We start from the raw sequence: 264,808 nt of genomic DNA, 5'->3' as shown, positions 1-264,808 counted from the left end.
TTGTTAAACTTTATTACCAACATAATAGTTGTGCTAGACTTACTGCTCGCCTCTTTAATAACAGTCATCACGGGAAAAATGTGAATGATTCGTACGTTGCCAAGTTAGTCCAAAAGTTTGTCGATACCGGATCTGTCTGTAATGTGAAACACCAGCCACGGAAACCGATCAGAAATGAAGCAGTGGAAGTCGCTGTTTTGGTACATGTTGAACTGGATCATACTCAAAGTACCCGTCAGCTTGCTGCAGCCTCAGGTGTCTCCCGTTCGTCCATAATATTAAAAGCCTATAAATTTCATCCGTACAAAATTAAATTAGTACAGCAACTCGATGAAGATGATCCTGATAGAAAGCTGTAATTTTGGAACAACTGAGCCAGCTACTAATTGATGATCCGCACCTATCATTCAACACGTGCTTTTCCGATGAGAGTACATTTCTTTTAATGGAGCTGTGAATAGGGATAATTGCCGTTACTGGGATGACAGTAACCCACACTTATTCCGAGAGGTCCATACCCAGTAACCTCAAAAAATCAATATCTGGTGTGGCATATTAGGTAGTCATATCGTAGGGCCACTTTTTATTCCTGGGAATTTAACTGGTGAGGTCTACCTGAATATGCTTGAAGATACAATTGATCATCCCATAACAGAAATAATTGGAAATGAGCAAAATCATAATGATGATGGGCTTCATTTCCAGCAAGATGGAGCACCTCCTCACTATGTTGCTCCGGTAAGAGAGTTTTTAGATGACCGGTTTCCTGAACGGTGGATGGCCTGCCAGGTCACCTGATTTATCACCTTTAAACTTTTTCCTTTGGGAAAACTTGAAAAATAAATGTTTTGCTACGCAGCCCGAGTCCATAGAAGATCTTCGCCAACGAATTACAGCAGAGTGCAGAAGTATAACACCTGATATGCTACAGAATGTTAGGAATAGATTTGAACAAAATCTTTATTATTGTATGGAAGCAAATGGGTCACATTTTCAGCACTTGTTGAAGTAGGATTCTACTAAATCAATTACACATTTCAAAGTACTGGGTTGTAGTTGTTTTTCTTCATAATACCTATATGTTTGAGTGAAATACAACAAATTAAATATCATTGGAAAGATAATTTTGTGCCCTTTCAAATAATATATCACTCGACCCCACTTTCCATTTGAAATTTTAGGGTTGTTACTCACTCTCGTTAGGGGGTTGAAGGCACAGGTAGAAAAATACATCTGAAATGTGTCCCCCTCAAAAGCAAAATTGACCTGTTCGAGAATTTTTGCGTTAAGTTACAAAAAAAGGAGAAAAGCAAGGTGCATACTTTTCGTTGAACCACTCTACATCATAGACATACTTATCGTGAAACTAGAAGCATTTGGGATATATGGGATATGGGTAAGGTACGTTTCATTAAAATTTGCTCAAGTACCATATCGCCTCGATTAATAGAAAACCTTAAGATTTCCTTAAAATTTTCGTAATTCATATATGTACGTTATCACTTGAGTTCTCTACTGAATTTTTTCTTGAATGAAATTTATTGTCTCGCTTCCCTCTGTCCAACCTGCTCTGGTCAGATGGTTCCACCACTGATGCAATGTGTCCTAGGATGTAACTGTTGACCTGTCCGAGCATTTTTGCGTTAAGTTACAAAAAAAGGAGAAAAGCAAGGTGCATACTTTTCGTTGAACCACTCTACATCATAGACATACTTATCGTGAAACTAGAAGCATTTGGGATATATAGGATATGGGTAAGGTACGTTTCATTAAAACTTGCTCAAGTACCATATCGCCTCGATTAATAGAAAACCTTAAGATTTCCTTAAAATTTTCGTAATTCATATATGTACGTTATCACTTGAGTTCTCTACTGAATTTCCTCTTGAATGAAATTTGTCGCGATTTTTTTTATAAAAAATTCAAAGTATTATTGAATGTCTGTAATTTTTATATTATGTTCTTTAAACATAAAATAATCTAAAATTAATTTGCCAGACGTTAATTCGATTGTTAAGAATTAAATATAAATAAAAAAGTAATGAAAAGTATTGCGGTATAATGCTTGTGGTTAGAGAGAGAGAGAGTTCAGATCAACACATTGAGCTACCAACCTCGTTAGCAAATATTTAGCAGTAGGGTGAAAAATTTTAATTTCGTACGAATACAGATTTCCATTTCCCACATATCCAAAAAAAAATACGGAAAATCTATAAACACCGTCACAAGCTTACCACCCAAATCTGAAAAGAATACCATCAATGTAGAACAGATTATGATACGCAAATTGGTCTTCGAATTTTTGAGAAATACACCTATACTCGCTTTTCAAGGTAAGCCTGTCAGAGTGCTCATTCCCGAGTGTTCTAGCAAATGACACATCGCACCCTGCCACTTGCAAATCCGATCCACTGTGAGTGGACAAAACTTCAAAACGTAATTACAAGACTTTTCATGTTTCAGGACAGATAGGCACTTCCCCGGATTTCACAACCTCCCTCGATATTTCTGCAAGATATCACCATCATTTCAAAAATATTTCCCAGGATAATGTTTATGATATATGTATTCGGTATTCTGTATATCGGGCAGCTTTCCACTCGCTGAAAACAGTCATAGCAAAGCTGATGACCGTTAGAACACTCTCCTACAGGTGGTAAAATCACCGATAAACAAATCGGACATTCTAAAACCGCAAAAAGGGCTTCTACCAAAGATTGTCCGTTGGAATCTGTAAATGACCAATAACTCAATTAGTATTTGTACAAAAAAATCGATTGAAAAATTCCCCAACATGAAAACGTGTATGCATACATCATAGAAAGAGATGAACCTTTTTATTGTCAATGGCTGAACCGATTCAAATCTACCTTCTATAAATCTAATCAGATACATTGAATTGTATTTATATATCTCTTCAACTCAATGAATAATAAAACATTTCAATGAAAATGTAAGAAATCGACAGTGAATCATTATCAACCAAATACCTACTATAAAAATAACTTTCCCCCAATGGGAAGAATAGCTTTCCCAGATAATGAAGCAGAATTTCGTTTTTGAGAAACATCGCAACTTCTCTCGTGTTCCGCAACAACAATGCAAGTGCCTGTGAATGAACATCCATCGGGAGCAAAGGAGTATTTCAAAGAGTAAGAAAAACATAGCTTTTCCAACGAATAGTTCCTCCTGTTTCCCATCGGGAATTGACACTTTTGGCAATATTCATTTTCTGAGAAACACTTGCTACAACAGTTATGTCCTAGGACACATTGCATCAGTGGTGGAACCATCTGACCAGAGCAGGTTGGACAGAGGGAAGCGAGACGACAAATTTCATTCAAGAGGAAATTCAGTAGAGAACTCAAGTGATAACGTACATATATGAATTACGAAAATTTTAAGGAAATCTTAAGGTTTTCTATTAATCGAGGCGATATGGTACTTGAGCAAATTTTAATGAAACGTACCTTACCCATATCCCATATATCCCAAATGCTTCTAGTTTCACGACAAGTATGTCTATGATGTAGAGTGGTTCAACGAAAAGTATGCACCTTGCTTTTCTTATTTTTTGGTAACTTAACACAAAAATGCTCGGACAAGTCAATTTTGCTTTTGAGGGGGACACATTTCAGATGTATTTTTCTACCTGTGCCTTCAACCCCCTAGCGAGGGGGTTGAAGGCAAAGGAAATGGAAAGTGGGGTCGAGTGATATATTATTTGAAAGGGCACAAAATTATCTTTCCAATGATACCTAATTTGTTGTATTTCACTCAAACATGTAGGTATTATGAAGAAAAACAACTACAACCCAGTAGAATCTACTAGTAGAATCCTACTTCAGCAAGTGCTGAAAATGTGATCCATTTGCTTCCATACAATAATACAGATTTTGTTCAAATCTATTCCTAACATTCTGTAGCATATCAGGTGTTATACTTCTGCACTCTGCTGTAATTCGTTGGCGAAGATCTTCTATGGACTCGGGCTACGTAGCAAAACATTTATTTTTCAAGTGTTCCCAAAGTAAAAAGTTTAAAGGCGATAAATCAGGTGACCTGGCAGGCCATTCGATGGGGCCTCTCCTTCCAATCCACCGTCCAGGAAACCAGTCATCTGAAAACTCTCTTACCGGAGCAACATAGTGAGGAGGTGCTCCATCTTGCTGGAAATGAAACCGATCATCATTTTGATTTTGGTCATTTTCAATTATTTCTGTTATGAGATGATCAATTGTATCTTCAAGCATATTCAGGTAGACCTCACCACTTAAATTCCCAGGAATAAAAAGTGGCCCTACGATATGACTACCTAATATGCCACACCAGATATTGATTTTTTGAGGTTACTGGGTATGGACCTCTCGGAATAAGTGTGGGTTACTGTCATCTCAGTAACGGCAAATATGCCTATTCACAGCTCCATTCAAAAAAAATGTACTCTCATCGGAAAAGCACGTGTTGAATGATAGGTGCGGATCATCAATTAGTAGCTGGCTCAGTTGTTGACAAAATTGCAGCTTTCTATCAGGATCATCTTCATTGAGTTGCTGTACTAATTTAATTTTGTACGGATGAAATTTATAGGCTTTTAATATCCGTATTATGGACGAACGGGAGACACCTGAGGCTGCAGCAAGCTGACGGGTACTTTGAGTATGATCCAATTCAACATGTCCCAAAACAGCGACTTCCACTGCTTCATTTCTGATCGGTTTCCGTAGCTGGTGTTTCACATTACAGACAGATCCGGTATCGACAAACTTTTGGGCTAACTTGGCAACGTACGAATCATTCACATTTTTCCCGGATGACTGTTATTAAAGAGGCGAGCAGTAAGTCTAGCACAACTATTATGTTGGTAATAAAGTTTAACAATTTCAACTCGTTCGGGAATGGAATAAACCATGTTTACGTTAAAGTTGAAATAATTTCAAAAGCAACCGAACTGAATCAATGAGCGTTTGCCTAAATTCTTTTTGTACACTTATCTGCTGTTGTTATTTGAACCAAAAAACGCACGAGAGAAATTGAGGAATGTAGTAGTGATAAAAATGCCGTTTTTTCCGCATTTTCATTAACACCAAAAATATCGAGTAAATGTTCTTGCTTTTTTATAACTATTCAAGTAAATACAACAAATTAGGTATCATTGGAAAGAGAATTTCGTGCCCTTTCAAATAATATATATCACTCGACCCCACTTTCTATTTAAAATTTTAGGTTTGTTACTCACCCTCGCTAGGGGTTTGAAGGCAGTAGAAAAATACATCTAAAATGTGTCCCCCTCGAAAACAAAATTGACCTGTCTGAGCATTTTTGCGTTAAGTTACAAAAAAAGGAGGAAAGCAAGGTGCATACTTTTCGTTGGACCACTCGATATGTATATACAAATATACAAAGATTGTTAAACATGTTTAGGTTGTCATCATGAACATAATGACTATGGCAGTTCTAGACCTATTTCAACGAAAAAACTTCAAAATATTTAATTATCAGAATGTCATTACTACCAAAAAACGACTTGAAATAATATTCAAGTAAATGCACCCCAAGGTTATCATTCAAGAGGAATTATTCGATGAGGGACTATTTATGTTTCGGGTAATGGCACACTAATTTCAATAGATAAAATGTGGAAACACAACAATAAAGTTTGACATTTTTTAGGATAAACCTACTCACAACGTTTTGATGTATAAGTGCTATTTTTTTTCGTTCACAGTGAGTTAAGAAAATCAATTTGACCAAAAAATTGAAATCTCAAGAGAAGGTTTTCGTCGAATTATTTGTCACAACTTTCGACATGGATTGTCTCAACAAGAATGTGTTGATGAACCTAGTTCTTTGTATAGCTATAAAGCACCATTGAAAACCACAGTATATTGCTGGTATAGCAATATACTACCGTTAATAAAGTGAACACACAGAAATCACTTTATTCTTAGAAGGCAATGTAGTGTAACAGGACCCGATAATGTCAATTTTACTAACCGCGTCGATGGATTTTTTGCATCAAATTGGATACGAAAATGTCTTGACACAAACTCGTTATTGGAATAGCGACTATATCTTCTCAGAAAATTGAAGCACCATTTCGCACTGGAAAGTTGCTCACACCTCAATACAATTTTATGCTTCATGAACTTCAATTGAGTTTTTTTTTTGGAATATTTCTCCCAAATTTCGAGTTACGCTCCTAAGCATGACCCGAAGCTCCTACTCTATCAAGAATAGAGTATTACATCTTTAATACATTTCATTTAAAACTAAAACGTCCTAAGCAACCTTGATAGCCTGAAACATCAAAGGAAATTTGGAACTTATCTCTCATTTATAAATACTTTCCTGGATCAGGATATAAATTTGTTAAACTTGGAATGACATCATTTTGAAGTAGTGCCAAATAATTATCGCCACTCAAGTTGCCCTTAATGAAAAAGGGACCAATGATATGGTTTCCTACAATCCCTGCCCACATATTAACCTTTTGAGGGTATTGCATCCAGTGAGTAGTTTCCGTTGACCAGTAGCAGCAATTTTGCCGATTGGCATGACCGTTAAGAGACAAAGTACACTCATCAGAAAACAACGTCTTCTAATTGGATGATATTGTTATCCAAAATGTCCATCATTTGCTCACAAAACTAAGTTCTTCTATGAGATCCTGAGTAGGTATCATTTTATAGGGATGCATTTTATTTTCTATGTTTCTGCCCCACATGACCAAGCTCGCGAAACTGCTTCTCTATTTTGCTTATTATTTCTTGAGATATGGGTGGTAAATTAAGAAATTTCTCATGAAATAGGGGAGCTACTTCCTGTTGTGTTCCGGTTTTATTTCCGTAACCAATCATTTGTAAAACTGTTATTTTATGCATTCCCGTTCATCTAACCTTTTGTCACACTTGAAGTTAACAAACTTTAAAATTAAATTGAAATACTGACAACTGATGTTGTGACATAAAAAAGAAGTTGACGATGCGTTTAAAACTGACATTGCCACGAAAATTATTTACCACTTTTTAAAGGGTACTATCTTAAAATAACATTGTTATGGTTTTTGTTTACTCCTTTATTTTCAATATCTCAACATGAAATAAGTTTTGAGTATATTGCAATAAGTTTTGAGTGTATTTTATCGTATTTCGATAACCACATGATTTTAATTTATTTTATCTTAATTGTTGCAATAAACTTGAAAGAGGTATCATTTTTAAATAGAGAATAAAGAGACCATTCAAACAATATATACTTCCTATTTGAAAAATTGGGGGTTGTACTTGTCATTCAACGGGGGTTGACGGTAGGGGTAGCATTTTTCCGTTGAAGTATGTCAAATTATAATTTAAAATTGACGTGTTTCGAGAATTTGTTAAATTATGTACCGAAACCGAAATAGTGAATTTATTCCATTTTGCTTTTACACAGTGTATAAATGGATACATTGACATAAACTTTTACTTGGATTGTGATTATATGGAGACGAAATGAAAAATTTGTTTGCCCTGTTTTACCTGTTTTGCTACCCCAATGCGTTTGTTGACCTCGAATATATTGTTTCGCAGCGGTACTGAACTCTAAAAACCTTTTAAGTGAACAACAGAAAAGTATTTCATTTAAAATAAGAAAAAATATTCAAACAAAGGAATCAATTGAAAAAAACAGCAGGTAAATTGTTACCCACAAGATTGTCATTTTCGTTATTTTCTATTTCGTGTACTAGTGCACAAGCATCTTATTTTGGGTTTCTCATCATGAGTAAGAGTTCCTAATATGTTTGTCAATAGTACCTACAATGGTTAGAATATTGATACTCTCGGGTTCAAATCACGACAAGAAAATAGTTTTCAATCAATATTCCTCCTTTGCGGAATTGAACAGAAAATAAAATGTCAATATCTACAAACGAACGCTATCTATAGAAAGAAAACATTTTCGAAAATTTATTACAGTAATGAATATGTACATATTCCATAGCAGCCAGACCTAAACGAATTTTCACGACTCACAAAGGTAACTTCATGTACATAAACTATAAAAGTCTGGTATTTCTGAAAACAAATAAAACTTGCTCTATATTTTCCCTTTATCAGACGAAACTCCGAGAGAGTTCAAATATAGTTGGCGTACGTGATGTGACGTCCCTTCCCGTAGCTTAAATGGCTCAACTGCACCATGATGCACCGAGCCAGCAAACACGGTATACTTTTATGAAATTTATTTTTATTTTCAGCCAAACCTTCGTTTTGATTCAGCGTTCGGAGAAATTATGAAGCGTTATGCTGCTTTTCGAACTATTCAGTTTATCTCTGCTCGTCGAGATTTTGTTTTCAAGCAAGTGGAGTGTGGAATTTGTCATTTCAATTCATACGCTTGCGATATGAATTTAAAAGGAAAATGTGTGAACGAACAAAAACATGGTGAGTTTCCGTTTCTTCTGAATGCTTTTCGCAGATGATGCGAAAGTTCCGTGCTGCAGCAGAAACTTCAAGAATATTGTGGATAAAAACACATATGGTCATACTCCTGATATTTTGAAATTCATTGAATCTGAGAAAAGCTGTTGGAGTTTTTTTTTGGAAATGGTTGAACAGGAATTATAACTATTGAAGGGAACATAAACCAGTCTGGCAGGCCGTGGTCGGATTTGTTCTACTTGTAGTATCGAACGTTTCGTATGCTACTACGGCAGACATTATTAATGACATATGCGTTGACATCGAGAACTAAAAATGTATTTCGAAGTCTCAGCAACTACTAAGGCAGTCAGTCATTGACTCTACTGAGTCAGTCAAGTTGATCAGTTTTTGTTGAGATTTTAAATATAGCCTTCATCCTTACAGTCCACGCACATGGTTAACTTAGGTTCAAAGTGAGTGGGTCTATTCGACCCTCCATCGCAACTTGCAAGGGTTTATTGTGGCTGAGACCTATTCACACTCGACCAAATAAACCCAGCTTATTAACGAAGCCGATTAGTTTGTACGGTGAGTGGTCTTTCAGGTCAGGTTTTTAGAGTTCGGCTCTGCCGAACTCTAAAAACCTGATTCGGTCCCCAGCGGGCAGGCACAAAGTATATGCTCTGCTGTTTCATCATTAATGAGGTAGTCGGATAGTCAAGGTGCAAGATTCCCACCTTGATACCCGCGACAACCTTCCCATATGAGGGTTTTTGCATGACAACTACACCTGACGATGTCTGAGATTCAACCGTGCAGGGCTTTTTCGCCTCTGGTTTTGGTGAATCATCACTTGAGCGCAAACGTTTGCTAATCTGCTCATGGGGGTTTGTTCCTCCACTTGAGACAGATTCTGCATACGCCGCTCAAGAATTTGATACAAGGAGGTTTCATAAGGTACACCGCTCTGGAGAAGACCATATAACAAAGAGTATTCTTTAAACAACAGCCCAGCAATTTTGACTGCATCCCCAACATTATTCCGTATTTTTATATATATATATATATATATATATATATATATATATATATATATATATATATATATATATATAAATATAAAAATATATATGTATATATATATATATATATACCGCTTTCGACCAACTGTCGAAAGCGCTCGCAGATAATTAATAGAAGATATAAAGCTTCAAATCCTTTTTGTAGAATTCAATATTGAAATACTCAAAATAAAGGAAAATTAGTTGCATCAATCAAATATATATATATATATATATATATATATATATATATATATATATATATATATATATATATACATACGAATATGAAAGTTATTGAGTGTCTTGATATAGAAACAGAAGTTAATATCGGACATAGCACTCAAGAAAGTGGCAAACCATAGACACGTGTTTCGGGCTTTTGGCCCATCATCAGTATTGTGTTGCCCATCCTTACACTTGGCTGCACCATACTGATGATGGGCCAACAGCCCGAAACACGTGTCTATGGTTTGCCACTTTCTATGGCTATGCTATGTCCGATATTAACTTCTATATATATATATATATAGAAGTTATATATATATATATATATATATATATATATATATATATATATATATATATATATATATATATATATATATATATATATATATATATATATATATATATATATATATATATGATGAGCTGTTTTCTCGGGTTTCGCTCCGTGTTCTGTGTATTTTCTCCCCATAAGGATTATTTTCACAACGTTTCGGCAAAGTCTCATTTGCCATCTTCTGGTGATGTCTGGTTTTTTCAACTAGACTGATTACTTCGAACTCTGTGTCTCAATTTATAGGGATGGATGTTTCCCTTTACCTGCGTTGCTGCCACTACCTGTGTTTGTTCGACTACCTGTTTTGGTCTTATTACCTGAGCTGCCTCTCCTGTCTCTGTTATTGTACCTGTATTGTCATGTACCGAGTTTTGCCTCTGAAGTTGAGCGGTCTGATTGCTTGTGCGAAGTGATAAAACGGATCTCCATGTTGATGGTAATCTTTGCGCATCATCCCTCTTGTTCATATTATTAGGTCGTTTTTCAATTTCGATTGCCTCTCTGATTGTTCGTGAGTAAAAGTTTTCGTTGCTTGCTAGCATTTTTGTGTTGTCGAAATTGATGTTATGTCCTGTTTGAAGTACGTGTTGGAAGAGAGAAGACGTGGTGACTTTTCCCTTCACTGCTAGTTTGTGTTCATCTTTGCGAATGTTGATTCGTCTGTTGGTCTGGCCGATGTAAGTCCTGTCACAATCATGGCATGGTACTTCATACACTCCTTGTGATTCTAGTGGTATCTGATCCTTGGGATTACGAAGCATGGACCTTATTGTTCGTTCTGGTACGAACGAAGTTGATATGTTATGTCGGTGAAGAATTCTGCTGATTTTATCTGTTGTTCCTGCAATATATGGTAGTGTGGTTGTTATGACCGGTGTATCTCGAGTTTTTTGTTGTTTCGGTGTGGTCTTGGCAGCCGCTTTTATACTTCTTTCTGAGTAGTTATTCATTTGTAGCGTTGTTTCGATGGTGTTCAACTCTTGTTGTCTGTGATCGTTGTCTGCCAGCCTCCTCGAACGTGTAATGAGTGTTTTTGCCACCGCGTGAATTTGTTTTGGGTGGTGGTGTGAATTTGCGTTTAGGTACCTGTTCGTGTGTGTTGGCTTTCGATATACCGTGTGACCTAATGTTCCGTCTGGCTTTTTCATAATCAGTACATCGAGAAATGCGAGCTGGTTGCCTTCTTCAACTTCTTTCGTAAATCCATCCCTATAAATTGAGACACAGAGTTCGAAGTAATCAGTCTAGTTGAAAAAACCAGACATCACCAGAAGATGGCAAATGAGACTTTGCCGAAACGTTGTGAAAATAATCCTTATGGGGAGAAAATACACAGAACACGGAGCGAAACCCGAGAAAACAGCTCATCATACTTTATCCGTGAGAATCTTCGAGTTAACATATATATATATATATATATATATATATATATATATATATATATATATATATATATATATATATATATACCGAGATCAGTCTCGAGTAAGGTTAATGCAGTCAAGCTGCAGGAAAGTAAAATGTTTTCCATGGAAATCAAAAGATAAATAGGACATATAGACGAAGTTTCACTTCAGTCGTGTGGTCTGAAGCACACTGTGTTAGTTATAGCATTACTTTTTTACATTTCTTATTCTAGATTATTTTTCTTTACATTCCTTATTCCTCAGATTGTTCAACAACTAACTCATTTGTTCTACCTTCATTCACTTCATGTACTCGTATTAACCAAACACTATTATCTGTTTCAATTTCCTTTCTTCATTACTACGAGGAATTCAAATCATTTCTAACTCCAGTGCAATATTGAACAGCTATTGAAATCCAGGTAATTCATCAAAAAACGTCCCATTACCTTCTGTTCGATTCCTTTTGAATCTGTATATGGCTATCTAATAGATTAAAAAAATCTACTCGTCAAGCTAAAACAAATATTACGATAATTCCTGAAAATAGCTCGTAGTAAAGCAATTTTGTGAAGATCTATTGAGTTGGGCACACTATTGATTCGGTTGAATCCATACTCAAATCGAAACGAAAAATTCATTTCATTTCATATCGATCCATCCCACCTTTTATATTCCATCTCCAGTAATTCAGCAAACAAACTGATCACAAATAATTGTTTTTCTACTATATCTGCACATAGAATGGGGACAGATCGATAGAAAAAAAATAGTTTGACTAACTCAAGTGCAAGACTTCTCAATTCGAGTGACCTGATTAAATGCTCAGTTCATTTTCGAAGCTACACGTGTTCTGAATTGAAATGTTTCGACTTGCAAAGTGCATTTTATGCAACTCAAGAATATATTTCCCTGCTGATGATTCAGAACGGGAGTCGGCGTAAATTCAAGTAGGCTAATGGAATTTCAGATTACAGCCAATTTTATATTCCGAAGTTGTTCATTTTTTAAGGAATCATTCAAAAAATAGGCGTCTGAAATACTTTCCATGAGGTTGAAATTATACAAGACATAGAAAAGACAAACTAATATTATAAAAAAAACAAAATTAAACTATAACCGATGCATGGTGATCATGAAACTGGAGAAGAAAATATTATTTCAATATAGATTATCAGACATGTACGAAACGGGGTAATAATAAGTGGTATCCATAAACAAATTCAGCAACTTTATTTGTTTTATACTCGTGAATGTCCCCGTTAACTATATCGCTTTTTATATATTATTGGAATTCTGTTTATGCTCATTCGACCGTATTAAATATGCTTGTATCTACTGATGATACGAACGCAATGATCAGGGATATCAGATATCAATATCAGCCATATACAAATTGAGATATAAATGAGTGGTATCATTAATCAAATTCAACAACTTACTATCTTTGTACTTATTAATGTCCCTGTTAACTATCTCGCTTTTTATATATCAGTGGAATTCTTTGACCTATTTATGCTCATTCGACCGTATTCGATATACTTGTATCCATTACGATTTAAATGATCAGGGATGTAACTTTGCTTTCTCTTCAAGTTACTTCTTGCCGGGTAATTTGTCTTCTCAATTTGATTTCTTTGTTCAACAGCTTTTTCTTTCGATTTCACAGACACGACACGTATCGACCGACTGATTTCTTCTTTTTTGTAGGTAATTTGTTACTTCTCTCAGGTGTTGCAGACGTATTTATTCGCTCGTGTATTCATAGGAGATTGTCAGCAGAGTTACTTTTTTCCAAAAAACAATAGAAAAATCCAAAATTATACAAAAGTAATCACATTTGTGATAATACTATCAGTATATGTATTGACGATGATGAGATATTTTTTTTTCAAGGACAAAATACAAGCAGTACAGGAAAATTCTTAAGGCACTCTCAGAGCGGTGCCTGTGCAGAAGTAGCGATTCACATTGGATTTGAGGTGTACTGAGTTGAACCTCAAAACGATGAGCACCCACAGTCCGTCGCCTATTTCTGATATACCGCTCTTGGTGGAATCAAATGTGTCAAATCATTTGAATACCTTCCGTGAAAGTATCTATAGAAGAAAGACAAATCTCCAACCTTTCCTCGACGTTTCAGGCTATCAAAGTTGCACGTTATGTCTCCAATTAGGCGAATGGCTTTTTTCTGGATGGAATCCAGCAACTTCAGGGTATGTTTTGGGGCAGTGCTCCATACATGAGAACAATACTCCAAAGAAGGTCTGATCTGAGCTTTATAAAGCACCAAAAGTTTACTGCGGTGTGTATAGTTTTCTGTTTCGGAACAGTGTTCCAAGCTTTTGAGAAGTAGCCTTTGCAATTTCAGCGACATGATTGTGCCAAGACATGTCGGTGCCCATTTTAACCCCCAACAAACTTATCCACAGAAAGCGGAATTGTCTGACCTGACATCTATATCCGGTTCAGAGACATCTATCTTCTTGGAGAAAACCGATGCCTGGGTTTTTGTAGCATTGAATTGAACCTGGTTACTTTCATCCAAATTCGAAATCACTTCTAGATCATCATTAAGATATGCAACCTCCTGCTGCCGGTGAAGATGTGCCTCCGTAACAGATGTCTTGGAATCCAAATGGAATGACGAGACAAGTGTGCTGTTGTCAGTAAAGCAATATATTGGATTCTTGTTTTTTTTTCCAATAGATAGTACGAGAATATAATAATTTGGTAAGCACATGATGGAATTCGAAACAAAATCTTTATTGAAGACTTCAAGAAGTACAACAATAATGTTAAGTTTTCAAAATTAGAGAAGGATAGATCATGTTTCGGTAGTAAATATATCTGAGGAAATTTTTTTTGGCTAATTTTTGTAGTTAATCTCTGAAAAATGCTATTTCGATAATTTTTTCAGAGTATCTGGATCGATATTCAATTTGAACTGAAAAAAATGGTATGACATGACTTCAGGAACTGTATTTATCAATTCATTTCTTTAATATTTTTTCGTATGGAATTCTTTTTGTTATTTTTTCATCATTTACGTTGATCTTGAATCTTATATATTATGCCTACTATTTATTGATTAGGATAGAAAGGTTTGGGAAGTTTTCGACATTTCTTGTAGTAAGCCAGAACCTTTGCCAAAAATTAATCTCTTCTTGATTCCATCGTTACTAAGTTGCACTTATTTCTTCATTCGGGAAATTATTTTGTGAATCCGTTGTAAATTTTTTTGGTAACTGCTGCTCACAATTGTTTTTTTTTTAATTGGAAACTTCCTATTTCCGTTATTATTCAGTTTTTATGAGAGAAAAACAACTTCATCTCTCAAATAACTCAAATTTTCATTTATATTTTTGCACGTTGATTCAACTTATCGTTCTAATGGATGCAAACGTTCAGGTTCAAAGTCGCTAATTGTTGTTTGAATATCATTAGTTTCTAATTAATATCGATATTGCATTTGAGGTTCTTGGGTAATGCATGCTTTGTTGACAATAATGATAATTATGATAATAATAATAATGTAGATCTTCACTTCCCAAACACATTCAATCGAATACAGAGTAAACATACACTTCTTTAAAATCGCTGAAGATCAGATGTTATCATGCACGGAAATGCATTATACCTCTGTTATTGTTCTTAGACAGTGCCAAAAATAATTACATGATTGCTTTTTTTAGCTAGTAACGGTAGTAATAGGAATACTAGTAGTAGTATTGATCCACTTATATTTCGATGTTTAGTCTCTCTATATCCGCTGGCATGTAATAACATATAAGTGAAACTTGATACGAATAAATATAGTTTAAAAAACTAAAAGTCACGCTGTTCCGCCGATGTTCTTTGAAAGCGCATTTTTTAGTTTTTTGAACTTTATTTATTTTTCATTTTTAAGTTTCGTATGCTATAAAAGCATGTTTTTTAGCCTTTTTAAACTATATTCATTTTATCTGAACTTTGGGATCAATCAGCCGTATATTGTTTAGAAAATGACTATTGATATTTTTCGATTCCGGAGAGGGAGCCTGAAAATCAGCTACCAAGTACAAGGCAGCAGGCGCACAAAGGAGGGTTACAAATAAAGCAGCTGGTGCGCGTGTTAATGAAAAAAAATACTTTTCTCAAATGAAGAAATACATGTGAAGTGAGTTCGAATTATATCAAGGAGGTTACGTACAGCGTCATCTTCCCGCAAATAGATCAAGCAATGATGTCGATAATTCTGTCAAATACAGATCCCGAGCTTGAGAGTAACAAACAAACAAATATACATAGGTACATACATACAGATGAAGCTAATATAAAGCGTGTGGATATATCAGTTCGTTAAAAGGCTGGAGTTATAGTTCCTTCGTACCTAATAATAATAATATGAAAATCTTTTCGAAATTTCACGCAGTAGATATGGGGAAGTTTTGTTGGTATAATTATTTAAAGAAAAAGACATGTTGAGTGAAGATTTTGCCTGTTCTTCATGTTCAGCGGTCTCAGTTTATTAAGTTTATGAGATATATGATGCCCTCTCCTGACCCCAAGTATCAGTGTCTCAGATATGAATTTGGCATAATTTGTAGTGTCGTTTGTTTCCAAATTGAAATTATTCATTGAAATAGAAAACCTAATATACATATAAACAATTGTTTACAAATCAAGCAATCCACTTATATATGTATTGAGTTCTATTTTATTTCATAATTTAAAATTTAATTGCTTGATATGATTTATCCCTCTAAAAAACAGATATTTTTCTTGGTTACCATAATAAATACAAACATGAATTAATATAAATCTGACAACAAAAAGCAAATAAATAAATGAAACAAACAAATATTTGCTATAAGTATGCAATAGATGTGTTACAGTTATAATTTGAAGTGCCAACACTGTTACAAACAGTTGATATTTAGTATTTCGATTTTATGTATTCAATCATGGTCTAAATATGGACAGATGTGCAATAATTTTACTTCGGGAGCAATGCATCACATAGTATCACTTTACATTCCTACTCAAATAATGTCAGTCACCATGAATAAAAAATCTGCCCAATTCTCAAATCAGGAAACCCAGAGAATATTGACAACTATAGAACAATATCTATTCTGTGTAACTTCGCGAAGGCCTGTGAATGACCAACTGATGTCACCCCTGATCCCCTGATCTCTGAAAACCTGCATGACTTTCTAGCAAATAAGTCCACTGTATCGAATCTCTGCAGTATCAAGCAGATTTTGATAGAAGTAATGGACAGAAAAGGACAAGTTGACGTTATGTGCACAGATTTTGCAAAGGCCATCGACAGGATTAGTCACTCCATCTTACTAGAGAAAATAGCTCAAATGGGTTCAAATCTCTCACTAACTCAACTTCTACGCTCTTATTTGGATCAGAGAACCAATGTTGTTTTTTATGATGGATTTGCGTCTGCACCATACCTATCATCATCCGGTGTGCCATAAGGCTCCAATCTGGGACCCTTGCTTTTCCTCATCTTCATAAATGATCTCACCTCCGAGCTTATGTGTGACAAATTACGTTTTGCAGATGATTTGAAGATCTTTTCATCTAACACAAGTTTAGAGAGCTGCTCTTATCTCGAGTCTCAATTAGACCTGATAGATAATTGGTGTCAATTCAATAAATTAGCAATGAATGTTAAAAAGAGCAATATTTGCTCATTTACACGTAATGCCAATATTATTGAGTATTTTTATACTCTCGAAGATGAAATAATCCTTCGCGAAGAAGCTGTCAAAGATCTAGGGGTGACGTCAACAGCAGGTTGACATTTGTTGGCCATACCGATACTGTCGCGGCATCGGCTAGAAAAATGCTTGGCTTTGTTTTGCGCAACTGTAAATAGCTCACCAATATTACCGTCTTAACCATATTTGATACATTTCTCGTTCGCTCCAAGTTAGAGTATGCTACTTTGATTTGATATCTTCTCTATAACGTACATAAGGAAACCTTGGAAAATGTGCAAAGGCACTTTCTGAAGTTTCTTGCATTTAGAACTGATGGCGTGTAACCTTCTAGAGGAACTGACCACTCCACACTACTTCAAAGATTCGGTCTGCCTTCCTTGGAGTAACGTAGAGTTTTATCAAGTATTGTTATGTTATACAACTAGAACAAATTAAGTTTGAAGGTGGTTGACAATGTGTCGTGGTATATTTCATCAGTTCGGACTTCCATTGTCTAATATAATATAAATTGATTTGAAATAAAAAGAACAACCGAAAATTACAATTTTATTAAAACGAAAATTGAAATTACTAGAAAATAACATACAAGCTACAACCATAAAATGAAAATTGAAATATTAATAACAGCTGAAAATTAAAAAATATTATTAACAAAAATGAAAAATGAAAATGAAAATTAAAAGATTCCAAACCAAGTTACGTCACGACGTTTCGATTGTTAGTATCCACAGTCGTCTTCGGGTGATAACTGGGCTCATTCTTTCGAGATCTGACTATTTATAGGTTATTCGGGTGCTTTCACCTTTCACCTATCCCCTCTTTCCTCTTTCCGCTTCAATGGTTTTAGCGGGAGATGACCGTTTGGCGGGAGTTGGTCGTTTTTCGCTTGATAAGAGGTTTCCATATGTTATGTATCTCTACGCTAGCTTGACTAAATGCGTTGTTGGACAACATATACGCGGCTTCCTTGAATTTTCTTCTAAACCAGTGTTACTCTTTGTGGATGATTTCAACTTGATTTCAGCTCATCCAATTCAATTCAATTCAATTCAATTCAATGTTCAGCTTTTATCAACATTTCAATTTTTCATTTTCTGGTTGTAGCTTGTATGTTGTTTCCTTGTAATTTCAGTTTTTGTTTTAATAAAATTGTCATTTTCAGTTATTCTTTTTATTTTTTTCAGGGATTTCAAATCAATTTATATTATATTAGACAATGGAAGTCCGAACTGATGAAATAGAACAAATTAACTTCAACGTACCTTCACGTAGACAGATCACTTTCTATACCCCTTTTACTAGATCCAACCTTGGAAAAGTGTTTCCTATAAATTTGATGTGTGAAAATTATGAACCCTCTGCAGTCAATGCGATATAAATTTCGATCCACTGAAGACCATATTATCCAAAATTGAGCAAACCATCATCTAGCTTACTGTCTTCATTTCATGTTATTTACAAATAATATTTATTTAATATGCCATCTTTTTTCCTAATTCGATCATATATGTGAATTTATTTCTTGATTTGCCAAATCCTTAAAATGTCAATCTTCTGTTACATATTTAGTTTGAGTCGCCTACTGAATTATTATATTATATATTGTCCTGAATTTCACTAGTTCTAGTTCTAATAGTTGCTGCGAGGGGAAACCAGCAAATCAGGAATAGCAGACCATGTTTGAACCCATCAACACAACATCGAGTGGTCCCAAGCTGAGATCTTGCACAGAGAGGAACATTGGTTTAGGAGAAAAATCAAGGAAGCCGCATACATGTTGTCCAACAACGTATTCAGCCAAGTCAGCGTAGACATACGCAACATATGGAAACCCATCATCAAGCGAAAAATGGCGAACTCCCGCCAAAATGATCATCTCCCACGGAACCAGTCAAGCGGAAAATGGAAAGCGGGGACAAGTGAAAGTACTCGAACGACCTATAAATAGTCATCTCTCGGAGGAATCAGTCCAGTCATCACCCGAAGACGATTGTAGATACTAACAATCGAAACGTCGTGAACTAACGTGACTTGGAATCTCTCCACTTTTTATTTTTATTTTCTTTTTTTTATTTCTTCATTTTCATTTATTCAATTGTTCTATTTTTACTTGTATTTTATTTCACTATTATTTCATTTCAGGTTTATTTTGGTTAATATAATTGTTATTTTCAGCTATTCATTTTCAATTCTTCTTTTTTAGTAGTTTTAGGGATTTCAAATCATTTTATATAGTAGACAATGGAAGTCCGAACTAGTGAAATTCATCATGAAACATTGTCAATCACCTTCAAACAAACATATATTGTCCTGTAAACCGATTCATCTGTTGGGCAATAAATGTTGTTTTTCTTTTCTTTCTTTTTCTTTTTTCTATTAGTTTCACATTCATGATTGCTGAACTATGATTATTTTTCACATGTGTTTTGAAATGAAAAGGAAAATAATCGTTTTGGCTTCTCTCCGTCTTCAAACAAAAACGTGACGAACTTTCGAGGAGAGAAATGGCTTTTTCGTATAGTTTGTATCTGAAGAAAACTACAAAGAGTTTATTTTGAAAGTTTCTCAGATATCTTTTGAAGCTGGAGAAATAGAAAGCCAAAATATTTTGTTCCCAAAAACTAAACTATCCTGAAAAATGTTCCCTTTTCAGATTGAATGATTCATTGTCTTTGTTCTTATTTGAATCTCATTTTTTTTGTTTTTACCAACTTTTGGATTATTTTTGTCGTTTTTCTATAGTTATGTTAAACTGCACTAGGTAATTACTGCACGGTAACCGGTCAAATTGTGGAATTGATAAGCGTTGTTGATCTAGAGTACTTATTATCTGTACTGGGATTCAGTCTATATCATGCAACTTATTCAGATATTAAATTGGGATGAGTTATTGCCAATATGAATTTGTTATCAATTTACTGAATTGTAATTATTCATTGTTCTGCTTCAACATCGTGATTACGAAAATCAAGCAGCTGACTGATAAACTCGTTATTCAAATGAATTCTGAGATTGTAACGAAGTGAGATTGTTCTTGATCGAACTCGTACCATCTGTTCATGACTGATGAAAAACGATACCTTCAAAAACGGTCAAAAACTTCTGCGATTTTGCGAGAATAATATTCGTTTGGTGAATCATTATCTCTTGCAAATATTCATTATATCACTGGACACATGTCATATTATGATGTTGGAAATTAATTGATGATGGTGCAAATTTCATTATACGAGTATACAGCTTTCGCTCGAAACATCAGTTGTTTCACGGCTAATATCGTTCGATAATTATTAATTAGAGATAACAGATGATGTGCTCTCTGGAAGAATGATTGCTCATGTCGTACATTCTGGGAAATTAATGTTTGAGATTTTGTGGGAGACCAAGAAAATAAAAACTAATAATATTTAGGGTTTGCTTTTTTAGATACTTTCATTTTATGAAAAAAAATTTTGTTGTTCTCCTAGTTCTTTTAGGATGAATGCCACATGCATCCTATCGAAGGTTAGATCTGTGAGTTCATTCTATGTTTCTGTTTCTTACTCAGTTAGGGAAGGAAACGTGGTCAATAAGGTTTTCTGCATAATCTAAAAAGGTACAAAATATCAGGTGAGCAGAAAAACACAACATACATATTTTATTTTACATTTCTCTAATGATTTTTACAATTTTTGTATTGAAAAATTTTATACTGTCTAAGACAATATAATATCATGCGGTAAAAGAAATTCTAAAAAAAAAATTAATTCAACACTGGAGTCAATCTAAAAAAAATCTACTAAGTCAAAGGAAGAGAAAATTGTAAAAATACCACATGAATAAAGTTGAATATTGAGACTGTATGATATCATACTGCAATCAGTCAAAAATCGTATGATACTGTTACCTAAGTGTCAAAATTCGTTATCGTATTTTTGAGCAGCTATCGACTTCTTGAGCGATTTTTGACTGTTCGAGAAATTTCGTACACATTGTGATGGAGACGATACGTTGTCTTAGTCTTCATGATACGTTGTCTTAGTCTTCATGATACGTTGTCTTAGTCTTCATCATGGTAATCAGTCAGTCTTTTTATATGTACGATGAATGTTTCACCTCGTGGAGTCATCTGGATTCGACAGACCATTTCTGCTATCATTTATCTGTTTGGTAACCAATACCGGGGTTTTTTCTCAGTTTCGGGTTACCCTGACAAACTCTTTGTTAGAAGTGCAATAGTTGAATCTTCACGCCACTCTTGCTAGCAAAGGAATAGTTGACCTAGTAGTAGGTACCTATGTCAAACGCGTTCCAGAATATCTTTGATATGTGTTCTTGCTAAGACCAGCTAGTATATTTCCGTTGTATCTTCTAGGTTTTTCCACTTGCGATACCTTGTTCTCATCTCCCCTGTGGTCTATGAGTATGATCCCTCAGATTTGAATCTCATGGTTATGTTAAGTGTCGATTGCCGAATTTCTTGCTTCTTCGTGGTTGGTGTGATTGCGGGATCTGAACTAGTTCTGTCATTAGTACAATACATGAGTAGTAGAAAATAATTCATGTTATTCAACAGGGTAGGAATCAGTTTAAAATGATCAGAAGATTACTCACTGGGCACTGTCAAATTAGACATCTGAACAACTAATATGACTCGAAATCTCTGAAAGAAGCAAATAAAATTGAAAAATTAAAATATCTGAAAATAACAATTATATTGAGAAGTAAAACGTGAAATGAAATTACAAGTACAATAAAATGAAAATGAGCAAGAAAAGTTGAAAAATTGGACAATTAAAAACGAAGAAAGAATTTTAAAAAAATCTCAAACCAAATTGCCCTATTATAAAAATGGCTGGACAGTTATGAAATGAATTGATGACAAAAGTATTATGTTATTTTCATAACTTTATCTTTCAAACTGATTATACAGCACTAACTCACTTCATGAATAATTTGACTCCATTACCGACAGGATCACCCATGACGGCCTCCCAAGTAGTCCTTATTAAATATTTATCCCTAGAAGTGAGCCCTGTGATAGACTCGGGATCATCCGTCTTTCCAGTATCGACGTCATATCCTAACCAACTTAATAATATTCCCATTATTTATGCATTATTACGACTATATATGTATATCACTTTAAGTTACACATACCGTGTGGACTATTATTTTGTCCAAATATTGATATTTCGTCGCCTCATGTATGTATTTCTGACTTTCTTATATTGAAGATGTACCTAATTTCATATTCAGAAAAAAACTGTGAAAGTAAACATATTGGGTAAAAATAGTGGAAGGTGTAGATTGGTACCGATGAAATGGCTGGTTGCCAATGGAAATTGGATACAAACATCTGTGAAATTGAGAAAAAGTATGATGAAAATTGATTCAGGACACAAAAAATTTTCCAAAGCAGATTTTTATGAAATTTTATTAGTATTATTGACGAATAAAGTGAAAATATTTTCAAATTCAACGAGTCGTATATAGGTAAAACACTTTGAATTCAATATACCTTGTGGATTATTATTTAATCGAATGAGATATGTTTTCACCAGTTAGTTTTTGATATTAGTAGGCATCCGACTAGTGAAATTTTCTTGAACACTTGTGAGTTTTCATGGTTTCCTTATATTGAAGACATTATTTCATATCCAGATGTAAAAGCTGCTAAAGCAAGACGTCAATAAAAATTTTGTATGAAGATGGTGAATAATTTCATAAAAAACGGAAGGATGGAGATTCAAGTAAGACTTTATTGCGAGATTTTCACCGGACAGTTTACAAAACACAACAACCGCAACACATGTTCCGCTATACAATAGCTTTCTCAAATGTTTTTATACGCCCACGAAGACTCTCGAATGTTGTGAACTGTTCAAGAACTTTCTAGAGGCAAAACTGCTAACCCTTATGTCTCCAAAAAGATAGCTGTTGGTTCACAGATGGTTTAAAACACTTTAGAGTTCTGGTGCAGGTTTATTTAGATAGTGAACTGCTAAAAGCCACTCTCCTAGAAAGGAAGATTCAAAAAATTGACTCTGGCCTGAAATCCCTGACTACACTGACTTGGATGGTAAGAAAGCCACTGACTCCTACATGCAGTTCCATCGGACCAGAACTTGTCACTGGCATTGCTCGAGGGTTTGTCGAACGAAAAATGACAAAGACTCATGTCAAAATCGACCAGGATTTCATTATTCGTAGTATGTTATCAAACAATTGTAATATAAATATTGTTGTTATAGGTCACTGTCGTCTGAGTCATATGAAAAAACTTGAACTGTAGGAAGACACACATCTAAAATATGGAAGACCAGAAAGAATCAGCAGTCGCCCATCATATTTTGCAACAAAACTATTCCATAGACTTAAGTTCATTAAGAATTGTTAGACAAGTTAACAGCAACAGACACCTAGATGCTTACGAGAGTGTAGAAATAAGTACGTATAATAATATTATGAATAACGATGGTTGACCAATACCTAATAATGACCTATATGGCTTATTGAAATCATATTTCAATTATTAGATTCACCTGACTATTACATAAGGACACATTGTGAAATCAATTGGGGACCAGTAGATAAGGCAACATCGTATACATTAGGACAACATTATATACATATTTAGTTTAATTTTACCCTTGAAGATGATCACTTGATGATCGAAACACGTATCGAGGTGTTGAAATAACGATTTGGTGTTGGGATGAAACTCAAATAATATTCATTACTGCAGCAAAGGTTCCAAACAGTTCAAATCTGTCACTCATAAAATGAGATAATCGCCTTCGTTGAGAAGCTGGACTTATTTAATTGGCCAAGTTTGAATAGGTGTGAGCCACAGAAACCCTCGCGGGTTGCAGTAGATGGTTGAATAGACGAACTGGCGTCGCCAGTGGAATTATAAATAATTTTATTTCCAGTCTGGAGCTATTGAAACATTTCATCAAGAAAATATTTCATCGGTTGAAAAATTATGATTTTATTACCATTTATTGGAACATTACAAATAGTATTATTCATGAGAGGCACACCTGAATAACAAATCATGAAGTTGATGTTTCTAAAATTACCGATAAGATGGAATGATGGTATGAAGACCTGCTGTGGGCATTGATTACCTTGAGTTTGTGAAAGTCGTTTCAGTACCTGTATGATTGTGCAAATTCAAAAATAAAAATTATGCTGCAATAAAATCAGTGTAATGACTATAACATTGCTTTTCTGTATGATGAAGTAACTGTTTTATAACCTTCGGCTTCGCCCGCGTAAAATTTGTTTTGTCACATTAAACTTCGTGACAGACCAATATTTTTTCAATAACCCGAAACTTCAGTTTTCCAACTTCAAAACTGACGGAAGGGAATACAATCTTTAAACCCCTATTTTCTTCCATGAAAATTCCTGATTCACTTTTTTGGCTCTTATTTATGCTATACAAAGGATCTACCTGCATGTTTCAAGATTATAGGTTGAGTAGCTTCAGCTGTACATTAATATAAGAGTGTGTGTCAATTAATAGATAGCACTTATACAATAATGAATAGTATCAGAAAAAAAAGTCTGAAAGAATAAGAATGAAATACATTGGGAATCCCAATAATCCTACTCCTTCTTAATGCGTAAAGTTAGTGAGGATGGATGAATGTAATGTATGTATTTACATTTTTCGCTTTTTTACTCTAAATGGTATTTGCTTATCAGCTACAATAAACTACCTAGTTTGATACCATTGTGTAGTGTGTAGTGTAGTGTAGTGCCGTGCAATATTGTGATTCTCTTTCCTTCATTTGAATCGGCTTCTACAACTAAAGAGTCTATTTGGAATTGGCCGCGGTGGTAGTGCGCCCGACTCATGATCGGAAGACCGTGGGTTCGATTCCTGCCTCGACCAGATATATTTCTCGGGAGAATTTATCTGGTTGAAGCTAGGATGATTCTGCAACCGTGTTAGGAATCACATGTTAAAAGGTAAGACCTCGTTAGTCCTTAGCTCGCACAAGTTTCTCAACTTCTGAGAGTTGTCGTTCGTATGGGGGCGACAGCTGATTAACGGAAAAACAGAAAGATTTTATTATAATCATTTAGCCAATACCGTATACTGTGAAACCAACCATAATTTCAACGGTATAGGCAGCGCACGTCAAAATAGCTCTCAGGGAGCAAGAATTTTTCCGACTTACTTGATATTTATCATTATACTATGACCAAAACCTTTGTAGCTTGTAGCCTATATGGTATTCTGATGTATAAGCTATATTTATATCCATTCCCACAAACTTTCACATTTATAATATTAGTACAGATACTGTCCCAGAGATCGACTTATTTGGCGAAGGAGCCAATACTTAAACCATATTTGCGTTTCATAAAAGAATCCTTCACCATAAAATAGTTATTTGTGTACCATACACGAAAAGCTTTTTATTACAGTCAAGCCTGTAACTTAGTAGTTGAGGCACAGCAGAGACTAGCAAGCAGGCATATTACAAGTTTTCGTCAACCTAGACAGAATATCTACGTCGGCATTTACTTAAAGTGTTGCAGATGTGCGCCGATGGCAATGCCCTGTGAACTCTATAGTTCGTTCAGTATTGTCTGAGAGTAAAAAAATTTCAAAAATGCAAACATGTCGCTACATCAAAGAAAGCAACATAGTCGTCTCAAGCAAATAGCACTGCAATTCACTCACAGATCATTGAGATATGTCTACCCTCTATATCCCTTGAGAACGCCGCTAACGAGCCATTAAAATAGGGATATGCAACAAACAACGCGAAAACACCGACAAAGAATGCAAAAATACCGCCAAAAGAACCGCTCGATATTTTTTCTGATATTACGTTTAAGATAATATTAATAGGCTTCGGACTGGGGGTATTGATATAAATTTTCAGTTGATATATTCTGTATGATGAGAATATAATTAAAATATGGTGAAAACTGATTTTGTTTAAATATTTTATGTTGGGAAGGACAATTTATATTTGAAATAGTTTTTTATTATTTAGAATTGAAACCTTCTACAGATCTTTAAAATAATAAGATTATTAAATTTACAAATGAATACAAATGTAGAAAGGACAAAAAGTTATACTGCATTTGATAAATTAGCTTTTTGGAAAAAAACTAAAATTTGTCATCAACTTGAATTTAAAAAACTTTGCATACTAAAAGAAATATGTATTATCTGGTGAACTTTTAAAGAATCTATCCATTTTCTTTATACAACCTATTCAAATCAAAAAATTATAATTTTTAATTGTAATTGTGATTCGTATTTTGATGTAAATTGATTTTGCGTTGTTCGACGTTTCGGCTTCGATTTTGACATTTTCAGGAAGTAGAGAAGTGTGGCTGCACTGAGAGAAACACTTTATATATTCTTGTTGGTTTGAAAATGAAGATTCATATTCCTTATTGGATTTTATAGTTGATACAGAAACAATTTTATAGATTTAATGGGAATACTTACTTCGAATAAGACATTGCGATAATTTTAATTTGAAAAAAGTCTACAGGGATTCGTTGAGTGATTCTTCACTGGATGAATCAGTTTCATTAGGATTGATGACAACTGGAATAATTTTTTCTGATAATGAGTCTGCGATCATCCAGATCCCACATCTCTGCTTCGATTCTGATTGTTTTGTGGATATAGTTTCCCAAGCTCTTTGATCAACTGTTTCCAGAGCACTGTATAGGTATTTCTTCACTTCACACAGCTTGAAAGTCTTATTATTCCTTGCGATGAATCCTTTAACTTGAGCCCAAACCAACTCTATTGGATTCAATTTACAGTGATGAGGCGGCAACCGAAGAACCGACTTTCATTTAGCCTTCGCCATCTCATCGGTGACATACCTGACGAATTTTGACTTGTGACGTTTAGCCAAGTTGAGGAGCTTCGCTTTCAACATGGTCCATTCAAAAGGAATAGTTTTCATTTGTAACCACTCGGTAATATCTGCTTTCTTCCAACACGACGCCGGCAGCTTCTCGACTCGTCTACTGTGGTAATTTGCGTTATCCATAACTATTACGGATCCCTGCGGAAGTTTTACAAGTATATTTTTAAACCATTCTTCGAATAACGTGGCATCCATTTCTTGATGATAATCAAGTAACACGAGTGTACTGTTCTCTTAATAGAATTCTTCACTTCTTCATCGATAACCAAACACTTTCTACCAGTGGATACTTTTGGCTCAAAAAAAGGTGTTGTTTTCCTTGAGAATTCTAAAAATTGTCGATCTATTGACACCGGTCATACTCGCGCATTTTTGCACTATTTCCTCCTTACTTTTTATTTCGGGCGGATATTGTATTCTTAAAGAATTATATACATTCATAACAATTGTTTTTTCATTTATATTTAATGGTAACAATTTCGGACGCTTTATGATTCCCGAACACTAGCTTCCATGTTGTAAATCTGTTCATTCAATGCGCTCTCGAAGTAAACTGAAGATTATCACGAATAATCCCGCTAAAAAGCCAAGTCGGTCTTATTGATGGGTGCGATGTGTCTGTTGACAGTAAAATTCAAAGGAATATCTATTTATACCGCCTTTAAAAAATTATTTTTTTTAATCCCCTTCAATACTAAATACCTATTTGTTGGAGAATGTCTTGGTAACTACTGGATATATTTTAACATTTGTCATAGTAGATTCGTTATTTTGTTTGTTATGAATGATATTTTTCAAGAATGAATTTTTTTTAGTCGTATACATTCATTTATTCAATTCGTTGGGAGTAAATAATTTGAATGCAGTACGCCTATGGCACTAAAATATATATAGATATACTGCTGTAGTCTCCCTCATTCCTGAACAGATTATAGTTCGTTTGGCAATGTTGATTATTTTGCGATCAATTATTTGCATAAGTTTATACACACCAACCACTGTACACTTCTCAATTTATAATTGACAAGAAATTTAACTACCAATCAAATAATTTGAAATGTTTCACCTTGTGTGGAAGGTATCACGAAGAAAATTTATTCATTTCATCTCGACAAAAAACTCAAATTGTTTCGCTTTGTCCACTGCCTTGTTTGTATTATTTTTTCTAGAGGTCGACGAAAAAAGTATATAGTGGTGAACAGAATCAGAATTACTGGAATGACTTTCGATATTTTTTGTTGAAATCTCGGTTTTTTGAGTATAATCTGTACAGAATATTCCTAGGAGTAATAGGTTTCTACCCCCTCTAGAACAAAAATAAAAAATAAAATTATTTGAATCGGAAAGGCACTGTACTTAATTTGCCTAGAAATGATACTACGTATGAAAAAAAATTGAAAATAGATTCATCCAATTTGTCAGTGATATTTCTCATGAAAAACTCTTCAGAATATAAAAATTTTATGGATTTTTAATGATAATATACTTATGGGAGTTGTCTTTCTTGAATAATTTCAGAAAATACTTGAAATGCTACATAACGGTGAAATTATAAATGCCAGAAATTTATTATGTACCTCCCCAAATAATTTTATAAGAATATTCGGATTTATTTTTGAAAATTCTGAAAACTATCGCTCTTAATTCTGTTTATTCGACTCTGTTTCGATTGGGATTAATGAACTATACTATAATTTCTAAATAGAAGGCACTAATTCTCAGAAATCACTGACGATTTTACCGTGATCTGTCTATTTTAGTAAGGAAATTATATTAATCAGATGAGGAAAAATTATAAAATGTATAGAACCACAACCTTGACAAAACTTTTTTCGTTTTAATGCAAAAATATATCTGAGAATTCAGTGCCTTCTATTACGGAATTGTACTATAGAATGTAACATTGAATCTTTTTGAATCATTTTAAATAAATTGAAAAGTCGCCCGGTTTCAGGATGAGATTTCAAAATGTTAACTTGGATTTTGTCCTTCTCAGATCAAAAAGGTTCAGCTTATATTGTGGAAGTACACGAATTCACTCCTTCTTAACTGACAAACAACCCATGGTTAGATCTATCTTGTATTGACAAGGAGAAATAATTTATAACCCGTCGTCTGTAGGTGATCCCCCGATAGATTTTCATTGTAAGGAAACTTGCACAAATAACTGTCGAATAAAATTCCGTGACTTCAGCCAAAAAATTATCTTTCATCTGACATGCCTTTTTCATTTGCTACTGTGAAGAGGCGTTGAGGAAGGCGAATATTCGAAATATTCATTTTCTATGTATACTTTTCTCGAGATTATTTTAACGTGCTCTTAAGAAAAACGTATTGACCTGGAAGTAATGAAAACAGATAACAATGGGCTCAAGGGAATAGATAATATAACTTCTTTTGTTATTTTGTAAACTCCGAAGCCCATTCAGTAACATTTTATGGATTTATCCAATTTATTGAAAAATATACAATGGTGTTGATTTGAAAAGGGAGTAGTTTTAGATAATTTTTTTGAAGTCTCCATCACATTAAAAAAAATTAAACTTCGGAAAAAAGAAAGAAAATAATAAACTACATTAGAAATTCCTTTTAACCGGAACAATCAAAATTCTTTCTTTCGATGACATAAAGGATTTGGAGACAATTGGTTCCACCCAAGATTTCGAAGTTTACCAAGATCTTGATTGTTTTTATGTGAGTGTACTTTTTATGCCGATGCTATCCATATATTATGTTGTGTAGCATTTCATGATTGATATCTGTTTCAATTTCATTCTGGATATATGGAGTACTAACTGAATGAGAAAAAGTAATTTTCTACATTTTTGTATAATGATGAAAAAGTAAAAAGTCAAAGAATATTTTTTTTCCATAAAGTATATCACGGTGATTTTTCATTTCATTTTAATTTTCTGTGGAATGTTCTGACTGTTGTCAATGATTATACTAGCTCTATTCCAATTTGGTTTCTTCTGTTCAGAATCCAGCTACCGAAAGAGAGTATTTATATGAATATCGACTGTAAAAGGCATCTGTATCGCTTCTCACGATACCTCATGAACTGGAATCATTTCCAATAAAATCTTGGCGAAAGTCTAGCAAGTTTTCTCAAAGTTCATCAAATAATCCATTAATTGATCGCACTGGCTTCCACAACCGTCGCATTCAGTTGGAGAATTAGACAGATGAATGAAAACTTCTTCAGAAAGAAACAGTTTAATTAGTGGCGAACAAAGTGAAATTAATTAATTGAATTGCCAGCGATTTCTGCAGTTAATATCTGAAATGAAATTTGAAATGGGATATCACTTCTTGAGAAGAATTCAAAACGGAATATTCCATTGTGTATTATACTGAATGATTCTTCTACAAAGGGAATGCTTCAAAGGACTTCATTGTCAAAGGTATGGAAGATGGTGGAAAATTCACGGTACCAAATTGTTGTAAAGACAAAATTCATTCTCATATTTCGATGTAGGATGAGTTAATTGTATACGCCTTAGCAACTTTCAAAGTCTGAAAAAATCAGGACACAAACGTTACAAAAGAATCAAGGGAATAATTGTTGCCAAAAACAATAACATGTGCCAAATTCGCTGATATATAAAAAACTGGCAATTGGAAGTGGGGACATAATGCCGTTCTGAGAACCTAATCAAGATTATCACAAAGCCATCATCAACATGAGTTTCGTTAACGAAGATATTGAAATTCCTGCTTGGAAAGGCCTCAACTTCGAATTTGCACCTATTTATGTGATGATAGTAGACGTAATCAGTGGAATTTATCAGTACACTCATCAATCAGATATACGAAGAATGATAAAAGAAGGATTCAACTGTGAAAACATTCGGCAGCTAGACAAAAATCCAAGAAAACAGTCTTCAAGCCACAGATCCAGTCTCTGCAATATAAAATGGAAATTAGACAATCGAATGGGCTCCAGAAAAAAAACGTTGACTGTTTGACAAGGAAGACAAGCTGTTACAATCAGTTCATTTTTATGTCAAAAAACTGTCGAATATTGAACTTTTTGATTTGAAACATCTATAGCCGCATGTGAAACCGATTGCTGACTTGGAAACGCGTGCTGTGGTGACGGGTCTCCATGCGCAAGCGACTGTACGATTTTCTTCCCACTGATTCGGCGTTACGTTATCTCTCTCGCCACACTGAGCTCGGACACCTATAGTATATACAGTTGTGTTTACTACAGAATAAATAACCTTGTTTTACTACGAAAATAATTTAAAAAAATAGTTAGAACTCAAAAATGTCTGACAGTGATAATTTAGAATGTGAAAGTGAGCAACCTCCTGCAAAGGAAGCAAAATCACACTATGACACACTGTCATGTCATCAGTAAGTTAATTACATTTTATAATTGAAGTGTGCTTTTCTCTGCGCATTACAGTGACGGCTCGTGCATTGGAGAACAGGGGAGGCTGAAGTCATATAGACTATATACACACAAATAAGCACGCCGGAGGCGCAACATTTTTTGGGGTACCGCACCTATTTAAAGCAAAATACGTAATATTTGCATATATGCAAAAAAATTGTGTATTGCCGAAAATTATACGTATAAAACTGACCATTAATAGAACAAAAACAAGGAAAAAGGGTTGTCTTTGAGTTATTTAATATAAATGAACTCTTCCCAGTCAATAAATAATACTTTTCTCTTCTAATATAACAGTTTTGTTAAAAATTGCTGAAAATATTTTATAAGCACAAGTACTTAATTATGCTTATGAAAACAGGTCTAAAAGTAAATTTTATTGTCCAGCAAGAATCAACGGGGAGGTGAAAGTCGTGTCTTGCCAGGAAAGGAGGGAATATATATAGTTCAATATAGTCTGCGAGGGTCTCGCATTTTGAAAGGTGAATTGAAAGATGTATTTTGTAATTTTGGCTAGGAAGGAGAAAAATAAAAAAAAGAAACTAAAAGTAAACATACCATTCGCTTTAAACCAAGACAAATAAAAACTCAAAAAAACAAATTACAAAATGAAAATAAAAAGAAAAACATAAAAAAATTAAATTCTTTGCTTGAGTAATGAAAAAAACATAAATCTAAAATTTGGTAATATCTTTGGTTGAGTGCTTGACTTAAATAAATAAAATATGCAATTTTATATACATTATATAGTATGTATATGAAGTCTGTATATTATACAGACTTTTTTAATTACCTACTTTACTTTAAATATAAGAGGAATCCTTCTATTTTCAAAATGGGCAAAGTAGTCAATTACTTCGTCATAAAATCGGGGGTTGCCTGTCACTTCTTTAATATACTTCAATTTTTTTCAATGCGGAAAAATTTCTCTCAACTGACGCTGATATTATGGGAATTGTCACAATTATAGATATAAGTTTATATAACTCAGGCATGCAATCTCCCAAATCATTTTTAAACATAAAATTTATTAAATCTGAAGGAGACTTGCAATTTCGAAACATTTGAAGGTCGCTGTTTATAATTTTGTCTCGAATCGGGTAAGTCTAAATTGGTTTTTCTTTTTTTCGGCGCCGGCGGTTCGAGAGTTGAATCAATTGATTCGAAAATGTTATTAAAAAATGTATCGTTATTTCTGAAATTCATCGAAATTTCTGTTAAATTGTTCAACCGTTGTTTTGAGTGATTAATTTCTGTTGATTTATTTTGAAGAATAGAAAAAACAGCATCGGTATGTTCAAATATTAATTTAAATATTTCTAACAAGAAACAAAACTTGTGATCATTTAAAATATATTTGAACATTCTCGTCTCTCTGAGACTTTGGTCGTCGGTTTCAAAATCGTCACTGTTTAGGATAAAATCGAAGACATCAATCAATTTGTCTTTGTTTGAATGCACTGAAATTACTGCTCTAGATGTACAATTCCAAAGCGTAGCAACAAAAGTTGGCATTCGGCTACCACATATTTCATTTAAAACATGGCTTCTTTTGGTGGATTTTGAAAAGAATGCCGAAAATCCAGACAAACTTGAAAAAAATACGCGGCAATGTTTAATGTTGTTGCACGCTTTGCTTAGTACTAAATTTAGGGCATGGGCATGACAATGCGTAAAAAGTGCATGAGGAGCTATGGACTTTATTTAGTTTGTAAACCATTTAAATGGCCGGCCATGACCGCAGCCCCATTATAGGTTTGCGCAATTAACTATTGCCTAAAATTATTGTGTCATACGTACGAATTAAAAAATTGAACAAATCGTCAGTTGTGGGCCCAGATGAAACATCATGAAAACCCATAAAACATTCTATCACATTACCATCTTTGATATATAAAAACGATTGAAAGTAGTGATGTACAGGTAATATCGGTAGTTTCATCAATTTCCCATGCAAAAAAAAGAAACACTTTCAATCTCCTTGCTTATATTTTCCTCAATAATATATGCCACACTGTCTATAAGCTCATTTTGGATAGTTTTTGAGGAGCCCGAAAAAACGCTACCGTTTATAAAAGTTCCAAATTGTGAATCGTATTTGCCCCATAACATTAAAAGTTCCTTGTAATTGCCGCGATTAATCGAATCTTCGGTTTCATCGTGTCCGCGAAAAGCTAATTTTTGGGAACCCAAATGAATCGTAATATCTTTTTAAATTCGACCAATTTTCCCTAACCTATTAAAAGAAATTATATCCTCTTTTTGAGCTGTATCTGAAGCTGTTGCTATATTTTGTTTGCTAAACAATTTTAATTTACAAGACAAAAATATATGCTCCTTGGATTTAAAATGTCTTTCTGTAGAACGAGATAAATTTTTTAAATCGAAGTATCCTATTTTAGACCACGTTTGGTATTCGGTTTGTACGGAAAATAAAACACAGTGCCAACAAAAAAGTTTTTCTCGTTTAATGGAGCCGGTTAACCAATCGCATTTAACGTACCAACTAATATTAAATCCTCGATTTTGTCGATTATCTGACGCTTTAATTGAAATCAAATTTGGTTGACGCCTTCCCAGAGTTTCAATAATGTAAAATTTATTATCACAAGATAAAGATTTGAAATTATTTGTCACCAACCAATCGACTATATCGTCAGATTTTTCAATTTCGTCCACTTATATAGATGGAAAAAAAACTTACCGAAAAGTGAAAACCTGAAAATACTTTGAAATTGAAAGAAAACACATATTAAAAATATTACCAAAAAGCACTGCTATAATACAATACTGCCTGTTTTATACACAAATACCAAATATTATCAAGAAATACTGAAACGATTTACCGAAATATTTTTCAGTCCCGGTCCGTCACGGCATCCTGTCCGAATGATTAAATAAAAAAAAAACGCAGTCGTACACTAACGGATACCAATTGGAGGCTAGCCTTCTCTAACGCTATAAATTCTGCAACAAAAATCACAAATCGGAACGTACGTCGCTGGTTGGATCGGTCTCGTGGAGCCTGTGTTTTTTAAAGCGGTCGGAGGCTTGGCTCCCTTGCAACCTATGGCATTTATCATTTTGGGTTGATGGTTTATACGTTATTCGTTCATGGGCGGTGCGTTTGAGTTTTGTTGTTGCAGGATACAGTGTGGTACGTACTACGTAGTGAGTGATAGTGTATTTTCAGCAAATTATCTATTTACGTTAAAAATTAATGGTAAATTAATGATACCCAAGCATTTTTCGAAAAAAATAATCATAATTATTTGTCAATATCTTAATTTATTGCGATGAATACCCTCAAATTTTATGAGCAGGCTAAGCCTCTTTTGCCTCCTCTGACGAGCCGCCTCTGGCGCATGTTTCCACACAACATGGATATCCACAACGTGTTGAAATAACTTTCATTCTGAAGAAAAAACGCTCTGCAATTGATTGAACTGTTGAATCGCGATAGAAAAGATGGAAGAGCGTGGACTTGCAGCATCTGGAATGAGGCGCCAAAGACGAAGTTAATACATACAATCGAAATACCAAAAAAAAATCGTATGGAAATATTTTCTTCTCTTTGTTTTCTGTTTTCACTATCATTTCTTTTCATTTTTCATCCAGAAAATTTTCGCCGTTCAGGCTCTTTACCCAAAGCCATGATACTTTGAAAAGCACGCCAGCATGAATAATCAATGCTAAACTCCTCAAACCGTGAGTTAAGTTATCATTAGGTCAGAGAATTATGTAATCTGATAATGTAAGATTGAGATTTCTGCCTTATCGTGGACCAGTGTGAAAGTTTAATTATTGGTTGGTTTATTGTATTCGTTTGCTCATATTGTGGAAGTATGGAGAATAAAGAAGACCCGAAAAATATAGTATAATACCAGGGTGCATTAAGTCAACCCGAAATGCACTTAATGTATTGTTTGTAACTGTTATTGAAGATAACGCTTTTCAAATAGCTATGCCAAGAAAGAAGTCATATTTTTATGAGGATCATTTTAATGTTAGTTCGAGTACATCACATTAATTTCAAAGTAACAATGAAATAAACATACTTATACAAAACTTTATTTATTACCTGAAGATACTGGATACGCGATACTGAAAGCGATATGTATATTTATATCGCTTCACTTTCATTTCTTACTGCTGCAATCAATAAATACATTTCCGAAACGATTGTAGTTATTGAATTAGATGAAAGACTTAGTCCTTGTTCTTCTTGGAATATTCCATAAACAATAATAAGTCCACCTGTGGTGAATCATTAGTATCCCTCTTAAAATTTTTCTGGACTCGAAACATGCGCAGTTTTGAAGTCGATTTGTTTTCACCATTCTGTCTTAATCTATATAACAAGCACTATCAAAATTCATAAAAAATGCCCAAAATTAAATTTGACTGAACTACAGCATTTTATCAAAACGAAGTGACGGTGATCAGAAAACTAATTGAGGTGGACCGAGAATTTTTTGGTTTTTTACCATGCATGATTTTCAACCGAACTACAGTTTGTCTATCTCTACCATACCAGAAATAAGGTGACTCTACTCGTCAGGAAATAAGGTGACTCTGCTCTTCAGGAAATAAGGTGACTCTACTCGTCAGGAAATAAGGTGACTCTACTCGTCACCTTATTTCCTGGAGAAGCCAATATTACTGATGAAACACATTTCAAGAATAGTGTTGCAGTTTTGTGCTACAGTGCTTGTTTTGGATTAATTCAATGTCAGAAGTTTTAACGTCAATAATGTTTTGGATATCGTTAACAGAGAACGTAAAATAATATAAATTCTTAATACGTATGTATCCCTAGTTAATAGTTAATAGTCAATAGTTGATAGTTAAAAGTTAATAGTTAATAGTTAATAGTTAATAGTTAATAGTTAATAGTTAATAGTTAATAGTTAATAGTTAATAGTTAATAGTTAATAGTTAATAGTTAATAGTTAATAGTTAATAGTTAATAGTTAATAGTTAATAGTTAATAGTTAATAGTTATTAGTTAATAGTTAATAGTTGATGGTTAATAGTTAATAGATAATAGTCATTAAACTTATTTTATTAACTTTATATTCTGATATATCACAATTTCGATTTTATTATTTAGATAGAAATGAGTGCCAAACGAAATATAATATTAAACCGATTGTATATCTTTGAAGAGTGATATCGATATTCTGAGGGATTGGTGTTCTGAAAAAGAATTGAATCTTGAAATTTCTGAATATAAAATTATGATCTACACCAAAATGAGATCTATAAACGGTAACAAAGGTCCTATTTCTAAAAACTCATTGTTTGCATTCTTAGGTAACTACAGGTAGAAAAAATGTAAAATATTAGGTATCAGTAAGGTAGTAAATAAGAAAGTAACCCAAACAATGATAGGTGCGTGATCAACACGTAAATTTGCATTAATTGGAAAATTAAACGAACCTCCTCTGGCTGGCCAATCAGATTTAACTGCAATCGGCTGGCAGAATTCATTCAGGGTCGGAATGATGAGTTATGTTTTAAGTCCTGTGATGTGTATATATACGGTAAAATTGAAAATTTTCAAAATATTAAGTACTGATACGGCTGAAGGAGCTGCTAATTTCTGTCCCTACACTCCACCAAAAAATGTTCCTATCTCCAGCCGCACATTGATAAAATAAAATAAAATTTTGGTTTTTCCTTAGTGCGACTCTGTACTTTGTCTGGGAGATCACGTGTTCTATGCGTGATAATGTTTTGAAACACTTTGTTGCTTGGATTATAGGATTCAATCCATTGTAATCCAACGTAATGATTCCATCATTACGTTGCACCAAGTTACCATTATCTCATGAGGATGGTGACTTTCTCAACGAAACCCGCGTCAAGAGACTGCGTTCTTGTTCTTGTGTTTTCAATAGATTCATTCCACGCCTGAAATTCCAGATTTTCTACTCATCATGAACAACTGAGTTGAAATTCGCTCTTTCTACAGGACACAAAAATATTCATCATTTTGGAATTTAAATATCTGGATATAGATAACAAAGTTATGCACGTAGTCTACGGACTCATTCCAGAGCAATAATCTACTATTATGGCATTCTTGGGAAGTTCAAAGTTATTTCTGATGACACGAAATTTCGAAAGCTGAATAATTAGAATAGAAATCCATTGTAATAATAGTTTATTCAAAATTTGGAATGAGTCATTTCCACAGAGAAATATGAAGTTAACGGCCCATTATTATCAATTAGGTACACAGTAAAATATGAACACATTCAAGTCGAGTGGAACATTGAGAACTTCCTAGTACAATTTAAAATTTCTCCGTCAAATGATATTAAACCTCACTGTGGAACTATTATGTTCCACAAATTTTTAATAACCGAAGTAACTGTGAAGACTTCCTTGCGTGTTAACAAAGTATGAACATATTTCATAAATTTACTGGATAGACACTGCATTTTCTTGTTCGCGCGCTTTAATCATGATGTTTTCCACCCGGAATGAATTCAAATCTGCATCATTATAAATAATACATTTTCCTGTCGGATTCCCTAGAAAGAATTGGCGGGGATTTGTTTCCTTTTCCTTCTGGAGGAATTTGCTCAAAAATAATATATTGCTGTTCCTGTTGGTACGGTAGTGAAAGGAGATGCAATTTGAATTCGAAGTAAGGAAAATCCCTCTCGTCTTTCTATGGGTACAATCAATTTATTGGAATTACTTGAAAGTTATGTAATTAGGTCAAGAAAAATTGAAAACCTCACAAGGTTGATGTAACAAAAACGTAAAAATTGGTGACTTAGCTTTCAGTTATTCATTATCGAAAGTGTTCTCAACCTAAGCGATTTCATGAAATATAATATTGATGAAATATTTGGAAAACGAGTTGGATGATCAGAAAAATTTCCAAGAAATAATAATGAATACATTCATTGTTTGCCCCGAGGGTTAAGTTACTAGATTATGGTTCAAACAAATTCAACGAAATAACTTTGGAGTAATATTATTTGTCAAAACATGTTTACGCAGAAGCTGAAGAACGTTATGTACTACAGTTAATTCGGGCAGAAAAAACCAACAGAGGTTAGTGTCGGGGTACCTCGGTCGCCATCATGAAAACAAGGATGTCACTATATTTTGACTTTCTTTCTGGTTTTATGGTTCATAGTTCCTATAAGGACTTTGACAACTCTGAAGCTTTTTGTAGATGATGCTATTATCTAACACAAATGCTTTTTTTGTAACATTCATATTAAAAAAATAATAAACACAAATGAATTCGAAACCTAGAAATGTTCATTTTGGAAGCGTAAAAATTGTTTCTACTGATATTATCAAAATTTTCTATAGATAATTTTATAAAAATGGTCTTGATATTATTTACTGAAGAATTTCTATTAGATTTTTGTTTGAAATTATTCATAATTTAGATGATATCAACTATTAAATCCTGAATGAGAATGTGATCAGGAATATTCTAAAATATATTGAATCATTGAAACACCTGGAAAATTGGTTTTTGAATAGAATGCCTTCAGTTATGTTTTAGTATAGTCATCCACAGTATAGTTGGTAGTAAAGTTAGCCTGCAGTTATCTATGAAAATTAAACCACAACCTGGACTTTTTGAAAAGCAAAACTACAGTGATGAACTGATCAACATCTTGTGGATTAGACCTAAGAGGAATACCACAAAACAATGCGCCAAAGACTCTTACCTCGAAGGTGGCGTGGAATGGAGTTTGGAAAAAATATGTGAAGGTTAAGGAATATCACTGAACATAATTTTCAATAATAATACTATGTATTCATTCACTTTTTTACAGTAAAACTACATGTACATTCAGAAATGAACAGTGAACAAATAAAATACGCCTTACTAGGCAAAATGATCTGCCTCTGTGTAAGGAATGAGAATAACAAATCTGACATTGAATGAGATTCATGAAGTACTAACATATAAATTTGAAATAGTTACATTTGAACAGAATATAAATAAATACAATCAGTGTATTGGAATAAGTACGTATATGAGTTTAAACTGGACACATTTGAACAGAATATAAATAAATGAAAACAATCAAAGGATAGTGATCCATGATTAAAGTAAACCATTTAAAAATAAAGTTGAATAATAAAATGAAGGTGATTTTAATCATAATGGTTCCAGAATAAAAACAAATTAATATATAATATAATATAATATAATATAATATAATGTAATGTAATGTAATGTGATTTAATATAATATAATATAATATAATATAATATAATATAATATAATATAATATAATATAATATAATATAATATAATATAATATAATATAATATAATATAATATAATATAATATAATATAATATAATATAATATAATATAATATAATATAATATAATATAATAATTGATAATTCGTATATTATTGAAATTTTCTTTTGTCAGGAAGTTCAAGTTGTAGTTCGATTTCCTAAGATAACTGTAGCCTAAATGGAACGGAACAACTATACTATAGATGAGTGCGATTTACAATCAAGTCTAGTTATGAAGATATTCCATTTCGATTTTTTTTGGTTGTGTTAGAATTGACATGAATGAATTTTGACATGGCATACAATCGATCATTATATAATAAAAAGAAAGTTGAAAATGCCTGTGAGGTTCCCACTGCCTCAGTGGTTTATCCACACCCATATTTCTGTTAACAGAAATTGAAAGAAAATATTTATACGTGTTATACATACAACGTATTTGATTTATATTGATCATAGATGATACTCTAAACAAAAATAATCTTGTAGCAACAAACTACAATTTGAGGAGCAGTAATCAAGAGAAACAGAAATCTATATAATAAAGTTCGGTAGAAAAGTTCAGCCCCGAAATTCTGCGGTGTGAATGGAACACGAAAAGGGTGATTGCTATCGACATCCTGGGGCGATAAAGGTATCCGACCGTGGTTCCACAGTCACAATTCCATGCCGGAAATCACATTTAGGAAATAGAATTGCCTGAAAACAAATGTTACATTTGTGCTAGACAGAATTGGGATCACTTCGTGTTTTTTGGAAATGAACTTCAGTGGGTGAGTGAAAGAAGAAAATGCATTATGATTTCCTTGGGTTTAAAAAAATATTTTCACAGAATGAGAATATGCAATCGGAGATGTATCAGTATCACTCAGTTTCGAAGAAAATGATTCTTAGGCGACAGATTTCAATTCTGAATCAGCGTACTGACAAAAAGGTTCAAAAACTAATACAAAGTCAAATTGTTTGAACATCAATGTTCAAACAATTCGACTTTTTGCTGCAAGATTACTTGCAAAGATACTTATGGAAGTTCTCCACACTTTTCACGGTGGATCATGTAACTGTTTCCTTATCATGGGTTGCGAGTCGTTTTAACACCCGGTATACAAGAGCATTCTTGTACCAGGTGATTCGAATTCCAGATTGATCTTCACTTAATGAAAAATATTATCAGTACGTGTAATGAAATACTTTTACGATTCATATTCACAAGGCCTTTTTTCTCATATATTTCTGTTCAGTTATATATATATAGATAATTAGAACTGGGATTAAATTGTGATTCGATTGTATGAGTTCGCAATATTCAGCTGGTGACCATAGATCAGTGATAACCTTTTTTTTTCTGATTGATTCTGCCGTTACTTGATGAAGATCCATAGTAATTTCAAAAACTACACCACAGAATTTGATCTCCACAAACTTTATTTGAAAAAATATAATCACAACATGTTTCGCTAGTACTGTAGCTTTCTCAAGTGTATGAATACTTCAAATTATTTTTACATTAATATTTATATACTACAGGTAACCATAATTGACACTACCTCCAGGTTCAGGAAGTTCAGGTTATTTTGTCACTTTGTCATACACCGGCCCAACTTTATGCAGATACGATTTTTCCCGCTGGCCATGACTCAGTTCGGTAGCTGTTATAACTGAGTATTCGATATTCATTGATACAAAAATCATACAACTATCATAGATCGTAGAATATCCATTGAGAACCAACACATTTTTATTGAAACTCCCGGTTCTCTTATCAATTTTTACAAATTATTTAATTGTGATATATTTATCTAATTGTCTATGTTTATCTATTATTGGTCACCCTCAACTCTATGAATATTATTGGAATATAATTTAAACTTATTTAACTGTGGCTTGCGATGTTTAACTTTTCACCATTAACAAAGTGTCCAATTCACCCTCTCTAGTTTGAAAGTAATTATACACATTGATTAATATTACACGTTTTTTCTCTTATTTTAATTGGCGTCGACTATAAACAGCTGAAACTGTGAATTTTTATTCAAGACGAGTGTATCAACATAAAGAAATGGAGAAAATCGCTAATCAAATGTACGTAGCACGCGAAATTTGAACATTCACCTTATTTTTAGAACAATCGTCGTAGGTAGGTGATTTTTACTACTCTTACATCATATAGATAGAAATAATCTTTCAAAGAATACGGGAAAATTGAATAGGTCAGTGAGAATCTATATATATAAAAGAAAGTGGTGTTGGATAAACTATTTATAACTCAAGAACGGATGAACCGATTTGGCTGAAAATTGGTGGAAAGTAGCTTAGCACAAGGAGAAGGATACAGGATACCGCGTTTCCGTGAAGTCACCAAGAAGTCACTATAAAACGGGGTATAACAAAAACACATCTGACATGGAATAACAAAAAAAGGTAAATGACAGTTGAACGTAATTTTGTCAATGGGTAATGAAGGCAATTGATGATGGAAGTGGTGGTTTATATTGCCTGGATTCCCTTGGTGGGACTGGTAAGACATTCCTGATGTCATTAGTTTCAGCTACGGTTCGTGCGAAATCCAACATTGCGCTTGCAGTTGCTTCTTCTGGAATAGCACCCACATTGTTAGAAGGATGCCGTACGGCATTCAGCATTAAAATTGCCGTTAAATCTTCAAACCATTGAAGAATCAACATGTAATATTTCAAAAAACTCCGGAATGGCCAAAATTTTATCAGCATCGAAAATCATCATATGGGAAGAATGCACAATGGCGCACAAACGTGCATTGGAAGCACTCAACCGAACATTGAAAGATCTACGCAATGACTCGAGATGTTTTGGAGGTGCAATGATTTTACTGTCTGGCTATTTCCGCCAAACACTGCCAGTAATTCCAAGATCAACGGCTGCCGACGAAATAACGCTTGCCTCAAATCATCAAATCTATGGCGCTATGTAAAGAAACTTCAGCTGACAACAAACATGAGAGTTGCATTGCTTAATGATACATCTGCTGAAGATTTCTCTGAGCAATTGCTGACTATCGGTAATGGTCGAGTACCGGTCGACGAATCGAGCGGATTGATTTCATTTCCTCAGAATGTCTGTAACTTTGTCTCATCGAAAGACGAACTTATCAGCGAAGTATTCTCGAACATGATTACTAACTACAAAATGGTTGAATGAGCGAGCAATTTTAGCGGCTAAGAATAAAGATGTAGATGGCCTAAACTACATAATTCAGAATGATATCATTGAAACAATGCATTCATTCAAATCAAAAATGTGCTTTTTTATTGCATCTAAGGTGGAACGAAGTTCGCAGGGTCAGCTAGTTATTCATAAAGATCATGGACAATAGTAACTTTCAGATTTAAACCAGAGAGAAAAGTCAACGCAAAAAAACTATTTTCAAATATATGAATATTGAATCATACGGAAATGTCTTTTTCTTATTTGATTTGTTTAGAGTCTTCCCACAGGGCCTTCCGAACTCTGACGACAATTGATAATGATCATTTTGTTGAAGCTACATCTGTCAAATAGTTGTCATTTGTTTAGTCTGTTCCGTCAAATCACCATAGACGTATATGGCATTCACAATACGTGCAAATGATAAAATTGTTATACCGTCCATAGTCCTACCGAGAGGACTATTCGCAATGTGGTGGATACATTTGAGTCCACTGCTTGAGTGAGCGAGAGGTAAATTCACCTGGTTTCTCCGACCACGAGGCGGTTCAAGTCACAATATTGATTGACTCAGTTATGAAAACTAGGAAATTCAAGTATGGACGACTCTTCAACTCTCGGAATTATGATAGAATCTACCACGGATGTTTTCATGCTGATTGGAATTTTATATTAGAAGTGCAAAATAAACCCCTTTCTGTTTTATATTCCCAAATGAAAAACATTTTTGATGAATCTTTTCCTCATCAAAGAATTGAACTGGAAAAAAAAGAAACACTGGATTACAAAGGGCATACAGGTTTCCGCGAGAAATATGGGATCACTTAATTATATAAAAAAAATTCACGGATAGTATATATTTTCATTCCAATGTTAAAATATATAGAACTACTCATAGAAAAGTGATTGAATGCTCAAAAAAGATCTACTATTAAAGCAGAATGTTGCAAGCAAGCAATAAATCAAAAGAGATGTGGTCCATGATTAATGATTTTGGAGGAAAACAAAGGCAAGATCAAGTTGATATACCAATAAACGCGAACATACTGAACAATCACTATTGCTCTATAGCAGAAAAATTAACAAAAAACATACCAACTTCTCTTAATCCGCTGACTCATTTAGAGAACATATAGATCGCTGATAACTTTATTTTACACATTACTGATGCAACTGAGCCTAAAGCAATAATTCAATCTTTTAAAAATAAAGAGCCCGCGGAAATAGACGAAATTTCAAATCATTTTTGATAACCTTCCTGATACCACATTAAATGCTCGAGCGTTCGTAATAAACTCATCCTTTAAGACCGGAACATTCCCTTCCTGCCTAAAAAAATCAATAGTTATCCCATTACACGAAGGTGGTGATCTCAGGGATCCTTCAAACTTCCGTCCTTTATGTCTCATTCCCACTCTAGGCAAGCTAATAGAGAAACTGGGTAAATTAAGATTTACAATTTTTTAAAATGATAATAGTGTCATAAGCAACAACCAGTTCGGCTTTCAATCAAAAAAGAACACCCATGATGCTATTTTTTCTTTGTTACATGACGTTTATCAAAATATTAATAAAAAAGAGTCTTCAGCAGCAGTGTTCTGTGACTTTTTTAAAGTCACAGAACACTGTGTTCTGTTTTTCAATGTTTCCAAAACAAATTCAATTTCATTCCGCTGTTTTATTGACAGCATTCCTTTACCAACACAGGACGCGGACAGAGTAATTGAAAACAGACCTACTACTAAATTTTTGGGGGTTAATAATTGTAACCATCAATAAAAAGCTAGCTTCAGGGTGTTTTGCAGTGAGAATAACATATAAAGATCTTGGTTTGTGTGCCGCTAAATCGGCTTATTTCTCATTTGTTGAGTCACATTTGAGGTATGGAATTCCTTTCTGGGGAGTATGTTGCAAAACTCAAATGCAGACGGTGTTCATCATTCAGAAAAGGGCTATAAGATTCATGTGTAATGCCAAAAGTCGAGACTCCTGCAAACCCCTATTTGAATTACATAAAAACTTGACAGTTTTTGGAATCTTTATTTTAGAAATAGTATGTTTAATTAACAAAAACATAAATTGATATTTAGCGGTTACTCCAATTATTATGCCCTTCGTCAATCTAACGACCTAAGATTACCCATACCAGCCCCTACTCTAGTCAAAGACTCTATATATTATAATTGTCTCGAAATATCATTTACCTGACCATATCAAAATTTTAGAGGATAGCTGTGTATTTCGAAAATCAGTGGAAGACTTATTATGTGGTAGACCCTATTAGTTTAGAAGAGTTCTATGAGGACCGCTTTCTCTAATTTATTATTATGTATTTTTATTAAACAAAGTATTGTATACTGCATTTGAACATTTTAAACTTTTTTGGTATTTTTTATTGTATACCTTTAATCAATTTTATATGTGTTTGAGTATTTTAACATTATTTGTACCCTATATATGTATGTTTGTATAGATATGTATATGTGTATCTGTATATATATATATATATATATATATATATATATATATATATATATATATATATATATACATATATATATATATATATATATATATATATATATATATGTATATATATATATATATATATACATATATATATATATATATATATATATATATATATATATATATTATATATATATATATATATATATATATATAGAAACATAAGTTAATATCGGACATAGCACTCATGAAAGTGGCAAACCATAGACACGTGTTTCGGGCTTTTGGCCCATCATCAGTATGGTGCAGCCAAGTGTAAGGATGGGCAACACCTGGTTACCAAAAGGTAGAAATATAGAAATACAAATGCACGAAGCCACCTACAGGAGCCAACCGCACATTTGTGGTTTCAGTTGATAGATCTCGTGTTCACAAGAAAACTATCAAAATCACCACGGAGGCAGCTATAGCTACCTGCGTGACATCCGGGTCCAGGAAATTATACAAATATGAAAGTTATTGAGTGTCTTGATATAGAAACATAAGTTAATATCGGACATAGCACTCATGAAAGTGGCAAACCATAGACACGTGTTTCGGGCTTTTGGCCCATCATCAGTATGGTGCAGCCAAGTGCAAGGATGGGCAACACTTGGTTACCAAAAGATAGAAGTATAGAAATACAAATGCACGAAGCCACCTACAGGAGCCAACCGCACATTTGTGGTTTCAGTTGATAGATCTCGTGTTCACCAAGAGGGTGAATCGCATCCCGAAAAAGGTACTCTTTGGTGTCATTTTCGGGCTGGAGGCGTCATCGGTCCATATTTCTTTGATAACGACGTAGGCTAGACCATCACTGTCAAATGATCTGGATACCAACGACATGTGGATTGAACAGGACGGCTTTACATGCCACACAGCTCATGCCATAATGGATAGTCTTCACGAGCGATTCGGGGTAATGGTCATTTCACATGGAGGTGATGTGAACTGGCCACCGAGATCTTGCGATTTGACCCCGTTAGACTTTTTCTTGTGGAGTTTTCTTGGTTGTAGGTGTATGCGAATGAACAACAAACCACAGCGGCCCTCAAAGCCAACATAACCCGTGCCATCGATCAGATTCAGCCTGATTCATGTAACAAAATAAAAAAATTCAATGATTTCCCACACACACTTTGTTTTATTTCAATTTAAAGATAGGAAACGCTACATCATATATGACATAGTCTTTATACATAATTATAAAATTACATTATGAGCAAAATTTTCAATTATGAATTGTACTTCGAAGTTTTTCATCACCTCATCAGTGCAGTTTTTAATAACTTTGATAGAAAATTCATTCAAAACTTGCAGTTATATTACAAGATTATGTTACTGAAAGAAACACATTCAATAATTTCATAATGGCAGTTTGTAAAAAAAAATGAAAGAAATTCCTATAACTTGGATCACATCAGTGTTTCACATGAAAAGCTCGTAAGGAGTTGAATAGTAGTACTGTTACACAAAACTTCAAAGCATGATACCTTAAGATTGAAGGTTTTGCTTGTGAGTGAGATTTTATATCGATCCTTCTTCCATATCAGGTTGTACAGTGTTCCTGTGTATGACATCTGTTTCGATTCCAGTATGACTTGAAGAAGTACCAACTGATTGAGAGAAATGATTTTTGTATAATTCAGTATATCATTACTATTCATATATATTGCTTCAGGTGATCGATATGAAATATTTTCAATCATATATCCAACGCTTTGTTCCTTTCTTTGGAAGTTACCCACTATTTATCTAATGATCGAAAAGAAGAAAGCTAAAAGGTTTTTTTGTTCTAAATAATATAATATTTTGCAAAACAATATTCCAATTTCAATTATATACCACTATGTTCCACTGATTATTTTCGTCAGTAAAATGCACAAAGTATATATTTCTTTTCAAGCGTCTGAAACGAAATTTTGTGATAATATTTATCTAAACGAATATCTTTAATATATTAATATTTTAAAGTTCTTCTGAATTGAATATCAACAAATATCCCTTAGATATCTTGAAATTTCGAGCCTTTATTCAGTTGATGAATGATGAATGAACTACGGTATCTGCTCCAAAGAATTTCAACGTTGTTTTGTACTCTAAATTCTGAACTCTTCCCTGAATTTATCTTGCAAAGGATTGGTTCATCCGTAAAGTGTTTACCAACGTTCATTAATTACTCAATGGCTTCTCGAATATGAATTCTGGAAGTGGCCGAACTCCTCTGAAGTTTATGCAACTTGGTAACAGTAATATTGATAAACTTTTGGAGTTTGATGAAGGATAAATAGAAGAAAAGTATATTTCCTCAGATGAAAGTGAGGAATGCATTCAAAATTTATTCTCAAAGGATTATCGATAGGGATGAATGAAATAATTCAGAAAGGTCAAGAAATTAAAAAAAATTGAAATCGCATTCAAGATATAAAAAATACTTGAACTTGAAATAAATACCAATGCATAGTTTTTGAAGGTCATTGATTGCTGACAACTTCTGGCGAACCTCAGACAACTTGAAAAATATGAAAAATAGTTATGTTCGTTCTTTACAGTATAATAATTCCTTCCAACGAATGAGATAGCAACTAAAAGTTATCAAAATAGATTGACCAAATGAAATATTCAACACTCTCAGTCCTTGAGAGCTTTCTGACTTATCCTTATCCTCCAGATCTCCGGAAAACCCTGCAGCTTCATGAGCTCATTACGATGGTTTGACGATGGGTGACTTTTTTCTCAGGCTGGTGCATCAAAAACATGATCGATCTTGGTGGTTAAATTACGTTCTTTGATTATATGACGATGGGCTAGGTAATGTCCTTTATTTTTTAGATTATCATCGGCAAGTTCTATAATGCCTTTATCTAGTCATTCCTCAAGAGCTTGATTGTATTCTTCATGATATCCATCAACTTTCAACTTTGTCAATGAACGTTCGATTCTTTTCTGCGCCATAGAAAAATTACTCGGTAATGGAGGATTGCCCTCTATTTACGGCATATGAACTTCATATCTTTCATCTTCTCTTCTAATAACATAGTCAGATCTATGTCGCAGTCAGATAACTGACTGCGACATAGACCTGAAAGTAAAAGATTGTATTGGAGAAATACAAGGAAACAATGAATGTATCTTTGTGAGCCGGTGTCTATGACAACTTGCACTGTCCTCGATCTATTTAACCTATTTGAATTGGCCAATGAAGTTTATAAAAATATTTCAAGCATATGTATTATTCAAAAGGGAATTTTCAGTGGGTAACTGTTTGGGAGCAGGTCCTCGGCAGATTGAGAATACCGCGCTTCCTATGTTTGAAATTAAATGAAACAAAGTGTGTGTGGAATATCATCAGAATTTCGTATTTGTTCGAAATATCTATTGATGCCATCATGTGTGGAATATAACATCGTTCAAATGTTGGCCACCGTTTCTATGGGTGGAGCGCATCCAAAACGTCCAATTTTCCATGACTCTGGCGCGTAAATCAGGCTTAATTTGACCAATGGCATAGGTGGCATAGGTTATGTTGACATTCAGAACTGTTGTGGTTTGTCACTTATTCGCATACACCTGCGACTTGAGAAAACTCCACAAGAAAAAGTCTAACGGTGTCAAATCGCATGATCAGGTTGACAAGTTCACATCACCTCTCCGTAAGATTACTATGCCCTCAAATCCAATTCAGGCCAGAAGAAGTTGTTAATCTTCGACCTATAGTGGTCGCCGTTGACATTGATGGCTTGGCTAACATCGTTCTCAAAGAAATATGAACCGATGCCGTCATGAGCTTGAAATACACACCAAACAGTAACTTTTTGGGATGCATTGGATGCTCTTGCATCTCATGTATATTGGCATCGTTCCAAATTCGATAATTTTGATTGTTCACGAAGCCATTCATAGAGAAAAGGGCCTTATCGCTGAAGAATATTTTTCGATGAAAATTAGGGTCAGTTGCCAACTGCTCCGAAGCCCACACGTCGTTGTTAGTTAGTTGTGGGTTGGTTGAATTTCAAACTGGTGTCGGCCCAAATCACGACGCAAAATTCGGCGAATTGTGTCTCGAAAAGCCAAGTTTCTCACAAACATCAGGTTCCATTCGAGCACGGCCTTCTAGCCTAAAATTTGTTCTCTTCAATTGAATTCGTTCTCGCTCATCTTTGGGTTCAGTTATAAACTCATGTAGTGGCATGGTTATCCTATCCTATGGTTATCCTATCCTATCCTATCCTATCCTGTCCTGTCCTGTCCTGTCCTGTCCTGTCCTGTCCTGTCCTGTCCTGTCCTGTCCTGTCCTGTCCTGTCCTGTCCTGTCCTGTCCTGTCCTGTCCTGTCCTGTCCTGTCCTGTCCTTTCCTATTCTATCCTATCCTATCCTATCCTATCCTATCCTATCCTATCCTATCCTATCCTATCCTATCCTATCCTATCCTATCCTATCCTATCCTATCCTATCCTATCCTATCCTATCCTATCCTATCCTATCCTATCCTATCCTATCCTATCCTATCCTATCCTATCCTATCCTATCCTATCCTATCCTATCCTATCCTATCCTATCCTATCCTATCCTATCCTATCCTATCCTATCCTATCCTATCCTATCCTATCCTATCCTATCCTATCCTATCCTATCCTATCCTATCCTATCCTATCCTATCCTATCCTATCCTATCCTATCCTATCCTATCCTATCCTATCCTATCCACTCAGATCTAGAAAGTATCAGTTCTACATCACAAAGAGTCCAGTTGTAATATGACAACACAGGTATTACTACGTACGTCTGTACAATTCAGGTTCTACAATTTTTTTTCTTTTAACATTTGACACATTCAAAGGGAAACTCCATTTTTCAAACTAGATAGATGAAAACTGATGGGTGTCAAATTTTATGAAAAACTCATTGGTGAAAACCGCAAATCGATATCTATCATCGTTGCGGCGTGTTTTCCAAAAATGTGCATTTTCGAAAAGTTGCTGTAACTTTTTCCTGTTAAAAATTCCATGGAAACATTTCCAAAGCATTTTCTTATGTAGAATTCAATGGTGTTAATGAGATATCAGTAGTTAATGATCGCAAACTATTTTTTAATGAGAGACCGTGTATATTCCTGCATATTTCAATAGGGCTTAAAATTACCTTTCCAAAAATGTAACACACTTGATGTTTTGCTAAAGTCATCTTTGAAATACAGATCTTTAAGGTTTTTTCATGTAGGCTTTGAATTGCACAGTTTGACCAAGTAGGCTTTGGACAAAATGCAAATCTTTGCTAGTAGCTGTCAAGGTTTGGTTTTAGCTAGTGAAGACGCTTTTCAATAAGTGATTTTTGTTCAATTTTCAATTACGAAAAATGAGATATGATAGTCTGTTCTATACAAACTGGAGAAAATGCAGAAGCAGGTATCCAGAGAGGTATCCAGAGAGAAGACAACCTTTTAGAGACAATTTCCTAAGATTGCAACACAACCTAATTGATGATAGTCAATTTGAAAAGGAAAGGCCAAAATTATATGAATCAATCAAATAGGGATGAGGTGTTGGAAAAAATAGTCGTTTCAGGAGCTGTTGAAAATAATCTCAAGACGTCAACATGAAATTTGAAAATATCAACAGGCCTGCCAAGAACTAACGTAAGGAGGATTTTGAATACACACAAATTCAAGCCATTCTTGACCAGAAGAGTTAATCAACTTAGACCAGGAGATTTTGAAAGCCACATGGCTTTTTCATTTGAATATCATTAAAAAATCAGTATATTATAGACCTTTTTTGGGTATTTTTACCTTCCACAATCTGAAAAATATGAAAATTATAATGGAGAACTTTATACAAGTGTAGCTCCTTACAAATATACCGTATTTGGCTACCCATCTTGAAGGAAAATTTGGATAGTGGCGAAATGGCAACAGACTGATATCGGAGAGCCCCTTGTATTACATCGAATGTTTCAATTATCATGATTTCACATTTCAAATCTCTTTTGATATTTGTCGAAGAAATGGAGAAATAAATAATCAACAAATGAATAACTGCAATGATCTTTGAATTTTTTGTCCATTTCTGAAGACGGATGCAGATTTTGGCCTCCGAAACTTTGAGATAAGTATTGTATTATTTCTTAGCAATTTTTTCCGATAGGCAAAACTGTCAAATAGAACAAGTTACTGATAAATATATTTTGATTTTACGAAGTAACTTGTCGGGGTAAACTAAAAAGTTTGCCCTTTCTACACTTGTATAAAGTTATCCATTATGATTTTCATATTTTACAGGTAGTGAAAAGTAAAAATTCCCCAAAAAGGTCGTTAAAAAATGTATGTTCATTTAATTGCAATGTACTCGTTTCAAGATAATATTCAACGGTTTATTATTCTGCATACATAACATTCATTTTGACAGTTCACAGAGGATGTTCTGCTTAGTGGAAACGTTCAGAACAAGTTTCGTAATGACATATTTGATATTTCTAAATATTATTTGGAAAATTTTGTGTGTGGATATTTCTTAATCACTTTGAGATTATTACAAAACCAGGTCAACAAAGAATCTAATTGAGTGCAATAAAAAACAGACTAAACATTTTGCTATTCATATTTTAGATTGAATTATTGAAAAATATATATATTTCATCCTGGTTGAAACGAGCCACACTGAATAAATCATTTGATATCAAGAATGTGGAAATAGTCTAGTTACACTTTAATTGAAAGGTCTTTCAATTCTGTTCCAATCCTGAAACATTTTTGACATTGAGGCAGATATTGAATAGAAATTCTATTTTTGTTCTTGTTTGAACTCGAGTCATTATTTAGTTCAGTATCATAAAAGTGGTTTACTATTCACTTCAAAAGTAGATTTTACTACGAACTTGGAGAATTTGTAAGGGCCAGTGAAGATTTTTCAACTGTGTTTTAAACGGGAATCATTCAGACAGAAATGTAAGATATAAATTTGAAATGGAATCGTTAGATGAATTCATGGAAACTGGTAACATTAACAACAAACAACGTGATCCAAAGAGAGAAGTAAATAACGAAGGCAATGTTATTGCAGTTGTAGGTCATTTTTGCCTTGATGGAAACTACGCACTTCATTTACTAAGTTGTCCTACTCAAAAAATCGTGAAGCTGTTCTTTTATATGTTATATATGTATCAAACTGGGATAAAATAACCCTCTACAATCATTTTCCAAAAACCTCTCAACCATCGTTTTGTTTTAACTTACACGAATACATTTTCTGCCAGACATTTTCCTGTTTCTGACAAGTAATCAGCTTTCCCTGTTATCAAAAGTCATTAACGCTGCTCGTCTTTCAGCTACTATTACTTCCTAACAAGCCCTGAACTGTAGTTAGTTCATGAGATATCGGAAATACAAAATTTGTGAGCATCACAGACATACTCTCGATCAATGAACATTTGGACGTAACTATCGATTTAGACTATTTTAAAAATGTATTCAATATATAAGTGTAAGCTGAATATAGTAACGGTTGAAGCTAATTGATAACACATGAAAATAATATCATGACAAACATGATATTCCGATGACTTCAAATTTTCATTTTAATCATCGACTTTGTATTGCCCGCCCAAAGTGCAATGTTCAAAATACTTAGCAGGAGTATTTATGAGAGAACTATTTTGATTTGTGATCTTTCCACGATAAATATCGAATGAACTACTTTTTCTTCAGATGTGCGAATATGTTGGCCGAATGTGGCCAGACATAATATCTGAATTGAAAAGTCGATATTTTTAAACGAGATCAGATTTTTGTGGAGAAACAATTCGGCTTTCTACTCACTGAACGGAAAGAATAACTCGAAAAATGAAGTTTTAAAATAGTGAGCTATTCTAGCTCATTCGTAAATAAGGTTTGTGTTTTATTTGACTTACACGAATAAATTGTCCCTTATTACATTAAATTCAATAATGAAAAAAATTATCTATCAAAGACATTAATTTTTAAAACATTAGTAATAACACTTCTGTCCTTTTTTTTGTGTACGGCAAGTAATGTGCTTGCTCGTAAGGACCGTGGGTTGAATCAGACAGATAAGTATAAATACGTACAAAAAAATTGATAACAAGGGCGCCAAGTAGTTTCTTGTGCACCGACTAGCCTAAACCTGAAATGAAACTACTAAACAATCCAGATACGCGAAAACAATAAGGTGGAATACGACAAAGGAACAAGAATAAAAACGTTGAATGTTGCTTCCCCAAAATACGCCTGTTCAACGGATTTATTCTTCACTTATACTACAAACTGAACGCTTATACAAAAGCGAAGGCAAAACTATTCGGAAACACCTATTCAGCGAGGTTCATTGCTTTCGTAAACAATAATGTCAGAATCCCGCAAAAACAACTCCATTAATAAAACTTCTGATCAGTACTTATCTAGCTGCTAGTGATGTGTAGATTCCTATGGCCCGCTATTACGCAAATTCGTGAAAAGCTCTTAATTCCACGTCCACACGAAATAGGAACACCACCATCCATATGACTTCGGAAAATTTGTGGTTTAGTCGCTACGTACAAGGCAATAAAGTTCAAAAAGGTTTGACCCCATCCACTTCGACGTGTTCTCAAAGGTAGCACCGTCCGGGCGAAATTTCGATTTACCATATCAGAGAAAAACATCTAAAAAAAAGGTATTCTCGTAAATAATTGATTTCGCGATACATCCGTGCCAAAATAAAATAATGAATGACAAAACTATACGCTTACCTCCCATTGCTCGACTGCCCTAACATTGCCGGAGATGTTTTTAAACGGTCCGGAAGAAATAATTCATTCGATAAAATTCATCCTAATCGATAATAAGGATATTGCAAGATCGCTCCACAGCAGAATTACCCAATCACAATATCACAACAAGGTACGGCAGGTTTATATCCGTCAAAAGATGTAATTTTATATTCGAAAACCAGAATTTGCCTGAAATCAAATCTTCCGAACGTTATCATTCAGTTTCACTCACCAATGCCCTAGAGCGGACGGACGAGAGAAAAAAACGTTCCTTTTTTTTCTTTCAAAAAAAACTTATCGATTCGGCTGGAACTATATATCGGGTGTTTCACAAATAGAGTTGCCCTAATTTAATAATCGTAACTAATCGTAACACCCTATTACTTTAATTGTTCTATTTATTCTTTTCCTTTCTCCACATCTTAGATTTTCAAACTGTTAACACTATTGAATCTCTAGTTCGAACCTTTCACATTCAGCAAGAAATAGAGCGGTCAGAGCAGAAATATTTTTTCAAAACAGTTTTTTCATTTCTCAAATAGTATATCTATATGTGAAATATAAATTTCTGAAATTACTCGATGTTTGAATGTTTCAGGTCATATCTCTCATTCTAGGTTGGGATGAACAACAATATCAGAATACCAATAGACGTCAAAACTAAATTACGATTCCGAAAGGTCTAACGAAAATGCGCCCAATAACAATATCTATGCAAATTTCTACTTCGAAATACACTGTAAATCATTTTCGCAACATTGTTGCACCTTCCTCGTGTATTGCGTGCAGTAAAATTACGTTAACGTGAAAACTGAATGGAAATTCATGTTCGAAATGTGTTGACGAAGTTTGTCGTTAATACACAACAACGAGGACCGTGTATTGATTCGACTTACCTTCTGATTTTCCAACTATACAGGGAAATTAAGCTTTTTGATATATACATTGATACGATTCACATTAGTAAAAGTCAGAATTCTTCAAACAAACAATCAAAAATACAAAATTTAAGAAAAATATATAATTACTTTTGACAAAAATAACTACTTCAATGCTTTTATATTATTTTAGAAAGAGTTTTTTCGGTTTGGCCAACATAAAATTTTGAAAAAGAACTACAAGTAAAATTATATATTCTCGATCTGTCCGACACTGGACTTTCATCTTTAGTTCTTTCAATGAATTAACTCAAAATATTATTCGATATGAATGTTTCAGAAATAACACAAATTATCCTGACAATGCCAAACGCCAACAGCATTCGAGGACAAGTAATGATACGCTTCTGTGCACAGTGTTGCCAACTGGATGAACTATAAAGTCGCTACACAACTACTTTTTCGCCTAAAAGTTGCTTTTCGACAGACGTTTACCACACCTCACTGTGTAGGTAGTTGGGAGAGATTGATATTTCGAAATATTCATTTCCTTATGAATATTTCTTAGCTTGTAATAATGATTTTGAATGATCTTGAACGATCATTCGCGACAGGTCTAATCCATCTTTTCAAGTTGGAATTACAACTGCGGTAGCTCTTTCGCTCGAGCTACAATCAGGTGAACTATCTTCCAGTTCCACTGTAATTTGTTCCATATAATTCGTAATACTCGAGATACTCGAGACTTTCATGAGATATGATTGAAAACATCCAAAAATATTCTTCTTCTCTTTCATCATGTTATGGCCTCAGCTACTAAGACTATAACTTATTGACTGTGCATTCAATTATTGAAGTGTCAGCTGTCAGCTTCGAGTGCTGCCCACTGCCTCTTCTTCCTTATTTTTTTCAAAATTGATTATTTGTTGAAAATTCCGCTACTTTATGTTCAAATCCGCTACGTCGCTACCAATTCCGCTACAGTAGCGGAATTCCGCTACAGTGGGCAACTCTGGTCTTGTAAGAGCTGTGGTGGGGATACATTAAAAATTAGTTTGTGTGCATGGGGGCGAGCTCGACATCATGTTTGGTGCTTGCTGTAACATTCTTCGAAAGTGTATAGACCTCGTTAAGTTAGGTTAGGTAAGGTTAAGTTCTGAGTTTCTTTCTGCAATTGTTTTGGAAGAAATTACTTGATAATAACCACCTCGTAACTGTTATTGACAGTAATATGTTCAATGAAGATCAGTTCTCTTCAAAAATTGTTTTCTGAAAGTGTGTATGTGAATCATACTATTGAATGTTGCTGCTTTAGTTGATATGGATGTATAGATGAATTGTGTATAATGATATCCGTGTAAGATGGTTTGTGAAAAGTTGCAAAACCATTTTATCGACTTATTGACGTATCACATTTGGAAGAGGAAGGTTGAAAAACTCCCGTTCATTTAATTTAGTTTGAAATGAGGAAATTGGTAACACGGATATATCTTAATAAAAATAAAAATTGTATTCATTATTCTTCAGTTTTATGAGTTGGTCTCAGAAAGGTAAATAGTTTTGGTATTGAATTTATCATGTAGGAATTTGTCAGGTAGTAATAGTCATAATGACGCATGACACAAAATTTGTTCAGACAGTATTGTGTATTGTGTATTGTGACGACGCTCGAAGATGCTGTTGCATTTGCGAGCCGCAATTAAATGAGTATTTAAAAGGTATGCAGAAAAGATAAAAAAAAATACAGAAATTTTGTTTATTGAAAACATATAAATGAAAGTACTGTAGTGTAATGAGATATTGCGAAAATGCCAATCACGGAAGTGAGAAATAAACGGACGTTATGAGATTGTATAACGCTGACTCAGTTCCCTTTGTTAGGGTTGATTCAAGATTCATTCGTTATAAAGGAGCAAGCGAGAGTGGACGTGGAAAATGAATGAAAATGTTTTATTTCAGAAGAGAGTTAAGAGGAAAAGGGAAACCCAACAAGCACAAAATATGTGTATTGAATTGGAATATTAATATTTGAACATATTTATTTCAATTCTCGTCTCAATTCTTTGGTGAATAATAGTAAATAATAGAGAATTATTGAACACCGCCCTTTAAGGTAATGCTTTAATGAAGTTAAGCCTTATTTAAATAAAGCAAAACCTTAAATGTCAGGGTACATCCCTTACAAAATGTATCTGACAATCATTCGTATTATGCAAATACAAGCATTTTTTTGTTAACAAAAGCATTGTGTATAGGATTAAAAGCATTATGTATAGTACTAAAGAGGTTAGCCTATCCAAGAAGGCTTATTGACCTAAAAGCCTTTTTCAATATGAATGCGTAATCATTGTCTCAAGTAATACGGACAACAGTAGATATATAATGATTGCCCAAAAAGGGGATCTTTTGTTAGACGTGAGCCTTTTACAGTAGTTAGGCCACATCCCTCAGCCTTTGAGGCTGAGGGAGGTGGCCTAAATAGGGGAGATATTTTGTTTTTAAGCGCGTGGGGCGAAATTTAAGTAAAAACGATAGTGAAATCTTAAGCCGGTATGGGGTACAGGGGAGTTTAAATTGAAAGTGTTGGTGTAGAAGACACACCGGGTCAACGAAACCTATGGTTGACCACGAACCACACAAAGGCGTAATGTAAGTGTTTGTTATTTTTTTCTACTAACCAGTTGATATTTAGAGAGAGTTCACATAATATTTTATCTGAGTCCACTTCCTATTTACAAAGAGGTTACATATTGTGGGGTTCCTAGTGCTGATAGTTAAGCTAGAGTACAATTACAAAAAAATGGTGAAAATTTGAAGTTATACACCACTCTCCCTGAAGTAAAAGTAAAACTAAAAGTATTTTGTACCGAGTTGGTATGTTTATAGTTGTTTAAGAGTTTGAATTAAATAGTGAATAGCACAGTACCTAAACATTTGCGGCGAATTATTTGTTCTATTTTCTCTTGTTTTATTGCAATTCAACATTTTTTATATAAGATTTTACACGTTGTTTTTTTATTATTTTGTCCATAGAGTCGTATTCTACTTATTATACTTTATATTTGAAACTTTGGACTTTCATTTTCTCTTGGACTGAGAAAAATACCATCCCAGTAGAATAATATGAAGTTAAGAGAACACAAACAAATAAGACACCTTTTGTCAATCTGAAGAGAATAGTGAGTGAATAGCATTTCAATTAAGATTAAAATTCAGTTCTGGAACCACACAATGAGAGAGAATATCAATAAGTATACCAAATGATCAGATTTAAAAAAGACCGGCCTTCGTGCGATCGGCACGAACTCTACAGCTTTTTCGGACCTGCCTTGATATTCAAAATTTGATGCGGAGAAATCTGCATCTGGTGACAGCGCTGCTAAAATTTATTTCAGAAAATAAATGAAGGAGAAACGAGCTAGAAAGCTCCTATACTCGAAACTTTGAAACCTTCAGTTTTTTTCATTTCCTCTCATTATGAGAAAAGGACCATATTATTACAGTATCGTATGTCTATCAACCAGAAAGAATACTATTCTGGACACAAAAAGTTTCATTGCCTCAAATATCAAAGTGTGCTTTGTCCAGATGGCATAATCACAAGTTTAATGGGAGGATTTCCTGGACGATGCAGGCATATTTAGGTATTGTTGATACTATAAGTAATTTATGAGTGTGAACACTACATTTTTTTTGGGGGAGAGCAGTTTGTACCAGCAACTGGAAGAGAAAGTAGTGTATGGTGGAAACAAATTTGTTTTGTTTGGTGACCAGGGATATGGCCCTATGGAATTACTCATCACCCCTTTTCCAAGACAGCCAAATCTGTTGCCACCTTAACAATTAGAATTTGATAATTCGATGAAAACTCTTCGAGTTGCAGTTGAATGGGTTTTTTCGAAAATTATACAATAATTTGCATTTGTAGATTTAAAAAACATAAAAAACTCTCAATGCAGGACTTGCAGACCCTATATAAGGTCTTTGTATTATAAACAAATGCACAAACAAGTTTATACGGTGGTCAAACAGCAGACTACTCTGATCTGCAACCTCCAAATGTAGAGGAATGTTTTGCATTGTTTTTTTTTCTAATAATTGTTGAAATGAAATACAATTTTTATAATTTACATCAGTCTTTTATTAAAGTCAACAAAAATATATTATACCCTAATTTACAATTATTAAATCGAACAAATGTTATAACAGTAACATTACTATACTTACAAAAACCTAATATTTTTACAAAACTTTCTTTATGTCACATTTTTTTTTAATCACAACTTTGTACTCTAAAAATATTGATCATTTTTGGTTTAAATCGAAGGAAGGTCAAAAAATAAACAAAACCAACAAATATAATCTATCAAAATTAGGCCTTATTGCACTTTTGTGCAAGAGTATCTATCCTTTTTTGCAATATGTTGAAAGTTACTTCTTATTCTATTTTTTTTCATACATTCTGTGTTTCCGTTCTTCATTTTCAAGTTCTGATTTTTGTTTTCCTAATTTTAGCTTTTCTTCATTATCTCTTCAGTATCTCTCCTGTTTTTGCGATAAATATTTCAAGGCATTTTTTCTAATAGGCTGTCGTTTAGTTCGCATCCTCGAAGGACCTAAAAAATTTAATTGATTTTACAATTTTTGTAGACTAAAATTGCGATTTTAGAAACAATAAGGATCAGTTTATCAAACAAAATTATTATCTTGAAAACAAAAAATACAAATATACAAACTGTATTTTTGTATATTTTTGTGACACCAGGTACATATTATAAAAGACTAAAACAGTAGTCAAACTAGGTACTGCTCACCTAGTACACTACTATTTTGGTCTGAAGGCTGTGTTTTATGTTTTGGAGTGGTAATTGATTTCAGACACCCTTGAGTCTTTTTAGGACTTATTACCTCCAAGGTCCTTTTATTAATACTATTGTAATTCAAAGAATTTATCTCCAATGTATTTGTATTATCAATTTGGTGAATTGGCGACTCCAGCTCAATTTCAACACAGTTAGCTGAAATAAATAGAACAATAATCAAAGGTAAGTATTTGTCTTCCGGAGATTTTAGAAACGAAAATGAGAGTTAATTTTCTTCTATTTGCAAAGAGGTATACACACATGACTATTTTTGAATTTGAGTAACACTTACCATAATCATGATCATTAAAAAGGATTTCATTTTCTTGTTCACATGTTATAATTTCTTGTAAAAAAAATTGCCATTGTCTTGATTTTGGTTACATACTTGTTTGGTGAATGTGGAGGCATTTTCATGCATATGTTCTACTTGATCCAGCTTACTGTTTCTTACTTTTTTGCCTAACTGCGATAATTGTAAATCTCTTGAGAGTTTTTTTTGTTTGTCTAGGCCTACAAAGTTAAATTCTTTGCATAACACACTAGCTTCTTGAAGTAGTGAGTCCCTTTCTGAATAATCCTCAATTCCTGATATACAAAATATTAACGGATTTACTGAAGTTAAATCTTGGTCTAAATATCCAAACCCTTTGAGGGTTTAGGCGTAAGCAGAAAGTATATTATAAACCTAACTGAGGTTTAAGCAAACATTCACAAAAGGAACCCTAAACCATAAAAAATCGAATATATTATTTCTCCTTATGTTAACATGGGGTTAAGAGACTGGACCCGGGTTTCGCGTTATTGAAACGGCCGTAAGGATTCAACAAAAAGATTTACCACAACCCACCTAATGCTGAACCATATTATATTGAAAGAGAAAATGAGATATTTTCTAAATAAATAATTGTTTTATTTCCATATTAATCCTACAATTGTATAGTCGATGAAATCTGCCATTTCTTTCTTACCTAACTGTATCCACCTCATCTTTCTTCAATTATTAGTATCAGATGTTGCTTCATTCGGCTTGCCAGGCGAAATTTGATAGGGGATTTGATAGGGGATTTTGTCCTACAAACTCTCTTAATAGGGCCAAATCATCATTATAAGTGAACCTAAATCAATTTTTTTTTCGTGCTGCATTCTTGACCAATACTTCGTATTGGCCCACTCATATTTTATAATTTAAACTTGAACATTTAAAAAAAAGTTGAGGTTGATAAACTTTTTTTGGAAGGTTGGGTTTGGCGAATTAGGGAAATAAGGTAACTTTAAATACCTATGGTATCTAGTCGTAAATAGAGGTAAGCAAGCAATATTTTATTATGGTTCCCTTATTAAATTTTTTCTAGTGCGCATGCGTACCTCCCATTTTCAGAACGACCATAATAAGGCATTTACCTTATAGCGTGTTCAATAATGCCCTAATGATCGATGTGTTTGGATTTTACTAATTTTAAAATAAAATTAAATGATTGACATAAGTACGTTGCTATGGATGTTGGTCCAAAATTTAGTGATCGACGTCGACTTATTTTTCAGTTTAAGAACTTGATCTTCTTGCATCTCTAATAATTCTAATTCTCCAGATGCTTTTTGTGTCATAATTGTAAATGGAAAACCCACCTTGAATTATGTTGATTCCAAATGGATTCAGGAGAAAATCTTGAACTGACAAAATTACGCCACTGTTTACATTCGTTCACATAGTTTCCGATGAGTCATATCATAATATATACGGAACGATGATATTTTTTTTAATAGCACAAAAATGAAAAGAGAATCCTTGTACATTCATCGAAAGCCACAAATAATACTTCAGAGCCGCATGTGGTTCGCGAGCCGTAGGTTGCCCTCCATGCTATTCTATAGCGAAACACGTGTCGAAGTTTTCTAAACTGTCGAGTGGAAATCTGACATCAAAATGTGTTTTTTGAATAAGTTACAAATATTTGTAGGTATTTACAGTTTGATATGTATTGATGTAACATCAACTGCTGGTGTCACAAACAATAAATTGTTTCGATCATCTTATAGAAAAAACACGTTTCTATGTATGGATTCTCATTTTGATAAATTGATGCATGTAGCCGTTATTACGTACTAGAAAATTAATATGAAAAATGAGAAATAAAACTTTTTGTTTTTGTACTATATGTATTTGTAACTAACGTTACTGTAGTGTTGCTATTGTTACTATTGTAACTAATACAATAAACTAGTTTGAAAATGTCCTTGCAGAACGAAACTACAGTAACGTTAGTTACAAATACATGTGGTACAGAAACAAAGGAAGTTTTATTTCTCATTATTCATTCTCATTTTGAACACTCGTTGCATTCAACGTACGTCATATCCATACCAAAGCATATCACCTGCTTTTTATTATTTGTAGTAGATTTGGAGGAGATATTTCCATTCTCCATGGAAACGTTTTTGCGAAGGAAATTAAAAAATTAATATCATAAATGAATGATGACTCAAGTTATTAATTAACTCTTGTGAAACTCTCAATTCTCACCTCGGAATATGCTTCATTCAACCATAAATTATCGCTCAGTGGAATATATTTGCATGAAATTTACGAACGACGCAGATATGTGTTTGTGATTGATTCAGATTTAGAGATATATGAACGTCCGTAATACAGTATTACTCACAAATATTATTAACCCTGCCGTATTTTAACCTTCTACATATACTAGGCGAAGAAACTGAGAAAAAGGTTGACACCCGAACTACTTACCTAACGAAAATCCAACATCACGTGCTGAGTGTGTTGAATTTAACTAAGTCAAAGGAATGAACCAGAGGCATACTTATATAGATGAAAGAGCATATAATCATTCGTTATATTCCAGGTTGACTGGCTAAAGTAGATTTCACTATTATTGCTACTGCATAACGACTAATAGTTTCGTCATACATATACGTTGGGTATTACTTATTTTTGTTTGATGTTTAAAGTTGAAGACTTAGGTGAGTGATTACGCGATTAACTGAAAATCTGTTTACAATATCAAAAATTCGCGAGATCTACCACTTGAAGTGAAAATACTGTACCGTTTGAGGATCAATATGTAAAAGAAAACCACTTTCACTTGTACATTTGAATGTTTAAATTTCGATAATAGCACGAGGAAGTAAATTACTTCTTCACATACATCGACACGTTAAGACTGAGTGTTAGAGCGCCCGTACACGAGTCACATTTTGCGGTCGGATCGACCACACAATTGCATTCGCGTTCCAGCGAACTCAAGCCGCCCATAAGAAATATTGTACTACACGTACACGGGCGTTCACAAAAGTCAAAACGGACGTCTGCAGTCAACTTGCTGCTGATCTCCGCCGAGATGTCATCGCGGCATTCGCCGTACACGAACCACAAACTTGCAGTCGTACCCAACCGCGTACACCGTCGTGTACTTTTTCTCATATTGGTCTCACAGCGTTCAATTTCTGATTTCAAAATTCTGATTAATTCATCGAAAGAACTAATGGACATTCTGAAGTAATTAAATAAATGTTTGTCATCTTGCCGGAGTTTATCGAATCTAATATATAAAAATTGATGTTTGTTGGTTGGTTGGTTGGTTGGTTGGTAAGTGATAAACTTCTACATCGCTCAACCGATCGTGATGAAACTTGACATGTATGAGTAATTTTTCATAGAGGAGGTTTTTAGGCTATTAATTTTTCTGTAACTTGCCACTAGATGGCGCTGTAGAACAATTTTTTGAAAGCACTAATCTATAACGCTGTGCAAGCCCAAGTTCGTTGATTCTGATTCTGTCAAAACATTGGAACAGCAGCGATACAGCATTATAGTACTAATTAGTTCTACAACTACCAAATTCTACGCGGGCGAAGCCGCGGGCAACAACTAGTAAAATATAAAAATTTCCTTCTGGCTGTCGCGCAACCAGAAGTGGATGTACCCAAAGCGATCGTACTTTTCTACGTCTTCTCCTTCTCCTCAAAATAAGAAGTAGTAGAGCTTCTTCTTCGAAATCTATTTTGCAACTGCAAGGGATGCTAACATTTGCTTAACGTCTGTACTATTGCACAATCAGATTGCAACAATCAAATTTGCTCCTTCTATGTGCAAAAAATCAAATTTCTTATTAGTTGAAGAAAATAATATTACTGGAGTTCCTAATACCAAACCGTTATTTTAACACCTTGATACGTAATTCGATCACCAAGAGATCATCTTCAAGAGGAAGATCAAACTAATCATACTCACAAAGCTCTCCGTATTCATACCATAGATATCTGTTCTAGATACCTGCTTCTTGACTGTCTTGAATTGATTTGACAATTCGCCTCATCTACCAATATTGGCCAATATTGGCTTATCTACTTGTCTTGAATTCATTTTACAATGTGTCTTTATGTAATAGTCAGGTACTGAATAAAATATTATTTTAAGTAAAAATAGTAAGTAAAAATAGTAATATTATTCATAATATTACTATTTTTACTTATTTTTACACTCTCATAGGTACAAGATGCCTGTTTTTGTTAATTTGTCTAACTAATTTTAATGAACTAAAGTCTATGGAATGGTTTTGTTGCAAAATATGATGGGCAACTGTTGATTTTTCAGGTTTTCCATATTTTAAGTGTGCTAAATGTTCCTTATATCTTATTGTCTGCCTATAATATTTTGCATCGCAGTCCTTAGATTAAATTTCATGAATTCCAGCCTTTTCCGATTTCTCGACTTTTTCTTTTGGACTTTCTGAAAGGCTCTGTGTGCATGCTTTGTTTCAAAAACCACCTTCATACCTAGTTCCTTGAAAATGTTTCCAAAGTTCTTCGTGTATTGGTGGTATGGAGCTGAGATATATTTATCTTGGTTTTTGTCCTTTCTAAAAGTCGAGATTTCGTTCATTCTTAACCTGAACTTCTTCTTCCTTATTATATCATCTACAATACCAATCGAGAAACCGTTAGTGGCTGCTATTTCCTGTATTGTATGTTTTTCTTTTATGAAACTCTCACATGTCAGAGGAAAAGTCATAACACGATGTACTAGAAAATTCAACCCAGCACGTGTGAATAGCTGTACGTGCTTGTTTCCTTTCTGAATACATCGTATTATTACCCTCCACATTGGCTCCTCATTACCAAAACGTCAAGAAATGGAAGTTGTCTTTTATTTTCAAATTCATACGTGAATTTTATTGATGGAAATCTATTATTTGAAAAGGAAACAAATTCCTCAATATTCAATTTTTTGTTCGCGAAAATATCATCCACATACCTTAGCCATATCCTAGGAAAATACTTTGAATTTTTTTTAGTTTCCATTTCGAATCTGCTCACAAACAGGTTTGCCAGGTAGGGACACAAGGGGTTATCCATAGCCGTTCCCTCCTTTTGTTTATAAAAACAACCTTCTACCTGGAAACGTGTTTGTTTCATACACAAATTAGTTAGAGAAACGAATTCACAAATTTCGTTATTATTGAAATTATTTTTTTCTAGTAATTCCCTGTAAGGTCTGTGGAATTGGGACGCAAGGAAATAAGGAACTAACATCAAAAGAAACCAAAATCTTATCTTTTTGTAGAACGATGTTTTTTGTATGTTGTATGAACTCTAAAGAGTTTTTTATACTGAAACCTGAATCCACAAAAAAAGCTTTCAAATTCTTTAGTGAAGCGGACATATGATAAAACTTATAGAATAAAGAAAATAACTTTTGTCTAATTTCTACTGAGTTTATTATTTGTTACGACCGCTTTCGGTTTATTATACCATTAGACATTGGAAAATGGTCTAATAAACCGAAATCGGTCGTAACAAATAACAAACTTAGTAGAAATTAGACAAAAGTTATTTTCTTTATTTCATATCCAATATGAATTTCAACAAAATGAAAGGTCATCAATCGAACGAGTTAATATAATTTACAGTTTTGTGTCACATATTAGTCACAGTCCCAGGCATATAAGAGTGGGAGGTCCAATTTTTTCGTTCAAATCACTTGATTTCCCGAACCTAACCTGCATATTCGATATCGAATGTCTCTGATTGAAGAAATATAACTAACGGTCTAACGAAACTTGTTTTTTCACAAGATGCCACGTAATGAGCCTAAAGTTTTTTTGGACTAATGTAAACAGCAAAGCATTTCAAATTTCTGAAGCTAGATTTATAGATAATGTAATGCCAACGTGATTCAAACGCTAGTCGTTCCGAAAAAACAAATTGTCAGATTAACGAGCATTCATTTATAAACACCACTCGCTATAACTATCAGTAATGCTAGATATGATTGTTTTCTCTCTGGCGGAATTTTTCATAATGACAACCAATCAGATCCCGGAACTACTGTTTTCAATAACTGATAGTCGAATTTTGACTTGATGGTTAGTTTATTTGGTGTTTTATTCACTACATTTGAATTAAACTTTTCTGAATGATGGAAATTCATTTATGATTATCAACATTTCTGAATTTGAACAATATTGAAAGTTTTTTTTTGTTCAGTCTTACGGTGCTTGATCTGAATTGTCAAGCTTGTGTTGACGTACGTCTTTCGTTGCGTTACTTAATGTATAAATCCAGCTCAACCAGAGGAATACTGGCCCATGTGGAAAAAGTAATCCCATCCCATAGGATTCATCATAGTAGAACTGAAACTTGAATTCACAATTCGGTCAAACCAGCAACATATTATTTTGATCAAGACATTTATCTGAAAAATGATGTAGTCATAAAATTTTGTCAGAAAGCACATGACAGAAAGATTCTTGAACGATTCAACTCCACTAGGTGTAGACCGATTTCAACACTTATTCTGAAATGTGTAGAAAGTCCAAGATTATAGAGAACATATCATTCAACTTTCCATAAAAACACGCAGCTGGTGCATTGATGTATTCGACATTGCAAATGAAACGAGATTTAGCACACTTTTAGAGAATCTTATTTTAGAGAAACCAACTTTGGAAGATGTTTCTTGATATATAGTAGGAACTATTGATTTGGGACTTTCGTATCGTCGAGACTGTAACGAAAATACCTTCGAAATATTAGGACTAAATAATATTCCGTTGATAAAGAAATATAGGCGTCCTTGAGGTTACAGCCAAAATTTCCAATGATAAAATACTATTTCTTATTCAAAAAATTCGTCAAGGGTTGCAATGGAAATTCCGTAGGTTTTTTAACAAATGATTTCATCAATACAGACCTACATTCATTTAATATCACTGGAGTTTTTTTCAACACCAAAACAATATTGTGAAATTGATTTGAGCCACTCAAGACGCTGGTACCTAGAATTGGTATCCATGGTTTGAATGAGAATAACATTGGAAGTATATTTAGTTTAATCTTCCTCTTGAAGTTGATCACCTGGTGATCGAAACACGTGTCGAGGTGTTGAAATGACGGTTTGGTGTTGGGAAAAACGTCCAGTTATATAATCATTATTACAACAAAGGTTCCAAACAGTGCATTCGTTTAAAATCAGTTTGTTACGTTGACACCAACTGCAGAATTTGTCAATAATTAAATTTATTTTCATCGATAACTGATTCTCGTTTCTCCCAGCAAACATAGTTATGTAAAAATCTGTTATGAATTCAGGCAGACCGTTGATATAAATCGAGAATAACAATCGACTCAAAGCAGATCCTTGTAGAACACCAGTTTCACCACCAAACTACGGTTTTCCATGTACAATTTTATCCCATTACAGCCCATTACAAGTAACTTTTTTAATAAATATTCGGAAGATTGAATGTTTGTGTTAGGTTCAAAAAAGTGAAAAGATTTAAAAGAGAGGAAATCAACGAAATCCGCCTACAATTGTCAACTTCTATTATCGTAATTTTTTCAGAAGCGGAAGAACAAGAGCCCTCGTCATTTCATCTGGAAATAAACCCTTCATAAAAGGACGGGTTCAGCCAAAAAAATTATGGTTCAATAATTGCATCAATAATTTATTTTACAGTAACAATAGATCAGCTGAATGTTTGTTCTTCAAGCTCTGAAATTTCTGAGAGATCGCAATAATTTTGAAAGACAATATTCTTGAAAAAAGTGCATGGTAGAATGTAGTTCTGTCCAAAATGATCTGAGATAGAGTACAACTTTTGTAGAGCAATGCCTAGCAAACCCATTTTTTGATAGTTATATGTGAGAGCTACACATGGTGGATTTTTTCCCAAGTTCAATATTTGTGATATTTTATACTGCTCAGTTTCATTTCTGGAGTTTTTGATGCTGATTTTTCAATAATGTTTATTTTTACTCCAGCGCTTTCGATGCCATCGTAATGACCTAACATGAATCTCATAAACGTGGAAGCTGCATTACTCATGCAGCTTCCACGTTACTAATGTATGTGACAAAACATCATCGATAAAATTTCGATCGAACGTTCAGTAGTATGGAAGTAGAGCATCATGAATAAAAGGTCGAACGATATTATCAACCATTCAATTTTGATGTGATAAGTAGCACTCAGTAAGCTAGGTCTGTTAACATGCTACTCTGAAATACCATCCCATATCAGAACGAAACATTTTTTCTCAATATCATGACACGATTCCAGAGCTCTGTAACGAAACTGAAACACTATATGCAGTCGAATCACGTTTTCAAACAGATTTAACCGAAATGAAGATGTATGAGCTGGTAATAAAATGAAATGAAATTGCCCTGGACCTGACAGTGAAAAAGATAGCAAGCTGAAAAGCCACTGAAATGAAAATAGAATATTTCCCATAATATTGCGGGATATATTCGTTGTGAGTGATAGGCACACGAAAGTATGAATATCACACATGACACCTCACTGACGCAGCAGTATTTCAGAAATATGGCATTGTTTGTTCTCGGTTATTCACGGTTATGGGATTCCTATGTAAGTTACGATTTTCGAGTTCAACTGTAAACAAACTGATTTAGATTCGATGACTTGAAATGAAGTTTTGGCAGAAAAATTAATTAATATTGACGTGTTCACACTCACTCATAAAGTAAAATACTGATAACTACAGAGTTCAGAACAGGAACATGCAGAAAAAGCCAGATGTGCAATATTATTTTGACATCTGATTTTGAATAAGAAAAGAATCCCTGCTGTGCAATAGGTTATTATTAAGTGTAATCGATTTCAATTTCGAGTTTTTTGATTCCGATATGTTCACCTATAACCATGTGATTGAACAAACTTTTTCAACATCTTTGTTATATCTGAATATTTTCACTTACAGAACAATCATTTTTCTGATTCTTTTATTTTTATTTGTGGTACATGGCTCAGGTTTTATAAAGTCTACTTTCACGATTTGGCACTATTGTTTGTCTTTCCTTTAGATTAAATACTTCTGAATTTCTACTGTTGCTATCTATCTAGATACCACATGTAACACCACATACATAGTGAGGAGTTTTGAGGAGCGAGCAGGTAAGTAGGTAGGTCTGAAGTGAATGAGTCTATTTGATCCCCCACTGTAACCTGCGATATTCAATTGTGGCTTAAACACATTCATACAACCAAATAATTGAATAGAACTGGCCGATACTTGATGAAAATCCATATTAAAACTAATTAATACAAAGTAGCAGCTTTCAACAGTATGATCCACAGACTGAAAAATATGCCCTTGTCAAAGGCGAATTTTAATAAAGAACTGAACATAATGAAACAATTAGCCATCAACAATGATTACGATAGAAGCCTAATACATTCTTCATTATTGAAAAAGTTATATACTCTTATATATATATAAATATATATATATATATATATATATATATATATATATATATATATATATATATATATATATATATATATATATATATATATATATATATATATGTTAACTCGAAGATTCTCACGGATAAAGTATGATGAGCTGTTTTCTCGGGTTTCGCTCCGTGTTCTGTGTATTTTCTCCCCATAAGGATTATTTTCACAACGTTTCGGCAAAGTCTCATTTGCCATCTTCTGGTGATGTCTGGTTTTTTCAACTAGACTGATTAATTCGAACTCTGTGTCTCAATTTATAGGGATGGATGTTTCCCTTTACCTGCGTTGCTGCCACTACCTGTGTTTGCTCGACTACCTGTTTTGGTCTTATTACCTGAGCTGCCTCTCCTGTCTCTGTTATTGTACCTGTATTGTCATGTACCGAGTTTTGCCTCTGGAGTTGAGCAGTCTGATTGCTTGTGCGAAGTGATAAAACGGATCTCCATGTTGATGGTAATCTTTGCGCATCATCCCTCTTGTTCATATTATTAGGTCGTTTTTCAATTTCGATTGCCTCTCTGATTGTTCGTGAGTAAAAGTTTTCGTTGCTTGCTAGAATTTTTGTGTTGTCGAAATTGATGTTATGTCCTGTTTGAAGTACGTGTTGGAAGAGAGAAGACGTGGTGACTTTTCCCTTCACTGCTAGTTTGTGTTCATCTTTGCGAATGTTGATTCGTCTGTTGGTCTGGCCGATGTAAGTCCTGTCACAATCATGGCATGGTACTTCATACACTCCTTGTGATTCCAGTGGTATCTGATCCTTGGGATTACGAAGCATGGACCTTATTGTTCGTTCTGGTACGAACGAAGTTGATATGTTATGTCGGTGAAGTATTCTGCTGATTTTATCTGTTGTTCCTGCAATATATGGTAGTGTGGTTGTTATGACCGGTGTATCTCGAGTTTTTTGTTGTTTCCGTGTGGTCTTGGCAGCCGCTTTTATACTTCTTTCTGAGTAGTTATTCATTTGTAGCGTTGTTTCGATGGTGTTCAACTCTTGTTGTCTGTGATCGTTGTCTGCCAGCCTCCTCGAACGTGTAATGAGTGTTTTTGCCACCGCGTGAATTTGTTTTGGGTGGTGGTGTGAATTTGCGTTTAGGTACCTGTTCGTGTGTGTTGGCTTTCGATATACCGTGTGACCTAATGTTCCGTCTGGATTTTTCATAATCAGTATATCGAGAAATGCGAGCTGGTTGCCTTCTTCAACTTCTTTCGTAAATTTAATGCGTGGATGGATTTCATTCAAATGATTAAAAAACCTGGAAAGTTCCTGGTGACCATGAGAGCAAATCACGAAGATGTCATCGACATACCTCAGCCAGAGTTTAGGTTTCAAGGGTGACGTTGCTATTGCTTCGGTTTCGATTTCTTCCATAAAGAGGTTGGCAACAACGGGTGATAGTGGCGAGCCCATTGGTGCCCCTTCAACCCCTACAGACAAATTGAAGGGGCACCAATGGGCTCGCCACTATCACCCGTTGTTGCCAACCTCTTTATGGAAGAAATCGAAACCGAAGCAATAGCAACGTCACCCTTGAAACCTAAACTCTGGCTGAGGTATGTCGATGACATCTTCGTGATTTGGTCTCATGGTCACCAGGAACTTTCCAGGTTTTTTAATCATTTGAATGAAATCCATCCACGCATTAAATTTACGAAAGAAGTTGAAGAAGGCAACCAGCTCGCATTTCTCGATGTACTGATTATGAAAAAGCCAGACGGAACATTAGGTCACACGGTATATCGAAAGCCAACACACACGAACAGGTACCTAAACGCAAATTCACACCACCACCCAAAACAAATTCACGCGGTGGCAAAAACACTCATTACACGTTCGAGGAGGCTGGCAGACAACGATCACAGACAACAAAAGTTGAACACCATCGAAACAACGCTACAAATGAATAACTACTCAGAAAGAAGTATAAAAGCGGCTGCCAAGACCACACGGAAACAACAAAAAACTCGAGATACACCGGTCATAACAACCACACTACCATATATTGCAGGAACAACAGATAAAATCAGCAGAATACTTCACCGACATAACATATCAACTTCGTTCGTACCAGAACGAACAATAAGGTCCATGCTTCGTAATCCCAAGGATCAGATACCACTGGAATCACAAGGAGTGTATGAAGTACCATGCCATGATTGTGACAGGACTTACATCGGCCAGACCAACAGACGAATCAACATTCGCAAAGATGAACACAAACTAGCAGTGAAGGGAAAAGTCACCACGTCTTCTCTCTTCCAACACGTACTTCAAACAGGACATAACATCAATTTCGACAACACAAAAATTCTAGCAAGCAACGAAAACTTTTACTCACGAACAATCAGAGAGGCAATCGAAATTGAAAAACGACCTAATAATATGAACAAGAGGGATGATGCGCAAAGATTACCATCAACATGGAGATCCGTTTTATCACTTCGCACAAGCAATCAGACTGCTCAACTCCAGAGGCAAAACTCGGTACATGACAATACAGGTACAATAACAGAGACAGGAGAGGCAGCTCAGGTAATAAGACCAAAACAGGTAGTCGAGCAAACACAGGTAGTGGCAGCAACGCAGATAAAGGGAAACATCCATCCCTATAAATTGAGACACAGAGTTCGAATTAATCAGTCTAGTTGAAAAAACCAGACATCACCAGAAGATGGCAAATGAGACTTTGTCGAAACGTTGTGAAAATAATCCTTATGGGGAGAAAATACACAGAACACGGAGCGAAACCCGAGAAAACAGCTCATCATATATATATATATATATATATATATATATATATATATATATATATATATATATAGCTTTGAATGAAGTTTACCCAATTCGAAGAGAAGAGGGTAAAAGTTATAGAACCTTAAACTACTCAGGCCAACCTACTACAAATATTTCAGATTTTCTGCACAGCAAAGGTGTAAATATTGCTTTCAAAACCAACAACTCAGGCATGCACATTAAGAATAACAAAGATAAAAGTCCAGTTTCAGAAAAATCGGGAATGTATAAATCATGTGGGTTATGTCCGATGTTTTATATAGGTCAAACTGAAAGAACGTTCAAAGGCCGCATAAAGGAACATAAATATAGTTTCCAGAATGTACAAATAAATTCCACATATGCCACTCACTTGATCACGTAAGGACACGAGTTCAACCATGAATACAAGCCCCTTTATTTCCAGAAGAAAGGGTTGATTAACCTGTTGGAGAGTATGGAAATAAACAAATCCAAAAACTCTCAATATCTTATGAACGATCAAACTGAATTGAATAATTCATCCTCATTGAATCTGTTAGTATCCAGGTAAAAATAGTTAGATTTACGGTACTTTCGAAAAATGTATGAATTCATACCTGACCTTACAGGTAGAATAATTCATTGTATAGCGAAACATGTGTCGCGGTTTTTGTAAAACTCTTTTTAGTGAAAATCACACAATAAACCGTATTAATTAGTTTCAACCAAATTTACGAAGCCGATTATTTTATTTGGTGAGTGATCTTTCAGGTCTCAGCAAGAGTGAAATACTGAAAACCTGATTTGGCCTGTGGCAAAACAGCTCTGAGGATTACGAGTTCTATTTTCACGAAACATCATTTTTTGTTTTGTCCAGAGTTTCACTGCCATCCTTTCTTCGAAGAGTGAGGAACCAAATTTAGACTGAACGATGAAATCACTACACTATTGTGTAATGATGATTGGATATTAAGACATTCAGCAAAATTCTTAAAAATCATTCGTCCTTATTAGAAGATCATTTAGAGCTGTATCATTTTCAATGCTCCATACAATTTTTGTAGATCATCTGATCCAGTTGATTTATTCAACATAACCTTCCACAATCTGACAAAAATAATTAGATTAAAAAACACAGTAATTTTGACTACCATGATATACAGTTTTCTCTATATGATTTTGTTTTATTTATTGCTGTAATTTGTATACCGTAACGATCCGAGTTCTTCGAAGTTTATATTTTTATGCTCATTGATAAAAAATTCCACTGACACTTCAAAAAAAAACAATGTTCGCTTCCTAAATACTTTTATAGCATCAAAGCCCTAACAATGACTTAAAAGTTTAGAGGTCGTTAAAAGTTTCTGTAGGAAAAGCATTATAGCCAACACAGCACACTTCAGTGGTTTCAGAGCATAAACCTACTGGTGATATTGTGGCGAAAATAAAAGTTCTGTCCGAATTATACTTCATAATCCGCTTAGGGCTTCATTCGAAAAATCATTGTTTTCTTGCTTGTACAAAAGCGGGCAGCTATTTATATATACTTCATGATAATACCGTATTCAGCAGTTTAAAATGGTATTTCAACCATTGTCTTTTGCATCAGAATCTATCGTGTACCGATATACCGAGTTGAATTGTTAAATTTGTCAAAAAATCGGATGGAGTGAATGAAACAAATGATTGGAAGGGATTGAAGGGAAACATGGCCCAGTTATATATGGTCAACGGTACAAAATGGCGTTCTCTAAATATTACCAAAATATTTATGAGGTGATGTGATCAAACTTTTCTTCAGTCCCAACTGCTGTGGAATTTGTAGATATTGAATATAGAAATGGGGTGTTATGATATCCCTGGATTTTCAGTTTTTAAACCACTAACAATCTAGATATTTTGAATACTGATTCAACTTCAAGACAGAAAAATTTTCAGTACAAATAATATACTAATAAAAATAGCAGTTATTGCCCAACAGTTTCCCATTTATAGAGCAAAAATTAACAATTCATTTATACAAAATATATCACTATTTCAGTCCTACATTGAACAAAAAATGAAATAAAAATGAACTGTAGATCATTAACAATTATCCATAACGCATAAATGTGCATGAGATTCATTTTTTAGCTCCCATATACTACAATAAAAGATATCACATGACATAGACAGAAAATTGTATTGTATTGAATTTTCTTATAAATGATACAATTTTGCATTTGAAAATATTTAAATTTATTCGGTTTTTGAGGCACCAGTCATTTGAGGTGTTGCTGTTGCAATCTAGTACAGTCATGTATATCGATAACAGGGGTGTATAACTTCAAATCATCTACATAACCATTATCTATTCAACTGAAGTCATTTTTTTGTGGAGGAAAATCAGTTTTTTATGCGTAAGCTAAAAGACGTAAGCTAACAGAATCAGCGTATATTCTTATATCTGGAGAGAATTGTATTTCGAATAGCTCCTTAGAAATAGACCGTACTTGCTACCGATCTTGAAAAAAAAAATGGCAACAGACTGATATCGGAGAGCACCTTGTTTTACATCGAATTTTTCAGTTGTCACTCAACAACATTGACATAATTACATATTTCAAAACTCCTTTGACATCTGTCGAAGAAGTAAAGAAATAAATAATCAAAAACGAATAACTGCCAGTATATTAGAACTTTTTTTGTCCATTTCTGAAGACGGAGGCAAATTTTGGCCTCTGAAACGTTAAGATAAGTATTGCATTATTTCTTAACAATTTTTTTGATAGGCAAAATTGTTAAATACGACAAGTTACTGATAAATAGAATATTTTTCTTTGTGAAAAATACTTTGATTATACGCAGTAACTTATCGGGGTAAACTAAAAAGTTTTCTCTTCTATACTTGTATAAAGTTCTCCATTATAATTTTTATATTTTTCAGATTGTGGAAGGTAATAAATACCTAAAAAAGGTCTATAAAATAACATTATCTATTTCAGTATGTTATGTTACATAAATCATTTATGGGGGGTAAAAAATGAATTGGTCCAAGATCAGATCTTTGAGGTACTCCGCTAGTGACAGAATGAATATTTGAAGAGAAACCATTGAAGTAGACAAACTGCTTTATTTGATCAAGATATGATGGCGAAAGATGGATATAGATTTCTTCGAAACCTATGTCAGAAAGTTCATGAAGGAGATTCCCAGTACACCATATCAAACAGCTCCCTAGAGTCCACTGTTTCACATGAAAACTGATCAAAAACAGTCAAGTTACTGATTGTGGATCTATAACTCAAAACCATATTGGTGATCGGAAATAATATGTATGGTTGACAGGTAAATGCGGTTGTACTTAATCACCTCCAAGAGTTTTGAAAAGTCGCTGAGAACTTAAATTGACCTATAGTTACTAATAACGTCACGATCCTCTGCTTTGTGAATTGGACAAACTTTAGAAATTTTGCAAGTTTCTGGAAAAATTGCCGTCTTCAGAATAACATTGAAAATAATTTTTGGTGGATGTAACAATACACTCATTTACCAGCTTGTAAGATTTCAATCTTAAATTCTTGAATCTTTTGTTTTAGGTTACGAACACGCGGTCACAAAAAAACTGGCAAAATTGTTTAAAATTATTTGTGGGCTATTATATGATTCATCATCCAAGATCATCCTACCTGAAATTCTCGTAGTGTTAGTGTTATTTTTGTTATGAAAAAATGTCCGAAACTTTTGGGGGTCATCTATTAGTTTGCAAATATGCAGAGTATAGGTACGTCACTACGGTTTTGATATTCCTTCTGAGCCTGCAAAATTCTTAATAATAATGATTATAACTAGTAAATTTATACTTTTTGTGCATTTAAGGTGTCATTTTAATGAGTTTGATCAGCCCATTGCTATATCAGAACGGGTAAACATGTTCAAAATTTCTTGATACCGGAGTATGAACACTCAAAATTTTATAAAACTAATGATGAAAGTTATCAATACAATCATTACATCCACTAGTTTGCCCAAGAAGTGCCAAACGGTATCTAAAAGCTCCTTATATAAAGCGGGATAATTCGCTTTTTTGAATACGTTATGGATTTTCTTCAAGTATCGACCAATTCCATCATATATCGTTTTTTAAATTGAATGATCTGTTATTGTTATTCGAATTGACGTTGATACGTTTTGTGAAAAGACCACAGAGATCAAGAGATATAAATGGATAATGAAAATCTCCGTTTACTAGTGCCACATTTTTGTGGTATACATTACATTTAATACAATGTGTCCTTATGTAATAGTAAGGTAAATATAATAATTGAAATATCATAAGCTATATAAAATTTATTTACGATGTGTCTTTATGTAATAGTTGGGTAAATCTAATAATTGAAATATTATAAGCTATATAAAATTAATTTCACAATATGCCCTCATGTAATAGTCAGGTGAATCTAATAAATAAAAAATTATTTTTACAAGCTATATAGTATACAATTAGGTATTGGACCACCATCGTTATTCAAAATATTATTATGTTTACTTATTTCTACATTCTCATAAGCATCTAGATGTCTGTTGTTTACTTGTCGAACTAATCTCAATGAATGGAAGTCTATGGAATGGTTTTGTTACAAAATATAATGGGTGACTGCTGATTTTTCAGGTCTTCCATATTTTAAGTGTTCCCTATGTCTTATTTTAATAGATCTTTTTGTCTGTCTGGACAATTACACAAGCACACATTGTAAAATTTATTTAAGACTAGTAGATAAGGCAATATGTGGAACTAATTTTATATGGCTTATAATATTTGAATTATCAGATGTACCTGACTATTACATGAGGACACATTGTAAAATTAATTTAAGACACTCAAGACGCAGGTACATAGAACAGGTGTCTATGCTATGAATAAGGATAGCTTTGTGAGTATGATTAGTTTGATCTTCCTCTTGAAGATGATCAACTTGGTGATCGAAACATGTGTCGAGATGTTGAAATAACGGTTTGGTATTGAAGAAGGTTTCTCATTATTATTGAATTTATTTATATTTTGAGGTTTATTAGTTCTCAAAACCACAAGAATGGTATACGAACAGCCACAAGAAAGTTTCAATAAAAGTGTGAATTCTGGTATATACTAACTGATATAATTTCCCTATGAGAGTTTCACAAAAACCGCGACACGTTCTTGTTGTTATTGCTGTGTAGGACAAACAACAACAACTGGATTTGACAACAAAAACTAATATTGAACATGGTTTTCCAATTGACTATTCTGATATATTCTCATGGCAGGGTGTCCCGTTTGAAAACATTGAGAAGTGATCTCATGTTTTATTTACCTTTGTATGGAAAAAGTGCCACTTGTCCAAATTATGAACAGGAAATGGAAAACTGTATTCTTTGAAATATCTATTCATTCAATCGAGTAGGCGATATTTGGTGTTGGATCAATCCACTTTTCCCAAGAAGTGTTTGCATATATAGGTTATTCCAAAAATAATGATAGAGGGGTTTTTTCAAATGCAGTATATTATATATTCATTGTGTTACTCAAATCATAATGATTTTCATATGTTCAAACTATGGAATATCATGGAGTTTTTCGAATACCGATATGTGAATAGAAAACAAGAAAAATACCCGGAACTTTACCATTTCGGATCACATAATTTGTTTTCTCACCAAATTATCATTCCTGCAATAATGAAGTCTATATTTATAGTTTTTTTTCCGGATTTTTTATATAATTTCATATTTTCAACTCATTCGAGTATTTTGATCTTGGCATCATTATTATTTTAGTTATTTCAAGATTCCTTTTTCCATATTCAAAATAAACCACTTCAATTCGAGATTACCACTTGACACTTCACGAAACCGCGACACGTGTTTCGCTATACAATAGCATCTTCAGGCGTCACAATGTATTGTGTTTTTTTCAATACGTTATAATGTATTTCCACCAAGGGTCGGTCAGTTTTATCATGTTTTTTCTCATACATTTCGAATCTGCATAAATAGTTATTGATTGGCTGTTAATTTTTAAAGCTGTTTCTCTCAATAATAGTATTTAATTTTTACAAATTTCAAAAAGTAAGAGAATCATTTATCGATTGTTCCATTCATAAACGGCGTTAACGAAAAAAAAAGATCTGCTGGCACTTTGGTAGTATAAGTTATGTTTAAACTAATGATACAGTAGCAGATAGGGTGAAAATCGATCCACTTTTTTAACTGAAAATAACAACTAGGCTGAAGCTGAACATTTTTATTTCTACGTTTAATATTAGTAATCAGGAAGCTGCATGGTAGGCCGAGATGTAGAACTTTCATTAGGAATAGAACAGTCGTTTTGTCATAGATTAAACTCAAGGTAAAAGAATATTAATGTAATGAAACTCAAAATACACGTGGAAATCTTTGGTGTAAATATTCCCGAACTTCTTTTTTACTGTGTGAAGGAGTCCCGTTAGGCTGAAACCAGCCGCTGTTATAATAAACAAGGGGAAACTTATTCATATATTCTTCGAATTCGTTTCTTAAGAACCAAAGATAGGCTTCCGTGTTTTAAGTATTACAGAAGAAATGAGGTGCAAGTATTCGGTCGTTATATATTCCAGCCCACACATTCAAACGAAACCGAACTTGTGGTCTGACTTCTCTGAAGTGTCGTGGATTTTTTTCACTCCAAATGTGCTCATTATTTCTGTTAAAAACAACACAGTTCGAAAAAGAACTTTCGCCTGTCCAAATAATGTTTTTCAAGAAGTTTGTAGGGTCTACCTTATTTGAGAGCCAGCTACAAAATTCCACCCTTCTCTCAGGATCACGTGTATGTAATTTTTTTAAAAATATGTATCTTATAGCATTTTAAACCACATTTTTTGAATTCTCTCCACACACTAGTCTGTGGGACATCAATTTCTGCCAAGGCTTAATACATTGATTTGGTGCTCTTCTAGGCCACTTCTTTCTTGGGGTGGAAAATATCACTTCTCCGTTATTTACAGAAATTAATTGCTCTCCTTCTTACCACCCTTTAAATGGTTCTTATTGAAATACCTAATACAGAATGAATATTTGTGTTGAAATAGTTATTATTGAATTTACTTATTATTAACTGTAGCGAGTCACAGTTTTGTGATATACAATTCATATAACTGCTATAAAAACTGCGGAATCAACACGATCATATCGAACTTTTCTAATGTAACCATTCACTGTTGTTCTAATTTGGGAAGTGTATCAAAATTTCATTGCTCGTTCAAGTGCGTTATCTCTCCAAACTTTGTCTTCCACCGTAATTGAATCCTCGGTTTTTTCTTTAGCTCTTGTGATATCGTCGCGGAAAACTTTCATTGAGTGAAATTCAACCCAAAAGGCAAATTAAAGCACCCTTAGACGTCAGTTTGAGAAGCTGCGGAGTGTCTGATAGGAATACCTGAAAGGGTGGCTTAATAAAAGGAGATGAACTAACTTGAATCAATCAAACACATAAATGGCTCTCGGCTTTTCAGTATGGATTAAATGTTTTTTTCGATTACATTTCTTCTGTGATGAAAGATAAGTATGGAACGCCGTTTTACTTTTTATTGTCACAAATATTCATTCCTCAATTTATTCAACTAACAATTTATTTGTTTGAATTTAATTGATTCATGCATTTGTTGGACACCTTAAAAATGATTGTTCGCAAAATTTGTTTTATTTTAAATAACACTTGATTTGGAATGTTACATGAATTAATTTGTTTCATGAAAAATTGCGAACACTTATAATATAGATTCATTGTTTGAAATGTTTGGAAGTAAATGTTTCTCATATATACTTTTTCTTGTGACTATCGAATAATTTACTACAATTTCTGTGAAACATGGATAAACTTGTTTGTTGATAATTATAGTTACATGAATTAAAACGATTGTTGATAATTTTAATTCGGCGCTAGCGTCGAGCTGAATTTTTAAATCTGGCAACATGATAGTCTAGAGATAGTAACACAATATTCGTCCGACCGCAGCGCCGAATAAAAATTATCAAAAATCAATTTAATTGATGTATCACCTAAAAGCAATAATCAAAACAATTCATATTTATAAAATACCAATAGAATTAAATTGATTGTTGATAATTTTTATTCAGCGCTGCGTTCGGGCGTATTTTTGTGGAACTACATGACTGCATATATGTATGGCATATAGTACGGTAATAATCCGTGCGACCGCAGCGACGAATAAAAATTATCAACAATCAATTTCATTCATGTATCACCTAAATGCAACAGTCAAAACAATTCATTTTTACAAAATACCAATAGAAAGTTAAACGGCGTGCCACGCCGTTTTACTTTTTATTAATATTTCTTTGAAATGAGCTGAATTATTTTGTTTGTTGAATTTCAGTGATACATGAATTAAAATGATTGTTGATAATTTTTATTCGGTGCCACGGTTGAACGGTGTTTTGTCGTACTATAAATGAACTAGCATGTTGCCATATGTAACACTTGAAATTCTTGATAAATCCGCTCGATACCAGCGCCGAATTAAAATTATCAACAATCGTTTTAAATGTATCTTTCAAATATAACAAACTTTTTAATTAACGAAAAATTAAAGTGAATGTTGGAAATATTCAATATTTTCAATAAAATTGAAATATAACAATCTTTATTATTCATAGAGAAATATTCAGTATGAAAAGTTAATTTGCTATATTTTCAGACAAATAAAAGTCTATTTTTATTACCAACAATGTTTCATGGAAAAACTTTGACAGTCATTCAGATATATTCATTGAAATTTTATTCACAAACTTACTTTAGAAAGTGAATTTAAAATTTCATTATTCATTTTATTCAAACGTCAAAATTATATGCGGAATGGAAACGTTTGTTGAATTTACTCGAATGATATATTTCATTGAGTGTCGAATAAAAATGTTTGTTCATTGCTGAGTTGAACTATATGTATATAGATTATTTTTCAGCATAATATATAGTGAATTGGCGTTCCATTTTCCAATACTCTGAAACAATATTTTTCTTCGGAATAAATAAAAGCTTCAAGTTATTTCATTAGTCTTTTTTATTCAAATAACAATTTCATTCATGTGATATTTTAAATCAAGTGTCACTTAAAATAGAACAAATTTTGCAAACAATCGTTTTTAACGAACAAATGCATGAATCAATTAAATTCAAACAAATAAATTGTTAGGTGAATTAATTGAGGAATGAATATTTGTGACAATAAAAAGTTAAACGGCGTTCCATAGATAAGTGTGATATTCAATTGAATATAGTTTATATAAAAATGTAATCATTTTTTTATAGGTGGAGACCGGTTGTTCAATTGAAAACAAAAGAACAATATTTTGGGACTGCAATCATTTTAGGAAATGCTTGAATAATTAGTTGGGAAATTTCTAGTTATCCGCAGCTATTTCTATCAAGTACTTTCTTGGTTTTTCTCATTTTGTCTTCAATCGAGGACCGTCTGCCCGGTACTGACGATGCCCAATAGGCTGAAACAGCTGTATACCGGTGGCTCTTGAATTGAAATCAATATGGGAATGATCAAAGAGTACTTATCTATTTATTTTTTGATTTTCATGGAATTATTTTATATATATTTTATATACAGTGTGACCCATTCTTAATGGAAACACCCCCCTAGAATTTGAAGTTGTAAACCGATTTAGAAAATTTTTTTTTGAAATATCAGGTACTAAAAGTTCTACCTTGGGACAAAATTTGAAATGTTTATTAAAGTTTCAGGGCATACTACGATATTTTTTTTAGTCGAAAATGGGGATTTTTTATTAGCGATTTTTTTATTGAAAAAATCACTACGCCACTGGATCCAGAGTGCCTCTAAACAGGTGTGACCAAAATTTCATGAAAAAATATTCATTATTAACAAAGTTATGACAACTTAAAAATTCGAAAACTCACACAGCTAACAGTCACAAAAAACACCCTATATCAACAGATTTATCCATGAGAATAATTTTTTTATGATGTCAACAATAAGGTGCCGCCAGATGAAAGAAAACAACAAATAGCATAAATATTTTTAATGAAAATAACGGAATTACATTCAAGTTTTCACGAAAATTAACTAAAACTAAGACCTAATATTTCAATTTAAATCTTAGTTGCCATGGAAATCATATTAAAGTTTGACACTTGTGAAAGATTTAAGTGTACTATTGTCAACAATATTCACCTTACAGTTCTTCGAATTATTTTGTGTCATGGCTGCAAGATTGAGCGTAAGAGAGAAAATTGAAATTGTACGCCTTTCAGGAGATGACGTTAGAAGTGCTAGAGAGGTTTGTAGAGTATTTAATGAGAGACATCCAGATCGCCCTCGTATTAGCTGCGGTACGATAAATAAAATATTCAATGAAACTGGTGCAGTATCAAAAATGATGTTAAAAAGTAATCTTGTACAAAGACGAAACAGAAATGACAGGAATGATCAAATCATTTTAGATTATTTCGAAAATAATCCTAATGCCAGTATTAGGAATGCCACTTTAGATTTGAATATTTCACGAGAAACTATTCGGAGATGTCTCAAGGAGAAGAATATTAAACCTTTCAAGCAAAAATTTTCACACACACTTCAAGAAGGCGACGAAGCAAGACGCCTGGAATATTGAATAACTTTTTTCGAGATCAATTGCCCTAACACCAAATTGATATTTTTGCACTCGACACGCGTTTCGCCAACAAAGTTAGCATCCTCAGGAAAAGAAAATCAATACCTAGTCTAGTCTGGTTAGTCCATATATACTAAAATTTGTTACCTGAGGTTGTATACTAGAAGTCCAATATGGAATTTCTCGGTAATTAACTACCTGCAAGTTCTTAGTAATTATTCTCTTCCTAACAGAATATCAAAGAGCGGGCTAAACGGGATGGGTCCCTTATAGCCATTCATGCTGTTTTTACATTTTGCTATTTCTAGACTTTCACATGCATCGAGTAGCCTGGTGTCATGCACATGCTTAATCAGTTTCAGATAGTTTTCACCAATTCTGTGGTCCTTGTCTAGAGCATGTTGGGCGACACTGGATTTTTCTATCCTTCCGTATTTCATGTGTGCACAATGCTCCTTGAAGCGGGTTTTAATCGCTCGTCGCCTCTGGCCGATGTATTTGGTGTTGCAATCTTGACAACTGATTTCGTAAATCCCCGACCTTTCTGTGTTTTCTAGTCTATCCTTTGGATTACCAAGAAGCTGTTGCAATTTATGAGAAGTTTTATATGCAACTTTCATATTTACTTTATCGAATATCTGTTGAAGCCCTCTCGTGTATTGCGGTTCATATGGGATTACTATAAACTTGTTATTACTCTCCTCTTTTTGAAAAGTCGAAGATTTGTGAAGTGCTTCCCTAAACTTGCATTCAATGCATTTAATTACCGAGAAATTCCATATTGGACTTCAGTTATACAACCTCAGGTAACAAATTTTGGTATATAAGGACTAACCAGACTAGAATAGGTATCAATTTTCTTCTCCTGAGGATGCTAACTTTGTTGGCGAAACGCGCGTCGAGTGCAAAAATATCAGTTTGGTGTTAGGGCAACTGATCTCGAAAAAAGTTATTCAACTTTCTCACCAAAGGTTAGAATCTCATGGTTATGCCTGGAATATTGTTTATGGGCCCAAGGGGAATATTTAAACAATAGAAATTTACTAAAAAATATTTTATATACCAACGAAGCCACTTTCACTACAAATGGAGTAGTGTCATCACAGAATTGTCGCTATTGGGCAGTGGTTAATCCTAACTGGGTAATAAACTGTAAAAGCCAGTATTCACAAAAAGTCAACGTCTGGTGTGGGATATTGAACGAACGAATTATTGGTCCTTTATTTTTTGAGGAAAACATTAATGCGCAGAGGTTTTTAGAATTTTTAAACACAGAGTTTTGGGATGCTATTCACGAACTGCCAATCAATGAACGATCACTTAATTGCCCAGTTAGATAGATGTTCAGTTCATTATGCCAGAGCTGTGAGGCAATGGCTTAACGAACATTTTCCAAACCGGTGGATAGGCCGTATAGTAGTCCATTTATAGAGTGGCCACTCAGATCTCCAGACCTCACAGTTTTGGACTTTTTTCTCTGAGGACTTCTCACACAAAAGGTTTACAAAAACCGCTCAAGAGATAGAAATGAACTTTGTGCAAGAATTCGACAGGTATGTGCAGATATTAACCCTCAAGAACTAAGGAACGTAATCAGAAACATTCGTAAGCGCTACGACACATGTATCGAAAGTGGATTAGTAGAGGCTACTAGAATATGAGTTTAATTTGTTGCACTGAATCGAAACATTTCAATAATTAGTTATTATTTACGTTTATTAAAATGTTTTGTCTCATTGTTAGTTGAATTGTGTGAATGTAATTCCGTTATTTTCCTTAAAATGTTTACGCTATTTTTTTTTTTCATCTGGCGGCACTTTATTGTTGAAATAATAAAAAAAATTATATATTGTGACTGTGAACTGTGTGAGTTTTCGAATTTTTGAGTTGTCATAACTTTGTTGATAATGAATATTTTTTTCATGAAATTTTGGTCACACCTATTTAGAGGCACTCTGAATCCAGTGGCGTAGTGATTTTTCCAATAAAAAAATCGCTAATAAAAAATCCCGATTTTCGACTAAGAAAAAATGTCGTAGTATGTCCCAAGGTAGACCTTTCAGTACTTGACATTTAAAAAAAAATATGGTAATCGAATTACAATTTCAAATTTTAGGGGGGTGTATCCATTAAAAATGGGTCACACTGTTTATATACTTCGTCGGGTAAAACAAACAGTATCTCTCGATGTTCTCAAGCTTTTATACCACAGTCTAATTCAGTCAGTGATTTCCTATGGTCTTGAACAGTGGGGCTTGTCAGCTGAAGCTGATGAAGTTTTTGTTATTCAGAAAAAGGTAATTAGAATTCTGGCTGGTGCATCTTCAAGGGCACACTGTAGGCAATTATTCACTCATTCGTTATAGTTTATTAACAATGCCTATAATTTGTATATTCATGAACATTTCACCAGAAATACCTCTCAACTTCATCAAACTTATAGTAGATTGACAGTATTAGAATTACCCCATATGCTTTGGGGTTAAGCTATATAATAAGCTCAGTGAGGACATTGAACCCTCAAATATCATACTACTCTGTGGATGAGTTTCTCTTTGAATCCTAATTTGATTATAGCTTATTACCTTTTTTTGTGTGAATGTTTTATGTTTTATATTGACTTTGTTAGGTTTGTTAGATCTGGTGAATCAGCCAGTATTTTATGATGATATTATGTTTTTTTGTCTAACGTGATTGTGAAGGAAAACTGATTCAATGAATGTTTGATTGATTGATTCAAAACAATTCAATCATCATGAGTATGTGACAGCAAAAAATCATTACAAAATGTTTAATACCGTTCAATGCTGCCAGAGACTAATATTGCGATATGGCAAAATTATTGAAATTATAATATTCTTCAAAAATTAAGTTACCTGATTTTCATTAACAAGAGTGAAATGCAGACACTTTCCACCAGGTGAATTTTTCACGCGACTCATTTCTGTTGACCACATTTTTAATACATGTTACGAGTTGAAAATATGAAGGAAATTTGTCACGCGTTCCTATTCCTCCTTTGCAGGTAACCTATGTTAAACCGCTTATCGCGTGAATGAAACAATCAAGATTTATCCTGTTTTCGTTTGTTTTGTCGAGCTTTTGGATCATGCGCAAGCAGTGCTACCACCGTATTTCACCTGTCTAGTATCATGTGCTTCAAAGCTCGCAGATGTTCTAGTGCGCTGGAGTCGGTTGGTGATTACTAAAAGCTTCTCTAGATTACTCGGAAGCTTTTTCATTACGAGAGTTACGCGAACAGTGGGTTTTGACATTTGTTGATTATACAAAATTATTGAAGTTGAACATTTGCAAATGGACGAGTCAAAGGATAGTTTGAGTATAATAAAGAGGTTGAGAATAATTTGATTCGGCATATAGTTTCGATGAAATGTACTGCTAAAATATAAGTGACGATTGATGGCGATCATGAGTGAATGGTCATGAATAACTCGTGTAGATAAATTTAAGAGAATTTATTAGTATGTAAGTATGAAACAGTTATGATAGATGAATTATCCTTACTATTGTGCGTATTTATATAAAAAAAACTTTGAATATATCAGCATGAAATTTCAAAATCACATACTTCTGGGCAAACCATAAAATTCAACCCTGACGATTGCAACTCTTGAATTTTCAAATAGAAAAAAAAAAAGTTTGTGATACTTCATTCAGGAATCACACGTTGGAAGTTGAGACCTCGTTAGTCCTTAGCTCGCACAAGTTTCGACTTTTGAAAGTGGTCGTTCGTGGGGAGGTGGCGAAAACTGGTTAACGGAAAATAGATTTAAACAGATTTTTCAACATATTTTAAAAGTATAATCTATGCCTATTCAAGAACTTTGTTAGTTTGGAAAAATATTGTTTTCATAAATTTTTTTATACCAGTCTAATATTCAGCACGAATAACTAATCTCACGCCATCATATTTTTATGAGGACGTGTAAAAAATGCGGTATATGAAACTGAACCACTCGATTCAGCTGATTTAGAGAAAAGAAAATAGTTTGAAACTGAATGACTTTATAGTTGATAGTTTTTTCAATTGAAATTTCAGAGAACATGAATGAGTTCAGCATTATGAAAATCTACTATGTAGAAATTAGTTTCCTTTCAGATTACTACGTTATCTATCACTCAACGGATGTTGGCAATCAGCTGATTTTATTTGTCTGAATAATCATTTTTGAATTATGATTTGAAATCATAACGAGATGATGGTGACTCTGAGGACGGATTTTCAGGATGAGATGTAATTTTGAAATATAAAATTGATGTCTTACAGAAATTTTTCGTATGCATAATGATCGAAAAAATGCATTAATTTTATTTACTTCCATAGTGTGAGAAGTCCAATGAAATCTATGAATGAATCTATGAGTTTGATATGTATTCAAGATCATTGCTGTTAGTTGAGAAATTGAAAAACAACAAACTTCAAAGTGAATCTACAGTCTCGATTCTGGGTGTTTCTGTCAACAGCCTAGTTCATCTTTGATTGAATCCAATCGTTGATCATTTATATAATAAAATGTTTCTGGAAAAAGTGATTGAACATTTATCAATATTACCAAAAAATAATGATTTCTTCTACTGTGTAGGTATATGAAAAGAGAAAAATGTTTATAAATTACATTTCGGAATATTTATTTTTTTATACATATTATCTCTACTCGATACAGTTTTCTAACTCGATTTGATTTCATCGCAGTATTTCTTCATGGGAAGTCTCCTTTTTTTTCTGATTGATTCGGCCGTTACTTGATGAAGATCTTTAGTAATTTCATAAACTACAACTCACGATTTGATCTCCACAAACTTTATTTGATAAATATATCATATGTTTCGCTTATGCAGTAGCTTCTTCAACAGTGATTTGAATACTACAAGTTGCTTCTTACGCTAATATTTATATACCACAGATAACTACAATTGGGACTACCTTCATCAATTTACCTAAACCTCTACAATTCTCATATACCTGAGGTATATGTATACCTCATATACCTGAAGTATATGAGAATTGTAGTGGTATGATAACCTGAAGCATATTACCTCACTCCTAAAATAATAATAGTACTTCCCGGTTTTTTTAAGGCAACAAGTTCAATAATGGTGATCTATTCAAATTAAGTTGGTCATTCATTATGTTTCAATTTTTAAGTTTATTCATTTCCATTGCTTCCAAATAATTCAGTTGCAAACCTTTATTTTCTATGTGTGAAAAATCATTTTCTTCTTAAAGATTATTTGGATATGTTGAACTTGTTTTCTTATTTACATAGCTCATAAAATGTTCCTGGATTCGATTCCTAAATGTTCTGCCAGTTTAACCAATATAGGAAGGATGTCTCCTTCCCGCTTTCGAGGCTTTGTTCACGGGATGAAACTGTTACTAGTCAACATGTCTTTCAATGTATTTTTCACACACAAAAATTTTCTATTTATCAGTAACTTGTATTCAATAATTTTGCCTATCAGAAAAATAGCTAAGATATAAAACAATATTTATCTCGAAGTTTCGGAGGCCAAAATCTGCTTTCATCTTCAGAAATGAACAAAATTCAAATATATATGCTGTAATTCCATTGGTAGTAATTTGCCTTTCTGCACCTGAATAAATTTCTCCATTATAATTTTCATATTTTTCAGATTGTAAACGGTGAAAATACCCAAAAAGGTCGATAGAAAACAGATTTTCCTCCACAAAAAATGACTTTCGTTCAATAGCTATGAGTTTATATAAAACGAGATGATTTTTATTGTGGAACAAGAATTATTGACTTTATCTGAGGTATCGAGTTCAGTATGTTGACTTCCTGAACAAATGAAATCAAGAGGCAAAATTATGTTACTATAAAAAACATTACTCTTGATGATTTCGTCAATGAAAATGACTTCCTGGAAAAAAATGTAACTGGTTTGCAAAATATTTTATTCATTCCACAAAACATACATAGTTGTACGAATGAAATGATTCTTATTTTTGATCAATATTGCATCAACGGAAGTTTTGATATAGTTTTATTTACTTTACATAACATATGTGATGAAATTTATAACAATTGTATGTGCTGTGGATATAAGAGACGTCTGGTAACGAAGAATTCAGAATCATTTGTATCGTTCGTCACTCCAATTAATTCTATTTTGATTCCCTCTTGAATTTTCAAGAAATCATATTTTTGATCTGACCATTGAATAACAGGTAGATAAAGCAACTCGGGATCTTTCAACTACCTTTAATTGGCTATTATGGCTTCATTAGTGAATACTAAATTCAGTATTGAGTGAAAATGAAGCACGTTCGTAAAATTCATCCACTGAATGGCTTTCAATGCCATGAAAGGATTTAATTCTGAATCAAAATAAAAACTGTTGAATATATTAGACATTGAAAACGAGCTTTTCTACAATTAGAAGTGATTGCTATTTATTTCATTTCGTAATGGAGCTGAAATTGAATTATTTACTAACTGAAGCATTCCAATGAAAATATTTCGATATTGATGAAATGTAAACTAGAATATGCAAAAAATAAGTGGAAATGAACATTTCCATATCGCATCATCGATCGATGACATGATACAATGTATTTGCAGAAAAATGTTTGTAAAAATAACAGAGTTATTAAAATGAGAAAAACTTCATAATTATTTCGAGCTTAATTGAAGGCTTTGTCACACTCTTTCATTACTAGGATTTATTCATATTGAAATGATGTTGTTTTGTTTTCTCTGAGTCGGTGATCCGGGTTTTTTCTTTGATTATGATGGAGACATGTATTTTTCCTGTGACATTGGTAACCTGTACCGTATCGTCTTCGATGTAAAACTATAGTTTATTCTCTAAACACAATGATTCTTTCTCAACGGGCTGATTTGCATTATTTCCAAAATATTCTATAGTTACTGCATCCGGGGTTCGATTGTTCTTTCGAACCACCCTTATAAACGGGGGTGAGCTTGTTGACTTTCTACTTTAATGTTTCCCCTTCAGACAGGGTCATCATTTTACTTCAAAATGGTTCAATAAACTGAAACCAGTCCTAAAAAAGATAAATCGTAGTATAAATTATACAAAAGATATTTTCATAAAGTCAATATGAATTTCTACGAAATAAATAGATTATCAATCGAACAAGTCATCCTTTTTAACCGTATTTTCTTGCTTTGCGATGCAGTTTTCACACTAGTGCAACTATTAATACAGTAGGTGTGTATCTAGCCTCAGGACTTATTGCATCTCACTCTCTTCAAGATGCCGATGGTAGCTTGCATTTCTATGTATTCTACAAATTATTTTGGGGTTTGGTTATCCACATTGCATTGTATTGATGTTTAATAACCATCTTGCCTCCTCTTCAGTATGCTATGGGGTATTTTCGATATCTGTGCAGTACTGGGACTAGTACTACCTACCAGCTTGATGTCTTGAATTGTCAGCGGTACGTGGCCCAAGATTACAGGCCAACAAAGGAAGGCTTCAGTATTTGTCTTGTAGGTTCTCACTATAGCTGTCAGTACCGTTCTCATCGAGTCATGTGTTCTCACATCAAATTTTTAATATCCCTACAAGAATATCTAGGCGTTTTAGGTGTCCATAAGACAGATACATGAAACTGAACAGAAACTGAACCAAAGTTGAGCAACTCAGTTGAAATATTATAATATGTGGAGAAATTTCTCAAAATATAAAGCTTGAGAATGTTATATTTTGCATATGGTTTATCAGCCTGGGAGATGTCTGTAACTTTATGAATATTCTGAATTCATTACAGGGATGATCGGTTGAGGATTATGTAGTTATTCGCGAATTGAATTTTTAGTTTTTATCGACTTCCTTTGAGTATTTATATCTTCTATCTGAGAAATTAAAACAATTGTAATGAAGAAATTTATACACAGAAAGGGACTTTTTTTTACACACACATAATACAGGGTGTTCATGAAGCATGCGGCCAAAATTTAAGGGATCATTCCTTGAACTATTCTAAGGATATTTTGTTTTTTAAAGAAAAAAACAATCTCTTGATATAGTTATGAAATACGACGAATACTTCGGAAAAAGCCGATATTCCCTTTCGATATTAGTTAATCATCTCTTACAAAATTATTAGATGTATAATTTCAACAATTTTAATCAAAAAAATCTGTCATGAATGAATGAGAACATGAAGTTGAGTTTGTTCGATATCTTCTGAATTTCAAATAATATTTGGAATAATCCATTCTTGAAAATATAATGAAATTGTATTGATCATTGAATAACAAGAGGTCCTCATTTATTCATATTCGAAGTTCTGTTTTGGACCCATTTGAAGGATCAATCATTTAGAAACCTTTCTGAACAACTATAATTCTATTCCAGCCATATGAGAACAGAAAAAATCCTGTTGAGAAGTTTTTTCACCAACTTTGTTCATGTGAGTATACAGTGTTACCATTAGAGTGCGCACCATATGGGAAACTTTTTTTTTCGAAAAGTTTCAATGAAGTTTAACTTTGGCACTTGTTTGTGCTTTAAATTTAACTTGAAATGATGCGGCCAACTGCGACTTACTGAGGTTCAGTGTTTGTCAAAGTCAACTTTCATTTTGAAAAAAATAAAAAAAGTGCATTTCTAGATCGAATTTAACAAAAAGTTACTTGAAAAAGTTGTGTCTACGGCAATTTTATATCCATTTGTCAAATTTTATGCAACTAGGATGAAGTTAACGTTTTGTTTATTTTTGACAGATATCCCCTTTATTTTAAAAAACAAGTTCGGTTATTTGTCATGAATTCGTGTTTACATAACAAACTCATCATGTAGTTTAACTTTTCTGATACATTTTTACTTATACGGACATTTTTAGAGAGGAATTGAAAATTAGCTTAAAAAATTTTAACATGACTGCTGCAAAGTTTCAATCACTTGGCTATTTTCTTAAACAAACCTTTGATTTCGAAAAAGCAGAGGCAACTAAAAAAAAAATGCAAATAATTTCGATAGAACTATTATTATTATCATACATTTTAAACAACAATAATATTATAAAAAATACAAATGGGTACAAAAAATTACTTATATCAATAAGATCACATTTAGATCACTAAATGAGGTTGTCAAACACTCATAGCCTACATTTCAGTATGTCGTCCTCCACGTTCAATATAAATTATGGTCCTTCTACTGATATCTGTAACTGCATTTTCAATAAATCGGCGATTTATATTTGCACAGCATTCGTGAATGGTATTTTCCAGATGTTGTATGTCAGTTAATGGTCTACTTCGGTACACTTTTTGTTTCAGGTAACCCCACTAGAAAAAGTTTAAAGGCGTCAAGTCGGGTGATCTAGGCGGCCAATAATGTTCCCAGTTACGTCCAATAACTTTGCCTCTGAACATTTGTTGGAGGGACTGTTTTACAGCAACCGTGTGATTTATTGGTGCGCCATCAAGCTGATACCATAGGTCGTATTTAATATTTAAAGGCATATTATCTAAAACTTCACTAAACTCATTATTTAAAAAGTTGAGATAATCAACGGATGATAAATTTTTCCTAAAGAAAAATGGCCCAATTATTTGGTCGTTAAGTATCCCACACCATACATTAGTTTTGAAGGAATACTGATCACCACATTCAACTGTGAAATTGGGATTCTCTTGGGTCCACCATCGGCAATTTTGAGAACTCACCGTTCCATTTGAAGAGAACGTTGCCTCTCTCCTTGAAACCAGAATGATAACCCCAAACGGACATCAAAATCTCGTTCTTTTAATGTGTTAATAAATTTTGGTTCGTAAGGCCAAAATTTATTCTTTAATAAAAATTTTCTAACACTTTCTCTCTTGTAATCGGTATTTTTTAAAATATCGGTTATGCTCGTTTGCCCGTGTTCAAAATAACCTTTAAACAACTGTTAAGTTGAACTTTTTCGTCAAGACCTGCTTAAAAATTTTATTCGACGTGATTAAGCATCCTTACCGCCCTAGTTAGTGTTTATAAATAATCTGTAAATATTGAATATTGAAATTTTAATGTAATTTCAACTCTAGTAATTCTATTGACACTTATTGCAGTTTTTGAGTTGTGTCTGCTTTTTCAAAATTGAAGGTACTGACGTTTGTTTAAGAAAATAGCCAAGTGATTGAAACTTTGCACCAGTCATGTTAAATTTTTTTTAGCACATTTTCAATTTCCCTCTAATAATGTCCGTATGAGTAAATATTTATCTCAAAAGTTAAACTCCATGATGAGTTTGTTATGTATACATGAATTGATGACAATTAACCAAACTTGTTTTTTAAAATAAAGGGGATATCTGTCAAAAATAAGCAAAACGTTAACTTTATCCTAGTTGCATAAAATTTGGCATATGGATATAAAATTGTCGTAGACTCAACTTTTTCGAGTAACTTTTTCGATCAAGAAATGCACTTTTTCAATTTTTTTCAAAAAAAAAGTTGAATTTGGCAAACACTGAACGTCAGTGGGTCGCAGTTGGCCGCATCATTTTAAATTAAATTCAAAGCACAAACAAGTGCCGAAGTTAAACGTCATTGAAACTTTTCGAAAACAAAGTTTCTCATATGGTGCGCACTTTAATGGTGACACTGTATATTCATAGCTTCCCTTCTCTGGCCAACGTTTTCATTCCCTGAATTATGATTGGGCCCTGTGAGTTTTGATGTTCATGTCACTTTCACGAAAGGAATGAAGCGGAAAAAATGTTTCGGATTCCCAATACTTCGACCTATACGTTACTGTAAGTGATAACTACCGACAAATATAAACATTAAATGGAAGTAGGGAATTTGAACAACAGGTATAATTATGATACACAAACGATACTTCAAACACCATTGGAGTCTTGTGTTAGAGTGATTCCGGATACGTGGATGTTTGTATTTATAATGTCTTGATGCCACCCGATGCTGAGTCGTTCGTAAAATTTCCAGAGTAATAATGTACGGCTTTTTTCGAAAGTAGGTAATATCTATTATTCAGTACGAGAACGACTCTCAATCAATCTGAACTGACTTGTTTGCTATGTCAGGCTTTTGTAATAGTTGAAAACTTTTTTTATGGGAGTCAGTTTGCCGATATCGACAATATCTTTTTCATCTGCTAAAAAAGGAGAAAATTTTTGGAGTCATGAAGTTGGAAGCTCGCAAAGCAAATAAAACGGTAATCAAACGTTTAAATCATACAGGGCATATACTTTGAAGGAAAAAGTTTCAATAATCGAACACATTCATCTGTACAATGTGCTGTAGAACTGACTAGCTCATGAATCAATCGTTCAGGGAAGAAATAATGAAAGCTGGATTAATTAATCGTAAAACGTTCGAACACTCGACTCTTGCTTGGAAAGCATTCAGTTCATGTACTGCAATTTATCAACGGTCTTCGAACAATTCATCTCTTCTGACCCCAGTACAATCACGGTGTAATTTTAATGTCCCACGCGGTAGGATTAACCGGGCTTGTCGAAAATGAAATGGAATCGCAGAATATGTTGTGTTTCCAGATATATAACGAATTGACAATTTAAACTATCAGCTGAGTACTGGTCAGCGATATAAATGAATTATTATTTGAGGATTTGCAAAACAGACACACAGTAGGTATTCGGTATGTATTGTTGCAATTTGTGAAATTATAATTTTGAATTATCTTTTTGTGATTAACTGTTTGGAACCTTTGGTGTAGTAATGAATATTACTGGAGTTTTTTCCCAACACCAAACCGTTATTCCAACACCTCGACACGTGTTTCGATTACCAAGTGATCATCTTCAAGAAGAAATCAAACTAATCATAATTAAAAAGTTATTCTCATTTATGCCATAGATACATCTTCTGGGTACCTGCTTCTTTAGTGTCTTGAATTAATTTCACAATATCGCTTTATCTGCTATAGCCTTGAATTAATTTTACAATGTGTCCTTATGTAATAGACAGGTGAATCTAATAATAAAATTGAAATATTATTCTGACAAGCTACATAGAATTAATTTCACAATATTGCCGTATCTACTAGTCTTTTATTACTTTTACAATGTGTCAAGTGAATCTAATAATTGAAATACTATTTTAACAAGCTATATAGTATAATATCAGGTATTGGTCCACCATAGTTATTCACAAGATTATTATGTTCACTTATTTCTACACTCTCATAGCCATCTAGATGCCTGTTGTTATTAACTTGTCTAATATGAACGAAATACCGACTTTACAAAATGACAAAAATCCAAGATAAATAAATATATCTCAGTTCCATACCACCAATATATGAAGATTTTCAAGAAACTAGGTATGAAGGTGTCAAGCTTGGACGTCCAACAGGCAAAGTCGAGAATTCGAAAAAGTCTAGAATTTACGAAATTAAATGTAAGGACTGCGATGCAAAATATTATGGACAGACAAAAAGATCTATTGAAATGAGAAATAAAGAACACTTAGCACACTGAAAAATCAGTAGTCGCTCATCATATTTTGCAACAAAACCATTCCATAGACTTCAATTCATTAAGATTATTTAGACAAGTTTACAACAACAGGCATCTAGATGCCTATGAGAGTGTAGATATGAGTGAACATAATAATATTATGAATAAAGATGGTGAACCAATACTTAATAGTATACTATATAGCTTGTTAAAATATTATTTCAATCATTAGATTTACCTGACTATTACATTATGACACATTGTAAAATCGATTCACGACCAGTAGATGCGGCAATTTTGTGAAATTAATTTTATATAGCTTGTTAAAATAGTATTTCAATGTAATTATTAGATTCACCTGACAATAACATAAGGACACATTGTTAAATTAATTTAAGACTAGAAGATTTAACACACTTAAGACGCAGGTACCTAGAAAAGGTATCTATGGTATAAATAAGGATAACTTTGTAAGTACGATTAGTTTGATCTTCCACTTAAATATGATCACTTGGTGATCGAAACACGTGTTGAGGTGTTAAAATAACGGTTCGGTGTTGGGAAAAATCTCCAGTAATATTGAATCATCCTCATTAAAATTTCATTTCATATCAAACAAACACAACTGATACAAATCAGTAAATGTAATGGCTTTTCCCTGAATTTGATGAAATAATAGTGTCTACCGTTATAGTAGATAACATAGTAGAGATGCTTGTAATGAAAATAGCATTTTCTGTGTGGAAAGTAAAACTTTTCAGAAAATTACTACTTCAGGCTAGAAAACAAAATTAGTTGAATATGACCTCTGAATCTGACTTACTGAAAACACTATCACCACACCAGAACAAAAGTACTGATTCTCGGCATACGTTTTACTCACCAAGTTAGCATATTGACTTCCCATGATGCTAACTCACCCCACAAAGTGAGTGACATAACATGAGTGTCACTCAATACATTGCTGGTATCAGTATAGTGTTATATTGTTATTGTATTCTGTATTGCGTTTATATTTTGAAGACTTACCTGTTATGATACTTACTGACATAATATTTGAGGCTAACACATTGTGGCTACGTTACGTGGATGACGTCTGTGAACATGAAAGGGACGCTCTGAACCTTTTACTAGATCACTTGAATGCTCAACACCCAATAATCAAGTTCACCATGGGGACTGAGTAGGAACAGCGGATATCATTCCTAGATGTACGACATGGTGCTAGACTAACCCACAAAGTATACCGAAAAACTAAGCATATGGATAGGTACCTGCACGCACTATCCAACCACCATCCTAGCCAAAAGAAAGGAGTCATCTTCACTCTAACAGAACGCGCTCGAAGAATGTGTGGATCAGAACATCTAGAAGAAGAACTGGAATATCTTTAAATGACCTTGAGATCGAATGGATACAGTGTACCAGAGATCAACAAAGCCATGAAACTGAGTAAATTCACGGTTCAGATAATTGATCTATCTTATATCCTTAGGGTCACAGACAGAATTGGAAAATTATTGGGGAACTCCACATTAAAACCATTTCTAAACCCACCAGGGAAATACAACAAAGCCTCAAGTCGACAAAAGACAAAAAGGACCCACTTTCAGTAGCAGAGGTTTATCGCATACCGTGCACTTGTGGGTAGGTATTTATCAGAACCACCAAAAGATCCATGGGAACAAGGCTGAAGGAGCATGAAAGAAACTGCAGACTGACATGAATAATTTCAACAAAAAAAAATTGTGAACCTCAATTGAATCCTATTCTAAGAAGTTCAAGAATAGCAAACAGCATGACGGCAGGTAGAAAAGGGTCAACAAATGATATCGACAATTTACCAAATACAGGTACAGGTATTGTCACACCAGACTACCAGATTCAACATAAACACGCTTCATAGAATATACCTAAGGCTAGTACAGGTATCAGCACACCTGAGGAATCAACAACGTTACGCAACCGTAATATTCAGTCATCGGAGATATTAACTCAGGATGGATAAACCCCTGAAGAAACTAGCCACCTGAGCCAACGAAACGTCAGGAAGAAATTTAAAAAATCCACGGTCTTCAAACCGGAAAATAGTGACACGGTTTACCGGTTTTCTCAATGTGATTATTACGTAAACATTAGGAGAATGTTCGAAATGGGACTTGTCGCTATTTGAAATCGTCTAAAAGCCTGTTGTCATGTACCGGTGTCAAAAATTGGCATGTTGAGTAACATTACTTCAGAGGATCCGATTCTTCCTTCAAGATGAGTTGAATTTGGGGTATGTGGATATCATTATATTTCGAATCCTGTTAATTTAAGATTTGGCAAGTTACCAATCAATATAGGGAGAATTCAACAATACGATAGTTGAAGTCAACTTGTCAACGCAAAAACGGTTATTGAAACTTTGGAGATTACAGAAATCCAATATTAGGCTGCATGGAAGCATTTTTGTGAAATATATTTTCACCAAAGGAAATTGTGGAGAGTGACAAAAAACTCAAATTATGCCAAAAATTGTCTGAAACTAGAACAAATCAAAGAATAATGTTTTCTGTGACTAAGTGGGAACTGCAAATTGAAACATGATACAATTCCATACAAAGAATAATAATAATATATGTTCATTTTAACAAATTTTAATAAAATACAGGAGTATAACATTTACAGTATAGACAAAAGTACAGAACTACAATATAAACAAATGATGAGTATGGAAAAATAAACGAAGGGAACCTCAAAAAAGCTCGGGAAAGCTTGTCTTTGAGGTGTTTTAGCTTTACATTTGTAGTGATTTCAAACTTTCAGTAACTGGGTGAAGGGTCAATCACCAAGCACCAACGAATTGACGTTGTTAATTTTTGTCCGTATTTACACATACAGTGCTAGTCAAAAGTCCCCTCCCCCCCTCGTATCTTTGGAACGGGTATACTTATAATAATGAAATTTGGAGGGTAGAAATAAACGGATGTAGGCTTCTTAACTGGTCGTAACAGGTGACGCAATAGTCATAAATGACGTCACAAGGCCACTGTGACCAAAAATTTTTAAATGGGACCCTATGGCAAGTGACAGCTCGTTTGAAAGGTATTGAAAATACCTATTCAGTCATACCAATTTTGTTTGGGTTTCGGCTGATTTTGATTGATAAATTGAAGAAATACGAAAATTATAGTTTCGCATTTAATTAATAAAGATTTAAGAACCAGTTCTTATAATAAGTATTCAAAATGTGCTCCATCTACTTCCTGGCAGTAATGCATCCTATTGCTAAACTCTTGTCGTACTCGTCCCAGTGTGTCAGCGGAAATTGCCCTACATTCTTCAACAATTCCTTGTTTCAGAATGGCAATACTGTCAGGTGCTGTAGCGTTAACTTTAGATTTCAAGTACCCCCATAGAAAAAAATCTAATGGTGTAAGGTCCGGTGACCGAGCTGGCCATTCGATCGAACCTCGTCGTCCAATCCATCTACCACGATATTCTTTATCTAGGTAACGTCTTACTGCACCGTAATAGTGTGCAGGAGCACCATCTTGTTGAAACGTTATTTCCAAGTTGTCGAATTCATCTGGATTATCTTCTAGAATTTCAAGAATTAACGCCTCAATATCAGTTTGTAACATCTCCAGATACAATTCACCGGTTAAGTTAGCATTGAGAAAAAGAGGCCCAACTATGTGGGTTCCCAAAATACCTGCCCAAACATTTACTTTTTCTGGAAATTGAGTATGTTTTTCACGAAAGATGTGAGGATTTGTGTCACTCCAATACCTCACATTTTGAGTGTTAACATTTCCATTGAGAAAGAAAGTACTTTCGTCACTAAAACAAATTGTCTGTATGTAGCCTGGTTGTTGGTTCATTTTATCGGACATAGTTTCACAGAATTCTAGTCTTCGGTCGGGGTCATCATCTGAAAGTTGGTGCACCATTTTTAATTTGTATGGATGAAATTTGTTTTTAGCCAACACCCTATGTACTGTCCTTTGACTGACTTCACAGATAGACGCAACTTGGGCTGTGGAAGAAGTAAGGTTCACTACCATCTCTCCAAGTATGTCAATTTTTTTGTCATCACTAATTGTTGGTCGACCAGATCGTTTGGCATCTTGAACACTACCTGATGCTTCAAACTTCCGAAGAAGCTCCCTCAAATAAACCCTCGATATAGGGCGATCGGAGTACCTCTCATTAAACAGTCGTTTCGCTGCATGGAAATTGTTTCTACATTCACCAATTATTAAGATAGCTGCTACTTTGTCGGCTACAGTACGTACCATTTTGCCTATGTAAACACTTAAACATCTCGTTAAACAATAGCTCAGGTAAATTTTTAAGGTATAAACACTTTTGACAAGTAGATAATTCAAACACGGCAACCTTTTTGACAATGAACCAGAGGCGTACTTTAAAATCTTTATTAATTAAATACAAATAAACAATAATTTTCGTATTTCTTCAATTTATCAATCAAAATCAGCCGAAACCCAAACAAAATTGGTATGACTGAATAGGTATTTTCAATACCTTTCAAACGAGCTGTCACTTGCCATACGGTCCTATTTAAAATTTTTGGTCACAGTGGCCTTGTGACGTCATTTATGACTATTGCGTCACCTGTTGTGACCAGTTAAGAAGCCTACATCCGTTTATTTCCACCTTCCGAATTTCATTATTATAAGTATACCCGTTCCAAAGATACGAGAGGGGGAGGGGACTTTTGACTAGCACTGTATATACGCACACATATATACGCCCAAAACAAACTTATATACATAAAAATATCATAGATACTATTATATTTACTCATCGAGTTTATATATTTTCTGGGAAAATAGTGGCATGGATTGTGTGTCTCTCAGTTTTTTCTTGAAAGGACGAGAATGCAGGAAACTTTTCAGCGCTACTGGGATAATGTTTTGAAGTCTTGGTGCAATATACGCAAATTATCTCTGTCCAACTGCTTTTTTAGCTCGCGGTAAGTGTATCTTAAGTTCATTTCTAGTATTGTGGATATAATTGACGGTTTGTATGCTAAATTTTTATCGCTATAAAGCATTAGTATGTTTTTTGCATACAACTTTGTGATATCCATTACGTTCGCGTTTATAAATAATTGGTTGCTGGAATATATGGAAGGGACTCCCAATATAGCCTTCAATATTTGTTTTATAAGATTTCTAGAGGTAGGATTCCGTATTGCAGTAGAGACTCAACAAGAGCATGGTACAGTATTTTCAGTTTGGGGAAGGGAATAGAGTTCTTGAGCTGGTAAAACTTGTGAATGAAGGATCGTATTATCTTTGATAGTTCCGTGATATGAATTTTCCATTTCAAGAAACTATTAATATCGACTCCGAGATATTTTTCGTAGTGCAATTTTTTCATTTCCTATTCTGACGGTGAAGCTTGGCAAGTTCGATTCATAAGATGTGAAAGGCAGTATTTTAGTTTTTTTGAAATTGACAGTAAGTAGATCAAGTTTGAACCAACCAATAATTTTTTTAAGTCTTTTTCTACTTTGTCTGATAAGTCTTTTTCTGCTTCATCTGATAATTTGAATACAAATTTCGACAAACATGGTTGGTCGAACCTCTATTTGTTAAGGTTCAAAATATTTATAGCAATTTTCATGCATGTAGAACTTTATTGACACAACTATTTTACGAAAAACTCAGATAACCCATTTAGATACAATTTCAATTGCCAAAATCACTCTAATTCAGATGAAAAATGCAATATAATTCAAAATTAGATTAATTCCAAATTATTATACAACTTGTTATATACGAAGAAATTGATACGCCCATAGAAGCAAGTTTATTATGGGATAGTCTAATAAATGAAAAGTTTAATTTTGGCAAAAGTCTGCCAAGTTGTTACGATTCAAACAGTTATATTATCAAGATTTTAAACCTGTGATGAAAAATCTGCTCCCCATTTGGGAATTTATACGATTATCAATACCTATGGCGAAATTTCATTTCCGTTCGAAACTACAAGAATTGACCACGCAGTATATTTTTTGATTGGGGACCGGAAAACAAATGGTTGCAAAGTTTTCGAATGTTACATATGAGTATTTGTTTGCTCCAACACAGAAGCTACTCATCTGACATTAATAACTAACATGACAACTTAATGTTGTCTGACCAGACGACGCATCATTTTTTATATATTCTGATAATGGCAGTACATTCATAGAGGCAAAAATTCAGTACAACTTTGAATCAAATAGGAAACATTTTGAATTGATGGCCTTCATTTACGTTGCCTGAAGACCCTGACGATTCGTAACACATTACCTATCCCATTTCCTGAGCGGTTGTATGACTTCGCTTCGCTTTCGACTATGACGTCAAGGATGTAGCAGCGTTACGACTTTACCCAGCATTTTGGTTCTTGTTGAGAACAACCAACAGACCCCTATCAGGTGGATGTTAGTGAGGCAACGATGGAATATCTGGAGTGGCAAGGATTCTTGCTTCACCTGTACTCATCAAATGATCATTTAGACTTTTATGCTCGTCACCCTTGCAAACATACACTTATAGTGAAATATTCAACTCTATGTGCACTGCATATACAGTACAATACCATTCACATTTCTTCTGGGATTTGAAAATGGGAACAGGAAAGTATGACTGGATGAATTCTGATCTGGATTATATCATAAATCTATGACTTCGTTCAACTCAGAGGACTTTTCAGTAATAATTCCAACAAGTCTTGTAGGTTGAAACGTTTTCTTTCAGCAGTTGTATTATAAGTTTCCTTTTTCTTTCTTATATCGACGTAATTTTCAAAGATTTCGTTTTTATTCAGATTTATTTTCTGTTGTAATTCTATAATTTTGTTTGTGATGTTTTGAAAATAGTTAACTTTTGTAGCGTCCAAATACATTTTCTGATGGTAATGTTTCTTTATTTGTTAGTTATTGCAATTGGAGATGGTGCCATAAAACTGGCAAACTTAATAAAACTATTTTATTATGAAATCATGATAAATGAAAGTTTTTCACTACTTTTATTTGTATCTAACGTTACTGCAGTTTCGTTCTATAAACACATTTTCAAACTTATGATTGATTACATTACCCCTTATATAACGTCACTGTAGATAATAAAAGAGGTACTTGACTTAATTGAGTACCTGAATTAAGGAAACGTTCTTTCAGGAAGCTGAAGAGCCATACACAAATGATTCGACAAGGTATAGCATCGAAGTTTGATCCACAAACCCTCATGCCACACACGGTCAATGGCCTCAGAAATATCAAGCGTAACAGTTCTTGACTCTCCAGGTTTCTAGATTGCGTTGTTCAAAATACGGGTGACAGAGACCAAACATTGTTCAGCTAGTAAATTTGCTTTTTCTATGGCTGTTGTTGCAAGTGAACCATCCACTTGTGTTAGTGGTGAAATTGTGAATTTCGTCAAGCTTTGATTAACTACTTCAGCTATCGACCAGAAGGATCTAGATTCATTGGGATTGGCAAGCTTTATCCCTAATTCTCTAATAGTGAAGTTCATTCATCCTAAGTTCACAGCTGTTGCGAGAATACACAAACCTAGTTCGATTTTCGGCACTGGGATTTTTGATAAAACAAACTCTTCTTATTTTCTTCAAGATGGGGATGTTCGTATTTTACTGACTTGTAGATGACATTCAATTCAGGAAATTTTTTTGATATCCTTTATGAATCCTTCAAATCAGAGGTTCAAATTGTGAATTTGCCCAACTCTCATTGTCAAAATGAGTGAATTTAGTTTTTTTGGAGAACTGATTTCAAAGTGATAAAGAAAACTGACACATTTTGTGAAAATATGCAAAGCATCATCAATATTTTGAATTTTATATAAACTCTGCCAATTTTTTTAGCTTATTGCAGTCGAAAAATTTTCCACCTGCCATGCTTTATATGATCGTCCTTGATATGATCTTCTTTGCTGGAACGGTAGGTTGACGTGGATGGTTTGCCCCACTCACTCATTTGACCGCTGTGTAAACCGGTGGTTAGAACCGCAAGGTTCTATCCACCAACCCGTGTTAGGAATCACACGTTAGAAGGTAAGACCTCGTTAGTCTTTAGCTCGTACACGGACTATTTTTTGTGGTCGCTGATATGTTTGATATGTTGTGATTCGAAAGGGCATATATATTGTAACGACAAGGAGCCACACTGTCTGCTGCATAGTTGCTCATATCTAATCCTAAAGAACACTCAATGGCAACATTCAATTTGCCTCTGAATCTTTCCGTTGGAGAGAATCTTTTTAAATGAATTACTGAAATACGGGAAAACTTAGGGATCGGTAGTGCATTTTCTTCTTTCCTGGCACTTCGAACAAGTTGGTTTTTCATCTCCATCCAGGGTTTTCTCTCTTGTGAAGAAATGATATGATATTTGAATTTCCTTTCATTATGTTTATGTTCTACGGTTTTCCACTCTGCCTGCATGTTATTACCTAATTTTGCAATTATCTTATCGCAACTGATGTTTACATATATTTCGTTAACAACCGAGCAACATCCTTTTTGTTAACTGAAAATTCCCACAGCTGTTTTCAGAAGAAGTCGTATCGTTTTTTGCATCTAGCTATTTTTTGTTCTATGCCTTTGATTCTGTACCAGATACTGGACTGAGTTTCGTTTTATTTTGTTTTTATAAAAATTATAAATTGTCTTGAACTGGAACTGATTAAACTCTCATTAACTTCCCTTCTACTTGTGAACTGAAAATTTCTATTCATGTCAAATGTTTGTTACACTACATTATTCATTGATTAGGCAATTACGTAGTTTATCAACATTGAAAATGAGCAAGTGATTCGTCTTTTGTATATTATTTCGTGGATGTTAATTTGATGTATACATTTATATTCATAGTTGGTGAGAATAGGTGTTCCTCAAGTTGAAAGTGACAATCTTCAGAAACAATTTTTTTTGAAGTACCATTTTTTGAACGATTCTCTGTATACTATAATCACTTCAAATCCGGAAAAATCGAAAGCTAATTACGAATACACGAAACTGTTGAGATTTCTGTTACAAATTCACCAGTAAACAGCTCATAGAACAAAAATGCGGCATATACATCGATTCAATAGACAAAATAATTGTTCTGACTTTCTGGTTCAATCTTTATTCGGGTTGATCATTGCTTTCTATTATTTTTTTTTGATTATACATTTTTATTCCTTACTGAAAGGAATGAACATTGTTTTTTTGTCACATTCATGGTTGTGTTCACATCTGGGAAAATATGCGACACAAGCTTTGCTTAGAACTGAACATCACCACTTATTTATTATTATTTATTTATTTTAATTTATTATTATTTTATTTATTTTAATTTACTGTAATTATTATTAAAGAGTTGCTAACATCTATTATAGACAAGAATATGTATCAGAATTGAATAAATTGCTTGATTGATTGATTGAGATGAAATGAATAAAATAATGTTTTTTCTGGGTAGGATTTTGTTATATTTCCCTGTAAAATATGCAAGGTCTCTCTGCTTGCAGGGTCCGAACAACAGGTCCGAACTTCAAATGTCATATTTTTCCTTTAGCAACAACTTACCTGTATTAGGATATTATTTGATTGAAATTTCATCTCTTCAAGGGAGTTCTTTCACAGCTGGTTTTAAAGATATTATCGAATAAAAAAATTTCAGTATTCAACGTTTAGTGATGAGATATCGTAATCTTTCCTTTTTGATATTTTTTATTCGTCTTTTTGATAGTATATCTCTATAGAGAATGTGATACGAGACGTGATAATATATATGTCCAAATATATATCTTACGAAGAAAGAAAACACAAAACGTAAAAACAACAAGAAACGCTATTTCTTCTCGACCATCCTCGATGCTACGGAGCATAATGTTGTTGATGATCCATCGTAAAACATTCGAGCATCGCCGGGCCTCATCACTTGACGAATGGGGCCCTGAATCCTAGTCATTTACTCAAATTGACGGAATCTGCTCTTCCGTACATAGATAAAACATCCAAATCGGCTTCTTTCTGGATTTATCACTAACTCGTTCATAACCGGCAATATATTCAGGCCTTTCGCGATAATTTCTCTAATATCCGACAGATATTATGGAAGGTTTGAATATTACTCTCGAGGGATGAAACTTTATTTACGGCTTGATGCTCCTCGTTTTCAAAGAAATTTCAGTCGGCTCACGGCTGGGAATTGGATTTGAAGATTTCGATTAGTGGATATCCGTTGACCATTTTGTGCATGAGTGAACAGAAAATAGTGCGAGAGCTGATTTCGATCAGATGGATAGGAATGATCTTCAGAGGGTCGTCAATACTTTCACAACTGAAGGGATATACCATTTTATAGAAATGTTCGGAAATACATATTTTTGCAAATAAAAGAAATTCAGTTCCCAATGTTATTTTTATTCATTTAATTTTCTCAGATATCCTAATTTTAGAAAGTTCTGGATGATGAGAGAAATGAAAATAGTTGTAACTATCAGAAATTCGAATTCAACATATCAAAAACCGGTTCATTATTCATTCCAATATTTCCAAACGAATGGAAGCTGGCTTGTATTATACATACCCTTCCTGAAAACGAATAATGCGATGAGAAAGACGGTAAGAATGAAACTATAACTGACAACAAATGAATGATTGTTCAAATAATATCCGCAGGAAGGTGTTGAGTGCTAAAATGATTTTATTTTTATTCGTTATTGTTTAAGAAATGTCACATGTATGACATTATTAAGATGTTGGTATGATTCTGTAAGTTAACCAGGTAAAATATGCCTTCAGTATTGTTCATTTCGGGTGTTATGTTTTTCTGATTCATTTTCTACCAAGAGTGCTCATCATCTCTGTTGGAGTTCATGCGGATTATAGTTTTCAATATACGGTTATATAATTTGAGTTTGGAACAGAATTTCACTCACCTCATGTAAGATTAGAAAACACTGAACAATTATCATAATAATCTTAGGAATTTATCTATTTTGAAGTTTTGTGTGGAATATACCAATTTCATTTCGTCAACTTGTAAGAGAAATTGAATGATAATCAGAAATGTAATGGTAATTGCTTCTCACCTTATTCTCAATTCTTTTTTTTAGAATCAATTTTATTTTGCAAGATAGCTGAAGTGAATCATTTAAGCCCAGAGAAAGGTAAGACAAGAATATTTGAAATAGTTTATGAATGATTTCTGATTATCATGGATAATTATGCAATGATCATCATGGATTGGATTTTTGTTATCACAAAGAAATTAATTTCATTTTCTGACTCACATATAACTTTATTATAAGACCTTCAACATTGTTCTGTACATAACTAGATTCAATCAATATCTCCAAAACTGACCCTGTTTTTCCCTGTTAACGAAGTTGATTTTGCCGGAATCGTGCACTACCAATGTTTGATTAGTGTAAAGTTGATTGCTGCGCATATCATTTATCTTTGGTAGAGTCATCCTAACCACAATGGGCCCCATACCGGATATTTGAATTAATGTTCCCTACAGAATGATCGTGAATGTCGTTCCTAACTGATAGGGATACTAATTAGTGTATCTACATGGTTTCTAATAATTTTCAATCGAGGATTGATGAACGTGTATAACACGTAATTAGATGTATCAAATTGTTGTGAAATATGAACAACATATAAATGCCTCTATCAGTTGTGATACGAAAAAATATGTTTTCCAGAGAAAATATTGAAAATTGCACGTGCGTGTTCATATGTTGGGACACCATATTCTAGAAATACCATGTGACTTTCGGTGTTAGCAATAAGGTCAACTTGCGAATATAGTAAAACGGCGAACTACGTGATGCCTCAATGTTTTCGAGAGATGAATACATCATTGTTTCCTTTTGTAACAATGAAGTATTATCAGAATTCTGCTAATTTCTTTTCGATGAAGAAAATCAAACCGTGTTCAACGTTCGCTTGGAAAGCTGCTTGAGAAATATTATTCAAATACTCAACTTGATTGAATAGAATTGGCTGATACTTGATGAAAATCCTTATCAAAAAACTAATTCTTACAGTTTATGACAATTTTTTTTTGCACATTATAATAATGGCAGCGAGTTTGCGTCAGATCGAAATCGTCAGATTATTGAATGAGAGCTTTTTTTTGGTGCACTTAACACCCCCTTAGAAAATCTGACGCGCTCGTTTTTTTTTAACACTTACGTAGAACCACCCGCATCATGCAAACGATCAGATTAACATACGAACATTATTGAAAATACGACATTAATACTATCAATATCTGACGCGCTTGAGTATGTCCATGCAACAGTATTTTTTTACATATTTAAAAATCTATAGCCGCTTTTCCCACAGATGAAAAGGTATATATTATATAACATTTAAATCTTCTCATCATCTGAGCTTTGCAACCTAATAGGTCTCTATGACGCTCGAGTAAATATCCATTTTGCATCGTGGGCTCCCCTACTATAATATTGAAAACATGAGCACAGGATGAGTTCTATATGTAACTTTGCAATATTTTTTTCTTTGTTTCCTCGATGACTCCAGTGATGAAACCTGCTGAAATTTAAAATAATTTTTACCGCGAAGATACTTGTATAAACTCCTTTACTTCGAAATAGAGTGGAAAGCTCAAAAACTTTTTCTCCAAAGAAGTTTGCGTTACTAATTTATATGTGGGGAGATTGGTGGAAACTAACCACAAACATAAATCAATGAAAATATTATGGGATATTCAAGCGGCTCTCTCACCCAGCAGCGTCCATGTTTGTACTGAATTACCAAAGAATATTCTCTTCTGAATATTTGATGAGTGGGAGATCTGCTTATTCCAAGGCCGTTGATCATTCTTCGAAGAATGTCATCAAACAATTATTAGGTTACAACGTGAATGTTCTACATTATCTAACAGTCCCTCTTACAGGTCATTATCGTCTGTATCAAATTTTCAGTTTTTGGCAGAGTTCAACTTTAGTCATGGAACTTAAAGATTATCAAGTTTCATTGAGAAGCTGGACTCATCTTGTGGAGTTTGAATTGGTGTGAGTAACAAAAAACCCTCCTGGGTTGCAATGAATGGTCGAATAGACCCACCCACTTTGGAACAAACTCTAACTCACTTATTTATCCGAATGTTTCTTATCTCTACTATGTGATTTGATAAAGTAAAATGGTTTCCTCATGAATCCATAACTTTTTATGAAAATCACTTCTTAGATACTATTTCATGGTACCAACTATTTCATTAGAATTTGACTGAAAGTTGTTGAGAGACTACCAGTATTTATGAATGAATATCTATTAATTCAAACTGAAATAGGCTGAACTATCTCTGTCCACACCGATCTCGACATATGGACGCTATTACGAACTTTTACAAGAACGCATCATTTGTTAGAAATGTCTAACTTATAAAAAGTCACATAAATCTTCGAAAGTGTTGGGACAAATCGGATTTGTTTGTATATATCCTTTTCGCGTGACTGATATGTTTTCTCGTTTTTCCAGAGTCGTCTCGTAGAATACCTCAGGGAATGAGAGTATAATGGAAACGGATTGAATTCTTTTGAAAATTGATGGTGGATGATTTGTTGTTGATGGGAGAATCGATTGGAATGGGGGAGAGTTTATTCCGAGAAGAAGATTTACATTATTTCAGTAAATTTTCTATCTGGATATTTTTTTGAGGACGAAACACAAGCACTACAGGAAAATCTTTAAAGCGCTTCAAGAGCGGTGCCTGTGCGAAAGTAGCGATTCAGATTGGATTTGAATCGCTGGAGATCAAATCCATTCAGAAAAACATACCGCTTTTGGTGGAATCAAATGTGCCAAGTCACTTGAGTACTTCCCGTAAAATTATCTATAGAAAATAAACAGATTTCCAACTTTTCCTTGATGTTCCAGACTATCAATCAGGCGGGTGGCTCTTTTCCGGATGAAATCCAGCAGCTTCAGGGTATGCTTGGGAGCGGAGCTCAATATATGAGAACAATATTCCAAAAACGGTCTGATCAGCGATATGATGGTGCCAAGACATATTGGTATCCATTCTTACCCTCAACAAACTTTTCAAAGCAGAAAGTGGAATTGGCTGTCCTGACATTATTATATCCGGTTCGAAGATATTCACTGTGTTTTTGGAGAAAATCGATGCCTGGGTTTTCGTGGCATTGAATTGAACCTGATTACTCTCACTCTAATTCGAAATCACTTCTAGATCCTCATTATGATATGCAACCTCCTGCTGCTGGTGATGATGTGCATCCACAGTAGATGTTCTGGAATCCAAATGGAATGACGAGACAAGTGTGCTGTCGTCAGCAAAACAATATATTGGATTCCAGTTGTTTTCAATGAGTTGTTGATATATGGATATATGGATAAAAAGAGGATAAAAGACAATATGGATCCCTGGGAAACACCAGCGTTGATTGTGAAAGTATTCGAGATATATTTATCGACTTGCAGAAAACGTTCTTTCAAAAAGCTGCCATAGACAAAAATGGCCTAACAAGTTATAGCATCGAAGTTTGGTCAGCAAACCCTCATGGCACACACGGTCACAGGCCTTAGAAATATCAAGCGCAACAGCTCTTGACTCTCCATTGTTCAGTATTTTTCCCCATGTGGTGGATAAAACATTATGAAATTAAAAATTACTTTGTCTTGATATACAGGGTTACCATATGAAAAAGAAACAAATCCGTTATCAGGTATAGTTATCAGAAAGTACTTGATAAAAATAGCTGCGTAAATGCAGGCGAAACATAAGTGGAACCACCTATTGGTGTGACACCCAAGTCAACTTGCCAAGTTTTTATGTCAGTGTTGGTGGTTTGACCAATCAACCGACAACTGCGGTAGCAGAAACTTGGGAAGCTAACCTGAAATGCCATCGGAAAACGAATCCACATGTTTCTAGAAATGATATGAAATCTAGAAAGGTTAATGCAGTCGAACTGCTGGAAAATAATTTCATGAAAATCAAAAAATAAATTTTTATTTATTAATTTTTTGATTTTATATATAGGTATATATATATATAGATATATATATATATATATATATATATATATATATATATATATATATATATATATATATATATATATATATATATATATATATATATATATATATATATGTCCGCGGTTTGCCAATAATTTTCAATAATTTTTCTTGAGTGCTGTTCCGACTAATCCTTTCCTTTTTGAATTAAATCATAGACACTCGATAACACCTCCTTCTATATATATATATATATATATCAATGATACAAGTATTATATTATTAATATATGTTACAACAAGAATTTTTAGCTTTAAAACTCCTATTTATTATATGCGAGCGCTTTCGACAGCTGGTCGTGCTATGATCATCAAGGCTCTACTCAAACTGAACGTGTCATCCTCTTGTTTGTCCTTTTATGCAGCCCGAACGCCTTCGTGCAAGTACTGCAGGTACTTTAGGTAATTTTGCCTGTATTTTGGTTAGGTAATATTCTTTGTGTGGGATTTTTTCTAGGTTAACTGTTTCTAGGAGTTTGTATTGTTTTGTGTAATATATTGAATGTTAGGTCTTGTTGTATTTTGATTTGTATTTGTTCCTCGATAGGTGAATTATGACTGTTGAATTTATGAATGTTCAAGTTTTTCCAGATGTCCATATGGTTTCCCTTATTGACTTGTTTTATGAGTTTTATGTTCTCTGGTGGCTAGCTTCTCTGATGGCTAGCCACCAACTACGATATAATGAACCCATTCCAAAACTGGAACCATCGATGTGTCTAAAGGACAAATCGAATTCCATTCGATATAAATTTGATATAATTCGAATTCCTTTCGATTTGTACTTCAGAGTTTCGGATTGAATTTTGACACGATATCAACTATGTTTGAGTCTAACAATTTCAACTCTATAGCCGCAGTTGGTCCTGAAATGGAGGAGAATGTTTTGTAGCTGAATGAATATGGAACGGAAGTTATTTATTCTTCACCAATTTACAACTGCATTTCAAAGTTATCTGTCCAAAATATAGGACGTTGCTATAGACATATACATTAGGTTTTCTGAAATCATTCAGATATCAAAAATTCATCCGACTTGTTCACTTCATGAACAATCTTTTTTCTATAACAATTTCTACATCATTTACCCTCTGTGTGCTGGTATTCAGAGTTGCCGCAACTATTTTATACTCTGGATATACTCTCATCTTGCAGTTCAGATCAGACCTTCAAAGAAGGTCTGATCTGAACTTTATGAAGTATCAGAAATAGCTGAGGTGTGTACAGTTTTCTCGTTCGGAACAAAGTTCTGAGCTTTTGAGAAGCAGCCTTTGCAATTCCAACGACATGATTGTGCCAAGACATATTGGTGTCCATTTTGACCCCCAACAAACCTATCGAAGCAGAAAGCGGAATTGTCTGACCTGACATTATTATATCCGGTTCGGAGACATTTATCTACTTGGAAAAAACCGACTCGAAATTACTTCTATATCCTCATTAAGATTTTCAACCTCCTGCTGTCGGTGAAGATGTGAATCCGCAGCCGATATCCTGGAATCCAAATGTAATGTCGTTAGTTATATTTTTTTAGTTTTGGTCAATTCAGAAATGAATGACTCTTAGAATTTTTCAACCAGGTTACGTTCTGGAAAACTTGGGGAACTCGCACTGATTTTAAAAATTTTTTTGAACTGTGATAACTTCAAGAACTCTTCACAAGAAATTCTCAGTCGAAATACCTCACGAACATATTTAGATACTACCAAAAATATGAAATGTAGCAATTGAGACCTTTGAGGCCTCCTAGGTTTCTCTTGAGGGCACTATTGAGAATTACGCGATCACCGAGGAGTTCTTTTAAGATTTCGAATATTACTTCTTGAGAGATTTACCACAAAAGTATGTGTTATCTGGGTCCTGATTTCAATTTCAAGAGACTGAACGCACGTTTTAGCTAAAGAAGCCAAATATTTGCGCAGCATACTGAAATTTGTGTGCTCAATTACTGCACAGTAACCACAACTGCATTATAGGAAAGTAAGAATAAGGTCTGCGGTTGAATATTATGTTATATCTGAACAACAATTCAATAAAAATTGAACTGAACGTTGAAACAAAATTGTCTACAATATCTCGGCAAACATGACTAGATTACTTCAATCATGAACATTTAATATAAAGAATTAACCATCAATAAAAAGTGCCTTTACATTGTTCGATCATTCGAAACTTTGACATTGATTACTCCTATCAAAACAAACCTGGGCAATTATAAAAATCATTGAATCAGATCAAGCGGGAATTGTAGAATATTTCTCCATTAATCTCGAGAAATTCAAAGCATAGTTTTTTCGTATGAAATGAATGTAAAAGAAAGCGTATTATTGAGTATATATGATTTTATGTCTATGATTTGAAATAGAATGTTGAAAACTAAGAAACTACATGAGAATGTTGAAAATATCATCAAAGCAGTATGCAAAAACTTGATCTTCTTTTTCACAACAACAATTGTTTCATACTTCTTGGCTTTATACCAATAAAGAAATTCGTCTTATTTAACTCACTGTTACTGTCACTGTCTCAATAATGGCAGAGACGATTTGGGTTCAGTTAGCACTTATCTATTCAAGATTCACTTAACATTTGGTGTTTGATTAATTTCAATAGGTTCGTAAATGAAAAATAGTATTGATTTGCAAAATTTCGTCTTATGAAAATCTGGGAAAACACTGAAACTGAAGTCCTCCTGTAAAAAGTCACGGACAACAACTATCTCCATATGTGAACATGTATGTTCATATATGATATACCATAAAGGAAATTTTTTTTTCCGTGAATTTTTCTGTGGATTCTCACTTTCCACAATCTGAAATAAGTATAATATGAAATGGAAAAGTTTACTTGGGTGTAGAAGAACCAACTTTCCAGTACTTACACCCTGATGAGTTACTGCATGAAGTCAATAAATTCTTCACGAAGAAAAAGTCGCGTATTTATCAATAACTTGTCATATTTTATTATACGATATCATAAAATTTCGGAAGCCAAAATGTGCCTCTGTTCTGAAATCAGAAAATAACAACTCAAATTTCAGATGGACGACCTAACTGATTACAGCTTGTCAAATATAGAAAGAGACTTGAGAATTACCTCTCTGTCTCTCTGTCTCACTGTCTCGTAGTTTTCTAACGAACGCACTGCTAGTGGGCGGGACCAAAACGGAATTCAGAAAGCTTTTGACAAGCTGTAATATCTGAGATTCCCAACGAAAAGTGGAAATATCTTTCTACATTACTGATTATTCTCTACACCTCCTTGAGAAGTTCTGAAGATTTAACTCCTTCCGAAAATATCAGTAATTCTATTTCAGGACGTTGAGCATATTTTTTATGTTAGTTCATCTCCGGAGAGTCTGAAATCCTGAGAGGAGAACGAAATGTCTGTTTTCCTTTGATAGCAGACATAACGTGAGAGGTGTCGTGATAAAATATTCATATTCAGTTATTTGGATTCCGTTTCGCGTTTCCAGTTTCAGTTTCGAAAGCTCTAGAGCTTGTTGTGAATGGCAACGAACATTTAGAGTGTGTCGTGATTTTATTCGCAACCTAGGATTTTTATGGATATCATATAGAGGCGAAGTTATATCGACGCTTCCGTCCCATTTAAACCTACAGATACTCTTGAAACGACGATTTTTTCAGTTTCATATGCTATTCAGATTTGAGTCTAGGCAAGGGGTGTAGTTAACGGTGACAGATAGAAAGTGGATTGAATTGAAGAATCAAAATTTTTAAAATATTTTTGTTGTATCTTTTTTGTGCAGTCTGGGAAAAAAATAAATGCGTCTCGTACGCAAAAACCTTTAAAAGATTTAAGAATAGTCTCCTAATTTCTCAATAGCAAATACAGGGTAACGGTCATATTCCCCCCGTAGTCTCAAAGCCAGGTTTTAGTAAAGATACGAACACCTTATCTATTTTTCACCAAAATACTCGGGAATTAAAGACAAAAACTGTTCAGATACTGAATTCTATATTTCAAAGCGACTATCAAGTTTTTGCATTAACCGAAACCTGGCTTGACTCATCCATCACTAATTTAGAATTATTTCCGGATAGCTTTAACATATATGGAATGAATCACAATTTTGAACGCACTTCCTTAACAAGAGGTGGAGGTGTCCTTATTGGAGTACATGAAGACTTTATTTCTTTAGAAATCAATCTATCGGATTCTAACTTTCCCACGCTCAAACTGATTGATATCGTTATTGTTAATATAATCTATTCACATAAAAATATTCATTTGCTAAACGTCTACACACATCCTCAGACTCTCCAAGCTGAGTTTGAACAACTCTTCGAAGCTCTGGAATTACAACACATATTACATGATAGTGCAGTTCTCATTGTAGGAGATTTCAATATTAGCAAAAATGCTAGCTATCTCAATCATGGTACAACTAATAGAGAAATTACTATTCTCGATAACTTTTTACAAATCCTTGACCTGGTATTTTTTGATGGAGAGTGTCATGTGGAGAAATCAATGGATCCTTTCGTAGTCGAAGATCAGCATCATCCTGCCTTGGATATTACTTATGTACTTGATACATAGGCTAACTTCAAAGGTGAACTGCATTCCTGTTTCCAGAAGAATGATTATAATTTAAAAAGAGCCAACTATCCACAACTGTATAATCAAATATCTCATATTGAATGGACCTTCTTGAAAGTTCTTGATGAATCAGAAGATGCATCCACATATTTCTATGGAAAACTTTATAATGTTTTTGATCGCTGCTGTCCCAAGTATACAGTTGAATCCAAAGATGAATACCCTCCTTGGTGTAATAGAAGCATTATTAGAGTAAATACAAGCGTGAGTGTAATTTGCAGGCCCTTGAAGATTTCAAACACCTTCGGGCAAAAATAAAGCATGATGTTGATGTGTCATACAAAAAAATTCTTAGGTGAAACTGAGGAAGAAATTCATATCAATAGCAACAGATTTTGGTCGTTTATAAATAATAAACGAGGTAGCTCCAAAATATCATAATTACTGAATTTTGAAGGTCAATTGCTGGAGGGGCCCTCTAATATCGTAAACGGTTTTGCCAATCTTTTCATTCAATTGTATACCAGACTCTGAAATTGATAATTTTCACTTTCTTGATATATCAAGCTTCAGTGAAAGTATACGACGCATTAAGGTCGCTCAAGCCTAAAAAGACCACTGGTCCAGATGCCATACCAGCTTTCATCCTAATGAATGTAGAATGGTGTTATCGAAATAACTTTCCGCTAAATCCGGATAAATGTAAGGTTATGTCCAACAGTTTGATCTTTGATAATTCAATAGAAAACGTTTTCCTTGTGAGACCAGAAACATTTACTGATCTTGGCGTCACAGTTGAAACTGCACTATCATTTAATAGGCATATCGATAATGTTGTAACCTTCTCCTGTCGTTTGTACGGATTAATTACACGCAACAGTGGTGATTTTAAAGAAACTTCGACCTTAAAACATCTTTTTCATGCTTTCATAAGATCAAAGTTAGAATACGCGTCAGTTGTGTGAAGTCCTTTTTATCGATATCATATAGATAGAATAGAAGCAATTCAACGACGATTTTTAAAACTGCTAAGCCTAAAAACTGATGGCATTCATCCTCCAATAGAAACAACTCACTCTGAGTTTCGAAAAAAGGCGCGAATATTAAAGTGTTGTACTAACCTATAAAATTATCAAAAGCATAGTTGACTGCCCAGCATTACTGGAAAAGTTTAATATTGACATTCCTAGAATCTGTTCCAGACACCCGAGTACTTTCTATATAAAAACATCTCGCACACATGTTCTGGAGAATTCTCCGATCCATACTATGTGTAAAGTGACAAACTCTGTTAGCGATAATTTAGATATATTCAGTTGCAAATTGTCAGATATAAAATCTCACTTCCTAAAATAATTGTTTTGTCACCTATTATAAATATAAAACGTGTAGTCTTTATAGTCACTTGTTTGTAATGTTTGTAGACTTTACAGTCACTTGTTTGTGATGTATTTATTATACTTCGTCATTTCCTGCTCTGTAGTTGTCTATGTCCTGTAGAGTATTGTATCACAAATTAATAATTAAATGAATAAATTTATAAAAATATTGAAAAAAAGTGTACACTTTGTCAAACCAACTGGCATTACATGATGATCAACTCTAAGAACGTGATGATCACATTTTCATAAAGTGTATAGTCCGACTTGGAAGTTTGCCATTCAAAAAACGGATGTTATATCGTAAAATTGAAGTTTTTCCATACCTCCTAAAGTTTCAGTACTTTGCTGATTATCAAATACATTATTAATTTTTTCATTATACTGCTGATAATAGCTCCAATAGAAGCAATTTTCATTCTGTTTATGACGCATAGTTGATTCTCAGAAATTTCGACAGATACCTGAATGTGTTGATAATGTGAACCTTCAATATTTCCATCGAGGTTTTATCACATCGAACGATCCTCCACGATCTTCAAGAAAAACGTGAACTTTCATGGCCTGCCCACGATTTTGACTCTCGTCGTATCTATTCTCTAGTCGATCCTTAATATATGTCAGGTATCTCAAACTGTGAATGGAATTTATATTATTTCAATCAAAACACTATAATTGCATATGTCAGAGACCAATAATGTATGAAAACGATTCAGGAAGCTATTGATAGCGAAACATCTGTCGCGGTTGTTACAGTTTTATAAACTGTCCAGTGGAAATCTCACAATGAAGTGTTACTTGAAACTATTATCCGATCTAGATTATAGAATGTATGACTGCAAAGTAGTAGTTTTATTATTTTTGGCCAGTTTCAATGATACTGGAAGAGGTCTGAGTTCGAGTTCCATTTCTGCATGATTAATTTCAGCATTTTGAGATGATTGGAAAAAGGCATTGCTTATCAAACCATCGAAAGGTATATTTGTATCACCCGTGAAGATTGGAAACTGATGTCCACATAGTAAAAAACTCCGATGGGAACAAAACCCTAGCTTGTTTTTCCATTGGCATATTTGGATTTCGGCCATTGAGAATAAAATTTTTTTGTGAATTGAAGAACAAAGGAAGTTGTTAGAGTATGCTGGTTTTTACCAATGAAAAGTCAGATAGGATGTCACGAAGAAACTTGGATTGTATGATCTCATTGTTCTCATTTGATAATACCAATGTTCTTATCTGATGAAAAAATGTATTGAATTGGTTGTATTTTATGATGATACAGGATTTGTGTCGGCTTCGGAATTCAGTTCAACGATGCGACACTCATCACTTGAATGTGTAGCAGTGAAATTATTTTTAATTTATTCATTACAAGCTCTCTTTCTACATTCTGAGATGATAAGATATCTATAAGATATCTCCAGTTGTAACATATTTAGTCAACCAATGCCTTGAAACTTGTATCTTCCCGGAACTATGGAAACAATTTATTATTTTTTCTATAAACAAAATTTCTAAACCTTTGACACCAAATGATTTGAGGCCCATAAATATAATACCGGCAATATCAAAAATTGTAGAAAAGGCATCCTACAGTCAGATATACTTATGTCTCTGATAATAACATCCTACCTGAACACCAATCTGGTTTTCGGAAAAATCACAGTACATCTAGTGCTCTGTTGAAAATGACCAACGATATTTTTTCAGTCATCGATAATGAAAAGGTCACTCTTTTCTTGTCTCTCGATTACAGTAAGGCTTTCGACACCATGAATCACGATCTGATGTGCGCTCACCATGGTTTTTTGGTTTCAGAATGAAGGCATGTGACTTTATAAGTTCATTTTGAAAAAATAGAAAGCAATGTGTTGTGATAAAGGGTAGTCAGTCTGATAATATGAGTGTATGTCATGAATACCCGCAAGGTTCAATTCTCGCCCCGCTACTCTTTATTATCTACACATCTGACTTCTCCAAAGTTCTTAAGTTATTAACATTCATACATATGCAGACGACACTGACTTGTACTACTCCCATAAAGTAAATCAGCTTATTGATCACGAAATATCGCTCAATAATGATATGAAAAATCTTGTTCAAATGTCGCAGCAACACTGTCTAAATCTTAATCCCAGTAAATCATCTTTAATGATTTTTGGAAAAGGTAAAGATCGTGGAAGGGCTATAGATAATATCGATTTGTATATTGATGGACATTCTGTGTAATTGACTGATAAAATAAAATGTTTAGGACTTTATATAGACTACGACCTCAGATTTGTTCATCGAGTACTCTCATTCAAAGATTGTACGGTACTCTGAAACATATGTATTCAAACAGATACTATCTTAGTAGGTCTCTCAAAATTACCCTTTCAGACGTACTGACTCTATCTATGTTCAATTATTGGCCCTTGTATCGATTCCATAACTTCTGTAAGAATTCAGAAAGTACAGAACGCCTGCATTAGACCAATATTCAGCTTGAATTACAGAGATCATGTGATCCCTTCAACTGAATTGGGTAAAAATGCAAAACAGAAGAGAATTACATTTCGTCTGTTTCATTCAAAAACTGATAAAAAAACAACAACCCACTAAATAAACTCCTTCCCAGACATCAGATACACTCAAGAAACCTCAGATTTAACAATAATTTTGACATTCCAAATCATAATAGCACTATCAATGAACGATGCTTCACGTATCATGCTGTAACAATGTATAATTTATTCAGTGAATCTTTGAAAAATTCATCACTACCGCTATCTAAAAGTAAACTCAAAACTGATTTGCTCAGCCAACAGTGATCCAAACATAAACATTTGTACAAGTATTTCATTTCACTATTTTTCTGAAATTGCCATATTCATTTTTTGTAATTTTTCTTTTTTTTTTTTCAAACGTGGTTGTGTGGAAGAATAGAGCTTTACTAAACTCCGCCACGTAAAATAAAAACCATTTATTATTACTATTATATGACCATGGTTTTTGCAATAACTACAGAGTTTAACGTTGTATGACTTGTATCTGAATTCAAGTGGAGGTCGAAGGTTGATTCAATTAATTTTTTGAAAAGCATTATTTGATAAGATGATATTTTTTTGTACAATAATTATAATATTCTTCATCGGTTATATTCAACGTTTTTTTCTGGCTTAGAGGTATTTTTCTTCAATTGAGGCTTCAGCAAGTGGATAATCCCTATCAATTGGTTTTGAATTAGGTAAAGCATTGAATATTTCATCATTTGAATGTTAGCTGAGTCGAAGTGAAAGTTCTTTTATTAGAGCAGTTTTTCCTGAGTATCCGTCAGAATCTTGTGAAGGAGTTGATTTCAAAGCTTCAGTTTGGAGTGATTCAATTCGATTGATTTTCAAATTGATGTATTCGATTCCCCTAGATTTATGGAAGTTCACGACGAAAACGAAATGATCGGATACGGTGATCTTGAATCTTATTTGTGCACGTGCTGAACTTTTAAATTTTGATTCGATTCATGAAATTAAAAATGTTTTTTGGATCACGTCATGAAGCCCAAATTTGACCGCAATCCTTAAGAAAATCATACAATTTGTTATGCCATCATGAGAATCTACAGAAATCATTGCTCGAATATCAGACATTGAATGTATTGCTGAATGAATTGCTGAACCGGATTTTGTCTCGAGGTTGATTTTGGTCATGTTGTGTGCAACTTGGTTGTATGAAATTTTTAGAGTTCATGATTGGAAAATAGATAGGAATTAGAATCGACTAACACCAAAATCTACTATTGAAAGCCTGTCCACGTGGTCTTTCCACATGGAGATTCTGCATTCATCTCTGGTCCTTGGAATTTCCAAAGTTTGGTTGTTGTTGCTCTGCGGCTGAATTCTATCAGTTACAGTTACAATTCTCTTTCAATGATATAAAAGAGTGGAACATAGTGGATTTTTAGATTCAACTTCAATGTAGATAATTCAAAATTACTAACAGCACAATGTATAATAACAATAAAGATTGACGATCTGAATTATAGTGATACAAGTTTCAGTGTCTTGATAATAATGTTGAATGCGTAAAATGCGCTTTGCCGCGATAGGCTGGTTCCAGTGGCGTGGATGCTGTGGACACCAACGGGGATCATAACAAATTGTCTTGGATAGTCCAAGTCATTTGGCAACATAATATCAGTGACGCCTTTTTCAAATTTATCACGTTTTTTTTTCATGCACAGTGTCTATTGATATGTGCTTTGTAGAGTAGAGTAGACTTAATTTTTTTGTATGACGAATGAAAAAAAGTTTATGCAAACAAACTATTTGGTGTACCTAAAAAAATTGAGCTATGACAGTACATAATCCTATAATGGAACTTGGGTTTTTCGAATCGTAGACTGATACGTTATGGTGTATTGTGTCATATTCCATTTCATCGCTGTCGGACATATTACACCAGAAAATATAGTTAATAGTGTTATGAAGTCATGTGGAAAATGTGTATGATTCTCTATGAAAATTCATCCATTCAGGATTTAATGCAATTTTCACTGAGCAATTCAAAAAACCGCAACCAGTGTTTCACTATACGATAGCTTTGCCAGCCATACTTTCATAGAACACAAATTGGGTGTATGTATAGTATCAGGTGTTACAGGTTTAGAACTGTTTAGTGAAAATCTAGGAATGAAGTGATACTCAAATACTTGATGCGATAGAGTCACCAAACCCATTCATAGTTCCGAGCGGACGAACAGAAACACTAAGGCGGCAAAAAACAAAATTTTGTCTTGTCAAATAAAACAATTGCTTCAAATATTCCACAAATATTCTTACGCCTAAACTTCGGGCGATTACATGGTTTCTCATTTCTCGTACTTTTTTTTGGAAATTCGAGTCTGACAAACTATGCCTAACGTTTACCATCCATTCAACAGTGTCATAGATTTGCTCTTTATATGATTTGCCAACATCAGAGTACTAAACATAATATGTCACTTCTGCCATTTCGCGTACTCTCACATCCATTCTAGATACATTTCGAAATATTGATATTATGGGTAATATAAAAAGGTAGTATTCCACTAGCAAAAAATGGCCATCACTCACTCAAGATATTTACAAAATATATTCTAATGATAAGACCAACATTTTTCGCTCGTTCACTGATATTTTATTCAATATGTAATGAAGTATCATTCATTATGATAACCCATTTGGAACTCATTAAGGCAAATTCTTCGACCACTGACAATGTCAGTTTGAATAAATGTTTCCTACATATCATACAATCGATTTAATTTTGGATCATATATATTATTCGAATGTGAGGACAATCCTCAATATCGGTCCAAATTCTAGCAAATTATATACCTTTTCAGTCAACATCACTTAACTAGGATAAAATTATTAATTTTTTGAACATGTGTTGTAATGCCAAACCTGCCTAATGAGGAAGAGATAATTATGGAATAAAATCATGTCATGTCAATGTCATTTAGTTTTATAGTTTCACTCCAAGGATTTTCTTCGGTTTCACTTCATTATAACACCATGTAAATATATTTCCTGCCCCCATTTTAATATCGGCCTCTGGTGAAGCAGAATGAGAGAAATGTAAACATAATTACGTGGTTGCTTCTGGTTCCCCTGAGAGTTGGCTTTCATCCCGGGGACATAAATATCCATAATCACGAATTCATAAAACACGTCAACATAAAATGTATTTAAAACTCTATGAGAAGTGTTTCACTTATATGAATAGAACCAGTGAAAATACTGATGTCAGTGAAATTGTATTATAGTTGGAAAAACAAAAATTAACGATAATATATTATAAGAACTCAGCTTGTAACTCGCAAGATGGCTTTTTCATTTGGAAAAGTTACTCGTATAATCTGCATGAGGTTGATCTACCATCAATTATCATTAAGTTACATTCCGCTGTATTCAATTCACGATATTGATTGAACATAAGGCACATAAGATTTTTATTGAATATAAGAAAAATTGATTTTGTTGCGGATTGAAGAATGTGAAATGAGGTATATTCAAAGAAGTTACCTCAGAATATTCGCTATAAACAATACATTATATGATGGAGATCTTATAGGGCTGTCGAAACTGATTTTAAATGAATATTTCAAAATTTGAATCCATCAAGACATATCCAGTAGATCAAACTAGTCAGGAGCATTCTGATTTATACATCTACCAAAAAACGCTATACCGGTTGACAATGAAACCATTGTACAGAATTTTAAATAGAAGTCTGTTTATTTTTTTGACCATGCACCACAAAACATTGTCAACCACCTTCAAATAAACTTACCTCAGTATATTGTCACACCTACGATTATACTCTCTACTCTCAATAATGAGACAAGCCAATTAATAATAACTGGGTCCATTTCATTTCTACGCCAATGGAAAATTCGACTGGAAACAAGATTTCTCTCAAATCCTAATAAAAAGTGATCACAAAGAAATTTGAAGATACCATGCTGTTCATTTTTTATTGAAGATGTGAAAGTGTCAGAGCTGCTTTATCTCATTGTGAGTTGATAACTACTTACTCACTTTTTCACTGGCACAGAAAAATGACCAGCAGAGAGTCTTTGACATTTTTATAATACATTTCATATTCATGTTCATATTTTATATATAATGATGGAAACATTATTACTTTCTGAGATTAGACTAAAGATAAGCAGTTTCCTCCACCCAGAGTTTGTTCTGTTTCGATTTGGGGTTGCGCAAATCTTGCGAATATATTCAAATCCATCGGGTTTATCTCTCATGTCCAGTAAACTATAGTACCACGTATCCATTTTACTCTCCTACTCTTCTCTCTGCTTAAGCGGATTTGAAGAAGTGTAACCTAGAACGGAGTCACCATTAAAGTGCGCACCATATGGAAAACTTTTTTTTAGAAAAGTTTCAATGAAGTATAACTTCGGCACTGGTTTGTGCTTCAAATTTAACTCAAAATGATGTGGTCAACTGCGACCCACTGACGTTCAGTGTTTGTCAAATTCAACTTTATTTTGAAAAAAATTGAAATAGTGCATTTCTAGATCGAATTTAACACAAAGTTATGCAAAAACTTTCCTTTAAAATTATGCTCCATTAACGAGAAACCTATTCGTCCGATCTCCTATTTGAAGAAATTGAAATGCTTGATTTGAGGCCATTATATTTTTTCAAGCCCGTCATCTATTTGTTCAAACACAAAAAAACTAATGAGCTTGATTATATATCGCATTGATATCTCACGAGAGCAAATGACTCCAACAAACTCAAAATTCCAATTGCTAGGAAAACGATTGGTAATAAATGACAAGCGTTTTTAGCATTACGACAATTCAATTGTCTACCAAGAGAAATTGGTATTTTTCAATAAAAAAAATACAACGTTTATAATTTTTATAGAAAGAAGCGCAATTCTACAACTGATGAATATGTATCCGACGTTTCTTCACTTTACTTTACATCTGAAATCCAAAATTTGTTTGTATGCTATGAATGTTCATCAGTAAATTATTATTGTGAGTTATTGTATTTGTTTTTCTGTATACAGGTAAATATTTGTATCTGTGTTCATATGTATGTGTGTAGATATATGTAATTCAGATTACTGTGGTATTATACTCGTTACAATATTATTAGATTTTTGAAGTTACACCTTTTAATTAATGAGTTAGTATTTAGTAACTTGGTAACTACCAGTTCATAACATTTATGTTTACCTCTTGAAATAATGTTCAAATATTAGAAATACATAAACTCAATGCCATGGACAGACAGCCTCGGCTTTGTGGAATTATTGTTTATTGTAGTTTCAAGAAACTGCTTTGTTTTTGTACATTGTTTATATGTATTGTCACAAAGAGACTGCTGATGAACTTAATAGTAGTACTCTAGCATTTTTGTTCTATTTCTTGAAGAAAATAAAAATGATTACACAAAATTTTCCATTTTTTTTTTCGTAAAACTACATATCCAACATAAAGTCCTATGATTTCACTATGAACTGAAGTAAAATGCCGGTTGTGAATAGATGTATCATATCGAATAACTATCATACCGATCGATTTCAGTAATAAATCCGACCTTAACTCTCCCCATGCATATTTTCAAGAGTACAAAATAGCATGGAGTTCCTCCAAATAATATACTTTCGCCGAGAGAGCAACAAAGACATAACAAACGCACTCGGAACAAACACGTTATTTACATTTCATTTCTTTTCGTGAATACAGATGAGAATTTTCCCCAGCATCTGGTGTGATATTGAACAAACGAAAAATCACGTTACCCTAGTAAATCATGCCACGGCGATAAGCATAATTTCTTTTTTACGTTTCACATTTGGCAGCAATACGAATAGGGCTTTGAAGGCAAAGAAACGATTTTAGTCATTTTGTTAGGAGGCTGTGGCTCTAATCCGAAAGTAATCAGCGGGAAGCATTGAACTCTATAAGAAGAGTGATAAGTGGAAATTGAGCGGAGGGTTCCAATTGCTCGCAAAATTGAAGAGATTTTAGTTCTCTGAAAGCATTGACTCCTATTTCTTATTTCGAGCTCGTGACGTTATGGATGAGTTGATCTGAAACTGAAAAAAACTTAAATAATACGTTGGCCTTGAAATCCCAGTTGTGTCAACGATATCAAAATTTTTCATTTCTACAGGTAGTTCAAAAAAAGTCTACACTCGAACAATCCCTATAGTGAATTTATAGATGCATTAGATTGGATAATACATCGGCGATATAGGTAGGTAGGTCTGAAGTGAGTGGGCCTATTCGACCCTCCACCACAACCCACAAGGATTTATTGTGGATCACACCTATTCACACTCAGCCAATTAAACCCAGATTCTTAACGAAGTGGTGAGTGGTCTTTTAGGTCAGATGGTGAGAGTACGGATCTGCCAAACTCAAAGAACCTGATTCGGTCCCCAGCGGGGCAGGCACAAAGTATATACTCTGCTGTTTCATCATTTTCCAGATAGAGGCGACACATGCTGTCTTCCGACAGTCCAAGTCTCTGCATATGATGATTCTTAGTTCATCCCTCTGTAGTCCAACAACTGTTTGAAATGAATAAACGCCTTGTAGTGAGTCAGTCCTAGAAGATTCTGCCAGAAGTCCTCAAATCTTCTCGACATCCAGGTGTTCAGTGTTTGTGTGGCAAAGCCCAAAGCGATGTCAATGACAGGTTCTGGTCCAATAAAGCCGCTTGCAGCACCTTCTTTTGCAAGCGAGTCAGCAGCTTCATTGCCTCCCAGGCCAGTATGGCCAGGAATCCAGACCAGAGACAATCTGTTAAGTCTTCCTATCGAGGAGAGTCATTTTTAGCAGTTTGCTACCAATTTAGACGTTGCTCGGTAGGAGCCAAGAGCTTTCAACGCCGCTTGACACAATCTCTCCTCACACAATTCAATAGCGTGAATTTTCTCTTGAAATACAGTCACATAAGTTCCTAGGCAGGTAGATAACTCTGTCTTGGGTCTGCGACTGAAAATACCTGCACCAGAACCGGAAGGTGTTTTTGATCGGCAATGTAACAAGTATTCTGAAAATCAAATAAAATTTAAAAGTATTAAAAAGAAGAAGGAAATTTTCCAAAAGTAACCCTTACCTTATGGAACTGTAGGACTGTTATTTATGATTCTCCCAGAGGGTTGAAAATACGTCCTGAAATACCATTTCTGGCATTTTAAAGAAAAAACATTTTTTCTACTCAAACAGGAACATTGCAAGTGCAACAATTGTTGAATAACAAATCTGAGATTATTTTGAAAGGTATTTTTGAAAGGTTTCAGAATATATTCTCGTTGGAAAAATGAAAAAAATATTTTTCAATTTATCAACAATTTACTTAGGTTGAAAAATCAAACATTGATACTTTTTTTTTACTATCGAGCCTTTTGTCAAGATCAGAAGCTTCATGGAAATGATTTAGGAGAAATTTTATGTGCTATTGTTGAAAAAATTGTTATAAGCAAATGCGTTGCCTATGAGATAATCCAAATTTTTTTTTGGGAAACAACCTTTGATTTGGAAACAATCTTCGTTGCAAATTATGATCTACAAAAAAATCATTTCTTAGAAAAATGTTCATTACTCAAAAACGGATTTGTTATTTGAAAATTTTTTTCTAACACTTGTATTTGATATTGGGAAATCTTTTTTTCAAATCATGATCCATCTTGCTCTTTGATAACTGAAAAAAAATCATATTTTACATCTACATTCAAAAATTCTGTCTGTCATTTACTCCATCATTTTCACCTGATTGTTTATGTTCAAATTTATACCCCATAAACTAATTAAGACACGATGGAAAAACTCAGGATTCATCCATTCTCTACTGATTGAAGAACAAATTCAGCACAATTATTTGTTCCACGTATAGAATATTTTTATAAAAAAAAGATTTTCTTCAATTTCTATGTTTAAATATCTTTTAAAACCACAAAAATATGATTATATCGCTCATATTACTTTTTATCCGAAGTATATTCATCAAAAATTTCAGCCTATTGATATTTCACTATTTTATGAATTATGAAAAAAAAATAAGTTGAAAAGAAAATGATTCCTATAGTTTATCAGCCCAAGCAACTTGAGAACTGACTATGAACTGGAAATTTTGTTTATTTAAATTGAGTTATTGATTAATAGTTGTTTATATTCATCAAAGGTTTTTTTGAATACCATTTCAGATTACTGTTTTTTCTGAGAACGTTTTTTCCAAAAAAAATTTTTGATTAACTGATGCATAATTAACTTGAATATCACATTAAACATTTTTTACTGCAGATTATTGTTCATTCATTCATCCGGTAGGTGCCTGCATTCTTAAATATTCAATAATTTGAAATAATATTCATTCATTGAAAGTACAAAGCTGACGTGTCTTGCGCGAATGGAGAAAACCGATTCCTGGGTTTATGTGGCATTGAATTGATTACTTCCACTTCCAATTCGAAATTACTTCTAGATCCTCATTAAGATATGCAACCTCCTGCTGCCAATAGAGATGTACATCCGCCGCGGATGTCCTGGAATCCAAATAGAATGACGAAACAAGTGTGCTGTCTTCACCAAAGCAATATATTGGATTCTTGGTTTTTTCCAATAAGTCGTTGATATACAATAGAAAGGGGGTTGGATATAATATAGATCCCTAGGGAACACTGACGTTGATGATACAAGTACTCAAGAGATATTCTTTGACGGCCACTCGCAGGGAATGTTCTTTCAGGAAGCTGAAGGGCCATTCACAATTATGATCCGGCAAGCCATAGCTTCGAAGTTTGGTCAGCAAACCCTCATGCCACACACGGTCAAAGGCCTTAGAAATATCAAGCGCTACAGCTCTTGACTCTCCATATTTCTCGATTGCGTTATTCCAAATATGGGTGACATACGCCTGTTGATCTTTGTTTACGAAAGCCATATTGATGATCGCTCAAGATGCTGAAGCCTTCGAAATGGATATAGTGGTTTACGACGTTCTCCATGATTTTTGATATCACTGATAGCAAAGCGACTAGAAAATCGACTGCGGAGTGGGGAGCAAATTGTTCAGCTTGTAGATTGGCTTTTTGTATGGCTGTCGTTGCAATTGAACCATCCGCTTGTGCCAGTGGTGTGTCAGTGTGGATTTTGTAAAGATTTGCTCAACAGCTTCAGCTATCGACCAGAAGGATCAAGACCCGTTGGTATTGGAAAGCAGTTTATCCTCAATTCTCAGATTGTGAAGTTCTTTGCTTTCATTTATCGCAAGTTTGCAGCTGATGCGATACTGCCGGTATGCGAGATTTTTGGAGGCGACGGCTTGCTCGCAATTTTTGTTCGACCAAGGTTTGCCGTTAGAGGTTCGTTTCATTGAAAAAGGAATATATGCAATCATGGATTACAGAGTAACATCCGTAACTTCAGAAGCACTAATAGAAGGATCTTCAGAGTTGAAACAAACATCTAGCCAGAGAAAATTTCGGAAATGGTCTTGAAGATCTTCCTCTACAGCAGATCTGTAATGCCAAATTTTTCGCGACTATTTGCTATTTTGAATTGAATGACACCTTGTTCATATGTTTCGGAGGCAGACAAAAAAATTTACCTTAAAGGAGCTTGTGAACTAGACTATAATTAGTTCCAATACAAATACTGCTTCTCAACAACATGACTGAAACACCCTTATTGACGCGCGTTTCACCAACCGAGTTGACGTCTTCAACTAACTTGGTTGTTGAAACGAGCGTAAAGAAGACAGTTGCAGTTCTGGTATTTGGGAACACTGTTCATTTTGGATTGAGATTACGCCAGACGTTTCAGTTCCATCTTTCAACAGTTATTTGATTCGACTGTAAATAACTTCGAAGTGGAAATCTAGAAGTGTTTCCTGTAGAAAATTATTCACGTTTGTTTGAAGGTGATTGACAACGTTTCATGATGAATACCATTAGTTCGAACTTTCATTGTCTGATATTATAAAAAATGATTTGAAATCCCTGAAATAACTTGAGAAGAATTAAAAATAAATAGGTGAAAATGACAATTATGTTAAGCATAGAAACAAACACAAGACACATTCTCAGCGAGGGGAAACCAGCAAATCGGGAATAGCAGAGCATCTTTGGACCCATCAACATAATATCGAGTGGTCTCAAGCTGAGATCATACACAGAGAGGAACATTGGTTCAGGAGGAAATTTAAAGAAGCTGCATACAATTTGTACAACAATGTATTCAGTCTAGCTAGCGTAGAGATACGCAACATATAGAAATCCATAATCAAGCGAAAAATGGCCACCTTCCGCCAAACGGTCATCTCTCACTAAATCGGTGAAGCTGATAAAGGAAAGCGGAGATAAGTCAAAGTATTCGAATGACCCATAAATATTCATTTTTCGGAGAAATTAGTCCAGTCATCACCCGAAGACGATTGTGGATACTAATAATCGAAACGTAGTGAAGAAACTTGACTTGGAATCCCTTAACATCTCATTTTCATTTTTTGTTCAATTGTTCTATTTTCACTGGTATTTTATTTCACTAATATTTCATTTCAGGTTTCTTTTTTTGCCTAATATAATTGTTATTTTCAGCTATTCATTTTCATTTCTTTCAGGGATTTCAATTCATTTTATATAATATCAGACAAGGGAAGTCTGAACTAATGAAATTTATCTTGTTTCGATTTCATACTTTTCTATTGTGAAAATATTCTAGAATTTTTTTTCCAAACTTCCACTCGATTCAGTAATCTTTCTCAATTTGCAATCTCTATGATGTTTGAAACTCAAAACACGAAGCTCCTCCAGATGGTCCATTGCAGGCTACTATTCGAAAACAAACTCCCATAAAGTTTCGTGAAGAGCTGTCTGCAGAGATAGAAGAGAGTTCATCTTGAGCTAGATTCATTTCTGAACTGATTGTTACATCATTTGAACTGAGAATATTAGGCGTTCGAAGATATTTCCCATTATTATGTTGAATATCATATGCAGCATCCGAAAACAATGAAAGAGATGAATTACTGTTAGAAATTTCGTTTCCTGTGTTATGACCTTTGTTATTATTATCTGCCAATAATTGATCTATATGTTTCTTGTACGTCAAGTTCGTGTTCTTATTTGTTACTATATAATTTCTATCTCCCAAAATACTACACACTGTACCGGGTACCCAAATAGTTTCATTGCCCCTACTATATTCTTTCATTAGTATATCATCTCCCTCTCTAAAACTCACATTTCTATGTCCCTTGAAACTTTTTACTTGATTCTGCTGTTTTTCTTCGACTATGTCCTGACTCACTGGAAACAATAAATCTAATCGTGATCTTAATTTTCTCCCTAATAACATTTTTGCTGGACATTCTCCAGTGGTTGTATGTTCGGTATTTCTATATGTGAATAAAAAACGATTGATAATGAAATTTAGGTCAGCTTCTGGATTTTCGGATTTCATACTAATGATGGCATTTTTCATTAATTTAACTGCATTCTCAGCAGCCCCATTGCTCTGAGGGTGATAAGCAGCAGTTGTTATGTGTTTTATTCCATTCAATTTTAAATAATGGAAAAACTCTTCTGAAGTCAATTGTGGACCATTGTCGCTCACGATAACTTTGGGCAATCCGAATCTAGAGAAAATATCTATCAATCTATCAATTGTGGTTGAAGAAGTAATGTTTTTCATTTCATAACATTCAATCCATTTTGATGTTGAATCTATCAATACAAAAAAATTGTTATTAAATAATGGACCAAAAAAATCAATATGTAACCTAGACCAACATTCTTTAGTATATTCTCATGGTTTTAGTATACTTTTTTCTGAATTTCTACTGAATTTTTTACAAATGTTGCAGTCCTTCACTAACTTCTCAATATTCCCATTTATTGAAGGCCACCATACATATGATCGGGCAAGAGATTTGATTTTCACTATTCCCATGTGGAAATTATGCAATTCTGACAAAATCATATTTTGGAATTTCTGTGGAAATACCACTTTATATCCCCACATGAGGCAACCCTGCTCTACAGAAAGTTCGTTTTTACGCCTGATAAACGGTATCAACTCTACATGTAATTTAGAATTTGGCCAACCCTGTCTCACATAATAGATTATTTTAGACAATATTGGATCCCTACCACTAGCCAATCTAATTTCTCTATAAGTTATAGGTAAGAATTCTTGTACATAGTGGAGATATGAAATATCATTCTGAAAATCCGCTTGGAAACATTGTAGTGGCAACCTTGACAACCCATCCGCTATATTATTTTCTGATTTTACGTATTGGATTTCGAAATCATATGCTAGCAAAAAATGAGCACATCTTTGCAGTCTATTTACTGCAATGAGTGGAATTCCTTTTTTTGATCCAAAAAGGCTTATTATTGGTTTATTATCGGTTACTAAAATGAAATGGCGGCCATATAAATGTTCGTGGAATTTTGACACCCCCCATTTGATAGCAAGGGCTTCCTTATCTAGCTGACTGTATCGCTTTTCTGCATCCGTTAATACTCGAGATGCGAAAGCTATAGGGCTGTCTCGTTAATTTTTTTTATTTGGATGACTCATTACTGGTGCTAGCCCAAAAGAACTTGCATCCACGGTGAGTTTTGAATTTCTTTCGGGATCGTAGTGGGCCAAAACTCTATCTGAAATAATTTCCTTTTTTATTTTTTCAAATGCATTTTGACAATCTTGTTTCCAGAGGAATGTCGTACTTTTTTTTATAAATTATAAAGTGGTTGTAGAATTCGTGCTGCATTAGGTATGAATTTATTTTTGGGTGATGGAGCACGTTTGATAGCCTCAACATTTTTCTCTGATTTGTGCAGACCACGTTTATCGATGACATGACCCAAATACTCGATTTTTTCTTGAAAAAATACATATTTTTCTTTTTGTACCCCCAAACCATTTTCTTTAATGATTTTGAACACTAATTCTAAGTTTCTCAAATGATCTGTATCATTTGCTCCCGATATTAAAATGTCGTCAATAAATACTACTACTCCAGGAATATTCCTAAATAGATTTTCAACAATTTTCTGAAAGATACTTGGCCCACTAGTGATTCCGTAAGGGAGGCGTGTGTAGACAAACAACCCCTTATGCGTTGATATAGTCAATAATTTTGTAGTGTCCGCTGTAACCGCTATTTGCTGATATGCTTGGCTCAAATCAATCTTTGAAAATTTATCACCACCTTCCTACTGGGGAAACAAATTATTTATTTTTGGTAGAGGGTAAGTGACTGCCTCCAACACAGGGTTAACAGTTATTTTAAAATCCCCACATATCCTTATGGTTTCATTAGATTTTAGTATGGGTACAATGGGGGTTGCCCATTTTGAATATTCTACTGGTTTTAATATACCCTGATCTACTAATCTATCAATCTCACGTTCCACTTTACTTTTCATCTTTTTGCCTCACTGCAAGACTCAAAGTGAAGTTTTTTAATAAACCTAAATCATTATTGAAAATTTCTGAATATTTTTCGCAAAGGGTTGTCAGTTTGCCATCACAGCCAATCGAATTCAAACGTACAATTCCCAAATTCAACTTTTTTAAACCGTTTCTACCTAGTAAAGGAGGGACACCCCCTTCAATCACATATGTTTCTAATACTCCTACTTTATCATAGTATTGAAAATTCAAATAAAGTTTTCCCACTGGCGAAAATGAATACCCTACATAATCTCGTAGATGAAGGTCAGTGGCATGTAATTTTATATTCGCAAATTTTTTTTTACATAATTCCTCAGATATAGCAGAAAATGCAAAACCGTATCGACTTCGAACGTAGTCCACTTATTTACCACCTTCATCGATATCTGTGTAGGGTTTTCATCAATACCAATTTTCTTATTATGCATATGAAAAAAATCTTCCTCATTGTCCAATGAGGTATCTGTGTCAACAAAAAAAAATTTCCCGACAAACTTTCGATTTTGAGTTTGATGACACATTTGAGCTAAATGACCTTTTTTTCCGCATTTGTTGCACACATAATCACGAAATTTGCACTCACTTGTCTCGTGGTTTTGCTCACCACAAACATTGCAAAAGCGTCTTTCATTGGTCCATGTACTGCTATTACCCTGGCTTGGTTTTGTTTCCAATCTTCTATTTTGTGAATTACTTCGGGAACTCAGCTGATGTATGGTATCCGCATTGGGTTTTAATTTTACTTTCACAAGTGAAAGCTTCGCTTCCTTCTGGCTTTGCTCTTTACATAATGCGATTTCTAGGGCTCTCTCGAACGTAAGATCACTTTTTTCTTCTTTGAGTCTATCTTGAAAGATGTCCCTCAATACTGTTTGAAACTCGGTACCAAGCTGGGCATTTCCAGCCAAACACTTCAATTTAGTCGCAAAATTCATAACGGATTCATTTTCTTCTCGCCTGGCACAATATAATTTTATGCGTTCCGTATGAAAAGAGGTAATGGGGCTGAAGTGCTTATCCAATAACGTCTTCAATTCAGCAAACGTCTTCTTGTCCGGCGAATCCGGTACACACAAATTTATTACCAATTTATAAGTGCGTTCACTCAACGAATTTAACAGTAAGTCCCTTTTAATATCTTCTGCCAGAGTATTGATAGTACAATATTGAGTTAACTGAGTCAAAAATATATTCCAATCAGATGTCACATGATCGAAACGATTCAAATGTCCGATATGGCCGTGCGCCATTTTTTTTTATAAAAAGTTCACAATTCACTGATCTCCTCTAATACTCGTTACAATCCCATCCTCGTCGCCAATTTATATGTACGTTCGAGGAAAAAGAAAACTATTCATTTCCCGAATAAGGTTTATTCATCAAGGAATATTACTCATACAGATACACACTTTGAAAATAAAATTATAATGACCTTTCAGACCAGTTTGTCAAAAAACAACTCCTCGATCTTTTTGTAAACGCAAAACAAAATATAAAATATATCAAACCAAGAACAGTGGCGTATCCTATCCAATAATACATTACAGTCTCCTTCTCCAATAGTTATGTGAATGGCGTTTTCGTTAGTGAAAATGTCATCGCCTCCATTTACTTAGGATTGTCCTTTAGGAATATTTGTGTACAGTAATGCATTCACAATACAACCTAGCATACGTCTACGACGGATGTTTGAGCTATGGATTCATCCGGTTACCTTGTAGTGATGATAGTATCAGTTACGGTTTCTTTTTTTTAGATGTTAAGATTAATATTGAATCCACCTGCATCCGTAAAATTATCCTATCACCAATTTTAACCATTGTTTTGTTCACAGAACAGCTCATTTCTATACATTATGTGTATAATGAATTCGTTGATGTATCTGTAGTAAAGGAGTTTATGTTTTTTTTGGGAAAGAAAGTTTTTGGCTTTCTACTACTCCATCTTGATACAAAAAAAAGAGAGAAAAAAAAGAAAGATGAGGGAATCTTCCAAAGAAAGGAAGGAAGTAACTCTATACATGGATGTGTAGATCATGCAAAGAAGTAACTTTCAGACACAAACTGAAAGAAAGTCCTCCTAAAATAGCTACTTTCATATAAACATTGAATTATACGATAGAAAAATTTTTTTTCGAAACAAATACTTCTATATGAACACTGAATTATACAGAAGATAATTTTCTCCACCCAGTTTGTATTTCAAACATTCGTTGTTAAATAAAAATCAGATAACATTCACATGAGTTCTACTTTATATGAATAGTAACAAATTGTACTTACATAGAACACTGTCATCCTCACTGGTATACACCGATGTTTCGCCTCAAGACACTTACCCTAAGGCTCTTCAGTTGGCTTTCTACTACTCCATCTTGATTAAAAAAATAATAAACAGCTACTGGCTGTTTCAGGAAGACTTTCTTTCAGTTTGTGTCTGAATGTTACTTCTTTGCATGATCTACACATGCCATGTATAGAGTTACTTCCTTCCTTCCTTTGGAAAATTCCCTCATCCTTCCTTTTTTTTGTATCAAGATGGAGTAGTAGAAAGCCAAAAACTTTCTTTCCCAAAAATTAATCACTCCTAAAAAATATAACTCCTTCAATTCGAGTTAATGTTCTTTGTATGCACTTCACGAGGCCTATTTTTCAATCCGCTTAAGGAACTGTAATGAATTTTCGAGTTATGGGTAATTATCGAGTAATGGGTATCTTTTTCCAATACGAATTGACATTAGAATGACACAACTTGACACTTGGGGGAACATTGTCTTAGTTGATAGTGACAGTAGGTAGATAGTTGAGAATTACATCAGTTTCTATCGATGATTTCCATCAGTGAAGATTTGAGCTCTAGGCCTCTGGATGAGTAATTGGTTTTTCACAATATCAACATCGATTGATAATCTTGATTTCATCATGAATTAAAATTTCAGAAATTTTAAATCATTTTAGACAATGGATGTCCGAACTAATGAAATGCATCATGAAACATTGTCAACCATTGAGTTCAAATGATTTGAATAGATGTAACACTATATATAATTCATAATAAATGAAAGATATGATGGGTGTACCAACAGTTCATATTGGCTCGTTATTAGATAATGTTGAAAAATGTGAACAAAGGTCATATATAAAAGTTATACGGCATTAGAAAATTCACGCATTGGAAAGAGTTCTAATCGTACAGAAGTTTACAAATATTAATATATGAATATGCTTCTTAGACTACGATTTAATTCATTTTTGTCTTTGAAATGGTCTATTGCAACGGCAACTAATTGATTTCTTTGAGAATATGGAGGAATGAAGAGAACAACCAAGTGATATGTGATGCACTAATGATAATTTATTCAATGCTGAGTGCTTTGAATGTTACTTTGAGTTTCATCCCTTTAGATTCAAGTTTATAGCATTTTTTCGAATGGAACAATGTATATCAGTTTATCTTCGCATTCTACATGAAATTGCTTATCTGAGAATACCCATGCCCACCGCCAGTCTAATGAACTTATATACGAAGATATCATATCGATTATATTTGAGTTGAAGATGTTTTGTAATATGAACGTTAAGATGTTCTCCATTTCAAGAGCCGATGCACATCAGGTCTAGAGAGGTCTACGACAAAACAAAATTATTATCTCTACGGTTTTTAATTTACTCCACTTTCACCGGTTCTTATTGTTCCACCCTTCTATGATTTTAATATACTCAAGTGCGTTTGCATCCGCACCCTAACAAGAAACAGACAAACTGAAATTCAAATCACACCCTAAATAAGCAAGTTAATTCTCTGGGCTCAAGGAAATTTCATTTTGTTGTATAGAATGGAACGTTAACCACCTGAAAATATTTTCGTGAGATGGTATACTTTTTATGTTAGCATACTTTTCAATTAATCGGATTTACAACAATTAGAAAGGGAAAATAACGACCATCTATTACATCACGAAAGCCCATTTAATGCTATGAATATTTATAAGAAGGTGTTTCTGTAATTGGACTACTCTTTTATTTAGAGTTCTAATTGCTCATTCCAGTATGCTGAACAAGAGTAATAAATTCAGTTAATGTGTTCTGCTTTCAATCAACCAACAATAAATTTGGTTGGTTTTTTATTAAATATGAAATGAAATCTTTTCCACTGAAATATGGGTCACCAACACAAAACAAAAATAATGCATACTCGAGTTATTGTTGAACGGGATCGGGATATATATCATCAATTCAACCAAGCTACTTTATTTATAGTTGTTCAGTGCGGTTTAATAATCGACTAATAGTATTTAAATTTGTTTCAAATGGACTAATGAGTGAATAAATGCTCATTATACATCGCTGAATAAACTCATTTGCAACAGATTTTTGATTCTCATGTTGACAGTCTAATTCCTCTGGGACTCAGAGCCGACATCTTTTTCATCTAACGAAGTTGATAGAACCCATCTACATCATTTGAAGTAATTACCGGGGTAAAAAAAATGACAAACCAGTTCCATTCCTAGATAAAGTAGACTCATGTATCAAATTGACGCATGGTGGACCTGCTTGCCGAACAACTGAAACGTTATGAACTTTTTCGAAAGTTTGAAAATAGCTTATTTGTTTTCTTATACATCTTCAACAGAGTTCAACACTCTGTGTGTTTATTAGTGTGATATAGTTTGTAGAAAAAACCAAAGGTTTGATCCCTATGGTACACTTGGTTTATATTCGTGGAATAGCTTTTTCAACTGTTTTTGAGTTGAGGGCTACAGGTTGAGTGGTTGAACAAACCTGTAGTGTTCTACACTGCAGTTTTGAACTTCATCTTCTGGTTGTTATATCCTATTTCATCAAAAATAAAGAAAATTATCATTATTATTATCCGTTGGGAAAAATATTTTTGGCAAAAAGTTATTGAACAGATTTCACAAAGATTTCGAAATAGCACAAATACAATGTTTTGTTGTTACTTTTGATGAGTTATATATTATATTAACGAAGGAATCAAGAGCAACTACAGACTAGTATCTTACGATTGATTCTAAATTTTTTTTGAAAAACCACTTACGAAACTTGATTTTTCTCGAAGGCGATGAGTATTGATGAAGAGGTAGTAACCAATTAATATCGATATTTCTGACTGAACAAGGTCTTTCTTGCATGAAAAAAAAGTTTCATTTGGATGTTGAGAAGGAAATCCTTTTCTGACGTCCTTCCGATACGATGAACAATCGTATGCTACCAAAGAAGCTACGGTGGTAGCGAAACGCGTCTAGAAATTAAAAATATTTGTGAAAATTGTTTAATTATCATCATGGATATGAAATAATGAAAAAATCCACAAACTGGTTTTGAGGATTGCATGTTTGATTTCGGTAATAATTTTCGTTCAAGTTAAACCTTTAACTCGTTTTTGGAAGGTTCGAAATATATGAACATTTCAATCTAGCAGACCACTATTATAATGTTCATGCAGTCATTGTTCACTGAGTTCTGGCGTTGCATTTGGTCATTATTACTCCTTGGTCAAAGACGAAACGGACTGGTTTAAGTTTGACGATAGTCGTATCACGAAGTGTTCTGGCGATGCATTGAATTTATCGGAGCCTTTGGAGACACCCTACATTTTGTTTCATAAGAGAGAGGACATTGGTAGATCAAGATCTTCAGATGATGTGGTGCTGCAGGTTTTTCAGGGTTTTCCTGCAGCTGAAAAAGCAAATGCGCCACTGGAATCAATGAAGTCGTCCCGGAGCGCCAATTAATTTTTATTGTTGTTTTAATTTTCATCGTTGTTTCAATAAATAATACATTAGTAAACACTACAACATGTCAGAATTCGTTTTTATCAATATCAATACTTTAGAATAGAAAACTTTGTGATGTAAACTATTGTAGTATATTCATCAACCCTTCCAAACAGAAGTAATTCACTAATTTGAGTGTATTATTGCTCATATAAATTCTGTGTGCAAAATATAAAAAACGGATTTTGGCAATATACTGAGACGTTAATTGGAGTGATATGAAGTGTTATGAAATCATAGAGTAAATAAAATAACTTTCATCCAATATCAACTAAGTTTATTATTTGTTAAAATCGGTTTCAGTTTATTAGATCATTTTCAAGTAACATGTTATGAAGTCCCTAAATTCACATTCCATAAACACATTGAATGGACAGTAGTTATGTTGTTTTTCGTTTCCAAAACCCCTCTCTCAGTCAGGGCCGTTGCCATGGGGGGGGAGCCTCCCCCTTTGCTTTTTCGACTTGGGAAAAAGTTGGGAAATTTTTGGCCGTGAAGATAGAGGAAAATAATAGTAAGAAAATGAATTAAAATTGAAATAATAAGAATGATAGAAATGAAAGGAAAAGGGAAAGAACCAGGAGATGGTTGGGATTTCCCAACATGCATAACTTGAAATTCTGAGTTGTTTGAAAACTTCAAAAAAGTTTAATTTCTCCCAAGTAAGGGAACAGTCCTGAACAGTCCACAAATTTTGAATTGACAATTTTACAAAATTCCCAACTTTTCGCTGTTTTTTCGACTTGGGAAAGTTGGGAAATTTCGGGCCGTGAAGATAGAAAAAATAATAGTAGAAAACAATAAGCACAATATCATTTAAGTGTTGTTTCCTTTCATTTGTATTGAATATTCCTATACATGGTGGATATGGTGGAAGACCAAGGACCTTGGTCCAAAGTAGAATAATTCCCATTATCATTTTTATAATTACCAAAATATATTTTTGTTTGTGCATACCCTAACAGGCATCAGCATTCAGGCAATCTTTGGATAGCTAAGTGAAAAAATTAATATATTATAGCAGTAACTAATCCCTCGACTATCATTTTTTCGAAAGTCGGGAAATTTTGCTGGTGGGGTTGGATAAATTTGATTTTCCCTCCGCCCCCGGCCCTGCTCTCAGTTTTTTCATTGAAATCAAGTAACTAACTATGATTCAGATGAAACCCGAGTGTCTTCCTCCAAATGCGTGTGCAACAGACGCCGGATCACATACATATGCTCCTGGAAGTTCATTAAAACTTATACTGGAGTGGTCTAATTCGCACGTTCAAATTCTGCAATTTCAATTAGAGATATTTTCTAGTATTCGTGTTCATTTCGTGAAGAAAAATCATCATCATTCGTTGGAAAGATCACGATCTTGACACGATTCTTTATTTTCAGATACGATGCTTTTGATTTTGAATATACTCATAGTCCTCCTGTTTCGGTGTCATGGCCTTACATCAAACAACTGCGGATTCAACTCAATGTGTGTCTGTTCACCGGATCAGCATGATTCGAACACAAAATCTATTCACAGCGTCAGTTGCATCTCAGTACCGTTTTATAAATTTCCGAGTAAGTATATAAAGTATATATAATTTCTGTTTCAATATTGTTAACATGATTGCTTGTTCGAAGAATGATGAACCAACTCAAGTAATCTATTCAGTTGTGAATAGTTGATGATTTATTCAAAAAAATATAAAGAGTATTTGTTTGGAAAAATAATTTTTCCGAAGTTTTTTTTTTATATCGTAGGTAATTCATAGAGATGAATATCGAATATTATTGGAGTTTTTTTCCAATACCAACCCGTTAGTTTAACACCGCGACACGTGTTTCGATCACCAAGTGATCATCTTCAAGAGGAAGATAAAAAAAGAATATCAAAAACAAGTGACTATGAAATCGACTATCAATGTTCCGAAAATATGTAATTTCAGCAGTAAAATGTTATGAACGATACGGAATACTTCTTACAGATTCCGAGACAGAACAGTAGATTTTTTATCATGATCAATTTCAGTTATGAAGTTATTCATCACACTAATCACCATCTGTGTATATGCAGAAGCCATGCTTGTTATTAGATTATCAGGTTGTTTCAAACGTTTTGTCCGTTTTAATGTCATATATTTTTGTAGCTCCATATCTCAATGAGTATTTATTCTACTGTGTCGTGGTATATACTGATCGATAGACAATTTTGTACCCTATATATTGATGCTGTTAATTTTTTCCAAATTATGATTTTTTGACTCTTTTCAGCTTATTACTATATGATGTTGTTAGGCGAATTTTACACGATTTTTCTATATGAATTCGAATCAATAAACGCACTGTTTGACGTTGGCCAAACTCCGTTCAGGAATGTCAGGACATTTCAGCCTCAAAGATGAGCCTCGACCTGGTCAACCTACAGTATTCCAGAGCGAGGATTCGAGGACTCTGACGGAAACTGACCCATCACAAATAGTGTGTTAAATGGCGGAAAAGTCAAAAAGCTCGAAAAGTGGGTACTCCATGATTTAAACGATCGACAAAAATCCTCACGTTTTGAGGTCCCGTCTTCTTTTGCTTTTGCGCAACCAAAACGATCCTTCTTTTAATCAGATCGTTACGTGCGATGAAGAGTGGATCCTCTACAACAACAGGAGATGTTGAGGGTAGTGGTTGGACACCGATGACGCACCTAGTCATGTTTCAAAGGCAAAAATTCACCAAACTTTTTGCAACTGGGAAAAACCATCACAGCACAGTCCGATTGTGAGAAAATCGATGAAATGCAACGGGAATTGCGTCAGCAGCAGCCGCCACTGGCCAACAGAAGAATCCACGACAACACCCGTCCGCACGTTTGACAAATCACCGTCCGATAATCAAACGAATTGAGCGTCGAACTATTGCCTCACCCTATATAATTCGAAGATCTTTTTTTAACTCACTATCATTACTTCAAGCCCTTTGATATCTTTCACACCGGTAGAATCTTTGCCAATCAGAACTATGTAAAAATGATTTTCGTCGACTTCCCAGTTGCCAATTTGATGAAAATAATCAACTTGTGTTGCATTGACAAGAATGCACTGATTCAAATGGCTTTTATTTCGATTGAATTGAATATGTATTTACTGAGATATTACAGTTTAAAGTAGACTCATGAAAATGGACCAAACCTTTGAAACAACCTGATATATTTGAAGCTCCTTTCTTACTCGAGCGTATCCCGGTTATTTTCAAATTCTGTTGTTCAACTGATCAAGAATTTCTAAAGCCTATAATTGAAATATTCATGTTGTAATCAGGTAAAACGGAGACAGGAAAAAAATTTAGTTAATAATTGTTACTTCTAAGATTGTGAAGTTTTCATTTTTAGCTTTGAATTGAAATGATGAATAAACAGTGACACGGCTTGGCATCTTACGGGTAGCAGAGTATATACAGTGTGTAAAAGCCAAATGGAATAAATTCATTATTTCGGTTACTGAATATTACAAAGAGGAAGATTAATCTTCCTCTTTGGAGATGATCACTTGGTCATCGAAACACGTGTCGAGGTGTTGAAAATAACGATTTGGTGTTGGGAAAAACTCCAGTAATAGTCATTACTACACCAAAGGTTCCAAATAGTGCATCATAAATTTCGGTTACTGTACATATTTGAAATCAATCCTGAAACACGTCAAATGTAAATTTTAATTTGACATTCTTCAATGTGAAAATGCCACCCCTACTTTCAATCCCCTTCGACATGTACAACTCCAAATTTTTTGAATGGATAATACAGGTTTGTGATATATCGTTTGGAAGGCCTCTTCATTTTCTATTAAAAAATGATATCCGTTTCAAGTTCATTGCAACAATTAAGATAAAATAAATTAAAATCATATGGTTACCGACATTCGATAAAATACACTCAAAAACTAAAATGTAATGCAAAACGTTTTGAAATGTAGAATACGAAAAAGAACTATGGATGTTAACAAAGTAGATGTTTAAAATATTCACTGCGAACGTCTTGGCAAGATCCTAATCTCAAATAAAACTGTCTTTTTTAACATTTTTTAATATATCAGGCGTGATCGACCTAATCGTAAGCGTTATTCGTTCTTCTACTTCATTCAAATCTGAAGGTTCAGTTTTGTACACTTTGCTCTTTACATATTTCCATAAAAACAGATCTAATGATGAATGATCAGGTGATCGCGCTGGCCATTCAATTGATTCTCGCTTCCCTATCCACCGATTGGGAAATGTTGAATCGAGGTATGGCCGGACATTAACTTGGTAATGTGGTGGTACTGAATCCTGCTGAAACTGTATCGTATTTACTGGAACTTGAGGGTTTCCTGAATCAGGATATAAATTTGCTAAACTTGGAATGAAATGCAAGTTACTCTTAATGAAAAAGGGACCAATGATATGGTTTCCTACAATCCCGGCCCAAACATTAACCTTTTGAGGGTACTGCTTGTGTTCGTCTCTCATTCAGTGAGACTTTTCCGTTGACCAGTAGCGGCAACTTTGCCGATTATCATAACCGTTAAGAGACAAAGTACACTCATCAGAAAACATAACGTCTCCTAATTGGATGATATTGTTATCCAACATGTCCATTATTTGTTCACTAAAATAAGTTCCTCTATCGTCTTTCAGGAGCTCCTGAGTAGGTAGCATTTTATAGGGATGCATTTTATTTATTTATAATATGTTTACTATCAATATATGGCTAACATTGAATGTAGTGGATGCCTGTCAACTCGATGTATGTGGGTTTTCCTCAAACTCAAGCATCACATCTAATTTTAATTCATCACTTATTGCATTGGCAGTTGCTTTTTTTTAACCCCCACATGACCAAGCTCGCGAAACTATTTCTCTATTTTGCCTATTGTTCCTTGAGATATGGGCGGTAAATTAGGAAATTTCTCATGAAAAAGGCGAGCTACCACCTGTTGTGTTCGGGTTTTATCTCCGTAACCAATCATTTGCAAAACTATTAATTTATGCATTTCCGTTAATCTTACCATTTTGTCAGACTTGAAGTTAATGAACTTCAAACTCAAATTAAAATACTGACAACTAATGTTGTAATATACAATAAGTTTCGAGTATATTTAATCGAATTTCAGTAACCACATGATTTTAATTTATTTTATATTGATTGTTGCATCAAACTTGTAAGCGATAACATTTACGAATAGAGAACGATATATCACAAGCCTATACTTCCCATTCAAAAAATTGGGGGTTGTACCTCTCATTAGGCAGATATTGAAGGTAGGGGTAGCATTTTTCCGTTGAAGTATGTCAAATTACAATCTAAATTTGATGTGTTACGGGATTCTGAACTTATTCCATTTGTCTTTCACACACTGTATGTTGTTTTTCTGGTGATGGAAAAGTGACTATCAATAAAAAACACGAAACGAAAATGCGACTCTGATTATCAAAGTGATTCAGTATGTGAAACAAAACCAACGTAAAACTCACGGAAGAGATTCGTTTTGATTTTCAATGTAAAAGGCTTACAAACCATGCCACGTGTTTGGCTACAAATAGCTCTCAAGCAGGATTACTATTACATAGCGAAACACGTTTTGTGGTTTTGTGAACTTTTCATATTGAAAATCAAAAACCAAAGCAATTCCAACTGAAGGGCAATTGAAATGTGCACGAATTACTTCAGGTAATTAGTTTGTTTGATTGATATCGTATACGTCTAAATAATTTTCTAGTCATCATATCCTTTGTGACTATTAATTTTTTTCATTATAATTAGCTTTTCTCAAAGGATAATTATATGGCAGGCTCATCTCTAGACTGATGAAAGATAAAAAATATGTAGGTAATTGTTTGGTTGTTTCGAACGGCTCAGACATCGTCCTCCATAAAAATTTATAGAAAATGTCAAAAAAATTCATATGTGAAAACTGTATGAAAACTCGGGTAGCAGTTTTGATTTTCATTGTGAATTTTCTTCTCTTTCGAAATCTCTCATTTCTATTCATTTTCAATCATTTTGTCTGTTTCTCCGTACCTAGTACATTCGATTTATATTGTTTTGCTCTTCACAAAACTATCTTTTTCATGTGTACCTTACTCTTTTTTCTTAGAACTCCTTGGTCAATTTAAGGAACTAATGACGAAATATTAATTTGTGCATTTATCTGGCAAAATTCGTTGATGTCCTCAAGAGTGCATTGTTTTTTTAAGTAGTTTCTTCAAATTCGTTGTACTGAACTATCAATAACACAACACAACAAAAAAATATTTTTTGAATGTTTCCTACACTAAATTAGTCAATTTCTACTAATTTTGGGTTGATAAAAACGAAAATAACAATGAAAAATTTTTATTAGTTCTGGTTTTTGAGATACACAGTACTTAATCTTGAAGAGTAGTTATACTATACGTGAAAAGTGAAAGTACATAAAACAATATTGTTATGTTTCTTTTAGAATATTTTAAGTACAAAATTAATAAAAAAAACATTATACTTAGTGTTTTGACAAATAAAAGAAGTTTGTACCACCAAATTTCAATTAAGGCCATCCGATTCATTGTAAGATCGCTGTCGTTTAGCTTGTCTTTTATAAAACACTTCTGGAGCATCCCTACACACAGACCAGCAGTAGTCTGCAAGCATTGCTTCATTCCAACGGCCCTGATATCTCTGTTCCATTAAGGCAATGTCTTGATGGAATCTTTCTCCATGTTCGTCACTCACAGTTCCATAGTTTTGTGGGAAGAAATTAAGATGAGAGTGAAGAAAATGAATTTTTAAGGACAAGTTGCATCCAAGTTGGTGGTGAGCTTGAAGAAGCTCTTTAACCAATGCTGTGAAGTTATCATCTCTTTTGTTACCTAAAAACCCATGTACAACTCCCTTAAAGGCTTCCCAGGCTCTTTTTTAATTTCCTGTTAAAATCATGTCAAAAGCAGGATCATTTACGATTTCACGGATTTGAGGCCCAATAAAGATGCCTTCCTTGACTTTAGCATCACTCAACCTGGGAAACTTTGCTCTCAAGTACTTAAAAGCTTGTCCTTCCTGGTCCATGGCCTTCACAAAGTTTTTCATTAGTCCTAACTTAATATGTAATCCTTAGGATCTACAAGAGGCTCGTAAACTACATTTTTTCATTAGGGTTTAGGTCTCGTGTAGGCCAGTTCATTTTTTTATAGTGAGATTTTCTATCCCGACTGTCCCACAGACACAAAAAACAACAGTACTTGGTGAACCCTAATTGCATTCCTAGGAGTATAGCAATGACTTTCAGATCACCACAGATGTGCCACTTGTGTTGTTCATATTTGATTGATTGGAGAAGTATTTTCATATTTATATACGTTTCCTTCAAGTGAACTGCATGACCTATAGGAATAGAGGGTAACAGATTTCCATTATGCAGAAGTACAGCTTTTAAGCTTAGTTTTGAAGAGTCTTTAAACAGTCTCCATTCAGATGGAGTGTGATCCAAATTCAAGCATCCATCAAACCATTAACATCAGAACAAACTACGAGGTTTTCTTTTTTCTCAAAAAAAGGAAGCAAATCTTTTTGGCGCTGTCTGTACTGAGATATTTTCACATCATGTTTTAGAAGATTCCACTGTTGTAGTCTTGACCCTAACAGCTCAGCCTTTTCCTTAGACAAGCGAAGATCTCTTATAAGGTCACTCAACTCTGCTTGACTAATTCTGTGCGGATCACTAGACCTATCGCTTACCTCAAAATCAGGGTCATAGGATGTAGAAGGATGGGTTGCTCCTTCTAAACAGTCTTCATCACCTTCCTCTAAAATTTCATAGTTTTGGGGTGGAGAAGGGACTGGCAAATTGTCTGAGTGTGGTACAGGCCGAAGAGCAGATGGGAGATTAGGGTATTTAACCGTTCCTTTTTTCTTCATAGATAAACCTTGCTTAATGGGAGGAGTTAAGCAGAAATAACAGTCGTCTGTATGATTGGTAGGCTCACGCCAAACCATAGGTACTGCAAAAGCCATTGCCCGGTTTTTATTTTTCAGCCACTCTCGCAATATGACGGAACAAGAATTACAACATATATGAGGAGCCCATGATTTATCTTGGACCCCAACTTTCACACCAAAATAATGTTCATAGGCTGTCTTAACGATAGGTGTCATTTTACGTTTCTGAGCCTTAAATGTTATTTCACCACATATACAGCAAAAGCTATCGACAGATTTCACACACTTTCGAGGCATTTCAGATCAGCACTTAAATTCATTTAAAAATCAACTTCACACGATAATTTCAATAGCAACCACGTGCGTACAATTGACAAACTCACATAGGTTATGTTTACTACTTAAGAACAGCTGATGAGAGGGGTGTTATGTAAACAAACATGTGTACCAACTGTTGGTGATGAAATATTTCATTTGTTGAAAACTCAATATACATATATATATATATATATATATATATATATATATATATATATATATATAATATAATGATACTATATCTTGAAAACAAGAGCTAATATATAATTTTTATGGTCACTTTCGGTTTTAACACGTGGAAATACATTAAAATCATCTAATTTCAACCCCGAAACAAAAACTTTGTTGTGTTGTGTAATCATTTATGTCTTTAACTGATATCTGTTGCTTTCCTCATATCATCCTCCAATGGACATTGTAATGCTCAGAAAATTGTCTTTTTCTGATAACCAGCTGTTGCCTTCTTACGAGTTACTATACATGTGAATATATTTGACCATGATCCATGGTAATTACAGTATGTCAGTTCGTCAAAGCATAAACCTCATAACTGAGTTGGAGCCTTTTGTTAGAGCCAATCACTTATATGAAAAGCTCACTCAATAGTAAGATTTAGTAGTATTCATTTCCTGATGATGCTTACTTGGTTAGCAAAAGATGCAAGGGACAGTTCTGGTCAAGAAATCTTATGTTCATTAGATTGATATATGAATTGTTTTTAACATACACGGTGTTTCAAATTCGAGTCTCACCATTGGGATCTCGGAAACTATGAGAGATACGAAGATGGTTGAATTGGAGCAAAGTTGCGTATTGACCTGACTAACAATATGGCGTTGAAAAGTTCTGAAACTCTGGTTATATCCGGAGATAACAAAAAAAAACAGAAATTTCGGAAAATGGTTTTTAATTTCACCTGCCTTTTAATTTTCGAAGGATTCGAAAATAAATTGCACTTCCATCCTGCCACTTTTTCGCTGCTACATAGAAGTTTTCAGATTTGCTATCCGACGTTTCATCTTCTAGTCACCATCATCTACTTTATTCTTTCTTATGGGCGCTACATTGTATCTTTTCTGTTTTGGATGGAACCAGATATTACATTCTTTTTCGAAAAACTGGAGATATCGAAAAAAAAAAATCTTCTTGACTTTGATGTTCCTAGATTTGACTTTCAATTTGTTACACTCAGTGACATTTTGTTATTGTACAAGTCATTGAATCTTTGGCAAAAAATGGCTTTCACGAATGAAGAAAAGAGGGATATGATACAAATCTATTACAAATACAGCGGAAATGTATTTATACTTGAATCCCGAAAGACGACAACCACATCGAACTATGTTTAAGTAATTGGATCAAAATCTCAGCGAATTTCGTTCATTTGAAAAGCCGAGAAAAAAATAGTGGTAGAAAAAAGTGTGAGAAAATGATAATTTCTTTTGGTTTCCTATTTATGATCATCTTTTATAGAGTCATTAATTAATTACCTGTGCCACTTACTGAAGAACTCAAATCAATATTTGTGATTTTGTACAAAACTCAATATACCAATGTTTCTCATGATCAATTGAACTATGTATTTCTTTTTGCAGATTTACCAGAAAATAACATCGCTCAGTTGGAGATAGTAGGTACAGAAACCGCTATTTTGGAAGCCGAAAGTCTAGCTGGATGTCAAGTACAAGCTCTCATTTTAACCAATAACCAGTTGCAGAATGTTGCTGATAGAGCTTTCAGGTGGGTGAATTATTGTAGCTAACAAACATTATGTTAATATCTTAACTATTTGTAAGTTCAAGAGTACTTATGTGCTGATATTTTCTTTAAACACCAAATACTTTTCAAATCTTAGTAAAGTTCAACAATGAAGCGTCAACCCGTGAATTTTCAATGGAAAGAGGGGTCGAGTATGACTTCATTTAGAAGGGCTTAAGGTCTGAAATTACCTTTCGAATAAAAACTTTTTGTTCATATTCACTTCTTCAATCAATTCGAAAATGGCGTTGAGAAAGATAATAATAATAATACTTTATTCACGAATAAAAAAATGAATAAATAGTACACACAATTGCAAAGTAATTGAATAATGTAAGGCAAACGATAAGTGATGCATCACTTGTTTCGTTAATAAATAGAGAATAACAAACGATTTTTTTCTGGAATGGTCGTATAATTTTGGAACAAAACGAGTTCGATCACATCGAGTTCAAATAACTTCATTTTCAATTTTCAGTAGATTATTGTTGTAATAGGCAATGCTCGTTGATTATATAATAATAGTATGGGAACGTCATAACAATTGAGTTTATGATAATAATAATGAATAACTTCAGTTCCGTAGGAATTCACAATATATCATTATAAACACAATATTATTCATGATAATGAAACAATTTTGGTATCATCAACAAAGTATCTGCTTGAGTTCAATTGTGGAAACAGTAGTTAAATTCGCTTCAGTAAAGTTAATAGTATGAAAATTGTTTCATTGTTATGGATAGCGTTATGTATTTAATCAAGTAATGAGTCAGTGTATTCATAATATTCATAATGAGTTGGAAACCTCAATAATGCTCTTCCACAAAACCCTTGTCATTTTCGTAAAATAACTTTCTAAACTGAATTCTATCTCCACTACACTTATTCGTAACAAAAAAACCAAAATGGAGTACTCATTTTAAGTTGAAATAGATACAAAAAAGACATTATGTTTTTAGAAAACGACTCTTTTGTGAAATATTCATTTTAGAAATGTGACGCATGTTTGAATCTCAGTGAGTTATGTTCTTCTTAGTGAGACAATAAGGCATTATACAATTTGTAGATTTCAAATTTGAAATCTCTTTCAAAGAACTTCATTCTGTGGGGAGGATATGTGAGTGATACATTGAATCTCATACTGGGATCATGTACATTGTTTTATATTTTATTTTCTACGCTAAGTAGAAGGGCTGTTTAGGCAGAGAGATAATACATAAAGCCGACTTTTCATTTTCAACCACCCTTATTCTTTGAGTTTGTATCTAACTCTGGTCATATTTTCTAATCTCATTTATGATTCCAACGCAACGATTTTGAACTCATTGACTTCTACAAGAACATGAGCTTTCACGGCTTAAGTCACGGTTGAAGAAAACAAAATTCGTGTTCTTAGGTTTATGTTGTTGTTTGTGTGAAAATCATTCGTAAATAGTAACTGTCTATTATTAGAGTTTTTAATTTTGGATCTCAACTGATTATATCTCCAGCTTCCACACTTCAAGGGCGGATTGAAACAGTAGCTACTGCTCGAATTTCCAATGGGATTCATCCGAGCAGAAATTCAATATACAGGTGTAACATCAGTACGTTAAAATATTCAAGTGACGTACTCCTATGACAGTTTTAAGAAAAAAAGTCTTTATAAACTTGTATCTGGAGAAATACTTCGTTTTGGAGATACAGGGTGTTCATATTTAATTGTTTTGTTCATTTTTCAGAAATAACTTTTGCAAAGCAAAAAGTAAGTTAATTTCACAAAATAAGGTTAATCATAATTTTGAATTGATTTTCATGTAGCGGGCGCTGCATAAACTGTGATTATCTATTTCAAATTGCCCTAACTTTTTTGATAATTATTATTTGGTACTTTTCATTCACTTAATTCCCGCACTTTTTCCATTTTGAAAAAATACACCTTCCCCACAACGCTAAAGGTGATTATTTTCGAGATATTTACAGTTTTCTGTACCGATGCATATTACTTAGTTCCTAAAGCGCTGAGTGAAGTCTCTGGATGTTTATCAAAAAAGCATTAGTTTTCGGGATAAAAACTGAAAATACTGATGACTGAAATTTCAACAATTTGTATCTCGAAAACGAATGATTTTTCGATGAACATTTTAAAAAAAAGTTCTTTATTTTGACGAAATTCACCACATACCCAGTTTTTGTAATGTTCTCGGTAACTTCACTTAGCTCCCTAGGAGCTGAGTAATATGCATCGTTATAGAAAATTGTAAATAACTCGAAAACAATCACTACCAGCTTTGTTGAGGATATATACCTTTTTTACTTGCAATAGGTGTGAAAATCAGGTTTTTTTATGAAAGGTACCAAAAGTTCACTTTCAAAAAATTTAGGGCAATTTGAAATAAATTATGATAGCGTACGCAGCCTTCTGGACGTTACATGAAAATTAAAACCAAATTATGATTTTTTGTAAAAGTTATTTTTTTAAAACGAATGAAAAATACAATATCCACACCCTGTATATCCGAAACGAAGCGTTTCCAGACACAAGTTTATATAGACTTTTTCTTAAAATTGCCTTAGGCACACGTCACTATTTTAACGTAATTATGTTACACCCTGTATATATGTTTTGGAATTATTATATAATCGTGGAAAATGTCAATAATGGTCAACATGACTGTTCAGGAATAGTCACTAACGAAGGCATCGATATCGTAGTTCTAGGCTATCAGCTACCTTGATGGGAAAAACGCATTTTCTATTAAGTTGTTTCAAGCATTTGGAATGAGTCATACAAACATTACCAGAATATACAAATCTGACCTATCCACAATGAAAATGATTCATGCATTTTTCGAAAATGATCGATAAAAGAGTTGAATTACGTGAGATCCTGTTGGGAGGCGTCAACCGCTTCGTTATGGACACTGGCGTGATTCAATTCTCAATCAGGCATGCCAATTTCACATTCAATATACTCAAAAGCTGAGTATTTGGGCAGGATTTTCAGGTAACTATTTTTTTTCAACAAACCTGAGACAAATATTTGAATTTGGTGTATAATCAAAAAACGCTATCCAGTTAGATCCCCTATTCACTGTAGGTTTTCATGAATATGGTTGAAATAAAGAAAATACGAGATGCAGCCAACTGCAGCCAACTGTAGATGATTATTACTATGCTCTATATATGATACAGTGAAATTTTATGTTCAGTTCCATTTTCTAGTTTTAGGTTAGGATTAAGTAAGGTACAAAGTGAGTGGGTCTATCCGACCCTCCAACGCAACCCGCAGGGATTTATTGTGGCTCACGCCTATTCACACTCGACCAAATAAATCCAGATTCTCAACGAAGCCGATTTGTTTTTATGGTGAGTGGCAGCAGTACACAGAGTATGTGTTCTGCTGTTTCATCATTTTCCAAACAGAGGCGACACACACTGCTTTCCGACAGTCTGGGTCTCTGCATATGATGATTCAAATGACAGTGACCGGTAAGAAGGCCTGTCAGACATCGTAGTTCATCCCTACTGTAGTCCAACAACTGTTTGGTATCAAGCTTCGAAGGGAAAATAAACGCCATGGAGTGAGCCAATCCTGAAAGGTTCTGCCAGAAGTCCATAAATCTTCTTGCCATCCAGGTGTTCAATCTTTGTTTGCAAAGCCTAAAGCGATGCCAATGAGAGGTACTGGTTCGATGAAACTGCTTGTAGCGCTCTCCTTTGCAAGAGAGTCAGCAGCCTCATTGCCTTCCAGGCCAGTATGGCCAGGAATCCAAACCAGAGACTTTCATATCGAGGAGAGTCGTTCTTGACAATTTGCTACCAATTTAGACGTTGCTCGGTAGGAGTCAAGAGCTTCCAACGCCGCTTGACGAGGTTAGATTCTTTCAATTTCTCCACACACAATTCAATAGCGTAAATTTCCGCTTGGAATACAGTCGCATATGTTCCTAGGCAGGCTGATATCTCTGTCCTGGGTCTGCGACTGAAAACACCTGCACCAGAACCGGCAGGTGTTTTCGATCCTTCTGCGAACCAACAACTATCTGCTCTTAATATTTTCTTCTCTCGAAGGATCCAGTCCTCTCTTCTCGGGAACAGTACTTTATAAAGCAGTCCGTAGTTGACAGTTGGAGGCATAAAGTCAGAGGCAAGGACCGTTATATAACATAGGATAGCCAGATCCCTATACTAGCAACGTTGTCGTGTGTGAACCGGGTCCCCACTACTTTATGACATCACCGCGGACCCGTAGCCGTTGGAATATCGCGGTGTGTGACTGTGAACGCGATGAGACACGTTGTTAAGTGACGGTTTTTGTGTTTATACTTCTTCGTGCATCTAGTAAATGAAAGATTTTTTTTACAATAAACATGCCAGGATGTCGTTGCGCTGTTTTTGGTTGTAACAACTGCCGTGTGTCCAGAAAACTTACCGGAAAAGACATTGTTTACCACAACTTTCCTAAAGCAAATGATTTCGTATCGGGTACTGTACGAAAAGAATGGATAAGACGCTGCAAAAGAGCGGATAAATGGAATCCTGCCGAAGGAAAACAATGTTTACAAACATTTCAGAAAGGGATGATAATGTCCATTGAATCTTTAAAGTTACTGTACCGGGATATCACAGCCGAATGTAAAGATGTACATTACATCTGTACTCACAAACTCAATCAGGATTGCCTTGAAAATTTTTTTTCCCAACTACGGTGCCGAGGCCCAAATGAACACCCGTCACCATTAGAAGCCATGAAAAGAATAAGGATGATTATCTTAGGAAAAAATCCTGGTATTTTAGAGGCTCGGGTAATGAAAAACATTTTATTTTTTATTTCTTCAATGTGCATGTTAACTTTTGTTTTCAAGGTAAACACACAAGAAACGGTTCCTGAGGAGTATATGGTCGCTAGAGTTTTGGAACAAGCTAAGGTTTTTGTCGAGTTACCTTAAGAAGACGCATGTAATAGCACCTCTAATGGCACAGTCACCGAGCGCTACTCGACTGGCGAAAATCTGTAGTCATCCAGCTATCCTATGTTATATAACCCTCGGTCAGAGGTTATTTCCAGAATGCTGTGACTTCCAGTATCAACCAACAGTATGTTGCACTTTGCATCAAATTGATTTGTGCAATTAGCAATGTGCACAAGTCTATATGCAGTCTATCTAGCCTCTCTCTCCAGAAAAATGTTGAGAGGAGGTAGCAGGATCTCCATAGTCGCTGTCGGTGTGGTACTAATGGCACCACTGATGGCCAGACAGCTTCGCCTGGGCCGTTTTCTGTAAAGCCTTCGACCACCAGGCAATTGCACCATAAGTGATCATTGGTTTAGTTCTGAATTGAATACAATATTGAAGATTATTCAATTTTTTCTGACTTTGTGTGTTATTATAACGTCAAAAGTTTTACAGGCTTTCATAAAAAACTGAAAGATGCTTACAATGAATCAAACAATATTTCCATTTGAATTTTTTTCATTGTTTGTCATGCAAAGGGGATTGCTGACAAGTAGCCGATTTTCAATATTTTCATAGAAGTAGGTGTTTCCAAAGGGTTTTTCATCCAGTTTGTGCCTGGAAGTTACTTTTTTGTATGAACTACACATCTCTGTATATACTTTATTTTTGAAATCAATTGCTTATATCGTTTCTTTGGGAGATTACCACATATTTTTATTATAAAGATGGAGGAGTAGAAAGCCGAAACTTTTTTTCCCAAGGATCTATTTGCGAAAAATGGTGGAATAGTTTGATGTTTCAGTTCCACTGAATGAGCTACCATAGCAAAACGCATCTTGAATACAACTTATCATAAAAATTGTATAATATTGATAGTGTTATTATTTTCATCAAAGTTATATGTCAGAGTAATCATGATTTGGGTAAAATAGAAATTTGACCTCTCCACACCTATATGAAGTTGGGAATGCCTTGAATGAGTCAATGAAAATATTTTTTACAGACCTATAGATTAAGAGTTTTACTTTAATCAATGTGCGATAGGTTGATGTCTCATAATCAAAACTGAAATTGCTTTAGAAATATATGTTTTGCATAAAAAATAATCAAAGTTCTTCTACCGATTTCTGATTCACTGACGTCGATATCGTATATTTTTCATCATTCACCATTTGCCTAAAAACCTTTCTCCATTATAGAAAGAAGTATTTTCGTTGGAGTTTCCTATTCTGTAATCACTTTCAAACACACCCCATCTTGATTTTTTACAACAGATGTTTATGCTCTGAGAAACCACTGAAAATAATGACTATATGAAGTTGACAAAATATTTAACAAACAGATATAAGCACAAGTGAATAATAAATCATTCATCGTTGTCAATTTATTATGGTCAGAACACGCTAATGTGCAATATATACAAATGAGTTTCGGGGTTGAAATGAATGAATAAATCAACTTCTCATATTGTGCGGTGGTGAACGTTGTTATTTGTGAAAACTCAATTTAGAATGACAATTGTGGGAACCGTGACTGTTTGTTAGTGAAGTATGTTTTGATTTATTATAGTAAAACTTCGAATGAATATATATATATATATATATATATATATATATATATATATATATATATATATATATATATATATATATATATATATTGTATATAAAATAAATAGATAAGTACTCTTTGATCATTCCCATATTGATTTCAATTTAAGAGCCACCGGTATATAGCTGTTTCAGCCAATTGTGCATCGTCAGTACCGGGCAGGCGGTCCTCGATTGAATACAAAATGAGAAAAAACCAAGAAGGTACTTGATGAAAATTGCTGCGTAAATGCATGACACTTGGATGTCACACCACAAAACTTGGCAAGTTGACTTGGGTGTCACCCACTTATGTTTCGATTGCGATTACGTAGCTATTTTTATCAAGTACTTTCTTGGTTTTTTCTCATTTTGTCTTCAATCGAGGACCGCCTGCCCGCTACTGACGACGCCCAATAGGCTGAAACAGCTGTAAACCGGTGGCTCTTGAATTGAAATCAATATGGGAATGATCAAAGAGTACTCATCTATTTAGTTTTTTGATTTTCATGGAATTATTTTCTAGCAGCCTGACTGCATATATATATATATATATATATATATATATATATATATATGAAATCTGAAGTTTTCACGGATAGGAATATGCTGAAATGGTTTTCCGGGTATTTGATCCGTGTATGTGATATTATCTCTAATTTCACCGACGTTTCGACAATATCTCATTTGTTATTATCTAGGTGTGTTGTTACGTGATATAGATATAGAGCGTGATATAGAGCGTCCATAAACTCTCTACTACCTACTACTTAAATGTTGTTGAGTTTTTCCTGAGTTCTTCTTCTTCTTAGTTGATTTCATCTCCCCGCAGAACAAATACAGGCAAATTCACCTAAAATACCTGAGTTAAGACGCTCTGACCGTATAAAGAGGCAGACAACAGGATGAACAGTTAAGTTTGAGGAGTGCCTAGAAGATGACAGTACTACCAACTGTCGAAAGCGCTCGCAGATAATTAATAGAAAATACTGGTAGCTGTTTTTTTTCTCACAGATGCCTATGTAAAGTTTTCTTTCGAGAGAAAACGCATTAGATGGCGCCAAAATAGCGAGTCTCTAGTCTTCTGTGTAACCAAATTGTCTGAGTGGTAATAATAATGCACGATAAAAGGCAAGATTCCATTGCTGAATGAGTTTATAACTTGAGCCACAGTTATTAATAAAGTAAGATAAAAACACCAGAGAACAAATACTGAATGAGGAGTGAACAATCACCAAACTGCTCTATTAATTCAGTTAGATGATTATTTTTCACATGATGAGATCTGGAATCAAAGTCATGATAACGGTATCGATTTTGACTAACATGACATAACCCACAAACTTTGAACTGAATAATATCAGTCTGAAAACTCTTTGACGTTATGAAAGTTGTGAAGGTAAAAGCTTCATATTTTTTCTTTTCATCCAAGCCAGCTTGAAATACTTCAGATAATGTTCTGTACATGGCAGAATTTGATGAATACGATGAGGGACAATTGATATTTCGAGAATTGGCAACACCATGAAAAAGTTTAATATTTTTTCAGCATGAAAGTACTACAACGTTTCGATGTACACGTTTTATTCGTTTTGTTTACAGAGAGTTGAGAAAATCAATTTGACCAACAAATGGAAATTTCAAAATAAGGTTCTCATTGGATTATTTTTTACAACTTTAGACGTGGATTATCACAACAAGAATATGTCGATGAATTCAGTTCTTTGTTTGGCAATAAAGCACCATCAAAAACAATAGTATATCGCCGGATAGTAAATTAAATCGTGGTCTTAGTTTGGTCGCCGACGAATTTGGTGAAGGTCGTCCAAAATCGGTTGTTGTGCTACAAAACATGGATACAGTTCGTGAACTGATAATGCAAGATTATCATGTGAAATATCATGAGATAGAGGCATCCTACACATTAGTTCCACTTTGATATATTCGATTTTGCATGAACACCAAGTTATGAAAAAAATGTCTCGTTGGATACCCTATAATTTATCTTTCGCTCAAAAACGGCTCGCGACAAGTGGTGTAAGGAAATGATTCAAAAGTTCGACGGTGTTGCATCGAGAGACGTGTATAAAATCGTGAGAAGCGACGAATCATGTGTGAACCGGAAACAAAACAGCAATCGACAATGTGGGAATTCCAAGATGAGCTTGATCCATCAAAAGTTGTTCGTTGGAAGAAGCACAGCGAAGCAAATGGTAGCCTGTTTCTTCGTGGGTAACGTGGCCATTGTTCCGCTTGAGCAACGTAAAACGGTCAATTCTGAGTGGTACACGATCATTTGTTTGCCGGAATTCTTCGGAGAAATTCGTAAAACTAACCGCTAAAGAGGAATCATTCTCCATCATGGCAATGCGAGCTTTCACACATCTCGTCAAACAGGTGAATTTTTGAGCAGTCAAACCATCGAACCATACAGTCCTGATTTGGCACCCAATGACTTCTTTTTTCCGAATATCTGCGTGGTCAAACGAGCGCCGAAGAAGCAGATGAAGCTTTCAAAAACAATGTTTTGGAGGTGTCTCAAGAGAAATGGAAAAACTGCTTTGAAAAATGGTTTGAACGAATGTAAAAGTGTATTGATCATCAAGAGGAATATTTAAAAAAACAATAAAGCCATTTTCATCAAAAAATGTTTGTTATTATTTGCTATTTCTGAAATATAAATAGTACCAAAGGTATTCGATTTTATTAATTAATAAATTCCATACATATCTTGTTGGTCACTCTGTACTCTACTCTTTCCAAATATCAGCTAATACGACCACATTGTTTCCGAACTTGAACAGAATGAACGAATATATTTTCATTGAAACGATGGATTTGAAATATGATCAATCAACTGAAAATTTCCCATCTTCTCAACGTTTGACACTGTGGGACGAATAATTGTTGAAATTTTTCCTGATGCTTGAATTCCCATATTATTATTATTATACTATTGTTCATATTACCAGAATTTCAGTATTTTCTGAAATGTCTACCGATAGACTCAATTGTATTACAAAATGTTTTCTCAATTAGGGGGTGTAATTCGAGTGAATGACATTCCAAAATTTCTTATTGTGATCATTTTGCTTATTTTTGATATTGACTGGTTGCAAGACGTATTTATTCAAACTCAAAACAAATTGTGCAATATTGTAGCATCGTCTCACATTTGATGAGATCAGGAATACCGAATACGAGTAAATAATAATTTTCTGATGATTCGAATGCATAGGCTGGAGTGAATATCGTTGAAAATGAAACCAACTCAATTCTATTGAATTGTCGAACTATCAATGATAAATGATGGTTTAAGCAAACTGCCTTTCGATTGAGTTTAGTAGAATTCACAAATATTGTGAAAATAAATATGATTTTGTTTTCAGTTCTATGTGGAGAAGCTTAACATCTTTGGATCTCAGCTTCAATCAATTAGACAATATACCATTCGCCGCACTCAAAGAGCTTAGGAATCTACAGTGGATTAATTTACATGGGTATGTGATAAAAACGTTTCAGTATATGTTGAAATCTCAAAAACACAAAAATGTACATGATTTCTAATATCCATATGAATTTACTGTCATGAAAAATTAAACTTTCTATGTTTTTTTCCACTTTAATTTGTAACTAACGTTACTGCAGTGTGATGGTTATATTCACGTAGTGATGGTTATATTCATCAATTTATTGATTTACTGTCAATTCTACAAAATTTAACCTGCACATTCAAATTGTCATACGAATATATTCAATAATTTTCATCATTGAACAAAGTTCAGAGTAACAAACCGCCATTATACCAAGAATAAATATTGCAATACAGCACATTTTCATTCCTTTTTCTGTTATTTCACTCCCGAGTAGCATATTCAACCCATTTTGAAATATTGCTTTCATGTGAACATTGTTCAATAGTAGAGCAATTCATATAATTGGAGACCTCGCATTGATAAATAACACAGGTCTACGATGAAAAAATTGTAGGATATTTAACTAGTGATTTTAACAGTATTTTGTGTGCAGATTACGGAAAAAATAGTAAAAAAGTCCATCACCTATAGATAAGTCACAAATTTCACCTGAAATTTTCTTATTGAATGGGTAGTAGTTGTTTACAGCTGATTCTCGGCCTCCCCCCACCACTATGACGTATTAATTGCTTTTTTTATTGGTTGTTGTTTGGTGAAGTTTTTTTTGTTGTGCAGTGAAGTCAAGGCGTTGTGACCTTGAAGTGTCTGGTGCATGGATCGTTCAGATTTTTTTTTCATATGAGATTTTGTGTGTTTATGTGTGTGTGTAGGAGAATGCACGGTACAGGGTTTCATCATGTGCTTGTTTGTCTATGTACAAACATACGTCTGCATACTTCGAAGATCCTCCAAGTAATAAATGCTCCATCGGTGTTAGGGCACCAAGTTAGTAGTGGAGTGACGTCACAGCAATAACCGTTCAACGGCTAGAGAGCGACATGTTCACTCCACGACGTGTGGCAGAGTAATGCGTATTCATCGGTCTGCCCTCACCTCTCCTGAAGCGATGAAGGTTCGCTCTAGCCCCGCTATCGATGGTGACACAACGGCAGCCGAGGACTGTTTGCCTAGCGTCTACCCTCTCCGAGACCGCAACGACCACTGCTTGCTCGTATATCGACATCTGTTATCGCATTCAGTTGGGAGGTAATCTTGGCGCATGTAGTTGAGAAGTGGGGTTGGCTATGACGTCTTGACGGGTCCTATCAGAGTGTATTTAAGAAGCGTACGAGTGTTGGCTATGTCAGTTTACATCAAGTGAGTTAGTGAGAACTATTATATAAAATGTATTCCTGTGACTGTGGTAAATCTTTCACTCGTAGTGATAATCTTCGTCGGCATCAGCTCCAGAGTTGCCAAGGAGGGCCTGCAGTGAAACGGGTGAGAGTGGATAATGCAACACCTATGTATACGTGCAATTGTTGTAATGTGACAATTCCTATGAGCCAAGTGAATTCTCACCGAAGAACCATGAGTCATAAAAATAATGCATGTGTTCAATTGTCTGACGGTGTTCAAATTATAACGAATGCATTCAATTGCCGCATTGCTACATACAGGGTGGAGAGTTCGATTGTAACCAGTGACTACATTTCATTTTTCAATAAGATTAGGCAGAAGGTCATTGAATTACTGGAATCAGCCATCAGGATCCATAAAAGCATCAAGGTGAATATGGAAGTTTTTGGGAATTATATTCTTCAGACTGATGATTCGAGGGACACGAAGTCATTTAATTCCCAAAATAAAATAGTGGACCAATCTTCAGATTTGAATGCTGTTTTTGATGGATTCCGTGATGTAATTGTGGCACAAACGACTGAGTTCCAGGATCGTGACTCAGGTATTTATTTTTTAAAAATTTCAATAAGATTGAATAGTAATATTTTTTTTTTTTATAATTCAGGTTGGACTTGTGAAAAAATATTGTTTCTCGAGGTCAACATTAATAAATACAGTCCACTGGAAGGACGTTCATATGTGAAGCTGCCTCAATGTATTCAATGGAAGAAAGCTGTTGTGAATGTTCGTAATGAAGATCAATATTGTTTTGCTTGGGCTATAACATCAGCATTATATCCTGCAGATAGTCGAGTGTCCGAACTTACGTCATATCCACATTTTTCCACTGTTTTAGATGTCACAGGTATGGATTTTCCGGTTAAAGTTAATAATAAGAGTATCGAAATATTCGAAGATAGGAATGATATTTCAATTAATGTTTACGGTTTAGAGAGTACATTTGAGAAGGGTAAAATGAAGTATGAAGTGATTGGTCCATTGCGATACTCACAGAGAAGACTCCGGAGACATGTCAATTTGTTGTTTATAACTGATGACTCCGGTAATGGTCACTATTGTTGGATCAAAGATCTTTCAAGATTAGTTTCTAATCAACTATCAGCTCATAGACAGAAAAAATATTTTTGTGACGGATGTTTGATATATTTTTCTGATGAGAGATTGCTTTTACGTCATAATATGTATGATTGTAATCACATTAGTACCACAACACCAACTACTAATTTAAAGATCAATAAATATGGTAGAATGGTTGCGGAAAATAAACTAATGTTTGAAAACTTTGAGAGGCAAATGAGGGTGCCATTTGTAGTGTATGCTGATTTTGAATCAGTGCTTAAACCGATTCATGTGAATGAGCCAAATCCTGGAAGTTCATACACGATTAAAACATTCAAACATGCCCCATATTCATTTGCTTATTTGATAAAGTGTTCATATAATGATGATTTGACAAAATTTGTTACATATAGGGGTGTAGATGCAGCTCAGAAATTTGTGAGTAGCATTGAAGATGATTTGAAAGAGATACATGAAAATCATCTCAGAAACCCTAAACCAATGGATACACAAACTGTCGAAGAAGAAGAACAGTTTGTTGCAGCCAGAACTTGTGGTATATGTAATAAAGCATTTACTGATGGTGACGTCAAAGTAAGAGATCATTGTCATGTCACAGGAAAGAAAAGATCACATGCCGCTCACTCGAAATGTAATTTAAATTTCAAAATACCAAACTTCATACCTATCATTTTTCATAATTTAAGTGGTTATGATTGTCATTTATTCATAAAAGAATTGTATAGGAATAAAGAGAAAGTTGATGTTATCCCGCAAACTAAAGAGAAATATATATCTTTCACGAAGCATCTCTTTACACACAGCTATACCGATAAAGATGGTGTGGTTAGGAAGAATTATCTCAAAATGAGATTTATCGATAGTTATAAATTTATGACTAATTCGTTGGAGAAGTTGGGTGCAAACTTGACCTCCGATCAATGTTTGGAGATGCACAAACATTTCCCACAAATTGAGAAATTCAATTTGATGAGACAGAAAGGTGTATTTCCATATAGTTTTGTTGATGACATTGACAAATTGAATTATCCATTACTTCCGACAAAAAATCAGTTTTATGACACACTCAATTGTGAACATATATCGGAAACTGATTATGATAGGGCTAGAAAAGTTTGGAATTTATTCGAGTGTCAGAATTTGGGGGAATACTCTGATTTGTATTTGAAGTCGGATGTATTGCTACTATGTGATATTTTTGAAAACTTCCGCACCACAAGTTTAGAGATATATAACTTAGATCCGGCACAATATTACACTGCACCTGGATTATCATGGGATGCCATGTTGAAGTTCACTAATGTTGAATTGGAATTACTAACTGACATTGATATGATTCACTTTTTTCAAAAAGGTATACGAGGTGGAATTAGTCAATGTAGCGAGAGGAAACATATAGCAAATAATAGATTTTTACCCAATTATAATCCCAACGAACCTTCCACATTCATTACATATTTAGATGCAACAAATCTATACGGTCACAGTATGTCACAACCTCTACCAACAAGTGAATTTACATGGTTGACACCAAATGAAATTCTTAATCTCGATGTGATGGATGTGAGTACTGATAGTCCGTATGGGTATGTATTTGAAGTGGACATTCATTATCCACAAGAGTTGCATGATAAACATTCTGACCTTCCATTTTTAGTCGAAAAAATAATACCACCTCGTACACAATCGAAAATTCCCAAATTAATTCCAAATTTGAATGATAAAAGAAAATATATTGTTCATTATAGGAATCTACAGCAAGCTGTCAAAAATGGATTGATTGTAATGAATACACATAGAGTATTGAAATTCAAACAATCATGCTGGATGAAACCCTATATAGATCTTAATACTGAAATGCGTAATAGGTCTAACAACAAATCTGTTAAAGATTTCTATAAACTAATGAATAATGCGGTGTATGGAAAGACAATGGAGAATGTAGATAATCGAATTGATGTTAGACTCGTTACACATTGGGAAAATATAAAGAAAAATATAGGTGCCAGCACTCTCATAGCCAAACCAAATTTCAAAAATTGTTCAATTTTCACTGATAATTTCGTTGCCATTCAATTGGGTAGAGTGAAGGTTCATTACGATAAACCATTATATTTGGGATTTTCCATATTAGAATTATCTAAAACAGTCATGTATGACTTTTTCTATGGATGCATCAAACAACACTTTGATGAAAATGTCTCTTTACTTTACACAGATACCGACTCGCTCATTCTTAAAGTAAACACAGAAAATTTTTATGAATTCATAAAAACTAACATAAGTAGATTTGATACATCCAATTACAGTATAGTTAACCAATTCAATATTCCAGTAACAAGTTCAGTCTTGGGTAACTTCAAAGATGAATTTCCAAATGATCCAATCATGAGTTTTTATGGTACAGGTGCTAAAGCATATTATGTGAAATCTGTTGATGGTGAATTTAAGAAAGCCAAAGGGGTTAAACGATCTGTAATAAAGAATGAATTGACATGCGAAGATTATCAAAAAATCGTCGAACAAGGTGGTATGATATTCAGAAAGATGAATTCATTTAGAAGCGTGTTACATGATATGTATACTGAATTAAAAAATAAAGTTGCATTATCATATCACGATGATAAACGATTTATCATTCCGAATACTACCCACACTCTTCCTTGGGGTCATAATGATATTGAATTTTATGAAAACGATCCAAATGAGAACATTCGTTGGATAAGTAATATTATTCAACAATCACAATCTCAGGAGACTCCATTGGATCAATTGATTAATTTATTATCTGCCGAGATCAATGATTGAAATATCATTCAATATCTTCAAAACCGGAAAATTCAATATTGATATTTATGTAGCCATTTATAATTAATAATATATGATAGAAGTAATGTGATATTAATGTATTATGTATGTATGTATATGTATTACTGTAATGAATATAAAATGATTAAAATTTTATTTGTATTATTTCTATTTCCCTAATCAATTACTGCAATATATAGTATAATGTAAATGACAGAAATATCAGTTTGAAGAGAATCATCGTAGAGTGCACAATGTCTAAAACAATCGATAAGTTTGGTAGAAAAAGAAAATGGGGTGGTAATGTCATTCGAGGTCCTCCTGGGAATGGTTTTAAATTAACAAAAGATGGTCATTATGACATGCAAAGGAAAATATTGAAAAATACAAGTGAACCAATTGACAAGAGTGATTGTGTAACTGTATCATATCTTGAGGGGGAAATTAATGGAGCAAAGGAAGTTATACTTCTAGCCCTACAAGCTGCAATACAATCCACAATAGGCAATATTGCTCGGGACGCCCGGCAAGCATTTAACGATAAAATTGCAGAGGCTCGGATAACTTTCACTCGTAAATTTGACAAACTTACAAGTGATGTAGACATAAAAATGTCTGACATAACAGCGTCTACAAATAAAAAATTTGATGCTATGTCAAACATAACAGGGACTACAATGAAAAAGTATGATGTACTGGAACAGAGAGTTGAAGTATTGGAGAAAAACCATAAAGAAGTTTTGGAGAGAAACTATAAAGTCAGGCCATCATCATCAGGTGGACTGGGATATCCAGGACTGAACATTAATCCAAATCATAGAATAATACAACCAAAACCAAAACCAACTGATGATGTATTAATGGAACCAACATGGTGAATGTATTCCCTCGTTAGGTTAGGTTAATAGCTACGTTAGGTTAGCTGCATACTTACGTTAGGTTAGGTGTTAGGTTAGTATTCCCTCGTTAGGTTAGGTTAATAGTTACTGTAGGTTAGGTTAGGTTAGGTTAGGTTAGGTTAGGTTAGGTTAGGTTAGGTTAGGTGTTCGGTTGCATAGCGGTAGGTTAGCGTACTAGGTTAGGTTACGTTAATACATACGATAGGTTAGGTGTTCGGTTGCATAGCGGTAGGTTAGCGTACTAGGTTAGGTTACGTTAATACGTTAATACGTTAGGTTAGGTGTTCGGTTGCATATTATGTTACGAACGCGCGCGCGAAGAGGGCGTAGATGTCTCTCCAGATGTCCCGCCTACCTGGGGCCGGAGGCCCCACCCACCTGGGCGGAGCCCAGGCAGTGGGCGGGGCCCGTTAGGGCCACGCCCCCCCCCCCCCCCCCCCCCCCCGTCGCCACCAACTTTTCGGATACCCCGCCCCTTTCCGAAGCCCCGCCCCCTTTCCGAAGCCCCGCCCCTCCCCTCCCCGAAGCCCCGCCCCCCCGACTCCCAACATTTGCGCATGTACACCCCTACCCTCATCGCGCATGTGCGCTCCCACCATTTTCCCACCGCTCACGCATCGAAGTCGATACCCTCCGGAGAGCACTCCACAACATTCAGTTCGAGAAGTCATCTCATCGAGAGCAGTCCACTCCACAACAAGGCAGTACGTTCCAACGACCAACTTGATATTTGAGTAAGTAAATTAGGAATGTTATTTTTTATATCAACTAACTTTGTATTATTTCTTCTTTTTCAGAATGGCAACCAATACACAGGAGGTGAATAATGCTGTGGCGTCTATTCTGCCGGTGTCCGCTGACCAGGAGGAGGCAGCATCTTCGAGAGCGGTGACGGTTGACCAGCCAACCACTTCGCGTTCGCGAGTTAGGTGCAGATCTTCTAGCCCTGACTTATTCGAGGAGGAGGAGGAAGTCAGGGCTGTGAAGAAGGTTTGCCAACGACCTGCAGCAAAGGTTGGTCCTATTTCAAAGTACCGAGCTACTTGCAATAGGACTAATCCTTATGCAGGTAGTTTTTCGACCTCTCGTAAGAGGGCCTCCACACCAGCAGCAGCACCAGCAGCAGTGGAAATTCCGAGGAGTCCTTCTCCGGAGTTGGTGATATTGTCGCCGTTGGTGACGCGACTACCACCGCTGCCAGCGACACCGGCGGATCCTGAGGTGTTGGTGCCACAGCCTATCGGAGAGGTTAGTGAAAAGATGAGTGTTTTTCTGCAGAGATGCAAGAAAGCAGAACGAGCTGCCCGATCTAGCGAGGCCGAGTTGGTTACCATGAAGCGACAAATGGCTGAAATGGATAACCGACGGAGGGAACTCCAAAAGGAAATGGCCGAAATAGATCGGAATTATGCATCTCTGCAGGAAAGGTGTAAAGCAAAGACCTCTTCGATAGAGCTGTACAAAAAAGTAGTGACAGTTATGGACACTCTTTTTGTAGATGAAGTGTAAATGTAAGATTAGTTTTAGGTTAGTTAGGAGTATTTAATTATGGTAGTTTTAAGTTTATATTTGTTAAGTTTATATTGAATAAAGGAAAAGGAAGTGAAATAAAGGGTGTACACTGTTTTTTGGTTTGGTACACATTGAACAATGCGATGGTTGGAGCATTTTTCTTCACTTCCTCTTATTATCATTATTATTTTTTTATTTCAATTCCAAGTTCTTCTAGACAAATACCTCACATCAATTTTTGTGTTCTCTAATCACTTGTAAATAATTTCATGTGAAGAAAATTTAAAAAATAAAAAAATAGACATGTTTCATAGTGAAATCGACAAGTATATTTCATTTGTATTTTATCCATTCAAGTATCTCTTTCATTGAATATGTCTTATGTCACTTTGCAATTTACCCCTACTCATTGAATATGTCTTATGTCACACTACAATTTACCCCTACTCAATGTTCCACTCCTCTCCCACTCCCTCTCGAAAGTATAAAAGTAGAAATCATCTGATGAAACATTCAGTTGATCAGCTAGCATCGAGATGGAACCCGATTCAACCTCCGAACCCTATAGCTGCCCGGATCAGGGGTACAACTTCAATTACTGGGATAACAGCCAGGTACAGGTTGTCTCTTCCACCACGGAACCCCACAGTCCGCCATACGAATACCGGGATCACGACATCAGGATGCAAGTTCAGCATGTCACTGGCAGTGACGAAGGACACTTGGATGACTCGGAATATCCAGATCCTGACGGATGGTGGGACCCTGCTTATGATGACATTGTCCCAATGAGTAGCGACGACGACGATGATGACGACGACGACTCTGGTGATGATGCTGATGACGAGCTTGACGTTAGACGTCCTCCACCATCCCCTATCCTCATCGAGGATAGTCCTCCGCCATCCCCAATCCTAATCGATGATGATGTCCTCAATTCCGATGATGACATATAATCATCTACTCGTCCATCATTTCCTTTCCTTTCCTTCCACGGAGTACACACTTTTTGGTTGGTGTACACGAGGCACTGCGAGGCTGGGGCAGTGTCTTCCTCCCTTCCTCTCCCTCTTATTAGTTTTTTTTCCATAATAATCACTAGAATTTCTCCTAATAATCGCTCAGAGTTTCATTCTTGATGTTTTCGAATCTCAAACACTGTTCTACATTTCACCCCCTCCATTTCATTTCTTCCAATATAAATATAGCAACAATCCCAGTTCTATATCATTCTTCCACAATGTCGAGTACAGGACCCATCCAAGTACATGAAATAGATTCAACGTCTGATCATTTGAGTACAACCTTCGCTCAATTTCTGCAGCGAATCTATGATCTTCCTGATGATTTCGCAGAACGAGTGGAACAAGGTATTCAGGACGACATAGATGCTGTTGACGATAATAATGCGGATGATGTGATTAGTATATCATCTGATTCAGCTGATTATGACGACGACGACATCATGAGTATATCATCTGATTCAGATGACTACTATGAGGATGATATCATTAGTATATCATCTGATTCAGATGACGATACCATAATTATTGTTTCTGATGATGAGGAGCGTTAGTCCATATCATTGCATGGATTAATAAAAAAATAACAGCCCTTTTCAGGGCTACAATTAAAGACTGAAACAATAAAAAAAATAGCTCTTTTCAGAGCTACCATTATACTTTCAAACAGAAACAGATTCATACCATTGTTAACATTATGTTAACATTATAATCTCAAACGAAATATATGTATGTGAAAGTATTCATCATTATATGCATATGAATGATTGACAAATGCCAACTTCAACTTTCATTTAAAGTAGTACTCATCATATGCATAGATATTCAATGACTATCAAATTCCAAATTTCGACTTTTCAGTCAAAGTAGTAATTTATTTGTCATATAATGTATAGATATTCAAAGACTAACAAATTTCCAACTTAGACTTTTATTAATCAAAGTATTCATTTGTCACATAATCTATGAATACTAATACAACTAACTACTGTTTGTGTGAATAATGTAGCCCTGAAAAGGGCTGTTGTTTTTTTTTTGACCAGTAGGTCCACGGTTATTGTGCCACAGGTTGGACATTATTACATATAATACATGTAGATACTCGGGTGAAGTTTGTTAGTGGCCTCTCGCAAGCTTCACACCAATTCTGTCCCATTTCCATAATTGAGACAGTGTTGTGGGTGTTGACATGGGCATACCACCCTCCATTATTGTTTCTATGCGAATAAAACCGAAAGCAGCACCAACATAGTTTTTTGTTCTCTCCATCTATTGTGCTGATCAATACGTATGCATCCAATGCACAATACAAATCCAAGGGATCTTCCAGTGTCTCACTGACATTGAGTGTTCGCATACCGATCCTCATAGCACCATCACCTTCAGTTGTGTCAGCTTCTATCCCTTCATCATCTCCTTCTTCATCCATGACCCTCTCAAACTCCATCACGTCATCATCTTCGTCGCTTTGGTTGGCCTCGTTTTCAACTTCGTCTATCTCATCTTCATCGACTCCAACATCTTCTGCTTCAACTATTACTTCCTCTAGCGGAACATTGACATCCTCATCATCTGATTCGTCTATCCAATTGTTTTCATCAACAGCAGCTATTCTATTTAATGCAGCATTTATTTTTGCAGAATTCATCTTGTTGTTGTTTGCTCACAGTTGTAGAGAGTGAATGAATGAACTCTAGGTTTGCAAGTCAACTTATATAGGAGGTGATGCGACTCCCACTTGACTCGTTTAGAGTGGAATAGTAGGAGAAGTTATCCCACTATACTTCCACATGATGTTGATTTGTATAAATAGAGATCGTAGGTATAGGAGAGAGCATTCAGAGTTTCTGTAAGTCATCTCTTTATATTTCTAATCGAATTAGTAAAATGCCGTTTCCAAAAGAGTGGAATGAAAAACCAAAAGTGTGTGTCTACCCAATGATGATTGCAGGGGCTATTGTGTGCTACTTTTGTCAAATAAGTAGACCTAAGGATTCAATCAATCCATGTACTGGTATGTGTAGTGATTGCGTGTTGCGGATTCAACTATCGCCTCCTTCTCATCCACCGAAGCGAACAAAATCGGATTATCGTCAACAACAGTTACAGTGTCTGAAGTGTTCCGAACCTATAATATTTAACAATATAGGTATCTGTAGAAATATTTGTGGTATCTGTGCTGCCGTTCCAACTCCACTGCAACGTTGTTTGCGTTGTGATACATATTCCATGAATTGTTGGAATCATGTATGCAATGCATGTAGAAGTACTTGGGATCTGTGTGAGAAGGTTGGTCAACTCTACCCCAATAGGAGAATCCATTTTTTTCAATGTTGGTGTTTGACGCACGAGCAACAACTATTGAGGAATAGAGTCAAAGAACGTTCCACATCCACAGAGACATATTAACATTTTTCATTTTTTATTATCGTTATTGTCCTCTATTATTAATAAATATATATATATTTTGAATTTATTTGTATTATTTTCTAACATTTAAAAATACATGCATGCAACACAAAGTTTTCCTCTTAAATGACAAAGATTGTTACATGCGTGAATAGTTTAGTGAGAGAGCGCATGTGCCAGTTGATGAAAGAGCGCATGCGCTAGTTTATTTTCTTCTATAAATGGTGAGGTCTCAGTAACATCATCACCTTTCCTATCCACATTCTATTGCTATCACATATCATTCCTCAGACCTTAATAATCATGAGCTCTATGCCGCTATTGATTGCTGAAGATGGTTCACCACTTGTTGATATCGATCAGACTGATTTTGAAAATATTCCAGTATTACATTTATCGAGTCAAGATTCGATAAATGATTTTGATATTAACGACTTCGTTAACTTTGCAGATGTGCCAGAACCAAATGAGCAAATTATTATTGAAAATCCGATCGTTTCGCAATTATCATCACTCAAACACTCTTCATCTACCCTTCCTCTTGGTGTTGATAAGAAATCTAGAACAATCAAGAGGAAGGTTACTAAGGCATCTTCATCGATTGTCACTGACTTTAAAGAAAAGAAAGAATCCAAAAGTGTTGTGCGACAGAAAAAACCCGCAACGAAAAGTGACAGATCGAAGAGGAAGCCAAAAGGTACTCCTAAAGAAATGAAGAGTGATTTGAAAGCTGAACCGCTATCTTCTTTCAGCCCCCTCCATCGGTTTGGGGAAATGAAAAGGAAAGCAAAATGCCGTCTTGTAAAGGCACAGATGACTATTGCTGAACTTGAAAAGAGTGAGCGAGCTATTAATGCTAATAATGAAACTCTTGAAGCATTAGATGCCAAGATTGCATTAGCGAAGGTTGAATTGGCTAGAATGTCTAAAGATGCTGATGAACTCCGTTCAAAAATTGGTAAAGATAAGCAATTCCATCAACGTTCGAGAATGCAAGCTCAGGCTGAGCTTGAGGAGTCGACTAAGCTTTATGAGACAGCATTATCAGTGAGAGATAATTGGCAAAAAGAGTTGGATACTGCATTTCAAAGTGACGGCGATTAGTTTTGGGAATGATAATGTGTTTTCAATATCGTGAGTTGAAAAATATAAGCGGGAATGGAGTATACAATTAATTTGGTTTGGTATACACAGAACATTGCGAATGGCTGGGGCAATGTTTACCGCTGCAATATTTTTCAGTTCACATACTTATAATTGAAATGAAAACAATAATGAACTTTAATATTACTTTATTCATAAAAGTCACTATTATATACATTTAAACCATATTTGATTCATCAATCCAAGAATTTTGTTCGCTAGGAAGGCCTAACCACTTTACATATACTTTATTTTTTCTTCTCTTCAACACCTTCTCAATCAGATATACGTCAGGATTCTCGGTTCGTAATAACTCTTCTTCGTAAAAACATCCTCTAATCGGCTGTTCATTCATATCTTCAAGATTATAAGTCGTTGGGATGGTTTTATTAATTTTAACAATCTTGAATAGCTCCGTGGTAAAATTCGCAGTGTAAGACTTTTCAAAAATATGTTTGTATTTACTTATACGTACAATATCATTTAATTGGAATTTGGGTTTACTTTGTCTTCCTCCAATTCCATTGATACCCTTGAATTTTAATTTTGTTGTTGAATCAACATTGATGGGTGCCATACCTATTGTACGATGAACTTTATTATTATATCTACTAGTTATAATTGGAAGAATATCAAGCCATTTGTGGTGACCTCTCATCGAAAATTCCTTGTAGAGCCATGCCTTTATTGTACGAATCACTCTTTCTGCTATAGCTGCCTTCTTTGTGCTAAATGTTGAATAATGATTGATATTATATTCTCGCATGAGAGATGAGAAGCTTTTATTGAAAAATTCTTTCCCTTGATCGCTTTGTATGTGTTTGGGGGAGTATTTGGCTTCTTTCAGTACATGTTTCATTGCATTAGTTACTGTACTACCTGTTTTATCTTTAACTGCTACAGTCCACAGATATTTGGAGTAACAATCTATCACTACAAGTATATATCGGTATCCTTCATTACTTTTTGCATAAGGTTGCAGTTCAGCTAAATCTATTTGCCATAGATCTGCAAAACCTTTGATGGTGGTTATTCTTCTACGAAAATTACGTCTTGCAGGTTTATGTAATTCATTAACAACTTGTCGTTTGACATCACTTATTTCATTAGTCATTCTATTTCAATATGATTAAAGAGAAAAGGTGATAATGTTACTGCATTGAATGATGATGTGACAGTGATCATTACATGTGAATATGTTAATATATTATACCTTCTTCACGTAATTCTTCAATTATTGAAATTATTTCATTATCATGTCCGGTATGTCCGGCTGACTTTGAAGCTACCAATAGTCGTAGGCGAGCAACTAACTCTTTCGGTGAATTCCAGTACACATAATTCACAGGTTTAGAATTATATATTTTCTCCATTTTCACTCGTTTGAGTGCTCCACCAATTTTACTTCTACTTCTTATTGGATATTGTCGTGAGTCTAATAGAGGTTTGATAACTTCACGAAATTTTTTAGAATTTGTATTTTTAAAACCATTCTTCAGATGATATTGTTTATATGGAGCATTCGTTATTTTCAATATTTTGGAATATACTTGACGAGTTTCTTCATTATCAACATCTTGTGGATTCTTCAAAAAAATCATATCATACAATTCTGGACTACCTGCGCATTCATATTTTTTCACTTTATTAGCATCCCAAAATGAAATGTTTCCATCTTTGAAATTTACCACTAGACTTCCCATTTTCAGCTTTTGTGTAATTGGATCCATACGTACGCCAAATGTTCCATCATATGCTGGATTTCTAGATTTTATATTATTCAAATGTTTCATCAAAACATCTTCACCACTTTCATTCATAACAGGTGAGATGTCAGGATCCGAGGAATCGATGTGGGACGATGATGGTGTTTCGAATAGAGTTGTTCTCATATCGTCTTGAAGTGTGCTCGTGTCACTATTCACAGATGATACACTACCAAAAGATTGTTTTCTTCCTATTGGAGTACTCATGGGATAATTTGAAGTAGATTGAACAGTTCCATGATTTGGTGATAACACTGGTGATTTAGAAGTAGCGTTTGATGATAAAACATTCAATGGTTTCATTATGGGCTCATACAATCTTTCAAGTGTCGTACGATTTTCAATATTATCATTCTTGATAGAGTTGAATTTCTGCCTGACAGCTTCTGTTGTCTCTACTAGTTGACGTTTCAAATTTATTTCATTGTTTTTATTTTCAGGATCTTTTTTTGTATTCATAATGCCCTTTTTTTTGAATTAAAGCTTAATTCGTTGGTGAAGTGACCACTACAATATTCAGTGATCGAATAAGTTCCAAAAACAAGATCATGGGTATATAAAACTATCGAATCCTTTGCGATATCTACCTTCATCTATTTTTCTATCCTTATCAATGACTAGAAATCCATATTGGTCCTCCCAGCATTTAACACACATCAATTGGAATTGTTTGAATGTTACATCGGGTGAAACATGATCTGAATAAATGTGATGTAAATTCGTCTCATCTTGTTTGAACATTATAATGAAATTGGTATTGTCACGCACTAACTGTTTGGGTACCCGTGAATATGTCTGTGCTAGATAAAAACAATCAACATCCTTATGACGTCCCATACAGAAATATGATCTAATAATATCTTGCTTTTCACATATTACATCATCGAAAATGAAAACAGAATTAGGCTTAGCGTCGGAGGGTTCCACTATTTCTGCATTATTGCTGAATGTATAAAAACCTAATCCTTTTATAGGTTCCAAAACACTTCGCAAGTACTGATATTTAGGTTGATTGAGTGATTTCGAATAGAGATACACATTTCTAAATCTCAGTCCTTGTGGATGTGTTAATAGTGATATCATTGCATTCGTCTTTCCACAATTTGAAGGTCCTATAATGAGTCCTCGAACTGATGATGGAAGTAGTGGACCATGTCTGAATACCCTTTGTCCATTCAATCCACAACCAAATTTCTCATCTAGATTATCTACAGCAAACTTTTCTTTCTGTTTTACAATGCGCATCGTGCCGTGGTTGGAGACTATATAAATGTTATTAGCTTATTCATTTCAATGTGTACCATCAAACGATACGGACGTATTGAAAGTGATCGTAAAATTAAAAGAGGTTGTGGTTTTGTTAATGATTTAATAAACAAACTTCCTTTCGAATTACATCTACCGGAGGTTATCAATACTGTGGACCGGGTACAAAATTGAAACAACGTTTAGCTCGTAACGACCCTGGAATCAATAAATTAGATATTGAATGCAAAAAACACGATATTCAATATTCTAAGCATCCATCCGATCTTGCAGCAAGACATTTAGCCGACAAAGAACTTGAATACAGCGCTTGGGATAGGGTTAAATCGAAGGACGCGAGTATTGGGGAAAGAGCAGCTGCATTACTTGTCACCAACATTATGAAAGCGAAAAGACATATGGGCATGGGTTGTAGTACCAATAAGAAAAAATGTAAGAGGAAACAAACGAAGAAAAATAAAATTAAAAAAGTTGCATTTGGTGCTGGGATAGTCCATAAAGTGCGAAATGTATTGAAGAAAGCTGGTGGGAATCAATTTGTGACGAATAATAGCAAAAAAGCTATCACTGTGGCATTGCAGGCGGCACGTAAATACCTTAAAGCTGCCGGTGGAAAGAAGAAAATCCGCACACCACGCATAATTCCTGTTCCCAAGATCGGTGGACTTTTACCATTGATACCAATTTTTGCTGGACTATCCGCACTAGGAAGTTTGGCGGGAGCTGCTGCTGGTATTACCAAGGCCGTGAATTCGGCAAAAGCCAGCAGAGCGGCTTTAATGGAAGCCAATCGTCACAATAAAACCATGGAGGCTGTAGCATTAGGCAAACGCGGAAGTGGAATATATCTCAAACCATACCGTAAAGGTTTAGGACTATATTTAAAACCATACAAAGCCACAAACAAAACAAAAAACTAATTGAACCCCTACCTCAGAGGCCTCTTACTGATCTCGATCTCAGTTATTATGCACAAAAAATGAAAATTCCACATTTTCGTGGTGTTTTTATGCGTGATAGATTACCATCTTCAGGTCCAAAACAAAACGAGACAGCTATTGTTAATTTAGATGGAATAAGTGGACCAGGAACACATTGGGTGGCATATAAAAAATGTGGGAAAGAAGTCACATATTTCGATAGTTTTGGAGATCTACCCCCACCATTGGAATTGACTCGATTCTTTCGAAAATGTTCGAATGTAAAAATCAAATATAACTATGATCGACAACAGAAATTTAATACAGTTCTCTGTGGTCACTTGTGCTTGCAGTTTCTCTCTAAATAATTTTCCAAATAAAAATGGATTCAACACCAAAACTGGATCGGGAGGCTATCAAGGGAATGGGGTTTTCACTTAGAATGTTTTCAAAATATGGTACCTTGAAAAAAATGGATAAAGTGATGCTTGCAAATATGCCTAAGGAAGTGATACTTGCATGTGTTGCACATGAGATTGCATATGTTTGGGAAAAGTTGCCTAAGCATCTGCAAGATGACATCGATATAATGAAACATAGATATTGTTATGAGCACCACCACCACGATCAAAATTCAGAATCGGATGTTAATGACGGTCCTATACCTCGGAAATCTATGTGTTGTATTTGTAATATAGAGGATGTGAATATTGGTATCAATAAAAATGATACTTATTACAATACAACACCTTCCAAAAAGTGTAAATTGTCTCAAATGTGCTGTTGCTGTGTACAATAATAAATTGAAATGTGTTTCAAAATATTCATCAGTCATGTCACGAAAGTTCGAGCTACAAGCTGTCGGGACAAGTGTCTTGAGTGCGGATTTTTTTCCACCAATTGAATTGGATAGGAACAGTCGTTATGGATTAGGACTTTTGGGATTCTATGGATGCAATACAATCAATAATATAACTGAAGCTAATAACTTAGTTAGTTTTAGAATCAGTAATGACAACTCATCGATACCCCAAAAGTTGACAATTGAAATTCCATGTGGTGCTTATGAAATAGAAGAGATCAATGCCGTCATACAGAAACATATCATGTTCAGATTGTTTCATGATAAAAAACCAAATGATGTCGTCGCAGATGATATTTTCTATCTACACGCCAATAATAATACATTCAAATGTGAAATGCGATCCAAATATGAAATTGATCTGACACATCCAAATTCAATAGCAGAAATGATGGGGTTCGCTCATGAAATATTTCCACCAAATCAGATACATGAATCATCATTACCAATAAACATTACAACTGTGAGACTTATCCGCTTAGATTGCAATATAATATCTGGTTCATATATAAATGGTGAAGAATCCCACATTCTTTTCTCATTCGATATTGATGTTGAACCTGGCTACAATCTTACTAAAGAACCACACAGTATTATATATATGCCTGTCAGTCCAGAAGGTCGTCAATTGATTCACAACATTACAGTGCGTATTTTGGATGAAAAAAATAACCTTATCGATTTTGGAAGTGAAGAAGAGATTTTCATTATTTTGGAATTGAAGAAAATCGAATAACTGTTGTTATGGGTTTCATTTATAATAGACAAAATCGCATTGAACAATCCCAAACGAGTTGCACTATCAAAAAGAAAGGTGTGCATAAAAAGAAGCTCATTCCACAAGTGTATGCTAAACAGTTAGCACATAACGCTCTGTCTGTGAGTGATCTTAAATTTTTGAAATCGATTGGATTGAAAGTGAGAAAATAACAATGGTGCTCGAAACAAACAATGAAAAGTTGAATATATTCAATGAACCAGTGCTCGATCATTCTCTCATAAGTTTACATGAGCACACATATAAGCCCTATGGATCACCGCTATTCAGGAATTCGGATGAAATCAGAATTGCAATCAATAATCAAGATGTTATACTAGATATTGCCGAGAGCTTCATTTACATAGAAGGTAAATTCACCCCCAAAGATGTAGCGAAAACATGCTATCTCTCGAATAATGCAATTGCATTTCTCTTTGACGAAATTCGTTATGAAATGGGAGGTGAACAAGTGGCTGTTGTTAGAAAACCTGGGATAACATCTACAATGAAAACCATGATATCATTTGGACAATCTCATGCTAACACATTATTGACATCTGGTTGGGGACTTTCACAATTGAAGCAAGATATCTTGGATACAAACAGTCATGTTTTTAGTGGAAAACTACCACTGAAATATTTGATGGGTTTTGCTGAAGATTACAACAAAAGTATCTTGAATGCCAAACAGGAATTGATTTTGATTATCGCTCGATCATTCAAAAACTCATATATAGGTGAGGTTGATGCTGATTTGGAAATAAATAAAATCGAATGGAAAATAAGGCATATTGTACCAGATGATAAACACAAGCTCAAACTTTTGAGTAGAATAAACAAAAGCGGTCTGAATGCCAAAATCAAGTTGGCGTATCGTATGTGGGACCTCTATGAACTACCATCATTACGTGGGACTTCTTCAGACATATGGGCCATCAAAACAACTAACGCATTGGAAACTCCTCGTTTTGTCATCATCGCATTCCAAAGTACTACCACATCTGAAGATAGAACACAAGATATTACAAAATTCACAACTGCTGATATCAATAGTATTCGAGTATACTTGAATTCTGAAGTTTATCCATATGAGCGTTGGAATTTGAATTTCGATAAAAAACTTGATGCTCCTGCTTATTATGCTTTTGAGAGTTTCCAGCGAAGTTATTATGATAAAGATATGAGTGAACCTCTGATGGACATTGGACAATTTAGAGAGAATCCACTATTCGTCATCGATTGTTCCCATCAACCGAATGCAACAAAATCATCAACTATTGATATAAAGATTGAGTTTGAGACGAGGAAGACCAAGTTTCCAGACAACACTAAAGTATATGCATTAATTTTGCATGATACAGTTTTAACATACAATGCATTGGATGGTTCAGTTCATAGCAGATATTGACACTTTTTTTTCACTCTATCATGTACTGTTTTATGATCTTTTTTTTTTTTTTTATTTGTAACTGACTTATATCATGTATTGTATTTTATATCATATTTATTGTTTTGTAATCATTTTCTATTGTATTTCATCAGATTTAAATAAATAAAACATGAAAATAATACAAAGTTTTTTATTTGACATTATTTATGATTCACAGGAACATACAGACTATCTAAAATAACTTCTTCCTCATAATCATCATTTTCGCGACCATCTTCAATTTCCTCTCGATTTTCATCATTCAATTCAAAGTGATGAATAATCCATTCTGGCAAGTATGGTTGGAGGCTATACAGGAATCTTCTTAGGTTCAGTTCAATCATAACCTCACAAAGTTGCCACAATTCCAATTCATTATCCAAAAATTTGTTGCAAACTTCTGCACCACTCCAATAGTTCTCAGCATCACGAAGGCATAATTCGATTTGTTTTTCATCATAGCATACACTCATATCATAAACGCTTGCATGTTCGGCTCCATCACCCAACACCTTCAATTTAGACGACAAATGTTGAACCGATGATTTGAGATCTACAATATCGACCCAATCTTGACTTGCGTACTGCATCCACATCTTTAAATGGTGGAACTGAAATCGAACAAAAAAAAAAAACAATAAGCAACCTCCAATTTTTCAGTGATATAATACTCACATTCCCATTTTACTTGTAGTTACAAAGTGAGTGTATTCAACTAAGTTAGTAATGTTTATATTTCCATATAATTATCATCTAATATATGAATATTAATAAAACAATAAGAAATTCATTATAATTACTATTATTATTCAATCATATTGAATTTGACTAGAGTTATCGTTTTCACACCAAAAAAAACTTTGTAAGCTATGACCTAAAGAAATTCACTATAAATTATTACTATTATTCAATCATATTGAATTTGACTAGAGATCGCGTTTTCATGCCAGCAAAACTTTGTTGGCTCTGTCCTAAATACATCATCGTATATTTACCACCTGATGAGTTGATACAAGATATATCGTCATCACTGAATTGCAACGAAATACGTTTTGGTAGCCATGTTTTAAATAATTTATCATTGCTCACATCTTGCAAAGTTAATAAAATTGATTTACCAAATCGTGTAGAATAAGTTGACATATTTTTAATTATGTACACTTCATCAATTGGCAATGATGATAAGGCCTTTTGCTCTAGTATTTCAACCTCCTGTACAATCAAATTATTAATTTTATTCAAGTCTACTTTTGAAACGGACATGATGAAAATATATATGAAAATATAAACAATTTCCAACAGACAAATACACTCACCGTCTTCCTTCTATTACGAACTGAATAACACTCTACCAATTGCTAACTGCTGCAGATATATTCGTCTACTGATTTCATAGTGTGCCAGGCATTTCTTTTATATTAAACAGTGTGAGTCACCCCCACCATGAAACCGTGAAAGATTCACATTGCTAGTTGCTATCCACTAGAGATGCCTGACGTCACAGCCAAGCCCATCTCCCAACTTGATGCGATAACAGTTGCCGGTACGAGCAAGCAGTGGTCGTTGCGGTCTCGGAGAGGGTAGACGCTAGGCAAACAGTCCTCGGCTGCCGTTGTGTCACCATGGATAGCGGGGCTAGAGCGAACCTTCATCGCTTCAGGAGAGGTGAGGGCAGACCGATGAATACGCATTACTCTGCCACACGTCGTGGAGTGAACATGTCGCTCTCTAGCCGTTGAACGGTTATTGCTGTGACGTCACTCCACTACTAACTTGGTGCCCTAACACCGATGGAGCATTTATTACTTGGAGGATCTTCGAAGTATGCAGACGTATGTTTGTACATAGACAAACAAGCACATGATGAAACCCTGTACCGTGCATTCTCCTACACACACACATAAACACACAAAATCTCATATGAAAAAAAAATCTGAACGATCCATGCACCAGACACTTCAAGGTCACAACGCCTTGACTTCACTGCACAACAAAAAAAACTTCACCAAACAACAACCAATAAAAAAAGCAATTAATACGTCATAGTGGTGGGGGGAGGCCGAGAATCAGCTGTAAACAACTACTATGGGTTTTTAGGTTCGGTATGGGTTCGATGTTTCTGTATTATATAGCCTATATAAGCGGTGAATTGAAAGACAAAGAAAGACATATGTTAGCCTTCGGTGTTTCATTTTCATGGTACTGATTTAGAGAAAGGGAATTTGTCCCTTTTTTTACACAAGAGGGTGACCTAGTTTTCTGCAACAATGTACCCGGTGTCATGGAAATGTTCAACATAACGTATATACCAGAGAAATGGAGACTTTCGATCGATTCATCAAAAAGAAGATTGAAAGCTGTACTTCTTCATAATGGGAACCAATATGATTCTGTGCCTGTTGGACACTCAGTCCATTTGAATGAATGCTACGAAAATCTTGAATTTGTTCCTAATAAGCTCAGCTACTCTGATCATAAGTGGACAATTCGTGGAGACTTGAGAGTTATTTTGATGTTACTAGGTCAAAAAAGTTGTTACACTAAGTTTCCATGTTTCCTATGTGAATGGGATAGCCGTGACAGGAAAGAACACTATTTAAAGCAGGTTTGGCCAATAAGAAACAGACTCATTCCTGGAGTTGAAAATATTGAAAAACAAAGTTTAGTGGATCCTAAAAAACCTTACTTCCACCACTCCATATCAAATTGGGTCTAATAAAACAGTTTGTGAAAGCATTAGACAAAGAAGGATATTGTTTCAAGTATCTTTCTGAAAAGTTTATCCGATGCTAAACTAAAAGAAGGACTCTCCGTTGGGCTTAACAACGGCTTAACACTTTTAAAAGATGAAAGATTTGTTACTAAAATGGAAATGAAAGGAAAAAATGCCTGGAATTCATTTAAACTTGTTATAACAGACCCAAACTACCAAACTTTGGTCGCTGAATTGATACAAAACTACAAAATATTGGGCTGCAACATGAGTGTCAAAGTCCATTTCCTTCACTCACATCTGGACTACTTTCCCGAAAATCTAGGGGCCTTAAGTGAGGAACAAGAATAACGGTTCCATCGAAACATAAAAGAAATGGAACGCAGATACCAAGGTCGGTGGAATGTTAACATAATGGCAGACTACTGTTGGATGTTAAAAAGGGAAAATTCACAAAAACACAGCCGAAAAAGTACCAAAAGAAGCTTTGACGGAAGGAGAAAACGTTTTTACGAAGACTTATAATCACTTTGCAAACGCTTGTGTATCACTATTATGCTTAGTTTAGCTTTTGCTTTCACTTCATGTTAAAATAATGAAAATAAATCCACAATTTCTCGTTTTTTTTGTACTTCTTCAACTATTTCATCCTTATTTTGTAGGCAAACCTTACATGCTAGATAAAAACAAATGTCATTTTTGACATCAGTGCGAAAAACTACATAAAGATCAGTTAACGAAATCAAAACAATTTTTTAAAAACTTATTTTTGCAGGCCTGTATAATACAGTATTCCAGAAGAATAGGAGGTCCTTTAATATTTCGTAGATTCTTTCATGTGCCGAGTTTTTTACATTTCCTGATGTAGAATTGGGACACTATATGTTACTTTCTTGATCATTTCTGTGCAGTCAGTCAATTGATAGAAAATTTTGCCATGGATTTGCCATTTTGCCAGTAAATCAAAGGAATTGAAGTAATGTGATATATGAGACTAGCAAACCAAATTCTACATGGACACGAAAGGAACTTTTTATAGAGATTGAATTCGAAGTGTATCCCGGTTTATTGCAGAAACATTGAAAAATAACACTCTTGGGAACTGATAAGAAATACCGTTTATTCATTCAAAATCAGAAGGACAGAAAAGTATTGGTTTCAAATGAAAATGTGAAAACGTTTGTGGAACATTCCAATCTTGATTAGACATTTTTTCTATCGTTAATCAACATCTTAGGCATACTCCATCTAATGAAAAAGATCGAGTCGAGAATATCAGATATGTATTCAGTACTCTTGATATATTTCCGCGAGAAAAAGTCTCATGATATGATATCAGATCAGGGGGTCTTGCTGGTCATTTCAGCTATTCCCGATTTGAAAATATTCGATTCAGGTACTACCACTTATTGAAAATGAATGATGGAATCACAGCATAGTCGCTGGAACTTCAGAAATTTTTGAAATTTGACAAACCAATGGTATGAGCAGAAGTATTATAGAGGAGTTGCGAATCGTCTATCGATTATTTCTCAACGAAGTGACTTTTGCCAAAATTTTTAGGGAAAATCTTTTTGTATTAACATTTCTTGAAATTATGATCTATTCGATTACAAAAATTGAGCATTATTTTTATCACTTCCGTAGAACTTTGCCTCTATTCCACTTTCTTGAGTTGATTTTTATTTACACTTTTCGACTCATCTTCATTACTATTAAATTTCTGACCCATATTTACTTCAATAATATTGCTTTCATTTTGCTCCCTTGCAAATCTTATATATGTCTTAGCCTGAAAATGTTAAACTGGTCCGCTTGTCTCAATCAAATCACCTGCAATATGTCACACAAATGCCCAAATGAGTATGTATATAACTGAATGAATGAACTTTATTTTCCTTCTAAACAAACATATTTTGCATAGGAATAGTCATCTACAAATATACACATACCAAAACGAAGTTAAACTAGAACAGATACATTTCTCAAGACCTTAAAAACAGTTTTCTGCATGAAAATTCTTGAGGTTGCGCTTGAAAATAAATAATTTTCCTGAACTTTTAATGATAAGAGGCAACAAGTCGAATATATGCAAGGGACCAATTGATTTGGAAAGTTGAAGGGTACTTTGCCAAATGGTAAATTTGTTTTTTTCCTCGAGTGTTGAGATTATATTTTGTTACATTCAATACGAATATTTTTTTTTCATTTTTGGAAACATATAAAGATGAGTGAAAAATTAAAAGACCAAGTATAGTCATAACATTGAAACGTTTGAAAGCATTTCTATAAGAATCACGAGCATTCAAGTTACCAATTATGCGTATCATATTTTTCTGTGAAATAATGACATCAGTTTATCTGTATGATAAGCCACATAAAACAATTCAGTTCCGCAGCCTGGAATCAACATCAGCATAGCACAATGTCTACAACGGATCAACATTCAGTACTTGTTTTATGTTCCGAAGTTGGTACGAAATAGGATTGATTTTTCCAGTAAAATTTTACAGTGATTCTACTAATTCATCAATATCGACTTAAATATGTTATTTCGGCTGATTCTGCTCATACAAAATCAGATGTATTATTTACTCTGATTGTGTCACTGCGCTACATTGCTGATGATGGAATCTGATCAGTTTCATTCATATTCAGATAGGGATTATTTGTGGAGAACCATTTGTTCTGATCTGCGAAGAGTTGAAAATTGTCAAAGGAGCAGACGTATATCCAGCCTTGATTACATTAATAATCGGTTGCTGTCCTGTTGAATTTTGTCCTGCTGCTTGGGGATTAGGCCTTGGTGGCATTTCTGCGGCCTTTAAAAATCCTAAAATACACAAATATTTCAAGAACAAAAACTTGTTGTCAGCATATATTTGCGCGACACCACAATTCACTGGGACGACATTACACATAGAGTGTATCAAGTATCAATGTATCAGTATCAGTGTAATATAGACAACGGAAATTGTTTTCTACAACACACGTGTCGTCATCCATTTTGAGTTTGTTGTTATATATTTCAAAGTATTAGACTGTAGTACTTATCCATGTTTATTCATCAATATCATCATATTTCACTGTAATAATATCGAAGGTGTTACACAAAAACAAAGAGAAAAAAAAAGACTTTCTGGAAAGGCCTTGAAAATGTTCATTTCTGTCAACTCTATTGTTACATTATTCCCCGTGGGTTGACCAATAATTGGCTACACTGAATTATAAAACTTTACTTTATTTCACTTCAAATACAACAAACACTTCAACTAAAACTTCAACAATTATTCGAATGCCTATCGCCTCACTAGATCGCTTCGCGTACCGCACTGTAACTTCCACTTGACTGTGTCGATATGCTCGTGACTATCCCTTATATATCGTAATCGAATACGCTGGAAAATATCGCCGAAATTTCGTCGAAATTGGTAGCATTATTCTCGCTACATCTAGAGCGGCAGCGAACATCGTACATTCACGCGCTCCCAGCTACGTCACCATTGGTTTATGGCTACCAGTGGCGGTCGGCGTAATTTTCTTCAGGGCATGATTTACAACACTACCCCCTTCCCTGAGGTTGTTTGCCACGAACAACATTCCAAGAGGGGACATCAAGACCCATGTAAAACTCAGCCTCTCTATGTAGACAACTTCAGGCTTGCTTCTGGGTAACTTCTCTACACCAGATCGTTTGTTTTTTTGGTTACCAAGTAAGGTCCTTGCCATGGTCTCTGTAACTCAGGACACCCGATGTTGGGGTTAGAGCCACACTGCATCGCCTTCCTTGAAGCTCACTGGCAGCGACTTTTTGTCAAATCTTATCTCCATCCTGTCGCTGGAAAGCTGGTATTTGGTCCTGGCAAATTCATATACAATTTCCAGTCTTTCCTTCAGGTCATTCACATACTCTGAAAGAGGTACATCTTGAGATTGATCAAAAGGTATGCCACACAACACATTTATCGGAAGCTTCAGTTTCCTACTAGTTAACAAAATGGTTGGTGTGTAACTTGTTGCGTCATGATGGGAATTCCTGTATGCCAACAGAAAAAAAAATCAATTCATCCCAGTCTCTTTGGTTTTCAGAGACAAACATCGAAAGGTAGTTATTGATGGTGCGATTATGCCTCTTGACCATTCCATCGGACTGTGGATGAAGAGCAGTTGTTCTTGTCTTCTTTATTCGCTGAAATCATCGTTTCCTTCCATGAATCCAATTCGAAGTTGCGGCCCTAATCCGAGTGTAGTTCTTGGGGTACTCCGTGTCTGGCAATTACGTTCTGTCACAGGGCTTCTGCCACTGTTTCAGCCTCTTGGTTGGGTAAGGTTCCAACTTCAGGCTATTTGGAAAAGTAATCCATGACAACCATAAGGTACTTTTTACCTGATGTGGTCATAGGGGGTGGTCCCAGAATGTCAACTGCGATTCTCTCGAAAGGGCTCCCGCTGAGGTACTTGTTCATAATCTTTCTGCATATTCACTGAAATATTTTGGAAAATTTCGAAGGTCTTTCCATGTAGGGCCAGTATAAGATCTGTTACTTTCTCCTCATTTCTCCATCCATTATTTTCCGCAGCGGTCTCAAATTGTCTGCAATAAATTGACCATGAAGATTCGCCATCGAAAGTTGGAGTTTCGATAAAACTACTGCTATTAGGGGAAGATATCATTTCCGATTTGCTTTTTACCATAGTAAGCCGTTTCGGTTTACTGAATAAATTCCTGTACCTCTTCTTTACTAACTTGGGAAGATTTTAAATCTTCCAATAAATGAAGGTACATCTGATTGAGTGTTACCTGTTTTTCCTGAATATCTACCAGCAAGTTTCTGTTTTTTTCCTGTTTATTTTTTGAATTTTCACCAGCAAGTCTGTATTTTTCCTGTTTTTCCTGAATACCTAGTAGTAATTCACTATCTTCATTTCGGCGTAATTGTTCTTCCTCTCTTCTGCGACTTTCATGGCCACCAGTGGCAGCCGGCGTTATTTTCTTTAGGGCATAATTCACAACACCATCATGCAATCATCTTCTGAAGACGTTTGCCATCAATTTAAACTGCATTCAATGAAACAAAAGAATTGTTCACTCCCTCATAGGTTTTTACAATTTGCTATCACTTTTGCCACTCCAGGACAGGTTGAAATTGATAATATATAGCGTTGTCTTTTATTTTTTCTAAACAAGAATTGGAATACCTTCTCTGCTCTCGACTAATGGAATAGTCTCTTTCATCTTGACTAGAATACCGTTTCTCTTAACGAGAGAATGCATTTCTTTGTCTCGTTTTGTTTGGTCTCTACTTATCCTGATTTCTCCTAAAGAGAAGATGTCATATGTATTCCTTAGTGAACACTAAGCATAGTAGTTACTGTTGCATTTCCAATCTCTAATTGCCTTAAATTCATTTGTTTGTTCACCTGTGATGCCAGTTATTCATCAATTGTGAATAACTTCATACCATCATTCATCGAAAACTTGATGCTGAAACTTGTTCCGGATATTGGATTGTTTTTCGAAAACCAAAAGGCGAATAAAAATTATCTTCATGAGAATATTTTATTCCATAATCATCTCACACTATCATGATGAAAATGAAAAAAAAAACAAACTAACAAGGAAAGATTTGCACGTAACGAATGGAAACATTTTTACTGAGGTAATTCTCATTCGTTGGCCTCTTTGGCAGTTCTAATGAATAGAACGGAGAAAGAGTTGGCCTGTGAATCTTTGTATGGCGGATTATTTTTCGAAGTCTTTAATGAGTTTGATTGATTGCTATGACTTGAACAGATACTCAAAAGACCAATAGGGTGAAGAACTCATAAAAATGAAATAATTTTCGACAATTTTCTATCATAGTATTTGAATGTAAATTTGTTCTCCATACAATTTGGTGTTGTGTTGTATTTTTAAAAACAGACTTTTTGTTACAGTCTATAATTTATATTCCGCCATCAGTAATACTAATTTTGAGTCATTATTATCGTACCTACATACTTTTTATATTCCATCCAAATGCAGCCTTTCGTTATTTCTCATCAATCTTTCAATCTTACCATTGAAATAAGGTGTTCAAAGATTCGTTTCGAATACTTTGTCTATTGATCCTACTTCTTTCTGCTGAAGAAATGTCAACAGAAACTCGCAGCACAAAATTATTATATTTCAAAGCAAAATTGAATTGAATTCAATTTTTCTGAATGCTGGATGGAAATGATAGATCAAATCTCACAGTTGGAATCATTATAATGTTTATATAGCGGTTCAGTTACTGCAGAGAACTATTCTGTATACAGGGAATTCTTGCTAGGTCAAGTAGTTGCAAAAAAATTGAAAGTTGGATTGTAATAGAAAAAAAATGTATAATATATACACATTCATACAAATACGTTGAGGTGTTTCCTTTTTAGGTATATTTTTCTTGATCCTACCTGAAAATCTGACAAAATATAGAAAAAAAAATTCATTAGGAATTATTTTTGAGTTCATTAGAGGTTTAGCTCAATCAATAATTCCATTTCCCAAATGAATAACACAGGAACATCTTTTTTCACTTTCATCTCAATTTTTCGGTATAACTTTTTTTTTTAGAAAAAATGAGTGAAAAGTTTTTGTGAAAAATTGAATTTGCTTCAAAAAAGTTTTGTGGGCAAACACTCTCCGATAAGCAGTTTTTGAGCTGTAGAGTTAGAAAGGTGAATGTTAATAATCACTGATACCAAGTTTTCTTTCAATTGGAATTTTTGATCTCATATTAAATAAAATAAAGTTGTTGAATTCTTAATTTTAGAAGCGGTATTTTGTACAGATGAATTTCAATCCATAGTAATAATAATAATAATAATGTATCGAGGCTTCGGAGGATAGGGCTTGACCAGCGCATACTACGGTTAAAAAAATAGTATTTTTCACAATTGTTTCGAGAAAATACAATGCAATAAAGCTTATAAATAATAAACATACTGACAGACAATTGCGGAAATATGAAAAAATCCAATGAGTATCAAACTTGTCTAAATCTAAAAATGAATATTTACATATCGTTTGCACACACACATACATATACATGTGTAACTAACTATAAATTAATACAATGGTTGATGCGTGTGCGAGTGGTATAAGATTGTTTGTGCGACATTTAAATGACACAAATGTTGTAAGCGGTGTGTAAGAAATTATAATAAATGAAGGAAAATGGACAATCCTGATGTACTAATATAAGTATAATTGAGATTCCATTGTGAAGTAATAACAATTTTGATCTTTCACACATTTTTGTCTTCATTTGTCTTGACTGTCTGCATATAAATTGCCTCAATGACTTTTTGAAGTGGTGAAATATATTAATGTTTTTTATTGTATTGCGAAGAGTGTTGTATAATTTTATAATTTTGAAGCAAGATAAGTATGATATGTATGCTGCAAAAGTGATTTTTGTGTTGATGGAATTACATGATGATTTTATTTTCGGGTGTTATAATTGTGTGACGTTAAGAGATAACTTTTCTTCTTGTGGTACGTTAAAATCACATTGAAATAAAAGAGTTGGCAAATGTCAAAAACGCCGACTTCACAAAGCGAATTTTCTATAGGAAACCGTGAACTTTTCGAATGTGTCAATTTTAGAAACTTATTTTGTAGTACTTCAATAGGACGAAGGTGTGTTCGAAATACCTCGCCCCAGCATGCTATCCCATAGTGTAAATAATTTTTACTAGTGCGAGATAAAGAATTTTCAAGTGGTGGGTGGAGAATATTTCTTTCAAGTTTATGAATTTCTGTAGAATACTTGCAAATACTTCCAACTGAAGTTCATGTGCTCATTCCATCTGAGATGTGAATCAATAATTACCCCTAAATACTTCACCTTATTTTCAGGACGAGTTAAGTGTTGATTGCCTACGTCTATGCACGAAAAGGGTGGTTGTTCGTGTTATTGCAGCTGAATGACATATACTTGGGTTTTCTCCAAATTTATGGTTAATAGTTTATATTCAAGTCACTTTTTTATTGTATAGTAACTATGAAATCATAATATCAATGAACTAAAATTCAAATTTTTGCGCATATTTTAATTTTCAAACTTCTAGTTTTAATCGAACTAGCGACAGTGTATTCGGGAAACCGTTCCATGAAAAACAATACTTTCAAAGATTCTGGACCGACACACCATGCACGATGGCTTTCGAAAGCCATTTATTGTTTTATTATTTATTTTCCTGTTCCAGGAACGATTTCTCCTCATAAGAGTAGAAAGCCAAGGACCCATCATCTGTATATTTATAACAATATTGTATGTATGGGCATGAAATTGTGTGTTTTTGTCAACTGAAGCTCCGTGACAAGTTTTCAGGGTCTTCTAAAAATTCAAAATCTTGGAATATTGAACGACCAATAAGAACATCATTTCAGAAGCAGCGTCAAGAACATTTAGAACTCATCTGTGGTGTTTGTCTGAAGAACTCATTTGTTTATCACTTTTCGATGACAATGTAAGCTCAGAAATTGAAATTAAAAATATCGAATCAACTAATCAAATAGCTAGCGAAACGGAAAATTTAAAACGTATTAATATAAAAAACGTCATGACTGAAAAGTTGTACGATTTGAGTGATTTCAATTTCCTACTGAATTTCTGAAAATACATCCAGATCAATGAAAATATGATAATAATACATGTTTAACAATTTAAAAAAATGTAGGCGTCGTAAATACACAGAAGTTCAGTTGATGTAATTATATAATCGGAGTTGAACTAATAATGGGAAACAAACAAACAAAACAAAACTCATTACAAATTTTTAGTAATGCATAGAAAGCAAATTTCGAATGCTAATAAGCAATCATTATTGTTAACACCAACTCGGAAATGAAAGAAAAAAAAATCAGTAATTCTATGGACTCATACTAGTCAGGTTAGGTTAAGGCCATAGTGAGTGGGTCTATTCGACCGACCATCGCGACCCGCAAGATTTTATTGTGGCTCACACCTATTCGCACTCGACCAAGTAAACTCAGCTTCTTAACGAAGCGGATTAGTTTGTATGGTGAGTGGTCTTTCAGGTCGGATGGTAAGAGTAAGGCTCTTCCAAACTCTAAAAACCTGATTTGGTCCCCAGCGGGGCAGGCACAAAGTATGTGCTCTGCTGTTTCATCATTTTTTCGAACAGAGGCGACAGACACTGTCTTGCGACAGTCCGAGTCTCTGCATATGATGATTCAAATGACAGTGACCTGTAAGAAGGCCTGTTAGACATCGTAGTTCATCCCTACTGTAGTCCAACAACTGTTTGGTGTCAAACTCAGAAGGGTGAATAAACGCCTTGGAGTGAGCCAGTCCTGGAAAATCCTGCCAGAAGTCTATAAATCTTCTTGCCATCCAGGTGTTCGATCTATGTTTGACAAAGCCTGAAACGATGTCAATGACAAGTTCTGGTCCGATGAAGCTGCTTGCAGCACATTTATACTAGTAAATTGAAGTTCAAATTTATTCACAAAATAAAAATTATTGTCTATAAATAACAATTTCATGACTTCACAGCGTCTATTGTAGATGATATTCACTATAGGATGGAAAATTTCCTGTGTCAAGAAAATTTGGTTTTAATTAACAATTCAGCTCTACAACTCAAAAAACTTTTGATTGAAGAAAGTTTGCTCAAAGGAACATTTTGTAGCAAATTCAATTCCCTATAGAATCTGCATACTATTTTTTTCTAAAAAAATTATTGAATACCGAAATATCGAGTGGAAACCGAAAAAAAAAATGTTTCGTGTTATTTAAATTTGGAATCGAATTTTTCGAATGAGCGAGGCGTCTATTTGACTTAGAATTACCTACAACGAAATTTTTTTTTTATATATTATCATATTTTCAGGTAAGATCATGAAAAAGAAAATTGCCTGAAAATTCAACACTCTAATATACAATTCTCTACAAACATTTTGATTCATTATGTGTAATAATTGATAAATTAACATTTTCGAAAAGATTTTCAATTTTTATGTATTATTTTCATTATTGAATACATCAATAATCACTGTGATTGATTGTAAGACCGAGAGAATAGGCTTATGGTATGAGAAAGAAGATACATAAGTTTTCAAATGAAAATCAGAAATATATCTAGAGAAAACTGCTTTGATTGTTGTTCCATGTCTTTGTAGTTCTAATTTATTTTGTAGAAGGTTTACCAAGTTTAACACGGACGCGAAATTAACATTGAAATTTATTGCTAAAGTAAATAGCAACGTATGATAGTTTCCTGCTAATTCTTCAAAGCCTACTCCACCTCTCTCTCTCTCTTGCCCCTACAGTAATAGGTTCGTTCCAACCTTGAGTCACCAACAGATTTCCAACAGTTTGTAAATTGTGGTCAACGCGCATGTCTGGTAGATATTGGTTTCTGATTAATTTGAAATTTCTGATTGGAACAGCTGATAGTTCAACCGAAGTTTGGCATGGAATTTCAACATAACCTTTAAAAATAAATCTAATCAAGTGTATTTCTGGAGAGTAGTAGTAGACTTTATTTTAGGAATCCTAATATACAATATATAGTCATGCATATACGAATAATTTATATACGTATATAATTTTACAGTACGTCATGTATTACAATTTGATATATTCTAATAATAACTTTTTGAATACTTTTAAGGAATTTGCATGTTTTATTTCATCAGTTAACTTATTGAAACAATATAGACCTTTGAAGAACAATGAATTCATTGCACTCTTATAGTTTGTTCGGGATATATAAAATGTATTACATGATCTTGTGTTATATGAATGAATGTCACCATTTCGAACTAAATATCTGCTAAGAAAGGCTGGTTGTATCCCACTCGGAATTTTGAAAATAAAAATCATGCTCAAATAATACAGTCTTTTATGTACCGGCTGCCACTGTAGAGTATTCAACATAGATTCAATAGGGGTATACTGGTTGCATCTCAAAATGACTCATACCTCGATTTTGTAGTTTCTGCAACTGTCCCATTTGATTTTGGTTAAATAGATACGTCAGCGTGGCACAGTAGTCCAAGTGTGGCCTCGTTATGCAGTTGTAACATGTTAGTCTAGTAAAGGTTGATAAAGATTTTGAAATTCTAGAGAAAAAATACATTTTCTTACATATCTTTCTAATGGTATATTGAGCATGCTTATTCAAATTTAATTGATGGTTTAATTGATGAATCCTAGGTACTTAATTTCATTTACAATTGTGAGTTAATTATTGAAATTTGAAATTTAATTCATGGTTTAATTGATGAATCCTAGGTACTTAATTCCATTTACAATTGTGAGTTGATTATTGAATATGCTGATATTAACGTCGTTAGTATCAATCTTTCTTTGATTTGAATTTGTTGTAACCATCATTGCCTTAGATTTATTGATATTCAATTTGAGTTTATTCACTTGTAGATATAATTCAATGTTCTTTAAAGATATATTGATATTTTGTACAGCTTCTTTTAAATCACAGTTTTCCGTATATACAAGGGTATATTACTAATCAACATGGAAGTGGGAGGTAAAAGTAGGTCACCGCAATAATCAATTTGTGTAATTAAAGATGTTCATATTTTACGTTCACTTTGAGAATTCCTAATTTTTCCTGTGCCAGCAAATACATAATTTATTTTATAACAATTTTTGCAGGTTATGTTGTTTGCAAGTTACATGAACATAAAACAGAAACAGTAATACGGAATACGCATGCGTCAGATTAATGGTTAGAAGATAATCCTCAAACCATTCTGATAGATTTCGAACAGGCTTGAATCTTGGATGGAACAGAAAACTGATAGTTTACTAATGGTTGGAAACTCACGTTGGAACGCAATCTCATTACTGCGCAGAATTCTGACAGTTAGAAACTGTTTCTGACGCTGGTTGGAACGAACCTAATATAAGAAATGTAACTCTCTCTTCTATATCCATCTTCACAACTTCCGTTCGCCTCGCCCGATTACGCTTCGTAACACTCTCGTCACGGATTCACCAGCTTACTCCCCAAGTCAAGCACGTCTAAAGACGTTTTTCTTAATAAATAAGAAAAATGCAAATAGGTGTTTCTTCGAATTCGCTTGAATGTATGTTGCCCTGGGCTAGCGAGGAAACATCTCATAGTTACCCAAATAACATATGAAAAAACTCTCATAGTAGTACAACGTGAATACAGTTACAATTCAAGTGTATCCGATGAGGGGTTTCTACACCTTTGCTCCCTATGACCTACCAAAGCCACGATGATCAAAGTTTCATAGAAGTCCATTAGTGCATGACTCTTATAAAATAATATGCATCAGTACGACAATCCAAGGTTTGTGAAGAAAAAAATGAACTTTGATCTCTAAAAAACTCACTAAAGGACTGGTTGCTTGATAATAATAATAATAATATACTGTATTGTCATTGAGAATAAATCTTGTGGACAAAGCTTGTGAAAAATACATACAAACGTAAGTATAGAAATATAAAATGTGAATATAAAAATACCTACAAAAAAGTGAAGTCAGAACATACACTATAGTTCAACATCAAAATTTTGTCTCAACAAAAAAAATGATTTCGAAACAAATACTTCTATGTGAACACTGAATTATACAGAAGATACTTTTCTCTACTCAGTTTGTATTTCAAACATTCGTTGTGGAATAAAAATCAGATATCATTAACATGGGTTCTACTTCAAATGAATGGTAACAAATTGTGTTTCAATCACTAAGTGATCATCTCTAAGAATAAGATTAAACTTGGGTTCATTCTTGGCGATTGAAACATGTGTCGAGGTGGTAAAAATAACGATTTGGTGTTGGAATGAAACTCCAGTTATATTCATTACTAAACCAAAGGTTTCAAAAATATTTCACTCTCTCCGCACAAACTTCACGAAAGTTTGAACTGAAGATATGAGATGATCGTTCAGTGATTTTAATGTCTTAGTTGCTGAATACACCTGTCTAGAGAACAGGAAAGCCTGTTTCAATTTTCATTTGGGTCACATTTTTTCAATCCAATTCCTTTGTCGTACATGTTTGCAAACCACAAATTTACTGATAATCACGATGAAAAATGTGAGTTACTTCCATTTTGGGTCAGAAAAATTGAGAAAATTTGCAAAAAATGTGAAGAGAATTGTTTGGTTCATCACTGAAAACGTTTTATATTCTTTGACGCTTCATCAAATCCTTCATAAAAACAATTATAGACAATGAAATTAATTTTTATTCTCGTGAGGATTTATCATTTGAAAATGAGAGCATAAGATATATTACTGAACCAAACTTCCATATGCTTCAAATGGCGCAGCAAAACATGCTTTTGTTATTGGATTATTGCTCAAAATCATATCAAAAAGCTGGGACTTGTGTTCTGTGATTGAGTTCTGAAATAAATTCATAATAATCAATTTGATATTCCTAATCTAACGGAATTTGATGAAATTCTTGATAACAATCACATTTATTTCATCCGACTGAACCCAATCACCAAATTGATCCACCCCGAACTCTGTTTCAGGAATCAAGTATCGTCAATACACGGCGTCTGGTCCCACATGAGAAACACGGTAGCCACATTGTTTCTTGGCGAAAACGACATTACAGAGATCCCCAGCGACCCATCTGATCACAATCCCAAAAAACAACATAGCTGGCAACAATTCAAGTCTTTGATTTGGCTCAACTTGGACAGAAATAGAATACATAAAATACACGAACGTTCGTTTCCGATCACTCTGAAAACGGCGAGTCTTTCACACAATTTGTTAGATGCGTTTCCCCTGGAAATCATTGCGACTTGTTCCCACTTACAATGGCTCTATTTGCGAGGAAATTACATCCGGACATTACCGGACTACACGTCTCCTAGGAGAATTTGGCTGGAGAAAATAGATCTGGGAGAAAATTACTTGGAAAGTTTGCCTAAAGCACCATTCAACAAATCCATCAGCATACGAGATCTCAATTTATCATTTAATGACTTAAAAACCCTGACTGCAGATAGTTTCTATGGGTTGAGTACTGGGAAGTTGATTTTGTCGAATAACTTGCTTGAAACTATAGAGCAAGGAGCCTTCAGAGGAATAACCAAAACTTTGGAATATCTAGACTTTGATCACAATAATTTTCAGTCTATACCAAGTGAACTCACCAACTTGAATTCATTGAAATATCTTTATCTCTCATCGAACTACTTGGCTAATATACCTGATTGGTTATTCCAGAATTTCTGTCAAACACTTAAAGCTCTGAGCCTAAGCGGAAACTATCTCACCAGAATACCAGTAAATGCTCTGCAAAACTGCTCAAAAATCCATCATTTCAATATAGCCTTCAATAAAATATACGACCTTGACGAAAATGATTTTTCCGGTTGGGGATATAATATCAGAAGCCTTATTCTTGCCAACAATAAAATCACTTATTTGAAAAGCAAGGTGTTTGCTGACCTACAGAATCTCAAAGAACTCAGTTTGAGTTTCAATCCGATCAGACAAATCGATGAAAATACGTTCGTGGGACTGGAGAGCCTTGAAAGTTTGGAAATTTCTTTCGGTTTTGATACGAATGAACTGATATATGAAGTTTTTGAACCTCTTGTGAGCCTCAAGTGGCTCTCTGTTGACAACAATAATTTCCTTTCAATATCTTCCTCATCTTTTGAGTCTCTGTCGGAGTTGAAGTACCTGAATTTGGAATCGAATAAAATCAAGACAATTCCTGTGATGTTGTTGAAACCAAGCATTCACGCGAAACTCAAAGATGTAAGATTTTCAGACAACGAATTGTTCTTGATAGAAACTGAAACTTTTCGATCCCTATCCAGTTTAGAAAGTATTTCTCTAACGAACAATAAAATCAAATACATACAGAGCAAATCTTTTGCGGACCTACCCTGCTTGAGTAAGATAATACTTTCTGATAATTTTCTAACTGATATCAGTTATGATGCTTTTACCAACCTCCCAATTATCAGTAAAATAGACTTCCACAACAACTTATTACAAGAAATATCTTTCAAGTTCTTCACGAACGTTTCTGGATTACTACATCTAAATTTCAGTAGAAACTCTATATCATCCTGCCACTCGGATGCGAGAGTTCTGAATGTAGAAGTTTTTGATTTGAGATTCAACAATCTAGATCGCATTCCAAAATGTTTAGAAAATACTGCGTTTCTCAAGAAACTCCTTCTGGACTTCAATATCATAACTTCGTTGGAGCAAAACGTTTTTATGTATCTAACATCACTGGAGTATTTGAGTTTGCAACAAAACAATATCAAGTTAGTGAATAAGAGAGCCTTTTTTGGATTGCAGAATTTGCAGATCCTGGATTTGTCGAAGAATTTAGTCAGTCAGTTGCACGTAGGGCAATTTGCCAACATGTCGAAGTTAAGGATTCTGAATCTGAGCGGGAACAATCTGAACTATCTGGCTAAAGATATTTTCAGGAATACGTCTATCGAAATGTTAGATTTAAGTTATAATTCCTTCTCGGTCGTGCCAAGTTCTAGTGTTTCTGACGCGGGAGTTACTTTAAGGCATCTCTCAATGAGATCCAACAATATCGAACATATCGATATCACAACATTTCCGGATATTCCTTCTCTGCAGTTTCTGGACTTGAGCAACAATAAGCTAACCATACTACCGGACAACGTTTTCACCAGCCTGGGATTGTTGCAAACTCTCGACTTGAGCTCCAATCCCCTGAGATCCAACTTTAAGGAACTGTTTCATTATGCACAAAGTTTGAGGAATCTTAATTTAGCTTATTCCGGTATAAGTTTCACTCCGCATTTTCCTTTGCCCAACTTAGTTCGTCTGAATTTGTCGCATAATCACATCGATACAATCGGCAAAAACTCTGTTATTCTACTGTCAAAACTGAAACTACTGGATTTGAGTTACAATAGCATATCTCGAGTGCCTTCGCATCTGTGGGCATTTCTTCCCATTTTGAAAATTTTAGACTTATCACACAACCCTATTAAGGAATTATTAGCCGATAGCTTTGTCGGTTTATCTCATCTACAAGAATTAAATATCCTGAATTTGAATCATCTAAACAGATTTCAGAGTGACAGTATTTCCCAACTGAAAGTAATATCCAAACTTTCTATGAGGACTTGGCCAAAAATTGAAGGTTTTTCGAATGAGCTTTGTCGTTTGTTTACTAAAACCACTCAACTGAGAACAGTGAAAATTCATTTTTTAGAAAACGAACTGAACGATCAATTACTTTGCATAACAAGTCGAAAAGTAAGACGATTGGAAATAACTGGGACAAACTTGAGATGGATTGATAAAGGGGCATTTGCAAAATTCGATAGAAATCCCGAGTTGACATTGAAAATTTATGGGACAAAAATAGAGGAGCTGCCATCTGAACTGTTTTCGAATATGTACAGGGTATCACAACTGACTATAGATTTGAGAGGAAATTCATTGACGCATCTCCATCCGGAAATTTTCTACGGAAATATGAGTAGGTGGAATGATGTAGGAACTACACTCATATCAGGTAAATTGAAAAGAGAAACTACTGAGATTCAATATATTATAAAAAATAGTCTGCATATGCTTTTTCTAGGTTGCATATCGCCTTTATTCATTTTCTCATTTGGAAAACATCAACATTTATTATTTGATTTTCAGGGTCGAATTATAATTCGGAAAAATGTGGTTGAGACAACAGTAGTTCAAAACCTAGTTCTTGTCAAATTTTACAGCAACGGAAAAACTGAGCTAGCGTAGTTTTCAAAATATAGATTTTCATATGAAGTATTGTATATTCAATAGTGGATTTATATTTTATGAATATTTATCTTCTCATCATAATGAAAATCAACATATCGCAGCACTGATAATTAGAAAAGCTCTAGAACAACATTCTGATTGCTGCATATGGAAGTGCGTGGAACCAATAAATGAAAAAAGTATTAACCTTATCTTTTCCATATTTTGCTTAATTTAATTTTGAAAACAAAACTGTTCTTCATTTCATATTAAAGCTAGACTGGAGATATGATAGGTCAGAATAAATTCATCTTCGTTCCACTTCCAGATAGCGCTCTTTCGATCTGCAGTAGATTTCGTCAGTGGTATAAGGCCGGGTCATGAGAAAATGATTATCGAGCCAATATGTTGAACTAAATCAAATTCCGAATCAAGTGAGTCAAGATAATCACAATGTGTATGATAATATCATATATTTCATCGATTGCCACTAACTTTCTTCTAAGCTAGTGATGGATTATGTAGATGTTATGAAATTTTGATATCAAAACAAATATTACACAATAAAATCTCTTGACGTACCCAATCTAGTGAAGACTTTTTTCCTGTCCACTTTTGATCATGAAAATATATAGTAAGTTTAAAAATTTGATCGGTCAAAAAAACTGTTTTAATGAGTGGCAGAATTCTTTAATTCGAAAAAAGATTTTCAAATGATGAAAACAAATATTATTTTCAATTTATGTTTTCTTCATATCTTACTGATTCATAATTTGTCTTCATCCTAAGGATACATACCACCTATGTCTGATTGATTTGTTGATAACTTTCATTGAAAAATGATAAGAGATAATGAATTCTGTAGTACACATCTGAGTGAGTATTTTAGTTGAATATCTACCTTATATCATATGGTCGAATTCACATGAAACAGACAACTCTGGAATGATCCGTCATGCAGCCCAATATTGTGAAATCATGTTTCATTGATTGGGCACCTATCTGTAATGAAGCCAGATTTAGGTGTGCCAACGTTCTTCGAAAATTGTATCCTGAATATACACTGTCCTCTTAATGCCCTTTAGCAACCGGCATACTTTTTCTTCCATGTCGTTTCAACGTGGTCATTGGTCATTGACTTTATCCTATACCGAGCGAGTTTTAGCTGGATCGCTAAAACTCGCTCAACTGGCTGTGAGGTACAACGACCTTTTCTGTAAGTTGAAAAGGTATTTTTCCTGAATAAACGTGTCTTTCTTCAGATCAAAACTTTCAACATTTCGTTAGAGAGAAGAAAATCCGGACTGGTAGGCTATGGTAGAATGGAATATTGAGTACTTTAGGTCCCATTCAACCACGACCTACCAGCCCAGCTTATGTTTCCTCAAATCATCACCACGGCCTAGAAAGCCAATGTTCACATTTTCTTCATTTCGTCTTCACCAACAATACTAAAACGCGCTTTCGATTGACTTTTGTTTGAGGTACTTTCACTACGATGTCTAATTTTCTACCTCTTCCGTGTTCTTGTCTTCGACATACGCCAAATACAACTTTGTTCATCCGGATTCTCAATGAGCTTCGAAATATTTTTCTTAAATAGAATATTAGACAGTTTTGGATGTTATCTTATTGACCTTTGCTTGCTAACTTGTGGTAATTAGCGATGTTAATATTCTTATTCATCTTTGAATATTTCTATCAATGAACCCCTTAGAAAATGTTTCAGTAAGATAAATGGTTTCATTCCATTTAGGTCAGTCATATTATCTATCGTAGACCACTCTCGATTTTTTTTAGTAGTGACTTCTATGTTGCTCATTTGCAATTCCACCCGAAATATTAAAATTCACATACGAATGTTGGGTTGATCATGATCATGTTCTCTTGGCATAACCATTGGGTTGACAGGTTGGATACTAGTTATTCAAACTTATCTGTTTAATAAATGAATCTTTTATCAAAATAAACGCTGTTTCATTCAGAACATGATGATATTGAGTTTCTTGCACTGAATTTGGCCTGTATAACGGTTGGCAACTTTCAAACTCCTCAATTTTGAGGCGATTGATGACGTGCGACAAAGAGGTCCAAGTGAGATGTCCTGTTTGATAGAAAAGAAAGCATCATTGCAGCTGTACACGGTGCGCCCCTCTGATGACAGAGAGTATGCATGATATTTGTTCGTGTGATCTACAAGAATAGTGATAGCCTAGTGAATATGGAGCATTATTTCGGCTTCTCTATTTCTTCAATTTGTATTGCGGTTTTTGCTACAGCAAAATAATTCAATACATTTCATTGTTTTATTCGACATTCTAGCGATTTCGTTCGTTACAGTGAGTATTCCAATTACTACTGCATGATATGTTGAAAAGCATATACTTCTTCTGTTTTTCGCTAGTAATAATTTACGTTAGCAAGTATAACCCAATCACAAGGGAACGAAATTTAGTCGTGATAACATCACCCATAACGAATCTTTATACGTTCTTATTGCTGTAGCATTTTTACATATGTCCGTTGCGCCAGTAAAGAAATTTGGGGTAGGCAGCTAGGTTTACACTAAAATGGTCAAATCTCCCGTAACGGTTCTTGTTCATTTCCGTTGACATTAACTTGAGTTGTTGATGAAATTGTGGTTCAAAGTTGAAAAGTAATCAAATGAAAATGAAAATTGAAACAACTGAAACCTATTCGCACCACTGCTGAATAGGTGAAATTTTTTTTCCAACTATAGAGGAAGTGGGGCGCTTCGTACGGTTTCCACACTTTATTTTTTTTATTTTTTGATAAATGAAACACCTGACAGCTCAAATTTATTGTCTAACTATCTGAGATTTATAAAAAATTGACAGTTGGTTTCATCTGATGTTTCAACCATAATTATGATTTAAACTAAAAGTGGAATATGTACGAATCTGTCCCAATAACGGAGCACCTATATAGATACAGTGTTGGGGGTACCTTCGTACGCTGTGGGGTAGTTCCGTACGTGCGAATAAAACGCCATCTATGAATCAAAATTCTTTTATTAGTCATAAAATTGAACACAAAAATGAAGATTGATTTGTGTTAAACAAAAATAAAATCCTTTTCTTACAGTCAACAAAAATTACATAGCTTTCCTTATGTTAAACAAAACTTAAATGACTTTTCTTAAAATTAACGAAAATTAAATTAACTTCCTCTAAAAATAAAACGTAAAATTGCTTCAGTTTCTGCGTAAATCAGTTATCTTGAATTCATAATCACATTTTTTAATCTTTGGTGCGGATTAGCACTGCAAAAAATTTTTGTTAATCAACAATATGATAAAAACTATTGAACAGTACTGAAAAAATGAAAAGTTTTGATGTTCTAGAAGTACAAGGTACTGAAGCTTAGGTAAATGAAGTATCATTTCAACATCAGTTATATAAATAGTATGAATATCTTCAACATTAAGGAAAACAAATGTCCACGAAAAGCCTGGCTCCTTTCTAAGATAAGATACTTTAAATTCAGTCTGACTATAGTAACCGACAACTTTTCCTACATAGTAAATAATACTTTTATCTTAGGGAACTTTCAGTAAATCCGGCACGGTTTTACTGTTATTATTATATATACGTATCTCACTGAAATATCTACAGTTTTATAGCTGAGTCACCAATAAAATTATACGGCATTAACTGTCTATCTAGCTTTGGTAACCCTTTCGCTATTTCCGTGTTTGTTTTATTTAAATAATATTTGGCAACTACTGTCACCATATGCGAATTTCTCCACATCAAATTTTGGATGTTAGGTAAGTTCGAAAGAGGCTTAAATTCCGCCTCCTGCACTAGGAGGTCTTTAGTTGCAGAGAGAAAAGATCTTAAAAAAATTCGCAGACACTTCCTTCCAAGAGGTTACTATGGTAGATTTTGAAATAAAAGCCTGCTTAAAACCTTCAGAAGAAATTATATTCAGTAATAAAGGAAATAAAGGAAAAATATATAACAAAAAAGTCAAAGAACAAAAATGTCAAAAAAATTAAAAAAAATAATAACATAACCAAATCTAAAAAAAAATAATAAACTGAATATTTGTGCCTTCGCCGGAAATTATTATAATATACGAGAGTGACGAAATACTCTAACTCGGTCGATGATTTCTGACCACTAAATATCTATAAGGCAATTATTCGGTCCACTCTGTATATAAATTTAAAATAGCTAACTCCTTTCCAAAATTATAAAATGGTTAGTACACATGTATATTTTACTCACCGCTGCCTTTTCTCTGCTCGTCCCCTATTTAAAACTTCCTGCACTACACTGCTCGATTTTCGCTTCAGAATAAAAGACTACTCAACCTAACTGCCCTGTTTTCAAGAATAAAAAAAATTAAAGATTCTACCCAGGAAATCTCCCAAAACAAAATATACCGCCCTTGATTGACCGTCAAGAAAACCCTTCAAACTCCCCAGTTTTCGAACCACCTCAAAATTTACGCAAACTTACTTTCCAAACAAAAACTTTCGCACCACTCTAAGACCGCTGTCTTAAGCGAAGAGCTCTCAGAACCCTCTGTATTTTATCCTTTCAAAAACCAGGAAGACCATCACGAGTGCCTCGCCCCTCGCGTTTCTCAACCCGTACGACGTAGGGCATCAAAAACATCTTTCAATGAGTTCACAAAACTTTCCATTCTGAGATATCGATATGCTCATATTAACATTTCGAGTTACGTGATTATATCTGATTGGACATTTTCTCACGCCGATGAATAGTGTTTACCTTGACACTTTCGGTCCCTCGGCTATAATTTAACGTTTTATGAGAGACAGTTACGGCGTTTAAGAAAATCTGAATTGAAGGAATCTGTCTCTTCCCGAATTTAGAATTTATATTACCATACATAGTTTTCGCTAGGTATTACAACTTCACTAAAATAAACGAACCGTCTTTTCTCTCTCTCTCTAAATTAATGGACGTTGCTTCCAACTCGGGCGCATTTGTCCAGGGTCCTCCTATCAAATTGACATCAATTTGACAGAAGTTTCGTCGGGGAGGCGCAGCGATCTCGCTCGAAGCAATGCTGCCATCCCTTTTCTGTCACACTTTTTATAATAAAAAACAATGTAGTTTTTTATAATCGCCTCCTTTTTTGATTTTTTGACATATCTATTTATTGGGTCGCCTCCTCTTCGGGACACCTTCGGATTTTTGAATTCACATACATGGCCCCATTACGTGGTTATCCGAATCACCCAGGCGTGGAAACCGGCGTGAATGAAGGGGCCCTTAAACTTCACTTCTCAAAAACTTTCACACATTTCAGTATTTATTACAATGGAATATCACAACACAAAACGGATCCCCACGATAGCACATGACATCTGCGTACCTTCTTTGTGGACGGACGTTATTAGCACGTCCGTCCACTACCACGGCCACTTCCACGAGACCGAATCGTCTTTTACATTTTCTGGTATTACATCAATTGTCAATTGGCTTCTGTTCATTTCAATATTTTCAGGCTCGGTTTCATCTTCCTCTGTGATTGAAGTTGAAGTCTCTCTTATATCAGATCCATCACAATCAGATTCAACACTTTCTGTGTTTTTAGCATTTTTGTTCTTAGTTTTTAAATTTAAATTTATTTGTCTTGCCCTTCTTTTGTGTTCTAGCTTTTTCAATTGCTTCTCGTTGTTTTTCTCTTCAATTGGTTTTTTTTCGGGCGTGTCAGTATAAGTACGTGATTTTCCTGGCCGTTGTCCTTTGTTTATTTTATTACTTCCTACAACAGTCGGATAGGGTCGAATTGCCTGTGGTGTCAAAACTGTCTTCAAAGCAGCTACCATTTGATGGATTGGTGAATTATTCAAAGCATCTGGTTCGAAAGCATCTAAATTGAATCTTTGTATTATCATAAGTTATCAATTGTGAGTTGATAGTTTGTTCTATAGATTCTCGCGGAACCTCCAAAAAATCCTGTGTTCCAGAAGTAGGGGGTTAGCAGATATCAGAGACACTTGGCTGCGGAGTAGGTGCTGACAAATCTTCAACGAAATTTTGAGTATGAGGCACATGTTTCAAGTTACCGGATGTATACACCTCAATTGGAGCAAAATCTTCGATACTGAAGGCAACTTCATCAAGAGGCCATATTCCGGGTTTGTTAAATCCGCTTGTGAATTTTTTTTGCCGTGAGTGATTCGAAAAATGCAAATTTCATAAGCTTTGGAATATTGTAAATTGTCAATGCTTTGCCTGGGTTCATTATATGCCAATTATTGAAAGCAATTTTCAACTTTGATATAAATGGTCCAAAGACTCCCACATCAAGTGTTTGTAGGCGGTGAGATGTATGTGGTGGAAAAGATAGGTGAATCATGCCATTTTTTTTGGCGTAGTTGATGTCTTCGAGAGAAACATGGCTTTCATGATTATCACACAATAACATGGCGTTATCTTTTGGGCAGAGTGTGCGCGCTCTGGATATGTTTTGGAACAGAAATGAATATATCGCAATTTATCTAGCCACTTTTATTTGTAGCGCCGAGACTTCCTTCGGATGCTCCTTCGAGAAAAGTATCTTTATAATGAACGCGTGGAAACATGAAAAGTGGAAGAATGGTATTTCCACTGGCAGGTATAATGTCACCAAAAGTTACCAGCTCGCCTCTTTCAGCTGATAGGATTTGTCCGACTTGTTTTTGACATTTTGGAGCCAGGACTTTGGGAGTACCTGAAACGCTAGATACACCCGATTCGTCGAAATTGAAGATTTTCTCAGCAGTTAATGGATGTCATTCCGAAACTGTTTTCAATTTGGTATAAATTTCGGTAACTGAACTTTTGTTAAATGCAAAAAATCTGGCAGAGTTTGTGTTTTCGGGTTTGCGTAAATTGAGTTCCGGGTTTCTTCTGCGATAACCATACATCAAATTTTTTCCAGCCATATTATTTTCTTTCCATTCTGCTGAATATTTCAAACCCAAAAATTTGCCATACTCATATGCTAGCTTTTTTAATTGAATCGTCGTGAGTCCATAATGCATCTTACATTTGATAATATACTCATTCAACAGTTTTTCTTCTTCCCTAGAAAATACTTGGAAACTTGTATATTTGGAATCAAATGTACGGTTGCTTGACCCTTCAGCATCATTGCTATTCTTGTATTTTTTACTCGGCTTTCTATTTCAAATTGTATTTGCCATTAGCTTTTCTATATGACAATACTCCTTGCATAACATTCTGTACTGCTGGCTGCATAGATTCTTCATTTACAGCTTGTCTATTTGTCTTTTATTGTTAATAAGTCCGCAACATGTTTCTGTGAAAAAATAATAAGGAATAGGTATTAAAATATATATACGTACATCCACGATAGCAAAACACAGGACAATATTAATGCAAAAATTAGCAAATTAGAAGCACTAACACACTGAATCATACCTACCTACCAGTTGGGGTACATTCGTGCCCCATCTAGTTCTGTCCGAGAGTACCTCACTAACCAAATAACAACAAAATATAACGTCTTTTAATATTAATGATAAAACATCATAAATTGAGTATTGAAAACGTATCTTAAGTATATTTTGCTACGTACTGATAGAATACTCTAAACGAAAACTTATTTTATCTACGGTGACAATAGACAAAAACATTGATAAAAAAATCACTTATAGAGCGCGAAAACACGATCGTGCCTGTCACTTCACTCTCACCGGTGCGAATGGCGCGAAACTACGTTGACGTAAAGTTGGTACCTGGACTCACGCACACATATAAAAGCAAGACCGTATGACTGTATGAATGTGCCCCGCGTACGAAGGGTAACGATCTTCCCCTAGTTGCTTATTATAAAAAATTTTGATTGCAATTTTTTTTTGTTCCACGATTTTTAAAATGGAAAAATATGAATCATCTGATCAGAACTCACCCTGCTCCTTCTTCGCATACCCACTGTTAATTACTCCAAAATAAAGGGCAGTATTTACTAGTCTATTGCTATCTTCCCCAATTAAACGAACAAATAGGTTGCAGATTGTGTTTCATCAGGGAGACGCCCCGCGGGCAATTGAAATGCTGAGTCCGCTTCTGAGGTACAGGCTAGTTTACTCGAACATATGAGGTAAATTGCTGGTAATCCATACTTTCAATTGATATTGAAATCGTTCTCTAAACAAATGAGTGTAATGTAAATTTCCTTTTGATCATAGTCTGGCTATAAAATGTTCAGTGAAACTACTCGAGTATAGTATGTCCCAATAATTTTTAATCGAAATGCTGAAATACGAAGCAAGTGTTGATATATAATTTTTTTCACATGGTGATCAATATAAATCATTGTTATTGATATTTCAAAAGGAAACTGTATCATAGAAAAAAGAATTTTTCATATTATTTTATGTTCATGAATAATATTTGGTTTTCCTGAAAATGAAAATTTTTATTAGGTGAAAGTACTAGTTGTCAAAAAAAATTTTATCTTTTTTTTAGTCAAAAATGAAAAATATAGTTCATCATTCCAGATTGTATTGCTCATTTATTTTGAAAGTTGTTTTGTATATAGAAAATTTTCGAAAATTCCCCTAGAGAACTCAACATATCTGAATTAGTTTTTATGAACATAGTACGTCGTGATTATTTCGGAAGAATGAACTACTCCTATTATTGAATGAAAGTGATGAAATACTTTCAGATCATTAATAGGATTTACTTCTCTGATTTCTTGAATTGTTCAATTCCAGTGCAGATAACTGAATTTAACAAATTTATAGGGGGTCTGTTCATTTCGGATAATTCCTTCCGATGTGGATGTCACCTTTCATGGCTTAGTCACTGGCTGAGACGTTGGGCCAGAGAGAGTCTCCAGTCACACAATACTCCCATCGAGACTGCTATGAAAATCAACGAAGTCATAAGAGAAGCAACCTGTATAGATGTCGCCACAGAAGTGCGTATTCCAATTGTTCAGTTACAGCCAGAGGACATGAGTTGTCATGCCAGTGCTCTTAGTGATTCGGGACGAACCAATGAGATTTCTGTCATGTTCTTTTCCTTATTGTTCATCATTGAATTGATTAGGTAGTAAATGTGTATTTTTAAAAGGTACGACTAACAAACAACCTAATGATGAGGAGGACCATATGTATATCTCTTCCAAAGTATGACCCCTTTGGCAGTAACATAATGTGAAAAGCGAAAAAATTTGGAACTTTCGAAAGTTTTTTGAAAAACAAATTTTTGTGGCCGCAAAGAACCTGCCGAAACTAAAAATGCCCAAAGGTAAGTTGTCAATTTTCAGATCCGTTGATCAATGACTTACTTTTTTTTTCGCAAATGTATCAATAGAATTAAGAACATAGAATATGAACTTTGATAGCAATTCCAATTTATATTTATTTATATTTTGGAGAGTATGGTATGGCGTATTCAATGTTTTTGGTCATTCGCCAGTCATCGTTTTTGTTGACACTGCACATCTTCATCAAATTGTCGAAAACGGGAAAATAGTTTATGAATTCAATTCACATTGATTCTCCATTTTCAAATTAATATTTGAATTGATGACATCTGAAATTTTTATTCAATGATCGAATAATAATTTGATGCAATGTTTGAATGATCATTGAATCAATGATATTCAGTTTGATATTTCATTCCATTCATCGCATATCACATTGATAATAACTTCAGTATTTCCTTCATTTCACAAGCTCAAAGTCATTCGAACAATATCAGCCCGTGTTCCATTTTAGGTTATTGTAATAAAGTCAAATAATCACTGAGATTCGTCGATTCAGCAATCGTCAACCCAATTATTCATGAGAAACGAATAATTTTGTTTTTCATAAATAGGAATACTCTTTCCCGATAATGGTTTTCTGTTACCAGTTTTGATTGAAGTTAGTTCAGGCCCTCGTGTGAGTACTTCTTTTCAATTCGATTATTTCACAGCACTCAGGTGAACTCTTCACACAACACAAGTCGAAAAATCTTCTGCTGCCAGAACTAACTAGCACTTCGTGATTTTCTTTTGACTTTTTCAGTTAGATTTCGGAAGTCATTTTCTTGAAAAATGCCCCACTAAGTCACTGAGGCGTGACAAAAATTTTCCCCATCTCTCTTCCAATTATTCGGATAATTGCTGAGGGAAGTAAAATTCCTCAGATGAACGTGAGATATTATGTTTTCATTCATTTCCTTCATACATTGTTAGGTAAGAAACGTTATCGAAATCATATCCGATTCCACAATAAAGAAATGAAGCCTTGAAAATGATTCATTACTTATAAAATGGAAAAAAAGGAATAACTTGTATTGGCATCGTTGGTTCCGTTTAGAAGTTGAATAATTGTTTTTCCAAAAACTTACTTTATCAACAAATAATAATCATATTCATATTTCCAGAGTTTTCCAAAACGTTCTGAAACTTAGGAAGGTGTTGATTGTCATTATTATTCATCATAAGTGATACTTTGGAAGAGATATCACTTCGAATTCCAGAAATATGGCTGCCTAACGAGAGATGTTGAATTTCATAATGAATTACACACAAACGGCCTGAAAATGAAAAATTGTAAATAATTTCATTCATTAGAAATTCTCGAATAGAAATATTGTAAATGAAGTCAAAGTACTGTAAAAAATATAATATCATACCAACGAAACTTAACAGATCGCATTGTGAGATATGAATGTAAATATGAACACATCTTCGAATATGTGTTGAGGGTAGAATTTTCAAAAATGTAAATATTTAGTGCATAATCTATGCTCAATTAGAAAAATTGTCCAAAATGCACTATGGTTATTTGTTGAAATAGTTTTTGTAAATGAAAGAAAAATATTAAAATTTTAACTATCACTAGTTTTTAATTCAAGCTCCCACAATTTATTTACAGATATAAAGACTATTGAAATATTAAAAGTTGCAAATCACAAACACGTGTTTCGGGCTTTCATCATTGGTATGGTGCAGCCACTTGCAAATATGAGCAACACTTGGTTGTCAAAAGAAGTACAAATGCACGGAACCATCAGTAGAAGCCAGCCGCACATTTTTTATTTCAGTTAATAGATCTTGTACTTGTGATGCTGTGTTTGGAACCCTTGGTGTAGTAATGAGTATTACTGGAGTTTTTTCCCAACACCAAACCGTTATTTTAACACCCCACGTGTTTCAATCACCAGGTGATCAACTTCAAGAAGAAAATTAGACTCTTGAAGATTATTACTTGGTAATTGAAACACGTGTTGAGATGTTAAAAATAACGGTTTGATGTTGGGAATGAACTCCGGTAATATTCATTATTCAATAGATCTTGTATTCACAAGAAAATTACTGAAATTGGCAGGGAGGCAGCTATAGCTATCTGCGTGACATCTAGATCCAGGAAGTGATTGTTGAGTGATTGTTGAGTGTCTCAGTATGAATAGAGGAGATGCTTTATCAAACATATAACTCAAGAGAATGGCAAACCATAGACTCGTGTTTCGGGCTTTTGGCCCACCATCAGTTTTTTGTAGTGCGAAGGTAGGCAACACTTGATTGTCAAAAGAAGTACAAATGCACGGAGGCACCAGCCATCTTTGCACCATGTTGCACCACTCTGATGATGGGCAAGGACCTAAAATACATGTCCATGGCTTGCCACTTCCTTGGATGCTTTCTTCGATAAATTATCTCCTCTATTCATATAAGACACTTAATTATATTTATATATGTATTATTTCCTGGACCCGAATGTTACGCAGGTAGTTATAGCTGCCACCGTGGTAATTTTAGTAATTTCCTTATAAATACATGATCAATCAACTGAAAAGACAAATATGTGTCTGGCTTCTGCTGATAGGTCCGTGCATTTGTATTTCTGTTGACAAACGAGTGTTGCTCATTTTTGCATTTGGCTGCATCACACTGATGATGAAGCAAAAGTCCTCTATACTCATCAAGTGGTTATATATGTGAGAAAAGAAAATTAATTCTGCAGATTCAATATTTTTTTGAAGTGAGTGAAAACATATTACAAGAAGGCACATATCTTACATGTAAGTATGAAATCGGCAACCATCATTAATATATTTCCACTCGAATAATTTTGTGGAATCTGATAGAAGATCAAAGAGATATTTTTCTGCGAAAGCTTCCAGTCACAAGCAGGACAGGAAAAGTGAAACGACAGCAAAATGGCATGTGTGGGAAAGGTACTATGGAGAATCTACCCTGCGTACGTAATAACTCTTTTGGTCGTCTATATATCTCTATTGGTTCATATTAACAAAATCGGTCTTTCCAACCACTCTCGTGTAAGCTAAGAACTAACGAGGTCTCACCTTTTATCGTGTGATTAAATTGTTTGAGTGGGAAAAGAAATATTTTCAAGTGTCATGATGAATCATGTGTCATTTCAAACGTCAGAAATAACAGTTTTTCTAGAAGTTTTTTAATTGTTTTACCAGAAGTCCCTGAGTTCAACAATTGTGTTTGTTTTCAAAATAATCACAACGTCTGGTGGCTGAACTTCAAACTGTAGTCATTCTTGTTTCAGGCTTCGGTAGCGAAAATATTCATAATAGGCAAGCATCAATAGGATCGATTTCAATTTCATATTTGCCCACCAAGTAGAGCACATGAATATGTCAAGTGCAATCTTGCCGAAAACTCGTGATTGTATTAAAAAAGAACGGATGTACACCCGAGCTAACACTTCAGCATCACTAAAAAAAATCGGACTACCGATGCATGTCTTCTCTTACCGAACTTCATCAGAACGGTGCAGCCAAGTATACGTATGGGTAAACTTTGGTTGCAAGAAACAATATGCTCGGGTGCATCCACAGAGTTCCACTGCTGCAGGTGCCTGCGTGACGTCTGTGCCTAAAAATGGATTTTGAGTGTCTTTGATCGAAACGAAGGAAACTCATGTATCAAGCGCTCAAAAAATGCCAACCGTAGACATGTGATTCTGACTTATCGATCAGTATGGTGTAGCCAATTGAAAGTATGAGCAACACTTGATTGTAGTGAATAAAACGAATCACTGATGCCTTTAACGGAAGTGTTCTGGTAGAGGCAAAAAAGTACGACTGATTTCTGTCGATAACTCTGTGTATTTGTAATATTCCACTTTATACTAATGACGGTTAACAAGACAGAAACGAATGTATGCCTTATACATTTTTGAACGGTTCAATTAGCTTGCCCTGTTCGTTTGTTTTTATATTTATTTGTTTGTGTCAAATTAATCATATGGAGATGATCCCCTTCTTGTTGACAGATTGCTCTGAAATTCGGTACACACATTCAGTTTTGATGACAATACAATTTAATAAACTCAGTATCGTTGCTACAAAATGACGGATTACGCATGGTTCCACAACAACCTCAATATGGGTATCAAATGACAGGGCTTGACTAATAGAATAGAAGTTCACTCTGAAAAAGATGCAATTTCAAAATGGTCGCGATTGCAAAATGGTGGATTACATAGTTTTCACAACTACCTCAGTATGGGTATCAAATAGGAGGGTTCGACTAGTAGAATAGTAGTACACTTTGAAAAAGATGCAAATTCAAAATAGCCGCGGCTACAAAGTGGCGGATTACTCCAATATGGCGACTACTCCAATATGGTTTGTGATAAGGTGGTTGACAATGTTTCATGGTGAACTTTATTAGTTCGGACTTCCATTTTCTAATATAATATAAAATGATTTGAAATCCCTGAAAGAACTGATGAGAAAGAAGAATTAAAAAAATGATAGCTGAAAATAACAATCATATCAAGCAAAGAAACCATGAAATGAAATAACAGTGAAATGAAATACGAGTGAAAATAGAACAATTGATTAAAAAAATTAAAATCAAGAGATGTCAAATCAAATTACTTCACGACGTTTAGATTTTTGGTATTCACAATCGTCTTCGGTTGATGACTGGACTAATTCTTCGGAGAGATGACTATTTATGGGTCATTTGAGTACTTTCACTTATCTCCGCTTTACTTTTTCCGCGTAAAAAGGAACGTCCTCGAATCACCCATAAATAGTCATCTCTCGAAGGAATTAGTCCAATCATCATCCTGTAATAACTGCCATTGCGATGGTTACCGTAAAATATCATTTCATTCATAGAGTTCGAGGTCAATCAATGACCCGTTTCTTTAGTATCGATATTTTTCCAGTTGGAAAAGAGCTGAATTACTTTATGACTGTCGGACCTTTGAGCGTTGTTGTGGTCATGTACAAGTTGGGCTAGACTCAACGAATGAATATATTATATCCTGCCAATGATCATATGATTGGGAAGGGTAATAACGCTGAGATGAGGTTTTTGTTGATAGCCACGTTATATTAGAAAAATCAATGCACCCTTTGTTTAAGGATTGTACCATAATAAACAAACATTGCATCAGCCACTACGCAGTTACCCAGGTAATGACTCAGCATATTCAGCACATTTCCAAGGTTTTTCTAGAACATTCGAAGAAACGCATATCTACATCAGCAGTTCCTGATCCTAAAAATATGTGAGAACAAGAGGACGCCGCATTCTTGAACAACTTCGCGACTATCCAAGTTCGAGAAATCTTGAATCACTTTTAAATGTCAAATGTCTTTATTGTAAATAATTATATTCAATAAAGTTTATTGCTTTTGAAAAATATAGATTCAGTGTAAACCACATAACAAATTGGCGCAGTCGTACGGATTATGAGAAACGCTGATATCCAAACAGCGGTAGTCTCCAGACTTTCGACAAGAAGAAGAACAAGCACCAACCCAGTGGACACGGTCTCTTCAGCATCAAGGAACCCGCATAAGTCATCGCCGTTGCCCATCCGTTGTGAAGAAATATTTCCAGGAAACACGCGTAAGTCGTCGAACGCTGCTCATCTTGCTGTAGCCAGAACTCATGAAGTAAGACTTCATCCCGCCACACCAAACAACCAGAAGCCACAACGAAAAACAAGAAGAATAGCATAAGAAACTAGGATAAGGAAAAGCGTGAGTACACTTTGAATTATCATCACATTGAAGTCGAAATTTTCATTAACCCTCGTTCAAATATTAATTTAAAATTGGCTGAAAATGATGATCCAATTGAACCCTACAAACTTTCTGAAATATTTTCAATTGTTTCCGAATATGATGGCGACTCAATTTCGCTAGGAAATTTCATAAATGCTTGCGATCATGCCGAACGCATGGCCGTAGATCAACAGAAAACATTACTCTGTAGAACGCCGCCCCTGTCTAGTTAAGTAAGAGGTGTTTCGCGCAGTGTATGTGGTCACCACGGGACTATTTCGCAGAGGTGACGGGAAGAAGGGGAAGAGACAATAAGGTCAGTCGGGAGAGCGATGAACTGGAAGGTGGTCGATGCTCGACGACAATTTAAATAAAAAGTTCCGACAAGTGGATGTTTACGTATCGAGGTTTTATAACCACGTTAGTTTTGGCGTTGGCTGATTATCCGTGGCTCTACGTATAGTAGATTTAGACGGATTTCTCCCTGAAAGGTGTTGGCTTCTGTCTCAATTTTCAACCTTGGAGAGCTCCATCGTGGGACCGGACAACGGTGAGTGATACTCGAATATTGTGGGCCCAGACTTTATGAATCGATCCTTGCTCGTTAGTGTACCGTTTAAGTTTTATTTGTTCGTTTGTTTAGGCTATTGCTGTCCTCGTGGACGAAAGAATTTATTATAATTTTTTACTGAACCGACAATCTCTGATTTGTAACCCAACCCTATTAAATAAAACAAACAATTTCTCTCTTGTTAAAGAGTGTTGAAACGTTTCATTTGGCGCCCAGCGAGTGGACAAATCAGTTTTAGTCGGGGACAGTAATTTAGTTGAATATATATTTTATCCATTCTCATCATGGGACGGAATAAGGGAAAAGATGTTAGGATGTCTACATCATATGATGATAATTTAAATTCAAGCGTAGGGGAAACGGCTGAAAACCGGGTTTCTGGTATGGACGAGTTTATGGAGGGGATCAGTAAAAGTCTGAGTGGAACGGTTGATAAATGCCTGACTACTGCTTTTGAAAATCTCAATTCATGTTTACAGAGTGGGTTGTTACAGTTATCGGCAAGGCTTGAGCAAAGTAAAATAAATACTAGCAGGGTAGAGGAAAGTGAAATATCTGATAAACCAGCTATCGATACAGGTGTTGAATCGAAAAATGTTGACCCTAACAAAAGTTACATATCAGTATGGAAAGATGTGGGGGGTACGAATTTGCACTTTTCACCTAATGGAGGTATTCATCCGGTATTATTCATTAAGAAATTGAATAATTTGTTTCAAGAAGCAGGTGTGCCAGAAGATGAAAAGAATTTTTTTGCTATAAATTGTTTAAAGGGTTCGGCACAGGACTGGGCGGAGATCAAAGAGTTCGAAGATTTTAGGACATTCAAGGAGAGTTTTTTAGCTCGATATTGGAGCATAGAGTGTGAGAGGGAGACGTTGTTGAGGGTGAAGTACGGGGTGTATGAAAGCGGATCTAGGGCGGATTATTTCTTGCGCGTTCTTAAAGAAGCCAAATATTTAACTCAACCTCTGCAAGACGTGGAATTAATAAGTATGGTGATTAACCATTTTCCACCTGAAATCAAGCGAGGAATATTCAATTCGGGTTTTCAAACGATCGACGAAATTGAGGCGCATTTGAGGAAAATAGATTCAACTTTCAATAGTGTAGGGCATTCCGGAGGTAGAAATGTTGGTAATTCGCGGCCCCAAAATAATCGGCCTGTTAACAATCCAAATTCGAATAGTAGTCCGGGACACTCGGGACAGGGACAGTCTAATAGGGGCGATTGGAGAAGAAATGAAATGGATCGTCAGGGCTCAGGGGTAACTCCTGTCAATACGATATTCAATGGGAGTCATGAAGACTTTTTAGAGGAACCGGAGACTGGAGAAGTGAAAGCCGTAGCAGTGGCACCTACCGTGGAGGTAGTCTTGGGAAACTCGGTTCGAGCAAGAGGTCTAATTGACTCGGGCTCTCAGATAACCGGGGTATCAGAAGCATTTTGGAATCAGTTGGTAGCAGTAAATTCGGCAATCCCTCGTATACCTTGCAGGAGTGTAGCATTGGTAGGGGCGTGGGGTAATAGAAGCACCACCGTTAAAGAGCAAGTCCTGTTAACCATCAAAATGGGGGGCCTTGAGTTTGATTATTCGTTTTTAGTAGTGCCTAATTTGGTACGTGATGTTATCTTTGGCTGTGATTGGATGAGGGATTACGGTGTGTCCATTAATTTCTCTGATAATACATTGAGTGGAAATTTTGAGGGTGTTGTAAGAAAGGTATCATTTTTGGGGCAGTCGGATCTTGGGGTGAATATCGCGATTAGCGAGATTAATGATGAAGAGTCATTGTATGGTAGTTCTTGTGCAAGAAAATTGTATTCAGAAGACGAAATATTCGAAACTGCTGCAAAAGCAGAAAGTTTTGATGAAGACCATAGGCTGAGCCTGGAAAAGTTGTTGTTGGAGTATAGAAGTATATTTTCCAACCAGCCAGGGTTGATTAAGGGATACGTTCACGAGATTAAGCTGAAGGATTATGCTCCCTTCTATCGCCATCAATATTCCATTCCACACGCTTTCCGGGAGGAAGCACGAAAGCAAATCAAGGAAATGGAGGAGTGGGGGGTTATTGAAATGAGACAAACAGAGTTTGTCAGCCCGTTAGTCGTAGTGAAGAAAAAAGATAATACAGGTCGTGTATGTTTAGATGCAGGGTTCATTAATGCTCGGATGGAAAAAGATCGGGTGGTTCCACCTAATCCGTCGGAATTATTATATGATTTTGTACAAGGGCAGTGCTTGAGTACTATTGACTTGACGGCCTCCTACTGGCAGGTAGAAGTTGCTGAAGAGCATCAGAAATATTTAGGGTTCTCTTTTGAGGGACACACGTATGTTTTTAAGAGATTACCATTTGGTCTTAGTACATCAGTGGGAAGTTTTATCCGGGCACTGTACCAAGTATTGGGTTCAGATGTCGATAAGTGGGTTATTCCATACGTGGATGATTTATTGATTTATTCAGAGAATGCTAGTATTCATTTAGAACATTTGAGGATCATTTTTGAGAAGTTTCTAAAGGCCGGGATAACCATAAAATTGAAGAAATGCTTTTTTGCCCGAAATTCCGTGAATTTTTTGGGACACATCATTTCCTCTTCTGGGGTGGCTATGGACCCGGAACGTGTTGCTGCAATTCAAAAATTTCCAGTTCCTCGGAACATTCATCACTTAAGGTCCTTCTTAGGCTTATGTAATTTTGACAGACGGTTTGTTAGTCATTTTGCAGATATATCGTTGCCCTTGAACTCGTTATTGAAAAAAGGGGAACTTTGGCATTGGGGAGAGAGGGAATCTTCAGCTTTTCAGAAAATGAAAGAGGTCTTTTTGGATGTTACGTTGTTAAGACATCCAAATATAAATGAACGGTTTTATATATACAGTGATGCATCTGGGTATGCTTTAGGGGCATGTTTATTCCAGAAGATGGGTGATGACAAAAAGGGAATTATAGCTTTTGCCAGTAGGTCTTTGCATGGCCCGGAACTCCGCTGTTCCGTCACGGAAAAGGAGGCTTTGGCAGTAATATTTGCTTTACAAAAATGGAGAGTATTTGTGCTGGGGCAACAGTTAACTGTCATCAGCGATCACAAGTCTCTCGCGTTTATCAAGTCCTGTAGATTGTTAAATGCTAGGTTGACTAGGTGGGTATTGTATATTCAAGAATACGACATACATTTTGAATATTGTCGGGGAAAGGATAATCAGATTGCTGATGCATTATCCCGATATCCCGTTGCCCAACCTAATCAATGCATAGAAGTGCCAGAGAAAAATGATATTGAAGTCCTCACGGTGAAATACTCGGAGCTGTTTAGGGCTGTCAAGAGAAATTTTCAGAGTATTCTGAGGTCTCAAAAGGATGATTCGTTTTGTAAAAGGGTGCGGATGGACCTGGATGACAATTTGCCAAGGGCCACTAAGTGGTATAGGATTCATGAGGACATTTTATTCAGAATGGGATCGCAGAATAGTCCCAACTATAAAATATGTATTCCTTTAGAGCACATTTTTCAACTGGTCCTTCAAGAACATGAAGATAATGGCCATTTTGGCTCGGAGAAGTGTTTAAAGTCCTTACAAGGATTTTACTACTTCCCGAAGATGCGTAAAAGGATACGTCAGATTGTGGCAGGATGTATAGTATGCCAGAAAACGAAGATATCTCGTCACTCTGTTGGAGGGATGAGTTCCGTACTCCCTTCGTCTATAAACGAAATCTTATGTGTGGATCTTATTGGTCCGTTACCGAAGGCAAGAGCGGGAGCCACGTTCTTATTGGTATTGGTAGACGCTTTCAGTAAGCTCGTGAGGCTCTTCGCGTTGAAACGTGCTACTAGTATTGCAATAGTTCGATATCTAAAGAAATACGTTGATGAAGTGGGCAAGCCACGAGTCATTTTGTCTGACAATGGTAGCCAGTTCACCAGTGCTGTATGGTCTGAATCTCTGGATAAAATGGGTATAAAAGCTGCGCATACGTCGGTTTATTATCCGCAGGGCAATATGACTGAAAGAGTGAATAGAGAAATAGGAAGGTTACTGAGGACACTTTGTTTTGACAAACATACAAGGTGGGTGAATGTTATAGGTGAAGTGGAGATATATTTAAATAACGTCCTCCACGATAGTACAGGATACAGTCCTAATCAACTCCATTTTGGAACCGTGAGAATGAGCCCTTTTCTTAAAGATGTTCCCAGCCCTTTACCGAATTTTCCTGACGTAAGTAAAGACCAAATGATATTTCTGGCCCACGAGCGTTTAGTTACAAAGGCCCAAAAGCGAAAAATTCGTCACGACAAGGGAAAAAGGTTAATTGAATTCAATGTTGGGGATAAGGTGTTGGTTCGTACCCACCCTCAATCTGATGCTGAATGCAAGGAAATAAAGAAATTTTTCCTTCTCTATAAGGGACCGTGTACCGTAACGTCGAAAAAGGGGCCCAACTCATATGAGTTGATGAATGATGAGGATGGATCTTATGTAGGTGTGCATAATGTTTATAACTTGAAAGGCTATGTACCACCCTTACGTTCTTTGTAGTGTTAATTTTGTATGTACCAAAATCAACAGGGGGGTAATGTAGAACGCCGCCCCTGTCTAGTTAAGTAAGAGGTGTTTCGCGCAGTGTATGTGGTCACCACGGGACTATTTCGCAGAGGTGACGGGAAGAAGGGGAAGAGACAATAAGGTCAGTCGGGAGAGCGATGAACTGGAAGGTGGTCGATGCTCGACGACAATTTAAATAAAAAGTTCCGACAAGTGGATGTTTACGTATCGAGGTTTTATAACCACGTTAGTTTTGGCGTTGGCTGATTATCCGTGGCTCTACGTATAGTAGATTTAGACGGATTTCTCCCTGAAAGGTGTTGGCTTCTGTCTCAATTTTCAACCTTGGAGAGCTCCATCGTGGGACCGGACAACGGTGAGTGATACTCGAATATTGTGGGCCCAGACTTTATGAATCGATCCTTGCTCGTTAGTGTACCGTTTAAGTTTTATTTGTTCGTTTGTTTAGGCTATTGCTGTCCTCGTGGACGAAAGAATTTATTATAATTTTTTACTGAACCGACAATCTCTGATTTGTAACCCAACCCTATTAAATAAAACAAACAATTTCTCTCTTGTTAAAGAGTGTTGAAACGTTTCAACTCATAATTCATATTAGAAATAAATTAAGAGGAAAAGCTGCTCAATCGATAAATTCCAGAAATCAAGGAACTTATCAAGAGATCGGAGGTTTATTAAATTCTAAAGAACAATTCTATGAGGATTTTCACAATACCCTGTCTTCAGACAACTCTCCTATAGCCAACCCTCATATAGAGAACCCATGTACACGAATTACCAACAGTCAATCAGACAATATCAATCCCCAATTACGACAAACCCAATATACAGGCAAGTTATTGATAGACCTATCATGCGTAGCACAGCCGATAACCGAGAAATTTTTGGCAGTCATCAAAACGAATATCAATCCCGTTCGAACAATAAACAAAGAACAAATATTCGTGTAAGCCCGATCCCAAGCAATCTTTATTATATAAACAGTTTAAGCAATTTAAAAATACTAATTGATACGGGAGCAGGAATATCAATTTTCAAAAAGAAAACTGTAGAAAATTATTCGAAACGATTTAAAAAACATATTCAAATAACAGGAGTAACTGAAGGAAAAGTAACAATTACTGAATCCGTATTATTACCTTTTGGAAAAAATAGAGTTGAACACAAAGTTTATATACACGATTTAGATATCGATTTTGACGGAATTTTAGGATGCGATTTTTTGGAACATTTTGAAGGAGTAGTAGACATAAAAGATCAACAATTAAAATCAAATTATGGCACGTTCCCGCTAAAAAAAGCAGCAGAAATGATAGATGACCAAAAACCGGAAAAGAAACAAAATCAAAATAAAGTCACTCTTGACCCTGAAACATCAATGGCCGAAATGAATGATATTTTTGAGTATGACCCTGATAATTATTTTTTAGAAAGTAAATATGACTATTAAAAATACTTAGAAGACGAAATCCCCATTAATAACATAAAAATCGAACCAAGAGTAGAAAAAGTATTCAAATTAAAATCAAAACTTAGAAATACAGAAGCTATACTGTTAGCTGCTGAAAAAGAAAAAGTCAGACTTCCAAATGCTCTTGTAAAAATAAATGAAATAGGAGAATTTTCAGTATCAATTGTGAATGGAAACGCAATTGAAAAATCCATCGACTTCCCAAACTTACAATTCGAAAAATTTAATGAAAATGAAATTCAAAATAATTTCAGTGGAATTTTTCCAAATCGTTCAACAGAAATAAAAAGTTTGCTTCGTTTAGAACATTTAAATGAAGAAGAAAAAGAACTAATTGAAACCTTTGTTTAGAATTCTCAGACATATTTTATATAGAAGGAGATCCTTTAAAATTCACGAGTGAAATAAAACATTCTGTAAAACTAAAAGAGAATGCACAACCAGTCTCAACAAAATCTTATAGGTATCCACATATTCATAAAAATGAAGTGAAAACTCAAATTTCAAAACTACTAGAACAAAATATAATACGACCATCAGTCTCACCTTAGTCAGCCCCAGTTTGGATAGTACCTAAAAAACTTGACGCATCTGGAAAACAGAAATGGCGCGTTGTAATCGATTATAGAAAATTGAATGAACTCACAATAGACGATAAATACCCTCTACCTAATATCTCAGACCTTTTAGACCAGTTAGGAAAGTGTCAATATTTTACCATACTTGTCAGGATTCCACCAAATTGAAATGGATCCTAAAGACACAGAAAAAAACTGCATTTTCCGTAGAAAATGGCCTCTACGAATTCCTGAGGATGCCATTCGGGATGAAAAACTCACCCTCCACCCTTCAACGAATTTTAGACTATATATTAACCGGACTCAGAAACGAAAGATGTCTAGTCTATATGGACGACATAATAATTTATTCCCCAACAATTGACGAACACTTGCAAAATTTGAAACTAGTATTCAAACGTTCACGAAAAGCTAATTCAAAAATACAACCGGACAAATGCGACTCTCCAGAGCCTATGAATGCTAAAGAAATAAAACAATTTTTCGGTTCAGCAGGCTATTATCGAAAATTAATCCCAAATTTTTCCAAAATATCTAAACCAATGACACACTTATTACAAAAAGATGTGAAATTTAATTTTCACAATGAATGTAAAGTTGCATTTCAAGAATTGAAAAAAGCATTAACGTCAACCCCAATTCTAATATACCCTAGTTTTGACGAACCCTTTATTTTAACAACAGACGCATCTTCCTTTGCAATAGGAGCAGTATTATCTCAAGGACCCATAGGAAAATATTTACCTATCGCCTATGCATCCAGAACATTATATCCAGCCGAGACAAAATACTCTACCATAGAAAGAGAATTATTAGCTATGGTATGGGCAGTTAAACATTTTCGTCCCTACCTTTATGGAAGCCGATTAGCCAGATGGCGATTGGAATTAGAGGAATACCAATTCTATGTAATTTATAGGCCCGGAAAAATACATAAAAACGCAGACGCTTTGTCTAGAATTAAAGTAAATTATTTCAAAGAATGCGCCAAATTTCATTCAAAAATTTTCGCAATTGAAAATGAAGCAATCGAAAATGAAAATCGAAATTAAAACGAAGAAATTTCAGATACCGAAACTGAAATAGGTCAGGAAACAATTTTTGAAGAATTGAAAAACTTCACAAAACTTTATGAATCAAAATCACTAATTGACTATTCTAAATTCATTTTTACCAATGACCAATTCTTAGACAAAAACCATAAAGACATAATTGTTTTTCTGCAAAGAAAAAAACTAACAGAAATTCATGACAAAATACTCGAAGACATTTTTGAAGAATATCCCGATTTCTTTTATAACAAAATCAATGTTGTGTCTAGAAAAACGGTGGAAGAACGAAAATATTATTTGATCCCATTACCTTTTGATCATGACGGAGCAATAGAATACTGGTTTAGCTCTCTAGGATTCCCAATACAAGAAATGTTATCTTATATTTTAGTCGATAAAGATGACATAAAATTTTTTATTTCTAACCGGGATATTATAAGCTTATATCGTCATAGTTACGCTATCAATAAAGAGGGTCATAACTCCCTTGGGACATTATAGATTTTATAATTCCCTCTACCTTTCACCAGTAAAAATAAATAGAAATGAAAACTGAACCATATTTTATTTATTCACGTCATTACAAATAATAAATGTACAATTTTGAACGCAAAGACATATAAAGTCTTAATAAAGGCAAAGCGGAGAACTCTTTTTCATCCACAACTGTAAATTTCTTCGATACACCAGTTTTACTTTCCGGTACGTTCACTACCATAACGGAATCCCGGTCCTCTATATCCGATATCTTCATATTCAAAAGTTCCTGACTTCTGCATCCTCCAAAATAACCCATAATCAAAACAACCTATAACAAAAAAAAAAGGAAATAAATACACACAAAAAGGAAAATAAGAAAAAAATTACCTTATGCAATAAATGAATATCATTAGGAGCGTCCTTTGGGAATCTGATAACATCTTTAGGAGATAAAACAGCAGACTTTTTCGGCTTATAACTCTTACTCTTCCGTTTCAAAAAAGCCTGTAGTTCATTGAGCTTGGTGATATCTCGTTTCTCATGTATAGTCACCATCGATTTTAGCATTGACCATTTAGTCCATAAAGAATTCGGACTATACGTTTCTGACTGAAACGAATAAACACAATTACTACCAAATCTACCGAAAAACATAGAAAATTCCTTACCAGTTCTTGAAAATATGCCAGAAATACAGTTTCAGTGACATCTTTTGGCATAACATTTTTCCGTGTCAGCCAGTCCAGATATATCTTGTATTCTTTTTGGTATACGGCTTCACTTTTCGATGGAATTAATGATTCTCTTGCTTGTTCAGCTTTTTTCAAAATATCCTCCATTATATTTGGGGTAGAAAACACGTTTTCACCGCAAACACAGCTTGATAACAAAGTTCTGTTTATAAACAAGTAACATAGCAACAACCTAGCAACAAGAAAACTCTACTATAATCAACGGTACCTGATTCAAATATACCGGGAAGGTAATGAATTGGTACATTTTTCCGTTTCAAAAATGAACAAAATTTTATTGAAATCGGTCAGAAATAAAATTATCTATGTACCACGGGAATTAATGAGCCTTAATAACCTCAGGCAATTGCTGTCCCTCGGGCCAGAGGCCCTCGGGACGCAAACTTTGCCATCGGTAATTAAGGCCCTCCTAATTCCCTTGATACATAAATAACTAAAATATGTCAAAACATTGTAACGACCCCTGACAAAGATCAGATTCCAATTATATTAGACCAGTTTCATAATGGTAAAAACAATTTACACCGTGGAATAAATGAAACTTTACGAAGAATAGAACAAAAATACAACTGAAATTGTATAACAAAAGATGTTGAAAATTTCATTAAAGTCTGTGAGGTATGTCAAAAAACAAAAAGCTGCAGGAAAAACTTAGAAAATCCGTTAGTTATCACGGAAACCCCCAAAACAGCTTTTGAAAGAATAAATATAGACAATTTAGAAATTCCAACGAAGAATTATCTTCTTGAAATTCGAGATGAACTTACAAAATTCACTCAAGCATACCCTATATCTGATAAAACAGCGAAATCAGTTGTAAACACATTATTACTATATTTCCAACATTATGGAACACCATTAAGAATCCATGCCGATTCAGGAAAAGAATTCAACAATTACCTATTAAAAGACATATGTTTACTCTATAATATTAAACTAACATTTTCCAGTGTTGACCATCCACAATCAAATGATTCACTTGAAAGATTCCATGCCACCTTAATGGAAATGATAAGAGTAAATCTAGCAGAAAATCCTAAAGACCATCCATTTTTTATTATACCCTATGCTGTTATATGTTATAACAACAGTTTGAACAAAACCCACGGATTTAGTCCTTATGAATTAATATTCGGACACACATCCGGTAGACCCCCAGAAACTTTATATAATCATATGGAATATGATGGAATATTATCATAAAGTAGCACGCACAAACACTGAACGAAAGAAAGAAAAAGCTAAAATAAGAATTGACAGTAATTTATACCACGAACCAAAAACTTATAATATAGGTGATAAAGTATATGTGAAAGAAAGTATATGTCAAAAATAAGTTGGAAAATAAATTCAACGGACCTTTTGAAGTAATAGAAATTTTCAAAAACTCAGCATTACTGAGAAACCCTGAAACTAACCAAACAACAGAAGTCAATTTCGATAGACTGAAACCAAGTTTTGTTTCAGATCAAGAATGATTCTTCTACTGGCACTTACGATTCAAATAATCAACGCCCAGTATATGCTAGTACCTGTGAACAACACTATAGGTATTTATTATCATGGAACAGGAAGCATGAAAATATCAAATGAAAAATGGACTTTATTAGTTGTAAAAGATATGTCACCTGTAAAAGAAGCCATTGTTCATAATCGAAATATTCTAAGTAATCTCATTCACCTACTTGAAACAAACAATACAGGAATGGAAACTTTCAGTTCAGAGATAAGTACACATATTAGCCTTTTAAATAAAGTAGCTGAATCAATAAGAGTAATAAGCGATATAAACGAGGACTTTTAAATGGAATAGGTTCCGTATGGAAAGCTATAACCGGCAACCTTGATGCCAGTGAAGGCGAATATTTTTATGAATGTGTCAACAAGATTTATAGAGACGAACACCAAATTGAAAATTTATTAAAACACCAAATTTCAGTCACAACCTCTGTAATCAAAGAATTTAATACTACGATACAACAATTACAAGTTGATGAAAAATCATTTAATGAAGATATAATTCAAATTGAAGCATGGATATATACGCTATCCGACAGAGTATCTTTAATAAACGCAAGGTTGAAAGCCATCCAAATTTGTGAACAACTTTTGGAAAGTTATGTATTTCTAGAAGATTATTTGAATGATATGCTGAACGCAATTACTTTTGCCAGACTTCATATCATTCACACATCAATTATGAAGCCAAACGATTTAGTTTCGTCCCTTCAGGAAATTGCTCAAACAATACAAAGGAACATTTCACCTTCACCAACAACACTTCCTTCAATATCAAAATATCTAGACATAATTGAATTGCAAGCTTTTCAAGCAGATTCAAGACTTGTCTTTTTTTTAAAATACCATTAGTAGAACCTGAATTATATACTGTTTATAGATTGTACCCCATTCCAATTTTGGACAATCGAACTGGGTTACACTACATTTTACCCACAAATAAAAAATTTATAGCAAAAGATGATGATTTAATGCTGCATTTGAACTATAATCTTGATATATGTCAAAATAGTAACGCAATGTGTGAATCTCAAATTTTAAGACCACTTTCAGAATTCCCTAGAATGTGTTCAATTTCACTTTTATTTGCATTATTATAATGTCTATGAAATCCAAAGTAATACTTGGCTAATTGCATTATCAGACCCCTTAGCTGTAACAATAAATTGCCAAAAACGTGAGGTTGAAACACGAATTATAAAAACTAATTCAATTTTGAAACTCCAAGATAATTGCAATGCTTTCATTGTGAACACAAGAGTGTATTCAAAAATACTTGCCAATGACAAAATGTAACTTATAAAATTCATCCAATTTTAATACCATATCAATGTTGCAAAGATGTACCAGAAAAAGAAAGCTTACCACATTTAAAACCTTTAAAATTGAGCAAATTAAATGTAGACAACCTTGATATTGCTCAACATAAATTAGATCAATATTCAGATCAGTTGGACCAAATTATAAATGAACCATTTCTAAACCGACATGTTTCATGGTTTACTATTTTCACAATTGTAATAATTGTAATAATAAAAGTAATTTACATATTTTTTTAATGTAGAAAACGACGTTCTATGCATATTGGTATAATGGCATCAAGCAATGATGATCAACCACCTGGACCCAGAAGAACTTTCGCCTCATTATGAAGATTACTCCCAGCTCCAGGAAGAAGACCCAGTATCCACCTAGAGGAACCCATTGGGGAAGAAATTTAATTAAGCCCAGATAAAACATTTGCTTGACCTAAAGTTGCAGCACCGCATCAACTTTCTTTTTTCAAGGGGTGAGTTGTTATATTAGAAAAATCAATGCACCCTTTGTCTAAGGATTGCACGATAATAAACAAACATTGTATCAGCCACTACGCAGTTACCCAGGAAATGACTCAGCATATTCAGCACATTTCCAAGGTTTTTCTAGAACATTCGAAGGAACGCATATCTACATCAGCAGTTCCTGATCCTATAAATATGGGAGAACAAGAGGACGCCGCATTTTTGAACAACTTCGCGATTATCCAAATTCCTTTTAAATGTCAAATGTCTTTGATGTAAATGATTATATTCAATAAAGTTTATTGCTTTTTAAAAATATAAATTCAGTGTAAACCACATAACAGCCATGCTGACGCGAGGGCTTGGAAGATACACAAAAAGTCGGTCACCGGAACCCGTCGAGACGAGGAAGGTGGCCTAAATAGGTGAGTTACTTTGTGTGAGCGCGTGGTGCGAAATTTAAGAAAAATCGGTTGTTGTTGTATGTTGTTGGGTTCCTAGTGGGGATTGTTTAGCTAGAGTACGATTACAAAAAACGGGTGGAAATTTAAAGTTATACACCACTCTCCCTAAAGTAAAAGTGAAACTAAAAGTAAATATAAACAATTTATTGTTGTGGTACCTTTCGTGTACCACCGCATCGGCTGAAACTTTAATGTCATTTTTTTTCAGTAACATGGAGAGGCTCAGAAAGGATGAATCACCTTTCAATTCAGTTGGAATTACTTCAGAAGAATTATACAACGAGATTGAAGGACCTGATACTATTGTGGATGAAGACGTAGAACCTATACCGTCTGATTGTGAATCTGAGATTGATGCCTTTGATGACAAAGACTTGGCAGATAATGTCCCTGTTGCAATTGACGATGATGAAAGTTCCAAAAGTGATGTGTTCGAAACTGATTCACCTCTATCTAAGATGAAAGAGATAATTGTCAATACTAACCCTGTTCATATTCCCGCCCCAAATGTTGCTGTATCTTATACACCACCAACTTGGTCAAATACTTGTAAACCAACTCCACCTTCAGATTTTGAAAGTTCTTCTGGTGTTGCCAATTTTGTACAAAATAATTCAGAAAATGTAACACCGTTCCATAGTATATGCCCAATAATTCCAAAGGATTATACACCAAAGAGAATGAAATTTTTCTCACTGGATGGCTTGGTAGTACCTTATTTGTACCAAAAGCCATCGATGCCATTTAGGAAAAAAAAAATACATTCATGTTTGTTACGCATACCTCATTATTCAACATGAATTTTATAAAAATTTATGAATAAAATTTTTGTTGCTCCACTACGGTCTTTTTTTGGTCGAAACGTTTGAAGTAATTTGGATTGGAATTTCTTAATTTTTATTTTTAATTTTTTGTTTAATTGTTCTATTTTAACTTGTATTTCATTTCACCGTTATTTCATTTCAGGTTTTTTTGCCAAATATTATTGTTATTCTGAACAATTTTTTTTATTTTTATTTTTCATAAGTTTTTTCAGGGATTTAAAATCATTTTATGTGATATCAGACAATGGAAGTACGAACTAATGAAATTTACTTCAATACAGGTTTCGAATGACAGGACTTGGCAAGTAGAATAGTAGTACACTTTGGAAAAGATACAAATTCAAGATGGCCGCAGCTACAAAATGGCGGATTACATATTGTTCCACAACTACCTCAATATGGGTATCAAATGACAGGGCTTGACTAGTAGAATAGTGGTACACTTTTGAAACGGTACAAATAGAAGATGGTCGCAGCAACAGAATGTCGGATTACATATCACCTTGCAATTCTGAGGCATCGAACAGAATAAGAAGAATTGAGTAACAAAAATAAAAACTAAAAACTTGAAAACAAAATGAGTCAATTTTTTTTTATAATGAACTGTTTCATTGAAAAAAATTGAAAATAATGATGAAGATATTGTAATGGATACTAAAAAATAATTCGAAATGTTTCAGGTAGCAGTCATCACACCACTTTTCTCAGTAATCTACGGTATTGATCATATAAAAAAATTCATTGGGCGAAGTATTTACATATTGACTCAGGTTACGCTACGCCCAACGACTTTATTATTTTTTTATCCGATAAATACCGTGGATTCCTGAGGAGAGTGGTGTGATGACTGCTACCTAGGAACTTCCAAATTATTTTTTATTTTTCATTACATTGTCTACATCACTATCATCTTTTTTTTTCAAAAAGATCGTTTATTATAAAAAGTTTTTTTACTTATTTCATTTGAGTGTCTCGTTCATGAATTTTTATTGTTTTGATTCACAGTACTGAGACGTTTGTAGTGAGTAATCGTATTGAATTGTGCTCTACTAAAAATTGTGTGAACTGTTGAAAAATAAATCAACACAATATTTTTGCAATTTGTGCACTCTTCTCAATAAAACCGTTGGTTTAGAGATACTCGGATGGATTGAAGAGAACAACACTATGAAACAAGATATTGAATTTTTTTAAATAAATCAATTTACCAGTTCAGCAGTTCACCGTTTATACAAATCTCTTCATCGAAATATTGTTCACTAGTCCTGGTAGTGGTATCAAAATCTTTTTGGTGAAAAAAAAATGCCAGTAAATGAAGAAACATCATCTTCCCAAAGGAATATTTCCTAACAAGAACGAATTGGAAAACGCAAAAGAAGCATGTGAATAAGAGTGACACTTGATAAAGAATATGTTGAAGAACACAATTCTACAATCAGAAACAGAAAACATAGAACTTACGATGAAAATAAAAATTTTGGATCAACACTCTAGAAAAAAACAATTTATTGATATTCAGACTTGAGCAAAAATCCAATGAAATAACTTCTGGAAATATATGTGATACCATCAACGACTTACTGGAAGTTAACCTTAATCAGCAAGACATTAACGATATCTACCCTCTAGGTCGCTCCGCTGAGAGACCATTTAATGTAGAACTAGTATTTCGTTCGAAGAAATAAGAAACTTTTAGAAACTGTGGCAAACTTACTTGAAAGAACATATACTGTGCCCATGATCAAACGGAGGCACAGAAATAAAAAAGCAAAATTCTGAGAAAATATTTGAAGAAAGCAAGAGAAACTGTCACCAACAGAAAATCTATTGAAGGAAATAAACTTATCGTGAACAGTACTGCGTATACAATGAAAGGACTAGAACAAACAGAAAAAGAAGCAGATACCAAGAGGACAAGCAGTGCACCACAAACTCCCAATTCTGAACAAAATTATATATCGGAACTATCATTAGAAAATTCACATCCATCTGAAAACCCCGTTTCGCGAAATACTCCAAGAATATGAAGAAACTCGAAAACAGAAGCAAAAACCAGACAGAGAAGTTATACAATGGATGATAAAGCTGAAGGTAGTTAAATACTCAACACCTCTTTGAATCTACTAATAAATAAACTAAGTATTCTATGAATATACTATATCTATCTTATCTGTTCTGTTTTTGCCCAAAATCCCAGTTAAGTGACTCGAACCATAAATTAATTAGCTATCTCCCGTACTAACAAACAATTATTTTGACACTAGTATATTCCAGATAGTTTTTCATTCTTTATAATTTCTGATTTCTGATGATTAGTGTAAAGAAAACTTTCACTGATATCTCAAAAACTATCATTTGCCAGCTTTCCCATCTACAGGTGAACAATAACTCAAAAAGTTTATAGTTTTCATCATTACTGATTTATTTGAATTGAAAGGGATTCATTTTTAAGAGATATTCGTTTTTGAGATAGAAAGGTTTTGGGTTTTAAACTTCTTTATGTTTATACTAAAAAATATGGCAATCTTTCAAAGAAGGGAAGAAAGTAAGTTAACTGTTTACAAAGATGTGTAGTTCATGCAGAGAAGTAACTTTCAGATACGAACCGGAATTAAAAGCCCCTCTCGAAACAACTACTTTTATATGAACATTGAATTGCATGAATCCTGTTTACACTGCATGAATTACACAAAATACACATCGTTCTATTACGTTTGCCAGATGTTTCGGAATAAGACATTTGCCTTATTTCTTGAAGAGGCAATAAGGCAAGTGTCTTATTTTGAAACACCGGATGTCCGCCTTTGCGGATGACGGTGTTTCACTGAGTGAAATGTTACCTACTTCATGTACTACATTATGTAGCAATCCTGTGAATGATAATCTGATTCAACTCTACACATATGTTTGGACAAATTGAATGGAAAAAAGTTTTCGTCCTATAATTCAATGTACATATGGAAATTGTTGTTTCAAGAAAATTTCCTCTTTTCTCTGTAAGATTTCCACAATTTTTTCTGTAGAAAGCTATAACTTTTTTCTCAGTACTGATTTATAGTTTCTCTTATCTACCATTCAAGATTTTGAAACAGAACTTACCACGACAGTTAAGTTGTCAACGTGCTGAACTTAAGAATTCCTGCAGGAAAATTCGCGAATGAATAAAAACGACAACTCAGATGAAGACCCAAAATCCGGGCTGGTAGGACGTGGAACTTTTTGTACGTTTAGTTTGCTACTGCAGCACTCGTTTCCAACAGTATAAGCGTTGACTCCTCACAACTTCAATGTCAGCTTTCCACTTAGTAGTTTACAAAACTGCAACACTTGTTTCGATATACAATTGCATTTTCAGACGTCACAATTCTGTGACATTCCCTCTATTCCCTACATTTTGGGGATTGTAGTTGGAAAACAAAATTTTGATTTTAAAAATCTTGTAACTTGTATCAATCACCGAAATTTTAGAAAATGTTATTTTTAGAATTCATCGCAATTTTGTGGAATCAATTTAGTCATTAGGATTATTATTAATCCTACATAACGATTGATTGCAATAATCACAGGCTAAATTCTTTTTCTTTTCTGAAATATTGAGCCATTCATCACTAACATTTGATGTGAGATATTTGATGAACTGTCACGGTTATCAACAGGTACAGCGCTTTAATGGATTTTCCGCTATACAGTAAAATGAAGCAAGGGAAATGTAATCATGCTGTAGCCAGAAAAGCTCTTAGTGGTTGCTTACCAAACACGGATTGTCACTTTTCAAGGGATTTCCGTGTCGAATAGTATAGCAGAAAATGATAAAATATGAAACGCTGCATATTGAACACCGTTCTGATAAGCTGAAATGGATGTTTCATGTTTCAATTTCGACAAAAACAGTTGTGATACAAAAAGTTTTGGTGTGTATGCGTTCTAATAGTACCAAGCCGAATATTCCGTGGGTGCTGGAGAATGATGAATGTTTCTTAAATATTCCATTTCGGTGGAAGATTAAAGGAGAAAAGGGTCTTTTAATTGAAAAAAAAAATGTATAACTTAATTTTTACTTTGGTAAAACTTGTTAACAGAGCAATTATCAACCTAGGATATTCAAACCTTTGTAGAATCTTGCCAATAGCACCAGCGAAACGTCAGGGTTAGGTGGAAGAACATACATTTTCCGGAATGTATTTCATTACGGACGATGAACTTCGCCCTTTTCTTTCAATTGTAAGTTGAATATATAAGATATGTTGTGTTTTTTGCTTTGGTTATGAAATAATAAAGACGATATTATTATTATAATTATTATTCCAGACACCCATGGCCTTCGAACGCGAAAAATGGTGATAATGAATAGTTTCATTGTTATAAATGTTTCAAACTTTCCGTGTACAAGCACATCTTGAATTCATTGCTGTGTTTTTCATAAATGATAACAGAAGGATAAATAGCAAGTATACAATAATGAGAAAATTCATAAGTATTTCAGTGGTAACAATGTAAAATATTGTTTCTTATGGCTGAGCTACAAAAGAACAATGTAAAAAGGACGATGATGGTGTTTAAAGAAGTTACAACATACCTGTGGAGAATCTCTGAGGGACACCAAAGAACAGTGGGAAATATGAAAAATAAACGGGATATATGATGAAAAAATTACCTTTCGTGATGTGGGATGATTTTGCATCTTGTACTTCTACTCGAAGTACTCACCAAAATGTGAGGCCTCGTATTTGGCTTATAGTCATGAATAAAAATTATTCGATAGTTCGCCTGTTTTTTCGAAATTTTTCATTAGTGAATCACCTTTATCAAAAAAATATATGACATCTATCGTTTTAAACTCTTTTCAAACTCTATCTATACAGGGTGTTTATTAAACATGCGGCAAAAATTTAGGGGACTATTCCTTGGGCTATTATAAGGATATTTTGATCCCTGATGATTTTTGATAGGGCGCTTTGTTTCGAAGATACGGAGCGAAATATATTCTCGACAATCACAATTTATTACCAAAAATTGCATGTAATGTTTCTTATTCTACAAGAACTGTTGAAAATGACTACCACCCGCTCGAATGCAGGAATCCAATCTTTTCCTTATCGACTTCCGAACTCTTTCAATAACACCAGAATCGTTCCTGATTGCTACACCCAGCAATTATCCGATTTCTCAAATCTTCCACATCTTTAACTGGAGTAGTATAAACGAATGACTTCAGGTGACCCCAGAGACAATAATCCAGGGGGTTCAAGTCCGGTGATCGAGCAGGCCATGAGTGAGGTCCACCTCGACCAATCCAGCGATCTCCGTATGTTACTGTTAAAAACTCTCGAGCCAATGAGCTGAAATGCGCTGGTGCACCGTCGTGCATAAATCACATTGCATTTTTTGTAACCAATAGTACATTCTCCAGAAATTGAGGTAGCGTTTGTTTCAGTAAGTGTACCTCGCCGGTAAGTTTTTCTCTCAGAAATGCTGGTCCAATTAGGCAGTTACCTACAATTTCCACCCACCATACTTTTGTCAAAATACCACTAGTTGATTTTATTTATAAAAGTGGTTTCGGGTTTGACCCCATTATCAAGTATGAAACTCTGATTTATCAGGAGTAAGGACAGGTATTTTATATTCATATAGATAGGCCAACCAGGATGCCAACTTAAAATTTCAGCACTGAAAATTCTAGGGGTTGTTAAACTCATAAATTCAGATCTACATAAATCGAGTTGCTAATTTAGGGGTATATATTTCTAGTTTTCAATTGATTTGTTAATTTCCATGGCTCCCAAAAAATTTATTTTCTCTCCTTTATTACATATGTGTAGGATTTTGAGGTTATCTTCATTTATCTTGTGTTTTGATTTTCGAAGATGTTCGTACATTGCAGATTTTCTGTCCAAACAGACGTGTTTACGCAGCCTTATGTCAAAATTTCTACCTGTTAGGCCTATATATACTGCAGAGCATTCGCCACACTCTATTTTATATTTGCCTGAAAAAAAATCAGTCCGTAGGTACAATCGAAGTAAGCTAATCTTGAAAAAATGAGACCCAACTTCGGACTTTTTGATAACAAGTGTCTACTTAAAGTTATCTTAATTCATTGCATGACATTTTACACAGGTGACTTACATGATTCGTGAATCTCAAATCTGTATTTAACCACAACCCAAGATTTTTACATCCATTCACAAAAGAGATTATGTTGACACGGATCAGCAATGATTTACATTCAACATTTCTTCTACTTTTGGGACCAAATAACATAACCTGGGATTTGTTTGTATTGATAGAGAGATCATGTGCACATGATAATATTTTCATTGGCGAGTTGTAACATACGTAGTCGTTGATTGAAATGGGTTACTTTGTTACTAAGGACCTAATTATGGGCTGCCGGAACTCAGCGGAGAGGGATGCTGGGTAAATATGAGTCCACTTGAAGGATAAGTGTATTGTTTCTTTAAACACGCTAAGCTGATGGTGATTACAGGCTTATGGCCCAAAAGTATACTTTTGGGTCCACATATATAAACGTAAGCTACTTATGATTAAACTTAAGGTGTGGTAAATACTTGGCTTATTCTAGAATTCGCAATTTGTATCGCAATGTTGATTCGAGGTCGTGCGGGAGGGTGTAATACATAACAGGAAAGACCTTACATGCGTGGGATGTGATAAATTATTCTCCAGTAGCAGAGAGATACACCAGGATATAGTTCACAATATCGACTTGAGGTGGTAATAAGAAGGCCGTAGTTATTGTGTGGCCTGAAGATTGGAGGTTGACAAGAGAACGGGTACCTAATAAAAATATAAAAATCCCCAATGCTGTGGGTGAGTTATTCCTTCAGATAACTCAAATATAATTATTCCCGTATTGAATATTTTGGTTTCTTCAAATCCACAATGTGATGAGCTCAAAATACTTGCTCCAAAGAAGATAACCAAAATCTCAAGTCTCATTCCAAGAGATATTAACCCTTTTTTTCTCCCTATCAACGTTATTGCAAGGTCGAATTATTCTGATTATCTTTAGGCAATAAAAATTGAACTTGTGATGTACTGTTTGGAACCTTTGGTGTAGTAATGAATATTACTGGAGTTTTTTCCCAACAAAAAACTCCAGTAGTATTTAATAAAAACTGAAACTAAATTGTTTTGAATATTAAACAGGCTGGATACTGTACATAAATATATGAATTTGAAACATTACTTTTCTTTTATCTTATAAATACGCTCTTGCATTCTGAGAACCGTAACAACCCCCCCTTTCTTCGAAAAAGTCTGGGACAACCGAACCAATGTTCTACCAGGATTACTTTATATCTGAATCCACATGCCTCAACCTTCCACCTCATCATCTGAATCGTTTACGTCCTCGAATGGGTGAGCTTTCAAATCTTTGGCATGCCAAACTCCTCGATTCTTTCCCTCTGAGTCTATTAACTCATGAGAACAGGGAGATAAGATTTTGGATATGGTGGATGGTCCAAAAAACTTTGGAACGAACTTTGAAGTGAAACCCTGAGCTGCGTTGGAATTTATAATTTCGCTTCCAAACCTTCTGTCTCAGATGGTATCGCTCATCCAGACGTCTTATATTGTAACGTCGTCGACTGGTTTCATATGCCCGTTTGAGATCAGCGGGGACATCCTGGAATAGGTTATCCAAAGCTTTGAAACGTGAAGAAGGATCGTATGTATTCTGAGTGAGTGTGTGAGCCAATGGATGACCATCTGTTCCTGAAAGTTGCAATTCTCGCCCAAACATAATAAAATTTGGCGTGTCTTGAGTTACCTCGTGTCTATAGGTACGGAGAGCACAAGCTACTTGCTGAAGACAGCTTTCCCATTTTCGATGATTTGATGAGACGTATGACGTTAAAATTGTCTTGATGAATTGGTGAGATCTTTCTACAGGATCTGCTTGCGCATGGTAGTTGGAAATATACACTGGTACAATTCTATAGTTGTCGAATGAATTAGCCAGTTCCCGGCTTCGAAACTGTTGTCCGTTGTCCATAATGACTCGTTGCGAAGCTCCAAAGAGAAGAATCACATTGTCCTCGAAGAGTGTTACAATCCGGTAGGTGATAGCCTTACGGAACGGGAACAGCAAGATGAATTTGCTAAAAACATCTAACACTGACAAGATGTAGCTATAACCAGCCATAGATCTTGGCAAAGGACCTATGATATCCATACTCAAGACTTGCCAAGGTCTAGTAGTAGTTGGCGCAGCACTTGGCATCAGACCGCATGGATGCTTTTATTCTGGTTTGGTACTGAGACAGATAGAATACCGTTTAATATATTTGGAGATATCCTGTCTCATCTTTGGCCAATAATATTTCGCTGTTAGACGAGCCGTGGTGTTATACACCCCAAGGTGACCACACGTAGGTGGATTGTGATGGTTCTGAATGAGTTCTGATCTTTTTCCTTTTGGAACCACAACAAGCCAGTTTTCGCAGGACTCTCGTAGTTCTGGATATGACAGGGTTGCATGCTTTAAAAGGATACCATTTTCCAAACGTCAATGGGGATATTTTCCTGGGTGGTTTGATACTCTCGTGCACATCGTTGTGTACCAACGATCTTCGGATGTTCCAGCCATTTCGCCGGACTCCAGTATATCCACACAAGGTACCGACTTAGACAACGCATCAGGAACTACATGCTCCTTGCCTTTTCGGTGGATGATTTCAAAATCATATTGCTGAAGTCTGACTGCCCAAAGAGCGATTCTACCCACCAGATCTTTGATGCTACTCAACCACTCGGTGTTATACTGATCTGTTAGGACTTTAAAATGAGTACCTCCGATGTAGGGTCTAAATTTTTCGATGGCAAACAATACAGCAAGAGATTCCTTTTCGGTGGTGCTATATTTCCTTTCCGCTTTAGACAACGAGCGACTTAGATAACTGACTACTTTCTCGCCGTCCTCATCCTGTTGAGTAACTACCGCTCCGAGTCCAAAGTCAGAGGCATCTGCTTGAATGGTAAAAGGTTTTCCAAAATCTGGGCACGTTAGGATATATTTTTGTACAAGATGCTCTTCTATGATATCGAACGAGTGCATTTGCATCGTGGGATGATCTGATTGAACAACTCCGTCAAGCATTTCGACCTTACGATTATGAGTATAGTATGTGGGACGAAATGAGGCGACGTACGCAGGGTTCCCAGGAAAAGGTTCTGAACTACATCGTCGCAATGAAGAGCTTATTTCGCAAATTAGATCACCCAGCAGATGAAAAAGCTTGAGTGAATCTGATTAGAAGGAACTTACTTCCTTACCTGCAGACTCAACTTTCTCTCCAAAGGATATCTAGTATCTGCGATCTCACCCGTCTTTGTCGCATAATGGAGGAAACAGAAATGCGAACTTCAAAATTTGTACCACCACCAACTAGTTACAGAGTTCTTCCAGAACCAGAACTAGCAAACAAAAACCACTGAAATGTTGTTGCGGTGAGCACCAATATGTAGAAAAGCAATCCGTTATCAGAGCCGGTATCAATAACAGAGCAAACTGCCTCCCTTCCAGGATGTTAGAATTGCGGAAGCCAAGAATTGCACAGCCAAGGGAAAAATTTTGTTTCAGATGTGGTAGGGAAAATGTTATTGCCTGTTTCTGCCCACATTGCACGAAAAATGGGAAACGGGGACAACAATAGGCCAATTGTTGCAAAAAGAATTCCCCGAGGCTCAACACACAAAAGTCATTTCAGATTATGTATTCGCTCATGACAAAGGTAATACCAGACCTTACCTGAAGATATCTATTATTGGATGCTCTTTACTTGGACTATTAGATAGAGACAGTATAAGTACAATAATAGGGGGTCCCGGATGGGACATTTTGAGATCCATCAGTTGAGATCATCAACTAGTTCGACATGTACGGTCGCTAATGGGCAGTCGTGTCCCATAGCAGGGATTTTTTCTGTTCTGTTTTTCTGTTAGGTGATCAAGTTAGAGTACTGGAGGTACTTGTGGTACCATCTCTACCTCATACCCTATCATGTTAGGAATGGATTTTTGGAGAGTTATGAATATCATTCACGACATGTTCTCTGATGAGTGGTGTTTCAGAGAGGACCAGCAAGTTCAACTGCCATTTATTCCGGCCCTATCCTCCATTGATTCCCTAACTGCGGAACAGATATATTCCTTGGACCGCGTTATTGAAGAATATTTTCGAGCGATGGATGAGAAACTAGAATGTACCCATTTAGTGAAGCAAGAAATCCGTACGGAGCATTCACCAATTCGCCAACGACATTATTTCCTCTCGCCTATTCTTCAACAGCCAGTCTACCAGGAACTGGAAACAATGCTTCAGAATGGGGTGATCGAGTCTTCCCAGTCGCCATGGGCATCACTTATATTACTAATTAAGAAGAAGGATGGAGGGTATTGTTTTGTTGTCGATTTTAGAGAACTAAATGAGGTTACTATTCGTGATGCTCATCCACTTCCAAATGTGAGCGCTACATTGGACAAACTAAGGAATTCTCGCTTCCTGACGACACTTGATATCAAATCGGCGTACTGGCAAATACCTTTATTCCAACAAGCTAAGCCTTTGATCGCATTCGTAGTTCCCAACAGCGGCTTGTATCATTTCTTAGACTGCCAATGGGACTTAATAACGCCCCAGCTACGTGCCAGCGCTTCATAGACAAAGTAGTGGGGATAGACTTCGAACAATACGTTTTAGTCTATCTCGATGACGTTATTATTTGTACCCCTACTTTCGAACAACACATCGAGGTATTACGAGAAGTATTGTCCCGACTCATGAAAGCAGATCTTACCCTAAACCGGGATAAGTGCCATTTTTGTAAGTCGGAACTGCGTTATTTTGGTTACGTTATAGGGGCAGGAGGACTAATGGTTGATCCGGCAAAAGTGGAAGCCATCTTACAGATACCTACGCCTCGGAATACGAGTGACGTAAGAAGACTGATTGGATTGACCCCATGGTACCGACGGTTAGTACTGAATTTATCATCCCTAACAGCACCTTCACGCAATCTTCTGAGGAAGGGCCAGAAATTTGAGTGGGACCGAAGTTGTGAGGAAGCGCTATCATCTTTCAAGAATCACCTGATTTCTGCACCTATCTTAACGATACCCTTCATCCTTCTTCCTAATTAGTGATAAAGGTGATGCCCATGGCGACTGGGAAGGCTCGATCACTCCATTCTGAAGCATTGTTTCCAGTTCCCGGTTGACTTGCTGTTGAAGAATAGGTGAGAGGGGATGATATCGTTGGCGGATTGGTGAATGCTCCGTACGGATTTCATGCTCCACTAAATGAGTACATCCTAGTTTCTTACCCATCGCTCGATAACTGTTCCGCAGTTAGGGAATCAATGGAGGCTAGGGCCGGAATAAATGGCAGTTGAACTTGCTGGTCCTCTCTGAAACACCACTCATCAGAGAACATGTCGGGAATGATTTTCATAACTCTCCAAAAATCCATTCCTAATATCAGGGTATGAGGTAGAGATGGTACCACAAGTACCTCCAGTACTCTAACTTGATCACCCCCACGCTCCCTTTCGGGAACCGGATTTCATAATAAGTCAATTATAATTCAATAATAAGTCAATTGTACTTTCACCCTCTAGTAGAATGGTAGCAGAGTCTGTGATGGGACGAGGGTCACTTTTGGATTTTGCGGTTTTCCCTTGGCTGTGCACATGATCTGAATTTGTGTTCGGTGCTTCCGCAATTCCAAAATCCTGGAAGGGAGGCAGTTTGCTCTGTTATTGATACCGGCTCTGATAACGGATTGCTTTTCTCCATATTGGTGGTCACCGCAGCAACATTTGAATGGTTTTTGTATGCTAGTTCTGGTTCTAGAAGAACTCTGTAACGAGTTGGTGGTGGTACAAATTTTTGAGTTCGCATTTCTGTTTTCTCGATTATGCGACAAAGACGGGTAAGATCGCAGATACTAGATATCCTTTTGGAGAGAAAGTTGAGTCTACAAGTAAGGAAGTGAGTTTCATCTAATCAGATTTAACGTTTGTTTGAAGGTGATTGACAACGTTTCATGATGAATTTCACTAGTTCGAACTTCCATTGTCTACTATATAAAATGATTTGAAATCCCTGAAACAACTAAAAAAGAAGAATTAAAAATGAATAACTGAAAAATAACAATTATACTAAGCAAAATAAACATGAAATGAGATAATATGAAATAAAATACAAGTAGACATAGAACAATTGAATAAATAAAAATAAAGAAATGAAAAAAAAAGAAAATAAAAATGAATAAAAATAAAAAAATAAATAAAAAGTGGAGAAATTCCAAGTCACGTTAGTTCACGACGTTTCGATTGTTAGTATCTACAATCGTCTTCGGGTGATGACTGGACTGATTCCTCCGAGAGATGACTATTTATAGGTCGTTCGAGTACTTTCAACTATCCCCGCTTTCCATTTTCTGCTTCACTGGTTCCGTGGGAGATGACCGTTTTGGCGAGTGTTGGCCATTTTTCGCTTGATGATGGGTTTCCATATGTTGCGTATTTCTACGCTGGCTCGGCTGAATACGTTGTTGGACAACATGTATGCGGCTTCCTTGAATTTTCTCCTAAACCAATTTTCTTCTCTGGTGGTTGGATTCGTGGTTCAGATACTGTCCCGTATGAGTGGGTTTTCGGTATACAGATGTTTCCCACTTAGTGTCTGTTTCTATTTGCAGAATTGCTTTCATTTTTTCCGTTTTGATATTTCCTCCAATATTTCATTAGCATGATTCCACATTAGATGAAGGGTTCGCATTGAAAAAATAGATAGAGGAGCAGTTACTTAAGGAACTCATGGTAACATTGTGAATATAAACGAAGTTTCAACAGTCGTTGACTAGAAATCGTGCACCAAACTCCAATACATTCTCAAGATTATGTGTATCATATAAATTTGCAACTGAGCTGACTAATTGAACACATGTTCATGGAACATGCAGCTGAGATGCTCAGTATTTAATTCGCTGCATCTGTGACTATGAATAATTAATTTGGTTGCTCTTGTTGCCATTTGATGAGCAGAATTCAAATGAAAATATGATAATAGCGATTTTTGTCAATTTATTGCCGATAAAGCCTTACACAACCACAGTGGAATAACTGTTCTCTTTCTTCAGATGAATATAAGAACCATCAAGTATTAAACTGATTATTATACTAGTACGCAATCACACGGTGAGATTATGAGGGTTATTCTAAATGCTTTTTGATTCAATTCTATACTAATGAATGGGAAAAATGACTTACCCGTAGAAAGCCAAAACCTCTCTTTCTCTTCGACATGAATTATGGACTTTTGTAAATAAAGGGAACCAAAAACACTATTACAATTCTCATTTTATCAGATTGGAAGGTAAAACTACATGTAGAAAAATTCGATTGAAAATCTGATTTTCTCGATAAAAAATGATTTTCGTTCAATATTAAATTCAGAAATACACATTATTCCACGTTGTTCAAAATCATTGAGAATATTTTCATTTCAACGCATATACTGTGGATAATCTTAGAATATTTAAAAACCAGACCCCTTTTTTTCGAATCTACAAAAGTTGGACTACACTTTTTTTTAGAATCTGAATCAATACTTTGTGAATCGAATATACCCAAAATGAAATTATGATTTCATTCTACCTAAAGCGTTCAGAAATGTATGACAAGCAACACTGAAATACTCACCGTATTACTGAACATCGAATAGCACCAAAGCACAAACTCAGTGTGTTCCTGACTGAAATAATTATTGAAAAATGCAATGATAACATAAAGATAGTTATGTGTTATAGTTTATTATCTCTACTGACACCAAACAAAGCCTCAAATCAAATTTATTCCAAGGGACAAACTTATTATTCTCCCCTTGTTTGTGTCTCTATTCTGCATTTCATCGAGTTCTCGAACAAGTTTCTTTCAAACTCCTAAATGAGTTTACCATCTATTTCCCTAGCACAAACTCTGTAAACTTTGTTACATAAATTGAAAAGCAATAGTAAGATCTGTCTCGAACGCTCACTGCATAAAGTGTGAGATGCAAATTGAATGAAACGATTACCAGTGTTTGTCCAATCGATTGCTAACAATTCAAACACTGCGAAATAAGTTTTGTGTGCTGAACTTGGGTTCTCAGTCACTTCGGAAAACAAACCGAGGAGGTAGAACATTCATTTTATAGCAGTGGGATCTGCGTTTCTCTACCAGTGTTCACAAATTGAGAACAACTACTTGATCCTTTCTTGAGAAAATTTTGATCTATAATGTATTCAAATTCATAGAAATGTTTATTTGACTGAGTTCATTATTGTTTTATATTCTTCCTCATTATTAGATTCCTTTCTTGTATACAGGGTGTTTCAAATTTGATCCTAACCATTGGGATCTTGGAAACTATGTTACTTTACTAACAATAAGCCGTTGAGGAAGTTCTGAAATCCCGAGTATATCCGGAGATATCCGGAAAAAACAGAAATTTCGGAAAATAGTTTTTATTTTTTTGCTTTATTTTTCGAAGGGTTCAAAAATAAATTGCACGTCCACATTGCCACTTTCCTCCTGCTACATCATGGTGTTTTCAGATTTGCTCTCCGACGTTTCGTCTTCCAGCCACCATCATCAACATTATTTTTTCTGACGGGCGCTACATTGGATACTTTCAGTTTTGAATAGAACCTGATTTTACCTTTTCAAAGATGTATCACAAGTTATCATTCTTTCCCGAAAAATTTAAGATATTGAAAAAAAACATTTCTCATCATAATAGGCTTTGACTTTGATGTTTCTAAATTTGACTTTCAATTCGTTACCCTGAATGACATTTTGTTATTGTACAAGTCATTGAACTTTGGCGAAAAATGGCTTTAACGAATGAAGAAAAAAAAATGATACAAATTTATTACAAATATGAAAGAAATAGTGTTAGGACATCATAAATGTATTTAAACTAGTATCCCGAAAAACGACAACCACATCGAAATATATTCAAGTTATTGGATCAAAATCTCACCGAGTTTGCTTCGTTTGAAAAGCCAATAAAAAAATGCGGAGACAGAAACGACCAGAAAACTGAAAAAAATTTGATAAATGAGGTACGTATTAGGTAAGTTAGACATTGTATCCTTTTCAATGTGTTAGGAATCCTTCCGTGTTAGGAATCACACGTAAAAAGTTAGACCTCGTTAGTCCTTAGCTCGCACAAGTTTCTCAACTTCTGAGAGTGGTCGTTCGTATGGGGGCGACAACTGATTAACGGAAAAACAGATTTTAAACAGATTCAAAACAGAACAGATTTCCTTTATGTATGAATTGATGTACCAATTTGATGGAAATCACCGAGACCGGCCTTTGAAAAACCGAACTCTGCTTCGAGATATTTTCTCTATTTTCTTCTTTGATGGACTAATATGTGTGATTGATGACTTGTTTACTTTATGGTGATTCATGATCACTTGAATGAAATCAATAAAAATACGTTTGTCTAAATAAAACTGGAAAATTTTATTTTACGACCGGTTTCGGGTTTGATCCCATTATCAAGTATAAAATAGTTTTATATTTTTTGGATTGCAGGTAGGTAGTATTAGATTTCACTCAATATTAATTTTTCATCAGTAGAATATTTGGTTCTTGATTGTTTCAACACAATTTTCAAATATTTGTGGAGCATGGAATTAGCATGGATTCTCTCTTGAGGCTTGGGAAGGAATTCACTTGTTGACAAAAAATTGAATAACATCCCAATTAATTGTATACGAATCACTTAGTGTGCCAAGTTCAACTTTCGAAGTTTCATATTTCCAAAACTACATTTCTCTTTCATATGTTTAAAAATTTTGTATAACCTAACTTATGTGTAAATACCTCTATATCATTTAAGCATCATTCAATGTTCGTAACTAAGGAAGCTGTTTACAACTATTCTTTTCGAACATTCCATCATTTTTAATCATTTCATAATAAAATCACAATGATTTTATTATGTTTCTTTCAATTTTTTACAATAGATACGATATTGTTGCTGATTGATAATATTATACAAATCCTGTATGTTGTATTCATTCTGAAATAATTAATTTTATACAAAATATTCGAATATCTGACTTTTTCTCTCTTTGTCACGTGATTTCCGCTCAGAGAACTGCACTTCTGTTCATGTACAGGGTGATCAAACTTTGTTCTTTCTAAGAATTTTCTTGAGACGTTGAAAATATTTTCCTTTTTTTGATTTCTATGAGAACACGGAGTGAAACACGAGAAAACAGAAGACAATCTTTGCTGACTAGTTAGAAACAAAACTTAGGAACTATCTTTGGGTGATCAGGAGAACGGAAGTGTACTTTTATAACACAAGTTATTCCAATTTTTCAATAAATTTCATTATCATTATCAAGGAAAAGTGTTGGTGAGGATGGCCGTGGTTTCTCACATTTTGTCTTCAATCGAGGACCGCCTGCCCGGTACTGACGAAGCCCAATAGGCTGAAACAGCTGTCTACCGGTGGCTCTCAAATTGGAATCGATACGGGAATATATATATATATATATATATATATATATATATATATATATATATATATATATATATATATATATATATATATATATATATATAAATAGAGATTTTATCGAGTGTGCATGATATAAATCATGCTGATGAGGCCAATAGCCAGAAACACGTGTCCGCGGTTTGCCCCCCTTTTTTGAGTGTTGTGTCCACAAATTGTTTAATTTTTGATTTATATATATATATATATATATATATATATATATATATATATATATATACCTACATATATATATATATATATATATATATATATATATATATATATATTTAGTTGAAGATCAGTCTTTGCTGACTAGTTAAGAACAAAACTTGGAAAATATCTTTGGGTGATCACCAGAAAGGAAGTGTACTCTTATAATACAAGTTATTCCAATATTTCGATAAAATTTATTATCATCTTCAGAAAAAAGCTACAAAATTTGTAAAATGATGATACAATATGAAATTTTCACTATGAAAGGTCTCAACTTACTATTAGAATGTTACATTAACAAAATTGAAACATGTCAATATAATAAACAGTCATTACAACCCTTAACTGGTAACGTGAAATTTTAAAACACAACTGGTAACGTGCAGTCTGTGAGACGGAGCCAACCGCTAGAACCACAAATGTGCGGTTGGCTCCTGTTGTTGGCTCCGTACGTATGTGTTGCTTCCTATTTTCGGCAAACAAGTGTTGCCCATCTTTGCACTTGGCTGCACCGCGCTGATGAGGCAAATAGCCAGAAACACGTTTCCGCGGTTTGCCCACTATTTTGTAGTGTTGTGTCCATGAATCTTCATTTTTGATTTATATATATATATATATATATATATATATATATATATATATATATATATATATATATATATATATATATATATATATTGTTATGAGAAGTTTGATGTTTAAAGTTTGAGTAAATCAGAAATTTCATTCTGATTATGTATGAATAATATAAGCTAGATACTTTACCTTGGTTTGTAATATCTTATTTTCATTTTCTTAGCAATGGTAGTGCATAAGACGTCAATTACGAACCATTTCAGTAAGAGTTTGTTTCAAAGTAGTTCCAAACAGCTCAATATTCATGAAACCATTAATCACCAGTTACATTCTGCTGGAATAGATTAGAAATAAACAAAATCATAATTAGAAATTTATAAAACAAAGATTGTCAAAAATGATTTCAAAGTTTCTCATCTAACCAGTTAATAAAACACTCAGTACATGAATATGTTGCAACTTATAAATGATCAATGAGAAGAGTGTAATGAAAAGTAGGTTTCAACAATTCAAGAAGTAAAAATTTTAAAATTGAAATTATGAAAACTGTAAACCTGATATAAAGTGAGGTTATCAAAATTGGTAATTATTATTATGATTGTATAATTCATTGATATAAGAAGTGTAAATTTGGCAAATTTCAAATTCATTGCCATGGTAAAGAAGTTAGTGTTTGGTTGCTGAGGTGAATTAATAGAGGGATTTGAAAAAAGATTTCAAGAGGAACCACACGCAAAATTTGTAATATAGCCGATAAAATCTGAAATCAGATAGAAAAATTAAAACAAACCTGTTGCAAGCAGTATATTTGAGATGCGAATACTAATTTCACAAGTGGAAACTTACCTGAGAATAAGTGTTTCTGGAGATCCTGAATTCATCATCTAAGGACCCATATTGTTGAAGCAGGTCCAGTAAAGGTATTTAGAAACCTTGCTTAAAATCCAACGAACAACCAATTTCACTGAGAAAACAATTCTGAACAAATTTTAAGGTCACAATCACATATTTCGCCACTTCTTCAATAGGAAATTTCCTGTGCGCAGTAGACTATTATGTGCATTAACATTTGAATATAAATGATATAATTTCATTCTAGAGGGGACATAATATTGATAAATCATTGATCAGACTGCAAATTCAGTGATATTTGGCAAAAAAAGTTTCTTTGTAACTATATTCATCACGAAACATCAATTAAACACAAAATTTACATGTGTAACTTTCCGTTACAGTGGAAATAAGACTACAGAATAGTTACAGAGGAATTCTAAATTATATTTGTATATTTTTGACTGATTATCCATTAGCATAAGGCATTTCGTCGCAGATTAGGGTAGAACATAAGGTTGTATCCTTAGCAGTATTCAGTTTTTTTACATTTCAATTTATTTATTAAATTAAAAAAAAAATAAGATACAATCATTCTAAAAACCTTTCCAAGAACTCTACCTTGGGCCAGAGAGTTACATGATCTGCAAACCGACTGAGCTGAGCTGAGAAAAAAAATAAAGGGAAGAAATTACAATAGAAGTAACTATCTGCCTGAATTTTCAAAAAATTTTCTCCTTATAAAATTACAATCAAATATATCATCATTGCTATAAATATATTATATCAATATATATATATATATATATATATATATATATATATATATATATATATATATATATATATATATATATATATTTATATATACAGGGTCCTGCAACAGTGGCGCGGTGTTCCATATCTCTATATAGGAAGCAGATAGGAATCTAATTTTCTATAATATTACCTTATTGCTCGAGCTCGACAAAATAAAAATATTGGCGGTCACACAGGGTGTTCAATTTTTTCTGGACGGATCCCAACTGTGTCTTTTTGAATGGCAACCTATATTTTTTATCGCTTTTTCGGTTTCTTCATAGAAAATAAAATAAACTTTATGCATATCTGCACTTCGAAAATATTGATGGTTTTCGAGATATCTAGCATGACAGGTTTTTTTTTCCAATATTCGTCACTCAGAATATTTGAAATTATAAAGTGGTGCCAAGTCCAGTTGAAATTTTTTTTTTGTCGAATATTCTACATTGGTAACTCTCTCAAACGATATATCTGAAATCGACCTGTGATATACAGGGTATGAAAAACCGCTTGCCAAATATTGTAAATGAAAATTTGCAAAATCTTCCTTATATTAAATGGAACACCCTGTATATTATTGATCCATAAGAAGCGCCAACGAAACATCTACAAATTTCATTAAGTATTCCCTATGGCTAATTTCAATAGTTTTTCTTAAATGAGCATTTCTTTCGAAAAATGGTCATTTTTTCAAAGCGAAATCCATTTGACGACTGATAAGAATATACAAAAAATACCCTTTTCTTAAAATATCGCCCATTCCTAAAATTACCTGTTGCTAGATAAACAAGTTGCGAATTACACCACAAAATGGACGTTCTTGAATAGTTACAATAATTTCAAAAATCTCGGAATTTGTGCCATATTCTTTCGGTCTAAAACAACCTTTCAGCGAATGAAATATTTATTGGAAATCAAGTAGTCTGGCAAATGACAGAACAAAATATTTGGCTGCAAATGAATATTGAAATTTTTAGTCAATCGTGAAGTTGAACTGTCGGTATAATTTCATCAGAATGTTGTTATCAAAAAGTGATTTGATTGATATGATTTTCATATTAGGTGAATCAGACAGGAATTGTTTATTGGCAAGTAGAATTTATTCTCAACGGTATCCAGATAGAAGGCATCCAGATGAAAGATCTTTCCGAAAGGTCTTGGGACGATTCGTTGAAACTGGATCTATTAATTATTCCAAACATGAGCGCATCAAGCCAGCTGGTATGAAGATAATGAATTGCAAGTTCTTCTTGAAGAAGATCCTAGTAGGAGTCAACGACAAATTGGGGAAATAGTGGATATAAGTGAGAGATCAGTGCAACGAGTATTGAAGAAACATCGCTTGCATCCATACCACGTTCAGTTACATCAAGAACTACTGTATGCTGATTTCGAGAAAAGAGTGAGATTTTGCAATTGGGCCATGAACAAAATTCGTCGAAACGAATATTTTTTCAATAATATTTTATGGTCGGATGAATCGACATTCCATAAAAATGGATTTGTAAATCGACATAATTACCATTATTATGCGACAGAAAATCCTCACTTATTGAGACAGGTGAATTATCAACATAGGTGGTCGATAAATGTCTGGGGAGGCATCATTGGAGAATATGTAATTGGTCCATACTTTTTTGAGGGACATATGAATGGTGCAATGTATCTCAATTTCTTACGAAATGATTTACCAGGTTTGTTAGATGATATTCCTCTTGACCTCCGCAATAGAATGTGGTTACAACATGATGGTGCACCTGCTCACTATTCGGCAGAAGTGAGAGATCATCTGAATGAAGTATTTCCCAATAAATGGATAGGACGGAATGGGCCTGTACGGTGGCCCGCTAGATCACCAGATTTGACGAAACTAGATTTTTTCTTATGGGGATACATAAAAAATATGGTTCACGTTGGGCCACCAACTTCTCCCGAAAATATGCGACTTAGAATAACGAATGCTTTTCGCAGCATTACACCAGCTGTCTTGCGCAGGGTAGAACAGTCTTTCAAACATAGACTTCAGCTCTGCATTCAAGAAAATGGAAGACATGTTGAACATATTTTATAAAAGTTTCATTATCAACCTTAATTAAACTCTCCCTTTTGTAGTTTTGTAATTTGCCAGTTGACAAATTTGAATATCTAGAACTCAAGCTCTGAATGAATATAATAACATGAAAAAAATAGTTATTTATAATGTTTCTTTCTTTTAACTTGTTTGGTTTGATATTGCACGATTTATGAGTGAAATTCTGCATCCAATGAAAAAATAATTTTCCATTTAGCAAAAAGTGATAGGTACATACATTTATTTCGTTAAAAAATATTTGTTTGGACACCTTCTAATGTACAAAATTGAAACAAGATATCTTTCGTATATTTTTATCAGTCGTCAAATGGATTTCGCTTTGAAAAAATGACCATTTTTCGAAAGAAATGCTCATTTAAGAGAAACTATTGAACTTAGCCATAGGGAATACTTAATGAAATTTGTAGAGGTTTCGTTGGCGCTTCTTATGGATCAATAATATACAGGGTGTTCCATTTAATCTAAGGAAGATTTTGCAAATTTTCATTTACAATATTTGGCAAGCGGTTTTTCATACCCTGTATATCACAGGTCGATTTCAGATATATCGTTTGAGAGAGTTACCAATGTAGAATATTCGACCAAAAAAAAATTTCAACTGGACTTGGCACCACTTTATAATTTCAAATATTCTGAGTGACGAATATTGGAAAAAAAAACCTGTCATGCTAGATATCTCGAAAACCGTCAATATTTTCGAAGTGCAGATATACATAAAGTTTATTTTATTTTCTATGAAGAAACCGAAAAAGCGATAAAAAATATAGGTTGCCATTTAAAAAGACACAGTTGGGATCCGCCCAGAAAAAATCGAACACCCTGTGTGACCGCCAATATTTTTATTTTGTCGAGCTCGAGCAATAAGGTAATATTATAGAAAATTAGATTCCTATCTGCTTCCTATATAGAGATATGGAACACCGCGCCACTGTTGCAGGACCCTGTATATATACAGGGTGTTTCAGAATTCGACGGACAAACTTATACCACGTCATTCCTCTTGCAAAATGATGAAAAATGAGGTAGGACATGTGTGTCCGGAAATGAGCCGTTTCAGAAATACAGGGCGTTGAAGTTGCAAAATAAAAAGACCCTTTTCGTCGTAGCTCCCGGACTAAAAGGAATAAATTAATGAAACTCAGCAAATCGATTACGAGCTAGAATGTGCTTCCTCCAGTGGTATGTTTGCTTCAGTATCAGTAGCCAGTGGCGTTCCAGCGGGGTAATAGCTTATATTTCCCCCCTTATTTTTTACGCCACTGACTTTATATCCACAACCGTCTTTTTTTTGAATTCCTTGATCAATTTTACGTAAAAACCAAACAAACATTCACTATGAAAAAAAAAGTAGTTTTCGAGAAAAATTGAGTTGAACTGATAGGTGCATTCGCATATGGGAATATTAATAATCGAGTAAAATAATCGAAATTCCAAAACCGAAATTATTTGAACTCTTTCATCATTCCACCATTCATTGTGTGCTTGAAAAATTATTCACTTCGGCAACATATTGCGGATTTTCTACCATTTTACCAACTTTTTTTGCAGATATGTTGTGAGCCCGCAGACCTACTGAATGGCTTTACCTCGAGATTTATTTTTTAATAAAATGTTCCATCCAAACGATTTTCAAAGACAATTACGAATAGTTGGCAAAACTGAACTCAGAATGTTTTATCGAATTATCTTCTCTCACTGGGTAAAAATCCAAGTTTTATCGATTAACTAAAATACCATTACTTGTTTCAACCTTAGCCATCTACAATGTTTCCTGGGCATATCTATTATAGTTTTGTTAGATAACTGTACCGATATTCTCGAGTTCTTCAGCCACTGGTTGAATAGTTTCAGAATACATTCACGTGACTTATAACAATCTTTGATCCACCTAAGCAATGAGGATTACTTTATTCATTGACAACAATACATTTGTTAGGGGGCTGTGGAAATGAAATGAGATTCGTATGACACTTCCAAGTTAACGTAGCTGTCAGAAAGTGTTTGATTGTGTATTTCGTATAATAAAAATGAATTTTACATTCGAAGAGTTAGCGGACATGCACCGGGACGAAATGGAAGGTTGGCACAAATAATGTATCGTGAAAATTTTCCTGGAAGAAATAGAATTCCTAATATGAAAACGTTCGAAAACGTGGACAGAAGACTCAGGGAAACAGGAAGTTTTTTAATTACCAGAAGGAATGCAGGTATACAGAGAACTGTAAGAAATTATATCACAGAAGAGGAGATATTGAACTATGCTGCTGAACATCCGTCTGAAAGTAGTAGATCTATAGCTAGAGTGCTGCATGTGTCTTCATCATCTGTTTGGAGGACTTTGCATGAACAGCAGTTATACCCATATCGACTGAGAAAAGTTCAGGCACTGAAACCAGAGGACTATCCAGATCGAATTGAATTTTCTCGATGGTTTTTAAGTATGTGGAGAAATAATCCGGAATTTATCAAGCAAGTGTTATACACTGATGAGGCAAAATTCACAAGGGAAGGTATTTTCAATTCTCGCAATAGCCATATTTGGGCCGAGGAAAATCCTTTTGCTATTCATCCTCATGGCCATCAAACAAAATTTTCATTGAATGTTTGGGCAGGAATAGTAGAAAACCGTTTAGTTGGTCCTTATCTTTTACCAGATAAGTTGAATGGGGACAATTATAGCACTTTCTTGGGAGAAGTATTGCCTGAATTGTTAGAAGATGTTCCTCTGAATATCCGGAATGGAATGTGGTTTCAGCACGACGGTGCTTCTGTTCATTTTTCGTTAGCTGCTAGAGAGTACCTAAATCGGAAATTCGGTGACAATTGGATTGGTCGAGGTGGACCCCACAAAATGGCCTGCCAGATCACCAGATTTGAATCCTGTTGACTATTTTCTTTGGGGTCATATGAAGTCACTGGTTTATGAAACAGAACCAAAAAGCCAAGAAGAATTAGTCGCCCGCATTCAAGCTGCATCGATAACGATTGCCGAAAATTTAGAATCATTTGTAAAAGTGCGATTTTCTATGTTGCGCCGTTGCAGATCGTGTATAAGTGATGACGGAAAAAATTTCGAACAATTACCCTATTGATTATTCATCAGATGTTCTCATTATTATTCAAAAGCACATTTGAATTTTCAATGTAAATTTCAAAAAGAAATTCGTGTTTATGACTCACTGTTCTAGAATTTCAACAGTATTGTTTCTTATCACATTATCTAAAATATGTGTAGAGAAGGTATATTTTGAACATGATATTTCTACTCAAAGATGAATTATGAGTACCGACATCCAACTAAGAGTTATGTAATTAGCTGTAAATAGACAACTTCCATTTCTTCATTTATTTAAAAAACTTCATTTACTGACTAGAGTTAGAGAAGATCTTATCAGATGGTTATTCAAATAAATTGACTTCTTCCAAATACATTTCTTTTTTTCAGGCGTATAATTAGAGTCTACTGGTAAAATTTTGTTTTTCGGCTTCATCTGTGAAAATTTGAAAACACTGTATACTTTGAGAATGTTTTTCATTTTCTTATTAATGAATATTCTTCAAGATATTTACGATTCTACAAAGAGAAGTGTGATTTCACGAATGGGAAAGACAGGATAATTGTGAACAAAAAATAATTTTCCCAAAATCCAGAATAATGGTGTTATTTTAGGATTATTGGAGCCTAACTCAGTCGAGATTCCGAATGATCGCAAATTTTATTTGGGGTCACTTTTTTTCAGATCACAAAGTCACTCGAAGATCTGAGAACAATGAAAACATTTCAACAATGAAATCTATTGACAAGCACGAAAATAAGCCTCAAGAGTTATGATTTGTCATTACAATATGCTAAACATAACAAAAATTGGTACGATGATAGAAAACCCACAATAATTACCATCACTTGCAAGCGCTCAATTAATGGTAAAATCATAAAAGAGTTCAAATAATTTTGGTTTTGGAATTTCGATTATTTTAATCGATTATTCCCATATAAGAATGCACGTATCAGTTCAACTCAATTTTTCTCGAAAACTACTGGTTTTTTCATAGTGAATGTTTATTTGGTTTTTACGTAAAATTGATCAAGGAATTCAAAAAAAAGACGGTTGTGGATATAAAGTCAGTGGCGTAAAAAATAAGGGGGGAAATATAAGCTATTACCCCGCTGGAACGCCACTGGCTACTGATACTGAAGCAAACATACCACTGGAGGAAGCACATTCTAGCTCTTAATCGATTTGCTGAGTTTCATTAATTTATTCCTTTTAGTCCGGGAGCTACGACGAAAAGGGTCTTTTTATTTTGCAACTTCAACGCCCTGTATTTCTGAAACGGCTCATTTCCGGACACACATGTCTTACCTCATTTTTCATCATTTTGCAAGAGGAATGACGTGGTATAAGTTTGTCCGTCGAATTCTGAAACACCCTGTATATATATATATATATATATATATATATATATATATATATATATATATATATATATATATATATATATATATATATATATATACATATATATTTATATATATATATATATATATATATATATATATATATATATATATATATATATATATATATATATATATATATATATATATATATATATATTTTACTCATGCAACGTATTTTCTTTTCTCTTTAGTATTTCAATATTAACATTTGTTAATATAACATTAGTAACATTTGTTGAGATCAGTAAACTTTTCACTATATTTTCCTTCATAAATTGATCGGTGTCTGAATTGAAAATATAACGTTGAAAATTTTCAGAGCGTCAACTCATTAATGAAGAATTATTTTGCGTTACTGGGCAGAGTATGCATACTGCATGAAGTGAAAAATCTGAATCAAATTTATTTAGACCCAGAATAAAGAAGTGGATTTCACATCTAAATCTAGAATATCTTGTTTCATAGTTTTCAACACCGAATTTTCCCCCCATTTTTCAATAATGTTTCCTTTGAAACTGTAGACTTCAGGATAGTACTTTTTTACATTTTTCAGCCTTCTTTTGAGCTTTTTGAAAGTTTCTTGTCGAGCCAAGGTTTCAGAAGAGTCCGACTGATTTGTCGTCATATCACTGATATTCTTCATAGTTGGTTTTGTATCTTCAGAAAGTGCTTGACAGGTAATTGATTTGTGTCTATTGAAAGTAATGAAACTTAGTTTTTGCATGGCATAGTTGACGAGATACATCTGCATTTCTTTGTTCATACAACACACTTTGCAAATATTGCACTTTTTATTGCAGAACTCGCATTCTTTCTCTCTTTTGCAATCTGAAAATGGAGAAGAATTTTCAAATTTCCAAAAATTACCAGCTCACAACTTCTGTTTCTTGAAAGCGGGATAACTCCCAAAAATGTGCATCTTCTCTTCGATTTTGAAGAACTTTATTTCAATTGTAGAGTTCAAAAAATTTTACTTTAGGATTAAATGTAATTTTTTATTTCTACAAAAACCTGTTGCGAATATTTTTATAGGTTAAAATACAAGGAATCGTTTTGGCGATAGTTTTAGGAAAAACATTAAAATCACCATTGGATTGGGAACCCTTGAATGGTGGTATACCAAATTTCATAAAAAAATATTCAATAATAATAGTGCTGTGGTCGAATCAACATTCACATTGTCGATTCGACCAGTTCCACGTGCAACCAGTTCCACGGTTGCACGGTTGCACGTGGAACTGGTTGCACAGAGAGGAAGAAAAAAGGTTAGAATTCTGTTTATGGGCTCAAGGAGAATATCTGAATATTTGTATGAACTTTTTCAAAACAATTTTTTTAGTGATGAAGCTACGTTCACTACAAATGGGTAAGTCTTGTTCCAAATTCAAGGTACCGGTCTACGGATAATCCTAATTGGGTTATAAACGCAGATAGGCAATATTTTCATAACATGAATGTGTGGTGTAGAATATTCCATGATAAGATTATCAATTTGTTCTCCTTCAAAAGTAATCTGAATGGAATTGAATATTCAGACTTTTTGAGAAATGAGTTCTGGGATGCAATGCATAACCAACAAGTGCAGGACCGCCTGAATTTGAAGTTTCAAATGAATGGGTCCTTTGAACATACTGCACTTATTGTAAGCAAAGTGCTGCATCTAGGAGATAAATAACAACAAGGGTTCCACTTTGTACTCTTGAATATTTCGAACGTATTCGACTGTGTCTGGCACGGAGGCCTTCTATAAAAACTTTCCGAAATTGGACAGCCTCAGGGCCTGGTCCGGTAGATCAGATATTTTCTGAAGAACAGAACAGTTCAGGTAAGAGTAGAGGACTCATCATCTGACAGCGGATAAATCTTCGCCGTGCTCCCGGTACCCCGGATCTGGGTCTCACATTGAGAACGTTAGATTGTAGGTCGTAAGTCAAGACTGGGAAATTAGGTGTCCATATTTTAGACTGTCATCATAGTATATGCTTTGGGCGTCTGAGGACAAACCGTACCGGCGAATATTTTCAAGCTGGAAAAGTAACAGAAAACGTCACTACGGATGACAATGAATTCTCCGTATGGAATGAAGACATCCGCAGAGATTTGCAGCAGCCATCCATACAGCAGGCCATTCAGTCGAAGAGTGGGTCAGTTTTTGAGAACGTGGACTTACGATAACCTGTTAGTTGGAAAAGATAAAGACTATGTTGTAGACAACCCCCTACCGATAAAGTAGACCCTGAAATTCAGCTGAGTGAGGCCCTTCATGTCCTCTGTCATGGGATGAATAGCTTCTTCACGAAACACTTCAGCTGGGAAGCAGTGCACCATGATGAGATGTGCCTCATTTGTCCTCGTAATGAACAGCACGTCGAGCAAGCTTCAATCAAGGATGACTTTTGTTTCGAGTTCAGCTACCAAGTACAGCACATGATTATGACAAGTGCGATTTTACCGAAAAGTCGTTATTATGTCGAAGTCGAATGGATGTATAGTCGTGAAAACACTTCAGGTAAAGTAAGTACCTTTTTACTCGGTGATTCATTCAGAAAAACGAGAGAAATATTCCATGGAACATAATATAGGGAATAGATGAAACATACACTAGATACCGCGAATCAAGAAATGCCTGCGAGAATAGTACAAACGAACAAATTTGTTCAATTGGTGTTGCGGGACAATTCATTGATTCGTTGGTAGTTCATTCGCTGTGTCAGCTGCAGAAAAAAACCAGGGAACTGAAAGCAGTGTTTTATATTCACTGATCCTGAAAAACACTCGCATGAAGAGTGCCACACAGGGCAAAATCCGGCTGTTTTCAGTTCTGTGCATCAGTGATTTTATGAGTCCAATTGGTACCCACCACTCATCGACTGTTTCATATAGCTCGTTCAAAAACTCAACAGCTTCATTCAAGTGACTCATTCAAAATTTGAGGAAAGCCTCGGTTATCTTTGACATTCGATCCCATAGATGGCGTATTCGTAAGGGGAGATGTCATCACCCTTGTTCAAATCAGTATCAAACTTGAAAAACAAGCAATAAATAGCATATTTCCACTTGCCGAATATTTCACTGTCAACTGTCAGAATAAATAAAGGATACATACATGCAATGGGAAAAAGTGAATTCGAAGTCCCTACTGTTGATTTATTTGAAAACATTGTCCTGATGAACAGTTTTTACGAAAAGTAATTACAATAGAGATAATAGAGACGATTCGAATTTATTTTCGTTGAGGTACCTTTCGAATTTTGTTCGTTGATTCTTAAGGCATTCATATATCGTTATTCAGCGTATAAAATATCATTGGGTCATCATAGAAGGATCAAGTAAACCTCCGTGATTGACCGAATAATTTTGAATCACCAGCAAAATCACGTTTGTTTGAAGGTGGTTGACAATGTTTCGGACTTCCATTGCCTCATATGATATGAATTGATATGAAATCCCTGGAAGAAACTGTAAAAAATTAATAAACATTATATGAAAAGTAACAATTATATGAAGCAACAAACAAAAAATCTAAATTAACACGAGATGAAAATTAAAAAAAAATATTAACAAGGAATTAAAACTGAAAATTGAAAGATTCCAAACCAATTTACTTCACGACGTTTCGATTGTTGGTATCCACATTCGTATATGGTGATAACTGGGCTTATTCCTCCGAGATGTGACTATTCATAGTTCCTAATGAAAAGAAAAATGATAAGTTCTATTTTTTTTACCAGTTTTATTTCTAACTAACGTTACTGCAGTTTCGTACTATATGGACATTCTCAAACTAATACAATAAACTGACAATAATTCATTGCATTCGCCAATATATACCACTCAGGTACTTGATTAAGTACCTGAATTAACAGTTCACAATGCGGATGTGCCAATTTAAAAACCGGAGAGTGAATTAAATCGATTTGATCATTTAACAGGTTGCACCCGCAATGTGTATGCTTGTGAAGTTCCAAGGATTCTAAATAATTGAGTTTGCAACCCTTCCTTGCATAGTGCAGAATTTCCGTATCGTTTAGATTCGGAAACTTGTGGTTGCATGCCAAGGAATGGTTTGAAAACGTCGAATCATTTTTTCCTAGTCTGAAGGACCTTTCATGTTCAGCATACCGTTTTTTGAAATTTCATCCGCATTGTCCCACATAAACACTATTACACTCCGGACACTTAAGCTTATAAACTCCAGATTTTTCCAACTTGTCGACCTTATCTTTGGCGTTGAAAAGGAGATGAGATAACCTGGCATGTGGTCTGAATGCTACTTCCACATTGTTTTTTTTTAATAAACTTCCGATTATTTCTCTTCTTTTTCCAAAATATATTAGCGTTACCCATTTCTTGATTTCTGGTTGTTTGACCTGAGGATATAATAATCTGTGAGTGAGTTTCCGGCTTTGTTTCCTGACTAACTTCTAGATAGTATCTGCGTTGGAACCATTATTATGACCTATCTGTGTAATTGTATCAATTTCCCTAGCTAGATTGTCTGCAGACAAAGGCAGTGTGAATGCTCTGTGCAACATTGAGTTGTAGGCTGCTAATTTATGACTGTTTGGATGGAATGAATCGCTTGGGATGGTGATGTCTGTATAGCTAGGTTTTCTGAAAACATTGAACTCGAATTTATTCTGATCGTGTGTAATGACCAGGTCTAAGAAATTTATTTGTTTCTCTATCTCTGTTTCACTCTCGCCACAACCAGTACTTCTACTTCCCTATATCAGAAGGGTGTCGGAAAGGATAAGAAGGATTGGGTGTAAGTATAACATCAGATCTTGTTTCAGATCTGGGAACACTATCCGTAGCACCCTCACGAAAACCAGGCCACCAAACGCGGACTGCGATTTCAAGAATTGCTTTTACCGGATAAATTTCGCATTGCCAAGAAAAAGAAACACACAGCGAGGAGAAACCAGCAAATCAGGAATGGCAGAGCATATTTGGACTCATCAACATAACATCAAGTGGGCTCAAGCTGAAATCATCCACAAGGAGTAACACTGGTTTAGGAGAAAATTCAAAGAAGTCGCATATATGTTGTCCAACAACGCATTTAGCCATGCTGGTGTAGAGATACGCAACATATGGAAACCTCTAATCAAGCGGAACACAACCATCTCCCGCCAAACGGTCAGCTTCCGCTAAAATCGATGAAGCGGAGAGAGGGAAGAGCGGATAAGTGAAAGTACTCGAATGACCTATAAATAGTCAGATTTTTTAAATTTTCATCTCGTGTTCATATTTCAATTTTTTTGATTTTTTGGTTGTTGCTTGTATTTCATTTCATTGTAAATTCAGTTGTTTTGCTTGATATAATTGTTATTTTTCAGATAATTTTTTTTTATTTCTTACAGTCTCTTTCAGGGATTTCAAATCAGTTCATATATCATATTAGACAATGAATTTCCGAGCTAATGAAATGCAGCAAAATCACGTTTACGCATTGTGTTGTTCTGGAAAGTGAATGTGTCAATATGCAATAAACAAGTTGAATAACTTCAGAGGCTGAGAATTCCAGAGTACTTGAATACACTTTCTTCTTAAATATCTCACAAAAAAATAATATATATATATATATATATATATATATATATATATATATATATTATATATATATATATATATATATATATATATATATATATATATATATATATTTATATATATATATATTATTTACTGTGTTCCTGAATTCAATGAGAGATGAATTTGTTGGTTATTTTAATAAAGGAGGGAGTATACAGAAAATCCTTCACAATGGTTATTCAGGAATGAATTATATACATAGATAATTGTTTGTTTTGGTGATCTGACTCAAAATTTTAGAAACCATTTCAGACGGATTTTAAAATATTTTCAACAGAGTGAAAATAAGTACGGTTTTATCTTACCTATATACACAAAAAGTACGGAAACGAAGTCATATGAATCGAATGGATCGAAAAAATACAAAACTATCATGAGATTAGTTTTTGGATACAAATATAGGGGAGAGTTTTGGTAACCTATCTAGTTCTCATTTCACTTATAATTTTCAAAGAATCCAAGTGTCTCAATCGATAGTCGTTACTGTCGTGGAACCTGATAGTAAGTGTAACTTGTTCATAAAGCGTTTTCATTCACCAGCCATAGAGTTCACAACATCATTCATTCAAACATTTACCAGAGAGAAGCTCAGAATTTTATAACATTTTATTGGTTTTCGTTATACTGATACCTGATATTTCATTGTACCCTTCAGAAAAACTACTGGAGACAATGAAAAATTCACTCAAATTCCCATATTTACTGGATGAGACGCTTATGAATGGAATTAAAAAGTACTCACAGTTGGTCTTCAAGTCGTTATTGGTAGTTAGAATATTTGTGATGTCTTCTGGTGTAACCATATTATTTAGAAGTAACTTGATGGCGGATCCAGATACAATTGCATTTCTTTTCCCTACGATGATCCCGACATTTTCAAGTTGTTTTTTGTTCAAAGTTCCACTTTTGGAGTTTGTTTCACTTTCTCCTATTTCCTCACATTCCGATTCATTTTCATTTTTGAGTTTCTTATAATTTATAATTCTACGAAGCATTTTAGACCATTGCAACGACTTGTCAAAAGTGCATTTTTGTAATGACATTGAAACATGTCATTAATGTTTTAGTTTATCACATATCACATCTAAGAAGTGGGGATGTGGAACTGGTTTGCTAAAGTCCGTGACGAAAACGTACAGTAATAAGAATATAACTAATAGGGAAAAGTTTGCATGTCTTCAAGTGGTCTGATTCAGAACAAAGAAATAGACCATCAGTAGGAGATAAGTAGTGGGTGGAAAGTGGGCAAAATTAACTTCCTTTTTTGTTACTATCCAGACAAAGTGAATATGGAAAACTTGCGCAGTGCGGTATCTATCCTCTGGCGATGATATGCTGTGAAAATCATGTATTATTTTGATTTTTCTTCACAAAGTGCTTGGTTTTGACTGTCATTAGCCTCGTTGTCTGAGTAGGCTATGTTAATAACTTTCTCAGCGACCCAAGGAGTACAGTGGTTTTTTGCAGTCCATTTCGATACGTAACATAGTAGAATCATTCCAACTTCAATAATAAAAATTCTCCCAAGAAAAATAACTGGTCGAAATTGCGATTCGCAGACATCTTGGCGAAGCCAAGATTTCTGTGGATCATGAGTCCAGCGGAATATCACTGGTGTCAATTTATCGTTATGTATAATAATTTCAGTCTATGTTATGAACTAAAAACACCTGAATACTATGGATGAATTGAGAAAGATATATTTGGAAAATGGAGAGGAGAAAGTCCGAGAATTATAAATTTATACGGAATTTTTTTTTCCATAAACAAAATTCTTCCACGTTACATGGCTGATAGGACTGGAACTAGTTATATTGCGCCATAAATGGCTTGAGCTGTTATTAGCATAATCTACCTGGAACGTAAAAATGATGACCATAGCAGTCAATACTGTTATTTAGCATATATGACCGGTATAGTCAGACAAAATTGGATTTCTTTTAAAACCGGCTTTCAATTATCGAAAGAAATAGTCAGAAGCTACTCAGTATTGTATATGACAAATCCATTTTCGATTCAGAGACAATATTGTGAAATAAAATTAGTGCTACAGCGTTGAAAGTGTCAGGTGTGTCACTTTTATGAACCAAATTTACGAACCAAATTAGCGTCTTCGGGAAAACTAATTTCTAACTTCAGTAGCAGTGTTACCATCTTCATTCGAATTTGAAGGCCGTCGTAGTTTGGAACTGCATCCTAACGTTTCGCCAGCATGAGTGGCTGGCTTCTTCAGAGGTTCATTCATCTTAATGATTAACTGATGACTTGTAGATTGTATTCATTATTTGAATAGTTCCCTTATAGTGAAAATCATACAATAAACTGTATTGTTTAGTGATTTTATTCATGTTGATTCAGGTAGTCCGCCTCTCTTGTTGATGCGTTGCTTTTGGCTGAAGTATTATTATCTGTTAATAACGTAATATTGCATTGCGCTGCAATGCAATGTTACCGCCTCCTGTTTTCTGTTATAGTTTTCCGTATGTTCATGATGTTTTATGACTTTGCATACAAACCGAATGTGTTTGTTATCCATGATCGAAGGCAAATAGTTTCACATCTTCAAACAGTATCGTATGATCTCCTTCACTCATCCTTAGATCTGTGAAAGAGAAGAGATCCACTAACAGCTGCGGGGATATATCGTATACCATGCACCTGCGGAAAAGTTTATATAGATACCACTCAAAAATTCATGAGTACAAGGCCGAATGAACATCGGAGAAAATGTAGATTAGGTCAAATAGACAAATCAGCAGTAGCTCAACAAGCACTTAGTGAAGATCACACGATACTTTATGAAGATGTAAAACTACTTGCCTTCGATCATGGATACCACCTTGTGTACGGGAAGCCATAGAAATCCATAATAATAATAATAATAATAATATATTTATTGTCCAACAGTTACCCATTTACAGGTCAATATAAAATTTCATTCACAATACTTAACCATAAACTAAAAATAAAATGAACAAAAAAGAAAAACTAATTCTAATTACCTACTTCCAGTACATGTTAGCAATTCTAATGATGTTGTGAAGGTTAGTGAAGAATAAATAACCATGGGCACAAATGCTATTAAAATTTGTGCCCCATATATTGGGGAATTGAGCATAATGTTAGTTCTTGCTCTGAGAGGTCTAAAAATGGATTGAGATCGTGAAGCTGGCCGTGGTACATTGAAGGTAATTTGTTCAAGAATTTTAGGACAGTCAACTATCTCATTCACTGACTTGAATAAAAATATGAGCGACGCACATTTTCTGCGATTCTCTAAACTTAAAAGCTCCAAACGTTCATATATGACGTCATCACTGATACCTCTCTCAGGGTAAGAACCATCTATTCTGAAAATTAGAAATTCATACAACTTTCTTTGAACTCTTTCAATGGCTATGTTATGAATCTCATAGAATGGACTCCAGACAATACTTGCATATTCTATCTTCGAACGTACGTAGGAGAAATACAACAGCTTCATGGCTTTTATATTATGAAAGTTTCTGCAATTTCTAACAATGAAACCATAAGCTCTGAGAGATTCTGAAACTTTTTGTGAAATATGTCTACCAAATGTTAATTTACCTTTATTAATATTATTTAATATTACCCCTAGGTATTTAATTTCATCACATCTCAGCAGATCTGAATCTTGTATTACATACGGGAATGTATAAACATCTTTTCTTCGACTATAACTCACTACTTGAGTTTCAATTCATTATTGCTGCACCAAGCAAGAAAAAAATCTAATTGAGATTGAAGATTTACAAATCACTTACTTCCTTATAGAAAATAATTTCAAATCATCCGCGAAGCATAACCGCTCACAAGCTGATCTTTCACATAAGTCATTAATAAACAATAAAAACAAAAGAGGACCTAGGCTGGAGCCCTGAGGCACACCAGAAGGAGCTATATATGTTCTAGATTTATAACCGATATAGGAGACGAATTGTTTTCTACATGTCAGATAGGATTGCATCAGCTGACAGACAGTATTCGAAAAACCAAAACACATCAGTTCATTGAGCAAGATACCATGATTAATTTTATCAAATGCTTTAGAGACATCCGTGTATATAACATCAACTAAGCCATTGTTATTCAATGCCTCGGAAATGAATCGAGTGATAATGACTAGATTTGTAACAGTAGAACGCTTAATAACAAATCCATGTTGATGTTGAGATAGTTGCCGTTGAACAGAAGATATGTATATGCGAATATATAAAATAATCTCAAAAATTTTAGAAAACTTGCATAAAATAGATATGGGTCTGTAATTCTCTGTATATGATTTTTCACCACTTTTGTATACAGGACATACTTTAGCTAATTTCCAAATATCTGGGAATGTTCCAGATATCAGATATGAATTGAAAATTGTCGTTTTGCCAATGCTCCTGATGCACAATCCTTCAACAAAAATGATGGGATCATATCTGGGCTTTATGTCAGTTTGTCCTTTAGTTTTTCAGTTGCAGATATAACCTCATTTTCTTGAATGAGGTAAAAATGAATATGAACATTATTATTCACTGTACCACCTTCGTTCAAAAGTGAGCCAGATTTTGATTCACCTCACTGAAAAAATTACTGAAGGCATCTTGAATATTCTCGAGTTTGTTTCCTAAGTAGGTTACTGATCCTGGTATTCTTGTGCTGTTTTTCTTAGAGTGAACATATGACCAGAATCTGCTAGGATCTTTAGACAACATTGTTTGTATGTTTGCAAGAAAGTTATCATGTGAGGTTTTATTTGCCTTTTAATCAAAGCACGCAAACGTTGGAATTCAAATCTATCCTCATCACGTCTAAATTTCCTGAATTTTTTTCTGAATTTAGCCTTCTGTTCAATGTTCTTTATGATATCAGAATGAAATCATCTAGGATAAACATGACTAACATTTTTGAATTTGGGTATATGATTCTCAGAAATGCCATATAATATTGAATATAGGTTATAGACTTCGGCTTGTATACGGGAAGCCATAGATATCCATAAACATACAGAAAACTACAAAAGATTTAAAACTTATGTTTCCTTACTTATATCGAAAGTTGAAGCTCCTACTTTTCTTGATAACCCACAGCTTTCTTAGAAAAAAAGGAATTTCTTCGAGCTTAACATTCTTGCTTCTCATTCAACTATTGTATTTTTTATCGAAATTAACCAGTTTATGGTGAATTTGTCACGTTATTCTACGTACTGTTCCGAGTAAGTGTCCGGATTAGAGGTATCCTGCAATTTTTTTTTGTTGAACATCCTGAATTGAAGTACCTCGTGTGTCTTTCAACAAATATGTAGTGAAAGTTGATATTTTCGATTGGATTAACTGATAACACGTTCCTCTGTCGGTTTTGTTGTTGTATTTGTTGTAGTGATTGTAACCATATTTTATTATTGAATTTCATAACTTGCTTGTAAATTTCAATCCTTTGAATGGATTGTGAGTTCTGAAGTCGAGTATTGCCTCATAAAATTCCGAAAGCCGTGAAAATCAATGCCCTTCATCGTGTCAGCCACCTACCAACTAGCAAAATGGCTCACTAAGAAACTTGAAGGCTTGCTTGCCTATTGTGGAACCAGGTTTTAGTACCTAAAACTTCTTAGAGTTCATATAACATACAAAAAAACATCTTTCGCTAATTTGTGTTTGAAACAAAACCGTTTCCAGATAGAAAGTTGCTTTTATAAACAACAGGAGGGAACGGCTATGGATAACCTATTGTCCCATTACCTGGCTTCCTGTTCAGGAGCAAATTCGAAATGAAAACCAGAGAAACGCTAAAGTATTTCCTAGGATTTGGTTGAAACATGTGAATGTGTTCCTGCGATATTCGATAACAAAAACTCGAATATTGAGAACTTTGTTTCTTTTTGAAATAACATACTTCCATCAATAAAATTCACGTATGAGTTACAAAATGAAGGACAAGTTTCATTTCTTGACGAATCGGTAATGGAGAGTCAATGTGAAAATCTAGAATACGATATATATAGGAAGGAAACAATCACTTTCAGGTATATTTCTGACAGTTTACATTACTGTGGACAGCACAAACGTACTGGATTTGATTTTCTAGTGCATCGTATTTTGATGTTTCTTCTCACACATGAGAAGTTTACAAAAGAATAAAGTGAAACTATAGAAAATTTCAGTCATTAACGATTTCTCGAGGGATATTGTAGATGATATTATAAAAAAGAAAAAGTTAAGGTTGAGAATGAACTAAATCTCGACTTTAAAAAACGACAAAAATAAGATAAATAAATCTCAGTTCCATACCACCAATACTCGAAGAACTTCGGAAAGTTTTTCAAGGAACAAGGTATGAAGCTGGTATTTGAAACAAGTCTTGCACAACGGAGCCTTATAGGACTTTGTCGAGAATTCGGAAAAGTCTGTAATTTACGGAATTGAATCTAGGGACTGACATGCAAAATATTGTCGACAGACTGAAATATCTATTGAGATAAGATATGTAGCACAGCTGAAGTAGGAAGATCAGAAAAATTTTCAATCTTCAAATTTTCAATTATCATATTTACTTGAATAGTAGATATGGCAACATTGTGAAATCACAATGTTGCCATATCTACAATAGATACCCCTGCTAGGTACGCATGTACCTAGCAGTGGTATCTATAGTATAAGTAAGGATAACATTTAGTTCAATCTTTCTCTTGGAAATGATCACTTTGTGACTGAAACGCGTGTCGAGGTGTTAATTATCATGGTTCGTTATTGGGATAGAACTCCAGTAATATTCAACATATATGCGGCTTCTTCGAACTTCCTCATAAACCAGTGTTCCTTCTTATGGATGATCTCAGCTTGGGACCACTTGATGTTTTGTTCATGTGTCCAAACATGCTCTGTTATTCCCGATTTGCTGGTTTCTCTTTGCTGGTTTCTCTTTGCTGTGAACTTCTCCTGTGCTTGACAATGTGGACTTTCAATGGCCGATATAGAGTTTGCCGCACTCACAGGGAAAACGGTAAATGCAATTCGTGAAATCGCAGTCCGCGTTTTGTAGCCTGGTTTTTGTGAAGATGCTACGGATGGTGTCTTCGAATCTGAAGCAGGTTCTCATGTTTGTATTTGGACCCAATTCTTCTTATCTTTTTCGACAATGCTCTGATGTTACAGCTTCTCCTTCTTGCAGGGTCTTCTAGCCAAAGTATGTTTCACCATCACTTTGGAGTAACCATTTCGTTGAAGATATTTTTTATGGTTTCTAGTTCCTTTTCGAGACCTTCCTTTGTATAACAGAGCCTGAAAGCACGGTCTACTAGAGTCTTGATGGTTTCTCATTTGGTAAATTATTAGTGGTTGGATTCGTGACTCAGATACTGTCCCGTGTGATTGGGTTTCGGTATACAGATGTTTCCCACATGGTATCGGTCCTCTTC

General features: G+C 34.5%; 4 protein-coding genes across 5 annotated transcripts; 2 read left to right on the top strand and 2 right to left on the bottom strand.

Annotated features, from left to right (window-relative positions):
* Positions 1 to 86,361: 86,361 nt before the first annotated feature.
* Positions 86,362 to 207,982, top strand: LOC111513699 (uncharacterized). Of its 2 annotated transcripts, XR_012464688.1 has the most exons (7): positions 86,362 to 86,651; positions 139,804 to 139,980; positions 148,252 to 148,396; positions 158,336 to 158,446; positions 193,909 to 196,916; positions 205,893 to 206,400; positions 207,526 to 207,982. XR_012464688.1 is itself a non-coding variant. In XM_074171825.1 (6 exons), exons 2-6 carry the CDS (start codon positions 139,809 to 139,811, stop codon positions 206,201 to 206,203), a joined length of 3,747 nt encoding a protein of 1,248 aa, XP_074027926.1. In that variant the 5' UTR covers positions 86,362 to 86,651; positions 139,804 to 139,808; the 3' UTR covers positions 206,204 to 207,982. The 2 variants fall into 2 exon arrangements, 1 of the variants encoding a protein (XP_074027926.1); XM_074171825.1 differs by having other exon boundaries at positions 205,893 to 207,982.
* LOC141480994 (uncharacterized) lies at positions 159,061 to 166,182 on the top strand. The gene is made up of 2 exons (XM_074171824.1): positions 159,061 to 165,305; positions 165,369 to 166,182. The coding sequence occupies exons 1-2, from the start codon at positions 165,154 to 165,156 to the stop codon at positions 166,078 to 166,080; spliced, it is 864 nt and encodes a 287-aa protein (XP_074027925.1). The 5' UTR covers positions 159,061 to 165,153; the 3' UTR covers positions 166,081 to 166,182.
* A 12,995-nt stretch (positions 207,983 to 220,977) lies between the features above and the next one.
* LOC141480993 (uncharacterized) lies at positions 220,978 to 222,033 on the bottom strand. The gene is made up of 3 exons (XM_074171823.1): positions 221,549 to 222,033; positions 221,268 to 221,489; positions 220,978 to 221,208 (listed from the first exon to the last, which is right to left on the bottom strand). Exons 1-3 carry the CDS (start codon positions 221,717 to 221,719, stop codon positions 220,981 to 220,983), a joined length of 621 nt encoding a protein of 206 aa, XP_074027924.1. The 5' UTR covers positions 221,720 to 222,033; the 3' UTR covers positions 220,978 to 220,980.
* Positions 222,034 to 252,172: 30,139 nt separating this feature from the next.
* LOC141480992 (uncharacterized) lies at positions 252,173 to 258,449 on the bottom strand. The gene is made up of 2 exons (XM_074171822.1): positions 258,128 to 258,449; positions 252,173 to 252,615 (listed from the first exon to the last, which is right to left on the bottom strand). Exons 1-2 carry the CDS (start codon positions 258,426 to 258,428, stop codon positions 252,194 to 252,196), a joined length of 723 nt encoding a protein of 240 aa, XP_074027923.1. The 5' UTR covers positions 258,429 to 258,449; the 3' UTR covers positions 252,173 to 252,193.
* Positions 258,450 to 264,808: the final 6,359 nt, after the last annotated feature.

The sequence above is a fragment of the Leptinotarsa decemlineata genome, unplaced genomic scaffold (genome assembly GCF_025532065.1).
Source record: "Leptinotarsa decemlineata unplaced genomic scaffold, Ldec_3_MD MMD2_tig00000035_RagTag_RagTag, whole genome shotgun sequence".
In the NCBI taxonomy this organism is placed as follows: domain Eukaryota; kingdom Metazoa; phylum Arthropoda; class Insecta; order Coleoptera; family Chrysomelidae; genus Leptinotarsa; species Leptinotarsa decemlineata.
This window is presented reverse-complemented; position numbering and strand designations above follow the sequence as displayed.

Coding starts and splice junctions, on each gene's coding strand:
- LOC111513699 (XM_074171825.1), top strand. CDS start 139,809: ATGCTTTTGATTTTGAATATACTCATAGTCCTCCTGTTTCGGTGTCAT. Junction 158,447..193,908: donor CAGTGGATTAATTTACATGG/GTATGTGATAAA, acceptor ACTCTGTTTCAG/GAATCAAGTATCGTCAATAC. Junction 196,917..205,892: donor AGGAACTACACTCATATCAG/GTAAATTGAAAA, acceptor ACAAATTTATAG/GGGGTCTGTTCATTTCGGAT.
- LOC141480994 (XM_074171824.1), top strand. CDS start 165,154: ATGTGCGCTCCCACCATTTTCCCACCGCTCACGCATCGAAGTCGATAC. Junction 165,306..165,368: donor ACGACCAACTTGATATTTGA/GTAAGTAAATTA, acceptor CTTCTTTTTCAG/AATGGCAACCAATACACAGG.
- LOC141480993 (XM_074171823.1), bottom strand. CDS start 221,719: ATGGAGGATATTTTGAAAAAAGCTGAACAAGCAAGAGAATCATTAATT. Junction 221,490..221,548: donor TGGCATATTTTCAAGAACTG/GTAAGGAATTTT, acceptor TATTCGTTTCAG/TCAGAAACGTATAGTCCGAA. Junction 221,209..221,267: donor ATATTCATTTATTGCATAAG/GTAATTTTTTTC, acceptor TTTTTGTTATAG/GTTGTTTTGATTATGGGTTA.
- LOC141480992 (XM_074171822.1), bottom strand. CDS start 258,428: ATGTCATTACAAAAATGCACTTTTGACAAGTCGTTGCAATGGTCTAAA. Junction 252,616..258,127: donor TAACGACTTGAAGACCAACT/GTGAGTACTTTT, acceptor CTCCATTTTCAG/ATTGCAAAAGAGAGAAAGAA.